This window comes from Nerophis lumbriciformis, linkage group LG12 (assembly GCF_033978685.3).
Source record: "Nerophis lumbriciformis linkage group LG12, RoL_Nlum_v2.1, whole genome shotgun sequence".
Lineage (NCBI taxonomy): Eukaryota > Metazoa > Chordata > Actinopteri > Syngnathiformes > Syngnathidae > Nerophis > Nerophis lumbriciformis.
Window position 1 is genome coordinate 28,165,704 of NC_084559.2, and position 288,358 is coordinate 28,454,061.

Sequence of the window (288,358 nt, forward strand, 5' to 3'; positions counted from 1 at the left end):
GGGGAACATATTCTAAGTAATAAAGACTTCATTTAGAGTTATTTGGTTAGGGTTAGGGTCAGGGTTCGAGGGTTAGGGTTATAATAAGGCTATGCCGAATAAGGCATTAATAAGTACTTAATAATGACTAGTTAAGAGCCAATATGTTACTAATTTGCATGTTGATAAGCAACTAATTAATGGTGAATATGTTCCCCATACTAAAGTGTTACCATGTTTTTTTTACTGGTGCATAAAATGAACCGTGCATGAACATCACCTTGTTCAAACAACAAAACCAACACAGTGCATAAACTCACAACAAATTACACACCTGCAAATCAGTCTGACTTCTGCTGTTGCCGTATCCGTAATACGCCGATAGGGAGAAGTTTTTATTTACACGATGAGTCGGGTGTGTCTTGACCTCCGCCGAACCCCTGAGGCCGACTCACCGAACCCTTAGGGTTCGATCGAACCCAGGTTAAGAACCACTGCTCTACAAACTGGAAAAGCGGGCATTCGCCTTGCTCACTGAGTCAGACATACATACACTATATTGCCAAAAGTATTTGGCCACCTGCCTTTACTCACATATGAACTTGAAGTGCCATCCCATGGAATTGTCCAAAATGTTTTGGTATCCTGGAGCATTCAAAGTTCCTTTCACTGTAACTAAGGGGCCAAGCCCAACTCCTGAAAAACGACCCCGCACCATAATTCCTCCTCCACCAAATTTCACACTCGGCACCCGAAATGTAGCGTTCTCCTGGCAACCTCCAAACCAAGACTCATCCATCAGATTGCCAGATGGAAAAGCGTGACTCATCAGTGTCATGAAGTGGTGGTGACGAACCCCAAGATGCAGAGATGACAGGATTGGTACAAGAAAACATGGTTTTAATGTTAAAAAAAAAAAAGCAAGGAAAACACGAACCAGAAACCAGGAAACAGCAAACAGGGACAGGAGTCAGGATCCAGGGAATAGCTCACAGCATTCAAGAAACAGGCAGTCCACAGCATACAGCAAACAATACTCCAGCACTGACTGGAGGGCAAGGCAGGTATAAATAGCAGTTGACTGATTGACACCAGGTGTGGCCAGGTGCCGATCAGTCGCAGCTGAGGGGAACAGCGCTAAGGGAGGCAAGCAGGAAACTGAACAAAAACAAGAGCGCTGACAGGAAATAACAGAGGTAAAACTAAAATATAACCAAAACTGTCAGTGACAAGCCTGACAATCAGTCCAGAAAAGGCGTCTAGAGCATACTTGCCAACCCTCCCGGATTTTCCGGGAGACTCCCGAAATTCAGCGCCTCTCCCGAAAACCTCCCGGGACAAATTTTCTCCCGAAAATCTCCCGAAATTCAGGCGGACTCAGATCCTCATGGGTTTATTGTTAGGCAGTTTCATTAACGTCCTCCCAGCGCGGCAACAACACACAACAACAGCAGTCACGTTTTTGTATACCGTAAAGCTGTTCGTCTGCCGTGACACTCTTAACCCTTTGATGCATAACATGGGTCAAATGTGACCCAACCAAGTTTTTATTATCTGTTTCTTTGCAATAATTGAATGTAATCTTTCAGTATTCCAGGTATTCCTCAATTAACTTGTTTTTGGTCATTAAACATTGTTATTGTATTCTTTCTTTTCATAATTTTTGAATACAAATGAGTTTTGTATTAAATGATAAATGATAAATGGGTTGTACTTGTATAGCGCTTTTCTACCTTCAAGGTACTCAAAGCGCTTTGACACTACTTCCACATTTACCCATTCCCACACACATTCACACACTGATGGAGGGAGCTGCCATGCAAGGCGCTAACCAGCACCCATCAGGAGCAAGGGTGAAGTGTCTTGCTCAGGACACAACGGACATGACGAGGTTGGTACTAGGTGGGGATTGAACCAGGGACCCTCGGGTCGCGCACGGCCACTCTTCCACTGCGCCACTACCCTTCCAATGCACAACATTGGTCAAAAATTACCCACATCTATTTTCTATGTTATTTCATGTTAGCCTGAGCGTTGCTTTGCTATATATTTCAAATAAATGTATTTTATTGTTTACTATCACATATATTCAGTAAATATCATGTTTTTGTTCAGCTAAAATCATATTTTTTATGTTTCCTTTCTTACTCTATGAACAAGCACAGCTTTTGTATTCATACATCAACTTCACACACATGGGTCAGAAATGACCCACCTGCATTCACTGTGACATTTGGTAGGAACCTTTAGAATTTGAGCACGTTTGCAATTAGGAATGTATTTGGTGCGAACAACTACTCACCTGACACATTTTTCTACTCAACACCTTTGAACATCTGATAAGTAAGTAAGTTATTTTACAATTGTTCTACCTCAGAAAATATTTGATGCCTTGTGAAAGGGTTGGCATAATTTAGTGCGTCACTTGTCAGAAAGGGAAATATTTGCAATACTATTAGCTAACTGTTGACATATTCTTGTTAGCTAAACTAATCTTATAGCTGGGTCACCAACATAAAACTCAAGATAGAAATTTAGATTGATGTGCATTTTACAGTATGGTACGTTTGATTTGCTTTATCCAGAGTATGGCTAAAAGATTTACAGCTGAGATGGTTCTAAGGATGCTGGATGAAGAACCAGATGAGGAGGCGATTGGAAATGATTCGGAGTCTGAAATATCTGAGGATGATGACCCTGACTATGTGCCCCAGGCAGGGGCGCCGAAAAGGGGGGGTCAAGGAGACGGATTCTAGGGGCCCATGATGAAGGGGGGCCCAGAGAGGCCCCTAATGATGATGAAATTATAATACAGAAAAAATAATGACACTGTGTCGGGGGCCCTGTAAAGATTCTTTTCATGGGGCCCAAAATCCCTAGCGGCGCCCCTGGCCCCAGGATCAAGCTGAAGATGTGGGTGTGTCTTCAAATCCAGCTCTCCTAGATGAAGAAGACATATACATAGGTGACTCATCTGATGATGAATCCTCAGAAGAGGAAGCACAGACCCAGTCCAATAGACTGAGTAAAAAGGGGTCTTACTGGAATGAGAATCCCCCCACTTCCAGCAGAACAAGAAGCCATAACATTCTGAGGCTCAGAAGCTGCCCAGGACCTACACCCGGATCAAGAGCTGTTTCACCGAAAGATGCATGGGATATGTTCATCAGTGACAACATCATTGAGGAGGTTCTAAAATGCACCAACTTAGAGAGACGAAGAGCAGCCGCAGCTAAAGGGAAAACGTGGAGAAGTGTCAAGAAAGAGGAATTAATTCCTTCTGAGCACAATGCATGATGACAAAGCAGTGGATGACAGTCAGAAGAAGAAACCAGAAGTGATACTGTACTACAAAAGAACAAAAGGAGGAGTGGACACAACAGATCCAATGGTTGGCACCTACACATGCAAGCGGAGAACACGGAGGTGGCCCATGGTGCTCTGGTACAATATGCTGGATATTGCCACCCTCAAAACCACACCAACTTCACTGCAGAACACCCTGGTTACATGGGTGGTGTCACCAATGCACGCCGACTATTCATCAAGGAGCTGGGCAAAGAGCTGGTCATGCCACATATGAAGAGCCGCATGGAGGGCATACCCACACTCCAAAAGCATATCATAGAGGCAATGGGAAGATGCGGGATAGAAAAACAAACCATGGTCACCACCCAACCAGAAGAGGACATAAGACAGAAGGGCGCGGCGAAGAGGAAGAGGTGTGCGATCTGCCCATCTGCCAAAGACAGAAAAGTCAGCAGCTGGTGTTCGCAGTGCAAGAAGCCTGTGTGCAAGGAGCACAAACGCACAGTGGTAATGTGTGTTACATGTGAGGAATCTGATAACTAACTAATAAAGAATAAAAGAATCATAAGAACTGAATTGACAATTTTATTTTACGTTGGTCTAATTCACAAATGTATTTTTGTTACTGCCAGATATTTGCCAAAATGACAAATAAACAGGTTTCAAATAATAAATCTATGATTGTTTGGCCCGAATCACATCTAAAATAAGTATTTGAAGTAAAATATTATTGTAATATGCCTTCATCCATTTTTAAATCGCACTTGGATAATGGGTCATTTTTGACCCATGTGTGTAAACTTGATGTAGTATTACAAAAAATACTTTTGTTCATAAGGTATGGTAGGAAAAATAAAAAATAATGATTTGTGGTAATCAAAAACAAGATTTTTAAAGAATACTTGAATTATTAAATTATAAAATACATTGATTTCAAAAGATACAGCAAAGAAACACTCAGGCAGCATGAAATAACATGGGAAATTGATGCGGGTCATTTTTGACCCATGTTGTGCATTAAAAGGGGTGTGCATATGTTATGCATGAAAGGGTTAAACAGGACAATACTGCCATCTAGTGCATTTGATGAAAGCACTTTTGTGCGTGCCACACATCAATGCATCATCAGAGAGGGTGTTCAGCATGGTTAGAAAAATAGTGACAGGGAATAGAACAAGGATGGACAATTCAACCCTTAACTCAACAATGAGTAGATGAGTGTTATGTGTGTGTATAAGTGTAAATACATGAACACTGAAATTCAAGTATTTATTTTATATATATACATATATATATATATATATATATATATATATATATATATATATATATATATATATATATATATATAATAAAATATATATATATATATATATATATATATATATATATATATATACATATATATATATATATATATATATATATATATATATATATATATATATATATATATATATATATATATATATATTTATAATAAAATAGATTTATATACGTATATATATATATATATATATATATATATATATATATATATATATATATATATATATGTCTTAATAAGGTTATCCAAAAAATAGTGCTCGATACCGTAGTAGAGCGCAATATATGTATGTGTGGGAAAAAAATCACAAGACTACTTCATCTCTACAGGCCTGTTTCATGAGGGGTTCCCTCAATCATCAGGAGATTTTAATGGGAGAATTCACATACCATGGTTTATATAGGGCACAGAGTGGGTGGGTACAGGCTGGCGTAGGGGCGTGGTGATTGGCTCATGTGTTACCTAGGAGGTGTTTCCGTCTGTGGCGGCATGCTGATACAATTTCGCTGCGCTTGTTGAGGGATGACAGGTCTGGACGGTATATAATAAACAGTTTCTCCTTCAAGCATAGGTTGCATCTTTTATTACCACTATTGTAAGGTGTGCTGGATGCATTAACACATCCGACACATATGTAGGATTAACCGAGGGAGAGTTTAAAACCAGATGGAACAATCACAAGGCTTCTTTCAGGAACCAAAACCTGCGGAATACCACAGAACTCAGCAAACACATTTGGGACCTCAAAGACAATAATGTTGAATATTCAATAACATGGCAAATTCTTGCATCCAGCACACCTTACAATAGTGGTATAATAAAATAAATATATATATGTATATATATATATATATATATATATATATATATATATATATATATATATATATATATATATATATATATATATACATATAATAAAATATATATATATATATATATATATATATATATATATATATATATATAGCTAGAATTCACTGAACGTCAAGTATTTCTTATATATATATATATACATATATATATATAGATATATATATATATCTATATATATATATGAAATACTTGACTTGGTGAATTCTAGCTGTAAATATACTCCTCCCACTTTAGCCACGCCCCCAGCCACGCCCCCGTCCCACCCCGACCCCGCCCACCCCCACCCCCCGAAATCGGAGGTCTCAAGGTTGGCAAGTATGGTCTAGAGTCCAGTGGCGACGTGCTTCACACCACTGCATCCCGTGCTTTGCATTGAACTTGGTGATGTATGGAAACCCATTCCATGAAGCTCTCTACGTACTGTACGTGGGCTAATTGGAAGGTCACATGAAGTTTGGAGCTCTGTAGCAACTGACTGTGCAGAAAGTCTTTGCACTATGCGCTTCAGCATCCGCCGACCCCTTTCTGTCAGTTTACGTGGCCTACCAGTATATATTTGTACCGTGAATTGATTAACGTGGACCCCGACTTAAACAAGTTGAAAAACGTATTCGGGTGTTACCATTTAAGTGGTCAATTGTACGGAATATGTACTGTGCTGTGTAAACTGTATTGTTTCATATAATGTATTCTCTTCCTTTGTAATCCTAAATAAAAGTTTCAATCAACTTGCTGTTGTTCCCAAACTCTTCACTTTCCTTATAATAAAGTTGACTATGGAATATGTAGGAACGAGGAAATTTCACGACTGGATTTGTTGATCAGGTAGCATCCTATGACAGTTCAACGCTAGAAATCACTGAGAGAGGCCCATTCTTTCACAAATGTTTGTAGAAATGCATAAATGATTGATTTTATACTTCGAGCCAAGTGATTAAGGCACCTGATTCTCATCATTTGGATGGGTGGTCAAATACTTTTGGCAATATAGTGTATAGGTTGCTGTCAACTCTGACCTCTTCGGTCCGTCACTGAAAAGGGGTCTGTGTGCAACCTAAACAAAGATTTCCTGGTTCTTATTGTCACACATGACAGATGCAGTGTTGCTAGATATCAATAGAGAAACAATCCACCTGCTCTTTAAAAACAAGCCCAAAGTCGTTTACGATAAGCGGACTTGGCAGCACTGGATGAAGATGCAGTCCAAAGGACGGACCGCAATAGTCGGGTTCCTGAGATACAGCATAAACCTCATGAGAACAGACTCTGCACTTCTAACTCCAACCCTATCACTTGCGGAAATGTTGTGAATTATAAGCGGATGAACTAATTGTAAACGCCTTCCTAGAATATAATTTTGATATACTCTAGTATGAAAATAGTTCACCCCTTTCGAGCTTACCAATGTCACCTTTCACAACCAATCAGACTCAAGCATGAGGGCAGGACTTGTGACATCAACACTGTCAACACTGACAGAGGAGAACTTGATCACGGTTGTCATCGGCAATCCAGTTATTTACAACGCAATAAAGAAGGGTTACCAGGATCAATACCTGAAATCAGAAGCATTCAAGGATGTTGTCACGTCAAGTGACCGTCTTTCATCACCTTCTAATCAGTCACACCTGACATATTCATGTTGTTTCACCCAACAAAATGACAGTACGACTTTGTCACATCACTATCTACTGTACCACACATCACTATCTACTGTACCACACATCGCATTCAAGAATGTTTTTTAATGCTTGACCCAAATTGTGTTTACTAATCCTATTCTGCATATTGAGCCATTTTCACTAGATTATAATATAGGTACTGTATTGTCCTGAAATGTAGGATATCATGTTTTTATTTAAAACAAATGTGTGTATCATCAGGGTCGTGATATTACACATAAACAAACCCCCACAAAGTGTATGAATATAAATTGCACTTCTATGAGCATATTGGATTAGACAGTTGGATTAGCATCATTTTGCTGACAATGTTCAATCCGGTGCATGTTTTTTCAAACTAAAACAAAAAATACATAAAAATTAAATAAAACACAATTTAAAAATATAAATAAATAACAAATAAAAAATAAATATTTGAAACTACATTATGGACTCATACGGTATTAAAAAATATATTTTTCAAGCCTGTACAACCAATAGCTTGCAATGTAAGCACCTTAGTGTGTAATCTTTGCTCAGACTACACCGCTGGCTCACATTTAATGAAGCAAGTCCTTTAGCTAATGAGGCTACCAAGGGACTCAAGGGTCAAGCGGTCTTTCTCACACACTCACACACACACACACGCACGCGCGCACACACACACAGTTGTTCTCCGCTTAAATGCCGAAAAAAGCAGTTGTAAAATTGAGTGGCTCTTGTTAATTGGCAAGGACAGACACACTTAAGTTCATTAACCTTCGTTGCCGCTAAATGATCGAGTGCCTCTTTCATATTTCATTGTTGTGGGAAATAACAGCTTAATGACTTCAGGAGATGCCTTTTGAGTACAACCCGATGCAAAAAGGGATGGTGCAACAATCTATTTGGCAACTTGTATTAGGGATGGGTACCAAAACGGTACTTTTATAGGTACCGACCTATTTCTACTTGTACTCCATATTCATGTAAAACCAAACCATATCAGTTTTTGACACCTGGGTTACATCATGTGACATCAGGTCCGGTTGCAGGCTCAATGTCTTGCATATTCAATGTGGCTTGCCTCTGGGTAACTCTGTACATTTTCTATACCAACAAATCAAGCCCACCTGATAGAAAGTGCTCAAAAGTAAGGCTCCATTTTTCAAAAAAGTGCTAGTTCGATGCTAATCAACATTTTACATGCCTAATACACTACTGGTTACCAATAACAATTTTACATGGTTAAAAATGATTTAATTACCTCCAAATTCTATAATCAAAACTTCAAATAAGATGCACGTTACAATCAATACTAACTGCCTTAAACATGGCTATGAATTAAAAAAGAACAGTTAGAAATATCTCATTCTCACAATAGTTAGAGTTAAAAAAAAAAACTGTTTAAAAACCTTCTAAATGTATTTTTAACCGACCGGTGCAATGGCAAGGAGTGGATCTAGTTAATAGTGTGAGAGTCCAGTCCATAGTGGGGCCAGCAGGGGATCATCTTGAGTGGAGACAAGTCAGCAGCGCAGAGACGTCATCAATCATTCAATCAATCAATCAATATTTATTTATATAGCACAAGTGACAAGTGTCTCAAAGGGCTGCACAAGCCACAACGACATCCTCAGTTCAGATCCCACATCAGGGCAAGGAAAAACTCAACCCAATGGAACAATGAGTAACCTTGGAGAGGACCGCAGATGTGGGGACCTCCCCCCCCTCCCCCAGGGCGACCGGTGCAATGGACGTGGAGTGGATCTAGCATAATATGATGCACAGATGAGTGGTCCACCCCGGGTCCCGACTTTGAACAGCTGGCGCCTAATCTGTGGTCACCTAATAACCTCTCCACGCAGTAGAGGGGGGAAGAGCAGAAAAGAGACGGCAGATCAACTGGTCTAAAAGGGGGGTCTATTTAAAGGCTAGCGTATACGAATGAGTTTTAAGATGGGACTTAAATGCTTCTACTGAGGTAGCATCTCTAACTGTTACCGGGAGGGCATTCCAGAGTACTGGAGCCCGAATAGAAAACGCTCTATAGCCCGCAGACTGTTTTTGGGCTCTGGGAATCAAGTTCTTTGAACGCAGGGACATATGGTACGATACAATCAGCAAGATAGGATGGAGCTGGACCGTTTAGTATTTTATACGTAAGTAGTAACACCTTAAAGGGGAACATTATCACCAGACCTATGTAAGCGTCAATATATACCTTGATGTTGCAGAAAAAAGACCATATATTTTTTTAACCGATTTCCAAACTCTAAATGGGTGAATTTTGGCGAATTAAACGAATTGTGACATCACATCGGGAAGCAATCCGCCATTTTCTCACTTTCATCGGTGTGTTGTCGGAGGGTGTAACAACACGAACAGGGACGGATTCAAGTTGCACCAGTGGCCCAAAGATGCGAAAGTGTCAAGAAATTGGACGAAATTTGTTCAAAATACGAGGCTGTGGGGAAAGCCGACGAAATGGTCAGTCGTTTGTCCCGCACACTTTACCGACGAAAGCTATGCTACGACAGAGACGGCAAGAATGTGTGGATATCCTGCAACACTCAAAGCAGATGCTGACATCAACTCCAAAACTGGACAGATCAGCTTTCAGGAAAAGAGAGCGGATGAGGGTATGTCTACAGAATATATCAATTGATGAAAACTTTATTCATTGCTCGCGGTTTTACGTAAATTATTATACATAAACTGTGTTTACCAATAATTTAGCTTAACAACATTTATTTTTTTCAATCATTCGAGTACATTCGGGTAGTCTTGTGTAATGCAGTATTTTGTGTCTATTTAGGTATGGTTAACCTGAGTGCGGAAATCGTGGAAAAATATATGTTCTTAGCGCGCCTGAAATGGGCTGTCTGCACTCTCAAAGTGCATGTTGTTGCCAAATATATTTCATATGCTGTAAACCTCGTTCATAGTTGTTAGTTTCCTTTAATGCCAAACAAACACATACCAATCGTTGGTTAGAATTCGTCCTCGATTTCTCCCGTGTCGCTGGCTGTCGTGTCGTTTTCGTCGGTTTCGCTTGCATACGGTTCAAACCGATATGGCTCAATAGCTTCAGTTTCTTCTTCAATTTTGTTTTCGCTACCTGCCTCCACACTACAACCATCCGTTTCAATACATGCGTAATCTGTTGAATCGCTTAAGCCACTGAAATCCGAGTCTGAATCCGAGCTAATGTCGCTATACCTTGCTGTTCTATGCGCCATGTTTGTTTGTATTGGCATCACTATGTGACGTCACAGGAAAATGGACGGGTGTATATAACGATGGTTAAAATCAGGCACTTTGAAGCTTTTTTTAGGGATATTGCGTGATGGGTAAAATTTTGAAAAAAACTTCGAAAAATAAAATAAGCCACTGGGAACTGATTTTTAATGGTTTTAACCCTTCTGAAATTGTGATAATGTTCCCCTTTAAAGTCGCATCTTAAGTGCACAGGAAGCCAGTGCAGGTGAGCCAGTATAGGCGTGTCCTGGGCATGACGTCAAAGTGCATCCGGCAGTGGAGGCTCCTCTATAGGGTCTTGGGGCACTAGGAGGTTAACCCCTTTACTACTGTTACCCCAGGTGGCCCTTGGCAAAGGCCTAGTACCTGACTGCCCCCTAGCTAGGGATACGGTGAACACCTCAACAGCGGAGCAGGCGGAAGACGGTAGGTTTACTGAGTATTGTTAAAAGGATAGGCCATGTAACACAGTGGTGAACATGCCCTTTCCCAACTACTTTGGCATGTGTTGCAGCCATGAAATTCTAAGTTAATTATTATTTGCAAAAAAAAAAATTAAGTTTATGAGTTTGAACATCAAATATCTTGTCTTTGTAGTACATTCAACTGAATATGGGTTGAAAAGGATTTGCAAATAATTGTATTCCGTTTATATTTACATCTAACACAATTTCCCAACTCATATGGAAACGGGGTTCGTAAAAGAAAAGGGGTCGGATTAAATAAGCTGTGCTTCTTCCTACTCCTTTTCGATCATGTTGAAAAGAGAAACTGGAAATTGTGATGTATCATGTTGTATGCGTGCATTAGAGATGCGCGGTTTGCGGACACAACCGCGGAGTCCGCGGATAAACCGCGGGTTGGGCGGGTAAAAATAGATTTTAAATAGATGCGGGCGGTTGGCGGTTGAACCAATTCGGAAATATATATACATAGTTAAATGTTGTTACCCGCATACGAAAAACGAGCAGCACTCTTTGAAACAGTCAATTATTAATCAGGCACCGCGTCCCAGCAACAAGTGGCGCAAGTGAGCGCTCCTTCAGCGCAGCAGGGCGCATTTTAGAGGCCAGGCGCTCTCGCATGAATCCTGGCACTGTAGATGCCATTTTATTCCTGCATAGTGCTAACAAAAAAAAAAGTAAATAGACATACGGTTGGATATGTTAAACGAATTAGTCTACGTTACCTAGGCTATACCAAATAAGCACATGTCTAACCTATATTGAGTTCGGTCAGCTAAATAATTTTGATGGTCACGTGTTGTTTGGGCGCACTACAATGCAAAGGAATTAAGGCAATTGCGTTGTTTATTGTGGTTTTTTTCTATTCGAGATATACTACTATGTGTGAATAATTATTTGGCCTCGCTTTCAAGTGAAGCGCATCTCCGATTGGCGACAATGTAAGGCTATTTAGCCTGCTTTGTTTGTCGCGACCGTCTATTTTCATTATAATTCAAGTTTGATGATAAAGTGCAGTCTGATGGGTTTGATTTCCCCCCTTCAGCTATTTGCCTTGGCCAATAAGTTGCAGGTCATTTGTTATTATTATTTATTTAATTTATTTTTGTTTAAATAGAGATGACATACATATGTTATTGTATAATTTAAGTTTGTGCGCGTGATTGACAGCCTAAGGCTTATGAGGCACATTTTGTATTTATTTTTTTATTTCAACTTAAAAACGTATGAGCCTATGCCTATGCCTACAACATAGGCTATGTGTTTATCTTTATTTTCCTGCCTGTCGTTGACAATGGAGATTGTCTGATATTTTGTCATGGCTGCAGATCAATCAATAAAGGTTCATCTTTGTCGCGAAATTGTTCACTGTTTCACTGTGCACCCCGCCCTCGTCCCTATTTGAGCATTATAACGTTAACAAGTTAATATTGATTGAAATAAATTCAGAACATTTTTTTCACCTAACGAAAATATAAGCCTAGTCTTTCTAAAACATTGTTTTAACTTCTTAAAAGCCTCGTTCTGCTTTCTGCAACTGCGCACACAAAGTGTGAGGAACGCACTCCTGATCTGAGGGCATTGGCAACAATAGTCAACACTTTCTTAATGGAAATGACAATAATATTATAATAATGATAAATAATATTATCACGCATTAATATATCTTAGCCACTAAGGGACGGCGTGGCGCAGTGGAAGAATGGCCGTGCGCGACCCAACGGTCCCTGGTTCAATCCCCACCTAGTACCAACCTTGTCATGTCCGTTGTGTCCTGAGCAAGACACTTCACCCTTGCTCCTGATGGGTGCTGGTTAGCGCCTTGCATGGCAGCTCCCTCCATCAGTGTGTGAATGTGTGTGTGAATGGGTAAATGTGGAAGTAGTGTCAAAGCGCTTTGAGTACCTTGAAGGTAGAAAAGCGCTATACAAGTACAACCCATTTATCATTTATTTAATGCGTGGCCAAGATATATTAATGCGTGGCACGCAGTCCCTGCTGCATTGGATCAGTCTCCTTTCTTTAACAGGCAAAAGCTTTATAACCTCACTAATATGCTTGCATCGTCTATATTAGATATATAACAACTGGCGGATGGCGGGCGGGTGTGGTTTTGATAAAATGTTGGTTCGGGTGGATGCGGATGGTTGACGACTTTTGTGATGCGGTTGCGGATGAAATAATTGCCTATCCGCTCATCTCTAGCGTGCATGTTCGAAATAAACTCAAACTCAACTCAACTCAACTCAACTCAAAAGACGCCTCCCTGCCACAGCGTAAAAAATTAGCCCACGTCCGCGCTCAGATAGGCCGGGCGCACGCAGAGAGTTTGACACCTTTTTGACGCCATAGTTCTTTCAGACTAAATTCACCTCACTTTCTGGCACAGTCGCCGAGCATAAACACTTTTTTTTTTTTTTGGTCCGAAATGCCTTTTGTATTCTGCACGTGTTCATGTGATGTGACTGATGATTTGGTGTCGCCATTAGTTTGTCTGAATCACACGCGCATGTAGAGCATCTACCACCGGGTGACATCCACCATCACAATCTAATCCAGCCGGCAGACGTACACACGCAGTCATCCCCCCCCCCCCCCTCTCTGCAAGTGCTGTCATACAGGCCTTCCCTTCAGCCTCACCATCGTCTCTTTGTTCCCAGACTGCACACCGCCATGTCCAGGTCGCGCCTCCAGGGAGACGAGACCTGGCAGGAGGCTTGTTTTCGGGCTCTTCTCTCCTCTTTTCTCCTCCTCCCATCGCTCCTTCTCTTGTTTTATCCGTGCCGGTGCGAGCTAATTACCGGCGCATTCTCCTCCTGCCAGGCGCACGCCGCCGCTGTCGAACACCTCCTGTACGCTCCGCACCCCCTTCTGGAGAGAGGGGAGGGGTACAGATGTGTATTGATGAAGCGGTGAAGGGCAGGGGGGTGACTCATAGAGAGGGGAAAGCGAGATGAGGGGCAAAAAAAGGCGATTTGCATGCAGAGTCGAGCGGATTCGCACACTTTTTTCCATCCTATCTGTCTTTCTCTCCGACTGCTCCCCTCTTCCTCCGCGTCCCCTTCCCATCATACGGCGTTCTTTCACTTTGCTGCACCCTCGGTCTCCTCTATCTCCTCGCCTTTGCTCTCCAGCTCGCTGCCACTGCTGATTTGAATAATTCAGCGCAAGCCGGTATTCTCCAGGGCCCCATTGTCTGTGCGCGGCAGGAGAATAAGGAGAGAGAGAAGAGGAATGGGGGAGTACAGGGCAATATATGTAGAAGTATGTGAACGGGGAAGGCAGGGGAGGGTGGGGGGGGGTCCGTCCTGCCTGCCTTCACCTTGCTGTGGCGTAAATCAGCACTAATGAGGTAGAGGAGGAATACCTGGGCCTCGTGGCAGACGAGAGAAGACGCCCATTAAAGCGCACAGACAGGCGCAAGTGTAGCCATCTGCATTCAAACAACACCTCCGCACCCTTCGCCGCTTTGCTTTGTTTGGTTATTGACTTGTTGCTAACCTGCAGCCTGGCACATGTTCAATGTCATCGTTCAGCGGAAGGGGTATCGGCACCAAGGACAGCCCCGATCCTAAGAGGAAAAGACAAAATTAGCGGGTAAACGATCGGTTCACTTAGAACAGGCCTGGGCAATTATTTTGACTCGGGGGGCCACATTTTAGAGAAAAAAATGTGTCTATTTTTAGGAACACTAATACAAAACCTCACAATAATGTCTGATTGAATGCTAAAAACGTAATGGAATTTCACATTTTTCTATGAACGATAAAACTCTGAATATTGACAAAATATGAACGTCACTCCACCTTCGAATCGACATATTTGACAATTAAGTGAAACGCAAGAAAAATGCAACAAACAGTGAAATATGAATGCGAAGTGTACACAAAAAAACCCACCTACAATCTGATATTTGCTGAATTTCCCCCAGGGATCAATAAAGTATGTTCTATTGCAGTGGTTCTCAACCTTTTTTCAGTGATGTACGCCCTGTGAACATTTTTTAAATTCAAGTACCCCCTAATCAGAGCAAAGCATTTTTGGTTGAAAAAAAAGATAAAGAAGTAAAATACAGCACTATGTCATCAGTTTCTGATTTATTAAATTGTATAAGAGTGCAAAATATTGTTCATTTGTATTTGTCTTTCTTGAACTATTTGGAAAAAAAGATATAAAAATAACTAAAAACTTGTTGAAAAATAAACAAGTGATTCAAATATAAATAAAGATTTCTACACAGAAGTAATCATCAACTTAAAGTGCCCTCTTTGGGGATTGTAATAGAGATCCATCTGGATTCATGAACTTAATTCTAAACATTTCTTCACAAAAAAAGAAATATTTAACAGCAATATTTATGGAACATGTCCACAAAAAATCTAGCTGTCAACACTGAATATTGCATTGTTGCATTTCTTTTCACAGTTCTTTTGACAGACATTTTTGTGAGAAGCCTGAGCTTGTGCTTCACTGAGTTTATGAACTTACATTCATATTTTGTTGAAGTATTATTCAATAAATATATTTATAAAGGATTTTTGAATTGTTGCTATTTTTAGAATATTTAAAAAAAATCTCACGTACCCCTTGGCATACCTTCAAGTACCCCCAGGGGTACGCGTACCCCCATTTGAAAACCACTGTTCTATTGTATTCTATTCTATTCTATTCTATATATCACTAAGCTATAGAACATTGTTGTAAAAATCTCCTTCCGCGTCTGTGGAAAGGCTTCCCGCCCACACTGCTTGGTGCCTCGTCTGAGCTGCTGTGACGTAGATTACCATAGTAACTAATTAGATGACCATAGTGACTAATTAGATTACCATATTTACTAATTAGATTACCATAGTAACTGGTATATCATCCATAAGCGCAGATTCCAACCATTGAAATACTTTGTATAGTTGAAGACTTACGGTCATTAGAAAACATCACTGCACATCATAATGGCAGCTACAAGACCTAAAAAAATGATTTGGGAATGTCCTGTGGGCCAGATTGAAAAGCTCAATGGGCCGCATGTGGCCCCCGGGCCTTAATTTGCCCAGGTCTGACTTAGAAGGATTTGCACAAACACACAAGCATTTTCAGTAGTCAATGTCAGTTTTAAAGCTATACATGTTGCATTAATATACATACTAGTGTTGTCCCAATACCAATCTTTATTTTGATACTTTTCTGTACTTTTCTAAATAAAGGGGACCTTGAAAAATTGCATTATTGGCTTTATTTTAACAAAAAATCTTAGGGTACATTAAACATATGTTTCTTATTGCAAGTTTGTCCTTAGATAAAATAGAGAACATACAAGACAACTTGTAAACTTGTAAACAAAGGCTGCTAATTTAGCTGCTGACGTATGCAGTAACATTTTGTGTCATTTATAATTCTATTATTTTGTCAACATTATTAAGGACAAGTGGTATAAAATTAATTATTAATCTACTTGTTCATTTACTGTTAATATCTGCTTACTTTCTCTTTTAACATGTTCTATCTACTCTTCTGTTGAAATGTAATAATCACTTATTCTTCTGTTGTTTGGATACTTTACATTAGTTTTGGGTGATACCACAAATTTGGGAATCAATCCGATACCAAGTAGTTACAGGATCATACATTGGTCATATTCAAAGTCCTCATGTGTCCAGGGACATATTTCCTGAGTTTATAAACATAATATACTTTTTTTTTTAAACAAGAGAAGATCTTGTGATGCCAAAACACATCGACGTAATCATAGTAGTTTCAACTCGAAACGCTCCTGTACTTGGTATCATTACAGTGGATGTCAGGTGTAGATCCACCCATGGCGTTTGTTTACATTTTGACGTCGGTGAGCTACGGTGTGTAGTGAAGCATGTTTAGCTATTCCTCATCCTGCAGCGATGATACTTGGGTTAGTTTCTACATTATGTAATAATAGTGAATGCATGTGATAATGCAATACATTTTTACCTCATTAAGTAATGACGCCCCATTTTGTGATTATCTACAGCAATTAGTGAACTTTCGAACTCATTTCGTAATAAACTTTGACACATTTTATAATAAGTTATTACTAGTGTTGTCCCGATACCAATATTTTGGTACCGGTACCAAAATTATTTGGATACTTGTCGATATTTTTCTAAATAAAGGGCACCACAAAAAATGGCATTTTTGGCTTTATTTTAACAAAAAATCTTAGGGTACATGAAACATATGTTTCTTATTGCAAGTTTGTCCTTAAATAAAATAGTGAACATACTTTTATGATCATAGTTTGTTTACGTTGTTTAGTCACTTGTGTTTTCAGCACCTCTTGAGTTTGTTTGTTTCAGTTGCCATGACGGCAGATTGAACTCAGCTGCCTCTGGTTAGTGTTCAAGACGCTCACCTGTTGTCCGGGCACTAATCAGAGGGCTATTTAGTCTATGCCCTGGCCTATACTCGGCCTGGCTTCCTAATTTGCCATTTGCAACAGTTGAAGACTTTTGTTTCATGCTCTGTACCTGCTAGCTTCCACTCTAGGCTCTTTAGTTTTTGCCTTAAGTGCTATGAGCAAGTTTTTCTTTTGTTCCCGTCTGATTTATTCCTTAAATAAATCATTGTCCTACCTGCACGCGGTGTCTGAAGCCCGTCTGCATTCCTGGGAGAACAACCCTGCATCACGATGCGACCCGGTTGTCACACATACAAGACAACTTGTCTTTTAGTAGTAAGTAATCAATCAAAGGCTCCTAATTTAGCTGCTGACATATGCAGTAACATATTGTGTCATTTTCCTTTCTATTATTTTGTTAACATGATTAAGGACAAGTGGTAGAAAATGAATTACTAATCTACTTGTTCATTTACTGTTAATATCTGCTTACTTTCTCTTTTAACAAGTTCTATCTCCACGTCTGTTAAAATGTAATAATCACTTATTCTTCTGTTGTTTGTTTTGGTCATATTCAAAGTCCTCATGTGTCCAGGGACATATTTCCTGACTTTATAAACATAATATACATTTTTTTTATTACGAAAGAAGATGTTGTGATGCCAAAACATAGACATAATCATAGTAGTATCGACTCTAAATGCTCCTGTACTTGGTATCATTACAGTGGATGTTAGGTGTAGATCCCCCAATGGCGTTTGTTTACATTTTGACGTCGGTGAGCTACGGTGTGTAGTGAAGCATGTTTAGCTATTCCTCGTCCTGCAGGGATGATACTTGTAAGAAACTCACTTTATTTGTCGCCATGGAGACGAGGATTAGTGACTTAAAGTAGCTAAAACACTGCCGACTGGGGCTGGACTTTAGCCGCTAGCCAGCTAGCCATGTCTTAAAGCACCTCTTCCTGAGGGCGTTTCAGTGTCATAACTTCACCTTTATCGTTAATTTTTAAGCCAAAATGCGTCCGTTCTCTCTTTTCTGTCTACACACTGTGTCTGTTTCACGGGCACCAAAAAGGGGGGGTAAAGGAGACGGATTCTAGGGGCCCATGATGGAGGGGGGCCCAGAGAGGCCCCTAATGATGATGAAATTATAATACAGAAAAAATAATGACACTGTGTTGGGGGCCCTGTAAAGATTCTTTTCATGGGGCCCAAAATCCCTAGCGGCGCCCCTGGTCTGTTTGTAAGTACTCTGTGATTGTGCACTGTCGAACATGCTACTTTGCTCGTAAACCAGCAATCACACGACATGACGACGACGGGGGTTGGTACTTTTCAGAGGCGGTATAGTACCGAATATGATTCATTAGTATCGTAGTACTAAACTAATACTGGTATACCGTACAACCCGATTACATACCATACTTTGTTTGAAGGGGTCATATTATGATTATTTTTCCTACATTTAAAACACTTACTCGTGTCATGCCCCAAGTCATGCTTTGTCAGGTTTTGTGTGTAGTTGTATTTTTTTTTTTTTTTTATTAAATCAACATAGAAAAAAACACACGATACACTTTCAACTAGTGCATCAACCCGAAAAAAAAAAACCTCCCTCCCCCATTCACACTCATACACACCCACTCACACAAAAGGGGTTCTTTCTTTCTGCCATCAATATTCTGGTTCCCACAACATGGACAACACTTCTGCAAGGGACACAACACAGTCCCTGAAGCACACTTGATTGTTTGTGCTGCTGGTCCACTAACATTTTCATTTAATTACTTTTTTTTTTCTTTTTTTTTCCTCCCTTATGTAATTATTTAAATAAATAAATATTTTATCCAAGAAAATATGTATTTATCTTATCTATTAAAAAAAATTTAAAATTTAAAAAAATTTAAAAAAATTTAAAAAAAATTAAAAAAATTAAAAAATAAAATAAAAATGAAATAAAATAAAAAAGAAAAGAAAGGACCTTATCTTCACCAGACCTGGTTGTAAATGAAATTAGCTTCGTTTAAAGGTTGTTTTTTTTAAAACCAGGTCCAGTCCAGATAATGTCCAAGTCGGGTCCAGCAACACACACCTTCATTCATGTACACTGAGAAAAAAAAAGAAGTGTAGTTGTATTTCTAGCGCTCCTTGCTGTCCTTTGTTTACGTTCTCATTGCTCGGCGCGCTCGAGCTCACACACCTGTTTGTTGATTAGTGTCCCCACCTGCTGCCGCCACTAATCACTCCCCTTTATATGTCCGTCTCACCCTGCCAGTCAATGCGGGATTTTTGACTGGCACAGGTGACTGTTTACGCTCGTGCTAGTGTAGGTCAGGGTGCCTGGGCCATGTGTACGTTCGTAAACGTCACTCCCTGACAACTTCAAAAAAGTCTGCTTGCTGCTGGGTTAGCAGCTCTTAGCCTAGTGGCTAGCACGCTTACCCCTCAAACGGGCGATGTGGATTCCCGCCCTGCTCGGAGCGATGGCAGTAAGGGAACATCAATAGAAAACACAGAGCACAGTGCACCGGTACTTAATCTGCACCCATCCCATTTTTTAAAAAAATTTATCTTTTCACATATATTAGCCACATATTAGCCACATATATATATATATATACAGGTAAAAATATATATATATATATATATATGTTTTTTGTTTTACATTGTGTACTCTGTTTCCAAACGGTGCCTGTAACATGTCAGTAAAACGTTTGCTAAAACAAAACAGAAGTCATCGTCATGGACCCACAAGCTACAGAAGCGAGCTCTCTAATCAGCTTAACAGATTCAATAACTCCACGGTGACGTTTTGGTGAATTTACGAATCTGAAACAATACAAAAAGAATGCCATTGTAAATGAATAATACTAACATAGAGACGAGTAAACGTGATTGCATATTATGATAGAACATATTAATGTGCACAGACATCACACATGGGACGGTTTAGTAAGTAGGAGTAGTTTTAGTTATATTGTAAAACTTACAAACATTGCTTGGAGTGATGAGTAAAGAATCCTTTCGAGCAGAAACGCTACAGAACAGGGGTGTCAAACTCATTTCAGATCGGGGGCCACATGGAGAAAAATCTACTACCAAGTGGGCCAGACTGGTAAAATCATGGCACAACAACTTAAAGGCCTACTGAAATGCGATTTTCTTATTTAAACGGGGATAGCAGGTCCATTCTATGTGTCATATTTGATCATTTCCCGATATTGCCATATTTTTGCTGAAAGGATTTAGTAGAGAACATCGACGATAAAGTTTGCAACTTTTGGTCGCTGATAAAAAAGCCTTGCCTGTACCGGAAGTAGCAGACGACTCGCGTGACGTCACAGGTTGTGGAGCTCCTCACATCTGCACATTGTTTACAATCATGGCCACCAGCAGCGAGAGCGATTCGGACCGAGAAAGCGACGATTTCCCCATTAATTTGAGCGAGGATGAAAGATTTGTGGATGAGGAAAGTGAGGTAAGGACTAGAGGGCAGTAGGAGCGATTCAGATAGGGAAGATGCTGTGAGAGGCGGGTGGGACCTGATATTCAGCTGGGAATGACTAAAACAGTAAATAAACACAAGACATATAAATACTCTATTAGCCACAACACAACCAGGCTTATATTTAATATGCCACAAATTAATCCCGTATAACAAACACCTCCCCCCCTCCCGTCCATATAACCCGCCAATACAACTCAAACACGTGCACCACACACTCAATCCCATAGCCCAAAGTACCGTTCACCTCCCCAAAGTTCATACAGCACATATATTTCCCCAAAGTCCCCAAAGTTACGTACGTGACATGCCGTATTGGCACGCACGTACGGGCAAGTGATCAAATGTTTGGAAGCCGCAGCTGCATGCGGACTCACGGTACCGCGTCAGCGCATCCAACTCAAAGTCCTCCTGGAAAAAGTCTCTGTTGTCCCAGTTCTCCACAGGCCAATGGTAAAGCTGGCTGTCATCTTCCGGGAATGTAAACAATGAAACACCGACTGTGTTATCCGGCACAACAGTCAGGGGGTGCATTCTACGGCGGGGGTGCGTTATCCGGCACAACACCTGCCGCAATACACCGCTTCCCACCTACAGCTTTCTTCTTTGCTGTCTCCATTGTTCATTGAACAAATTGCAAAAGATTCACCAACACAGATGTCCAGAATACTGTGGAATTTTGCGATGAAAACAGACGACTTAATAGCTGGCCACCATGCTGTCCCAAAATGTCCTCTACAATCCGTAACGTCACGCGCAGGCGTCATCAAACCGAGACGTTTTCAGCAGGATATTTCGCGTGAAATTTAAAATTGCACTTTAGTAAGCTAACCCGGCCGTATTGGCATGTGTTGCAATGTTAAGATTTCATCATTGATATATAAACTATCAGACTGCGTGGTCGGTAGTAGTGGGTTTCAGTAGGCCTTTAAAAATGAAGACAACTTCAGATTGTTTTCTTTGTTTAAAAATAGAACAAGAACATTCTGAAATTGTACAAATCATAATGTTGTTGAGGTTTTTTTTACACTTACATGTTGCGGTTAAAAGTATTCTATATTTATTTGTCGTTATTTATATTTTCTGAATAAATTATGTGATAATGTTCATCAGTCAACTCATTGGTGTTCATTTTTAATCAATCAAGATAAAAAAAATTACATCAAAATCTAATTACAGTATGTTATTTATGAAGTTTGATCATTTTCCTTGACTGATGTACTAACATCATGTGGTTTATTTTGTACATATGTAGCATCATCTACAAAGATACAAATAATTGCTATTGCGACATCCAGTGGACACATTTAGAACAGCAGTTTTTTTCATTCAAAAATTTCAGGTGCATTTTTATACGTAGCTGTGGAGAGGCGGGGCTGGCAGTCCGACAGCGAGGCAGGGCACACCGGGGCCCGCTCCAAGATGGCAGCGAGGGGGTGTAGACCGCGGGCCAGCGGCGGGATCGACGCCGCAAACGAAATCAGGTGCGTGAATCGCCCAGCTGGGCACAATCGCATAATCGTCTCGAACTGTGTAAAAGGGCGGCAGCCGTGAACGTGGGGGCAGAGAGAGTCGGAGAGCAAGTGGGAGAAAGAGAAGCGGATACTGAGCGTGAAAGACAGAGTGCCCGGCGAAGACGACGACGTGGAAAGCTGAAAAGCGAACGGAAGAGCGAGCAGGCAAGCGGAACAGCTGAAAAGCAACCCGGCAAGAGACAGCTTTATTGAAAAATAAAGAAAGTCAAAACCTGCTCGCAACGATGTCTGTCTTTGATGGTCCTTGGAACCCGCACGACAGCATGAGACGGTCACAGTAGCAAACTCATCCCGCGGGACGGATAAAACCTGTTCACGGGCCTGACCCGGCCCTCGGGCCGTATGTTTGACACCCCTGCCATAGACGAATAGGAGACAAAACGGGACAAAAAAAGGCACAAAACAGTAAGTACATTTCAAAAAACCCATGGACGGCGAGAGGACCGAACGGCATTCTACTACCTACTCAGTGGCTTAGTGCAGTGGTTCTCAAATGGGGGTACGCGTACCCCTGGGGGTACTTGAAGGTATGCCAAGGGGTACGTGAGATTTTTTTTAAATATTCTAAAAATAGCAACAATTCAAAAATCCTTTATAAATATATTTATTGAATAATACTTCAACAAAATATGAATGTAAGTTCATAAACTCAGTGAAGCACAAGCTCAGGTTTCTCATTAAAATGTCTGTCAAAAAGAACTGTGAAAAGAAATGCAACAATGCAATATTCAGTGTTGACAGACAAATTTTTTGTGGACATGTTCCATAAATATTGATGTTAAAGATTTCTTTTTTGTGAAGAATTAAGTTCATGAATCCAGATGGATCTCTATTACAATCCCCAAAGAGGGCACTTTAAGTTGATGATTACTTCTATGTGTAGAAATCTTTATTTATAATTGAATCATTGGTTTATTTTTCAACAAGTTTTTAGTTATTTTTATATATTTTTTTCCAAATAGTTCAAGAAAGACCACTACAAATGAGCAATATTTTGCACTCTTATACAATTTAATAAATCAGAAACTGATGACATAGTGCGGTATTTTACTTCTTTATCTCTTTTTTTCAACCAAAAATGCTTTGCTCTGATTAGGGGGTACTTGAATTAAAAAAAAATTCACAGGGGGTTCATCACTGTAAAAAGGTTAAGAACCACTGGCCTAGTGGTTAGAGTGTCCGCCCTGAGATCGGTAGGTTGTGAGTTCAAACCCCGGCCGAGTCATACCAAAGACTATAAAAATGGGACCCATTACCTCCCTCAGCATCAAGGGTTGGAATTGGGGGTTAAATCACCAAAAATGATTCCCGGGCGTGGCCACCGCTGCTGCCCACTGCTCCCCTCACCTCCCTGGGGGTGAACAAGGGGATGGGTCAACTTCAGAGGACAAATTTCACCACACCTAGTGTGTGTGTGACAATCATTGGTACTTTAACTTTAACTTTAACTACTTCTGGTTCGAAAGCACTGAATGGAAGGACACTGCAGCACCTGCAGTCAGCGAACTTGTCAAAAACATGGCGCCATTGCACAATCGATAACTTTTCAGTGTCTTTGTTGGCGTTCAAAACATTTGTTGAATACAAAAACATTATGGACATTATGTTTTAACAATAATAATAATAATGAATCATCCATAAATTAGCAGCTATATATTATAATGTGTTTATTTTTTAATTTTTACATGTTCTTGGTAGCCCCCATCTTCTCATTCACTGTTACGGTGACTTTCCGAGGAGAGAGGCTGAAATGTGTCCCGTCCATCGGAACTTCCCCAGATGACAGACAACAGCAAGCCTGGCCTCAGATCAGCTGAATCTAACAAAGCTCCCGAGACGCTACGTACACGGCAGCTTCTTCGCACCCTACTGCTGATTTGTTCCCATAAGAAAATATGTCAGTAATCGCTACACCTTCATGAATATGGACCACTGCGGATGCTTTGTAGTGACTACACTGTGACTTCAGTCAACTAGCACTCTCTTAGGAGATGACACACTCGCCCGTCATATGGAGGGTGGTTGGGTTTCTTAAAAAAAAAAAAAGACATATAATGTCTAGACATGAAAGGAATGACGCAACTGTTGTGAAAAGGGCTTTCTTTTGTAATTCCACAGAACATGCTGCCAGGCGTGGGTAAAATGCGCACTTTAAAAGTATACGGAGGCCATGATTCCACACTGGTTATTGCATGTAATTTCAGTCGATGCAAAATTACTTCTATAGTTAACTCCCGTGGGTGAGCAGCTCAGTATAAAAAATACAATAAGAGCGCATGAGAAGCATGATCATGAGTTTTTATATGGTACATTTTACGACTAGAATACTGTAATGCGGTGGACATTTATCCATTTAAAGTAATAATTATGTTAGTGGGGCTCATCAAACTGCAAATCTCGTCCCTTTTTTTTTCTCTCACTTTATGCATGTGTTTATATTTAGTTAGTAAAGAAACTAAGGAGTTAATAAGAGATTAATAGTCAAGCAATCATCATTCAGCATACTTGCCAACCCTCCCGAATTTTCCGGGAGACTCCTGAAATTCAGCGCCTCTCCTGAAAACCTCCCGGGACAAATATTTTCCCGAAAATCTCCCGATTTTCAGCGGACCTGAGTGAGGACAGCCTTTTTTCAGACGGGAAGACAACAGGGTGACAAGAACTAAATCATCCATACTAGAGATAAATTGTTTTATTATGTTTATCTTACCTAAAAATAAATATATTTACTAATTAAAAAAAACAAAAACGAAATACATTTTTACTATATTTTGCTAAAAACATCAAAATTAATTGTATTTTTATTTGTATTTTTTCTGACTCCTTAATACATCCAGCCATAGAATATGGCTGGATAAACATATTTGAAATAATTAATTTTAAATGATCATAATTCATTTAAAATGACCATATTTAATTATTAAAATAATTGCTTGTTTATCAACAACTTTAGCATTTTATTCATTGCATTTTGAAGCTCTCAGAAGCCAAGTTATGTTATATTCCTTAAGATTTATTTATGCAAGGTTGAAGTATCAATTATCTAAACACAGTTTTGTTTGCATATTTTCAGGATATATATATATATATATATATATATATATATATATATATATATATATATATATATATATATATATATATATATATATGTATGTGTGGGAAAAAAATCACAAGACTATTTCATCTCTACAGGCCTGTTTCATGAGGGGGGGTACCCTCAATCATCAGGAGGTTTTAATGGGAGCATTCGCATACCATGGTTTATATAGGGCACAGAGTGGGTGGGTACAGGCTGGCGTAGGGGCGTGGTGATTGGCTCATGTGTTACCTAGGAGGTGTTTCCGTCTATGGCGGCATGCTGTCACAATTTCGCTGCGCTTGTTGAGGGATGACAGGTCTGGACGGTAAATAATAAACAGTTTCTCTTTCAAGCATAGGTTGCATCTTTTATTACCACTATTGTAAGGTGTGCTGGATGCAAGAATTTGCCATGTTATTGAATATTCAACATTATTGTCTTTGAGGTCCCAAATGTGTTTGCTGAGTTCTGTGGTATTTCGCAGGTTTTTGTTCCTGAAAGAAGCCTTGTGATTGTTCCATCTGGTTTTGAATTCTCCCTCGGTTAATCCTACATATGTGTCGGATGTGTTAATGTCCTTGCGTATTACCTTAGATTGGTAGACAACTGATGTTTGTAAGCACCCCCCGTTGAGAGGGCAATCAGGTTTCTTTCGGCAGTTACAGTCTTTGTTGGTTTTGGAGTCGCTCTGTCTGGGGGCCGACGGCTCATTTGCAATTGTTTTGTTGTGGTTTGAGATGATTTGTCGTATATTGTTCATGCAGCTGCAGCTCAATTTAATGTTGTTCTTGTTGAATACTTTTCTTAGGGTGTTGTCTTTGGGAAAGTGTTTGTCAATCAGATTGAGGAATTTGTGTCCAATGTTAGTTGAGACGTTTTTGCTGTATGGGGGGTTGTACCAGATGATGTCGTTTCGTTTTCTGTTCTTTTTTGGCTGGTTTCCTGGCGTGGGTTCATAGGTGAGGGTGAAATTGTATCCGCTTTCATCAAGGGCTTTTTGGTACGGGGGGGTTTCTTGGTCAAATTCAGCTTTGCTAGATGACAGCATCGATAGCCTTTTATTGATTCCGGTAGGTATTCTTTTCGTGGTGGTGGGTGGGTGGTTGCTGTCATGGTGCACGTATTGGAGTGTTGTGTTGGGTTTCGTGAATGGTTGGTAGCTGTTATTTCTCAGGTTGAAAGTGACGTCAAGGAAGTTGACGGTTTGCTTGTTGGCTTCAATCGTGATCCGTAGGCCGTTCTCTTTGAAAATTTGGCATATGCGCTTCTTGGTATTCTCGCTGCTCCTTGGCGAGGCGCGACACACTGCCAGTCCGTCATCACGGTAAATACCAAGGTTCAGATTGAGGCTAGCGAGCTGGGAGAGGAGGAAACTCCCAACGAGTTCACACGTTTCTGCTCCGTCAAAACTTCCCATAGTGACGTCAAATGTTGCATTGTTCTTTTTTTGCCATGGTGTACTGTTGTGGATGAGAATGGAGTTTTTTGCGTGGATGATAATGTTTCTTTCGTTGCCTGTGATTGAGTCGTAGTCTGAGGCGAAGTCTAGTGCTTGAGTCAGTAGGTCTTGCGTGATGGAAGGGTAAAATTCCTCGATATCAAAGGAGATAAAGTTGTGCTGTTGTTTGTCTTGGATGTTGTTGAACCATTTGATTACTGCTGCTGTATTTCTCCATTGGTTGAGTGGTGTTTTGTCCTTGATTTTTGTGTTGACTCTGTCCAGGATTATTTTGCTGATTTTTCCTATTTCAGATTTAGTTGGGTTTATTAGTCGGCATGTTGGGTTATTTGCGAAGTTGGGTTTGTGGTCCTTCAATGTGATGAAGGCTTCCTTGTTGGCTGTGGCGTCCACCCTGTCCTCAATGTCCAGTTCAGCCGCGATCCTTTTATTTTCCAGGTGGATGTTCTGTAAGGTGTTGGGTTGCGCTTTTTTGTATGATTTGGTGATGCTTCTGTCCAGTAAGGTGTGGTGTTCTGGTATGTCCATTCTGTAGAAGTTTGTGGTTTTATCGGCAGCTATGATGAGGTTGTTTACGCATCAAGAAAGTAAACAACCTCATCATAGCTGCCGATAAAACCACAAACTTTATCTCCTTTGATATCGAGGAATTTTACCCTTCCATCACGCAAGACCTACTGACTCAAGCACTAGACTTCGCCTCAGACTACGACTCAATCACAGGCAACGAAAGAAACATCATCATCCACGCAAAAAACTCCATTCTCATCCACAACAGTACACCATGGCAAAAAAAGAACAATGCAACATTTGACGTCACTATGGGAAGTTTTGACGGAGCAGAAACGTGTGAACTCGTCGGGAGTTTCCTCCTCTCCCAGCTCGCTAGCCTCAATCTGAACCTTGGTATTTACCGTGATGACGGACTGGCAGTGTGTCGCGCCTCGCCAAGGAGCAGCGAGAATACCAAAAAGCGCATATGCCAAATTTTCAAAGAGAACGGCCTACGGATCACGATTGAAGCCAACAAGCAAACCGTCAACTTCCTTGACGTCACTTTCAACCTGAGAAATAACAGCTACCAACCATTCACGAAACCCAACACAACACTCCAATACGTGCACCATGACAGCAACCACCCACCCACCACCACGAAAAGAATACCTACCGGAATCAATAAAAGGCTATCGATGCTGTCATCTAGCAAAGCTGAATTTGACCAAGAAACCCCCCCGTACCAAAAAGCCCTTGATGAAAGCGGATACAATTTCACCCTCACCTATGAACCCACGCCAGGAAACCAGCCAAAAAAGAACAGAAAACGAAACAACATCATCTGGTACAACCCCCCATACAGCAAAAACGTCTCAACTAACATTGGACACAAATTCCTCAATCTGATTGACAAACACTTTCCCAAAAGACAACACCCTAAGAAAAGTATTCAACAAGAACAACATTAAATTGAGCTACAGCTGCATGAACAATATACGACAAATCATCTCAAACCACAACAAAACAATTGCAAATGAGCCGTCGGCCCCCAGACAGAGCGACTCCAAAACCAACAAAGACTGTAACTGCCGAAAGAAACCTGATTGCCCTCTCAACGGGGGGTGCTTACAAACATCAGTTGTCTACCAATCTAAGGTAATACGCAAGGACATTAACACATCCGACACATATGTAGGATTAACCGAGGGAGAATTTAAAACCAGATGGAACAATCACAAGGCTTCTTTCAGGAACAAAAACCTGCGAAATACCACAGAACTCAGCAAACACATTTGGGACCTCAAAGACAATAATGTTGAATATTCAATAACATGGCAAATTCTTGCATCCAGCACACCTTACAATAGTGGTAATAAAAGATGCAACCTATGCTTGAAAGAGAAACTGTTTATTATTTACCGTCCAGACCTGTCATCCCTCAACAAGCGCAGCGAAATTGTGACAGCATGCCGCCATAGACGGAAACACCTCCTAGGTAACACATGAGCCAATCACCACGCCCCTACGCCAGCCTGTACCCACCCACTCTGTGCCCTATATAAACCATGGTATGCGAATGCTCCCATTAAAACCTCCTGATGATTGAGGGTACCCCCCCTCATGAAACAGGCCTGTAGAGATGAAATAGTCTTGTGATTTTTTTCCCACACATACATATATTGCGCTCTACTACGGTATCGAGCACTATTTTTTGGATAACTTTATTAAGACATATATATATATATATATATATATATATATATATATATATATATATATATATATATATATATATATATATATATATATATATATATATATATATTTATGTATGAAATACTTGACTTGGTGAATTCTAGCTGTCAATATACTCCTCCCCTCTTAACCACGCCCCCAACCACGCCCCGCCCCACCCCTGACCACGCCCCCGCCCCCCACCTCCCGAAATCGGAGGTCTCAAGGTTGGCAAGTATGTCATTCAGACATGTGCACAAGCTATCACAATACCTCAGGAATCATTTCACTTTAGTGGTGCATTCTTTATAATTGTGGACAAAAAATGAATCGGGGTTCTTTTCTTTCTGGTTTATTTGAAATAGGGACAGATACGGAAACATAGATATCTGAAACAGTCATCCAATGTATGCGTCATAGTGTTTGTAGCCAAAGCTAGTTTACAACCATTGACGTGCAGTCAGGGGAGGCAGGTGAGGCGGGGCCTCACGTGCCATCATGGAAAGAAGAAAAAATGTAAAAAGAAAAAAATAATAATTAAATTGTTATATGTATCCAGTGATTATACTATAAAGTTATTTTCCATTTAACTTCACCAGTTTTAGATAATTTTTATTCAAAATCGCTGAATTTTCACATTTGCCGTTCAAATACTGAGAAGAGACGGTGCGGTGATCAGCAGCCAGTTGAGGCACGTCACTGAGTTGAGCCTCACCATGGATTGCGCAATGACTCGGCTAACTGCTGGCCTGCTGTGCAGTGAGACCGTATTGCTATATGAATTATATTATACATTTCCATAGTTTAGTTAGCTGAGGTATATAATGTACAGTGTATTTTGTCAACAACTGTATGTGTGTAACGTATTTCTTGTGCTGAGCAATCATAAAACTGCTGTGAAGACGCACTGGCTGAGGCTTGCAGTAATCCCGCCTCCTGGTGGTAGAGGGCGCTAGTGATCCCAGAGATCATTCTTGCGACTACTGGGCTGCAGAAGAAGTGACAACAAGCAGCAACAGTTAGCGATCGTTTATTTTTTCCTCTCGCCTGGACTATTAACATGGAGGATTACATATCTAAAATAAAACAGTTTTCTAAACTGGACTTTCAATCGAAGCAGGAGGTAATAATTAAAGGAAGAGCTCCATCGAGACAGAGAGACTTTTAAAACTGAAGAAAGATAAGGAAGACTTCTATAAAGAAGTTATCGATGCTTTTGTTCAAAATGAGCTGCGCATGGACTTCATTTATAAGTAAAGGTAAGACCATAATAACGTTTTTTTTATTAAATGTGCTTTTTTGTGTGCTACAGTTTGTATGTGTAAAGTTAAAGTTAAGTTAAAATACCAATGATTGTCACACACACACTAGGTGTGGTGAAATTTGTCCTCTGCATTCGACCCATGCCCTTGATCACCCCCTGGGAGGTGAGGGGAGCAGTGGGCAGCAGCAGCGCCGCGCCCGGGAATAATTTTTGGTGATTTAACCCCCAATTCCAACCCTTGATGCTGAGTGCCAAGCAGGGAAGAATGCTGGTATGAGCTTTCAAACATAACCCGTTAACTGCTGCCAATCAAATGGTGAATAAGATACTCTTTAGGGTTCATATGTTTGTAAATCTGACTGTGATGAAGTAAGTGCCTCACCAGACATGAACCTCACCGCACGTCAGTGTTTACAACACTTGTCCCCAACAAGGGCAGCACGGTGGAAGACGGGTTAGTGCGTCTGCCTCACAATACGAAGGTCCTGGGTTCGATCCTGCGCTCGGGATCTTTCTGTGTGGAGTTTGCATGTTCTCCCCGTGACTGCGTGGGTTCCCTCCGGGTATTCCGGCTTCCTCCCACCTCCAAAGACATGCACCTGGGGATAGGTTGATTGGCAACACTAAATTGGCCCTCGTGTGTGAATATGAGTGTGAATTTTGTCTGTTCGTCCTGGGCATGACGTTAAAGTGCATCCGGAAGTGGAGGCTCCTCTATGGGGTCTTGGGGCACTAGGAGGTTAACCCCTTTACTACTGTTACCCCAGGTGGCCCTTGGCAAAGGCCTAGTACCTGACTTCCCCCTAGCCAGGGATACGGTGAACACCTCAACGGCGGAGCAGGCGGAAGACGATAGATTTAAGAACTACCACAACGGCTGCGATGGCGGAAGAAGGCTGCAGCAGAAAAGGGTCCCCAGTCGTCTTGGACTCCATGCCACTGGACCGTGACCCGATTCTGTCAAGGATCGTGTGGTGACTGTCTGTGCACCAGTCTCCCCACGTAAAACAAAGTCACGCACATGCATCCTCCATAAAGGGATACACCCCTACCAGGAGGATCGTCATACTCGTTCGAGTGACCGCCGATGATATGAATGTTGTCTGTCTATCTGTGTTGGCTCTGTGATGAGGCGGCGACTTGTCCAGGGTGTACCCGGCCTTCCGCCCGAATGCAGCTGAGATAGGCTCCAGCACCCCCTGCGACCCCGAAGGGGACAAGCGGTAGAAAATGGATGGATGGATGGATGGATGTCCCCAACAACAACAACAACACAGATCCAACGTCATTAAAATAGGAAAATAAAAAGAATGAGGCAAAGAGGAGTCGATAATAATGATAATGGTAATAATACAGACAAAGTGCAAACTAGATAAGAATTAGTAAAAATGTGTAAAAACTAAACATGGGAACACGATTGTTGCTGAAAGTGACAAAGTGCAGGTATACTTTTCAAAGTGTCAGGTAGAGAGTTCCATAGTTGTGGTTCTTTTATTGAAAAAGCAGTCTGGGCAAAAAGATGTTCTACGGAATGGAACACAACAGTTGCCCTTTGACGTTGCTCGGGTGGTAGATCTGGTACCACTTTGCAGTCTTGTAATTGCCTTGCAGAGCAATTGGGGAGCAGAGTTATTCAAGCATTTAAAAAACAGTTTGACTGTGTGTAACAAAATGAAATTGGTAAAACTTAAAATTTTGTATTTGGTTAGAATTTGGCAATGATGATATGGTATACTCTTCTTGTCTAGGACTTTCAAGGCATGGTTATAGAGACACTCAATGGTCTTGATTGATGACTGGTGTGCCTGGGACCATGTAGTTAACCCATAAGAGATGTGTGAAATAATCATTGAATTCATAAAAGTCAAAGCACAGCTGAGAGTTAAGCAGTTTCTTATAATCTTAAAACAGCCTAGGTTTGGGAGCCATGAGACTGTCGTTAACGGGAAGAAGAAAGCATCAACGTTTCACAAATAAATGTTGTTTATGAATGCATGGCCTGCCATGACCAGTCTGGCTTTATATATTTTTTCCCAGTGTCCGCGCTCCTTCTTCCCTTGCCTTTTCACACAGCCAGTGTGCAGCGCTGATGGACACACCTGGTTCCGTTTGGTGATTAGGACACGCACCTGTTGACGATCACCTTCAGAGTGGTTTATATGCCACAGCCACGGGGCTCAGGCGGTGCTGGTGCGTTGTTTGTGTCGCTGTTTTGCAAAGCGTTGCTATCTTTTGCATACTTGCTTGGTTTGTTGCTGCTAAAATAATTAAAGTTGCATTTCTACCAGCACGCCGCATCTTGTCTCTGCATCCTGGGGTCACGCCTACTGCCAACATGCGAGTTTGTGACAACGAGGCCTAAAAATAGGCCGCGTCTCTCTATACGCAGGTAACGCGGCCCCCCCCCCCCAATTTTTTATTTTTATTTATTTATTTATTTGTTTCTCCTGTCCAGCTACTCAGGCAAATCATATAGTTGATGTAGATGCCCATATCGGCTGTACAGATTTACTTTACAAAAGAGAAGTGTGGGATACCTCTCTTGTTGCCTTATTTGTATTTGACTTTATTAAATGTATTTATATTATTATTTGGTGCATCCGGGCCAGAGCAAGAGGGGATAGAAAGAGAGAAAAAAGAAGACAGAGGGGGAAATTGCAGGGACAAGAGGGGGATAAGACAGAGACAAAAACAACAACAGCAAACACAACAATAACAATAACAACAACAACAAGAGAACAACATCAGCAAATAGGGTATGTACAAATATGATGGTAAAAGTAATAGCAAATAAGCAGTTAGTGCAATAAATAATAACACAGAAATGACAATGAGCATTATTACACTACAAATGGAGCAATACAAATACCTATAGAAATAGCACTATTGATAATGAACAATACCAATAATTTACCTCTATTATCAACAATACAATTGTTCAAATGTAACAATACATATATGTAATGATAACTTGAAATACAAAAGTATGCAGATAAATGGAGGGGAAGAAAGAGAAGCCAACTATATTAACCTTCTAGATTGTTATAGTAACAATTGGTTAAGCTTTGTCAGTGTGCCATGTGTTACCCAGTTTCCCATAGGGCAACAACATTAATATATGTTTGATGAAACGTGATTATATGCATAACTGTATGTATATATATGTACTTGTATATGTACAGTATGTGTATATGTATGTTTGTACAGTAAATGTACATGTACAGTATGTATATATGTATGTTTGTACAGTGAATGTATATGTACAGTATGTGTATATGTACATTTGTACAGTGAATGTGCGTGTGGATGTACAAACTTTAAGTGTGTAGGTATGTACTGCAGGGCCGGCCCGTGGCATAGGCCGTATAGGCAAATGCTAAGGGCGCTGGGCGCTGTCCATCAGGGGGCGCCACGCCAGTGCCACAAATGTTGGAGAAAAAAAAAAAAAGTTGGTACTATTATTTCTAAATACAAAAAATAATCCCACGTTAATTAAAATGCAAAGTAAAGCCTATATAATAGAAATATTATTTGTTATAATATTACCGGTACGCCCCCCCCCCCCCCCCCCACAACTCCCCCCCCCACCCCCGCACGGTGCGCCCCCTCCCTTCCCGATGATGTCAAAAGATGTCAAAACGGTCAAAACTGTCAGGTGCCCAGGGAAGAAAAAAGAGAAAAGAAGAGGAGGAGAAACGAGAAAAAGACAGAGGTAGCAGGTAGGTAACGTTAGCCTACATGAAATTATTTGTCTGTTACAGAATGTGATAGTAACCTGGCTTTTTAGCATTAAGCTAATGTTACATGATTCGGCAATTGCTAATCAATAAGTAGCTAGTTCTGTTTTAACGTCGGGTTAATATTGTGGAGGGGCTAAATTGTTATGGAAAATAATAATGTAACGTTAGGTAATTACAGTACTCCCACCTTACATTCCTCAGGGACATTTGTATTAGATCTTTTAAGCAGGTGTTATTGCCTTCTGGTTAGCTAATGTTTGCCCTGCAGGTAATAGTCACTTTTCCACCCCTTTATATATTAGGTATAGTTGTAAGCCTAGTTGTTAAAGTGCACATCATTAATGTTAATTAAGCAATATGTATGTAAAAAATATTGTATTTCATATATTCATTTTTCATTTTTTGCATTCATTTATTTATTCATATTTTTTTTATCTTGTTAACTATAGTTTTACTTTAGTTCTGCATAGCCTTCCCTAAGCTGCAATGCCTTTTCTTAGGGGCACTCACCTTTTGTTATTTTTTGTTTAAGTATTAGACACCTATTTACCTGCTTGCTGCCTCCCGCTGTTTCTGACATCTACAAAGCAATTAGCTACCTGCTGCCACCTACTGATATGGAAGAGTATTACACGGTTACTCTGCCGAGCTCTAGACAGCACCGACACTCAACAACACATCATTTGCAGACTATAATGACTGGTTTGCAAAAAATATTTTTAACCCAAATAGGTGAAATTAGATAATCTCCCACGGCACACCAGACTGTATCTCACGGCACACTAGTGTGCCACGGCACAGTGGTTGAAAAACACTGCGTTAGGTGATAGAGAAATAAATATTTTTGGAGATATTCAAAGTCAAATAAAATAAATAGATAAAAAAGAAAAAACATTTAAATCATGAATACACAAAATCTTGTATCATCACTTGGGAGCATAATAGTCATATAACACCATACCAGCCAGTGTGGCCGTGTGAGAGTTTGTTGTGTAAACTTTACTTCGTAACGTCTTAAAAGGCCCCTCTAATGCTGACAACATTGGCAGTTATTTCATAGTTCCAGACCTAAAAATGATGTCTACAGGTAAAATCCCCCCAAATAAGTTGTTATTTCAGGCTTGTTTTCTAATAAGTTTCAGCACATTTTGGAATGCCCACTTTTAGCTCAAAAATGTGGGCCTGCCTGCATCAGCCTGCTGGCGTCACCTGCAGAAGACTGGAGGCAATCATAATGTTGCCTAGTATGTGTTTAGGTAGCATCTTCCTTCCGAATCATGTTATTTGCACACAGAATTTGAAGGAATTATCGAATATGTCTGCCAGATGCATTGTTGCAGGTTGGAGCAATACAACTCGGAGTCAGCCTGCATACATTTCCAAATGATGGGAATATGAGGAAAAGATGGACCTTTACAAGCAAATTAACTCAGCAAAATGGGACGGACCAAGCAAGGCGTGAAATTAGCAGCAATCATTTTAATGACTCTGACTTCGAAAAAGAAAGGTTTTGGTTGGAGTTTGGGGTTAAAAAATGTAAAAGACTCAAACCAAATGTGATCCAGAAAATCAGGAGCACCCTAGAGGGGAGAAAGATTGAGTCAGAACCTGCGGTAAAATGTAGAAAGAAGGGCAAGTGAGAGAAAGAGAGGGTAAGCCATTTGCGTTCAATTTTGTGTCCTCTTCTCCTGATGTTTTCCTCAAGATGCTTTAGGAAATGCTAAAAGAGCGTGAGGAAACACAGGCAATGGTGTCTATGGAAATGCAGAAAAGTTTGGAATCTGCTATTTTTGAAGTAGTCACGGACCGAGGTGAAAAAACATGCAATAAAGTGATCAAAATAATAGATTCACATGCCTTCTGTTATGATTATGATAATTGTTGATGACTGAAGTGCTGATATCAACCAAATCTAACCCCCCGCCCCAATCCCCTCCACATCCCACCCCCGGATTGTAAATAATGTAAATAATTCAATGTATATACTCTGATCAATCAATCAATCAATCAATCTTTATTTTTATAGCCCTAGATCACAAGTGTCTCAAAGGGCTGCACAAGCCACAACGACATCCTCGGTACAAAGCCCACATAAGGGCAAGGAAAAACTCACCCCAGTGGGACGTCGATGTGAATGACTATGAGAAACCTTGGAGAGGACCGCATATGTGGGTAACCCCCCCCCCTCTAGGGGGGGTTACCCACATATAATACAGTGTGATGACTGTATTATGCTGATAGTATATATTTATACCATGAATTGATTAACGTGGACCCCGACTTAAACAAGATGAAAAACTTATTCGGGTGTTACCATTTAGTGGTCAATTGTACGAAATATGTACTGTACTGTGCAATCTACTAATAAAAGTCTCAATCAATCAATCAATTTGGTGCCGGATCATAGTTTATTTTGTTTGTGTTTTCTTGGTTGTCATGTGTGCTGATTATGTTCACCTGCCTCTGATTAGTGTTCGGGATGCTCACCTGTTCCCGAGCACTAATCAGAGAGCTATTTAGTCATGCCTTTTCCCGTCACTCAGTCTGCCGCTTTTGTTTGCTTTGCGCAACTGCTACGTTGGATGTGTTTTCCTTGTGAGCTATTCCGCTAGCTTACCTTGTGTTAGGCACGCTTCTTTTGGTTTGTTCCTGTCTTCGTTTTGTGATTTATGGGAATAAATAATCACATCGGACTGTCTGCCCCGCAGGTTTGAAGACCAGTCATAGACAATTTAGAGTGAAAAACAAATTTTATTTTCACTCGTATACAAAACATTCTAACTTGGATTGTTTCCCTGGCTTTGAGACTCGCCCGAAGGACAGTGCAGCGAAGACACAACAAACTCCCTTCTTGTCTCTCATGGACACACACCTGCTGTTGTTGACTTTGGACTAGCGACTGCACGACATCAAGGCCGCGGGACAGAGACACACTGCAGGCTTACACACAAACATGCATCCACATAAATATGCGCCACACACATACATACCCCCCACCACCCAATCCAACGCCCTCGACGCAAATCCCATAGGGGTGATGAAAGGATGGTCAGCGCCTGAGAGCTGCGGCCTATCACCATGACCCCGCACTCCCTTCCCTCTGTTGCTAGATATCTGGAGATGTATGTTGTAATGTGTATATGTGCTTTGCTATGGAGGTTTTTTCCCACTCTAGACTGGGCCCCCTTAGGAGCCCAGTCTAGATTGTATTTTTTTACTCATCCTTCCCCAGCGTTTTACCTTTTTCCCCATCTTTTACGGGGCGCCTTGTGGCGACCCATCAGCGTTTCTGTTCTGTAACCCTGTACACTGTTTGTTTGTATAATCTTGAACGGGTTTGTGCTGAAAACAAAGTTTTCTTGTACTTGTGCAATGACAATAAAGACCTATGCTATCCTATCCTACAATTTCCTACCTGGACACTGTCTTCAGAGTTCCTGCTGCATCTCGGAAGAACAATCCGCGCATCATCATGCCTCCTTCACAACGTTACACCTTCATCCACACTGTCTTTGCGGGGAAATGTGCTCTAGTTCTGTAGATGACGTCACACCAAGAGGGGGCGGCATATCGAGTCTGGCGATGGAAAGGGGGGGCGTTCCAAGTACAGTTAGGAACCTTTACTTAAAAACTAATGGATATTATGGAAAATGACTGCCAGATTCATTTTCTGGAGTGAAAAATACAATAAATAAAACTTGTTAGTGAAATTTCGGTCATCTGGATGATATCAATCAATCAAAGTTTATTCATATAGCCCTTAATCACAAGTGTCTCAAAGGGCTGCACAAGCCACAACGACATCCTCGGCTCAGATCCCACATCAGGGCAAGAAAAAACTCAACCCAATGGGATACAGTGAGAAACCTTGGAGAGGACCGCAGATGTGGGCACCCCCACATCTATTGGATCTAACTAATGGATCTAGTTAATAGTGTGAGAGTCCAGTCCATAGTGGGGCCTGCAGGGGATCATCTTGAGTGGAGACAAGTCAGCAGCGCAGAGACATCCCCAACTGATGCACAGATGAGTGGTCCACCCCGGGTCCCGACTTTGAACAGCTAGCGCGTCATCTGTGGTCACCTAATAACGTATAACGTCTCCACGCAGGAGAGGTGGGCAGAGCAGAAAAGAGACGGCAGATCAACTGGTCTAAAAGGGGGTCTATTTGAAGGCTAGTGTATACAAATGAGTTTTAAGATGGGACTTAAAGGCCTACTGAAACCCACTACTACCGACCACGCAGTCTGATAGTTTATATATCAATGATGAAATCGTAACATTGCAACACATGCCAATACGGCCGGGTTAGCTTACTAAAGTGCAATTTTAAATTTTGCGCCTAAATATCCTGCTGAAAACGTTTCGGTATGATGACGCCTGCGCGTGACGTCACGGATTGTAGAGGACATTTTGGGACAGCATGGTGGCCAGCTATTAAGTCGTCTGTTTTCATCGCAAAATTCCACAGTATTCTGGACATCTGTGTTGGTGAATTTTTTGCAATTTGTTCAATGAACAATGGAGACAGCAAAGAAGAAAGCTGTAGGTGGGAAGCGGTGTATTGCGGCCGGCTGCAGCAACAACACAAACACAGCCGGTGTTTCATTGTTTACATTCCCGAAAGATGACAGTCAAGCTTTACCATTGGCCTGTGGAGAACTGGGACAACAGAGACTCTTACCAGGAGGACTTTGAGTTGGATACGCAGACGCGGTACCGTGAGTACGCAGCTGCGGCTTCCAAACATTTGATCGCTTGCCCGTACGTGCGTGCCGCTATGTGCATGTCACGTACGTAACTTTGGGGACTTTGGGGAAATATATGTGCTGTATGAACTTTGGGGAGGTGAACGGTACTTTGGGCTGTGGGATTGAGTGTGTTGTGCAGGTGTTTGAGTTGTATTGGCGGGTTATATGGACGGGAGGGGGGAGGTGTTTGTTATGCGGGATTAATTTGTGGCATATTAAATATAAGCCTGGTTGTGTTGTGGCTAATAGAGTATATATATGTCTTGTGTTTATTTACTCTTTTAGTCATTCCCAGCTGAATATCAGGTCCCACCCGCCTCTCACAGCATCTTCCCTATCTGAATCGCTCCCACTGCCCTCTAGTCCTTCACTCTCACTTTCCTCATCCACAAATCTTTCATCCTCGCTCAAATTAATGGGGAAATCGTCGCTTTCTCGGTCCGAATCGCTCTCGCTGCTGGTGACCATGAATGTAAACAATGTGCAGATGTGAGGAGCTCCACAACCTGTGACGTCACGCGCATATCGTCTGCTACTTTTGGTACAGGCAAGGCTTTTTTATCAGCGACCAAAAGTTGTGAACTTTATCGTCGATGTTCTCTACTAAATCCTTTCAGCAAAAATATGGCAATATCGTAAAATGATCAAGTATGACACATAGAATGGACCTGCTATCCCCGTTTAAATAAGAAAATCGCATTTAGGTAGGCCTTTAAATGCTTCTACTGAGGTAGCATCTCTATCTGTTACCGGGAGGGCATTCCAGAGTACTGGAGCCCGAATAGAAAACGCTCTATAGCCCGCAGACTTTTTTTGGGCTCTGGGAATCACTAATAAGCCGGAGTTCTTTGAACGCAGTTTTCTTGCTGGGACATATGGTACAATACAATCAGCAAGATAGGATGGAGCTAGTAAAACCTTAAAGTCGCATCTTAAGTTCACAGGAAGCAGGTGAGCCAGTATAGGCGTAATATGATCAAACTAGTTCTTGTCAAATGGGTGGACAAGTCTTGGCTTTTAGCTCATTGGCCAACACCGCTCAATTGAACTGTGGACCCATGTAAGGGGAATGCTGGAAATACGTATAAACACCCCTTGGTGTTTGCTTTAAAACTAACAATTGTAAAAGTTTGCTTTAGTGCTTTATTTCCAAGTAAATTGAACAATTTTACAGAAAAAAAGGAACAAGGGACCAGAATACATCTGTTATACAGCTGGGAGGAATTCCTGCGAGGCCACAAGAACGAAGAAGAAACATTCGATCCAAAGTGGCTGCAGGAGTGCACTGGAATGATTCTACATGCTTCATGAGGTGAGCCAATTCACATTCCGAGATCATTAAATATAGTTTCACAATCAACTCGCAACCACTTTGCTCCTTGCGCAAACTTTAACGTCACAAGCTGTTGTCGAATTTCTCAGTAACTCGAAGCGTCAGAAAGCAGGTTTACACACACACACACACACACCGAGTGGGCCTCGTCACTCCCACAGGCACAGACAGTAATCAGGAGGAGAAGTGAGTGCTTAGGGAGTGTCAACAGAAACAAACCCAGTGCGTGGTTGGGGCTGGATTGAAGTGATAGCTCATTGGCGGTGACATAATGTAGATGAATGGTGGTGCAATCCATCAGAAGAGGACGGTTGGCATAAGTGTGAGGCTTGAGGAGAGGAGGAGTGTGACCCTCCTGCTCGTAGGGATCGTCTTATGCTTCACCTGCAATTAAAAATAATAATAATATAAATATACATATATATAATTATTTAAAAAAAAATAAACAGTCAGGTGATCTTTTTAAGAGAGCTAAAAGAACATGGAAAATGGTAAGAAAGTGGAAAAATAAGTATTAAAAAAATATATATCTATGAATAATCCATGAAAAAACACATATAATAAAAACAAAAATTGTGGGAAAAATCAGTCATGTTATTTTAGATTTTTTTTTGAGAGAGCTAAAAGAAAATGGAAGATGGAAAGAAAGTGAAAAATAAATATTTGTGTTTGTTTTAAAAAAAATACCGCTGGTCATGACTGAGGTTGTGGTCCCAAAGACCAGATTGTTCCTAACACAAGAGAGACATCTAGTGGTGGATGTACGAACTACATGATCCTTCTGACATAAACTAATGGGAACGTATCCAACATTTTTTTTTTTTTACATCCAGACATGTCAGACGTCATGCAACTGCAATGTATTCATATAGCATGTTAAAACAATGTCACGAAATATATAATGGAATTATTCTCTACAGATGCGAGAATATGCTTTGTTCCATGCACCACATCTGCATGTCATCATTGTTATGTGCAGCCCACATGACCTGCATATTTTAGTCATCTGCATGACGTAGACTCTAGATAAAGTACAGACATTAATTATAGTTTCTTAAGTTCAACGTGCATCCATTTTATTAATAGCAAGATAAAAAAAGGGTGTCATGTATTTATTATTATGATGAGTGGGTTTATTATTGGAAGTATGTAATGGCCATTGGGGTCCATCGAGGCGTATATATATAATAAATATTGCCAGTCACAGTTAACTTGTGCTCAGCTGGGAAAATAAATATATATATATACTTATTATGTCATCCATTTGCTTATTATAAACTGTTACAGGCGTATCTAATAATCATGTTAATATTAAAAATGTAACTTAATAATATGTGGGGATATAAAAGGCATCCGGTGCTATCAGACCGGGCAGAAGCGGAAATTGAAGTCACAAACCACCTAGGAGCACCTGTCAGACCCAGCGTTTTTGCTACGGAGCCACTTCATGGAAGAATCCTAATTTTTTTACCTTTTTTGTGGACTTTCCATTGGCCTGTGGAGAACTGGGACAACAGACTCTTTTTCCAGGAGGACTTTGAGTTGGAGGCGCAGACGTGGTACCGTGAGTACGCTGCGGCTTCCAAACATTTAATTGTTTGCCCGTACGTGCATGCCTGTATGTGCATGTCACATACGTAACTTTGGGGACTTTGGGGAAATATATGTGTTATATGAACTTTGGGGAGGTAAACGGTACTTTGGGATGTGGGATTGAGTGTTTTGTGCGGGTGTGTGGTTTGTATTGGTTGGTTATATGGACGGGAAGGGGGAGGTGTTTGTAATGCGGGATTAATTTGTGGCATATTAAATACAAGCCTGATCGTCTTGTGGCTAATAGTTATACATGTCTTGTGTTTATTTATTATATTAATCATTCCCAGCTGAATATCAGGTCCCACCCGTGACTCCTTAATTGCGTAGTGGCAGAGACACCCGGAGAACTTGGGTGTGTTTGTTACAAGTATTCATGTATTTATTTACATATGATATTTATAAATATATAAATATATTGTTATATATACTTTTTAAGGTCAATATGTATTGTATTGTTTACAAAGAATCAGATTATTATTGGTAGTAATAGTAGTATTATATTTGTGTGATGGGATAACACATTCAATCAATCAATCAATGTTTATTTATATAGCCCTAAATCAAGAGTGTCTCAAAGGGCTGCACAAGCCACAACGGCATCCTCGGCTCAGATCCCACATCAGGGCAAGGAAAAATGTTATAATCTGTTGCTTCTTCCTGCTCTTTTTCAAACACACACCACATGTTTTTTAAATTAATTAATGTATTTATTTGTTATTGTTTTTTATTTTATTTTTTTAATGTATTTATTTTTTACATATGACGATATTGTATTGGAAATGCTATATTTGTTTGTGTGTGTGTGTGTGTGTGTGTGTTCAAAATAAATTAATAAAATGGGAAAGTAATGCAAGGATAAAGATGTGTAATAATAAAGTTAATGCAGTGTGTGAGATAACTTATTCAATCATATATTTATATAAAGTTAACATTGTGCAGGATTTATGATAATAACACCTTAACGACTGTAAATTATACTTTAACTACTGTTAACAATAAATTGAGGAGTAAAATGACCATAAAGTGAAGTGAATTATATTTATATAGAGCTTTTCTCTAGTGACTCAAAGCGCTTTTACTTAGTGAAACCCAATATCTAAGTTACATTTAAACCAGTGTGGGTGGCACTGGGGAGCAGGTGGGTAAAGAGTCTTGCCCAAAGACACAACGGCAGTGGCTAGGATGGCGGAAGCGGGGATCGAACCTGGAACCCTCAAGTTGCTGGCACGGCCGCTCTACCAACCGAGCTATACCACCCCAAAACATTGTATTATGATGAATTGATAAATATATACTAAAGTATAGAGAAAACTAGCATAAACACTGTATAATTAACAGATAAATGTTTAATAGATAATAGATAATGCCTTATTATGTAATAAGATGAATACCGTATTTTTCGGACTATAAGTCGCAGTTTTTTTCATAGTTTGGCCGGGGGTGCGACTTATACTCAGGAGCGACTTATGTGTGAAATTATTAACACATTACCATAAAATATCAAATATTATTATTTAGCTCATTCACGTAAGAGACTAGACGTATAAGATTTAATCGGATTTAGCGATTAGGAGTGACAGATTGTTTGGTAAACGTATAGCATGTTCTATATGTTATAGTTATTTGAATGACTCTTACCATAATATGTTACGTTAACATACCAGGCATGTTCTCAGTTGGTTATTTATTCGTCATATAACGTACACTTATTCAGCATGTTGTTCACTATTCTTTATTTATTTTAAATTGCCTTTCAAATGTCTATTCTTGGTGTTGGGTTTTATCAAATAAATTTCCCCAAAATATGCGACTTATACTCCAGTGCGACTTAAATATGTTTTTTCCTTCTTTATTATGCATTTTCGGCAGGTGCGACTTATACTCCGGTGCAACTTATACTCCGAAAAATACGGTAGTATTTAGGCTAATAATGTCATAATGATACCTTGTAAACAGACTATGTGAACTGGCTCATATTAATACAGTGTTCCATATTTAATTCCACATACAGCTTTGATTGTTTTTGTGTGCCTACAAATGTTTAAAAAATAATTATAATAACATTCCCTGAGGTTATATTTTTCCCTTTGTTGTTGTAAAATATTGTGTAACAGGTTGTTGTTGTTTGCTTTTGTATATGAATTTAGTGTATGAAAGTGTGCCTGTTAAAAAAAAGTAAAAAAAAATAAAAATAAAAATAAAAAAATAAAAAAGTGGATGTCTTAGGACAGGGCAACCCGCGGCTCTAGAGCCGCATGCAGCTCTTTAGCGCCGCCCTGGTGGCTCTCTGGAGCTTTTTAAAAAATGTATGTAAAATGGAAAAAGATGAGGGGAAAAAAATCTATTTTTAGCAATAAATGAGGGTGTACTGTACTACTATTTGGCAACCAGTAGTAGATTTGGCTTTGGGAGTTTGTGCATGAAAGACAGAAATAATACAAATGTATTTCAAGTATGTTTATAGTTAGATATCAAGAAATATCATACTTTGAAAAGTTTTAAAGAATGGTATTTACTTTAAAATAACCACATAAGAACAATAAACAAAAAGACTACATTTGTGATGATGTTGCCCGGATCATAGTTTGTTTACGCTTTGATTCACTTGTTGTTTAAGTTCTGTTTCAGCACCCCTTTTTTGTGTTTCTTTGTTGTCATGGGTTTTGATTATTTTCACCTGCCTCTGATTAGTGTTTGGGACGCTCACCTGCTCCCGGGCGCTAATCAGAGAGCTATTTATTCGTACCTCTCGCCTCACTCGGTCTGGTTCTTGTTGACTAATCTGTTAGCTTCTTGTTAGATTTTGTTTATTTTGTATTTTGCATGTTTCATGAAGAATGAATCATTCTTCTTACCTGCAAGCTGCTTCCTGACGTTCCTGCGCATCTTGGAAAGACGACCTCCGGCATCACCGTGCCACGACACCGTAAAAAACATTGACAACTACCATTCAGTTCAATCCAATATGGTCAATAGTCGTATGTTTACATTTCAGATAATGTAGTTTATGTCAAAAGGTAAGAAAATAGGTTGACAGATTCAAGGGGAAAGAAAAGTGTTTGATATCTCCTACTGCAGTGAAGTCAACTATGCTGCGTCGGGATTATTTGAAAAAGTTAACCAACACAATAGATTGTCCAAAAGCTGTGTAAAAAATAAACAATAAAAAACACTCTTTAGACATTATATCTTCGAGGAAAGGGTATAATTACAATACTTAAACAGTACGGTCGTTTTAGAAATACGGCCATGAATCGGTCTTGATGACGGCGTTAGAAGCGATGCTAAAGTAGCAATTATCTCTATGGGCTTTTGAATAGATGCTGCTAAACCAAACCAAAACCGTTACAAAGGACTCGGGCTGTCTTCAAATCGTCTAAGATTCAAAGATTCGATTTAGAAGAGTGATTTCACGATCAACTTTGCATTTGAATCGTCTGATAATAAACCCCTACTCCTCCATGGGAGGAAGGGTCGTTACGAACCGCAGTGACGTGCGGTGAGGTTCATGACTGGTGAGGCACTGACTTCATCACAGTCAGATTTACAAACATAAAGAGTATCTTATTCACCATTTGATTGGCAGTAGTTAACGGGTTATGTTTAAAAGCTCATACCAGCATTCTTCCCTGCTTGGCACTCAGCATCAAGGGTTGGAATTGGGGGTTAAATCACCAACAATTATTCCCGGGCGCGGCGCCGCTGCTGCCCACTGCTCCCCTCACCTCCCAGGGGGTGATCAAGGGATGGGTCAAATGCAGAGGACAAATTTCACCACACCTAGTGTGTGTGTGACAATCATTGGTACTTTAACTTAACTTTAACTTTACACATACAAACTGTAGCACACAAAAAATCACATTTAATTAAAAAAAACGTTATTATGGTCTTACCTTTACTTATAAGTGCGGGAACAGTGGTGTTCGTGTTGGAGGAGTTGTTAATGAATGAAATATGAAATCCGTGCTGCAGTCTGCAGGTGTACCTAATGTTGTGTCCCTGCAGTCGTTTACGCTCCTCCGACGCGAGCATTGTTGTTTTTGCACGTTTTGGCTTCTTGTTAAGTGACTTTTTTTGGGTGGATTCGGTCTTGCACGTGGAGGATTTGGGTGTGGGCTTTGGTTGGTGTGGTGCTCCCGTCGGGGGGTGCATTAACCGGCACCAGGAGGCGGGATTACGCGAGCCTCAGCCAGTGCGTCTTCGCAGCAGTTTTATGATTGCTCAGCACAAGAAATACTTTACACACATACAGTTGTTGACAAAATACACTGTACATTATATACCTCAGCTAACTAAACTATGGAAATGTATAATATAGTTCATATAGCAATACGGTCTCACTGCACAGCAGGCCAGCAGTTAGCAGAGTCCGCAATCCATGTTAAGGCACAACTGAGTGACGTGCCTCAACTGGCTGCTGATCACCGCACCGTCTCTTCTCAGTATTTGAACGGCAAATGTGAAAATTCAGCGATTTTGAATAAAAATAATCTAAAACTGGTGAAGTTAAATGGAAAATAACTTTATAGTATAATCACTGAATACATATAACAATTTAATAGATTTTTTTTCTTTTTACATTTTTTTTCTTTCCATGATGGCCTCACCTGCCTCCAGTGACCGCACATCACTGACGAACCGGCTAAGGGCCCACACACTGCAAAAACTGAAATCTAAGTAAGATTAAATATCTCAAATAAGGGTGATATTTGCAGTAGCCTGAGGCGCCGACCCCCGCCTGACAAGCAGGCCCAGAGTACCGCGATGCTAATGAATCATATTCGGTACAATACCGCCTCTGAAAAGTACCGGTCCTCCACCCCCCGTGCCTCAGTCGTCGTCACATCGTGTCATTGATGGTTTACGAGCAGACGAGCATGTTCGGCGGCACACAATCACGGCGTACTTACAAGCAGACATGACACAGTGTGTAGACAGAAAAGGGAGAACGGACGCATTTTGGCTTAAAAACTAACGATAAAGGTGAAGTTATAACACTGAAATGCCCTCAGGAAGAGGTGCTTTAAGACATGGCTAACTAGCTAGCGGCTAACGTCCGGCCCCAGTCTGCAGTGTTTTAGTTACTTCCAAATCACTAATCCTCGCCTCCATGGCAACAACTAAAGTAAGTTTCTTACAAGTATCATCCCTGCAGGACGAGGAATAGCTAAACATGCTTCACTACACACCGTAGCCCACCGGCGTCAACATGTAAACAAACGCCATGGTTGGATCTACACCTGACATCCACTGTAATGATACCAAGTACAATAGCGTATCAAGTCGATACTACTATGATTACGTCAATATTTTTTGGCATCACAACATCTTCTTTCGTTTTTGTAAAGGTATATTATGTTTATAAACTCAGGAAATATGTCCCTGGACACATGAGGACTTTGAATATGACCAATGTATGATCCTGTAACTACTTAGTATCGGATTGATACCCAAATTTGTGGTATCATCCAAAACTAATATAAAGCATCCAAACAACAGAAGAATAAATGATTATTACATTTTAACAGAAGTATAGATAGAACATGTTAAAAGAGAAAGTAAGCAGATAATAACAGTAAATGAACAAGTAGATTAATAATTCATTTTCTACCCAACAACGATTTCAAATTAGAAATGGTCTCAGCTGATGAGGTGCTTAAAAAATTGAGCGCGCTCCACCCAAACAAGGCCACCGGCCTTGACAATATCCCCTTTAGATTCCTCAGGGACTCTGCCTCCACCATTGCCCCAATCATCATGCACATAATAAACCTCTCAATTTCACAAGGCCAATTACCAAAAGATTTTAAGATAGCAAGAGTAACTCTCCTCTTTAAAAAAGGAAGCAAATTGGAACCTGGCAACTACCGACCTGTTTCTAGTCTCAGTTCCATTTCGAAAGTAATGGAAAAAATAGTTTACGAACAGGTCGATGGTTACCTTGCCACTAAAAAAACTCATGTACAAATTCCAATCCGGCTTCAGAACTAACCACTCCACTGACACATGCCTTCTCTATCTGACCGACCACATCAAACATGAGGTGGACGCGGGCAAATACTGCGGCATGGTCATGCTGGACCGTCAGAAGGCCTTTGACACCATTAACCACGCTATACTGTTGGATAAGCTCAGAGCAATCGGATTTGACAAAACCTCATCAAGCTGGATGCAATCTTACTTGGAGGGGAGGAAACAGATGGTAGAGGTGAACGGCACCGTGTCCCCCCCCCCTCTCAGTAAGCTGTGGAGTCCCCCAAGGCAGTATATTGGGGCCTTTACTGTTCCTAATATACATAAACGACATGTCATCAGCTTGCGACTGTAAATTGTTCCTGTTTGCGGATGACTCGGCCCTGCTGGTATCAGACAAGGACAAGTCACAGGTGGAGAAAATCCTCAGTGCTGAACTCTGTAGAACTTGCACCTGGCTCGCTGACAACAAGCTATCCATACACTTAGGTAAAACGGAATCCATCCTGTTTGGGTCCCACATCAACCTTAAGAAAGTCAATGACTTCACTATAAAAGTGGGTGACATTGTTATCACCAGGAAATATGAAGTCACCTACCTAGGTTCCATTCTAGAGGCTAATCTTTCCTGTGATAAAATGGCAACCAAGGTAATCAAAAGGGTCAACCAACGAACGAGATTTCTCTATAGAATCTCCTCTCTGGTCAACAAAAGCACCATGAGGATTCTAGCGGGAACTCTCATTCAACCCTTTTTCGATTACGCATGCACCTCCTGGTACCCTAGCACCTCCAAAACCCTCAAATCTAGACTCCAAACATCAGAACAAGCTAGTCAGATTACTTCTAGACCTCCACCCCAGATCACACCTCACTCCTACCCACTTCTCCAAAGTGGTCTGGCTCAGTGTGGAGGACAGAGTAAAACAACTTGCACTGAGCCTAGTCTATAAAATCCGCTACACCTCCCTGATACCGAAGTACATGTCAAGTTACTTCCTTAACGTAAATGACCGCCATAACCACAACACCAGGGGGATCTCCACTAACCACGTTAAAACCAGATTCCGATCTAACAAAGGTCTTAACTCATTCTCTTTCTATGCCACATTAATGTGGAATGGGCTCCCAACAGGTGTAAAAGAAAGTATATCTCTATCCTCCTTCAAAACCGCACTAAAAATACACCTCCAGGCAACTTCAACCCTAAACTAACACCCTCCCCGGATTGTTAATAATCAAATGTAAATAATCAAATGTAGATCATTTTTCTTATGCTTTCTGATCTCTCTCTCTCTCTATGTCCACTACTTGCTGTACATATCCTACCAAGTCAGTACTACACTGTTTCAATGTCCATTTCTCTGATGATACAATTGTTGATGACTGAAGTGATGATAACAACCAAACCTAACCAAACCCTACACATCCCCTACCCCGGATTGTAAATAATGTAAATAATTCAATGTATATACTCTGATGATTATTTTGTGTGATGACTGTATTATGATGATAGTATATATCTGATAGTATATATCTGTATCATGAATCACCTTGTTCAAAGAACAAAACCAACACAGTGCATGAACTCACAACAAATTACACACCTTCCACACATTACCATGAATTGATTAACGTGGACCCCGACTTAAACAAGTTGAAAAACGTATTCGGGTGTTAACATTTAGTGGTCAATTGTACGGAATATGTACTGAACTGTGCAATCTACTAAAAAAAGTCTCAATCAATCAATCAATCAATCAATCAAAAACCACTTGTCCTTAATAATTTTGACAAAATAATAGAATATAAATGACACAATATGTTACTGAATATGTCAGCAGACTAATGAGGAGCCTTAGTTTGCTTACTTACTAGTTACAAGTTGTCTTGTATGCTCACTATTTTATTTAAGGACAAACTTGCAATAAGAAACATATGTTTAATGTACCCTTTTTGTTAAAATAAAGCCAATAATGCAATTTTTTGTGGTGCCCTTTATTAAGAAAAGTACCGAAAAGTATCGAAATAATGTTGGTACCGGTACCAAAATATTGGTATCGGGACAACACTAATTTGAACTTATGTTTATTTTTAGTAAGAAAACCACGCCACTGTTGTGACATGAGGCGCCAACAGAGCACGACAACATGATCAGCCACTGAACCGAGTGGTCGCCGTGGTCATGTGACCCTCCCTACAACTGCCAAAGAGTGTTTATGCCAGGGGTCGGCCCTACAAACAACCATTCACACCCATAGACAAGTCAGTGTTCAATTGACCTAAAATGCATATTTTAAAGCCCCAACCTCCTATTTGAGTGGCGGACGTGCAAAAGCCTTGTTAAAACCAAGTCACCACCAATTAATTCACACCTTTTAAAATGCATAAAGAACAGTGACTCGCCACTTATGAAGCTACTTTTGTCCAACGTTTTCAAACCCACCTCTACTCCATCACAAATTGGACCTCATCTTGAAGTTTCTTCTCCTTCGTCTTCTTCCCCCGCCTCACTTTGTTCGCCCTCACGCTGTGTCTCCGGCGAGACACGTCCATCAAGCAATTATTATGAAATTAAAGCTATTTTCCACGGCCGATGTTTGCCCCGCTAATAGCCACCAAGATAGGCTGCATTTGTTCATTTAGCATCTTAGTTCAGCTCAATTCCTGCCATATTAGCGAGTGGAGGAAAATCAGAGTGTCACTCAGATATTCTGCTTAATGGTTTGGCAATGGCCCGTCCCCCCCCCCTTCTTTTTCCACCTCGATCCTCCTAACCCTATCTTCCTGCCAATTACGCTGTTTAATCTATATGTAGATAATGGTGTCCAGGACCCCCCCTGTTGAAATGTCAGGTGTGAAGAGGTTATTAGCTAACTTTTAATTACTGTCCATCATTCAGCAGCTCGTAGGACAGATTGGCTCTCTCTGACTGTTCGCTTATCTGGACTCGGAATGTTGGCTGCAAGAAGAGGAGAGAAAGAAAGCGCCGGGTCGTATCTCCATTTTCACACTATTAACGGGGCTCAATGTGTGTGGGAGACGACGGTGTGACCGAGAACGTCCTGTGTCTCATACTTTAATGGCACACAAGTTAGAAAGTTTAGAGGGAAATTATAGAGAACTACACTGCAAAAACTGAAATCCAAGTATGATTAAATATCTCAAATAAGGGTGATATTTGCTTATTTTCTGTCTGATAAGATCATTCTTCTCACAAGCAGATTTTATGTTCAGGTGTTTTACTTGTTTTAAAGGCCTACTGAAACCCACTACTACCGACCACGCAGTCTGATAGTTTATACATCAATGATGAAATCTTAACATTGCAACACATGCCAATACGGCCGGGTTACCTTACTAAAGTGCAATTTTAAATTTTGCGCGAAATATCCTGCTGAAAACGTCTCGGTATGATGACGTCTGCGCGTGACGTCACGGATTGTAGAGGACATTTTGGGACAGCATGGTGGCCAGCTATTAAGTCGTCTGTTTTCATCGCAAAATTCTACAGTATTCTGAACATCTGTGTTGGTGAATCTTTTGCAATTTGTTCAATGAACAATGGAGACAACAAAGAAGAAAGCTGTACGTAGGAAGCGGTGTATTGCGGCAGGTGTTGTGCCGGATAACGCACCCCCGCCATAGAATGCACCCCCTGACTGTTGTGCCGGATAACACAGCCGGTGTTTCATTGTTTACATTCCCGAAAGATGACAGTCAAGCTTTACCATTGGCCTGTGGAGAACTGGGACAACAGAGACTCTTACCAGGAGGACTTTGAGTTGGATACGCAGACACGGTACCGTGAGTACGCATGCAGCTGCGGCTTCCAAATATTTGATCGCTTGCCCGTACGTGTGTGCCGCTATGTGCATGTCACGTACGTAACTTTGGGGACTTTGGGGAAATATATGTGCTGTATGAACTTTGGGGAGGTGAACGGTACTTTGGGCTGTGGGATTAAATGTGTTGTGCAGGTGTTTGAGTTGTATTGGCGGGTTATATGGACGGGAGGGGGGAGGTGTTTGTTATGCGGGATTAATTTGTGGCATATTAAATATAAGCCTGGTTGTGTTGTGGCTAATAGAGTATATATATGTCTTGTGTTTATTTACTCTTTTAGTCATTCCCAGCTGAATATCAGGTCCCACCCGTCTCTCACAGCATCTTCCCTATTTGAATCGCTCCCACAGCCCTCTAGTCCTTCACTCTCACTTTCCTCATCCACGAATCTTTCATCCTCGCTCAAATTAATGGGGAAATCGTCGCTTTCTCGGTCCGAATCGCTCTCGCTGCTGGTGGCCATGATTGTAAACAATGTGCGGATGTGAGGAGCTCCACAACCTGTGACGTCACGCTACTCGTCTGCTACTTGGTACAGGCAAGGCTTTTTTATCAGCGACCAAAAGTTGTGACCTTTATTGTCGATGTTCTCTACTAAATCCTTTCAGCAAAAATATGGCAATATCGCGAAATGATCAAGTATGACACATAGAATGGACCTGGTACCCCTGTTTAAATAAGAAAATCGCATTTCAGTAAGCCTTTAAGGGTGTTGGTCCTAAATGATCTCAGTAAGATATTACAGCTTGTTGCTGGGATTTTATGACCTATATTGAGTAAAACATGCTTGAAACTAGAATATCAACTGATGCAAAGCTGTGTCATCAACACTCACAACTATGAAACTACTTTTTTAAAGTAATAATTTCTTACTTCAAGCATGACAAAAAAAAAAATCCATGATGCCAAGCGCATATCATTATGTCAAGATAATGGCGCAAGCATTTACTTAATTTAAGAATATTTTTCAACATATTGAGCAAAAAGGTCTCTCTTTTTTTTGTACCAAGAAAAGTGCACTTGTTATTATGAATCAATCAATCAATGTTTATTTATATAGCCCTAAATCACAAGTGTCTCAAAGGGCTGCACAAGCCACAACGACATCCTGGGTACAAAGCCCACATAAGGGCAAGGAAAAACTCACCCCAGTGGGACATCGATGTGAATGACTATGAGAAACCTTGGAGAGGACCGCATATGTGGGTAATCCCCCCCCCTCTAGGGGAGACCGAATGCAATGGATGTCGAGTGGGTCTGACATAATATTGTGAGAGTCCAGTCCATAGTGGATCCAACATAATAGTAAGAGTCCAGTCCATAGTGGGGCCAGCAGGACACCATCCCGAGCGGAGACGGGTCAGCAGCGCAGAGATGTTCCCAGCCGATGCACAGGCGAGCGGTCCACCCCGGGTCCCGACTCTGGACAGCCAGCACTTCATCCATGGCCACCGGACCTGTGCCCCCCCACCCCCTCCACAAGGAAGAGGGGAGCAGAGGAGAAAAGAAAAGAAACGGCAGATCAACTGGTCTAAAAGGGGGGTCTATTTAAAGGCTAGAGTATACAAATGAGTTTTAAGATGGGACTTAAATGCTTCTACTGAGGTAGCATCTCTAATTGTTGTTATTAGTGAGAATATATTTTGGGTTCATTGAGGTTAGCTAATTTTACTTGTTTTGGAAAGTCTTTACAAGCCGAATTTTCTTGTTCTATCGGCAGATAATTTAGCTTAATTCAAATAAAATACCCCTAGTTTTTGTATGTTTTTTTCTTGTTTTTGAACACAGACTTTTTGCAGTGTATCAATGTAAATCCCAAATTGCATTCGGTTTTAACACATTATGCAATACCTCATTATGTAATAACGCCCCATTTTGTGATCATCTACAGCAATTAGTGATAAAACTTTCGAACTCATTTCATTATAAACGTTTACGCATTTTGTAATAAGTTCTTACACATAGCAAAAGTTCTTACGAATGCGGGTGTTGCACTTTTTCTTGAACAAAATGTAACCATTTGCTGCATAATGTCATGTATTATGTATGTTCAATTCAATTCAAAACTTGGGAGACAAACATTTTTGCAGCAAATTCCTAAAAACCCGAGAGTGCTCTTCAAATGCAGTCAGCAGTCATTTGTTTAGTTTAGTTTAGTTTATTAAGGATCACCATTAGATCCTTAAATACATTAAATACATTTAAAAATGTATTTATTTATTTATTTATTTATTACTGGTTTATTATTTGCTGGTTGTTCCATCTCCATCGTTGGGGTCCCTGCAGGTGGGGTGGGTGGTTCCCGTGGCCCTGTGCAGGGTGGTCCTGCGGCAGCCGATTTGGGTGGGGTGGCCGGGGGGTGGCCTCGCCGCGCTCTCCGGGGTTGGGGGGTGGGCTCGTGGGGGCCCGGTTGCCGGTGGGGCGGGGGCGGTCTTCCCGTCCGGTTGCGGGGAGTCTCTGGGTCCCTCGGGCGGGGCGTCTCGCCTTTCTGCCCGTGTGGGGTGTGGTCTCTCGCTGGCTTGGGGTCTGGCTGTCCCCTGCTTTTCTCGTGCCCTGTCCTCTGCCGGGTGCGTCTGTCTGCGGCCTGCTGCTGGCCCTTGTGGGCGGTACGGTGGGCCGGGCTCTGGGGTTCCTGTCGCTGGCCGGCTTGGCTGTGTGGGGGCGGTGGTCCCTGGTTCCCTGGGCACCACGCCTACTGTTTGTGGGTTGGGCTCTCGGGGGTGATGGGGCCGTGCTCTGGCTCCCACGCACTCTGGGAGTCGAATATATTGTACATACAAATTCACATATGCTCACATACGTACATAGGTACCTACGCTCCCACATACATACACAAATACAGTACATATTTACATACCTAAAGTTCGTACATCCACACGCACATTCAATATACAAACATACACATACACATACTGTACATATACACTCACTGTACAAACACATATACACACTCTGTACATATACATTCACTGTACAAACACATATACACATTCTGTACATATACATTCATTGTACAAACACATATACACATTCTGTACATATACAAGTACATATGCATACTTACACTCATGCACATAATCACGTTTCATCAAACATATATTAACGTTGTTGCCCTAGGGTAAACTGGGTGTAACACATGGCACACTGACAAAGCTTAACCTATTGTTACTATAACAATCTACAAGGTTAATGTAGGTTGCTTCTCTTTCTCCCCCTCCATTTTTCTGCATTCTTTCGTATCTCAAGTTATCATTACGTATATGTATTGTTGCATTTGAACAACTCTATTGTTGATAATAAAGGTAAATTATTGGCATTGTTCATTATCAATAGCGCTATTTCTATTGGTATTTGTATTGATCCATTTGTAGTGTAATAATGCTCATTGTCATTTCTGTATTATTTTTTATTTTTGGCTAACTACTTATTTGCTATTACTTTTACCATCATATTTGTACATGTCGTATTTGCTGATGTTGCTCTATTGTTGTTGTTGTTGTTGTTTGCTGTTGTTGTTTTTGTCTCTCTGTCTAATCCCCCTCTTGTCCCCACAATTTCCCCCTCTGTCTTCTTTTTTTTTCTCTTTCTATCCCCTCCTGCTCCGGCCCGGCTGCACTAAATGATAATATAAATACATTTAATAAAGTCAAATACAAATAAGGCAACAAGAGAAGTATCCTACACTTCTCTTTTGTAAAGTAAATCTGAACAGCCGATATGGGCATCTACATCAACTATATGATTTGCCTGAGAAGCTGGACAGGACACAAAAAAAAAAAAAAAAAAAAAAAAGGATCACCATTAGTCTACACCGCAGTGGAGACTATTCTTCCTGGGGTCCAGGCAAAAAACATCACACAATCACTAAACAAACGATTACAATGCAGTACCACATGATCAATAATAATATGTTGTAATACAAAAATAGCAACAACAAAAAACAAAAAAACAATAACTTGTAGTTCACATAATAATGTTCATACCAGAAATAAAAAAGAGCAATATAAAAATATATATATATATTTTTTGTACCAAAGACAAACAATATTTTAAGTGACGAAAAAGTAGCATAATGAATAAAATATGACATAAAGTACATACAAAATCAAGATAATATTGATATAAAACGATGTGGAGGTTGCCTCCTGGCAGCTCCACTGTCAGACACGGCACAGGAGCCAAGCATGCAGGTTTTAACAAGGTTTTAATAAACATGGGTTTTTAACAAAAGTTTTCTCTCCTGAAGGACGCGACTTTTCAGCCACGTCCGTATCCTCTCTCCTCTCCTGCTCCCGGCCACTTACTGTTAAAGACAACAGATGATTAGATTAACACGTACCACCTGTGAAATCTAATCACCTGCCAGCTGTGTCTCGCCGTCAGCACTGCCACGCCCCCGTCTGATGGTGCTCTGTCCTCAGCACCATGGACAGAGGCGGTGACCTTTGCTCCTGCAGGCAGCGCTGGCCACATCTCCCTCCACAAACGAGAACCGGAAACAATATTGAATTTAAGCAAAAAAATAAATCAATGGAAGATAAATGAACCAGCCATGACGTTAGGTACAATCTAGAATAATCTCTTTCCGAAATACTTCTCTTCTCAGTCTATTCTTAAAACCCACTCTGCTGGTGTTAAACTTTGTTATTTATTCCAGTGGTGTTCCTCAAGGTTCCATTTTAGGTATTCTCTTTTTCATCATTTGGCTATAGCCCATTGGTGACCCACGAGTTCAGTTAAAAAAACATGTCACATTTTCGCAGCATATTCTTAAAAGCACTAGAGTGCTGTCATTAAGATGATCTTTGACTAGCTTTTTTTGCAGAAATTCCTTAAAAACAGCAGAGTGCTTCTGTAACTGACACAATAGACAAAAATCAAATGTATTCTGTAGAGAATTAAAGTGAAGGGGGAAGTCCGCCCTCCCCGTCCTTAGCTTTCTGGAAATGTGGCCCCCAAAACTATTTAGTTTATCACATTTGATACCTTAAATAGAAAAACTATCAGACCTATTTTCTACATAAGAGTTCATTTTAAGAACCTATAAGGATGTTTTATTGGTCAAATAAATGTAAATGTAACTATATTGTTTACTGTTACGGCGCACGCGCAGTCTGCTTCTCCCTCCTCTGTGGGAGCACCTAGAGGCTCCGCTGACAGCGAGCTCGGACACGCCCCTGCTGGCGCTGAGAGCAGCACGCCCACGCAGCTACAAGTCTGTAGACAATCAGCAATCCGCACACCTGGAACTGATCACTGGTGAGCTGCTTAAAGGACCAGTGGACCCAGGGATCCTTGCGGGAACTTAGTTCTCAAATGGTGTACCGTAAGCGACAAGCTTTATGCTCTATCCTTGTTTCTTCTCTGTGGCTTGATTTGTTCCTTGTCTTCTCCCGTGTTTCTGCAGTGTTTTCCTTAAGTTGCCCTGGATCTCGACTGCCTCCCTCGCTCCTTGACTCCTCGCTCGCCCCTGGACTCTGACGCCTCTCTCTCGCCCCGGAACACCTGCCTGCCCTATGGACTGCCTCGTTCCTTCGCTCTCATCAACACTTGGTAACACACACTTCAGCTAACTACACACATAGCCTCACACACACACACTCTTGGGTTTGACACACTCCATTTCCTTAGGTTAGCTTATTTGTTAGTATTGTTTTGTATTATTATATATATATTGATTATATATATATAATAAATTATTGTACATCCTTCCCCTTGGTGTCTATTGCCGTCATCTCCCCTTAATCAAACACAACATTTACAACAGTGGAGAATGTGATCGCAAGCTAAGACAAAAGTTGCACAAATGAAGGATTACTGACATGAAAATAAGCAGTGCACTGAAATATTGGAAGACAATATCGATTGTTGTTATGATAGTAAACTTTACATGATACTACAAATAAAAGACATGAATACAAATATAAAACAGAAAAAAATAGTTTATTCCATCAATGATCAATTTGCATGTTGTTTTTCCAAAAATGTTGTGATGACAATCTAAACATTAGCTGCATTGCGTTGCTGCTAAAGTTTTTTCAAATATGCAACAAATTGTAAAGAAGTGCAGCACCAAATTATTACAAAATACGTTCAAGAATGTTATAACAAAATGCAGCTGATTATTACATAATGAGGAGAAATTGTACTACATTATTACATAACGCGATGTTACGCACGCCTTTAAAACATTTCAAATGCTTGCATTATTTTAGATTGTGTGACTGCTAAGTTTTGCTGGTCTAAAGAATTTGCAGTCGCTTTAGCAAACAGATGGCCCTTTTCATAGTTCTTTTCTTCCTCTTCGTATGTTTTAAAAGTCTGCAAACCATTTTCTTGAACTCCCCCTGCCCCTATGTTAAAGCCCCTATTGTATATTTAAAGACCGGCAACCCCTCACCCTAATTCTACTGCTCTCAACTGCAATTCATGCTCATCTATGCTTGTGTTGAGGCCCGAAATAACGGCAATGACCGCCAGCCAAAAGCCTTTATCGTGTAAAGACGAGCGCAAATATTCACAAAGAAAATATGTCATATGGCCGAAACATGTTTGGGGTGTGTCTTCACATGATAGATCGACCTCAGACCTCCACCAAGGTTGAATTGTTAAGAAGTTAAAACAAACAAAAACATGTTTGTCCATCTCAAATGTATGGCCCGCAAAATGAAGTTGCTAAGTATAAAAATTTGCTGCAATGTATTAATGAAAGAAACTGCTGTTCTATATGTGTCCACTGGATGTCGCAATACCAATTCCAGTGTAACCACGTCACACATCCCACTGTTTAAAGGTGACGTGTCAGCTGACTTAAAGTGCCCTTTGGATTAGCTGCCGCTACTCCAATCAGCGCAAGTGCAAGCAATCAGCTGCTCCTGTTGTGGCTGGCGACAGACTAATGTTGTAGTGACGCACAATACCTTTTTTTATTGTAAATTATCTACTCAACAAATAAAGAAAACGAAACTGTAAGATGCAAAGACTTAAGTCAATATACTGTAACCATGATATTTGTAGTTAGAATTCCGTGCAGCGCTTGCAATTTGTTGACGGCCCGATGAGCACCCTGAACTCCATTGTAAAAATGTGTGTTTCTACATTTGTTGTTTGTTCTATTTTATTTTGTGCTTATATCTACCATGTTCACATTGGTTAAGTTTGTACAAACCCAGTTTCCATATGAGTTGGGAAATTGTGTTAGATGTATATATAAACGGAATACAATGATTTGCAAATCCTTTTCAACCCATATTCAATTGAATGCACTACAAAGACAAGATATTTGATGTTCAAACACATAAACTTTCTTTTTTTTTTTTTGCAAATAATAATTAACTTAGAATTTCATGACTGCAACACGTGCCAAAGTAGTTGGGAAAGGGCATTTTCACCACTGTGTTACATCACCTTTTCTTTTAACAAGACTCAATAAACGATTGGGAACTGAGGAAACTAATTGTTGAAGCTTTGAAAGTGGAATTCTTTCCCATTCTTGTTTTATGTACAGCTTCAGTCGTTCAACAGTCCGGGGTCTCTGCTGTCATATTTTACGCTTCATAATGCGCCACACATTTTCGATGGGAGACAGGTCTGGACTGCAGGCGGTCCAGGAAAGTACCCGCACTCTTTTTTTACGAAGCCACGCTGTTGTAACACGTGCTGAATGTGGCTTGGCATTGTCTTGCTGAAATAAGCAGGGGCGTCCATGAAAAAGATGGCGCTTAGATGGCAGCATATGTTGTTCCAAAACCTGTATGTACCTTTCAGCATTAATGGTGCCTTCACAGATGTGTAAGTTACCCGTGCCTTGGGCACTAATGCACCCCCATACCATCACAGATGCTGGCTTTTGAACTTTGCGCCGATAACAGTCTGGATGGTTCGCTTCCCCTTTGGTCCGGATGACACGATGTCGAATATTTCCAAAAACAATTTGAGATGTGGACTCATCAGACCACAGAACACTTTTCCACTTTGCATGAGTCCATCTTAGATGATCTCGGGCTCAGAGAAGCCGGCAGCGTTTCTGGATGTTGTTGATAAATGGCTTTCGCTTTGCATAGTAGAGCTTTAACTTGCACTTACAGATGTAGCGACAAACTGTATTTAGTGATAGTGGTTTTCTGAAGTGTTCCTGAGCCCATGTGGTGATATCCTTTAGAGATTGATGTCGGTTTTTGATACAGTGCCATCTGAGGGATCGAAGGTCACGGTCATTAATGTTGGTTTCCGGCATTATGGACCGTAGATGTTGAAATCCCTAAATTTCTTGCAATTGCACTTTGAGAAACATTGTTCTTAAACTGTTTGCACACGCAGTTGTGGACAAAGGGGTGTACCTCGCCCCATCCTTTCTTGTGAAAGACTGAGCATTTTTTGGGAAGCTGTTTTTATACCCAATCATGGCACCCACCTGTTCCCAACCCACCTGTTCCCAATTAGCCTGCACACCTGTGGGATGATCCAAATAAGTGTTTGATGAGCATTCCTCAACTTTATTAGTATTTATTGCCACCTTTCCCCAATTCTTTGTCACGTGTTGCTGGCATCAAATTCTAAAGTTAATGATTATTTGCAAAAAAAAAAGTTTATCAGTTTGAACATCAAATATGTTGTCTTTGTAGCATATTCAACTGAATATGGGTTGAAAATGTATTGCAAATCATTGTATTCCGTTTATATTTACATCTAACACAATTTCCCAACTCATATGGAAACGGGGTTTGTAGTTATGTTACGTTTAATTCAGCTATTATGGTGTCATTTTGACAATTGTTTTGATTATATTATAATTGTAATATTTGCATTTAAGTCCCATCTTAAAACTCATTTGTATACTCTAGCCTTTAAATAGACCCCCCTTTTAGACCAGTTGATCTGCCATTTATTTTATTTTATGCTCTGCCCCCCTCTCCCTCATGGAGGTGGGGAGGCACAGGTCCGGTGGCCACGGTTGAAGTGCTGGCTGTCCAGAGTCGGGACTCAGGGTGGACCGCTCGCCTGTGCATCGGTTGGGGACATCTCTGCGCTGCTGACCTGTCTCCGCTCGGGATGGTCTCCTGCTGGCCCCACTATGGACTGGACTCTCACTATTATGTTAGATCCACTATGGACTGGACTTTCACAATATTATTCTAGATCCACTCGACGTCCGTTGCACTGGTCGGGGAGGGTCGTCCACATCTGCGGTCCTCTCCAAGGTTTCTCATTGTCATCCCACTGGGTTGAGTTTTTCCTTGCCCTGATGTGGGTTCTGAACCGAGGATGTCGTTGTGGCTTGTGCAGCCCTTTGAGACACTTGTGATTTAGGGCTATATAAATAAACATTGATTGAATGATGCTAAATGAATGTGTTGTGGCAGTTGCAGGTGTCACCAATGCGGCAGTTTGAGGAAACACTCGGTTGCTTTTCCAAACATTTTTAATGGTAACCTGCCCACATGAGAATGCTAAACAGGAAGTGTTTTAAGTTTAATGGCTTTGTAGATGCACTGAGACAAAGTCTAAGTTCATTGTGTCCTTCATAATGTTTTGAAACAGCACTAATTTTTCCTTCAGAATTTTCAACTAACTTGGAAGTATTTTGCCAAGAGGATTCTTTGTCAAGTGTACATTTTCAAAATGTGCTATTTTTGGAGTTGTCTTTCTTTTAAAGTGATTATGCCATGATTTTACCAGTCCGGCTTGTGTCGAAATAGATTTTCCTCCGTGCAGCCCCTGAGCCAAAATGAGTTTGACACCCGTGGTCTATCTGCATGTACAGTATGTGAGTGAAACCCACCTGTTATCCAATGCAAACTCTTAAAGAGGGCATAAAAAGGGGTCGTAAAACCCACTTTTTTTTGCTTGTTGGCCCTAGGGATAGATATTGTTTAAAATGTAACTGATACTAGTACCAAATCAGTACTTTAAAAATGGTGACGGTGCTTCAAAAATGTTAAACATGCACATTTTTGTGAAAAAAAAAAATTCCCAATGTTTTTTTATTTTGGGGAAAATTTGTGACATTCAAGTTGAGTAGTAATTCAAATACCCCAATAACATAAATTAAATGAGAACACAAAAATCCATCAAAAAATAAGAAATTCGAAAATAATTGCAGGAATATATCTGTACTACACAAAGAATGTGTAAAAAAACGACTCACTGTGCTTGAGTTGTAATGTTTGTTACTCAAAATTCCATTTGTTCCTGAATGCAACCTTGCTCGCCATATTGTCATTGGTGTCTCCAAAGGAAGTTCTGTTTTTCTTCTTTTTATGGTTCACCGTTCACCTCCCCAAAGTTCATACAGCACATATATTTCCCCAAAGTCCCCAAAGTTACATAAGTGACATGCACATAGCGGCACGCACGTATGGGCAAGCGATCAAATGTTTGGAAGCTGCAGCTGCATGCATACTCACGGTACCGCGTCCGCGCATCCAACTCAAAGTCCTACTGGTAAGAGTCTCTGTTGTCCCAGTTTTCCACAGGCCAATGGTAAAGCTTGACTGTCATCTTCCGGGAATGTAAACAATGAAACACCGGCTGTGTTTGTGTTGCTGCAGTCGGCCGCAATACACCGCTTACCACCTACAGTTTTCTTCTTTGCTGTCTCCATTGTTCATTGAACAAATTGCAAAAGATTCACCAACACAGATGTACAGAATACTGTGGAATTTTGTGATGAAAACAGACGACTTAATAGCTGGCCACCATGATGTCCTAAAATGTCCTCTACAATCCGTGACGTCACGCGCTGACGTCATCATACCGAGACGTTTTCAGCAGGATATTTTGTGCGAAATTTAAAATTGCACTTTAGTAAGCTAACCGTGCTCTCACTGGAATGCCGACTGACAAGATGTTGATAAATTCCCGTTTAGATGAAGAATGACTCATAATCCTTGTGAATAAAAAAAAAAAGGGGTGGAACAAAGCGTCTTTTCGTGTCTTTCTCACCATCTCTGCGCCTATGTTGGCCGCCAAAGTTGACCAACTTGTCGGATTATGTCCTCATCCTTCTACAATCCAGGTCAGAGGCATGATTTATGATCGAGAATAAACTTTCACAAGCTCCAAGGCGAGGAAGCAGTACACCAGCTGATGATGTCAACATAACAACATAAGTTAGTTAGCTCTCTGTGATCACAGAGCTGCTAAAAATACTTAGTCTGCGTTAGCGCTTGTAATAACAATATCGCTAGTATTTAATATTCAGGTCCCTAAATGTAAATGGAGTAATGTTGGCAGTTTTTGGATGGTTATTTAGAGGGCTTAATGGGCTGGATAGTGGATCTCCCTATGACTTTTATTCATGTTTATTTACGATTTAAAATGCATTAAAAGTAGAAAAATGTGTGTTCTTGTCTTTCATAACGATCCCCATCCAACGCCCTTGACGCGAATCCCTTAGGGGTGATGGACGGACGGGCAGCGCCTGAAGAGCTGCAGCCTGCCACCGTAGCCCCCACTCCCTCCCCTCTGTTGCAAGATCTATGTTGTAATATGTATATGTGCTTTGCTATGGAGGTTTTTACCCACTCAAGACTGGGCCCCCTTAGGAGTCAAGTCTAGATTGTATTTTTTTACTCATCCTCCCCCCAGCGTTTACCTTTTTTCCCATCTTTTACGGGGCGCCTTGTGGCGACCCATCAGTGTTCCTGTTCTGTAACCCTGTACACTGTTTGTTTGTCTAATCTTGAATGGGTTTTTGCTGAAAACTAAGTTTTGTTGTACTTGTGCAATGACAATAAAGACCTACATACCTAAACAACATCCACATCAAACATTGGACACAATGTATGTGTCTGTGACTCATCACAATTAAAAGCTAAGGTGTAGCGTTATTGCCCTCTACTGGTCAAATGATCACCAGCATGACCATGTGTCAGAGTTTGTAGGTGCTGAACCCCAAGATGCAGAGAAGGCGGAAGGCGTTGTGCAAGAAAACATGATTTAATTAAACACTATGGCAAAACAACAAAGAAAAAGGTAACAAAAGGCGCGCACAAGGCGGAGAACAAAATTAACTAAAATAGCACAGAGGCTAACTGTGGACAAGAAACCAAAACACTTACTGTGACACGAAGGAACTAGGACATGAGCAGAGTGAAACAAAAGTAGACAGAGCTACAACGACACGTGTTAAGACAGGTAGTAGTGACAATGATCCAGCAGTGACTGGAGGGTAGGGCAGGTATAAATAGCAGCTGGCTGATTGACACCAGGTGTGGCCAGGTGCCAATCAGCCACAGCTGAAGGGACACAGCACTCAGGGAGAAACAGGAAACAGAACCAAAATAAGAGCGTTGACAGGAAATGACAGAGGAAAAACTAAAACTTGACCAAACTGTCAGGGACAAGCCTGACAGTAGCCCCCCTTCCTATAACGGATACCAGACGTTCTAGGAACCCCCCCCAAAAAACAGTCCAAAGTCACGGGAGGGTGGAGGGAGGACAAGGAGGTGGGCCACCAGGCCAAGTGTCCCCGCAACCAGCGGGGAAGAGTTAGGTGGCGACGGCGAGTTGAACGCCGCCGCAATTGGCGAGGCGGCTCGACCGCCGGCATGGGAGGACCCACCGGAGACGATGGTGGCGCCCTCTGCTGGCCCACCGGAGAAGATGGTGGCGCCCTCTGCTGGCCCACCGGAGAAGATGGCGGTGGCGCCCTCTGCTGGCCCACCGGAGAAGATGGCGGTGGCGCCCTCTGCTGGCCCACCGGAGTGCATGGTGGCGGCGTCTGTTGGCTCACCGGAGAGGAGGATGGTGGCGCCCTCTGCTGCTGGCCCACCGGAGAAGAGGATGGCGGTGCCCTCTGCTGCTGGCCCACCGGAGAAGAGGATGGTGGCGCCCTCTGCTGCTGGCCCACCGGAGAAGAGGATGGTGGCGCCCTCTGCTGCTGGCCCACCGGAGAAGAGGATGGTGGCGCCCTCTGCTGCTGGCCCACCGGAGAAGAGGATGGTGGCGCCCTCTGCTGCTGGCCCACCGGAGAGGAGGATGGTGGCGCCGTCAGCTGCTGGCCCACCGGAGAGGAGGATGGTGGCGCCGTCTGCTGCTGGCCCACCGGAGAGGAGGATGGTGGCGCCGTTGGTTGTAGACCCACCGGAGTGCATGGTGGCGTCTGCCGGCCCACCGGACTGCATGGTGGCGTCTGCCGGCCCATCGGACTGCATGGTGGCGTCTGCCGGCCCACCGGACTGCATGGTGGCGTCTGCCGGCCCACCGGACTGCATGGTGGCGTCTGCCGGCCCACCGGACTGCATGGTGGCGTCTGCCGGCCCACCGGACTGCATGGTGGCGTCTGCCGGCCCACCGGACTGCATGGTGGCGTCTGCCGGCCCACCGGACTGCATGGTGGCGTCTGCCGGCCCACCGGACTGCATGGTGGCGTCTGCCGGCCCACCGGAGTGCATGGTGGCGCCGTAGGTTGCAGACCCACCGGAGATGATGGCGCCGTCTCTTGCAGACCCACTGGGGCGAGAAGTAGCTGTGCCTCCCCAGCTGCACTGCTACTCATAGCCCCTCCCCCAAGGGACGGATCCCAGACGTCCCCAGATAGGACCACAGACGACAGGGGTGGGAGGGAGAGGGCTTGAAAAGCGGCCAAACTTTTCTTCAGATTAGCCATTAAGTCCAAAACTTTGTTAAGCGGGTAGGGCAGGTATAAATAGCAGCTGGCTGATTGACACCAGGTGTGGCCAGGTGCCAATCAGCCACAGCTGAAGGGACACAGCACTCAGGGAGAAACAGGAAACAGAACCAAAATAAGAGCGTTGACAGGAAATGACAGAGGAAAAACTAAAACTTGACCAAACTGTCAGGGACAAGCCTGACACCATGAATACAAAAGACATCACAAAGTCCGCAATTTCAATACAAAACGAACTAAATATCTCGATGCACAATATCAAAGATTTGAACAAGTTTTATAATGAAGCTTACTCGTTTGGATTTCTACCATTGTCCGTCGCTTAAAAGGTCCGACAGAAAACAATGACTCGAGCACTTGTTTGGGGCAGAATATTCATACCTTGTTGTCCAGTTGCTGTTAAAAGTTCAACTTTCGCAACTTATTTAGATTATTTTCAGGATTCTCACAGTTTGAATCAACCAATCAATCAATCAATGTTTATTTATATAGCCCTAAATCACAAGTGTCTCAAAGGGCTGCACAAGCCACAACGACATCCTCGGTACAGAGCCCACATAAGGGCAAGGAAAAACTCACCCCAGTGGGACGTCGATGTCAATGACTATGAGAAACCTTGGAGAGGACCGCATATGTGGGTAGCCCCCTCCCCTTTTGGGGGGACACATTGCAATGGATGTCGAGTGGGTCTGACATAATATTGTGAGAGTCCAGTCCATAGTGGATCCAACATAATAGTAAGAGTCCAGTCCTTAGTGGGGCCAGCAGGAAACCATCTCGAGCGGAGACGGGTCAGCAGCGCAGAGATGTTCCCAACCGATGCACAGGCGAGCGGTCCACCCCGGGTCCCGACTCTGGACAGCCAGCACTTCATCCATGGCCACCGGACTGGTTTCATCAGGCCTATTTCGGTGATGATTTATACTATGAATTGATTAACGTGGACCCCGACTTAAACAAGTTGAAAAACGTATTGGGGTGTTACCTTTTAGTGGTCAGTTGTACGGAATATGTACTGTACTGTGCAATCTACTCATAAAAGTCTCAATCAATCAATCAATGTCTGGCCAAATGAAAAGCTTTGGCGGCCGCCAGTTGACCAGGCCTGATTCATGGCATTGCCACTTTAAGGAGTACTGACACTACTACTTTCCTTTGCCATGCTTTAGTTTGTGAAGCTTTCATCCAACACTTAGCCCTGTAACACATGCTAGTAGTTTTAGGTGTCTACATTGTATACACATGCAAAATGGGCATTTTTGTTTTTGACTTGTAACAGAGTAACACTGATAAAGTAATTGGTCGACAGATTTTTTTTTACCCTCTCTTAGCCAGACATGATTCTGTAGTATACACGTGTGGCAAATGTTAAGCCATTTAACAGAAAACATCTTTAAGTCGATCAATGCTGTTCATGCCACCGCACCTCCCTTTGAACTGTACTGTGTGTGTGATATTCAAGACTTTAAGTGGACTCGGAGAATTCTGTGACGGGTATTGTGTGTGTGTGTTAGGCCTGTGCTGGGAGCGCTGCCGTGAATTATGGCTGACCCATGATGACCCCGGGCCCCAATACCCATATCTGTGGAAACCTCTGTCATCTGGTTCGCATCGGACTCCAATTGGGGAGTATAAGGGGGTTGGGCGCTCCCTCAGACTCTGCAACAAGTGAATGAAAAAAGCAAACAAAACTTTAGTTTGTAATCATTAATACTGACTTTAAGATGGTTTGCTGATGGCTCAAGTGGCGCTCACGAGATTGGACACCCTCACATGTACCTAAACTGAAGATTCATTGATCACCTCAGCAAAAAGTAGCCAGAATATAATGGGAAATGATTGGCAGATTCATTTTCAGTAGGAGAATATACATAAAGAGAACTTGTTAGTGAAATGTTGCTAACCTGGACGATGTAGGTCCTTTAAGTCACTCTCATTGTACACACAGCACATGAAGGATATACGATACATTGATAAAACATTCCTGCATTCAAACATTCATTCTGCTTTCTGATAACTGACTGGGATGATTATTTGTTAAAAAAAATGAAAATAAAAAAACTTCTGCATAAAGTCAAATCTAATCCTTTCCATCCTTCCTGTAGGATACAGAATGTCCCTGACCATGTTCTTTGAAACACTTGCAGCAGCTCTGCAGTAGAAAACTACACTCTTCTGATTTGGTGGTGCTGCCCTCTCCTGGAACTCACTAGTCTTGTTTTGCCACAATAAATCAACATTAATCTTTGTATAGCATATATCAGTTGCAAAAATGCTCATTTGCTTTGCGTTTGTGTGTAATAAAAAAAATATGTACAGTAATCATTCTTCAGTACTATAATAAATAAATAATAAATAGATAAAAAAATAAAAAATAAAAATAAAAATAATAAATAAATAATAAATAAATAATAAATAAATAATAAATAAATAATAAATAAATAATAAATAAATAAAGAAGTTATGTTGCAATCATCAACTCTTATACTGTTGTTGATTGATTTCTGTTATTTTGAATATTTTTTGTTTTTGTTTCATTATTTAATGAGACCTTTGTATTTCAATCATGCTCCTTACTTTCCCCTTATTTCAACAACACTGTCCATCCATCCATCCATCCATCCATTTTCTACCGCTTGTCCCTTTCGGAGTCGCTGTCAATTCATATAATTCGCGCCACCAGGAGATTATGTATATGCCTGCGGTTAGTTAGTTAGTTAGTTAGTTAATTACCGTATTTTCCGCACTATAAGGCGCACCGGATTATTAGCCGCACCTTCTATGAATTACATATTTCATAATTTTGTCCACCAATAAGCCGCCCCGGACTATAAGCCGCGCCTACGCTGCGCTAAAGTGAATGTCAAAAAAACGCTGCGCTAAAGTGAATGTCAAAAAAACAGTCAGATAGTTCAGTCAAACTTTAATAATATATTGAAAACCAGCGTTCTAACAACTCTGTCCCAAAATGTACGCAAATGTGCAATCACAAACATAGTAAAATTCAAAATGGTGTAGAGCAATAAATAGCAACATAATGTTGCTCGAACGTTAATGTCACAACACACAAAATAAACATAGCGCTCACCTTCTGAAGTTATTCTTCATTCGTAAATCCTTCGAATTCTTCGTCTTCGGTGTCCGAATTGAAAAGTTGCGCAAGCGTGGGATCCAAAAATGGCCGGCTCCGTCTCGTCGAAGTCATCGGATTCAGTGTCGCTGTTGTTGTGCAGCAGTTCTGTGAATCCTGCCTTCCGGAAAGCTCGGACCACAGTTGTGACCGAAATATCTGCCCAGGCATTTACGATCCACTGGCAGATGTTGGCGTATGTCGTCCGGCGCTGTCTGCCCGTCTTAGTGAAGGTGTGTTCGCCTTCGGAGCTGTGTGAAAAAAGCCACCCGGCCTCTTCGCGTAAACTTCCCTTAACCACTCGCTCATCTTTTCTTCATCCATCCATCCCTTCGAGTTAGCTTTTATGATGACGCCGGCTGGAAAGGTCTCTTTTGGCAAGGTCTTCCTTTTGAATATCACCATGGGTGGAAGTTAGCATGGCAAGCTAGAACCACAGTGAAGGATGACTTCTCATTCCCTGTGGTGCGAATATTCACCGTACGTGCTCCCGTTCCACAGTGCGGTTCACAGGAATATCAGTTGCTGTGAAATACGGTAGTAATCCGTGTGCGGATGGAGAGATTGCGTCTTTTTATGAACCGGATCCTTGTCGCGTAGTAGGAGCCATTTTGTGGTCTTTACAGATGTAAACAGGAAATGAAACGTACGGTGATATCCGCGCGTTTTTTCTTCTTCTTCCGGGGGCGGGTGGTAAGAAGCGCTTCCTGTTCTATGGGGGCGGGTGCTTTCCTTGGCGGTTGCTTGCGTAGAAGAAGAAGCGCTTCCTGTTCTACCGGGAAAAAAGATGGCGGCTGTTTACCGAAGTTGCGAGACCGAAACTTTATGAAAATGAATCGTAATAAAGCGCACCGGGTTATAAGGCGCACTGTCAGCTTTTGAGAAAAATTGTGGTTTTTAGGTGCGCCTTATAGTGCGGAAAATACGGTAGTTAGCAACATCCATCCATCCATTTTCTACCACTTGTCCCGTTCGGGGTCGCGGGGGGTGCTGGAGCTTAGCAACATCCATCCATCCATTTTCTACCGCTTATTCCCTTCGGAGTCGCGGGGGGCGCTGGAGCCTATCTCAGCTACAATCGGGCGGAAGGCGGTGTACACCCTGGACAAGTCGCCATCTCATCGCAGGGCCAACACAGATAGACAGACAACATTCACACTCACATTCACACACTAGGGCCAATTTAGTGTTGCCAATCAACCTATCCCCAGGTGCATGTCTTAGGAGGTGGGAGGAAGCCGGAGTACCCGGAGGGAACCCACGCAGTCACGGGGAGAACATGCAAACTCCACACAGAAAGATCCCGAGGCCGGGATTGGACTCACGACTACTCAGGACCTTCGTATTGTGAGGCAGACGCACTAACCCCTCTTCCACCGTGCTTAGCAACATAACATAACCAAAATAATTATTGGCTGATTTTGATGAAACTTTCTGGAAATGTCAGCACGTGATAAAGAAAAAGTGATTATATTTTAGGGATGAGCCGGTGTTCTGAAAAAAATTGCTGCTTCATAAAACATTGCAAGTTGCGTATACTACGATAGTTAGCAACATTAGTAATGGACGGATTTGGATGAAAGTTTCAGTGAATGTCCGAAATAGGCCCCGGAACATGTGCTTTGGGAGTTTTTATCATTATTCATTTGAGTTTGTCATATTGTTGACATTCATTGTGTCACCATACAATAAAACAAACATCCAGCCATACATTTTTGCATTTTTAATCAAGGTTTACAATGTTTTTGTTTTGGTTTGTTTCTTGGTATGTAAACTAATCCTAAACATAACCACAATATAGCAAAGGTTTTTTTTTACCTTAATTGCTATGGTTATTTGATTCGAGTAAATCTCTAGCGTTGGTGCGCATGCGTGTGCACGCTAAGTAGTATTGGGTAGCAAATTCTTATGGGTAGCACTTATTCTCAGAACACCAGAACATTGTCTGGAATTTTGGATTTTTTCAGGGGGGTTATTTTACTATTTGGAATAGGGCCTGGAAAAATATGCACTCTCCTAGTGATTATAGTTTCCTCTGCCAGGACTCAGCGGTTTTGTAATTAATTAATTACTTTGTTAGTTAGCAACATAAATCAACTGACAATGTGAAAATCGTTCTTGTGATGCATTCACTGACTATTTGCAATCTGCAATTACTCTTAACTTCTTTTTTACACATCCAAGGTGCATTCAAGAACCATGGGAAGTTGCAATATTTGGCATCAATTGCCACAAAAGATCATTTTAAGTTATAGATCGGTCATTCTCAATAATTATTTACATGTCTTATGGTCTTATGTCTTGTTTTTTGGGGGTTTTTTTAGAAAGAGGAAACATTTATGTGTTTGCGATTGAGTGTAAATGACGTTTACCGTCATTGTTCTGGCTCGACCACTTGGGGAGATTTAGGATTTCAACCAGCTGCCTTACAATCCTCAAGAGGTCAAAAGTTTGGATTAAAAAATCATTTTTTTAAGGATTCTTTACTACCAACTATTTTTTAAGGATTAATTGGGCAATATGACCTGGTGGAGGTCTGGTTTTTGGATCGATGTTGCTCATTTCAGTATGTGTAGTAAAACAAAGTTGATTATATTAGCATGAAAGTCATGATGCAAAGAAAGAAAGTGTTTATTACAAAGCACCAGTGAACACCACAACTCTATTCTCAGTACAAAAACACATAATAAGCATAAATCAGAGAACACATTGTTACGGTTGGGTTGCATGGTAATGCGAGGATTGTTTCCCCAAGATGCAGATGGACCTCCGGAAGCAGGGCGCAGGTAAGAAAGATTATTTATTTTCATAAATGATGCAAGAATACAAATAAACAGAAAAGCGTGCAGATTGCACGGGAAGCTAAGGCAAAAACTAGCACAGGAACAAAGAGCAAGAAATCAACGTAACGTGTTGCATGAAGCAAACAAAACAACCAGACCGAGTGTGGCGAAAGGCAGGAATAAATAGCTCTCTGATTAGTGACCGGGAGCAGGTGAGTGTCCTGACCACTAACCAGAGGCAGGTGAACATAATCAGCGCCCATGGCAACGAGGAACACAAACAGGGGTGCTGAAACAAAAACAAGGGAATCCAAATTTAAACAAAACATGATCCGGGCAGCGGATCATCACACACATGATTGTTTGGTGAAAGAACTGTGTACAAAACTTTGATAATGTGTTTGTTTTTTAAATAATTTTGCTAAAATACTAGTTTTGAGCTTAAATATGTACCAAACAGCATGTCTACTAACAGAAATAGACAGGCTATGTAAAGCAGGGGTCAGGCCCACGAACAGGTTTTATCCGGCCCGCGGGATGAGTTTGCTATGTATAAAAATAAGCCAACATTTTTGAATGAAAGAAACAGCTGTTCTAAATGTGTCCACTAGATGTCGCAGTAGCAATTATTTGAATCTTTGTAGATTATGCTACATATGTAAAAAATAAAAAAAAATAAAAAACATGTTAGCGCACCAGTCGAGGAAAATGAGCAAACTACATAAATAACATCCTGTAATTTGATTTTGATTTCTTTTTTTATCTTGATAGATTGAAAATGAACACCAATGAGTTGACTGATGAACATTATCACATCATTTATTCAGAAGGTATAAATAACGACAAATAAAGATAGAATACTATTAACCGCAACATGTAGGAGTAAACAAAAAAACATTATGATTTGTAAATTTTCAGAATGTGCTTGTTCTATTTTTAAACAAAAAAAAAACAATCTGAAGTTGTCTTTATTTTTAAGTTATCGTGCCGTGATTTTACCAGTCCGGCCCACTTGGGAGTAGATTTTTTTCCATGTGGCCCCCGATCTAAAAGGGTAGCCAAAAAGTGGCTTGAAGATAGATTTGTACAGCACAACATATGCAACATTTTGACCAAAGTGCCTCTATTACGTGGTATCTACACCACAAGGAAGTGCTTTAAATATAGATTAAAATCACAATTTGACCCCCTTTAAAGGAAATCCAATATACTATGTATGCAAATATGATGCAGAGAAAATCCAGTTAAAATCCACCAAAACACCTCCAGTGCATACATTGTGACATGAGCAAGAGCATGAAATATTATTTTTTAATGTTTCTATCCAGATTTGCAGTAGATATATATACTGTAATGATGTCTGTGTTCATCTGTGGTATGAATATGTGACAAAGAGTTCATGCAGAACCTTTTTTTTCCCCATTTTTTTTTTTTTTTTTACAAAAAATCACAAAAAATGTTAATCTAATAACAGCCAACTCCAATCCCAACTCTACATTAGATAGAAATGTGCAAAGCAATTAAGATGAATATACAAGTACAATACTTAACGAACAAATCCAATCCAATCCAATCCACTTTATTTATATAGCACATTTAAACAACAAAAGTGTTTCCAAAGTGCTGCACAACAGTATTAAAAACAATATTCAAATATTATCCTTAGCTCCACCAATGACTGAATAAAAACAAAAAATGAATAAATATAAAAACAATATAAAAACAATATAAAAATAAATATGATTAAAAACGATTTAACAATTACAATGTTACAATAATAACATCAACAATTGTGATTGAAAAACAAAAACAAAAAATTACAATAACGGAAACAATATGTATGATTAATATCATCATTGCTTATGATTTCTATCACCATCACAGCCATTATTGATAAAAACAATAACAGTTACAGTGACTTACACTTGCATTGCATCTTATAAACTCGACAAGCACACTGTAGCCATTATTCAAGAATTTTAATAGTTAAAACAAATTCATATAACGGATTCCATATTCCAAGATATGACTCCTTATTATCTAATCTAAATGTAGTTTTTTCTACTGATAAATAATGACTCACAATGACTGTATAATAGTCATTAGAGTTGGACTATCAACATATATGCATTTATTTCAGTGCTATTGTTTTTGTTATGATGCCTATCGACAAAAATGCATTTTTATTCTTTGATGACCCATTGCTAAAGTGATGCAGATCTCCAAGAACACACGTCTGCGGATGTTTTTATTTCAGAATATAATTGCTTCTTTTGTTGTTTTAAGACCACGACTCTTTTAGTCTGACATTTTCAGCCGTTTATGATTCTGGGCTGGAACAAATAATTGTGTTATTGCACGTGACAACATTGTGCATCATAGAACACTTAAATAGAACACTCAAAATATCCTTCCGGGCGACACACAGCATGGAAGTGTCCTCCATATGTGCACACCCACACACATTCATTCAAACTTGTTAGCACACTCAATACGTGATGCAACCCGTCTAAATCTGGATGCTACGGATTCCAGTTAGTCATGTTAGTTTATTTGTTAGTTCATTAGTGTGTTAGTTATTGAAGACTTTTTGGTTAGTATTTGGAATATTTCCAAGAATGTTAGTGGCTTGTTCATTGCACCAATGATTAGTCCTCTGTATGATTTTGGAAAAGTTAACACAGGCCATGCTTGAGTCAGATGATCAACACTTTGGTTGCAATATATGAAGAGTTTTGCATAGCAGAGATGTTAGTATTTGACTGTTAGTATCAAAGCCATAGTTAGTAATGTTGCCCTTGGCAACTATTCAGTACCTGCAAAGCTTGACCACATTGTGCACACAAAGCAACACAAATCTGTTCCTCTAAATTTAGCCTCTAGTGCATGAGAACTTTTTTTTTCCAAGATCAGTGTGGATTTATGTGGTCAAGCCAGCTTGATACGTCACTTTTCGACTTCCGGCTCGTTCGATTGTCCTCCCCAGATCTTGAAACCCTACTTGATAACTCATGTTAGTGTTTAAAGGGGAACATTATCACAATTTTAGAAGGGTTAAAACCATTAAAAATCAGTTCCCAGTGGCTTATTTTATTTTTCGAAGTTTTTTTCAAAATTTTACCCATCACGCAATATCCCTAAAAAAAAGCTTCAAAGTGCCTGATTTTAACCATCGTTATATACACCCGTCCATTTTGCTGTGACGTCACACAGTGATGCCAATACAAACAAACAGCAAGGTATAGCGACATTAGCTCGGATTCAGACTCGGATTTCAGCGGCTTAACACTGTCTGATAAGATAATTACTAACAACTATGAACTAGGTTTACAGCATATGAAATACATTTGGCAACAACATGCACTTTGAGAGTGCAGACAGCCCATTTCAGGCGCGCTAAGAACATATATTTTTCCACGATTTCAGCACTCAGGTTAATCATACCTAAATAGACACAAAATACTGCATTACACAAGACTACCCGAATGTACTCGAATAATTGAAAAAAATAAATGTTTTTAAGCTAAATTATTGGTAAACACAGTTTATGTATAATAATTTACGTAAAACCGCGAGTAATGAATAAAGTTTTCATCAATTAATATATTCTGTAGACATACCCTCATCCGCTCTCTTTTCCTGAAAGCTGATCTGTCCAGTTTTGGAGTTGATGTCAGCAGGCCAGGGAAGCTAGTGTCGATATTCTTCTCTTGATCATCTTTGGTGGCATAAGGGACGGTGTGAGCCAAGACATGCAGAGGGTTTAGCTCGCTCGTCTGCGGGAACAAACTGCCGCCATTTCTTGCCGTGCTACCGAGGTCCTTTGTCCCTGAATTGCTCACACACTCCGGAAGATATAATGGGGGTCTGGCGGCAGATTTCTTTGACTTTATCGTTGGAAATGCATCTGCTTTGAGTGTCGCAGGATATCCACACATTCTTGCCATCTCTGTCGTAGCTTAGCTTTCGTCGGTAAAGTGTGCGGAACAAACGACTGACCATTTCGTCGGCTTTCCCCACAGCCTCATATTTTGAACAAATTTCGTCCAATTTTTTGCCACTTTCGCATCTTTGGGCCACTGGTGCAACTTGAATCCGTCCCTGTTCGTGTTGTTACACCCTCCGACAACACACCGACGAAAGTGAGAAAATGGCGGATTGCTTCCCGATGTGACGTCACATTGTGACGTCATCGCTCCGAGAGCGAATAATAGAAAGGCGTTTAATTCGCCAAAATTCACCCATTTAGAGTTCGGAAATCGGTTAAAAAAATATATGGTCTTTTTTCTGCAACATCAAGGTTTATATTGACGCTTACATAGGTCTGGTGATAATGTTCCCCTTTAAGAATAGTTGCTTTCTAGAAGAGGGGTTGCAAGACCACCAGAGAAGAGTGTACAGTTTTGTGCAACTGCGGCCATAAAGCAGAGGGTTAGTCAGTGAGTGAGTTAGTCAGCCATAAGCGATCAGAGAGGTTAGTAATTATCAGAATGTTAGCAGAAATTAATGTTAGTATAATCCAGACCTGTGTACAAATCTATTTGTACAATTATCAGCATTTGCTGGATTTTGTTAATGAATCAGTTGATGCTGGTAAAGCATGACCAGAAAATATGTGTGCCATGCGTGTCATCTTTCACGATGATCCTTAATTATATTTAGGGCAGGGATATTCGACTTAATTTGTTTTGGTGACCGCATTTCCAGAAAGCTAAGGACTTGGGTGTCGGACTGTTTCCTTCACTTGTGTGTGTTCCTTAGAACCAGCATCCACTATAGTAGACATTTTATTTTGGTCTATTTATTTTGTCAGAGTTTTTAAGGCACTTTGGCAAAAAAAAAACTAGTCAAAGATCATCTCTATGACAGCACTTTTTAAGAATCTCTCACAAGTTTTTTGAACTGAACTCAAATAGTGCAAATTATGAAAAAGAGAGGACCTAAAATGGAACCTTGAGGAACACCACTAGTGTAACTAAAGAAGTTGAACAAATGACTACTGACTACATCTGAAATGAACAGGCTACAGCGACTCTTATTTACATAAATTATGTTCCGGGAAAAAATGTAACTGCCAAAAAGGAGAGGACCTAAAGTCATGCCTTGAGGAACACCTCAGTTATGTAAATCGCAAGTTCTTAAAGTGTCAATGCAGGGATCTGCCAATGTGTTTACAGTGGTCCAAGTTCCTCTATACAACATGGGCACTTTTTAGGAATTGACTACCAAAAGGGTTTGTGCAACAAGATTTGAACTGAACTCGGGGGCAGGTATAGTGTCCAGATTTGGCCCCCGGGCTACCAGTTGAATAGCCCTGCTTTAGTGTTAATAGTAATAGTCGTTCATAGTTGCTGGGCCAAAACAAATGTCAAATAATAATTTGTCAATATTTTTTTTCCAGAGTCTGGCGCTTTCGGCAACTGAAGGAGCTCGTACGTTGTATCAGAATACACATGCACATAAACACGCCGAATACATGCATACACTCCATGCCCCTCACACAGCGACTACACCACGAGCAAGCGCACAACACACTAGTACAGTATGATCAAGATAGATGAGTCTAAATGAATGACATCTTTTAAAAGTGCGAGATGTCTGCTTCTGATGACATAACTAAGTACTAATGACGACGGGTGAATTTAGAAGTCCCCGGGTGAAAGAGAGCAAGTAACCATGGCAACAAAGGGGAGGTCAGTGCACATAGCAGGAAAGTGCCTGTTTCATAAGGCAAAAAGTGGTGCACTGATCAAACCAGTGTAAGTAAGACTGTGTAAACATACAGTGTATGCTTGAAAGACAGGATATAATACGGTCGTGTGACACCAGGTCTCTCAAATCCACATTTCAGTTAAACACAAGAAAGGTTGATCCGTCCTCTGAGGGTCCAGCTCAGCAGATATGGCAGCTCCTGCAGAAGAAAATCCACGACAGTGGCTACAGTCAAACATCAATGTCATTGATAAAATCTGCATATACAAATGGGACTTTTAAAGTACAACACACCTGAGGTTGTGTAATTCTAGGGGTGTAACGGTACGTGTATTTGTATTGAACCGTTTCGGTACGGGGGTTCCGGTTCGGTTCGGAGGTGTACCGAACAAGTTTCCACACGGACATAGTTGTCATGTCTGTGTAATCCTGTTTTGTTTTAGTCATGTTTTGTTTAGTTTAGTTATTGGACTCTTTAGTTTCTGGCTTTTCACTCCCTTGTCTTGTTTCTATGGTTACCCATTAGTTTCACCTGTTCCACGTTTGGACTCATTGTGCACTCTTGTTTGTCACCATAGCAACCCATTAGTTTTCACCTCTCACGTCACGCACCTGTTTCACGTTTTGAGTCACGCACCTGTTTTAGTTAATCATGTCTGTAGTATTTAAGTTCATTGTTTTCAGTTTGTCTTTCTGGCGACATCCCGCATTTATGCTTCTGCACACTCTCCACACACCATCATGCCGGTTTCTCGTCCAAGTAAGTTTTCTTTATTCATGACATAGTTTGCAAGTTTTGTTTAATGGTTCATAGTTTCTGCCTTTGTGCAAGTTTTGTGTTTATAGTCAACTTTTGTACTTCCGCACGTGTGCGCGCCTTTTGTTTGATCCTTTTTTTTTTGTAGTTATAGTGTTTAAATAAATCATGTACTCCCCTTCACGCCACGTATGGTCCAAATCTTTTGCACCTCGGGAGAACAAACCACGCCACAGTCCCAGTCGTGACAATAGTAAGCAGCTAACGCACGTTGTGTAAACAATGCACACCGAGGCTACGATAGACTGACCATATGTCCTCTTTTCACCGAACATGTCTTCTTTTGCGGAGCTGTGAGGGCGGAGTTTCTTAAATGCCTCAAATGTCCGGCATTTTGAGTTAGGGTTGCGTGTGTTTTCAATGTACGTTCAGGGTTAAGAAGGGGTTAAAAACAAAACAAATTGTGAAGGTGTGCGCAGCAGCATTGGTGAGGGAGGGGCAGAGCAAGAGAGAGCGAGAGAGTTATAATAAACGCGCATGTGTCGCCAGGCTCTGCTTTTTATCCATAGATTTATCAGATTACATTTTTTATTATCTATAGCAGGGGTGTCAAAAGTGTGCCCCGGAGGACAGCTAATGTTTTAAAGGCCCACGGCACATTCTAAAAATACTATTAAAATAAACAAAAACATAACAAAAGTGAAATAAAAAAAAGCTTAAAGGTTAAATGTAATTTAGAAAAAGTTGCAATGTTGACTAATAAAACAAAGCTGTTTTTTTTTTTTCTTTCAAACTGTCATTGCTCAAAACATAATATTGAATCAAAATGAATGTTATTATGAATTATTGACCTATCCAAGGTTCTGATTACTTCACATCAAATATTCCACTAAGAAAAATATTTTTGGTGGAAGATTTTGCAAATTTGGTGAATAAATAACACCAAAATATATATTTTGTTGTTTTCTTACTGTACCGAAAATGAACCGAACCGTGACCTCTGTACCGAGTTACGTACCGAACCGGAATTTTTGTGTATCGTTACACCCCTGTGTAATTCAAGTTTATATTCCAATGTTCTGGGAAAAATAGGATAAAACTATCTAATGCATGACGTCACCTGATCATATCGCAAAGGGTCAAAGGTTAAACTCTGCACGTGGTTTTTTTTAATAGACTTCCTGCAAAAGAAGTAAGACGTTTCACAATAAAAGCCAAAAGATTACTGTACACTAGGGATGTTCTGATCAGGGTTTTATGCTACCGATTTCGATACCGGTCATTTATGAGTGAGATCAGCTGATACCAAACCCGATACGGATCACATGTATTTCTCATGATCTTCTAAGACAGTTTGGACTTTTTTATTTTCCTGTGTTTTGTGTCATTTTCTTATTTTGGCTCTATTTCCTGTTGATCTACTTGTTTTGTTGGACCTTCATTTTCGGTTTGTTTACCTGCCAGCTTACTTGTTTTCTATTTCTACCGTATTTTTCGGACTATAAGTCGCAGTTTTTTTTCATAGTTTGGCTGGGGGTGCGACTTATACTCAGGAGCGACTTATGTGTGAAATGATTAACACATTACCGTAAAATATCAAATAATATTATTTAGCTCATTCACGTAAGAGACTAGACCAGTGGTTCTTAACCTTGTTGGAGATACCAAACCCCACCAGTTTCATATACCCATTCACCGAACCCTTCTTTAGTGAAAAATAAAATGGTTTTTTTCAAATTCAAGACAAAGTTATCTATTTTTACTGGTGCACAAAATGAACCGTGCATCGACATCACCTTGTTCAAAGAACAAAACCAACACAGTGCATAAACTCACAACAAATTACACACATGCAAATCAGTCTGACTTCTGCTGTTGCCGTATCCATAAAGCCGATAGGGAGAAGTTTGTATTTACACGATAAGTCGTGTGTGTGTCTTGACCTCCACGGCGGAGGCTCCGTCGAACCCCTGAGGCTGACTCACCGAACCCCTAGGGTTCGATCGAACCCAGGTTAAGAACCACTGGACTGGACGTATAAGATCTTGGTGTTGGGTTTTATCAAATAAATTTCCCCAAAAAATGTGACTTATACTCCAGTGCGACTTATATATGTTTTTTCCTTCTTTATTATGCATTTTCGGTTGGTACGACTTATACTCCGGAGCGACTTATACTCCGGAAAATACGGTAATCAAGTCATCAAGTTCATACGTTGCTTCTTGTCATCCCTGGATTATTGTCTTTTTGGCAATGTGCTGCCGCTACATGCCTTGCACGAGCCTTTTGTTTCTGTAAGTTTTTGCTCTCTAAATAAAGAATTCAATTATTTCTGTCTCTGCAACCTGGGGTCACGCCATCAGCTGTCATGCGCCACAGTGACAGTATTAACTGTAAAGGTTTTTCAATGTATTTATGGTGGGTATTATTGACAGTTTAACACAATTCAAACTAGTTCCCTATTCTCTTGTATTACATACAATTGTTTAAGTAAAAACAAAGTCGCTAGTACACAATAAACACTAATTATTACAACTGCAGTAAAACTTCAACGTTTAGTATCACAGTCTTAAAATAAAATGATTGAAAGACTGAAATTGATGACTGCACTTTGATAAACTCCCTGACTGACTAATGCCAGCTCAATAGCTTAAATGCTCAAATGAAAACAAGGGACATTAACGTCTTTCCCCAATAAACAACAACACATATCCCAATCTAAACTTATATAAACACATTACTGTCTGAACAACTAAGCTATTTAATTGTGCACATTGAACCTACAAACTGTGTTCTCTTACTGTCTCTGAGTGATTGTTCTTTACTCAGAGGAAAAAAACGGTGCGTTCAATGACCGCTGAACAGAGTAAGACATAATGTCCGCCAGAAATAATAATGATGGATTTTATTAGTTTCACACTTTTAATTTATATACATCTTAAAGTGCTACCTACTGTACAAACCAACATTTAAAATAGTACAAACTTAGCCATTAAAACAGATGAAATACTAATACTAATACTAAAATATTCTCAGTGCAGCATAGGAAACATAGAACATGCAAAATAGTGGGTTTTATAACTATGTCTATATTTATTTTTACTTTTTTGTGTTATATTATCCTCTACCTAGCTCTTGATAATCTATTTGTTCATTTTACGTTAACAACTGCTTACATTTTACTGTAACTTCTTAAAGTTTACAAAGCACTTTTTTCATGGCGTTGTTTCAATGTAGTTAAGTTAAAAGTTAAATTACCAATGATTGTCACACACACACACTACGTGTGGCGAAATTTGTTCTCTGCATTTGACCCATCCCCTCGTTTACCCCCTGGGAGGTGAGGAGAGCAGTGAGCAGCAGCGGTGCCGCGCCCGGGAATCATTTTTGGTGATTTAACCCCCAATTCCAACCCTTGATGCTGAGTGCCAAGCAGGGAGGTAATGGGTCCAATGTTTATAGTCTTTGGTATGACTCGGCCGGGGTTTGAACTCACAACCTACCAATCTCAGGGCGGACACTCTAACCACTAGAACACTGAGTAGTATTTAGCTTAGCAGTTAGCCTAGCAATTAGCAGGCCTGCTCCTGGCTTACTCTCTCTGTGTAACATGTTTAGCCTCATCCTCCAGTGTACTTGATAATAAAACTTAAGTGACCCAGAAATGCAGTTTATTTTCCGTAATGGAGATTATCATTACCGTATTTTTCGGAGTATAAGTCGCACCGGAGTATAAGTCGCACCTGCCGAAAATGCATAATAAAGAAGGAAAAAAACATAAATAAGTCGCACTGGAGTATAAGTCGCATTTTTTGGGGAAATGTATTTGATAAAACCCAACACCAAGAATAGACATTTGAAAGGCAATTTAAAATAAATAAAGAATAGTGAAAAACAGGCTGAGTAAGTGTACGTTATATGAGGCATAAATAACCAACTGAGAACGTGCCTGGTATGTTAACGTAACATATTATGGTAAGAGTCATTCAAATAACTATAACATATAGAACATGCTATATGTTTACCAAACAATCTGTCACTCCTAATCGCTAAATCCCATGAAATCTTATACGTCTAGTCTCTTACGTGAATGAGCTAAATAATATTATTTGATATTTTACGGTAATGTGTTAATAATTTCACACATAAGTCGCTCCTGAGTATAAGTCGCACGGCCAAACTATGAAGAAAACTGCGACTTATAGTCCGAAAAATACGGTAGCTCAAGGGAGCTTCTCCGCACTGTGTATGGAGACACATAATTAGCTACTAGCCACTAAAAATAAATACGTTGTCAACCAGAGAGGATCTGTGTTTGTGATCGGCATTAATAGGCATTAGTCGGCAATATTTGGACGATCAATCAACACACCCGTCCTGTACACCTGTGTGTTGGGGCGAACGTTGTATTGTTTTTCATTATTGTGTTCCAACATGTTTACTATTGACTTCTGTTAACAATTAAAAATGTGCAGAGCATCTCTCCAATTTCATTGGTCATTAAGGTTATGAATAAGTGTTTGCTTGTTTTGGCAAAAGTTATTCTTACTAGGGATGTCCGATAATATCGGACTGCCGATATTATCGGGCGATAAATGCTTTAAAATGTAATATCGGAAATTATCGGTATCGGTTTCAAAATTATCGGTATCGGTTTCAAATAGGAAAATGTATGACTTTTTAAAACGCCGCTGTGTACACGGACGTAGGGAGAAGTACAGAGCGCCAATAAACCTTTAAGGCACTGCCTTTGCGTGCCGGCCCAATCACATAATATCTACGGCTTTTAACACACACAAGTGAATGCAAGGCATACTTGGTCAACAGCCATACAGGTCACACTGAGGGTGGCCGTATAAACAACTTTAACACTGTTACAAATATGTGCCACACTGTGAACCCACACCAAACAAGAATGACAAACACATTTCTGGAGAATATCTGCACCGTAACACAACATAAACACAACAGAACAAATACCCAGAAACCCTTGGAGCACTAACTCTTCCGGGACACTACAATATACACCCCCGCTACCCGCTAACCCCCCACACCTCAACGCCACCCCCCCAACCCCGCCCACCTCAACCTCCTCATGCTCTCTCAGGGAGAGCATGTCCCAAATTCCAAGCTGCTGTTTTGAGGCATGTTAAAATAAATAATGCACTTTGTGACTTCAATAATAAATATGGCAGTGCCATGTTGGTATTTTTTTCCATAACTTGAGTTGATTTATTTTGGAAAACCTTGTTACATTGTTTAATGCATCCAGCGGGGCATCACAACAAAATTAAGCATAATAATGTGTTAATTCCACGACTGTATATATCGGTATCGGTTGATATCGGAATCGGTAATTAAGAGTTGGACAATATCGGAATATCGGCAAAAAAGCCATTATCGGACATCTCTAATTCTTACACAAGTAATTTGCGTGATGTGTTCAGCTGAGTTTTTATACCATTTATCTGGCTATTGTGAGCAATGTAAGGCAATTAAAAGTCCTTATGGTTTAAATCCATATGGCGATCCTTACCGTCCATGAAGAAGCACAGAGGAGGCCATTGAAGCGATGCCATCAACACAGGAGTACAATGGAGGCCAAAGTGAGATCCTGGTGTCCGTCAGCATACCGGGACAGAGACATACAAAACAAAGCTGTACTAAAGATGGACTAAACAATATTGCACACACTGGACAGGGTAAGCCACAGTATAAGCCACTGAAGCAAACATGTACTTGTAATATTTATTTTTAGGGCACCACGATCAATCATAGTGCGTGAATATAAAATATTAATAAATGAATATATGAAATATTACCACAAACATATTCCTAGCCCCTTCCTGCTCCGTCACTGATAGAAATATTGTGGCAAGTTTACCCAAATATTTACACTCTCCCTGGGGGTGCACAGTGTTGGAGCTTGGCTGGTGATTAACTAACTGCACTCCGTTCGAATCCCGGCCAATTCTGTTTTAGGAAGATGTTTTAAATATCTTAAATTTGTTATCTGGCACGCACACACATTCTTGTATTTGTTACCTTCTTGAGACCTCTGAAAAATGCATACCTCTTGAGGACCACCCTTTCTAGATATATAAAGTGTATTTACAACATTAATAATATATACAAACTATGCAAATATAAAAAAAGGAAGCTTTTTGTAAAAAAAAATGTTTTGAATTTTTTTGTTTGTAATTGGTTTTTAATCTTCATTATTTATTTCAAGTTATTACAGTATGTGTCTATGTACATATATATTTATTTTTTGTAATTAATTTTGGCTAAAGGGGGCGCATTTCAATTCCTTACACACACTTGTTATTACATTTGTTGGCCAAGGGGGAGCACTTCAAATTTTTTACACACACTTGTTATTTCATATGTCGACCAGAGGGGGAGCACTTTTAAACCCGACACACAGTCAGTCCATTTGAAAAATATTTCCTTTTTGGGACCACCCTCATTTTGATACGATCTCACCACCAGGGGTGCAAATGAGACATTCTCTATTAGATGCAATGGTTTTCCTTATTGGGACCATGATTTATAATAATAATAATAATAATAACTGGGATTTATATAGCGCTTTTCTAAGTACCCAAAGTCGCTTTACATGTAGAACCCATCAATCATTCACACCTGGTGGTGGTAAGCTACTTTCATAGCCACAGCTGCCCTGGGGAAGACTGACGGAAGCGTGGCTGCAATTTGCGCCAACGGCCCCTCCGACCACCACCTATCATTCAATTCACCGGTGTGAGTGGCACCGGGGGCAAAGGGTGAAGTGTCCCGCCCAAGGACACAACGGCAGCGATTTTTGGATGGTAAGAGGCGGGGAGCGAACCTGCAACCCTCAGGTTTGTGGCACGGTTGCTCTACCCACTACGCCATGCCGCCCCATTTATGTCCTAAGTTGTTCACCGGTCCTCATATGGAAGGTACTTTTCCTTGTTGATGTCTCAAGAAGGGTAGAAATACAAGAACACACACCAATTCGTGTTAGTACAAAACATGGATCAAATTAAATTCAAGTTTGATTTAAAAAAGTACGAAAATGTTCACATAAATACAACATGTTTGGTAATGGCGGGAGCTCAAAATAAAATTATACTTTGGGCCCAATTTATCCTGTTTATCAATCTCAAGGGCCTCCGACTTTATTTCTAATGGGATATTTGTGTTTTATTTATGTATATACAAAGCAGAGCTCCACATCTTTTGTCATTAAATAGAAGCATGAAATCTGAATTGAACAGTTACAAAAAAATACTAAAAGTTGAAGCAGATTATTTAACCCTTTGGTGAGCTTTTCAAATTCAGGTATCCTTTTGGAGACCCCTGCTCTATAACAACCAATATGTTACGTTGTATTGTGCACATGACCTGTCTGCAGGCGTTGGCTCCCTTTCAGATCCTCCCAGCCTCTTTAATTCATCAATGGCCCTTTGAAAAAACACCTGCATGTTATTCACAACCTTCAACAATTTTACTCTGGTGCATTTTTTAACAAAAGCACTTGCAAATGCTTGAATTGTAATAAATTACATTACATTAGATAAAGTAGTGCATTGCAGAGATTAAATAATAAAGTACTCTGAATTAATCTATTTTAGGTAACAGCACATTACATTCTATTCTGCCTGACACTGTATAATAATATTAGTACCCTATATGTAATATATGCAAGAAAATGCACGTTAATCCAGGTACTACAAGCAATACATCATGAGTCTCCTTTTCTTACCTGCAGTCATCTCCAGATTGCACACGTTCCACAACGTCGAGAGAATTGTACCAGACCTCACACGATATCCTACCTCTATGCTGCTAACAAAACGACAAACCGTGTTGTTCTCTGCAGTAAAAAAAAAAAAAAAGATTAAAAAAATGCTCACCTCTACGCGGTGTGTGCTGCAGAGCTGCTGCAAGCCCAAGTGGGAGTGTCAAGAACAGCTGCGTGCACAGTCCAGGAAAAGCAAATATTGTGCACAAGTACTGAAACAAAGACAAGAGACGTATATGGCTGTGAGGGGCTGCGCATGCATGAATTAGTCAGTGAGCCGCTCCCCAGCTGCTGCCACAGGTTTGTGCTCTTTTGTATGCGCGCCCTTCATCCACCATCTGTTTCCCGGGCAACCGAGGACTGCCTGCTGGCACGACACCCCCAGCTACCGTCTGAAATAAGAAACACTGCTATTCTCATCTTTCTGCAGGCGCGAACAGACATCTGTATGAGAGTCCGTCGATAATATTTACTGTAAATAATGGTATTATCAATATTATTGCCCTTGTAAAATGCATGTGCATGTAATTATACGTTTAAATCAGGGGTGTCAAACGTACGGCCCGAGGGCCGGATCAGGCCCATGAACAGGTTTTATCCGGCCCACGGGATGAGTTTGCTAATTTTTGAATGAAAGAAACAGCTGTTGTAATGGTGTCCACTAGATGTCGCAATAGCAATTCTTTGTATCTTTGCAGATGATGCTACATATGTACAAAATAAACCACATGATGCTAGTACCGTATTTTTCGGAGTATAAGTCGCACCGGCCGAAAATGCATAATAAAGAAGGAAAAAAACATATATAAGTCGCACTGGAGTATAAGTCGCATTTTTTTGGGAAATGTATTTGATAAAACCCAACACCAAGAATAGACATTTGAAAGGCAATTTAAAATAAATAAAGAATAGTGAACAACAGGCTGAATAAGTGTACGTTATATGAGGCATAAATAACCAACTGAGAACGTGCCTGGTATGTTAATGTAACATATTATGGTAAGAGTCATTCAAATAACTATAACATATAGAACATGCTATACGTTTACCAAAGAATCTGTCACTCCTGATCGCTAAATTCCATGAAATCTTATACGTTTAGTCTCTTACTGTCAGGTTTGTCACTGACAGTTTAGTTATGTTTTGAGTTTTCCCTCTGTTTGTCTTTATTTCCTGTCGGCGCTCTTATTTTGGTTATTTCCTACTTGTCTCCCTGAGTGCTGTGTCCCCTCAGCTGTGGCTGATTGGCACCTGGCCACACCTGGTGTCAATCAGCCAGCTGCTATTTAAACCTGCCTTCTCCTCCAGTCACTGCTGGATTATTGTCGTTCCAACCTGTCGTGTCGACATCAGTGTAGCTGTATGCGGTAAGCTATATTTTGTAACTGTTTGTGGCTTACTGTCTTTTTGTTCCTAGTCCCTGTTTGCTGGATCCCTGTTCACTGTTGCCAGTTTGTCCATTCCTAGTTCCTGGTTGGTGTCTTTTCTTTATTCTTTATTTTTTGAACATTAAATAATGTTTCCCCGCACAATGCCTGCCGCCTTCTCTGCATCTTGGGGTTCGTCACCTACAAACTGTGACACTTACGTGAATGAGCTAAATAATATTATTTGATATTTTATGGTAATGTGTTAATAATTTCACACATAAGTCGCTCCTGAGTATAAGTCGCACCCCCGGCCAAACTATGAAAAAAACTGACTTTTAGTCCGAAGTCGAGGACACAAAAAAACATACAATTTGATTTTTTTTTTTTTTATTTTTTTTTATCGTGATAGATTGAAAATTAACACCAATGAGTTGACTGATGAACATTATCACATCATTAATTCAGAAAATAAAAATGACAAATAAAGTATATATACTATTAACCGCAACAGATAATTGTAAAAAAAAACAAGAAAACAACATTATGTTTTGTACAATTTCAGAATGTACTTGTTCTATTTTTAAACAAAGAAAACAATCTGAGGTTGTCTTTATTTTTAAGTTATCGTGCCGTGATTTTACCGGTCCGGCCCACTTGGGAGTAGATTTTTCTCCATGTGGCCCCCGATCTAAAATGAGTTTGACACCCCCGGTTTAAACACGATAGTTCATGCCAGGAACTGTGGAAATTCACACCCCCTTGTCCAAATCTGCCCAAACCAGTCTGTCCTTTGTTTGTGCCGGTTTGGTCTAACGACAAACCCCGTTTCCATATGAGTTGGTAAATTGTGTTAGATGTAAATATAAACGGAATACAATGGTTTGCAAATCATTTTCAACCCATATTCAGTTGAATATGCTACAAAGACAACATATTTGATATTCAAACTGATAAACATTTTTTTTTTGCAAATAATCATTAACTTTAGAATTTGATGCCAGCAACACGTGACAAAGAAGTTGGGAAAGGTGGCAATAAATACTGATAAAGTTGAGGAATGCTCTTCAAACACTTATTTGGAACATCCCACAGGTGTGCAGGCTAATTGGGAACCGGTGGGTGCCATGATTGGGTATAAAAACAGCTTCCCAAAAAATGCTCAGTCTTTCACGAGAAAAGGATGGGGCGACGTACACCCCTTTGTCCACAACTGCGTGAGCAAATAGTCAAACAGTTTAAGAACAACGTTTCTCAAAGTGCAATTGCAAGAAATTTAGGTATTTCAACATCTACGGTCCATAATATCATCAAAAGGTTCAGAGAATCTGGAGAAATCACTCAACGTAAGCGGCATGGCCAGAAACCAACATTGAATGACCGTGACCTTCGATCCCTCAGACGGCACTGTATCAAAAACCGACATCAATCTCTAAAGGATATCACCACATGGGCTCAGGAACACTTCAGAAAACCACTGTCACTAAATACAGTTTGTCGCGACATCTGTAAGTGCAAGTTAAAGCTCTACTATGCAAAGCGAAAGCCATTTATCAACAACATCCAGAAACGCCGCCGGCTTCTCTGGGCCCGAGATCATCTAAGATGGACTCATGCAAAGTGGAAAAGTGTTCTGTGGTCTGACGAGTCCACATTTCAAATTGTTTTTGAAAATATTCGACATCGTGTCATCAGGACCACAGGGGAAGCGAACCATCCAGACTGTTATCGACGCAATGTTCAAAAGCCAGCATCTGTTATGGTATGGGGGTGCATTAGTGCCCAAGACATGGGTAACTTACACATCTGTGAAGGCACCATTAATGCTGAACGGTACATACAGGTTTTGGAACAACATATGCTGCCATCTAAGTCTTTTTCATGGATGCCCCTGCTTATTTCAGCAAGACAATGCCAAGCCACATTCAGCACGTGTTACAACAGCGTGGTTCCGTAAAAAAAGAGTGCCGGTACTTTCCTGGCCCGCCTGCAGTCCAGACCTGTCTCCCATCGAAAATGTGTGGCGCATTATGAAGCGTAAAATACGACAGCGGAGACCCCGAACTGTTGAACGACTGAAGCTCTACATAAAACAAGAATGGGAAAGAATTCCACTTTCAAAGCTTCAACAATTGGTTTCTTCAGTTCCCAATCGTTTATTGAGTGTTGTTAAAAGAAAAGGTGATGTAACACAGTGGTGAACATGCCCTTTCTCAACTACTTTGGCACATGTTGCAGCCATGAAATTCTAAGTTAATTATTATTTGCAAAAAAAAAATAAAGTTTGAGTTTGAACATAAAATATCTTGTCTTTGTAGTGCATTCAATTGAATATGGGTTGAAAATGATTTGCAAATCATTGTATTCCGTTTATATTTACATCTAACACAATTTCCCAACTCATGGAAACAGGGTTTGTATTATAGTTAAGTTATTAACGTTTGATGGTTTTTGTTACTAACATGTAAATACTGTGTTATAAATCATAACTGGAGCCCCTGTCCCCAAATATGTCCATATCTCCCCAAACGTGTCCCAATCGTTTGTGCTGCGAAACGTTTCATTACTGCCGTTACAGTTTTTTAATTAACGTTTTGGGGTTTTTTTTCTGTTAACTTGTAATTAACGTGTTATTAACAATGACTAGACCCTAAGTATGTCAAAATCTCCCCACACTTGTCCCACCCATGTTGTGTTACATGTGTGCTAGTTTGTGCTGCAAAAATATTTGGTCTAACTACTATCATTTAATCAAGTTATTAACGTTTTATTAACTTGTCCCAGTCGTTTGTGCTGGTTTGTGCTGCAAAAGTATAAGTTTGTGCCGTTATGGTTTTTAAGTTATTACGTTTCATGTTTTTTTTTTATATTTTTAAAAAGTGTAATTAACGTGTGACCTGACCAGACACTAACTATGTCAAAATCTCCCCAAACTTCAATTTCGTTTGTGCCGTTACGTTTTTTCTGTTATTCTAAAATACATTTTCTGACTAGCGTTGTAGCCACCAAATCACCCCAAACGTGTCCCAATCGTTAGTGCTGCGTTTGTGCTGGTTTGTTCTGCAAAAATGTTTGGTGTAACTATGATAGTTTTTAAGTTATTAATGTTTTATGTTTTTTTATGGTATTTACATTTTAGTATTATTCACATACATAGTGATCATAATTAATTATTAACTTAACAAATATAATAGTTAGACCAAATAATTTTGCAGCACAAACGTAACAGCATAGCACCAAATTGTGGGACCCCATAACGGCCGCACTATACACATGTTGTATGTTTACATACACTAAAAAATGTATTATTACATGGGTTTGGTTGAAACCACCTTTACCACCATAATGATCAATATAAAAATACAGTTGCATAGTAGGCCCAAGTATTAATTAAAAACAAGGTGAAGTTTAATGTAACAATTATGATTAATATTTTTTGGTCACTGTAACATTACACACAGAACGGTAACACTATGTTTGAATACAGGAAAATAAAACCCTGTACTTCAATCAAGTGATTATTTGGCGTACCACTAAATGAAGCTTGCGTACTACAGTTTGAGAAACACTGATCTAGATAAACCCCATTAAATATATATATATATATATATATATATATATATATATATATATATATATATATATATATTGTTTCTGTTTTGTTTTTACGAAAAATGCCAACAAATTCAATATAAAACAATGGTAATATTAATTCAAATAATCATATAATCTGCCATTATTCACCTCAATATGACTACTGTTAAGTTGTTAAACTAAAGTTTCACTGATTCACTTGGTATTATCATCAGTGAATGAATACAAATTTTGGTCCTATAATCATTATTATAAGTGCATCTCCTGGGGGTTAAGTCTCCCTCTGTCTTTAAAATTAGTAGTTTCTAATTTTAATCACATGTCTTTGAATGCATCAAACTTAAACATAACTTTCTCCTCTGCTGCCACAGATTGATTTATATTTGTACCTTTCCTCCATCTTCCCAACCTTATTCCAAAATGTTAGTGCCATGTGTAAATGCGTAAAAGTGAGCTTTGATGACGTCTGTGTTCAATGAAGTCAGCGTTTAATCAAGCTACGTTTACCGTTGTCCAGGTGTAACAAACCATTTTGCATTTTTTATAGTAGTTAAGTTAGTCGTTGACGTTATTAATTATTATATATAGTGTTAAGATTGATCTGCGCTCTTACTCTGTGTAGTACTGTTGTAGTGGTTGGCTGTTATAGCGCATGTTCCCCTCTTGGGGCGCTCTGGTGCAGTTGTGTGTTGTATGTTACGAAGAATAATAAAGTCTCCTCGTGTGAGAGGACGTTGATCAGACTCGATGAAAGTGTCGTTTATGTACACGCAGAAAAGAACTCCAATAAGCTCAAACACCTTAACAGGTTATGGGCCCAGGAACCCCAGAGATTCCAGCCAACTCAAGCAAACAAGGCCAGGTAGCGTTGAGTCGACGCACGGACAGAGAAGCCAGGAAAGTTTGCAGGTGTGGACTTGAGCTAACAGAGGAGAACTGCTTGACCAAGGATAAAGGTATTGCAAACGTGAAGTATTACACGGAGCATAAAAGTGACTTTAGCCAATAAAGTAGCGTGTACCCTCGAAGAAGAAGTAACCGCGGTAAAGTTTGAGCTAATTAGCATAGCATAGTGCTAAAGTGCGGAGCTTAAACAAATATGGCGGCTCGTACTACTGGAGCAGTATCACCGCAACTGTACTTTGATGGATCCGAAAGCAAGTATGACCTTTGGGAAGCAAGATTTTTGGGACACTTACATATTTTAAAGTTGAAAGACACTGTTCTAAATGAACCAGTAGGAGAAGAGCAAGCAGCAGCGGACAGAATAAAGAATCCAGACTGCTATGCTGAGCTCATCAGGTTGATCGATGATAAAAGCTTGTCTTTAATAAGACATGATGCTGCATACGATGGCAGGAAAGCACTGAAAATACTGAGGGACCATTACTCAGGAAAAAGCAAGCCACGAATAATCAACCTGTACACGTCCTTGACAAAACTACGGAAAGCAGACAGAGAGTCAACTACGGACTACATCATCAGAGCAGAAAACCTGATTACAGCACTTCGTGATGCCGGTGAGACTCTCAGTGATAGTCTGATCATAGCCATGATTCTTGGAGGCCTACCTGACTCTTACAAGCCATTAGCTGTACATGTAACGCAAAATGAAGACAATGTGACATTTACAGATTTCAAAAGAAGATTACGTATTTACGAAGAGTCAGAGAAAATTAGTACTGCTGAGCCAACAGACAATGTGATGAAAACGTTCACAAAACAGGATAGAAATATCCAGAAGAAGTACACCAGCAGCACTAAAAGTAGAAGTGAAGATGGAGATCTGACATGTTTCAAATGTGGATTAAAAGGACACAGAGCAAGAATGTGTATCCGAAAAGTGTGGTGCAACTTTTGTAAGAGCAACACACACCAAGAAACCATATGCAAAAAGAAAGATAAACGAGACAATGTCAGAAAGGTTACTGATGAACAATCCAATGATTACCTCTTCAAAGAAGCACAAGAAGAAAGTGAGTCAGCACCCAAAATAAAGATGAAAGGCATTATGGTGGATGCAGGAGCGACATCCCACATTGTAAATGATGTAAATAACTTTACAAGCTTTGACAACACTTTTCAACCAGAGACTCATTCAGTGGAACTAGCTGATGGGACAAGATGCAGTGGAATGGCCCAAGGAAGAGGAACAGCAACGATACATCTAGTGGACAGCGATGGACGACAGCACAGGGCACAACTACGAAATGCTCTGTACATGCCCTCATATCCCCACAACATCTTTTCAGTGGCAAGAGCAGCCGACGGAGGAGCAATCATAACTTTCAAGAAAGGAGAGAGCCACATGATCACTAAAGATGGTAACAGATTTAACATAAACGAAAATGAGAAGCTATATTATCTACCAACTGTTGATACAAATGAAGATCAGTGTAAAGTTTGTCATGACGTACAAACATGGCACGAGATTCTAGGGCACTGCAACTATGATGATGTAATCAAACTCCAAACTGTGGTCAAAGGTATGGTAATTAAGGGAAATGTTGTTAAGCCAGATCAGATGTGTGAAATATGTACAAAAGGCAAGTTTACCCAAACGAGAAATAGGGAGCTAGATGCTAAAGCAAATAAACCCCTGGAGTTAATCCATACAGACCTAGCAGGGCCAATGAAAACTGAAAGCAAAGAAGGACACAAATACGCACAATGTTTCACAGATGACTATTCAGGTGCTGTATTAGTATATTTTCTTAAGTCAAAAAGTGATGCAGTAGCTGCAACAGAAAAGTTCTTAGCAGATGTAGCACCCTATGGAGATGTGAAGTGTATACGTTCGGACAACGGCACTGAGTTTACAAACAGAGAGTTCCAAATGTTACTAACAAAGAACAAAATAAGACATGAGACGTCAGCGCCTTATTCGCCACACCAAAATGGCACAGCAGAGAGAGAATGGCGAACACTGTTTGACATGGCTAGATGCTTACTGATAGAAAGCAAACTACCAAACTATTTGTGGAACTATGCCATTCAAACAGCAGCTCATGTTAGAAACAGGTGTTACAATAGACGGACAAAGAAAACAGCATATGAGTTACCTACAGGAAAAGTACCAAATGTGTCACAAATGCAAAAGTTTGAGTCTACATGTTTTAGTTACAAACAAGAAAAAGGAAAACTAGACTCCAAAAGTGAGCAGGGCATTTTCATAGGATATGATAAAAACAGCCCAGCCTTCCTTGTATATTATCCAGAAATGGAAAAGGTCCAAAAGATCAGATTGGTGAGATTCGCAACCAAAACAAGTGTAGAGAGAGAGAGACAAACTTTGGAGCCATACGCAGGACATGACATTGGAAACAGAGACAATGCAGTCTGTGACAGTGACCAGAAGGATGAGGACAGAGTTCAACCTGAAAACAAAACTGAGGATTTTAATGAGCAGGAAGATGTGGAACAGTCAGCGGCAAATGCCGAAACAGAAATCAGAAAGAATCCATTCAGAATAAAACAAAAGCCAGTTTATTTACAAGATTTTGAGACTGACGATTCATTGGACAGATTACAAACATGCGTTGATTTCTGTTATCGAGCAGTTTGTGACATTCCAGAAACTTATCAGGAAGCCGTGTTATCATCCAAGTCAATGCACTGGAAAAACGCCATGGATGAGGAGATGAACTCACTAGTGGAAAATGACACATTCCAGTTGACTGACTTACCACCAGGTAAGCGAGCTTTAAAAGCAAAGTGGGTTTATGCACTCAAAACAGACACAGATGGATCTAATAAATATAAGGCGAGATTTGTTGCCAAAGGATACGACCAGAAAGTAGGAACTGATTACGAAGAGACGTTTTCACTGACAGCTGACATGTTAAGTGTAAGAATTCTCATGCAGAAGGCGGCACAGGAGGACCTAATCTTACATCAGATGGACGTGAAGACCGCGTATCTGCACGCACCCATAGACTGTGAAATCTATTTAGAACAACCACAAGGATACGAGAAAAACTCTAACACTGGTGAAAAACTGGTATGTAAACTGAACAAATCATTGTATGGACTCAAACAGTCGGGCAGAAACTGGAATACAGTGTTTACACACCCATTTATGTGAAAATGACTTTGTGCAAAATGAAGCAGATCATTGTGTGTACACAAGAGAAAAATATGGTCAAAAGGTAATACTTATTATTTGGGTAGATGACCTTATTTTAGCTGCTTCAAGTGAAAAATCAATGCAGGATGTAAAAAGAATGTTAACTCAGAGATTCAAAATGAAGGATTTGGGAATCCTAAAACATTTCTTAGGAATAGACTTTGAACAAACAAATGGACTAGTCAAAATGTCACAAGAGAGATATGTGAAAAAGGTTTTACAAAGGTTTGATATGGAAAATTGTAAACCAAGAGAAACTCCTTGTGAACCAAAACTTGATTACGCAGAAAATGCTGAAAAGTTGAAATGTTTTTCACAGAATATGTTTGGCATTTTGGGATGGAGACTAAAAGGAGGAATCTTGGCAAAACAAGATGGTGAGGGATGTTCTTGAAATTTTGTTTACAAATTAGTTTAACACAGTGAGCTAATAGCGAGTGGGGGTGTTAAGATTGATCTGCGCTCTTACTCTGTGTAGTACTGTTGTAGTGGTTGGCTGTTATAGCGCATGTTCCCCTCTTGGGGCGCTCTGGTGCAGTTGTGTGTTGTATGTTACGAAGAATAATAAAGTCTCCTCGTGTGAGAGGACGTTGATCAGACTCGATGAAAGTGTCGTTTATGTACACGCAGAAAAGAACTCCAATAAGCTCAAACACCTTAACATATAGTATTATCAAGCAACATTATTATTGAACTCTCGTGGCAGCATTTATTTTCGATTAATAATTATGACGATTTTAGTAACTTACATGTTTAAACTTTTTTTTTAATCAAACTTTACAAAAGCTCAGTCTCTTAAAATTAGTAGTTTCTCATTTTAATAAAGTGTCTTTGAACGCATCACATTATGGTAAATGAGACGCAACAAACTTAAACATAACTTTCTCCTCTGCTGCCACAGATGGATTTATTATATTTTTTACCTTTCCTCCATCTTCTCATCCTTGTTTCAAAATGTTAGTGCCTTGTGTAAATGTGTAAAAGTGAGTTTTGATGACGTTTGTGTTCAGTGAAGTCAGAGTTAATCAAGCTACGTTTTGAGTTGTATCTTTATAAATGTACATTTCTCAATACCCGACCTGTTTTGTGTGCCTTTAAAAAAGAATTAGAACTCTACTTTGAAACGCCTTCTACCTCTAACAACCAAAAAGCTGTGAAAACTATGATGCTGTGTTCCAAACTTGGATTATTTACGGAACTTGTGTGAGCCTATGGCTTTACACTTTGTTACATATATATATTTTTTCATTTTATTTTAGTTGCTTTATTGAGTTTACAACACTCTGGCGCTGTTTTGTACTGTATTTGTACTGTTTCTGTACTTTTTTTGATTAATTATTATTTATTTGCTTGTATGTAAATGTTGAATATTATACATAAAGTTAAAAAAAAAAAAATCAAGCTTCGTTTGCGGTTGTCCAGGTGGAACGAACCATTTTGCATTTTTTAGGGGTTACGTTAGTCGTTGACGTTATTAATTTAATTCAAGCAACATTATTAATGAACTCTCGTGGCAGCATTTATTTTAGATGAATATTTATGACGATTTTAGTAAGTTACATGTTCAAACAACATTCAAGAAAATAAATCTAACTTTACCAAAGCCCAGTCCCTCCCCAGTGCTTGAACATTCCCGCTTCGACGCCCCTGAGCAAATGAGGGGGGAAACGGTGCGTAGTAAAACCGTTTTCCACTATGAATGTTCTGTGTTAATATAATCAGGAATTAACCGGTAATTCCAAACTAATACCAATCAAACAAGTCGTACAGCTGGCGATTTTAGAAACCTTAGACTTTCTAAACTCGCGTCCAGCTGGGTGAAACGGCATGACAGTGTATACATTTGGCCTCCCTCGGCTGCCTTAGAACCGGAAGTAGCTGCGTCACCCCCGCCGGCGACTTGTTTACATTTTTTTTGTAGCGTATCAAGAGGCTGTAATGCCTAATAACGGACGTCTTTCTGGCCTGTGTCGCGTTACCGAACACCTTTACGTGAGTAACGGCAAGGCGGCCGGTCTCGTTTCTCTGCTGAGAGCGAACAACATAACGTGCGTCGTCAACGTCACTGAGACCAAGAGGAGTGGCAGCAGCCATCTTCCTAACGGCGTGGAGTACATCCACATCCCGCTGGCCGACTCTCCGTCCACACTTATCGCGGATCATTTCGACGGCGTGGGGGAGACAATACAGCGGATAGCGCGCGGTGGCGGCCGGACGCTAGTGCACTGCAATGCCGGGGTGAGCCGCTCGGCTGCGCTGTGCATGGCCTTTCTCGTCAAGCACCACAGTGTCACCCTGCTGGAGGCCCACGCCTGGGTCAAGACCTGCCGACCCATGGTGAGGCCGAACAACGGATTTTGGAAGCAGTTGATCCAGTATGAGAAGGAGCTTCGCGGGTGCACATCGGTCCAGATGGTGTCCTCGTCCATGGGAGAGATACCTGACATTTATGAAGAGGAGGCCAGAAATATGATGCCATTCTGACTCAAGTGTGAGGGATCTACTGATGCAGGGGCGTCACTAGCTTTTAAGAACAGGGGGGGGCTTAGTCCCCAGGAGAGCGAACGTAGCGCACGAGCACAAAACTTCACAAACGGCTAACAAAGACTTTGAAATTATTCATTGTTATTATTATTATTTTAAAAATGCACGGGACGAAATGAAATGCTCCCCGGGACAATGGCTTTTAACCATTTTTTTTTCTTTTTCTTTTTATGTATTTATTCATTTTACATGTTATATTAAATGTCTTGGTATTTCCTCCCTCTGAAAATCCTATGAAATGTTTAACAAGCCATCCTATAATAATACAACAGCTATTAATGTAACAATACAATAAAACAAATATATTTAATTATGTTTTTTTCATTATTTTAACATTAGGCTAATGTATATTACTTTATATAGATTCTACAAGGGTAATGTGGGCATTTTCTATATGAACAAGTCCAAGGACCGCAAGCAAGGTCGCAGAGAAAATGCGGACTGGATTTTGAGTGATGTGGGCATTTTCTATATGACCAAGTGGAATGGATTGGATACCGACACACTAAAGGGACTCTCTACCTTAAAGTACCAATGATTGTCACACACACACTAGGTGTGGTGAAATGTGTCCTCTGCATTTGACCCATCCCCTTGTTCACCCCCTGGGAGGTGAGGGGAGCAGTGGGCAGCAGCGGTGCCGCACCCAGGAATAATTTTTGGTGATTTACGCTATGAAAGTGAGAGGAAACTGAGTGAATAATGACAGGTTATATGATTAATTTATTTAAACTCATATTCGGGCCACTTTATAATGAATATGTCGGCATGTATTTGTAAAAAAAAAAAAAATATATATATATATATATATATAACACCAAATTATTTAGGGGGGCTTGATCATTTTTAAGGGGGCTTGAACCGCCCTAATGTAGGCCTAACAACGCCAATGCTACTGAGGATCCTAACTTGGATATGAACGCCTTGTTATCTGCACTAATTGTACAAATATGCCAGTGCTTGTTCAAGGTTTCAAGGTTGGCAAGTATGGATTTATGTGTGCTCAAAATACACAACAGCAGGTACAAATACGAAAAGTTGGTTTTGCGTAATAGGGCCAAAATTAATGCACAGCTTTTTTTTTCCAGTTTGAATATTTAATAATATTATGATTAGGGTTGATTTTATTACTTTAGTAATTGAGTAGTGATTTGTTTGCTCGAAACACACATTATAGCCTCAATGTATATTTTAGGGAAATAGTTTATTTTAACAATACATGTGCATCATCGACAATCTCACTTTAAACGTGCGCGCACTGATAGAAATATAACCAGTTCGCTGCTACATAGATCATGGCACCCACACATCACTGCTCTCATGTGAGCTTTATTGCAGCAGCCCTGTGGAAACTATCATAACATTTGATTTAGTATGTTATCCTAATGTATGGAAAATAATTAATGTTGGGCAGGAATTCTTATTTACATATTATTGAGTCATAATACTATTATTTTCAGATAACACATTTGTTGTATTGTAATTCATTTTATTTTATACGGTCCCACATTTTGGTTCCTATCTGTTTGTTTCCCTGTGCCCGAATAGGGGACGGACAGGGGAGAATATAGCAAGAGAAAAAAAGAAAATTAGAGCGCGAGAGGTGTAGAAATAAGGTGGAGTCAAGCGTGTCCTGCAGTTGTGTTCTAGCAAGGAAGATAACAAAACTATCATGTAAACAACTTAACTGTAACCCGCCTTTAACCCACAGCCGTACCCTGAATTGATTTACGAGGACAAGTTAAAAAACTTATTCGGGTGTTACCATTTAGTGGTCAGTTGTACAATATATATACTTTACTGTGCAATCTACTAATAAAAGTTGCAATCAATCAAAAAAAAAAACGTTGAAGTAGGTGAGAGACTAAATAATAGGTTTACACGACTATGTACACATTTCTGGCCACTCCATGCGGTCCAGATTTGATCAATTGTGATTGAATTCACTCAAACAATTCAAAAAAGCACCAGACTATACATTGAAGCTTTTAACCGTTAACCGTTACAGCCCTAATTACGATTTACTTATATAAATCTTTTGAATTAATTTCTTCATTTTCATATATTTTGATAATTGAGCTTGTATTTTTCAGATTCAAATATTTTTGCAGTCTGAATTTGAAAAAGATTTGAATTAAAAATTAAAAGAACTAAACCTGATTTTTAAAAATGAAACCGAATCTGAAAAAACAGCTTAAATATTAAAATTATATATATATATATATATATTTTATAATTACCAGAGTGTATTAAAACCTGGAAAAAATAACGCAGATTTATTTTTATTTTGAATATCCATCGAGCCATCCATTTTCTACCGCTTTTCCCTTACAGGTTCGTGGGGGATATACTGATGTATTTTTCATCATTCTGAATTAAAACTTGATTTTTCCTTTTCATTTCAAAGTTAATTTGTTGAAGTACAAAGCATTCAGGCCCATGTTTAGCCCCATACAGGTGCTACATTGTGGCACTGACAAGCAATCTGCATTCACAGCGGAAATAAACATGACCTACTTGTCAGTCAGGTTTTCCTTTATGAGCCATGACGCACATGTAAGTGATAAGAAGTCCAAGTAAAAAAAAATATATTTATTTTGTACTACACGCAGACAGCAAGATGTCCCAAGCATTTTAGACAGGTGGATGAAAATGTGGCTTTGCAGATTTCCTAATAAAAATGTGTGGAGGTTTTTTTTCTACTGCCAATAACTGTACATAGTTATTTTCAATACAATATAATTAACACCACCTGAATACATCAAATAAAATGGTCATTTGGCACAGAACTCTGATAAAAATCTACTCTAGTACAAATATTTTATTTATCTTCGACTTCGAGCATTTATACATTTTCTTCAAAAGTGCAGATCTCATGTCAATAAATGCATATGTTGGTCAGTTTGACAAAAAGCAGCAAAAATCCATAAGAATGAAATGACTATCACAAAGACTTCAGATAACATCAAGAGTAAACACGGTGACGGTTTACAGATAGCGCATACCTTTACAAAGCAAATAAAGTGACATTAACTGTGACACCTGGGAGTGGTTACGCCACATCCAACACAGGAACATGTTAAATAGTTCAGGAACTCGCATAGTTTCCTGCTTTCACTGTCAGTATATACATTTTTTTTTTACAGAACAGGGAAAGTGCCATACATCAACATTGTACATTTTAGAAAACTCAAAATTTGCAAGTCTTAAGATATTTAGATTCAACAAAACATTGACATGCGTTATTAGTACATGGGTTCTGTAGGCTACGAGGGTTCCAGTCTTTGAGCCAAACACTGTTTTACATTAAACCTTCCAATTCACTTCTCGTAATACAAGCAAATCACCGCATTCAAAAAGTTTTGGAAAAATGTTTTATAAGAACAAAATGCAAACTGCAAACACATGCAAACTGTCCTTATATGTTGGCAGGCAGCTTTAAATAATTTATAAAGCATAAAAAAAATCTTAGAATTTGACTATAAAGGAGTCATAATGGCATATTTTGGTTCACAGTGCAATCATAGCTGTACAAACAAAGCAAGACATAACACGGAAAAACAGCTAAAATTTTTATCTGCTACCAAATTTTCCTGAGTCTTTGCAGTTATATTATTAGAAAGTGGAATAAAGAAAGGGGTGCAAAGAGCATGAACACTTTGCTTTCACTGTGTTGTACTCATTCTGACAATAAGGCAACAGTATAATCTGCATAGTCATGCAATAAGCATCCCTCTACAGAGTAGAACAATTTATGTCAGTTCTAATAATCACATCCGCTCATCGTCTTCCGATTCCATCCTACAGTGTATTCAGTGTCAAGAAAACATCTGGTTACAACTGAAAGAAAGAAAAACATCCATTAATTCAACTCAAACCAAAACAATTAATAAAGGCCAAACTTACATCCTGTTCCAGTTTTTGGTATTCTGTGGATTTTGGACGACGAGCAGATCTTGATTGCTTTCCCTCCAAAACAAAAGCAATTATCTGGATACAAAGGAACGTAGAGGCATTGGATTAAATGTGATGAGGTACAGTTGCATTTAAGTTACTACTAATTACTTGTCAAATAATGAAATATAGAAACCTGCGCCACAAAATTATGAATTTAGAATTTATGTGTTCTGCTAACAATATTTCATTGTGCGGACAGGAAAAACAAATATACATCAAGTCACTGGATACTCCATATTCATCAGTGGGCAAATTAAACTCTTATTTTCTGTACCGCAGCACTGGAGACGTCGGACAATATTTACCTTTGGCGATCGGCTGAGGATATTTACCTTAGGAGGGAGCGTGTCTTCCCAGAACACTGGCTCGAAATTGAGAGCAAGTAGCATTGAAAGCATTGTCTATCGACAGTGCAAAGTCGCTTGTAAGACACTAATCCTCACCACCATAACGCAAAATAAACTAAGTGTCTTCCATGTACACTATCACTGGAGAACTAGAGGGAAAGGAATGGCTAAGCATGCTCTACACACACACACACTAACACAAACACACCGAGCAGGACGACACAAGAAGCTAACCACAAAAGCTTCAATGAGGTGATCGATCCAGATGGCGATACTATCAATACCTAGAATAGTATCAGTATTTAAATGACACTAAAGTGATTAAATCAATATTTTTCTTTTTCGGGCCACATCAGGAGATAGTCCGAATCTGATTGGAATCTGATCTTTTCAAATGTGGCTAAAGTCTAAACGGGAATGCGACCCGATTGCGACTTTAACGTTATCTTTGGGCGAGTTACACCATTTGTCACTTTCCTTTTTGCAGTTCTCTTTTTCCTTATCTTGCAGTTGATTTCCATCTGCCTACTTCCTCTACACAACAGCCATGGCACAAACCCACTAACACGTTGATCTGTGGCGCCCATGTTTTCTCGTGTAGTAGTTACTTCCTCATTTAAGGAATCCTTTGTTCTGTCAAAATGAGCCGATTTGTCGAAGAAAGCTACCAGCAATGTCAATCAATTTACGCTGCTGCCACATCAAACCTTGATACCTTAAGTTTCGAAACGTTGATTTAGATATCAAATAAAATATTTAATAACATAAACAATTACTTTTATCACCAGTGGCAAGCCAAATCTTCATCGACAAGAGGTATATCTCATTTTGATAGATCAACTTCTGATTTACACTTTTCTACGGTTAACACTCTCGAACTGCGCATGCAAGTGACGTCAAGACCACATTGGGGCTTGTGTGGGTTTATACTAACTGGAGTCTGATAAAGATCACATTTTACTTGCAGTGTAAACATTCAGCCAGAAAGAAATCAGATTCCAAAAGAAAAAGTAAAATTTGGGCCACTTTGGCCTGCAGTGTAATCATAGTCTTAAAAGTATGTTATTGTGTTTACTTTAGTTAGTTGCTGTAAAACATTTACAGTTTTATATTTTATTGTCAAAGTGGAGTGGGACTCAAAATCGTATCAGATTTGAGGCCACAGGCCAAAAATAGGGACATCCCTAGTAGTTGCTGTACAAAACTTAAAGTGTGTTGCTGTATGGACTATGGTTCATGGACAACAAAAGTCTAAGTAGCATTGATTGGGTCTAAAAAGCACGAGCATCTAACATAGGTCTTAACTCATTCTCCTTCTATGCCACATCAATATGGAATGCACTCCCAACAGGTGTAAAAAAAAGTGCATCTCTACCCTCCTTCAAAACCGCACTGAAAGAACACCTCCAGGCAACTACAACCCTTGACTAACACCCTCCCCCCACCACATCCCACCTCCCCGGATTGTAAATAATGTTTATACTTGTTCTTATGCTTTCTGAACTCACTATGTTCACTGCTCGCTGTACATATCCTAAGAAGTCAGACCTACACTGTTTCAATGTCCATTTCTCAGATGATATTATTGTTGATGACTGAAGTGCTGATCAACCAAACCTAACCCACCTGCCCCAACGCCCTCCATATCCCACACCCCGGATTGTAAATAATGTAAATAATTCAATGTATATACTCTGATGATTAACTTGTGTGATGACTGTATTATGCTGATAGTATATATTTATACTATGAATTGATTAACGTGGATCCCGACCGACTTAAACAAGTTGAAAAACTTATTCGGATGTTACCATTTAGTGGTAAATTGTACGGAATATGTACTGTACTGTGCAATCTACTAATAAAAGTCTCAATCAATCAATCAAAAAAGCATGAATAATAATTTTCCAAAAACTCCCCATTCACCGCTACTGAACATCTTTTTAAATGCAATTTTGCAGATGTGACCTTTGCAGCTGTGAGTGAGCCTGTGGAGGAAAATGCTAAATTAGAACCCAAGTTTCATAGACCTTGTACATACCTTGCGCTTGTTGTGGTAAGCGATGTAAAGCACTGCCACCAGCACTACTGTAGAGACCAGGTATGCGAAGAAATGGCTGCTTTCTGCCTCATCACTTACATCATAGTGGTGGTTCCCTATTTCTACATTCTTGGCTTCATCTCCTGGTTTTGCCTCAATGTCAGTTTTTTTTTCAGATTGTGACTCTTTGGCAGGATCCTTGTCTGAATTCTCCTTGTTTGGAAGTTTGTCTGCAGATTTTGTGACCTCGCCTTCTGATTGTGCCTCCTCTGCAGTCCCTTTTTCGGGTTTTTTATCTGAGGCAGGCCCAGGTTCTGAACTCCCCGGCTTGATGAGTTCAACATTTTTTGCGTCCTCTGCAAGATCTGTTTTGGTCTCCTTGCTGAGGACTTTTTCTGGTGTGTCGATGGCAGTCTTAGCTCCTGTTTCATCTGGTTTTGCACCTTCCTCTTCAGGGTGTTCTCCTTTGCCGGCTGTAGCCCCTGATATGTTGTTATTGTCAGCTGTTCCCGTCTTCCCATCTCCCATGTCTTCATTCTTAGCTTCGATGTTTTGGGAGTTTCCAAGTTCTGCATGGGCTTTTTTCTGTGTCTGCGGCATTTTAGAAGTGTCCTTCACAGTAGTCTTAATTTGAAGTGTAGTAGTAAGGACTTCATTGGGCTCATTCATTTTGCCATTTTGGGTGTGTGTTTGACCTGACACATTTGTATTTAAAATGGGAGGTTGTTCTGAAGTTGTCCCTGCAAATGGATTCACATGTTTATTCCTTGCAAAACGCCAGAAATTATCATTGTTTTATAAATGTTTGCTTATTTACAGTCGTGGTCAAAAGTTTGCATACACTTGTGAAAGGACATAATGTCATGGCTATCTTGCGTTTCCAATAATTTCTACAACTCTTATTTGTTTGTGATAGAGTGATTGGAGCACATACTTGTTTGTCACAAAAAGCATTCAGGAAGTTTGGTTCTTTTATGAATTTATTATGGGGCTACTGAAAATGTGACCAAATCTGCTGGGTCAAAAGTATACATACAGAAACATACATTATCAATTTTGGTGTGTGGTGTGAATAATTGTGAGGACAAAAATGAATGTATTCCATTTTGGAATAAGGCTGTAACATAAAATGTGGAAAAAGTGAAGCACTGTTAATAATTTCCAGATGCACTGTATAATCTGCTTTTTTGTTTCCCTAAAACAGACCTAGGTAAAAAATCATCCGTTGCGTATTTTAAACTGTCCTGCGAGACGTTTCCAAATTATTTTTCTTAAACCTTTGCTTAGTTTCTTTCGCCACTTTCTTAAAAAAAGCCACCCTTTGCTCTGATTACTTTTTTTGCACACTCTTGGCATTCTCTCGATGAGCTTTAAGAGGTAGTTACCTGAAATGGTTTTCACTTCACAGGTGTGCTTAAGCTCATCGAGAGAATGCAAATAGTGTGCAAAGCAGTAATCAGAGCAAAGGGTGGCTATTTTGAAGAAACTAGACTATAAAACATGTTTTCAGTTATTTAACCTTTTTTTTGTTAAGTACATTACCCCACATGTGTTCATTCATAGATTTGATGCCTTCAGTGACAATCTACAATGTAAATAGTCATGAAAATAAAGAAAACACATTGAATGAGAAGGTGTGTACTGTATGTATGTATATATATATATATATATATATATATATATATATATAATTTGTTTTATTTTACAGGCGTTCAATTCAGACCAAGACACAAATTAAAAGCAAAGTAAGCTTTTTGCAGTTTATGTGATGATGAATGGATTTGACGATTTAAATTTGATAAAATCCTGAATATGGGATTTTTATTTGTAAGCTATTTATTAATGACTTCCTCATCCACTCAGTGTGTGTCGTCCATCTCAAAAATATAAAAAGTTCAATATTTTAAATAAAATGGAAATGGTCTAATTTATTCACCTGTATTCTTCCCATTTAATCAGTCAAGTTAATACGTACAAACGTTCATGCTTTGTGTTGTTATTAATGGGATACTAAAAGCGAAAGCTCTTTTTCCTATACCCATTTGTACTCAAAAAGTTATGTTTTTTTCTTTTCTTTATAAGTTAGTAGATGGCACGTCCTGAAATGTATATTTTTTTATGATACTATTGTGCTCAATAATAAATCAAACATGTATATTGCATGTGAAAAATAAGGTATCTAAAAAGTTATTTATTTTGAACAAGGTTAAATACAGTTTCCCCTATAATACAATGAGAATGTTATATTGCTCAATCATTCTGCCTTATTTCAATTATTGTGCAGAAATATTGGGAAATACATATCACAGCAACATAATGCCTTTATTTCTTTTACAGAAAAGAGCAATTCGTAATATTTTTTTAAGTAGGATATAGAGACCACACAAATCCACTCTTCATTAGGTCAGGATTATTAAAACTAAAAGACATTGTAGAATTGCATACTCTATTAGTGATGTTCAAAGCTAGAAATAAAGTTCTTCCAAAGGACTTACAAAAGTTATTTGTGTTCACGTCTGAAGATGAGAATCACAGAAGGCCGTATGACTTTAAACATCCAAGAGCGCAAACTAATTTGAAACAAATGTGCTTGTCTGTTGCTGGTGCGAAAGCGTGGAATTCTTTAAAGAAAGACTTAAAAAGCTGCAAGAATATATCAAACCTGCTCAGTGGCCTAGTGGTTAGAGTGTCCGCCCTGAGATCGGTAGGTCGTGAGTCATACCAATGACTATAAAAATGGGACCCATTACCTCCCTGCTTGACACTCATCATCAAGGCTTGGAATTGGGGTTTAAATCACCAAAAATGATTGCCGGGCACGACCACTGCTGCTGCTCACTGCTCCCCTCACCTCCCGGGGGGTGATCAAGGGCATGGGTCAGATGTAGGGATGTCCGATAATGGCTTTTTGCCAATATCCGATATTGTCCAACTCTTTAATTACTGATACTGATATCAACCGATACCGATATCAACCGATACTGATATATACAGTCGTGGAATTAACACATTGTTATGCCTAATTTGGACAACCAGGTATGGTGAAGATTAAGGTCCTTTTTTATAATATTAATAAAATAAAATAAGATAAATAAATTAAAAACATTTTCTTGAATAAAAAAGAAAGTAAAACAGCAGTTACATAGAAACTAGTAATTAATGAAAATGAGTCAAATTAACTGTTAAAGGTTAGTACTATTAGTGGACCAGCAGCACGCACAACCATGTGTGCTTACGCACTGTATCCCTTGCAGATTGTATTGATATATAATGTAGGAACCAGAATATTAATAACAGAAAGAAACAACCCTTTTGTGTCAATGAGTGTAAATAGGGGAGGGAGTTTTTTTGGGTTGGTGCACCAATTGTAAGTGTATCTTACAATAATTTCCGATATTACATTTTTAAGCATTTATCGGCCGATAACATCGGCAGGCCGATATTATCGGACATCTTTAGTCAGATGCTGAGAATAATTTTGGGTACTTTAACTTAAACTGATTTATGATTTTGATTGGACGTGTCATTGTGAAAATGTTTAAACGAAAATTAAAAAGTATGTTGGAGTTCGGGAACAGTGATTAGGTCATCTAAAATAATTTGTAAGGATGTCCGATAATGGCTTTTTGCCGATATCCAATATTCCGATATTGTCCAACTCTTTAATAACCGATATCAACTGATATATACAGTCGTGGAATTAACACATTATTATGCCTAATTTGGACAACCAGGTATGGTGAAGATAGGGTACTTTTAAAAGAAATGTATAAAATAAAATAAGATAAATAAATTTAAAACATTTTCTTGAATAAAAAAGAAAGTAAAACAATATAAAAACTGCTACATTGAAACTAGTAATTAATGAAAAGGAGTAGAATTAACTGTTAAAGGTTAGTACTATTAGTGGACCAGCAGCACGCACAATCATGTGTGCTTACGGACTGTATCCCTTGCAGACTGTATTGATATATATTGATGTATAATGTAGGAACCAGAATATTAATAACAGAAAGAAACAACCCTTTTGTGTGAATGAGTGTAAATGGGGGAGGGAGGTTTTTGGGGTTGGTGCACTAATTGTAAGTGTATCTTGTGTTTTTTATGTTGATTTAATAAAAAATAAATAAATAAATAAATAAAACGATACCGATAATAAAAAAACGATACCAATAATTTCCGATATTACATTTTTAATCATTTATCGGCCGATAATATCGGACATCTTTAGTCAGATGCTGAGAATAATTTTGGGTACTTTAACTTAAACTGATTTATGATTTTGATTGGACGTGTCATTGTGAAAATGTTTAAACGAAAATTAAAAAGTATGTTGGAGTTCGGGAACAGTGATAAAGTCATCTAAAATAATTTGTAAGGATGTCCGATAATGGCTTTTTGCCGATATCCGATATTGTCCTACTCTTTAATAACCGATACCGATATCAACCAATATATACAGTCGTGGAATTAACACATTATTATGCCTAATTTGGACAACCAGGTATGGTGGAAATAAGGTACTTTTAAAAGACATTTATAAAATAAAATAAGATAAATAAATTTAAAACATTTACTTGAATAAAAAAGAAAGTAAAACAATATAAAAACAGTTACATAGAAACTAGTAATTAATGAAAATGAGTCAAATTAACTGTTAAAGGTTAGTACTATTAGTGGACCAGCAGCACGCACAATCATGTGTGCTTACAGACTGTATCCCTTGCAGACTGTATTGATATATATTGATATATAATGTAGGAACCAGAATATTAATAACAGAAAGAAACAACCATTTTGTGTGAATGAGTGTGAATGAGTGTAAATGGGGGAGGGAGGTTTTTTTGGGTTGGTGCACTAATTGTAAGTGTATCTTGTGTTTTTTATGTTGATTTAATAAAAAAACAATATAAATAAATAAAACGATACCGATAATTAAAAAAAAGCGATACCAATCATTTCCGATATTACATTTTTAAGCATTCAAGCGGACATCTCTAGTCAGATGCAGAGAATAATTTTGGGTACTTTAACTTAAACTGATTTATGATTTTGATTGGACGTGTCATTGTGAAAATGTTTAAACGAAAATTAAAAAGTATGTTGGAGTTCGGGAACAGTGATAAAGTCATCTAAAATAATTTGTAAGGATGTCCGATAATGGCTTTTTGCCGATATCCGATATTGTCCAACTCTTTAATAACCGATACCGATATCAACCGATATATACAGTCGTGGAATTAACACATTATTATGCCTAATTTGGACAAGCAGGTATGGTGGAAATAAGGTACTTTTAAAAGAAATTTATAAAATAAAATAAGATAAATAAATTTAAAACATTTTCTTGAATAAGTAAAACAATATAAAAACAGTTACATTGAAACTAGTAATTAATGAAAATGAGTAAAATTAACTGTTAAAGGTTAGTACTATTAGTGGACCAGCAGCACGCACAATCATGTGTGCTTACGGACTGTATCCCTTGCAGACTGTATTGATATATATTGATGTATAATGTAGGAACCAGAATATTAATAACAGAAAGAAACAACCATTTTGTGTGAATGAGTGTAAATGGGGGAGGGAGGTTTTTTAGGTTGGTGCACTAATTGTAAGTGTATCTTGTGTTTTTTATGTTGATTTAATAAATAAAAAATAATAATAATAAATAAAACAATACCGATAATAAAAAACACGATACCAATAATTTCCGTTATTACATTTTTAAGCAGTTATCGACATCTCTAGTCAGATGCAGAGAATAATTGTGGGTACTTTAATTTAAACTGATTTGTGATTTTGATTGGACGTGTCATTGTGAAAATGTTTAAACGAAAATTAAAAAGTATGTTGGAGTTCGGGAACAGTGATAAAGTCATCTAAAATAATTTGTAAGGATGTCCGATAATGGCTTTTTGCCGATATCCGATATTCCGATATTGTCCAACTCTTTAATAACCGATACCGATATCAACCGATATATACAGTCGTGGAATTAACACATTAGTATGCCTAATTTGGACAACTGGGTATGGTGAAGATAAGGTACTTTTAAAATAAATTTATAAAATAAAATAAGATAAATAAATTTAAAACATTTTCTTGAATAAAAAAGAAAGTGAAACAATATAAAAACAGTTACATTGAAACTAGTAATTAATGAAAATGAGTACAATTAACTGTTAAAGGTTAGTACTATTAGTGGACCAGCAGCACGCACAACCATGTGTGCTTACGGACTGTATCCCTTGCAGACTGTATTGATATATATTGATATATAATGTAGGAACCAGAATATTAATAACAAAAAGAAACAACCATTTTGTGTGAATGGTGTACTAATTGTAAGTGTATCTTGTGTTTTTTATGTTGATATAATAAAAAAATAAATAAAACGATACCGATAATAAAAAAAAAACGATACCAATAATTTCCGATATTACATTTTTAAGCATTTATCTACATCTGTAGTCAGATGCAGAGAATCATTTTGGGTACTTTAACTTAAACTGATTTATGATTTTGATTGGACGTGTCATTGTGAAAATGTTCAAACGAAAATTAAAAAGTATGTTGGAGTTCGGGAAGAGTGATAAAGTCATCTAAAATAATTTGTGTTAAAAAAGGGGGCAGATAAATATAAGAATATTATTCTTCCATCTGCTCCTTTCTATAAGAAACAATGAATGTGTGACTGTACGTGGCTTGTATATATGCATTTTCATGACAGGAATAAAAAGAAATGATGACCATGATGATGAAACACCGTGATTATTTAAAACATGTCGATACTTTTCAGTAATATTAGATGTTGAATCAAGTAAAACTTAACAAGCTAACCATAATGGCAAGACTCGTTCACCCTCAAACGGACAGGTGGCGTTAACTAACCAACAGGGATTAACGATCAACGCTTTGTAGTACTAACTAGCGAAATAAAAGAAGGTAAAACACCGCTCACCTATGGCCAAGTAGCAATACACCAGCATAAAGAAGAAAACAGACCTCATGGTGGTCGCACAGGAAATAAATACAAGCACTGCTTTTTATGCTCACGACAATAAGGAGTGTGCAGATTTGACAGCGTCACAGCTTGTTTTTGCTTCCGTGTGCGCACTCCGCACCGGCTCTTTCTTCTGGCGAGGAATCTGAACGTGACACGGGAAAATGCTCATTACTGCCACCTAGACTCTGGAGGACCGGAGGTCAGTTCAGACAGTGTCTCGCACAAGCCGCTAGATGTCACCGCCGCCATTTTGGACGAGGAGAGCAAAAAAGAATTCTATTTTGTTTCAGGACTCCTCGAAAACTATCCTCTTTTAATCAGGTTAGACGCTGGCTTTGATTGAAACTTTTATTAGTAGATTGAACAGTGAAGTACATATTCCGTACAATTGACCACTAAATGGTAACACCCGAATACGTTTTTCTACTTGTTTAAGTCGAGGTCCACTTAAATTGATTCATGATACAGATATATACTATTTTCATAATGCAGTCATCACACAAGATAATCATCACAGTATATAAATTGAATTATTTACATTATTTGCAATCTGGGGTGTGGGATATGGAGGGAGGGAGGGGGGGGGGGGTTAAGTTTGGTTGGAATCAACACTTCAGTCATCAACAATTGCATCATCAGAGAAACTGACAATGGAACAGTGTAGGTCTGACTTGGTACATATGTACAGCAAGTATTGTTTACATGTGATTATTTACAATCCGAGGAGGTATGATGAGGAAGGGAGGGTGTTAGTTTAGGGTTGAAGTTGCCTGGAGGTGTTCTTTTAGTGCGGTTTTGAAGGAGGATAGAGATGCCCTTTCTTTTACACCTGTTGGGAGTGCATTCCACATTGATGTGGCATAGAAAGAGAATGAGTTAAGACCTTTGTTAGATCGGAATCTGGGTTTAACGTGGTTAGTAGAGCTCCCCCTGGTGTTGTGGTCATGGCGGTCATTTACGTTAAGGAAGTAGTTTGACATGTAATTCGGTATCAGGGAGGTGTAGCGGATTTTATAGACAAGGCTCAGTGCAAGTTGTTTTACTCTGTCCTCCACCCTGAGCCAGCCCACTTTGGAGAAGTGGGTAGGAGTGAGGTGTGATCTGGGGTGGAGGTCTAGAAGTAATCTGACTAGCTTGTTCTGCGATGTTTGGAGTCTAGATTTGAGGGTTTTAGAGGTGCATGCGTAATCGAAAAAGGGTGGAACGAGAGTTCCCGCCAGAATCTTCATGGTGCTTTTGTTGACCAGAGAGGAGATTCTATAGAGAAATCTCGTTTGTTGGTTGACCTTTTTGATTACCTTGGTTGACATTTTATCACAGGAAAGATTAGCCTCTAGAATGGAACCTAGGTAGGTGACCTCATCCTTCCTGGCGATAACAATGTCACCCACTTTTATAGTGAAGTCGCTGACTTTCTTAAGGTTGATGTGGGACCCAAACAGCATACTTGCCAACCCTCCCGGGTTTTCCGGGAGACTCCCGAAATTCAGCGCTTCTCCCGAAAACCTCCCGGGACAAATTTTCTCCCGAAAATCTCCCATAATTCAGGCGGACCTGAGTGACGTGTCGACAGCCTGTTTTCACGTCCGCTTTCCCACAATATAAACAGCCTGCCTGCCCAATCACGTTATAACTGTAGAATGATCGAGGGCGAATTCTTAGTTTCTTATGTGGGTTTATTGTTAGGCAGTTTCATTAACGTCCTCCCAGCACGGCAACAACACACAACAGCAGTCACGTTTTCGTCTACCGTAAAGCAATTCGTCTGCCGTAAACAGCAATGTTGTGACACTCTTAAACAAGGCAATACTGCCATCTACTGTACATGCATATGTGACATTAACATCTAGGGCTTTTAGAGAGTGCAGTGCACAACTGCGCACACAACAAGGAGACAAAGCAGAATGCATCATCAGAGAGGGTGTTCAGCATGGTTGGAAAAATAGTGACAGAGAATAGAACAAGGATGGACAATTCAACCCTTAACTCGACAATGAGTAAATGAGTGTTATGTGTGTGTATATGTGTAAATAAATGAACACTGAAATTCAAGTATTTCTCTTATATATAGCTAGAATTCACTGAAAGTCAAGTATTTCTTATATATATATATATATATATATATATATATATATATATATATATATATATATATATGAAATACTTGACTTGGTGAATTCTAGCTGTAAATATACTCCTCCCCCCCCACCCCCCCACCTCCCGAAATCGGAGGTCTCAAGGTTGGCAAGTATGCAAACAGGATGGATTCCGTTTTACCTAAGTGTATGGATAGCTTGTTGTCAGCGAGCCAGGTGCAAATTCTACAGAGTTCAGCACTGAGAATTTTCTCCACCTGTGACTTGTCCTTGCCGGATACCAGCAGGGCCGAGTCATCCGCAAACAAAAACAATTCACAGTCGCATGCTGATGACATGTCGTTTATGTATATTAGGAACAGTAAAGGCCCTAATATACTGCCTTGGGGGACTCCACAGCTTACTGAGAGGGGGGGCACGGTGCCGTTCAACTCAACCACCTGTTTCCTCCCCTCCAAGTAAGACTGCATCCAGCTCGATGAGGTTTTATCAAATCCGATTGCTCTGAGCTTATCCAACAGTATAGTGTGGTTAACGGTGTCAAGCAAGCAGGTTTACAGCAGTGTTGTTTGACGCTATTACTTCACTTAACTCATAAATATAAGCATTGTTCTAGCATTGACTTCTCTTACACTTTAGCGTGATTTAGAATTTTTGTGTATTTTGTGTCGTGTATATTTTTGAATATGCCGAAAACAATTTGCACAGTTGTGGGATGTTGGAATAGTACATATAACCTCACAAGATGGAAACAAACAATGTGTGACATTCATGAGTGTTATTTTAAATATGGTGATCTCACCATATGGTAGGCTGACCATATTCTGAAATCCCAAAAAGAGGACACATACATGTATATGCGTGCCAAGGCGGGCAGCACGCCAAGGCGGGACTAGGTGAAAATTTGCCAATGATACTCGAACTTGCTTTATAAATAAAAGCATTTTTTCTCCTCTGTTGACAGCAGTGTTGGCGCTAGGAATTTTCAAAATGGGGTCCCACAGTAAATTTTTGGGGTTCCACATTTTTGTAAGCGTTTTAAAATATATATATATATAAACCTATGCATTATCCTGTTATGTCTCACATTCTATATTGTGTTTTGGAAAAAGGTTTTCATAAATGTTACTTAATTCATGAAAAAAAATAATAGAAAAAGAAAACAAATTTGTATACATATGTAAATGTATTCAGTTATTAACATTCATTCACTTTCTTCTTTCCTTCATGGATCTGAACTTTACCACTGCTGGTAGTTTTTTCTATGTTTTTATTTAATAAGTTGTAGGTGTATTTATTTCAGTATAAAAGTGTAAAAAAGTGTTTTGCTTCAGTCATGAAATGATGATAATGGTGTGCCAAGGCATACATACATTTTATATTTAACGGTTAAATCTCTGGAGTCTACATCAACTTCAGATCTATTCCTCATTTCAAAATGTTTTAGTTTTTTTTATGTTGTTTTTTGTTTGTTTGTTTTCCGCCCTTTTTTGTCAAACAAAACTATGTTTTTAATGGCAAACACACAAAATATGCAAAATGTTCCACCAAAAATATTTTTCAATGTGGAATATTTGATGTGAAGTAATCAGAACCTTGGATAGGTCAATAATTCATAATAACATTGATTTTGATTCAATATTATGTTTTGAGCAATGACAGTTTGAAATAAAAAAAACAGCTTTGTTTTAATTAGTCAACATTGCAACTTGTTCTAAATTACATTTCAGCTTTAAGCTTTTTTATTTCACTTTTGTTATGTTTTTGTGTATTTTAATAGTGTTTTTAGAATGTGCCGTGGGCCTTTAAAACATTAGCTGTGGGCCGCAAATGGCCTCCGGTGCACACTTTTGACACCCCTGCGATAGATAATAAAAAATTAAATCTGATAAATCTATCGATAAAAAGCATAGCCTGGCGACGCATGCACGTTCATCATAACTCTCTCGCTCTCTCTGTCTCTGCCCCTCCCTCACGAATGCTGCTGCGCACACCTTCACAATATGTTTTGTTTTTAACCCCTTCTTAACCCTGAACGTACATTGAAAATACACGCAACCCTAACTCAAAATGCCGGACATTTGAGGCATTTAAGAAACTCCGCCCGGACAGCCTCGCAAAAGAGGACATGTCCGGGGAAAAGAGGACGTATGGTCAGTCTACCATATGGCATACTTGCCAACCATGAGACCTCCGAATTTGGGAGATGGCGGGGTTAAGGGGGGAGGAGTATATTTATAGCTAGAATTCACTGAAATTCAAGTATTTCTTTTATATATATATATATATATATATATATATATATATATATATATATATATATATACTATAAATACTTAAATTTCAGTGTTCATTTATTTACACATATACACACACATAACACTCCTCTACTCATTGTTGTATTTGAAAGTGCAATGCTTTGCAGCCTTTGATTGATTGAAACTTTTAGTAGTAGATTGCACAGTACAGTACATATTTCGTACAATTGACCACTAAATGGTAACACCCGAATACGTTTTTCAACTTGTTTAAGTCGGTTTCCACGTAAATCATTACATGGTAAGTAGCAGTAGCACAGCCTTTGAAGGAGCATAGGTATGGGCAGCATCTGTGAAATTTAATTTGCAGGAGAGGAGTGAGTTTAGAGTAGAATTGTCCATCCTCGTTCTATTCTCTGTCACTCGTCGTCGCCATGACTGTCTCTTCTTCGTTCTTCTGCTTCGTCTCCTTCTTGATGTGTGCGCGGTTGTGCACTCTCCAAAAACCGTAGATGTTATGACGTGACTGGGCCGGCACGCTGTTTATATGGAGGAAAAGCGGACGTGACGACAGGCTGTCCTCACTCAGGTCCGCATGGACCTGGAGGGGGCGTGCCTGTTGTCCGGCTGGAAATCGGGAGAAATTCGGGAGAATGGTCGTCCCGGGAGATTTTCGGGAGAGGCACTGAAATTCAGGAGTCTCCCGGAAAATTCAGGAGGGTTGGCAAGTATGCCATATGGTATCATTAAAATACAAACATAATGGAAATCTGACCAGTTGTGAAATAACTGTAAGCCTTGCCTTCTTTGGAACTTTGAAGCATTCTTGTGTGTATGTTTGTAACTCCAAGGTACATGCCTATATCAAAGTACATGTTTTTGTAACGCCAAGGTACATGCCTATATCAAAGTACATGTTTGTAACTCCAAGGTACATGCCTATATCAAAGTACATGTTTGTAACTCCAAGGTACATGCCTATATCAAAGTGCATGTTTGTAACGCCAAGGTACATGCCTATATCAAAGTACATGTTTGTAACTCCCAAGGTACAAGCCTATATCAAAGTACATGTAATGCCAAGGAACATGCCTATATCAAAGTACATGTTTGTAACTTCAAAGTACATGCCTATATCAAAGTACATGTTTACTCCAAGGTACATGCCTGTATCAAAGTACATGTTTGTAACTCCAAGGTACATGCCTATATCAAAGTACATGTTTGTAACTCCAAGGTACATGCCTATATCAAAATACATGTTTGTAACTCCAAGGTACATGCCTATATCAATGTGCATGTTTACTCCAAGGTACAAGCCTATATCAAAGTACATGTTTGTAACCATAAGGTACAAGCCTATGTCAAAGTGCATGTTTGTAACTCCAAGGTACATGCCTATACCAAAGCACATGTTTGTAACTCCAAGGTACAAGCCTATATCAAAGTACATGTTTGTAACTCCAAGGTACATGCCGATACCAAAGTACATGTTTGTAACTCCAAGGTACATGCCTATATCAAAGTGCATGTTTGTAACTCCAAGGTACATGCCCATATCAAAGTGCATGTTTACTCCAAGGTACAAGCCTATATCAAAGTGCATGTTTGTTACTCCAAGGTACAAGCCTATGTCAAAGTGCATGTTTGTAACTCCAAGGTACATGCCTATACCAAAGCACATGTTTGTAACTCCAAGGTACAAGCCTATATCAAAGTACATGTTTGTAACTCCAAGGTACATGCCTATACCAAAGTACATGTTTGTAACTCCAAGGTACATGCCTATATCAAAGTGCATGTTTGTAACTCCAAGGTACATGCCCATATCAAAGTGCATGTTTACTCCAAGGTACAAGCCTATATCAAAGTACATGTTTGTTACTCCAAGGTACATGCCTATGTCAAAGTACATGTTTGTAACTCCAAGGTACATGCCTGTATCTAAGTACATGTTTGTAACTCCAAGGTACATGCCTATATCAAAGTGCATGTTTACTCCAAAGTACAAGCCTATATCAAAGTACATGTTTGTTACTCCAAGGGACATGCCTATATGAAAGTACATGTTTGTAACTCCAAGGTACATGCCTATATCAAAGTGCATGTTTACTCCAAGGTACAAGCCTATATCAAAGTACATGTTTGTAACTCCAAAGTACATGCCTATATCAAAGTACATGTTTTTAACTCCAAGGTACAAGCCTATATCAAAGTACATGTTTGTAACTCCAAGGTACATGCCTATACCAAAGTACATGTTTGTAACTCCAAGGTGCATGCCTATATCAAAGTACATGGTCGACGGTCAGAGCTTCATGCCATCCTTTTCTCCTACCCAATCCATTAGAAATAGAGAAAGGATCTGGCAGAAAGTTTACACTGTCTTTTACCAACAAAGTTTTTTGGTAATCCACGGCTTTTTCGTCGTTCACCTCTTGTTCGGTTTTCTTGGCTTTTACTCCCATTTCCCACGCAGCAAAAGCCCTGGCAGCAAGATTTTTTTTATTTTTATTTCCAGACGCCTTTTGTCCACAACAACGCAAATGGTCTTTCAATGAGTCAACACTCCATCGCATAAAATACTCAAAGTCGACATTTACTTCCAAATAAGCACCACTCAATAAAAAGGAAGCCATTTTCTGGGTTTGTTTATCCCTCCCGACCTTTGACCCATCAAAAAAAGAGTCTCGCGAGAACGAGCTTGCTGAATCCTGGAACAGGTCCATTGCAGGTCTCTAATTCGACTTTATTATGTTGCACATTATTCACTTGTTCCATCTTCCCTTTCCACAGAAATCCACCTCACATCAAGCTTTTTTCAGCCTTTTCCGGACCATCAAATGACTGATTAAGGATAATCAAACACAGCAATAATGTAGACCTAAGCACTTGGAGAGGATGTTACATCAGGTAAGTTTGCCTGCTTTTGTTCCAAGGTTAATGTCGGAATTGTTACACCTTCTGTGTTCAAGTGTTTCTTAACAGTAAAAGTTGGTCTGTGTACAAAAAGCTTACACAATGTAAATGTGTAATTTTATGTCTGGACTGTTCAGAGTCATGTATGGAGAGAGTAAAGCCAACTTGGTTTCAGGCAATCTCAAAAGGCACTCACGTGACTACAGGGCGCCATGACTGCTACCAACTTTAAGCTGATGCTATGTGTTTGCGACAGTTTCTCATTACTTTAGATGCCTTAACAACTTTGTTTTGTACCAAAGTCAACTACCAGATTGCAGGTGTCTAATTTGACCTTATTATGTTGCACTCTATTCACTTGTTCTATCTTCCCTTTCCACAGAAATCCACCTCACATCAAGCTTTTTCCGCCTCTTTCGGACCATAAAATGACTGATTAAGGATAATCAAGCACAGCAATAATGTAGGCCTATGCACTTGGAGAGGATGTTACATCAGGTAAATTTGCCTGCTTTACTTCCAAGGTTAATGTCGGAACTGTTACACTTTCTCTATTCCAGTGTTTCTTAACAGTAAAGGTTGGTTTGTTTACAAAAAGCTTACACAAGGTACATGTGTAATTTTATGTCTGGACTGTTCAGAGTCATGTATGAAGAGAGTAAAGCCAACTTGGTTTCAGGCGATCTCAATGATTGGTCAAAAGGCACTCACGTGACTACAGGGCGCCATGACGGCTACCAACTTTAAGCTGATGCTATGTGTTTGCGACAGTTTCTCATTACTTTAGATGCCTTAACAACTTTGTTTTGTGCCAAAGTCAACTACCAGATTGCAGGTGTCTAATTTGACCTTATTATGTTGCACTCTATTCACTTGTTCCATCTTCCCTTTCCACAGATATCCACCTCACATCAAGCTTTTTCCGCCTCTTCCGGACCATAAAATGACTGATTAAGGATAATTAAGCACAGCAATAATGTAGGCCTATGCACTTGGAGAGAATGTTACATCAGGTAAATTTGCCTGCTTTACTTCCAAGGTTAATGTCGGAATTGTTACACTTTCTCTATTCCAGTGTTTCTTAACAGTAAAGGTTGGTTTGTTTACAAAAAGCTTACACAAGGTACATGTGTAATTTTATGTCTGGACTGTTCAGAGTCATGTATGAAGAGAGTAAAGCCAACTTGGTTTCAGGCGATCTCAATGATTGGTCAAAAAGCACTCACGTGACTACAAGGCGCCATGACGGCTACCAACTTTAAGCTGATGCTATGTGTTTGCGACAGTTTGTCATTACTTTAGATGCCTTAACAACTTGGTTTTGTACCAAAGTCAACTACCAGATTGCAGGTGTCTAATTTGACCTTATTATGTTGCACTCTATTCACTTGTTCCATCTTCCCTTTCCACAGAAATCCACCTCACATCAAGCTTTTTCCGCCTCTTCCGGACCATAAAATGACTGATTAAGGATAATCAAACACAGCAATAATGTAGGCCTATGCACTTGGAGAGGATGTTACATCAGGTAAATTTACCTGTTTTACTTCCAAGGTTAATGTCGGAATTGTTACACTTTTTCTATTCCAGTGTTTCTTAACAGTAAAGTTTGGTTTGTTTACAAAAAGCTTACACAAGGTACATGTGTAATTTTATGTCTGGACTGTTCAGAGTCATGTATGTAGAGAGTAGTATTTTAATTTTCCTGAGGGAACTCTCCTGAAGGAATCAATAAAGTACTATCTATCTATCTAGTAAAGACAACTTGGTTTCAGGCGATCTCAATGATTGGTCAAAACTTGGCACTCACGTGACTTCAGGGCGCCATGACTGCTACTAACTTTAAGCTGATGCTATGTGTTTGTGACGGTTTATCATTACTTTAGATGCCTTAACAACTTTGTTTTGTACCAAAGTCAACTACCAGATTGCAGGTGTCTAATTTGACCTTATTATGTTGCACTCTATTCACTTGTTCCATCTTCCCTTTCCACGGAAATCCACCTCACATCAAGCTTTTTCCACCTCTTTCGGACCATAAAATGACTGATTAAGGATAATCAAGCACAACAATAATGTAGGCCTATGCACTTGGAGAGGATGTTACATCAGGTAAATTTACCTGCTTTGCTTCCAAGGTTAATGTCGGAATTGTTACACTTTCTCTATTCCAGTGTTTCTTAACAGTAAAGGTTGGTTTGTTTACAAAAAGCTTACACAAGGTACATGTGTAATTTTATGTCTGGACTGTTCAGAGTCATGTATGAAGAGAGTAAAGCCAACTTGGTTTCAGGCGATCTCAATGATTGGTCAAAAGGCACTCACGTGACTACAGGGCGCCATGACTGCTACCAACTTTAAGATGATGCTATGTGTTTGCGACAGTTTCTCTTTACTTTAGATGCCTTAACAACTTTGTTTTGTACCAAAGTCAACTACCAGATTACAGGTGTCTAATTTGACCTTATTATGTTGCACTCTATTCACTTGTTCCATCTTCCCTTTCCACAGAAATCCACCTCACGTCAAGCTTTTTCCGCCTCTTCCGGACCATAAAATGACTGATTAAGGATAATCAAGCACAGCAATAATGTAGGCCTATGCACTTGGAGAGGATGTTACATCAGGTAAATTTGCCTGCTTTACTTCCAAGGTTAATGTCGGAATTGTTACACTTTCTCTATTCCAGTGTTTCTTAACAGTAAAGATTGGTTTGTTTACAAAAAGCTTACACAAGGTACATGTGTAATTTTATGTCTGGACTGTTCAGAGTCATGTATGAAGAGAGTAAAGCCAACTTGGTTTCAGGCGATCTCAATGATTGGTCAAAAGGCACTCACGTGACTAACGGGCGCCATGACGGCTACCAACTTTAAGTGATGCTATGTGTTTGCGACAGTTTCTCATTACTTTAGATGCCTTAACAACTTGGTTTTGTACCAAAGTCAACTACCAGATTGCAGGTGTCTAATTTGACCTTATTATGTTGCACTCTATTCACTTGTTCCATCTTCCCTTTCCACAGAAATCCACCTCACATCAAGGTTTTTCCGCCTCTTCCGGACCATAAAATGACTGATTAAGGATAATCAAACACAGCAATAATGTAGGCCTATGCACTTGGAGAGGATGTTACTTCAGGTAAATTTGCCTGCTTTACTTCCAAGGTTAATGTCGGAATTGTTACACTTTCTCTATTCCAGTGTTTCTTAACAGTAAAGGTTGGTTTGTTTACAAAAAGCTTACACAAGGTACATGTGTAATTTTATGTCTGGACTGTTCAGAGTCATGTATGTAGAGAGTAGTATTTTAATTTTCCTGACGGAACTCTCCTGAAGGAATCAATAAAGTACTATTCCAGTGTTTCTTAACAGTAAAGGTTGGTTTGTTTACAAAAAGCTTACACAAGGTACATGTGTAATTTTATGTCTGGACTGTTCAGAGTCATGTATGTAGAGAGTAGTATTTTAATTTTCCTGAGGGAACTCTCCTGAAGGAATCAATAAAGTACTATCTATCTATCTAGTAAAGACAACTTGGTTTCAGGCGATCTCAATGATTGGTCAAAAGGCACTCACATGACTACAGGGCGCCATGACTGCTACTAACTTTAAGCTGATGCTATGTGTTTGTGACGGTTTCTCATTACTTTAGATGCCTTAACAACTTTGTTTAGTACCAAAGTCAACTACCAGATTGCAGGTGTCTAATTCGACTTTATAATGTCGCACACTATTCACTTGTTCCGTCTTCCGTTTTCGCAGAAATCCACCTCACGTCAAGCTTTTGTCAGCCTTTTCCGGACCATAAAATGACTGATTGAGGATAATCAAGCATAGCAATAATGTAGGCCTAAGCACTTGGAGAGGATGTTACATCAGGTAAGTTTGCCTGCTTTTGTTCCAAGGTTAATGTCGGAATTGTTACACCTTCTCTAGTCCAGTGTTTCTTAACAGTAAAAGTTTGTTTGTCTACAAAAAGCTTACACAGGGTAAATGTGTCATTTTATGTCTGGACTGTTTAGAGCAGTGTTTTTCAACCTTTTCGGCGATGACCAAGAAGAACGCGGAGTTGGAATATAATTACAACATTTTATGTACATATTTATATACACATTTGAACAATTAGTGATTCACTGAAATATATTTATTAATTGTGGTTCTTACAAAAAATATATCTTATAAAATATAAAAGCTAAAACGTCTCTTAAAGCTCTGCCCCTTTAATTAGTGAATACTAAATAATTTAACTTTAGCCTACTACTACAACCATATTTCTTACCAGCAACATGAAGTGAAACAGAGGCAGAGGTGTCCTGCCACAGTCAGTCAACCTCCTCCTCCTCCTCCTGCTGAACAGGTCGCACCTGTGGTCCGGACTGTAGGCCTACCTCCTCTCCAAGTCCAGCCCTTTTCGGCCGTTGAAAATATTTTTCTATACTCATCTGTGTGAAGGAGTGAACATCCAACATTAGAATTTATTACTAACGAGCAGAAGCGCTCTATGTACAGTGCCGTCTAACCAGCAGCTCAACACATGCAGGGTTCAACGTTAAGGTTTTTTTCTACTTGCCCGACTTTTCAAATCTACTTGCCCCAATATTTTTACTTGTCCTGCCTAGGTTTTTTTCTGGCTGTGTAGTGCTCATGGCTTATATCTTACTAGAATCCTTCCCGTTGACTATTTACAACACTACACAGTATTTATTATTATTATTATTATCTATAATTACATTTAAATGGCATTGCATACATGTAAAATTAAATGCTATTTCACATTATTTGACCAGTAGCAGTTACACCCATCTGAACAGGTCAGCCACCTGTTTAAAGCCCAATCACAGTTGAAATCTTGAAATGAAGGGCCTTTAATAAAACATTAACCTGGACAACATTTTAACAGCTGGTTGGCTCAGATTGTATTCTTTTCATTGCATTCACATGCTGCAGTGGACAGTGGACAATTTAGCTTCAGTCCATGTGTGTTTATTGACAACAGGGTTATAACCTGGACACGTTAGCTCGTCGGTATGAAAACAGGTGACCGAGTCAAACAGCGGCGGTGTTAATGAAGCAGCGTCAGGCGAAACCGTCAGTGAAACGCTCGGTGAAATCGCGGATTAACATTAAATATATGACGAGCCGCGAGCGATGCAGCTATAACCTATCTACCTATAACACCTGTAAAAATGAAGCAATGCTACCACGCTAGCAAGCGTTAGCTAGCCGGCTATGAGCCACCAAGCTGCTAAGTATCGCCAAAAGGCACCATTTAAGTTTTTTTCCCCATGGCATCCTGGATCAAGGCTTTCAGCAGCTTTTGGACATTTGAGGTAGAAACGTAGGAAGCGCCATCATTATGAAAAGTAGTCGGCGAGTATTTTGGTCCCGTCCGTCCGTCCCTCTTCTTCTTCTTCTTCTGGCCCACCAGGTGAATTAAGTGCTATTGGCGGAGTTACAATGCATACCGCCACCTACTGCACCGGAGGTGTTACTACAAGCAACATTCACAGACAGTCCCATTGCTTTTATGAGCGGTCGAGCGAGTCAAAAGCCGAAAAATCCATTTGTGGCGGACATAATTCTTTCGTGGAGGGCCGCCACAAATAAATGAATGTGTGGGAAAGACTGTCCTTGAACATTCCCGCATCTGCTTTGTTTTCGCAATCAAGGCGATTTAAGTTGTGCGGACGCTATCCTTCTTTGTGTGAACATTGTTGATTGTCATGTACGGATGTACTTTGTGGACGCCGTCTGCTCCACATGCTGTAAGTCTTTGCTGTCGTCCAGCATTCTGTTTTTGTTTACTTTGCAGCCAGTTCAGTTTTAGTTTCATTTTGCATGGACATCACTAAGCTTCAATGCTTTTTCTTAGCGGCACTCGCCTTTTGTTTATTTTTGGTTTAAGCGTTAGATACCCTTTTACCTACACACTGCCTCCCGCATATTGTGATCACGACAAACCATGTTCATGACATCTACAAAGCAATTAGCTACCTGCAGCCACCTACTGATATGGAAGAATATTACATGGTTACTCTGCCGAGCTGTAGACAACACAGACACTCAACAATGGCACATTATTTGCGGATTATAATTACTGGTTTGCAAAAATAGTTTTTAACTCAATTAGGTGAAATTACATAATCTCCCAGAGCACACCAGACTGTATTCCGCGACACAGTGGTTGAAAAACACTGGTTTAGAATAATGTATGGAGAGAGTAAAGCCAACTTGGTTTCAGGCGATCTCAATGATTGGTCAAAAGGCACTCACGTGACTACAGGGCGCCATGACTGCTACTAACTTTGAGCTGATGCTGTGTGTTTACGAGTTTTGTTCAGGAGAGAACACACAGAAACTAATACAAGTAATAAAGAAATGAACAAATTAAATAAATGGTTTGACAAAAACCGACTATATTTGAATATCAGTAAAACTTAAATAATGCAATTCGGTAACAGCAGAAGAGAAAGTCAAACACAAATACAAATAAACATTGAAAGACTTAAAGAAACATAATTTTGGGTGTAATAATAGATCAGAAAATTAACTTGAAATCTCATTAAAAAAATACATCATAAAGCGGCAGTACGTCAATGGATGAAGCAAAATATGTTCTGGACCATAAATCACTCCATATTCTCTACTGCTCGCCAGTGTTACCATATTGGAGTTACTGTGCAGAAATATGGGGAAATAATTTAAAAAAATATACTTATTCACTCACCATGTTACAAAAAAGAAAGATAAGTTAAAATAATACATAATGATACATACAATGATTACAAATACATTGGAGGCAGCCACCAGAGTTAACATACTTCACACAAAAGGTACAATTTCTCCATGATTGTTTGTCCAAAGCAAATGAAGATTTTGGCAAAATGAGTGTAATTCAGTTTTGGTCGTTCTGTGTATTTTTTTTCTTACGTTTATTGCGCCGTCAGGTGCCGGCTGGTCACTGAACACGGCATATCTGTGCATCAAATACAGCCGCTAAATTATCCATCCATCCATTTTTTACCGTTTGTCCCTCTCTGCTGAAGCTTATCCCAGCTGCACTCGGGCAGAAGGTGGGATACATCCTGGACAAGTCACCACTTCATCGCAGGGTCAACGCAGATAGACAACATTCACACACTAGGGCCAATTTAATGTCACCAATCAACCTATCCCCAGGTGCATGTTTTTGGAGGTGGGAGGAAGCTGGAGTACCCGGAGGGAACCCACACAGTCACGGGGAGAACAAGCAAACTCCCCACAGAAAGACTTTCTTATTGTGAGGCACGAGCGCTAACCACTGTGTCATCGAGCTGCCCGCTGCAAAATTATACTTTCTCCAAAAAAAGAATGTTTTATTGTTTATGAGCTGGAGTATGTCTAAAACTATATATATACATATTAATTTGGTTAATTTTGTCAGAAAAAAATAACGTCAAAACGACAGCAATCATAGGCGCCGATCCCGTGGGGGCTTCGGGGGCCGAACACCCACGGACAATGCCGAGCACCCACGTGGGATTGATGGCAAATTCTTGCTCACCACCAAGCACACACACCGAGCACCCACTGGCAGAAATGTCGATCGGTGCCTATGACAGCAAATGCATGCTTCTGGGCACAGCCACCTCACACATCCTTAGTTGCAGCCATGGCGCCTGTTGCTTACTTGACCAAACGCTCTCTACGCACAACTTTGGGACTGGACTGTTGGACCCTGAACCCCCCCTAAATTTTATTTTTTTCAGCTCTCCCGTCCAAAGGCAAAACCCAGTAACTCAATTTTGGTCAAAACTGAGCTGATAATAATTTTGGAGTTACTAGGTGATATGCTTTACATTAGTGTATGCGATATTGTAATTTGTTCCGTAAGTAAGCTGTTACGCGCATGGCAGGACCTAGCAACTACCACATAACTGCGTAGATACAACAGAAAAACCGTTTGTTTTATCAAAATCAGCTAGAAGTGAGTTACTAGGTTCTGCTTTTGGACGGGAGAGCTGTGGTCCATATGGGCCACAGCGGTACTCAGTTGTAATACACTTTTCCACCACTTGTGGCAGTAATGGCAATATTAAACAAACAAAAAGGTCTGGAGTTAAAGTCACAGAGAGGTTTCTTAAGTGCAAAATGTATGAATAAAGTGTTAAAGCTGTATTTTATTTGCAGTAAAATTTTTGTTTAGTTTATTTAAAAACGTATTAATTATTATTATCATTATTATGATTAGTCATTAATACAGTTAGAATGTCTTTATTTTAGAATTGCGTAATTGTATGTAAAAAGAAATGTCAACAGTTTGTATGTGTGCCTTCTTTTTCAGTGTATTAGATAAGTACAACTTTTTGTATTCAGCCTGACCTAAGCCTTGATAATAATCTTTGGGAATAACACATGCTTGATATTATTTGTTAAACTCTAAGTAGGTTAGATATAATTATTGAATACAACTAAAATCAAGAGTAAGATGACTAATTCAGTGTTAATATTTGAGTGGGCATTGGGCCCCTCTGCAGTGGAAAAGTTGGCCCCGAGGTCAAAAAGGTTAAGAACCCCTGCTCTATTCTATTCTTTCTATCTTAGATTTTTTTGCTGAGGAATGAAGGAGTAGCTTACTATTTATGTCCCTCAATGAAACTAAAATATATAAATAAAACAATTACCATTATCAATTGAGTTAGGAAAAGTTAATGCTTGATTATAAATCATACATCTCACTTGTATAGTAGAAGATTGTGGTACCAAGTTGGTCAACTTTGAAAATCCAGCGCTACCAACTTGATGTGATTCTCAACTTGACACTCAACAAATGGAACGCAGCATAAGAACACTGCAATATTGCTAGGAAGCATTTTTTGTCTGAAGGAATTAGGATTATTCTGAATTTACCAGCTGACGAAGTGTACAAATCATGTGCTGAAAGATACAACCATTCTATCAGTTGGCATCCCAGTGAGAGCGAACATTGTAAGTCACTATTCTTGTTTAATGTTCTTATTTGAAACGTTTAGTAATAGTGCTACATAGGGGTGTGACGGTACGTGTATTTGTATTGAACCGTTTCGGTACAGGGGTTTCGGTTCGGTTCAGGGGTGTACCGAACAAGTTTCCACACGAACATATTAAGTAGCCGCCGCCGCTTCTTTCTGCCTCTGTTTCTGTCAGTACTCTACACAGCACCCAGCATTGTCCCACCCACACAACCATCTGATTGGTTACGAACAGAGCGGTAACAGCCAATCAGCAGTGCGTATTCAGAGCGGTAACAGCCAATCAGCAGTGCGTATTCAGAGCGCATGTAGTCAGTGCTTAGCATTTAGCAGGTAAGCATCAGGCAGCGGACTCTCCCCAAATTATAATAAACAGCTCCCAGTCAACTACTAGTAACATCACTATGAGCCCGTTGACCTTCTAGAAATATAAAAGGCAGCTCAGCTCAAGTCCTGGCTTGAGGTGAAGGCTAATTCGCTTTTAGCGTAACGTTAGCTCATTTTGCGGTGTGTGTGTATGTGTGTGTGTGTGTGTGTGTTACGGACAGCAAAGCCCTGTCTGTCTGTTATTTCACTTTACCTTTTTCTGTGTTGATTGAGCTGTGTTGAAGCAGCAATAAGGGACATTATGTTAAATGAAGAGTTTCTGTCTCTGATAGTTGATATAATAATGTAACTGCATCATTAAGCCTACATGAACTCCATGGTGTTCAGGGATGAATAGTCTCTCCTATTGCTATTGTACCATTTTTTTCAGCTATAGTTACATTAATCATTAGTAATGCAGCAGCCTAGTTTTGAATGGCTGGGTCCCTGCTATCACATGTTGATAAAAATATAACATTTACATAATAAATCAACTACAGGCTTCCCAAATGCTGTAATAAATTAAGCATGATGAGTTGACTTGAAACTGTTTAATGTTGCACTTTTTTTATGTAGAAGAAAAGTTTGATCATTTTATTTAATCTGAGCAACAATTTGAGGCAGTTTAATGTTACCTAATTAACGTGGGCAGAATTATTATAGTGTTCCCAATGTTAAAAGGATAAAGCCATTGTTTACAAATTTGGTAAATAAATAACCAAAAAATGTATATTTTGTTATTTTCTTACTGTACCGAAAATTAACCGAACCGTGACCTCTAAACCAAGGTACGTACCGAACCGAAATGTTTGTGTACCGTTACACCCTTAGTGCTACATGATAACGCTCCAAGGCTCTCTTGAAGTCTGCCATTAGTCAAAGCAAACGCAGGAAGTGCTCTCTGTTGTTGTTGATGTTGATTTCAAATGAAATCAAGTCAAATCAAGGTGCGCAGGAAATAAATTACGTAAATGCTTAAAATGTACAACATAATATAACATGTTACCATGAATGTGCCTATTACTACATATACCAGGGGTCTGCAACCTGTGGCTCTGGAGCCATGTGTGGCTCTTCTGCCTTTTTGTTATGGCTCCCTCAGATTTTTTTTAACCCTTGAGTGAGAAAATGTGCATTTTTTTATAAGAGTTTACAAATGCACGACTGTGAGGCCGTAATGAGGCGCAAGGAAGCCAAGTAAAAGGGACTGGAAGCCTGCGTGTTTGAATCAGCTTCTCCAGTGTACAACCCTTGTGGTAAGCTAACCATGAATACTAGTTGAAAAGAGAAAAGGAACAAGAGTTTAATTTTACATAGACAAATTGATTTTCCTGTAAAGAAAAAAAAACACAAACTTTTAAAAGTTTATAAGATGTGTTACGTTGTGTGCCTATACTATTTTTCTTTAGTGGATGAGGCGGTGAAAGGTCTTTTTTTATAGTAAAGGTTGCTGACCCCTGACATATATTTACATCATGTATATAAAACATTTTTAATGTTTTTTTAGAACGGTTTATAGGCGGAATAGATCGTATCGCCATTACCTGCATTGTTAGCTGCCTTTTCCTAGCAGTTTTTACTATTTGCTCTTTTTCCCACCCCCCTCCCGCCCCTATGTTTACCTTTCCTACCTTTTTTGTGAGGTGCCACCCCTAGGTGCCGACCCAACAGTCTTCCAGTCCTGTATACCCCTGTAACTATATATTGTATTTCTGCTGTTGGACGGTTGTACTGGAAACTAATTTTGTTGTATTTTTTTAAGTGCAATTAGGTTATATCCTATCATTTTCTATTTAAAATATACCGAAAAATAAAATATGTGTTTCCGTCTAAGATGTGCATGGTGCATGATGGGCAAAATCCCCAAAAAGTGCAGTTCCCCTTTAAATTTAAGTTGCATTTATGACAGTGTCTGTTTTCGTATACTTTTTTTGTGACTGAAGTTAATATTGTGACAGAGGTTATTATAGACTTTAGGATAATGGATGTTCGAGCTTGAGAGATAAGGTATGTCTTCTAATGTTAATTGAAGGTGTTTTACATCTCAGCAGGGTGTGAGGGACCTGGGTTCTTGTAATGAATATGTCTTAATTGTGTGAGACTATTTGACATTTGAAAAGTCCAATGATCCCTCTCATTCTTGACACAGATTAGCATTTCCATCTTTAAGGTCAAATCGTTATGAATAAAACATTAACAAGGTTCTTAAGCTCACAGCCAGCCATACCTATCCCCACAAAGGCACCAGCTGAGTCTTGCTAAGCATGGAGAATGTTACAGAAACAATCGATTCCTTTCACTTCACTGACACAAAAACAGCATCCTGTAATTTATTAGAATATAAGGTCACAAGTGAATGGATGTTATACTATTGTGCATCAGCCATCTTTTCTTCATTAGTTTTGAATGAGGAAAACATGATTAAATGGCATTGGATGCAATATGTTGTTTCTGACATACAAAGGGTTAACCTGGATTGAATTTAAGATCAAAGCCAGCCTACCCCCACACCCCGTCCCACAAAATAAAACATTGGCAAGAGATTGAAAGAATTCAATGAGCAAAATTAACATGTATTAAATCTTAAAATCTGACCTTGCACATACATGGCAGATGCTGAGCCGTGCAGCAACGAATGCATAATTGGATAGAGTGTCCTGTTACTCTATTTGGACTGTGGAGCCTTGCAACTTTACAGAAACACCTATTTTTTTAAACACAGCCAAGTACCATTGGTTGCAGTTTGTATTCGGCAAGAAAATAATGCTGTATTAAGTTTTTTTGGTTTTTTTTTTTAATGTGTAGCCATGTGGTTGGAGTTGGGATGTTTTTTTCCCACTAATATCATTACATATTTTAGCGGCATAGGAGGATTACATTATTCAAATCACAATGTACCTTTCAGCATGATGCAAGTGAGTTTGACCCCAAGGATCTTCTCAGTGTGACTATTTACCCAATGTAATGACCAGTGAGTTTACAAAAATGGCTTTTTGTAAACCTTTGACTTCTGCTAACGAGGCTTGAGGAGACATTGCTTTTCGGGCTGTTTTGACAACTCGTTACCTGTGATTTAAGTGACAGATCATGAGTTTTACCGCAGAGAAGCCTAGTGTCGGCAACAGTGGAATCACAGGTTTGTGCCTTGAGTGATGGAGGCTAGAAATCATGTTAAAAGATTTGTTATGCCCAAATCTGACTGGAGATGTATGGAAGTATTATTGGAGCAAATTTATTTGCAAACGTATATCTCGATCTGTGCGCGTGTAATCCAATTCGCCTGCGTGTGTACTAATTTGTGTGTCTGTATAACAATCTGAGTACCGTATTTTTCGGAGAATAAGTTGCACCAGAGTATAAGTCGCACCTGCAGAAAATGCATAATAAAGAAGGAAAAAAACATATATAAATCGCACCGGAGCCCGGCCAAACTATGAAAAAAACTGCAACTTATAGTCCGAAAAATACGGTATGTGTATTCAGTTCCGCTTACGTGTGTTTTAGATCCTTGTACGTGTGTTTTAAGTTGTCTGTCCCTAATCAGAAATAACCCTCAAAGGGCTGTCTACTTACAAGTGACTTTTGCAACGCTTCTGCTGTGTAAGATTTGAGTGCGCACATCCAGATTCGTGAGCGTGTAATACATCTTGTGCGCACATTCAGAAGCGCATGCATGTGATGCAATCTGTGCGTGCGTATCTATGATCTGCGAGGAGCAGGATTTTTGCGACACTTTTGCTGTGTGCGATTCAGAAGTGCGTGCGTGTAGTACAATCTGCGTATGCCTATCTGAGGTGTGCCTACATTTAACCAACCATGGAAGACGCCACGCAATTTAAACTAATCCGAAACAACGTACAGCTATGGTGCGTGAAAGAAAGACGCCAAGACCCGCCTTGCGTTGTTTCTGATTGGGTTAAATTGCGTAGTGTCTTCCGTACTTGGTTAAATGTAGGGACAATGGATTGATGGCTTGGTCTGGGATTGGTTATTTCTAGAGATGTCCGATAATATCGGACTGCCAATATTATCGGCCGATACATGCTTTAAAATGTAATATCGGAAATTATCGGTATCGGTTTCAAAAAATAAAATGTATGACTTTTTAAATCGCCGCTGTGTGCACGGACGTAGGGAGAAGTACAGAGCGCCAATAAACCTTTAAGGCACTGCCTTTGCGTGCCGGCCCAGTCACATAATATCTACGGCTTTTCACACAAACAAGTGAATGCAAGTCATACTTGGTCAACAGCCATTCAGGTCACACTGAGGGTGGCCGTATAAACAACTTTAACACTGTTACAAATATACGCCACACTGTGAACCCACACCAAACAAGAATGACTAACACATTCCGTGAGAACATCCGCACCGTAACACAACATAAACACAACAGAACAAATACCCAGAACCCCTTGCAGCACTAACTCTTCCTGGACGCTACAATATACACCCCCCGCTAACCCCTACCCACCCCACCTCAACCCCGTCCCCCCACCCCCCAACCCCGCCCACCTCAACCTCCTCATGCTCTCTCAGGAAGAGCATGTCCCAAATTCCAAGCTGCTGTTTTGAGGCATGTTAAAAAAAAATAATGCACTTTGTGACTTCAATAATAAATATGGCAGTGCCATGTTGGCATTTTTTTCCATAACTTGAGTTGATTTATTTTGGAAAACCTTGTTACATTGTTTAATGCATCCAGCGGGGCATCACAACAAAATTAGGCATAATAATGTGTTAATTCCACGACTGTATATATCGGTATCGGTTGATATCGGAATCGGTAATTAAGAGTTGGACAATATCGGAATATCGGATATTGGCAAAAAAGCCATTATCAAACATCTCTAGTTATTTCCATTAATCAATCAGTTACTCGAACTACGGTAAGCCTCGAAAACCAAATAGCTTGACTGTCACGCTCAAAGTGGGAAGCTTGGCAGCTCTGAGTAAGTGTTTGAGAGTTGTCCATTGTTGCTGACTTCAACGCAGAATAACATGATCAGTGGTTGCAAGGCGCCGACTTGTGGTGAGTATAAGGAAATGCAAGGGGAGTTACAGACAGGCAAGTCTTTTTACATGTTCAAATCGCTGTATAGACAGATGGATCACGTACAAATTGTACATGGCAGAAGTGTCGTGAAAGTCATGTGTAAAAAAATACAGCCGATAGACGGTTCCTGCTCCTCGCAGATCATAGATAAGCACACGCGGATTGTAATACACGCATGCACTTCTGAATGCACGTGCACAAGTTGAATTACACGCTCACGAATCTGGATGCGCTCGCTCAAATTTTACACGGTAGATGTGACGCAAAAGTCACGTGTAAGTACACAGCCTATCGAGGGTTCATTCTGATTAGGGACAGACAGACTACTTAAAGGGGAACATTATCACCAGACCTATGTAAGCGTCAATATATACCTTGATGTTGCAGAAAAAAGACCATATATTTTTTTAACCGATTTCCGAAATCTAAATGGGTGAATTTTGGCGAATTAAACGCCTTTCTAATATTCGCTCTCAGAGCGATGACGTCACAACGTGAGGTCACATCGGGAAGCAATCCGCCATTTTCTCAAACACCGAGTCAAATCAGCTCTGTTATTTTCCGTTTTTTCGACTGTTTTCCGTACTTTGGAGACATCATGCCTCGTCGGTGTGTTGTCGGAGGGTGTAACAACACGAACAGGGACGGATTCAAGTTGCACCAGTGGCCCAAAGATGCGAAAGTGGCAAGAAATTGGACGTTTGTTCCGCACACTTTACCGACGAAAGCTATGCTACGACAGAGATGGCAAGAATGTGTGGATATTCTGCGACACTCAAAGCAGATGCATTTCCAACGATAAAGTCAAAGAAATCTGCCGCCAGACCCCCATTGAATCTGCCGGAGTGTGTGAGCAATTCAGGGACAAAGGACCTCGGTAGCACGGCAAGCAATGGCAGCAGTTTGTTCCCGCAGACGAGCGAGCTAAACCCCCTGGATGTCTTGGCTCACACCGTCCCTTATGCCACCGAAGATGATCAAGAGAAGAATATCGACCCTAGCTTCCCTGACCTGCTGACATGAGGGTATGTCTACAGAATATATTAATTGATGAAAATTGGGCTGTCTGCACTCTCAAAGTGCATGTTGTTGCCAAATGTATTTCATATGCTGTAAACCTAGTTCATAGTTGTTAGTTTCCTTTAATGCCAAACAAACACATACCAATCGTTGGTTAGAAGGCGATCGCCGAATTCGTCCTCGCTTTCTCCCGTGTCGCTGGCTGTCGTGTCCGTCGGTTTCACTTGCATACGTTTCAAACCGATATGGCTCAATAGCTTCAGTTTCTTCTTCAATTTCGTTTTCGCTACCTGCCTCCACCATCCGTTTCAATACATTCGCAATCTGTTGAATCGCTTAAGCCGCTGAAATCCGAGTCTGAATCCGAGCTAATGTCGCTATAGCTTGCTGTTCTTTCCGCCATATTTGTTTGTGTTGGCTTCACTATGTGACGTCACAGAAAAATGGACGGGTGTTTATAACGATGGTTAAAATCAGGCACTTTGAAGCTTTTTTTAGGGATATTGCGTGATGGGTAAAATTTTGAAAAAAAAATCGAAAAATATAATAAGCCACTGGGAACTGATTTTTAATGGTTTTAACCATTCTGAAATTGTGATAATGTTCCCCTTTAAAACTCACGTACGCGGATCTAAAACACATACGCTGATCTGAAAACACACACTCGGATTGCTATACAAACACGCAAATTAGTACACACGCACGTGAATTGGATTACACGCGCACAGATTGTGATACACATTTGCAAATAATTTTGCCATAATAATACTTCTGTGGAGATGACTTTGGTTTTGAGTTTGGTTCCTGCTTTCTTCAAGAGGTATAGTACACCTAATGACCACAATATTATACCAATTTTGGAACAATTTGAACAATTAATTTACGGTAAATGTAGTTCAATCATAAATTATGTCTTTCAAAAGAGAAAGAGAGATTTATAAAAACTAAAGACACTTAGTTTTGACTGACACTGTCATGGTAATTTCTGAGTTCTATATTCAGCAATATAAAATTCTACATTTTGGAAAAAGCTTTAGTAGGATGTTGTGCAGTTTATTTAAACAATTACAAGAAAAATGTTTGCACAGCTCGTGTATTGCTGAGTTGCCACTACATGACCTAGCGCAGTGTTTCTTAACCATAACCATTGAGAGGCCCCTAAATAGCCGTAGAAAAATATCTATTTCTCAGCTGTAGTCTGTTTGGGCGACAGCGCTACTCTGTTGTAATTAGGGATGAGTACCGAATTCTGTACTTTTTTAGGCACCGACCGAATTCTGTCCGTACTACCGGGTATTGATTCGCATAAAACAAATGGTGCCATATTTCGATAATTCTGTTGCACATGATGTCACGTCCGGTTGAAGACTAAACACCAACTAACGTAAACAATCACTCAAGCACAGTGGTGTGCCGTCAGGGCCAGCAAGACCTTCTCTGCTGGCCTAACATAACCAGAAATCATGATCATAATTAAAGACAAAAGTAATTTTTAATTTACTTTCCCTAAATATCCAAAAGTATTCATATTCTCTTCCTGTCATATTATGCTCCTTCCAGTGCTGTTGTTTTAAGGTTAAGAGTTTTGTATCCAATCAGAATTCAGCTAGCTTATGTTGCCATGCTGTACCAAATCTGCCCGAAGCCTTCAGAATTAACAATGCTGGCGTCTGTGCACTGTAAGTGAACGGGCACATACAGTTGATGGACAGTTGCGATAGCCAATCAGATCACGAGTTGTTGTCAGTAAGGCCTTCTAGCTGGCCTAAGGCAGATATATATTGTGATGTTATGAGCTAGGTAACATACGAACTTCATTACCCAGCGTGCCACAGTAGTGAAGAGCATGCGCAGTAGCCATACTTGCCAACCCTCCCAAAAATCTCCCGAAATTCAGGCGGAGCTGGAAGCCACGCCTCCTCCAGCTCCATGCGGACCTGAGTGACGTGTCAACAGCCTGTATTCACGTCCGCTTTCCCACAATATAAACAGCGTGCCTGGCCAAACACGTTATAACCGTAGAATGATCGAGGGCGAGTGCTTGGTTTCTTATGTGGGTTTATTGTTAGGCAGTTTCATTAACGTCCTCCCAGCGCGGTAACAACACACAACAACAGCAGTCATGTTTTATTCTACCGTAAAGCAGTTCGTCTGCCGTAAACAGCAATGTTGTTGTAATATATTGAGTTGGAGGCAATAACCAGGCAAGGTGATGAAGTACGTCTCTTTACTGTAGACTTCAGAACAGACTCACACACTTGAGTCAGGTGCGCAACACCACGTAAATCGTTGGCCAACCAAAAAGTAACCCCAGTACGCTATAGCCAACATTCTCAAGGAGATGGCAACAGACAAACATAGTTCACTCTATTACATTCCTCCCCTTTTAGAAATGTAGAAGTTACTCAAAATAAATAAACAACCCAACCAAAAAATGCAGCAGCTCAATTAAAAAACTGTACTTAAGCCACATTCTTTTTTCTTTTTTTTTTAGTACTGAACTCTTAACCCTCATTTGTAAACAATAACATGCTTGTTATACAAACAGTATTTGTACACCTTTAACACAGATTTTTATACTGTCTTCAGAGATTCCGTTTTTTTGGTGGTACTCGAAACCTTTCTGGGTACCTGCGAAAGGGTGTTCAGCATGGTTAGAAAAATAGTGACAGAGAATAGAACAAGGATGGACAATTCAACCCTTAACTCAACAATGAGTAGATGAGTGTTATGTGTGTGTATATGTGTAAATAAATGAACACTGAAATTCAAGTATTTCTTTTATTTATATATATATACATATTATATATATATATATATATATATATATATATATATATATATATATATATATATATATATATATATATATATATATATATATATATATATATATATATATATATATATATATAATAAAATAAACATATATATATATATATATATATATATATATATATATATATATATAATAAAATAAACATATATATATAGCTAGAATTCACTGAAAGTCAAGTATTTCTTATATATATATATATATATATGAAATACTTGACTTGGTGAATTCTAGCTGTAAATATACTCCTCCCCTCTTAGCCACGCCCCCAACCACAGAAGCTAATGCAAATAATAACAGAAGAAATTGACAAATTAAAGAGATTGTTTTAGACAAAAACAGACTATCTTTGAATCTCAGTAAAAAAAAAATGCAATTCAATGTATTTTTCATTAGTTTTATGAGTCCCTTCTTTTGCATTGTATATTGTAGTATTTATTTTTTGTAATCAGCCTGACCTAAGCCTTGATAATAGTCCTTGTGATTAACTATCCATCCATCCATTTTCTACCGCTTATTCCCTTCGGGGTCGCGGGGGGCGCTGGAGCCTATCTCAGCTACAATCGGGCGGAAGGCGGGGTACACCCTGGACAAGTCGCCACCTCATCGCAGGGCCAACACAGATAGACAGACAACATTCACACTCACATTCACACACTAGGGCCAATTTAGTGTTGCCAATCGACCTATCCCCAGGTGCATGTCTTTGGAGGTGGGAGGAAGCCGGAGTACCCGGAGGGAACCCACGCAGTCACGGGGAGAACATGCAAACTCCACACAGAAAGATCCCGAGCCTGGGATTGAACCCCAGACCACTGAGCACCTTCGTATTGTGAGGCAGACGCACTAACCCCTCTTCCACCGTCCTGCCTGTGATTAACTAATCCTTTCATATTATTTGTCAAGGTTGTTAACCTGCTAAACTGTAAATAGGTTTGATAATTGTTGAATATGATTCAAATCAAGAGTAAGATTACTAATTCAGTGTTAATACTTGAGTGGAAAAAATTGGGCCCCGAGGTCAAAAAGTTTAAGAACCCCTGACCTTCGAGTCCCTTCCGGGCGTCACACGGCGGGCTGAAATCCAATATGTTTATTTACCTGCTGCAGTGCAAATATTGGTGTATTTCTAACGTTTTAGAGCACGAGTGTCCAAAGTGCGGCACGGAGGCCCTTTTCGGCCCATAGCTTGTTTTGTATGGACTCAACATAAAGTAAATCTGCCTTATTACCTATAACACAAACACTTAGATAATGTTTTTCCAGAACAAGTTTAGCATACACTGCTGTACATTGAATTGGTTTTAGCATTTCAAAGTGCCATGCTTTCTTTCTTAGAATGTGACCTTTGATGGAAAAATAATGGTCACCCCTGGTATAGAGGCAGATATATTAGCCAGATATCATGATTCATACACTCTTAAAACAAAATCATTTTCTCAAGATTTTAACGACCTCAATGAAGTAGACCTTTAAAGCTCCCTTTTTTTTTACATCTGGTTGGGTCCACAAATTGAGCATTAAGCCATGAAGGACAATGTTGGACCTATTTGTGCATCACTAGTAATGTATTTTATTGACCTTAATGAGTGTTGTGTACTGCCATGATATTTATTTGTGTTGTCAGGCAATTTGCTTACAACAAATATAATATATACGTTTAGTTTTGCGGTTGGTATCCTGTTACAATCCAAATATTTTGCTGTCATCTATAATTTGGCCTCTGCACTTGTTTTAATGGTGTGAAGTTAATGTTTTGTCTCGATGTTTAGATGTTGCTACTTCCCGGTTTTCCAGCAATATTTCGTTTCCAATTGTATTTAGCGATATCCTGTTACAGTACGTCCTTGCTGGATGGAATATGCAGCATACGTAAGATTCCTTCTTCTAGTTTATTATTATATAACAATGTTTTCTTGATGCTAAACATTGCACCAAATACACTAAGCAGATTAGGGCATCTACATCAACAATATGATTTGCCTGAGTGGCTAGACAGGACGATTTCACAAAAAAAATAATGTTGTGGCATTTCAACATACTCACACGTGTAAAGTTGTATTTATTTTATATCAACCTTGTTAAATTTAGAATTAAATGACAATTCCGGTGTGTGGTTGTATTGACATTATATATTTAATGAACCAATCGGTTTGTTAGCCCCAATGTACTCCTTCAAATGTAACAGAAGTAAAAAGGTGGAGGTACGTTATTTGTCCATGTCAGTACCCCGCTTCCTGCATAATTGTTCCATCTCTGGCATAACCTCTCATCTCCAAAGCCAGCAAAAACTGGAACCTACCTTGTGTGTTTTTCACTAATTGAAATGCCTAATGAGATCCCAGGGGCTACATCCCATTATCTAGGAATTAATTAAAGTCTAAGCTGCAAGCCAAATGGTGAATAAAAATGCAGTAAAAGTGCAAGAGGACCAGGGATCCCGTCCAGGTTTTTACTCTGCTCAGACAATGCTGACATGCTTTTATATCAGATAAAGTGCACTGTATGTTGAGAAGGAGCAGATGTTCACTATTATTTTATTTGTGTTTATTTCAGGCTTGAAAATGTTGTCACCTAGGTTCAGGTGCATAGTTTCCAATGTGGTTAGCCTAATTGTGTGTTATTAAACATTAAACTGTGTGTGGTCGCATCAGCTAAATAGACAATGGCATTCTCAGCATCAATTTAAGAGTAAATATCATAAAATAACACAATAAAGCAATAATAATCCAAACTATCATAAATCGTAAAAAAAATTTACTGAACACATTAAAAGACAGAAAGACAAATTTTCTGTAGGAAACAATTTCAAATGTTTATTTAACATGTCAAAGAACGGGCACACACTTGTGAATTGAAAACAGGGCTTCAAGATTATTGGCCAGCTCAAGGACAAAAAAAACATAAGACTAACATTAATCAGATTGTGGCTACAAAGAAAATGTGTTTTTGTTCGATTTTTGTTTTTATAAAGAAACGGTATGTACATTGTTCTTTTATACAAGAGGTTTGTTGGATAAATGCATTAAAAACAAAACTGGTTCTGCAATGAACTTTACAAAAAATACACTTTGTTTCATTGAGAGATGTAGAAAAGAAGACAGTCAAATATTGACCAATAATATTTCTTCCTTTTCATTATTCAGAAAAAAAGTTTCTCTACAACCTATCTTCAGGAAAAAGCAATGTACAGCCTAATAAATGGTAGAAAAAATTGTTTTTGCAGATTCATTCAGTTGGTTTGGTAACCAAGGAGAGGGGCTGTGACTGGAACAGGGCATGATGGGAGTGAAGTGCTGCCTGATGGAAAGGCGAGGAGGGTGACAGCATGGAGGGGTGCAGAGAGGTGAAGGGGATCGGCCGGGTCAGGATGGGTGGGGTCGAATGGCTACCTGAAGTACCAGTTGGGATGGAGATGGCTGGTTGGGAGGAGGATGATGACGATGAGGATGAGGAGGACGTAGCTCCAGAAGACTTTCCGAGTATAGAGAAGTGGTGATGCATGCGTCCCTCCGGTTTGGTGGTGAGCGATAGTGGCTGGGCCTGCTCGGAGTGAGTGGCCGCAGGAGCAGCAGGCGACGCCAGAGCTGCGGAGGGGGTGGCTGGTGAATCCAGCATGCTTCCGTGAGACGACGCTGGGCTGTCACACATCTTTTCAGAGGGCAGGTACTGAACGCACTGCTTCTTGCTTCTTATCGAGAAGTCTGGGGAGCACAAAAGAGAGATGGAAGCACTTGAATTATGGATCCGGCGCTGGCTTAAAATCTGGTACACGTCCCTCAATGCCACCAGTGACAGAAGTCAACGAGTGATTATTATTAAAACAGTGAAGATGGCAGCAATGAAGCGTTCAACTTGCAAAGTGAAAGAAATGTTAAACATTCAAATGGTACACATGAATGATTGAAAATATGATACTATGAATGTAGAAAGCCCCTATGACTTCTGTTTTAAATTATTGCAGACATACCTGCCACTATTGGCACTCTACGTCATAAGCTGCTTGTCAAAGTATGGATTAAAGAAAGGGTTAGTGATGGAGATATTGCATTATTGCATAGTACTTCTTTTAGGAAGGACATAAATACAAGCTATCAACTCCTTACCTTCCGGTTTTGAGTCAGATTTACTGTCCCGCTTCCTCTTTTTCCGCTTTCCCTGCAGAAGCAGGCGAAAACAGCTTTAAAAACATGTGATGATTGTCACAGTCAATATAAAACAAATCCACTTAAAAAATGTAAATACATTTCAAATAAAAATGTCATACTCGCTCGAGCGGCAGAAACTATGTCCTTGTCTTTAAAGTTCTGGCCACACCATGCGGCCCAGATTTTTTAAATGTCTATTAGTTAACTGAAATACGATTGAGAACCTGATAATATTTATTTTGTATTTATTTATCAGTACAAAACACTACAAGTTGCTTGCACCAGCAAATACCGTAAATTTCGGACTATAAGCCGCTCCTTTTTGCTATGCTTTGAACACTGCTTCTTATAAAACAGTGTGGCTAATGTACGAATTTCTCTTCGCTGACGGCCATAATGCAAATTATTTAAAACAAAAAACAAGCAAAGACACTGAATAGGTGTTATTGTTTGTGCTATGGCGCCATCGTTTGGGCGAGTTCGCTCTCTGCAGGTGCTGCATTGCCCTTCTGTTTAGACTGAGCGTTCAACCGGATGTACAAGTGCCGTCCCGTCTTCTAGCCGTCCATAGCGCCCGTACTCGTATGGATTCTTCATTCATCATTCCAAGCAACGTATGTAAGTTTTAACAGTATAACTTAAACAATTCTTGCTTACTAAATCGCATACTTGCCAACCTTGAGGCCTCCTATTTCGGGAGGTGGGGGCAGGGTGGGGGGCGGGGCGTGGTTAAGAGGGGAGGAGTATATTTACAGCTAGAATTCACCAAGTCAAGTATTTTATTTATATATATATATATATATATATATATATATGAAATTCATCTTACGTCAAGTATTTCATATATATATATGTATATATATATATATATATATATATATACAGTATAAGAAATACTTGACTTTCAGTGAATTCTAGCTATAAATATATATTTATTTTATTATTTTATATATATATATATATATAGGATGCGGTGGAAAGCACATTTTTTCCTCCACCCTGAAACAAAAGGAACGCAAAAGAAAACTTACGGATTCAAATCTACCAAGAACCCACCCACAGTTGAGGAACTAAAGGATTTTGAGAACGACATGCTCAAAATGATACAATCAGTCAAATTCAAGCCAATCCGCAACCCACTCCTCACCAAGCTGAAAAATGACAAGGAGCGCATCAAGAAAGTAAACAACCTCATCATAGCTGCCGATAAAACCACAAACTTCTACAGAATGGACATACCAGAACATCACACCTTACTGGACAGAAGCATCACCAAATCATACAAAAAAGTGCAACCCAACACCTTACAGAACATCCACCTGGAAAATAAAAGGATCGCGGCTGAACTGGACATTGAGGACAGGGTGGACGCCACAGCCAACAAGGAAGCCTTCATCACATTGAAGGACCACAAACCCAACTTCGCAAATAACCCAACATGCCGACTAATAAACCCAACTAAATCTGAAATAGGAAAAATCAGCAAAATAATCCTGGACAGAGTCAACACAAAAATCAAGGACAAAACACCACTCAACCAATGGAGAAATACAGCAGCAGTACCGTATTTTCCGCACTATAAGGCGCACCTAAAAACCACAATTTTTCTCAAAAGCTGACAGTGCGCCTAATAACCCGGTGCGCTTTATTACGATTCATTTTCATAAAGTTTCGGTCTCGCAACTTCGGTAAACAGCCGCCATCTTTTTTCCCGGTAGAACAGGAAGCGCTTCTTCTTCTACGCAAGCAACCGCCAAGGAAAGCACCCGCCCCCATAGAACAGGAAGCGCTTCACCCGCCCCCATAGAACAGGAAGCGCTTCACCCGCCCCCGGAAGAAGAAGAAAAAACGCGCGGATATCACCGTACGTTTCATTTCCTGTTTACATCTGTAAAGACCACAAAATGGCTCCTACTAAACGATCCGGGTCATAAAAAGACGCAATCTCTCCATCCGCACACGGATTACTACCGTATTTCACAGCAACTGAACCGCACTGTGGAACGGGAGCACGTACGGTGAATATTCGCTCCACAGGGAATGAGAAGTCATCCTTCACTGTGGTTCTAGCTTGCCATGCTAACTTCCACTCATGGTGATATTCAAAAGGAAGACCTTGCCAAAAGAGACCTTTCCAGCCGGCGTCATCATAAAAGCTAACTCGAAGGGATGGATGGATGAAGAAAAGATGAGCGAGTGGTTAAGGGAAGTTTACGCGAAGCGGCCGGGTGGCTTTTTTCACGCTGCTCCGTCCATGTTGATATATGACTCTATGCGCGCCCACATCACAGATGGTGTCAAAAAACAAGTGAAGCACACAAATACAACACTCGCCGTCATTCCGGGTGGATTAACCAAAGAACTCCAACCGCTGGATATTGGTGTCAACAGGGCATTCAAATCACGACTGCGAACTGCGTGGGAAAAATGGATGACCGAAGGCGAACACACCTTCACTAAGACGGGCAGACAACGCCGGACAACATACGCCAACATCTGCCAGTGGATTGTAAATGCCTGGGCAGATATTTCTGTCACAACTGTGGTCCGAGCTTTCCGGAAGGCAGGATTCACAGAACTGCTGCACAACAACAGCGACACTGAATCCGATGATTTCGAAGAGACGGAGCCCGCCATTTTGGAAGCCACGCTAGCGCAACTTTTCAATTCGGACACCGAAGACGAAGAATTCGAAGGATTTACCGGTACGAATGAAGAATAACTTCAGAAGGTGAGCGCTATGTTTATTTTGTGTGTTGTGACATTAACGTTCGAGCAACATTACCGGTATGTTGCTATTGCTCTACACCATTTTGAATTTTACTATGTTTGTGATTGCACATTTGTACATTTTGGGACAGAGTTGTTAGAACGCTGGTTTTCAATATATTATTAAAGTTTGACTGAACTATCTGACTGTTTTTTTGACATTCACTTTAGCGCAGCGTTTTTTTGACATTCACTTTAGCGCAGCGTAGGCGCGGCTTTTAGTCCGGGGCGGCTTATTGGTGGACAAAATTATGAAATATGTAATTCATAGAAGGTGCGGCTAATAATCCGGTGCGCCTTATAGTGCGGAAAATACGGTAATCAAATGGTTCAACAACATCCAAGACAAACAACAGCACAACTTTATCTCCTTTGATATCGAAGAATTTTACCTTTCCATCACGCAAGACCTACTGACTCAAGCACTAGACTTCGCCTCAGACTACGACTCAATCACAGGCAACGAAAGAAACATCATCATCCACGCAAAAAACTCCATTCTCATCCACAACAGTACACCATGGCAAAAAAAGAACAATGCAACATTTGACGTCACTATGGGAAGTTTTGACGGAGCAGAAACGTGTGAACTCGTTGGGAGTTTCCTCCTCTCCCGGCTCGCTAGCCTCAATCTGAACCTTGGTATTTACCGTGATGACGGACTGGCAGTGTGTCGCGCCTCGCCAAGGAGCAGCGAGAATACCAAGAAGCGCATATGCCAAATTTTCAAAGAGAACGGCCTACGGATCACGATTGAAGCCAACAAGCAAACCGTCAACTTCCTTGACGTCACTTTCAACCTGAGAAATAACAGCTACCAACCATTCACGAAACCCAACACAACACTCCAATACGTGCACCATGACAGCAACCACCCACCCACCACCACGAAAAGAATACCTACCGGAATTAATAAAAGGCTATCGATGCTGTCATCTAGCAAAGCTGAATTTGACCAAGCAACCCCCCCGTACCAAAAAGCCCTTGATGAAAGCGGATACAATTTCACCCTCACCTATGAACCCACGCCAGGAAACCAGCCAAAAAAGAACAGAAAACGAAACGACATCATCTGGTACAACCCCCCATACAGCAAAAACGTCTCAACTAACATTGGACACAAATTCCTCAATCTGATTGACAAACACTTTCCCAAAGACAACACCCTAAGAAAAGTATTCAACAAGAACAACATTAAATTGAGCTACAGCTGTATGAACAATATACGACAAATCATCTCAAACCACAACAAAACAATTGCAAATGAGCCGTCGGCCCCCGGACAGAGCGACTCCAAAACCAACAAAGGCTGTAACTGTCGAAAGAAACCTGATTGCCCTCTCAACGGGGGGTGCTTACAAACATCAGTTGTCTACCAATCTAAGGTAATACGCAAGGACATTAACACATCCGACACATATGTAGGATTAACCGAGGGAGAATTCAAAACCAGATGGAACAATCACAAGGCTTCTTTCAGGAACCAAAACCTGCGGAATACCACAGAACTCAGCAAACACATTTGGGACCTCAAAGACAATAATGTTGAATATTCAATAACATGGCAAATTCTTGCATCCAGCACACCTTACAATAGTGGTAATAAAAGATGCAACCTATGCTTGAAAGAGAAACTGTTTATTATTTACCGTCCAGACCTGTCATCCCTCAACAAGCGCAGCGAAATTGTAACAGCATGCCGCCACAGACGGAAACACCTCCTAGGTAACACATGAGCCAATCACCATGCCCCTACGCCAGCCAGTACCCACCCACTCTGTGCCCTATATAAACCATGGTATGTGAATGCTCCCATTAAAATCTCCTGATGATTGAGGGAACCCCCCCTCATGAAACAGGCCTGTAGAGATGAAATAGTCTTGTGATTTTTTTTCCCACACATACATATATATATATATATATATATATATATATATATATATATATATATATATATATAAAATAAATACTTGAATTTCAGTGTTCATTTATTTACACATATACACACACATAACACTCATCTACTCATTGTTGAGTTAAGGGTTGAATTGTCCATCCTTGTTCTATTCTCTGTCACTATTTTTCGAACCATGCTGAACACCCTCTCTGATGATGCATTGCTGTGTGGCACGCACAAAAGTGCCTTCATCAAATGCACTAGATGGCAGTATTGTCCTGTTTAAGAGTGTCACAAACATTGCTGTTTACGGCAGACGAACTGCTTTACGGTAGACGAAAACGTGACTGCTGTTGTTGTGTGTTGTTGCCACGCTGGGAGGACGTTAATGAAACTGCCAAACAATAAACCCACATAAGAAACCAAGAACTCGCCCTCGATCATTCTACAGTAATAACGTGATTGGGCAGGCACGCTGTTTATGTTGTGGGAAAGCGGACTCAGGTCCGCATGGACCTGAGTCCGCCTGAATTTCGGGAGATTTTCGGGAGAAAATTTGTCACGGGAGGTTTTCAGGAGAGGCGCTGAATTTCGGGAGTCTCCCGGAAAATCCGGGAGGGTTGGCAAGTATGCTAAATCGGCCCATGTATGATGTCTCTAGGCGTGTTTTCATGCAATGTCATAAAGCTAGCTTCTTTAGCATTAGCTAATATGCTAACACATTTATGTGTTAATATTAATAACTTACAATGGCATTCTTTTTGTATTACTTCAATTGTGTAAATTCACCAAAATGCAACCGCCGACGTATTGAGTCTGTTTCGCTGATTGGAGAGCTAGCTTCCGCCTTTAGTGGGTTTATGACGATGACGATTTTTTGTTTGATCAGCCGTTTTCTAAAATTGAGTGGGTACAGCTTATATACTAGTGCGCTGTATAGTCCAGAAAAAATAGTATGTTACCGGTATGATATATTTCGTCATATTTTCTGGTTAAGCCTGTTGATTAATTCAAGCAGTGCTGCCAGCAAGCCGGAGGCTTGTGTATCGTTCAAAATGTTTTAAAAGACGCTAATACTCGGTGGACCACCACACTATTTGACAACCTTAAACGATTAATCGAAGCAAAATAATATAAATAGAAGATCTAGAATATACAATTAAAAATATAACTAATTTATTTATTCTACTCACATAGTTATCTCTTGCTGACCATCCTGGGTAAAGCTGGGAATGTAGTTGCCTTTCTTTTCTAGCCAACTCATAGTATTTGGCTTGTTCCTCTCTCGATAGGGAATGCCACTGCGGACAAAAAAGAGAACATATATCAAAGGTTTAGCCAAAATCCCACTGGAAAAAAGATAAAAACACATTCATGTCTGTCAGTGCCACTCACCCGTCTTCCAAGGATCTGGTTGATGGCAGCACTCTCCTTCAGAGTGCACTCTGCCACTACTTTGGCTCTCATCTCCTTCATATACAGCATGAAAGCATTCAGAGGCTTTTTGATATGAGGCTTCTTGTCCTCCTCTTTTTTGGGAGGCATGGGAGATTTCCTGCTGATGCAAAACATTGAAGAGATGATATTAACAATGTGGTCGGTGAAGGAAAGGAAGAAAGATAGTGAAATTCATCTTACGCATGCATTGAGTGGACGGTGTGGTCGCAATTGGGCTCCTGCTTGATGGCTGGTGACACAATGGCAGGATGGGGAATGCCAGTCTGGTGGAGGCTGTGGGGTGGTGGAGACACCATGTGAGGGGAGAAACGACTGGACACCAAGCTGAGGGGCGAAAAGGGAAACAATTATGTTAACATGCCAAATATCTGCCCTCTATCCCCTTTGACAGTATCTCAGTATATATGTCTAGACTAAATTTATACGTACAATGAGTTAAACGCTTGCTTTTTTGTTCAAATAAAGCCCCTTTATTCAGCAGTGGTTAGAGAACGCAAAGTGTGTTGTTACCATGGCGACAGCATGGCCATGACACCTGAAACCACTTTCCTTACCATGTTCCAGACCAGCCAGAAAGAGTGTTCATACAGCTTTCCACAAAGAACACCTTTTTTAAAGTATCTCTCAATTTTTTCCAATTCTTTATACAAAAGAGCACTGTGAGAGAAATCATGCACCACGACATAACTATCATGAGGTCCGGTTCTATGGGACAATCATTCAATGTTAAGTCTTTAACGATGTTGCATTTATCATTGCAGACAATACACACAGCAGCATTGTTACTCACACGAGTTAAAGCCAGAGTCAGCAGCTTTATCTTAAAATGCACGCAACACTGACTCAGCATTAGCCTAAATATGGAGGTTGTTTCGGCAATTCGGGAATTATTTGGTGACTTGACGGTTTGAATAAATGCAGTCTATATTAAAGTGTGTCAAGTGATATGCTACTGTAAATATTATTGCAATATTATACCAAGCTATTTTCTGGAGTCAAGTTTCTAAATAAAGATTGTAAGTACATCTTAAGGACTGATATACCACCATTTAAAATTACAATTATTTCAAATGTACATTCAGCAGTGGTTAAAATACATGTAAACTGAGAAGTCAGGATGACAGTGTGTTCTTAAATATCTATACACTACATTCCCCAGATAGCTAAGCACCTTAGACAGAAACAAGAAGTAGGTCTGAGCTATGTGAGAGGATGACAATTGTGCCGTTTAAGCAGTAAAGAGTTGATGTATTGTTACACATAGCTGTTCCTGCTTCATCTACACAAGAAACAAATATATGTGTTGCTTAGACCAGTGTTTTTCAACCTTTTTTGAGCCAAGGCACATTTTTTGCGTTGAAAAAATGCAGAAGCACACCACCAGCAGAAATCATTAAAAAACAAAACTCAGTTGACAGTAAAAAGTTGTTGTTGCAATTGTTCGATATGACTTTAAAGCATAACCAAGCATGCATCACTATAGCTCTTGTCTCAAAGTAAGTGTACTGTCACCACCTGTCACATCACACCCTGACTTATTTGGACTTTTTTGCTGTTTTCCTGTGTGTAGTGTTTTACTTCTTGTCTTGCGCTCCTATTTTGATGGCTTTTTCTCTTTTTTTGGTATTTTCCTGTAGCAGTTTCATGTCTTCCTTTGAGCGATATTTCCCACATCTACTTTGTTTTAGCAATCAAGAATATTTCAGTTGTTTTTATCCTTCTTTGTGGGGACATTGTTGATTGTCATGTCATGTTCGGATGTACATTGTGGATGCCATCTTTGCTCCACAGTAAGTCTTTGCTGTCGTCCAGCATTCTGTTTTTGTTTACTTTGTAGCCAGTTCTGTTTTAGTCTCGTTCTGCATAGCCTTCCCTAAGTTTCAATGCCTTTTCTTAGGGGCACTCACCTTTTGTTTATTTTTGGTTTAAGCATTAGACACCTTTTGACCTCCATGCTGCCTCCCGCTGTTTCCCACATCTACAAAGCAATTAGCTACCGGCTGCCACCTACTGATATGGAAGAGTATTACACGGTTACTCTGCCGAGCTCTAGACAGCACCGACACTCAACAACAACACATCATTTGCAGACTATAAATATTGGTTTGCAAAAAATATTTTTAACCCAAATAAGTGAAATTACATAATCTCCCACGGCACACCAGACAGTATCTCACGGCACACTAGTGTGCCGCGGCACAGTGGTTGAAAAACACTGGTTTAGACGCAAATGAGCACTCCTCAGAGACAAATTCAATGGGGATGAAAATGACACTAACTGGTCAAAATGTGCAGTGAGGTTGCGGACATTGGACAAAGTTTTGGACACCATTATTTGCGAGGATTAGTTGAATTTGCATGAATTGGCACTATCCCGACATCGCAAAAACTTAAATGGACAGTACATCACATTTTCATCGATTTGGATTAGTAAACAATTTGGCAGACATGAAAATATTTTCTTTGTATTTTACAAATACTTGGCATAGGTTTCAGCGGAAACCCTTTGTTTACTTTTTAAATAACACCTCAAAGCTACATTTACATTTTGAGGGATGGTCAGAGTTTACTCGGATGTAGTATGTTGGTTCAGATGAGCTGATTCATTGTCAGCCCTTTTATCTCCCCAATATGTGTGCATGTTGTTGAGCGTTTCAGAAAATTGGCATAGCCACACACCTTTAGCGTCGGAAAAAAGAGAAAAACTGTTGAATGTCAATCATTTCTTCAATCTTTTTAGGAGAACGTATTTTTGATAGCCTTAAGGCTGGAATATACTCTCAGGTCGTGTAGCTTGCGTTCCCCGACGGCGTCTTGTTTGATTTATAGTTCTTTTGTGGGGGGTGGTGCCAAACTTGAAATTCTCTTCCAAAACACTATGGGGCAGTGTGTCCAGAAGGAGCAACTGCAGCTGTTGTTGACTTGATACTGTGTGTTTTCTTCCTGTGAAGAGTATACACTGAACCACAACATCAACTATTATTATCTGCAACGCTATTCGGGACATAGGACAACAGAGAGCTAACATGTAATTGTAAATAAACAAAACTGTTAATTAACCATTGTAAGTTAACGACATGCTGGTGTTAATCTGTATGGTCATGTTCAGAGTTCACAAATGTTACCGTACCTGAAAGATTATTGACGCATAATGAGAAGTGTTGTGTGTGACAGAAAAAGACACGTGCGCACGAGAAAAAATATGTGTCGGAATTGAACATGTTAGCACAAGGTTGACAATAAAAGTTGAAAAGAGTGTCGTACGTTGTGACTTGTTCTGGGCGCAACAACACAATACGCTGAAAAACGACATACACAGTAATTATTTTAAGGGCACATCGAGATATTAAGTACACAATATCAGTTGTCATGCAATTGTTTAATCACTGTTGTTTCATTTCATACAATAATTTGTGCATTTCAAGCACAAAGTCTGCTCGCCTGTGTTCAGGGACCTTCCTCGGCAAAAACTACAAAGTAACGCGTTACTGTAACGCCGTTAGTTTCGGCGGTAACTAGTAATCTAACGCATTATTTTTTATATTCAGTAACTCCGTTACCGTTACTACATGGTGCGTTACTGCGTTATTTTACGTGATTTTTTGTGTAGTATCGGTTAGAAACAGAAAATCTGAGTGTGTTTTATTGCAGCGCTGCAGTGTCTTCCTTCTGATTCTTCCTCCATCACAAGCCGGAGAGAGACACGCGCTCTGTGTGTGGGTGTGGGGAGGGAGGGGAGTGGGGGCGTGTCTGATAATGGCGGAGCTGCGTCGAGTTTGTCTAATATGTAGATATTCTCACTACTTTTCTTTTGTCGACCACAAAGAAAAGAACATTTTATTTAAATGTAAGTTGTGTCTTGGATCAAAGATCCCATCTACTGCCCAAAACAGCAATTCAAATCTGTTGAAACATCTACAAAAGCAACATGCTTCGACGAAGCCAGTAAAGAGAGAAACAGACTCCGATGCCACTTCCCCTCCACCACCACCACTTAAGGATTGACTCTGTCTCTGCTCATCATTCAGCACTGAAGGTACACACACTCTGTCAATTCTCTTATATACTCTTTCATTCTAGACTTCTAGAGTGTTTGATTATCACATCACTCTAAATGTATAGACTATAAAGTTCACAAACATAAAGAGGGATGCTAGTGGGCCAGGCCGATCTTTCTTTTTCTCTAAACTAAAACTGGGGAAATGTGTAGAGTGTTCTGGGCTTCAGACATGATTTTGTTTCAGAATTCCTTGAGAAAAAAACGCCCGGTTAGGCTTTGTGTATGTAGTGTGTGCCTTCCTTGGTTTACAGCTATGTTGTTATTATGCTGTTTGTTACTTATGTATGTTATGTTGCAGCTATTTAAAATAGCTTTGTCAATTTGTTCTGGCCCGAAACAAATCGGCCCTTTGAAACATATCTTTGTCTTTGTGTGTTGTATGTAGACCACATTGCTTAGCAGAGTTCAGTGATGCAAATCAAGTTGATCAACAGATTGTATTATTCTCCAGTGCAATAACAGTACTGAAATGAAGGCTAAAAGGGCATTAATGGGAGCTTTAAAAAAAAAAAAGAAGAAAAAGTAACTAAATAGTTACTTTTCACAGTAACGCATTACTTTTTGGTGTAAGGAACTGAGTTAGTAACTGAGTTACTTTTGAAATAAAGTAACTAGTAACTGTAACTAGTTACTGGTTTTTAGTAACTAACCCAACACTGCCAATCACAGCTTTGCGTTGTGCGTCGCCGGCGATGCGAAACTAGGATTTTTGGGAGGTGCACGTAGGTTACGCGTGAGGCTAAGCAGGGGGAGGGGTGACGACAGCAAGCTACGCGACGCGAGAGTATACACCATACCATACCATACCAACTTTATTTATAAAGCCCTTTAAAAACAAGCACAGTTGAAAAACAAAGGCACACCAGGCTTTACTTGTCTTTGTAGTCAGTGGCAATACAGAATCTGACATTACAGCCCCTGCCAAAAGTCACATAAGGACATAGTAACTTAAAATGTCATATCACTGTATTTCCAATCAATTGTTTTAAAAAAATGTTAACCCAACATCAACAACTTGGAGTATCAAGACATTCTTGTTGCCAATTACATTCCAAATCACCTGAAAGAGCAATTTCTTAAGCAGAATAGCGCTCCTTCAAATATTTCAGCCTCCGCATTAAACTTAAAACGGAGATGGTCAAAGTGCATCAAGATTGTCCAGTTTGGTTACCAGACATTAAGTTAAGTTAAAGTTAAAGTACCAATGATTTAACCCATCCCCTTGATCAACCCCTGTGAGGTGAGGGGAGCAGTGGGCAGCAGCGGTGCCGTGCCCGAGAATAATTTTTGGTGATTTAACCCCCAATTCCAACCCTTGATGCTAAATGCCAAGCAGGGAGGTAATGGGTCCTACTTTTTATAGTCTTTGGTATGACTCGGCTGGGGTTTGAACCTACCGATCTCAGGGCGGACAATCTCACCACTAGGCCACTGAGTAGGTGTTAACAATGTTGAGCATGTCTGGTGTAAGATGGATGAAGAGACTTGAAAGATGAAACCAAATAATTTTAGTGAACTTTGATAAACTTTCTATGCCTTTCCAGATGATTTTAGCAATAAATCATTTGAGTGATTGCCAAGACATTTGAATACAGGCCTCCAAGTTCATAAGAGTCATCAACAGTATTTATTGTTTTTACCAAAGCACCGAGACTTAATGATATGTTATCTAAAAAAGCCTTTTTTTAGATATATGTGTGCGAGTTCTAGCTATTAGGCTGTTCGAGTTTTTATCTTTATTTTTTTTAATGCACTGTAGCACTTTGATGTTGTTTGCTTAATGTAAAGTGCTTTTACAAATAATACATATTATTATTATTCATTGTTATCCGTTATTGTAGCATGTTTAGTTTTTCAAAGTAAAATATCATTCTACATAACATTATTTTTGTGTACAACAATACTTTTGTCCAAGTACAGTCTTAAAACTTAATGAAGGATACAAAACTAATTTTTTGTATGTTGAGCATTCTCTAAATGTGTTTACCTCTTATACAAGCCATTTCTGAGTTCAAATGATCAACTAAAAGCCAAGTTATTATTTGTTGTTTCTACAACTTGGATAAGCAACAAGACTTTTGTAAGGGACTGTTTATAATTTGCTGCCTTCTTAGTTTAACCACATCAGTACTTGAACAATCAAATAGCACACCTGCCAATTATAAGCAGATATAAGATTTCTCCCTTTTGGAAGTTATTGGTGGTGTTCAAATCTATCTACTCACCTGGACATGGATGCATTCATTGCTAGTGCTGGATAGGGGTGACGGAATCCCCCTGGAGGAATGGAGTACATGTGCTGGCCCTGCCTGGAAGATAGTGAGAAGGAGAGAGAGTGAGGGAAATGTGAGGTGGATCACACACAGCTCACAGCAAACCCAGCAGAACTAATCCCCTACTCATCAACTCAAATCCCTTGCTTGTGGAAAAGCACCGTGGCAATTGATTCCAGGAGTACTGGAATAATTCATAATTGTTCATTGTTTACTGTGGGTAACTTTGAAATTACCATTATTATTATTTGGTCATGGATAACTTTACTCAGAGTCCAAAGCATTGTTGATTAAGCTTAGTGATCCAACAATGAGCACTTCTCAAAAAATGTTCAGCTTTTAGACATGAGAAGACACTTACTGCGGCATCAGCCAGCCGAGGGGGTGGGCGATGGAACCAACGGCACTTGGGGACAAGGGGTAGTACGGAGAGAGTTCTGATGGGTGTGGTGTCCGAGGTATACCTACAGATGCCACGGACACAAGAAAAAACAAGCGTTAAAAATGCAGTACATGTACATACTGTTTACTCGTAAAGAGAGCTAATTAATGCTACATTTGTAAACTAACTTAACAGAGCCCAATATATGGACACATTTTATTGCCATAATGTCATACATGAACTTTTTAGAATGTTTTAATTGACTGCACGTCATTTATTTGCTTTAAACTTGGTATCAATTTTATCTAAAGTATCGTCTGGGTTTTGAAATTTGCCACCGAGCCCACCAGTCGGCATCTCCTCACTCAGTTTTGCACTGACGTATGCATTAACCTGGGGCCTCACGTATTAGGCGTGCTCACACAAAAAAAACCTGGCAGACTATACGCCTTTTTTCACGGCAAAGTGGAGGTTTATCAAGATTGAACTGAACGTGGAAATGTGCGGCGCGTCACACCGACTTCATGCTTCGCGTATACACATTTGTACATGACTTTGGCGACATACAGGTGGTCGTTCGGGCTTTGCGAACATTTTGTAAAATATCGAGACATGGAAACAAAATGTGCTTTTTCGCCAATGCATTTAATTTTTTATATTCATATTTGTGAGGACGTCTATTAATTTATGTAGGCAATCATTTCGCCACTAATTGCTGTCACGATGTGTTCCTTTGACTAGGGCACAGCTTGGCTAGTCGGGCTGACAGTTGCAGCCGCCAAGGGTTGCGGCACATTAATGGCACTAGAGACGGTGGAAGAATGGCCCGACTTTGTGTCACGTGGCTGCTACCGCAAGTAGGTGCCCTGTGTTCTAATAATTAAATTGCGTAATCAAACAAGAGTCAAAGTATTTTGTATCATTTTTGATATGCTGGCATCTTAAATGTAAAATATTTCAAAACAAATATTACATCATTTAGCGGACATGAAATCATATTTATATTGGGGGTAATCAGAGGCACCAACACGTTCCCCCACCTTTTCTAATGTTTTGTGTATCATTGCCACGATTCTCTTTTGAAACGGGGTGAGCACTATTTTATCCCTGGTCCCCTCGCCTGTTTTGGCCATGCACATCATCTTCTTCACCTTCTTCCTGATGTAGTGCCATTTACAGTATTTCTTATTTGCCCCTGTGTGCGGTTCTCTGACTCCACAGCATTGGCAGCCTCACACATTTTATCCCACTCAACCCTCTTTTGTTCGCTGGAAATGCCAGAAAGAATCACCTCCTACTCCTTGGCAGTGAATTCTGATTGGGCAGAGTGTCGCATCCCAGGCACGTGGCTAATTTAAATAGGATTTGCGTATGTAAATGGGGGTGTGGCCAGTCACTCAAACATGTGCACTCAATTCCACATTGATTGGGATGTAAAAAGTAAATGTGCTTGGATTAATGCATGCGTGCACTTTAATACATCAGAAACGGTTTGTACATGCACCGTTTTCTGCATTACACATACACCATTTTACAGTATGAAATCGATGCAACTCTTAATACACCATTGACCATGATGAGGGGCCTCGAGTAACCATTCAAGATTAAGGTAAAGGAGCATTTACATTTACAATTACGTGATTTAATCTGCGCATACACATGATTAATGCAATATTTTTTTTGTAATTAATCACATGAAGTAACTCGTTATTTTTGAAAGACGAAGACGTGTGAATAAACACAGTACACACCTGTTACCTGCAATAAGAACATACGTTTTTTAAAGGGGAACATTATCACAATTTCAGAATTGTTAAAACCATTAAAAATCAGTTCCCAGAGGCTTATTATATTTTTCGAAGTTTTTTTCAAAATTTTACCCATCACGCAATATCCCTAAAACAAGCTTCAAAGTGCCTGATTTTAACCATCGTTATAAACACCCGTCCATTTTCCTGTGACGTCACATAGTGAAGCCAACACAAACAAACATGGCGGAAAGAACAGCAAGCTATAGCGACATTAGCTCGGATTCAGACTCGGATTTCAGCGGCTTAAGCGATTCAACAGAGATGTATTGAAACGGATGGTTGTAGTGTGGAGGCAGGTAGCGAAAACGAAATTGAAGAAGAAACTGAAGCTATTGAGCCATATCGGTTTGAACCGTATGCAAGCAAAACCGACGAAAACGACACGGGAGAAAGCGAGGACGAATTCGGCGATCGCCTTCTAACCAACGATTGGTATGTGTTTGTTTGGCATTAAAGGAAACTAACAACTATGAACTAGGTTTACAGCATATGAAATACATTTGGCAACAACATGCACTTTGAGAGTGCAGACAGCCCAATTTTCATCAATTAATATATTCTGTAGACATACCCTCATCCGCGCTCTTTTCCTGAAAGCTGATCTGTCCAGTTTTGGAGTTGATGTCAGCAGGCCAGGGAAGCTAGGGTCGATAGGGGGTTTAGCTCGCTCGTCTGCGGGAACAAACTGCCGCCATTGCTTGCCGTGCTACCGAGGTCCTTTGTCCCTGAATTGCTCACACACTCCGGCAGATTCAATGGGGGTCTGGCGGCAGATTTCTTTGACTTTATCGTTGGAAATGCATCTGCTTTGAGTGTCGCAGGATATCCACACATTCTTGCCATTTCTGTCGTAGCATAGCTTTCGTCGGTAAAGTGTGCAGAACAAACGTCCAATTTCTTGCCACTTTCGCATCTTTGGGCCACTGGTGCAACTTGAATCCGTCCCTGTTTGTGTTGTTACACCCTCCGACAACACACCGACGAGGCATGATGTCTCCAAGGTACGGAAAACAGTCGAAAAAACGGAAAATAACAGCTGATTTGACTCGGTGTTTGAGAAAATGTCGGATTGCTTCCCGATGTGACGCCACGTTGTGACGTCATTGCTCCGAGAGCGAATATTAGAAAGGCGTTTAATTCGCCAAAATTCACCCATTTAGAGTTCGGAAATCGGTTAAAAATGTTTTTTTGTAACATCAAGGTATATATTGACGCTTAGATAGGTCTGGTGATAATGTTCCCCTTTAACTAATGACCTGACATAAATATGTTTTATTTTAATTTGAATTCAACCGTTTTATTATATTAAATGCATTAATTTCATTTTGAGTGACATACCTGTCTTTGGGTCGAGTATTTCTGGAGAGAGGTGTGATGGTGGCGTGCCAGGAGAAAAGTGTTCATTGCTATAGGTGATGAGGGGCGTCAGCGGGTGGACATGGTGGGCATGCTGCACTACAGGAACTTTATTGGACTGTTGATACAAGAAAAAAAAATATTTAGGAGATGATTTTTGACAATCATTACTTCAAAAACAGACATGATATGCTTGTAGCTACTCAATATTGTGCACAAAACATTGCATCTGTTGGGTGTTGTTTGATAAACATCAAAAGAAGAGTTATTCATTTGTGAAAGGCATGTGTTCGACTGCTTCTCTCATGCAATCTGGATCAAAACCAAGGGACACTTAAAAAGTTTTTCAGACACATGCCAAAACCATTACATTCATTTAGCTGAGGAAAGAACTGTTTGTGCAGTCCAACTAGAAAAACAACAGCACCACTAAGTCCAAACGTCACACCAGTAACCCACAAACACAATTGCGCAAAGGTAAACTTCATGCCGGTAAACAACTGGAGACATCCTCTCCCACTCAGTCTGACAGCAGTCAGTTGACAGATATGTGGGAAATTGACCCGAATGGATGGATTATACTGACACATTCTACTACGACCCATAGCTCACAAAAACACTCCAAGTTTAGACAAACGCAACACTTATGGAGAACACTTAGTCCTGAGAAAAAAACCTGCTTTTGCTTGCAGCTCTTGCATTGTTCTTTTTTTTCACACACATATTGCATCATAATGACGAAAGGAGATCTTTTAGACAAGATCTGACTAGCGTTACCACTCCGATGAGGATGAAGCAAATAACAACAACCAGCGTCTCTATTTTCATTAGGCAGCGCTCAGCCTAGCAGTCATTTCCCCTTGCTGCCTGCTGAATAGAGCACTTGTTGGCTCAACTTGTCACATGGGAGGGTCAAGGGGAGTGGGGGGGAGAAAAGAGTCTTGTTCCTCCAGACTAACCTTTCTTCAACATCCCTCCCCACCCCCTTCCCAACCTCTCGTTTCTCCAGCGTGGTCTGCAGTGAAACAAGGTTTGCATTGAGCCATTTGTACACTCTCTTGCTTCACTCTGCTTAGAATTGTTCCAAATGTTGGCCATGCTACTTTTTTCTGCTGTATTTATGGACGGGCCAGCCTTTTCCTCCTTTTAAATCATAAGCAAAGTGGTTTCTGCGATGTCAAAAGCACACTTTGATTCTGCTGATGCCATATGGAGAAGAAAATATTTACGGGTGTTGAACATGGCTATATTAAGATCACTTTGCTCAGGGATTTCTGTATTTCCAGAGACATTTAAGGTCAATGTACACGCACTAAAAACACAATGAAACAGAAGCACTGATGAAGATTCAAGTCTAAGCCAATTATTTGTAGAACTGCTCTGTTGGAATCCCTGGTTCCACATGTCATGTAGATTTGAGTTGTGCTCTGTAGTTTGGTGTAGGATATGTTAGAAATTTCCCTATACCGTGATGACTGTTTGAGACCTCCAGACCTGGGTGCCAACACATTTTGGAAAGCAATTCAGTGAGAATTTGAAATGATGTCTATTAATAATTAATAGCCTGGAATACGCCGATCGTTAGCTCTAAACATAACAAAGTTTGAAGGCACTAATTTCAACTCCAAGCTGTTTTTGAGTTCAGCAGCTTGACAAAATGAAAAAACTATTCTGACCTGATTTACAGGGTAAGGACAGCAATCGCCAATTCATTTATTTCATTCTTTATCTAAGGGTGATTCTTTTTTTTTTTCACAATTCAACAGAATTGGTAAAGAATAAAGAAATGTTCAATACAAAAGTCCAATGGCCTGACCATGGCTCAAAAAACTAAAGCGGTCAGAGATAAGTTTCCTGTTATGGCACAATTTTTTTTAACACATGATTATTGTGTGTCTTGAATGATAATCAATGATAATTTTAGCTTGGAATCCCTGGCGGATCGTTTTTTCATTTCCATCTAAGTTGCTGTGAGTTATCACCTACCAGAGTTCCTAGCTGCTAGCAACTATGGCGAGTAACAACAAGCGACTTATTTTCTATAGTTGCTTGGAAAGTTTGTGAATCGAGGGTTACATTTTTGGGTTGTTTTTTTAACGTGTGGCTGCCTATTTGGGCTTGCTTTTCTGTCCCCACATTTGCAACGGTATATATTTTGTCATTTTCTACACATTTCCTGGTTATCCCGCTCACAGTCGACTTGGCACACCTCCATACACACTCACACATTTGTATGTATATATATATATATATATATATATATATATAAATATATATACTTATTATTGTATTTACCGGTATATATATTATATATATACAGTGTGTGTATACAGTATTAGTATATATACTATATACACACAGTATATGTGTGTGTCTGTGTATATATGTATGTATGTATGTATATATGTGTATATATATATATATATGTATGTATATATATATATATATATATATACACATATATATATATATGTATATATATATATATATATATATATACACATATATATATATATGTATATATATATATATATATATATACACATATATATATATATATATATATACACATATATATATATATGTATAATATATACACACACACACACACACACACACAGTGTGTATATGTATATACATATTTAAGTATAATATATATACATTCAAAAGTGGGATTAATTTGATTTTATAAACTAGTCATAATAAAAGATACAAAAAAATACCAAAAACTGTATATATACTGGATTCGTCCCCAGGTGGGAAATGCTTTGTCTCTCTGTGTATGTGTGTGTTTGTGTCCATTTTGTGTTGAGCATAATGTTTATTAAACAAACATTTTCATTAATCAAATTAATTTCCCAGTCCCATGATAGATGTGCCACACATTTTAATAGGGTACACGAATCAAAGATAAAATAACTATTTTCAATTAATCGTGGTTAATTAAGAGGTAACTATGGACAAAATGTGATTAATCGCGATGAATATTTTAATCGTTTGACAGCCTACTCAAACGAATCATGTATAAGTGGCTCCGCGGACTTGCTTTATTTGTGGACATGTTACTACAGCCTGTTACAACTACACATACTCATACTCATGACCCATAAGCAAAGTGCACTAAAGGAAACCACAGGTAATGTGAGCCAAGTTTTAAATATAAACTTCTACGTGATAGGACAGATAACAAGCAACCTGGAACCAGATGGTATCTATACTAAAAGGGGGAAAAGCATTCTCTTTTGCCTTACATAGAAGTGCTTGTTGCAAACAAGTCTGGAGTGGTGCATATCTCTTAAGTCAGTAAGTAAAACCAGCCAGTACAGGTCAGTAACAGTACTGTACTTTTTAAAAGAAAAAGGGAAAATACAGTATATCTGTCTCAACCTTAGAGGTTCTGAACTAGGGGCGAGGTGGCAGTACCTAGGTTGGCTGTCCAACTTGGAACTGCGCTAAGAAAAGCACAGTCCTTAGTCAATGTGGGTGGAGGGGTGGATTTCATTCAAGCAAACATGTTTTTGGATCCTGCACATCTGAATTGAATTACTACGCAAACAGCCGATGGGGAAGAGAGCTTAGAACAAACTGAATAACCCCACAGCTTTGTGTGTCTTTATGCTTGGCGATTCTGGGTGGGAGGCTCAGAGGCCTTTCAAAACTCCAGGAAAGACAGGGTGAAAAGAATGCCTGGCATGCTGAGAAATCCAAGCCTTGTTTGTCAACGGCAACAGGAAGCGGACGTGAGAGGGAGACTGAATGTGTCGTATATCTCTAAAACCAACCACTCCAAAAAACAACGTGTGCTTTACGTCTGCTTTACGTCTGGCCATTCCCCCAGAAAAGGTCAATGGCAGCAATATTCTAGGGTTAGAATAATAAAAAGTAGAGTGGCCTCATATTACTGCAGTCGCCAACCCGTGGTGTGAAAATTCCCATTGGTCATTAAATTAATTAATAGGGCATGCAAAATCAGCAGAGCATTTATGTGATGGACTTAAAATTCTCTGAATTTGACTGGATAATAAACACAGTAACAGACGCACCAAATATTTAGCCAATATTGAAAATAAGTCCCGGTTGTTTCTCTGCTCAATACAAAACAATAAATTATCCATAGGCTCAAAGAGCTGTTAAAATAGTATTGGTCAAAAGCAAGGAAACATATCACTTGACTTTAAATCAGGCTGAATCTTTAACAACTTATTTAACTTCTTAAGTCACTGTCAAGCCTAGAGAACTGACACATGAGAGGAAGAAAAAAAGATATTACAGAAAAACTTTTTTCAACTATACAACTTTAAATACTACAATACTAATACTTTGGTGCTTCAGGGGGGGACCTATGATGAGCTCCTTCTTTTGGGACAGTGAGTTTGTTTCCATGCACTAAATTGGTTTATTTTCCTAAATAGTTCCTTTTCATTTTTCAATTTTCACACCTACATGTGGCGTCCCAATGCACACTCTCTAATGCGGCTATTGGTCATACGACTTGTGCCCCCGTACACTGGGGGAGGGTAATATGGCATCTAATATGTACCTGTAACATTGGCACATTTTACAAATATGTTGGTTTCCAATCACATAATCTACGTGTGTTAGTCCGGTTTCTCAAAAGCCAAACATGATCAGATTAAGGTGTTTCCATGGGTTGTTGGATGCTTCTTTTGTTGGAGACAAACTATTTGAGAAATCAGACTAATTTAGTGCATGAAAACATAGTGAGTTGTGCACAGGTAAGGATGGTTTCACTCTATTGTGATGAAACTGATGATTATGATTAAAATCGGAATTGACCTGCAGAGTGAACAAGGCCTTAGACTACTTTCCTTAATATGATATAAGACTAACTCAATTTCAGCATGAACTGATGAAAACTGATGCGATGAGAGGCAAAACGTCTTCTAAGACAAACTGAACAGTGCAGTTGAATGCCTGAGAACATAAGGAAGTGTGTTTAATGTAGATTAGAATCATCATAGGTCCATATGCTGACAGGTCCAGGTATCATATTGGCTGTATTCTGATTAGCACTTAAAGAAAAAAATTGCATTAATAGTCAGTTATACCTCATTAAGGAGTCACAAATGTCACTAATCCAATATCACAGCCGAGGCTATTGACAAAGAGAGGAGTTGTTATGGACAAATTACTGCAAGTGGCAGAATGACCTCAGTGAGCTCCAAAATCAGCCTTGACATTATTATCAAATCCATGCAAATGACTATGAATCGATGTGTTTTAGAAAACGATGAGCTCGTAATTCATACAGCAACACCAAGGCTCACAGGTCCAACTTATCCTGACTGATGGGATAACAAGTACCCCCTTACTGGATCACCTGGCCCTGCAGCGCATTTGATGGATTATTCATTAAGAGGCAGCACAACCTGATATGTGCAGCTTTTGGTGCGTGTGTGTGTGTGTGTTGTTTGCCTGGTAGTGTCCGCTATGCTCATAGAAACACTTATTCCCTCCATCCCAGTCCCCCCAACACCATTGTTACTACCAAATGCAATACCAACTGAATACTAAACAAACCTGTCTGTTGAATAATTGAGAATCTCAGGCGGTAGGAGGCTTTGATTAACATACAGGCCCTATGGAGCCAATCTGCACAGTGACAGTGACAGGGATGGTTCCCCTTACATTCCTAGTCATCAAATTGTTATGATTTACAGTTTGCAACCCCCTTATTGCACTAATCTAGGTTAGAAGCAAAGAATTCTGATGGGGTCTCACAGTGGCACAAATGCTAAGCATGTTTGCCTCACAGCTAATTTCAGTTTACATGTTTTTATCCATGTGGGTTTTTTGCAAGTATTCAAGTTTCATCCCAAAGTCCAAAAACATGCATGTTGGGTTAATTGGTGACTCTAAATTTCCTTTTAGTATGAACAAGTGTGACTGGTTGTTTGTTTATATGCGCCCTGTGATTGACTGGCAACCAGTTCATGGTGTACCCTGCCTCTTGTGCAAATCCTGTATGGAAAAATTGACGATAAACAATCTTTGAAGAATTCAAAGTCAACTGAGATTGGCTCACCCATAATCCTAAACTGGATAAGCGACAGAAAATGAATAAAAATGTGGAAATCCTTATAGCATGTAAAACCTTGAGGGAGCGCAGTGATTTTCCACAGGACTGCAATCTATCTGTGGTGTTGGGTTGCGTAATGGCACAGCAGCACCTGCTGCTCGTTAAGAAGAGAGATTTTTTTAAATGTTGCTAGCTTTTTTTAAAAAGATAATCTAGAGCACATTGCTCTAGATTATCCACGTCATTGTATGTGGTCTGCCACATTATTTAATGTGGTTTGCCACATCGTTCAATGTGGCACGCCACGTCATTCAATGTGGCCCGTTACGTCATTCAATGTGGTCTTCCAAGTCATTCAATGTGACCAACCCCGTCATTCAATGCGGTCCTCCATGTCATTCAACATGGTTTTCCACATAATTTGATGTGGTTTGCCACGTCATTCAATGTGGTGTTTCACGTCATTTAATGTGGTTCGCCACGTCATCATTCAATGTGTCCCTCTAGTCTCAGCCATAATTGCGATGTGGACCCGCAATAAAAACGATTTTGACACCCCTGATCTAGAGCTTCCTGAATACTTGCTAAATATAGCAACAGTCGTAAGATGACAACACTGATTCTCTGGCAGGCTGTGGGCTCGGAAGCAGTGTTATGCTGCCATCTACTGTACATAGTTGTAATGATAAGCTGCATTAAACAGTCCCAATATAATGTGTTTCATGAGCGAGGGCGTAACAAGTAGTGCCAAATCTAACTGTGGCAGTCCAAATGCATTGGTGGCGGGCTTCCACACAAATACAGTAAACTGAAAAGACCTCATATAAAAGGTTTGGTCACAGATATGCACATGATATACTACACACTGCAGGGTAGGATGTCCAATCCGGATTTTTTTTGTCAAATCCAATCTTTTATATAGTGGTTCAAGTCTCAAAAAAAATGTGTTGTCTCATTGTGACCTCAAACTGACCTGCGTGCCAATATGACATCATGACGTTACATGTGCTGCAGTGTTTACAGAAGTAAACATGGCTCCAATTCTAGTTGGTCTCCAGTACAGACTCAGGATTTGGTGCAATCAAAGACTATGTTTACACTGCAAGCCAAAGTAACCCCAATCAGATTTTTTCCAGCTGACTGTTTACCAGAGGTGTGGACTTGAGTCACATGACTTGGACTCGAGTCATGAATTTTATGACTTTAGACTCGACTTGACAAAATATAAAGAGACTTGCAACTCGACTTAGACTTTAACATCAATGACTTGTAACTTGGACTTGAGCCTTTTGACTTGACAAGACTTGCTACTTTCCCCGAAACCCAAAGATTAAAAAGTTATTCAGGAGCGCTCCGTATCTCTCATTGTGTACAAGTGTGTGTCTGTCAGCGTGTGTGCTGTCGGTACAACATCCAATCAAATTAGATACACGTTGTTTTCATCCGACAGCATTCATCCAATCAAATTGCAGGACAACCAACGAAGAAGAGCTGTCAAAACCAACGAAGAAGAGCTGTCAAAACAAAGATGCTAAACTGACAGTTGACAGGTAGAAAACAAAGAAGGTGTTCAGCGTTTTCCTTCTCAAATGAGCGGACTGTTGAAAATAGGAATCGGGGGATTACTTTTCACAAGTAAGATTTAACATTAACGTATCAATCAATCAATCAATGTTTATTTATATAGCCCTAAATCACAAGTGTCTCAAAGAGCTGCACAAGCCACAAGGACATCCTCGGTACAGAGCCCACATAAGGGCAAGGAAAAACTCACCCCAGTGGGACGTCGATGTGAATGACTATGAGAAACCTTGGAGAGGACCGCATATGTGGGTAACCCCCCCTCTAGGGGAGACCGAATGCAATGGATGTCGAGTGGGTCTGACATAATATTGTGAGAGTCCAGTCCAAAGTGGATCCAACATAATAGTGAGAGTCCAGTCCATAGTGGGTCAGCAGGAAACCATTCCGAGCGGAGATGTAATATTGGTTGTATTTTTTGAAAATAATATTACCACAGAGTTGAGAAGGAGCAAAGATCTTCAATAGTACTGAAATCGTAGCCACTAGCAAACAAGAGTATGACCACAATAGAATTGCTTGTCAATGAAATTAATTACATTTAAAAATGTCATACTTGAATAACATCTAGTTCTCTGCAAACCTATGGTGGCATCATGCCTTCAGTGTGCATATTGTATATAGTTCTCTGCAAACCTATAAAATGTTCTATTTTGTCTTCATTATTTTGTCAGAATACACCAGAATGCTTCATTTGTATGTGAAAATCACAAATAAATCTTCTGGGGGAGGATGAACCCCCTACAGGGGTTTAGTTTACAAACTTTCAGCCCCACCTAAAACAAATTTCACCAGCCGCCACTGATTATGATGCATTCTCATTTTAGGCAAAGTATAAGACAATACTTTCTTAACAGTATAATTGTAACCAGGAATAAGTCTTCAAGTAACAATATTCAAATACTAACATTGTTGGGTAAAACAGAATTTGGTTTTATTCTGAATCCAGTGAAACAGATTGGTGGTTTTAGCTGATATAAAGACTTTCAGGTGTTTATATATGTTTATGTTTAAGTATTTGGCAGACGCTTTTATCCAAAGCGACATACATAAAAAATACATATAAAACAATCACTGTAAACATTATCATTTAAGGGAAGAATGTAATACAAAATATCAATACAAAGTGTCAAGACAGAAAAACTCTCCGCTGCTGCAGCAACAGAGATATAGTCTTTAGGGCCCTAAGATACTGTATATAGATATCTAATGTATTCATACATTGTTTATGTAGGATATACGCATGTATATATAACCTAATCATATTGTTTCTTGAATTTAAAAATAGCTGACCGTTTTTTCCCCCTTCTCTGGGATATATTCCCAGTTTTGATCTCGGACGTCTGGTCACTTATAGCATATAAGAATATTCTATTACTGTTAATAAAACACGACAAAACATGTGTCCTTTATCATAGCTACACGTATGACAAAAAAGGGGGTGAAAATCAGTGGTATTCAGTGAGGTAAATTGAATTAAATGTGCAACAGTTCATTGCTCCTGCCAAATTAATTGCACTGAGTGGAGCGGATCACCACTCCAAGATGGCGGCCCCGCGTCTCGTCAGCGCCAGTAGGCAGTAGCGCTCGATGCTGCGTCTACTTATAAGATGTCTATGGTTTACCTCACAACAGCCATGGTGGCATCATACTACGCCCCCATCATGCACAAATGACTGACAGACTCTTGGCCAATTTGGTCTTTTGCAAATACAATGCAGCATAGGGCCCTGACATGTAAAAAGTACAACTCTGTTCATTGTTATGTTCACGTATTTGTTATGTTTTTCATGTGTACGCACACATCAACACACATACAGTATGGGATGAGAGCAATGATATAAGGTAAGCACAGGATAGAAACTGCTGTGGAACTAGTTAAAATGCAATATGCCATGGAAATACAATGTTAACACTTTTGTACAAATAAGTACAGTTGCACTTGTTTTTTCAAATGTGTTTATTCTGTAAAGGAATGAGTTAAATGTTTAAAATGACTGGTTAATAGTGCTATTATGAAGTGCAACGTCAGCACAATTTTTTTTCCTGCATTTTCAAATGCACTTGTTTTAATAAATAAATACAGCGTTTTAAAAGCATACACAATCTGTGTAAATATATTAGTCTCCCGTTAAAAGGACTTGAAAGGACTCGAAACTCAAAATGCAGGACTTGGCACTTGACTTGAGACTTTCCAGTCTTGACTTTGGACTTGACTCGAGACTTGCCTGTCTTGACTCGTGACTTGACTCGATACTTGAGGGCAAAGACTTGAGACTTACTTATGACTTGCAAAACAATGACTTGGTCCGACCACAGCTGTCTACACTGCAAGTAAAATGTGATTTTTATCAGACTCCTGTGTAAACGCGCCCAGGCCCCAATGTGGCCCCGATATCACTTGCATGCGCACTTCAACAAAGGAAGTTGACCGGGACAGAGTCGCTACTACTACAAAATAAAATAAAAGTCACAACACCTAAAAAATGTGTGTTATTTTATGTAAAAGTAATTTAAAGTAATATAATGTATGATTGGATGTATGAAGTGTGATATATTTGGGAGGGTTCTAATCTTTTAATTGCTGTTAGAGGAGACACGGACATCAGCGTGGAGCTACGTGAGCTTTATTTTTCAATTCACATGTAAGCAAATGCGTCACATTGTCAATTCTGGTCCTTAAACATTCGCTATTTCTTCGGAATTAAAGTATATAATTATATATATATATATATATATATATATATATATATATATATATATATATATATATATATATATTCATATATTACATATAGCCTATTATTTGCGCACTTTTGACAAATAATGCACCGAAAATACGGTTGTCATAAAGGGGAACATTATCACAATTTCAAAAGGGTTAAAACCATTAAAAATCAGTTCCCAGTGGCTTATTTTATTTTTCAAAGTTTTTTTCAAAATTTTACCCACAATTTCAGAAGGGTTAAAACCATTAAAAATCAGTTCCCAGTGGCTTATTTTATTTTTCAAAGTTTTTTTCAAAATTTTACCCATCACGCAATATCCCTAAAAAAAGCTTCAAAGTGCCTGATTTTAACCATCGTTATATACACCCGTCCATTTTCCTTGTGACGTCACATAGTGATGCCGATACAAACAAACATGGCGGATAGAACAGCAAGTTATAGCGACATTAGCTCGGATTCAGACTCGGATTTCAGTGGCTTAAGCGATTCAACAGATTAGGCATGTATTGAAACGGATGGTTGTAGTGTGGAGGCAGGTAGCGAAAACGAAATTGAAGAAGAAACTGAAGCTATTGGGCCATATCGGTTTAAATCGTATGCAAGCAAAACCGACGAAAACGACACGACAGCCAGCGACACGGGAGAAAGCGAGGACGAATTCGGCGATGGCCTTCTAACCAACGATTGGTATGTGTTTGTTTGGCATTAAAGGAAACTAACAACTATGAACTAGGTTTACAGCATATGAAATACATTTGGCAACAACATGCACTTTGAGAGTGCAGACAGCCCAGTTTTCATCAATATATATATTCTGTAGACATACCCTCATCCGCTCTCTTTTCCTGAAAGCTGATCTGTCCAGTCCAGTTGGAAATGCATCTGCTTTGAGTGTCGCAGGATATCCACACATTCTTGCCATCTCTGTCGTAGCATAGCTTTCGTCGGTAAAGTGTGCGGAACAAACGTCCAATTTCTTGCCACTTTCGCATCTTTGGGCCACTGGTGCAACTTGAATCCGTCCCTGTTCGTGTTGTTACACCCTCCGACAACACACCGACAAGGCATGATGTCTCCAAGGTACGGAAAACAGTCGAAAAAACGGAAAATAACAGAGCTGATTTGACTCTGTGTTTATAATGTGTTTAATTCGCCAAAATTCACCCATTTAGAGTTCGGAAATCGGTTACAAAAATATATGGTCTTTTTTCTGCAACATCAAGGTATATATTGACGCTTACATAGGTCTGGTGATAATGTTCCCCTTTAAATTGACATTGCTCACCGAAACTAGATGTTGTGATGAAATATCCACTTCCGCTGGCGACTGCGTCTTTCCCCGCGCACAAGAATGACGTAGCTCGCCCAAAGCAGATGAAAAACTCACATACGCGTCGCATTCATGTCGCGCTGCGTTTAGACTGAAGTCACATTTGAGAATATTAGATTCCAATCAGATTCAGGACTACCTCCAGATGTGACCGGAATCTGATGTAAAAAGATCAGAATGGAAGCACTTTGGAGCGTTTAGACAGCAAAAAAAACAAATCTGTGACACGTGAGGGCAAAAAAAAAAATCTGATTTAGTGTTCAGTGTAAACGGGGCCAAAGTCCACATTTTCTTAACGAAAGTATTGCGTGTCCAAGATTAGGAAGGAAGAGGTCAAGCATTTTGACTTTCGCAGTTTGCGAGACATTTGCTTCTACGTATGTCTTCTACAAAGAGCGTGTTGGCAAGTAGTCTGAGACAGAGACGGTAGGACATTGGCGTGAGTTCCTAAAATATAATTTTCGCCTGTTTTCTGCCCAATTGTCAACCATTAATTATGCAACCTTCTATTTTGGCGAAGAATTATGACTCTTATCGCTTTTTGATGACGTTCTGATCAGATGAATGCCACCCGAGCGTTCACTTTGCAGTCGCAGCACATACATATTCGATTTAAACCACATACGAAAGCAACCTGGGTTGGATTTTGAAAAAATCGGAATTGTACTGTTTACATTGACCTTAAAAAATCTGGTACAGGCCACCCCCACCAAGGACTGTTTTCACTGCTGGACTCTAGAAAGAGGTTCCGCAGCCTCCGTAGCAGAACCTCCAGGTTCTGTAACAGCTTCTTCCCTCAGGCCGTACTCTTGAACGCATCAAAATAATCCCCTCAATTCCCCACAAAATGGATTAACTCGCTGGAATATAAAGACTATATAACATACATCCATAAACGTGGATGCATATGCAAAAGTGCAATATATTTATCTGTACAGTAATCTATGTATTTATATCTGCACCTTATTGCTCTTTTATCCGGCACTACCATGAGCTAATGCAACAACATTTCGTTCTTATCTGTACTGTAAAGTTCAAATCTGAATGACAATAAAAGGAAGTCTTAGTCTAAGTCTATATGAGCAAAAAAATCGTAATTGATCTGCAGAGTGAACAAAGCCTTAGACTACTTTCCTTAATATGATATAAGACTAAAACAATCTCAGATTCAACACATGCCAAGTATTCAAATAAGTTTGACTGATGGATGGATGATGTATCCTCACACTTTATCAGGTCTCTCTGTCTCCCTTTTCGCTCTGACAAGTAATCCTTAGACCCCCGTTGGTGCCCACCCGTTCCCCTTGCGCTCATTAGCGTGGTCTTTGGGGCCTGGAGAGCCTGCATGCCTGGGGAGACAACCTGCCGCTCCCCGCCCACACCCACTCTCCTCAGCTGGAGTAATGAGCACATAATCACCCTGTCTGCCTGTCAGGAGGTAGACACATATGAGGGCTCTGGATAGTATAAGGACACTTTCTATCCATTGTTTCTGGTCAAAAGGTCACCAGATCAAGCATAGCGACCCACTCTTTTAATGCTGATACTCACTGCAGTTAAATGTTAAAAAAAAAATGGTTAGATTCCCAAAATAGTTAGTGCCTGTTTACATGCAAGGTCTAATTTCATTGTTGGCCAAACCCTGTTTGACTCCCAAACACTTTTTTGGTAATTTCAGATCGTTTAGCTATATGGGCAGAGAAAAAGAGAACGTTACATCCCAGTAGCTGTCCATTAACATAGCTTTAATGTTTTAATGTGTGTTTATATGACATCTGCTTTGGGTTTTGAAGCATAGAAAAAAAACCCGATATTTTCTTTACAAAGAGCATTATTTTTAATTCATGGATTACATCTAGGGGTGTAACGGTACGGCATCGTCAGGGTACAGTGAATAATTTGGTATTAAGGTCCCAGTTTTGTTCATTTTCAGTAGATAAAGGTACAAAATACAAACCCAGTGTTTCCCATACATCCATGTATTCATGTTATTATGTATATATATTATGTACTATATTATGTAGTGCTGCTGCAGGTAAAACGTTTTCGGGAAAACATTTATTAAATAAATAAATAGAATTAAAAAGTCCAAATTTAAAAATATATATATATATATATTATAAATATCCACATAGTTTGGTGACTAAATGCCTGTAAGTAAGAATGTAATTGCTCTTTTATGTCAATTTTGTTCCGTTAAAATGTCCTTTGTTAAACTTTTGTACAAGTTTAAAACGGTCGTAATGCTAAATTTGTTAGCCTGTCAATGGGCTTGTCCACTGTATGTTAGCATTAAGTTAGCGGCATAAGAGACAACATGTATGCAGTTGCATGGCTTTTTTTCAGTTTATAACAAATTGTTTTGTTGATTTAACATGATTTTATGTGCACTTAATGTGTATAGTTATGTACCGTATTTTCCGCACTATAAGGCGCACCTAAAAACCACAAATTTTCTCAAAAGCTAACAGTGCGCCTTATAACCCGGTGCGCTTTATTACGATTAATTTTCATAAAGTTTCGATCTCGCAACTTCGGTAAACAGCCGCCATCTTTTTTCCCGGTAGAACAGGAAGCGCTTCTTCTTCTACGCAAGCAACCGCCAAGGAAAGCACCCGCCCCCATAGAACAGGAAGCGCTTCACCCGCCCCCGGAAGAAGAAGAAAAAACGCGCGGATATCACCGTACGTTTCATTTCCTGTTTACATCTGTAAAGACCACAAAATGGCTCCTACTAAGCGATCCGGTTCATAAAAAGACGCAATCTCTCCATCCGCACACGGATTACTACCGTATTTCACAGCAACTGAACCGCACTGTGGAACGGGAGCACGTACGGTGAATATTCGCACCACAGGGAATGAGAAGTCATCCTTCACTGTGGTTCTAGCTTGCCATGCTAACTTCCACTCATGGTGATATTCAAAAGGAAGACCTTGCCAAAAGAGACCTTTCCAGCCGGCGTCATCATAAAAGCTAACTCGAAGGGATGGATGGATGAAGAAAAGATGAGCGAGTGGTTAAGGGAAGTTTACGCGAAGAGGCCGGGTGGCTTTTTTCACACAGCTCCGAAGGCGAACACACCTTCACTAAGACGGGCAGACAGCCTCGGACGACATACGCCAACATTTGCCAGTGGATCGTAAATGCCTGGGCAGATATTTCGGTCACAACTGTGGTCCGAGCTTTCCGGAAGGCAGGATTCACAGAACAACAGCGACACTGACTCCCGATGACTTCTACGAGACGGAACCGGCCATTTTGGATACCACGCTTGCGCAACTTTTCAATTCGGACACCGAAGACGAAGAATTCGAAGGATTTACGAATGAAGAATAACTTCAGAAGGTGAGCGCTATGTTTATTTTGTGTGTTGTGACATTAACGTTCGAGCAACATTATGTTACTATTGCTCTACACCATTTTGAATTTTACTATGTTTGTGATTGCACATTTGCGTACATTTTGGGACAGAGTTGTTAGAACGCTGGTTTTCAATATATTATTAAAGTTTGACTGAACTATCTGACTGTTTTTTTGACATTCACTTTAGCGCAGCGTTTTTTTGACATTCACTTTAGCGCAGCGTAGGCGCGGCTTATAGTCCGGGGCGGCTTATTGGTGGACAAAATTATGAAATATGTAATTCATAGAAGGTGCGGCTAATAATCCGGTGCGCCTTATAGTGCGGAAAATACGGTACTTTCCTTTGTGTGATTAGTTTTACAGTTTCTTCATTGTGAAGACTATCAATAAACAACCTCAAGCCGGAAGTATTTTCATCTCCAATTACGGGACTGTTCATCACACCCCTGGTTCCACCCTTAACGCTACTGAAACCATAGAACTAAAATGTAATTTTTGAATAAAACTATATATATATATATATATATATATATACACAATGTGATATACTCGATTATAATTTACAACCTTTTCATTTTAGGAAAGTAAAACAAGCAAGTAAGTTCGAACACCATTGCAAGCCATGAGTCCCGCTATTCAAAAGCTGGCCTACACGCTTGTAGAAAGCACTGCGCGCTCCCACGCCTCGTCATTTTATGGCCACTTTAATACACACTCTCCAGGCCTGTGAAAGTGCCCTGCACGCCTGGCCCTCAGCTCCCGGCTCCCTTTTTCTAGGCCCAGAGAGGCTTTAAATACTTATCTACCACCGTTATTGTTGTTTATAGTGCACATAAATGTGACAACATACCAATGAGTGACACTTCCAGTTTTATTTTATCTGATTAAACAAAATCTGTGACAAAGTCTTTAAAAGTATTTAATTTACCAGAAACATTTTAAATGGGTGGCAATTTGCTCAAAGTAAATTTTTTACCTGATGCAATGGCCGCCGTGCAGTATTTCAACCTGTGAGCGAGACCACTAATCACTCCAAACACCACCCCTGCACTGTAGCTTTGTTCCTTTTTTTTTCGGTGCACGTGCGTTTCCTGACGAAAACGAATACTAGCGCCCTCTAAGAATCTACCTAACCGTGACATACAGCAGCTTTAATTTATAATGATCCGTCATTTGGGTCATCAGTTTTCTACATGCTGTTTTCTAACAAGGAGCTGAATGCAAAATCACACATTGTTATTTTGCATTGCCTCAAATTCAAACTACACTTACATGTAGTTTCATTAAATTTAGCATAAGCTATTTGACTTAAAGGGGAACATTATCACCAGACCTATGTAAGCGTCAATATATACCTTGATGTTGCAGAAAAAAGACCATATTTTTTTTTAACCGATTTACGAACTCTAAATGGGTGAATTTTGGCGAATTAAACGCCTTTCTAATATTCGCTCTCAGAGCGATGACGTCACAACGTGGCGTCACATCGGGAAGCAATCCGCCATTTCCTCAAACACCGAGTCAAATCAGCTCTGTTATTTTCCGTTTTTTCGACTGTTTTCCGTACCTTGGAGACATCATGCCTCGTCGGTGTGTCGTCGGAGGGTGTAACAACACGAACAGGGACGGATTCAAGTTGCACCAGTGGCCCAAAGATGCAAAAGTGGCAAGAAATTGGACGTTTGTTCCGCACACTTTACCGACGAAAGCTATGCTACGACAGAGATGGCAAGAATGTGTGGATATCCTGCGACACTCAAAGCAGATGCATTTCCAATGATAGAGTCAAAGAAATCTGCCGCCAGACGCTAATTGAATCTGCCGGAGTGTGTGAGCAATTCAGGGACAAAGGACCTCGGTAGCACGGCAAGCAATGGCGGCGGTTTGTTTCCGCAGACGAGCGAGCTAAACCCCCTATCGACCCTAGCTTCCCTGGCCTGCTGACATGAACTCCAAAACTGGACAGATCAGCTTTCAGGAAAAGAGAGCGGATGAGGGTATGTCTACAGAATATATTAATTGATGAAAATTGGGCTGTCTGCACTCTCAAAGTGCATGTTGTTGCCAAATGCATTTCATATGCTGTAAACCTAGTTCATAGTTGTTAGTTTCCTTTAATGCCAAACAAACACATACCAATCGTTGGTTAGAAGGCGATCGCCGAATTCGTCCTCGCTTTCTCCCGTGTCGCTGGCTGTCGTGTCGTTTTCGTCGGTTTCGCTTGCATACGGTTCAAACCGATATGGCTCAATAGCTTCAGTTTCTTCTTCAATTTCGTTTTCGCTACCTGCCTCCACACTACAACCATCCGTTTCAATACATTCGTAATCTGTTGAATCGCTTAAGCCACTGAAATCCGAGTCTGAATCCGAGCTAATGTCGCTATAACTTGCTGTTCTATCCGCCATGTTTGTTTGTATCGGCATCACTATGTGACGTCACAGGAAAATGGACGGGTGTATATAACGATGGTTAAAATCAGGCACTTTGAAGCTTTTTTTAGGGATATTGCGTGATGGGTAAAATTTTGAAAAAAACTTTGAAAAATATAATAAACCACTGGGAACTGATTTTTAATGGTTTTAACCATTCTGAAATTGTGATAATGTTCCCCTTTAATAAATGTCGGCACTTTGGTTCACTGCTTGCGATTAAGGTGTATACAATTAGTCAAGGAATAAAAAGCAATTTACTATTTGAAAGTGTTGTGTTTTTTTAGGATAACTTAGGAAATGTCTTATAGTATTTGGTAAACTAGTGATGCTTTGTTTGCTGCAAAATGCAGTTTTTGCTGACAAGCAACATAAAAACACATTTTTAAAGGGAAAAAAAGTTGTTCGGTTACCTGTTTCGTTACCTGTATTGCACCCTTAACTGTTTATGTTGTGTAAAATAAGTTGTCTGTGTAATGTTAGTGTACATACAGGGAGCTAATGTAACGTTTTTAATAGATGTGGATAAAGTATTATTTTCATCTCACTGTGGCATGCGAACAATACCAGCAATGTTCAAGATGTAGTGAGATATGGTATGAAGTTTATTTTTGACCCTGTCTTCAAGATATATATTTCAACAGGGGTGGGGTTTATTTGCATCTAATAGGACAACCTCCCAAAGCATACTTAGAAAAGGGGTTAAAAATGTGACAGTGGAGCAAAATTTACACCAAAACATATGCAATATATATTATATATTCTAGACTGCAAGGCAATGTGTTAAATATAGATTAGAAGTATCATAGTTTCCCTTTTAATATTCAAATTCTAATAAACCAGAAAATGTATTTGTCAATTTGGACTGCTACTAACGACTATTTACAACTAATTCATCTCTCTTAACAATTAGGCGATTAATCGAATTATAAAGTGTTTACTAATACCGGGTCTCTAATTTTGCCATCGGCTTTTAAATTTCGCTTCAGAAATTTTACGGCATGTGCGAGCTAACAATAAAAACAATGAAGATGACTACTTCATTCAAAAACATTTATTTATACTGTAACTGTCAATTTCATAAACTGCTACAAATATAAGACATTTGTCCAAGGACAGGCAGAGTGCTGATAAAAACAATGTATCATTTTTATGTAAAAAAAAAAAAAAAAAAAAAAAAAGAACAGGCAAAATAGTAGCAATAAAACAATATTGAAGCTATCTAGCTTTCTAAAAAATAAAAGTGCATTTTGTGATAATGATGTGCTTCACACAACTCTTGTCTCTTCTCCAGATGCACAGTCTGACATGCCTCTGCTTTTAATGCGCCCGTTTCACAGACGTACTGCCTTTAAAGGTAAGATATTCTTTGCAAATTTAGCAAGATATGTATGTTTTTGGTGTGTTTAGATTGAAATGTCCTGATACTTTCTATGTTTTCACTTGCAATGTTGTTGCCAGTGGCCACAACCATTTTTGTTATTCTTGTTGCTCTCCAGTCACTGGTCGTGCTGACTCACGCATGTTCATTTTCATCCAGAAAAACACAAATGTAACTTAAACAAATACCCAGAAAGCGCAGAACTCCACCAACCCATATGTCCCAATTTTATAGTCATTAAAAAAAAAAACTGAATCAAGAAATGTCATCACTTGTCCTCTACCTCATTTCAGATATTGTCTGAAAATTTAAATTAAAATCGGCCCTTATCTTGAAATAAACGTAGTGAACCCTCTTGTCAGTCATACGCACTCTTTGACTCTTTGAGTGGAGGCAGCACAGGGGCCACAAGCAAACACACGCAGGGAAGTTCAGCCGAATAACGTAAACATAAGGTAATGTAGTAGAAATTATCCATATCACCCACAAAATCTGATTACTGCACTTTTTGAGTTATGTTGTTAACTACTGTAACTAACTAACTGACAGACAAATAAATTTGGCCGATTACCGTATTTTCCGCACTATAAGGCGCACCGGATTATTAGCCGCACCTTCTATGAATTACATATTTCATAATTTTGTCCACCAATAAGCCGCCCCGGACTAAAAGCCGCGCCTACGCTGCGCTAAAGTGAATGTCAAAAAAACGCTGCGCTAAAGTGAATGTCAAAAAAACAGTCAGATAGTTCAGTCAAACTTTAATAATATATTGAAAACCAGCGTTCTAACAACTCTGTCCCAAAATGTACGCAAATGTGCAATCACAAACATAGTAAAATTCAAAATGGTGTAGAGCAATAAATAGCAACATAATGTTGCTCGAACGTTAATGTCACAACACACAAAATAAACATAGCGCTCACCTTCTGAAGTTATTCTTCATTCGTAAATCCTTCGAATTCTTCGTCTTCGGTGTCCGAATTGAAAAGTTGCGGAAGCGTGGGATTCAAAAATGGCCGGCTCCGCCTCGTAGAAGTCATCGGATTCAGTGTCGCTGTTGTTGTGCAGCAGTTCTGTGAATCCTGCCTTCCGGAAAGCTCGGACCACAGTTGTGACCGAAACTATCTGCCCAGGCATTTACGATCCACTGGCAGATGTTGGCGTATGTCGACCGGCGCTATCTGCCCGTCTTAGTGAAGGTGTGTTCGCCTTCGGAGCTGTGTGAAAAAAGCCACCCGGCCTCTTCGCGTAAACTTCCCTTAACCACTCGCTCATCTTTTCTTCATCCATCCATCCCTTCGAGTTAGCTTTTATGATGACGCCGGCTGGAAAGGTCTCTTTTGGATGGGTGGAAGTTAGCATGGCAAGCTAGAACCACAGTGAAGGATGACTCCTCATTCCCTGTGGTGCGAATATTCACCGTACGTGCTCCCGTTCCACAGTGCAGTTCACAGGAATATCAGTTGCTGTGAAATACGGTAGTAATCCGTGTGCGGATGGAGAGATTGCGTCTTTTTATGAACCGGATCCTTGTCCTTTGTAGGAGCCATTTTGTGGTCTTTACAGATGTAAACAGGAAATGAAACGTACGGTGATATCCGCGCGTTTTTTCTTCTTCTTCCGGGGGCGGGTGAAGCGCTTCCTGTTCTATGGGGGCGGGTGAAGCGCTTCCTGTTCTATGGGGGCGGGTGCTTTCCTTGGCGGTTGCTTGCGTAGAAGAAGAAGCGCTTCCTGTTCTACCGGGAAAAAAGATGGCGGCTGTTTACCGAAGTTGCGAGACCGAAACTTTATGAAAATGAATCGTAATAAAGCGCACCGGGTTATTAGGCGCACTGTCAGCTTTTGAGAAAAATTGTGGTTTTTAGGTGCGCCTTATAGTGCGGAAAATACGGTATATATACCTCCTGGTGGAGGTAATCATCGAGTTTAATCCGTAACGTCATCGAATCATTGCACTTTTTTTGTCAAATTATGGATCACACACCTTTTGTGAAATGTTTCCTATATTGTGATCTGAAAGCGGAATATCCCTCACTTTTTGGAGTGTAACAAAATGTCGATATGGCGAACTATAGTGATATTCAACCTTACGATTCATCTCCCCCTTACAGAGTCAAGTCACTGTTTACATGTTCAATGGCCTCTACTCACACAAATAGTTAATAACTGGGCTTGAATCCCAGAAGAAGCAAAACACAAAGGCGCTAAGATGGCAGACTCAAGACTAGAGTTAAACTGATGCATTGACGTTGTTTCATTAAAAGGTGTGGACTCACTTTGGCTTTTTTGTGTGTGAAAGGGATAGGGATATAATGATAAACGGTATAATGATAAACCGCGATAAAACTCCTGACAGTTACTATTACTGTTATAAATTAAAATTATCTTAAAACCATGATTGATAACACTTTGATAAACTCACAGACCGGGGATACTGCTCATTTGCTAGAAAAGTATAGTCGGGCTAACTCATTAGCTTGCTTTAATGCTAACATGAAAACAAGAGGCGTTAACGTCTTTCCCCAATAACAAACAACATACCCCAATATAAACTTGTATAAACACATTCCTGTCCGAGACACTAAACTATTCAATTGTGTACTTTAAACCTACAGACTGTGCTATCTTGGACTCAGTGATCGAGCTATACTCGAAGAGAAAATTACAACAGGAAGTGAAGTCATGTGACGTCATAAAAACCAGAAGTGATGCGTCTAAAACCCATTTTTTATTTAAAACTGAAGAAGATAGACACATTTAAACACTTAAATAAATATATGTTTCTTAAGAAGCCAGAACAATATTCAATATTTCTTCTACCAATGAAAGTATATTGTGTGTGTCATACTATTTTATTAAATTGTTTAAATAAAACCTGGTTCAAAGATTTAAATGTGTGTATAAGTATTTTTGGAGCGCATTCAACAATACAGTGATAATAATGATAACCATGATTATTTTGGTCACAATAACCGTGATATGAAATTTTAATATTGTTACATCCCTAGGATGGGGCAATGCTAGATGTTCAAGTAAGTTGTTTGCTTTTGTTACAGCCCCATAAACACATGGATATGTGGTAGGTTAAAAGCAACATATCAATATCTTATCATATCCTGAGGTAATCTGACATTCCCAGCCTTATGTTTGTGAGTAATGTAACTTAACTATAAAAGAGAGTACAAATCTGCCAGGCCCTGCTTCCCATTAGTAAAAAAAAGTCCTAAATCCAAATGGTGATACAGATCAACCCCAAAATGTAATCACTTGCTACTGATGCAGGGATGGGAAAACTATGGCCGGCGGGCCATATTCGGCCCGTTGGTCTTTTTAATTCGGCCCGCCAAATATTAGAACAGAATTGAGCAAAGATCTTTTTTTAAATTACCACAACAAACTGATACTAGACTTCGACGCACTGGCAAAAACGGGTGATCAACCTCAATGTCCCCACTAAAAGCAAATGAAAGTGTTAACCCTGTAAAATCATTTTAATGTTTCTTTGATGTTCTGATATGATATTGTTGAAAATATATGTATTATAATCAAATAGCCCATGTTTGAGAAGTCTACTCTTAGTTGCAACAGATATGATATGCTTTGAAATGCATCATGTGCTCGCCCGGCCTGTCTGTCAAATTTTAAAAGTCAATGTGGCCCCTGAGCCAAAAACTTTGCCCACCGCTATCCTAATGTCATTTTTGACATTTCCTGAAAGTTTAATCAGAATGTACCCTTAACTTTGTGAGCTATCTATAGTGGAAGGAAATAAAAGGAGTGAAGCCTCTTGTCAGTCATTCACTCTCTTTGTCACTGTGGGTGGAAGTGCACACACACACAGAAACTGAGGCTTATAACGTAAACTTAAGGTAACGTAGTATATATGATCCAGATCAGCCCCAAAATGTAATGACTTGTTCTTTATCCCAATTTGGACATTTCATGTAAGTTTGACTAAAAGCTGCCCATAATTGTTGGAGCTATCTATAGCGGAATAAAAGAAAGGGGGCGAACCCCCTTGTCAGTTATACACTGTCTTTGTCTCTGCAGAGCCACTAGCATACACACACAGAAGTTGAAACCCGTATCGTAACCATAATGTAACATAGTAAAAATGGTGCGGATCAGCCCCAAAATGTAATCAATTGTTCCTGATTCCGTCTTGGAAAGTTTCATCCAAATCTACCCATAACTCTTTTGAGTTATTTTGCAAACTAACTGACAGAAAGGCAAACCCTAGCAATCCTTGGTGAAAGTAAATAAGAAAATTAGAATAATTTAATTCTTAGGCATTATGATTATAACACTAAAAAGTATTCTAATCCCCAATTTAGGAAATCATAAGTCATCTTGGCTTTAATATCATTAAATTCAAAACCCAGTATTTAAAAGTTTTCATTATGGTCACTGTCAGGTCAGGGTTTTTTCTGATAAGATACGTATCATTGCTTTCTCCTGAAGCAACAGTTCCCACGAACTAACATTATCCCCTCCACAACAGATTCCCATTGACAACGCTCAATGAGGACTTTGTCATGTGTATTACTGCAATTATGGGATTCAGCAAAACAACCACAAACTCAGCAAGCATGTTTTAAAAGGGAATGCAAGGTCAAGCGGCTGAGTCACAACAACTTCTTTACTTAAGTGTGACTAACTTCACGTGGTTCGTGGCATGACCTCCCTATCAATACAATCAAACAGGTGAGAACCTTAATAGACGCCAAGAACTACATGCAAAGCTAAAACCAAAGAAAAACTTGGTCTAATGTTTACTGTCCCACATGTCAAAGCCCAAACACAAACCAAACGGGTCTGTTGACGCCACACATTGTCTAACTGCACTAAGACACCATGAGGTCTGGTTTACACCTGTATGGGAAAGTTCAAGACAGGCATGAAGAGTCAAACTTGAGAGTTTTATGGAAGAAATTGAGTTATTGCCGTATGGACAGACAGAGCAGTCAGCAATTTTCCTCTGGCGGCTGCAGCTCGTGAAAGCTGATGTGAACCAGGGGATTCAAATGCGGACTAAACATTTGTTAATAAAAATAACCACATTATAGTGGTAGTTTGTTTAAACAGGCATGTGAAATTTCCGCAAAAACGCGGCTATACACGTTTTTAAAGGGGAACATTATCACAATTTCAGAAGGGTTAAAACCATTAAAAATCAGTTCCCAGTGGCTTATTTTATTTTTCGAAGTTTAAAAAAAAATTTTACCCATCACGCAATATCCCTAAAAAAAAGCTTCAAAGTGCCTGATTTTAACCATCATTATAAATACCCGTCCATTTTCCTGTGACGTCACACAGTGATGCCAATACAAACAAACATGGCGGATAGAACAGCAAGTTATAGCGACATTAGCTCGGATTCAGACTCGGATTTCAGCGGCTTAAGCGATTCAACAGATTAGGCATGTATTGAAACGGATGGTTGTAGTGTGGAGGCAGGTAGCGAAAACGAAATTGAAGAAGAAACTGAAGCTATTGAGCCATATCGGTTTAAACCGTATGCAAGCAAAACCGACGAAAACGACACGACAGCCAGCGACACGGGAGAAAGCGAGGACGAATTCGGCGATCGCCTTCTAACCAACGATTGGTATGTTTGTTTGGCATTAAAGGAAACTAACAACTATGAACTAGGTTTACAGCATATGAAATACATTTGGCAACAACATGCACTTTGAGAGTGCAGACAGCCCAGTTTTCATCAATTAATATATTCTGTAGACATACCCTCATCCGCTCTCTTTTCCTGAAAGCTGATCTGTCCAGTCCAGTTGGAAATGCATCTGCTTTGAATGTCGCAGGATATTCACACATTCTTGCCATCTCTGTCGCAGCATAGCTTTCGTCGGTAAAGTGTGCGGAACAAACGTCCAATTTCTTGCCACTTTCGCATCTTTGGGCCACTGGTGCAACTTGAATCCGTCCCTGTTCGTGTTGTTACACCCTACGACAACACACCGACGAGGCATGATGTCTCCAAGGTACGGAAAACAGTCGAAAAAACGGAAAATAACAGAGCTGATTTGACTCGGTGTTTGTAATGTGTTTGAGAAAATGGCGGATTGCTTCCCGATGTGACGTCATCGCTCCGAGAGCGAATAATAGAAATGCGTTTAATTCGCCAAAATTCACCCATTTAGAGTTCGGAAATCAGTTAAAAAAATATATGGTCTTTTTTCTGCAACATCAAGCTATATATTGACGCTTACATAGGTCTGGTGATAATGTTCCCCTTTAAACATTGATTTTCACGTCAAAATATCACTTCCGCTTTTTTAAATGAAATATCAATAAAAATACAATCCAAACAAAATTTGTCAAACGCTTGCTTCAGCCGCAAGTACTCGCTGTTCCTCTTGTCTAAACACCGCACTGAGTTGCAGGACGGGGAGACATTCAGCAACACCTAAACAAGCTCGCTAGTTAGATAACCATCTAGCGAGCTTACTTGTTGTCGGTTCTGTTCGCTCTCTGAGCCACAACTCTGACGGCTGTCCACTTTGTTGCTAATCACATTTGAATGATTACAATCCAAACACTGTTCGTCACGAACCAGTTGTAGTTCTAGAGTATGTTTTAGTAGCCGGTGAGAAAGTATATTTTTGACGTGACGGAGTATAAACAGAGGTCACTACACCGGAAGTATATCACCCGAGGGGGCGTGGCTACAGGATAGAGTTGCCAAATGAGAAACGTTTTCTAAATTCTTTGCATGCATTTTATAGAATTTTACATTACATTTTCAATGAGAGTAATGTTAGTAAATTATCTAGTAAAAAAAAAACTAAAAAGGCTGTGATACATTACATTGCAAGTGTCAAAATACAGCCAAAACAGGTTGGAAGATAAATCTAAAGGTAAAATATAGTGTAGAAATGCACCTAATTGTAGAAAATGTAGTCTTGATTTTCGAAATGTTCTTATGGGGTTTGTGTGGCATCACTTTGTGCTAATAGAATTGTTCCTCTTTTTTTCCATAATGTTCCTTCTTTTCTCAAATAGTGCTAACATCCCTGATTGAAGCATTTACTTCCTTTACTGTAAATCAATTCCCAAAATAAACTTACATGATTGGTTTGCTAATTTGATCAATGTCCTTAGGATGTAGTTATGAGGAAACATCGTATTAATAGCAAACACAAAAGGATATATTTTCAGACATTATTTTGTGTAGAATTTGGGATTTTCATTCTCCACTTTGTGCACGCTTTTTGACAGACAAATCTTTGTTTTTGTCTGAAGCATGGACAATTAACACATTAACTATTTAAAAGTTCAAATGTGACCCTAAATCCAATGCAATATTTCAATTAAGGTGTTTACTTCACAGCAGCTGTTTCTGTGCGCACTCACTAAATGGCCTGGTGTTGGAGATCGGGAATCTTTGAGTCCTGCAGAGCCGGGAACATCCAAAAGAGGCCATTTCATCTGCAGGTACTGTGGGTGAGAGTAACAATAGCAGATTAAAGCAAAGGCACACATCTTATTGCAAGACTAGCACACAGAAATATTAGATACAATAATGTGGCTTTTGTGAAACTATGTCTCAATTGATTTGCCCCTTTGTGCCTCTTCCTTCTGTACTGGTATTTTCCAAACATATCGAAGTTATCAAGGTTTTGTAATTGTTTGTGTTCAGTCGTGTTGAACACCTAGCCACAGAGAAAGAGCTCTGTTCTCATGTATTTTTTTTTCTACTTGGCTTTTACTTAACGCAACAAGCTGAACACTTTCTGTCCTCCAGCAATCGAGTTAGCATGAAGCCAGAATTTGAAAAGCACGTCTCAACCATCTGGTTTATCAATCACTTTAAATACCACTTACAGCAGTTTGTCATGCATGTTGTGGATTTCTTTCCTGGGACAATGTCAAATTAATTCTATGGTAAGTTGTTCTCGGCTCATCCATGTCCGTGTACTAAGAATAGGGTATCAAAGTGCACGTTTTCTTTTAATTCTGTCAATATTTGTGCTAATGGATCTCTGAGTACCAACAGCATGAAATTGGATTACACGTGACAATTTAGAGCAGGGCTATCAACTGGCGGCCCGGCAGCCAAATCCAGCCCTGGCATGACACCATATTCCCCGGGTTTAGTTCAAAACTTGAGAGACAAACAATTTTGAAGCAAATGCCTAAAAACACCAGCGTGCTCCTGTTGTATAGAGGAACTTGGACCAATGTAAACACATTGGCAAATCCTTGCATTGATGTTTTTACCTTGCTCGCAAACAAAGGACACTGGAGGCCAAACTTGTGATTTAAATAATTGAGGCATTCTTAAAGGTACCCCTTTAAAGGCCTACTGAAACCCACTACTACCGACCACGCAGTCTGATAGTTTATATATCAATGATGAAATCTTAACATTGCAACACATGCCAATACGGCCGGGTTAGCTTACTAAAGTGCAATTTTAAATTCCGCGTGAAATATCCTGCTGAAAACATCTCGGTATGATGACGCCGGCACGTGACGTCACGGATTGTAGAGGACATTTTGGGACAGCATGGTGGCCAGCTATTAAGTCCTCTGTTTTCATTGCAAAATTCCACAGTATTCTGGACATCTGTGTTGGTGAATCTTTTGCAATTTGTTCAATGAACAATGGAGACAGCAAAGAAGAAAGCTGTAGGTGGGAAGCGGTGTATTGCGGGCGGCTGCAGCAACACAAACACAGCCGGTGTTTCATTGTTTATATTCCTGAAAGATGACAGTCAAGCTTTACCATTGGCCTGTGGAGAACTGGGACAACAAAGACTCTTGCCAGGAGGACTTTGAGTTGGATGTGCAGACGCGGTACCGTGAGTACGCATGCAGCTGCGGCTTCCAAACATTTGATCGCTTGCCCGTATGTGCATGCCGCTATGTGCATGTCACTTACGTACCTTTGGGGACTTTGGGGAAATATATGTGCTGTATGAACTTTGGGGAGGTGAACGGTACTTTGGGCTGCGGGATTGAGTGTGTTGTGCAGGTGTTTGAGTTGTATTGGCGGGTTATATGGACAGGAGGGGGGAGGTGTTTGTTATGCGGTATTAATTTGTGGCATATTAAATATAAGCCTGGTTGTGTTGTGGCTAATAGAGTATATATATGTCTTGTGTTTATTTACTGTTTTAGTCATTCCCAGCTGAATATCAGGTCCCACCCACCTCTCACAGCATCTTCCCTATCTGAATCGCTCCCACTGCCCTCTAGTCCTTCACTCTCACTTTCCTCATCCACGAATCTTTCATCCTCGCTCAAATTAATGGGAAAATTGTCGCTTTCTCGGTCCGAATCGCCCTCGCTGCTGGTGGCCATGATTGTAAACAATGTGCGGATGTGAGGAGCTCCACAACCTGTGACGTCACGCGCATATCGTCTGCTACTTCCGGTACAGGCAAGGCTTTTTTATCAGCGACCAAAAGTTGCGAACTTTATCGTCGATGTTCTCTACTAAATCCTTTCAGCAAAAATATGGCAATATCGCGAAATGATCAAGTATGACACATAGAATGGACCTGCTATCCCCGTTTAAATAAGAAAATCACATTTCAGTAGGCCTTTAAGTACTCTTTATCCTTTTCAACAGTTAGATTTGTTTTGGTGATGTGATTTATGTAACTGAGGTGTTGCTGTAGCATGTTTAATTCGTATACAGTCTTTTGTTCAACATCTTCAGTTATACTGGTAGTGTTCTTTAAGGTTTCATTTTAAGTCCTCTCTTTTTCATCATTTGGTCTATTCAACTGGTTGTCCGCGAGTTCAGTTCAAAAAACTTCAGAGACTCACATTTTTGTAGCAGATTCCTAGAAATACTAGAGTGCTGTCACAGAGATGATCTCTGACTATCATTTTTGCGCAAGGTTCTTAAAACAGCCACTGTAACTCCTACAAAATAAATAGACCAAAATCAAATGTAGAGAATGCTGATTCCCCGGAATATACAAAATAGTGCATTTCTGGAAATGTGGCCTCCAAAACAATTTAAATGATAAATGGGTTGTACTTGTATAGCGCTTTTCTACCTTCAAGGTACTCAAAGCGCTTTGACACTACTTCCACATTTACCCATTCACACACACATTCACACACTGATGGAGGGAGCTGCCATGCAAGGCGCTAACCAGCACCCATCAGGAGCAAGAGTGAAGTGTCTTGCTCAGGACACAACGGACATGACGAGGTTGGTACTAAGTGGAGATTGAACCAGGGACCCTCGGGTTGCGCACGGCCACTCTCCCACTGCGCCACGCCGTTTAGTTGAATATCCCTGCCTTAGAGGTATTCAATGACAAGACCAGTAAAAAAAATATCTGCAAAAGTTGGTGCAGGATAAATGATGACAAACAAGCTTGCTGGAGGAGTCATGCTTTCACGTTTGGAATTTCAAAACGCCATTCATCACTCTAGTTTGTAAGGAGGAAGGAAGCTTGGATGGCTGTGGGTTAAAAATGGAAAAAGCATTATAGCAGGGGGAGAAAAGAGAGAAGAGGTAGAAAAAACATTTTCAGGAATGAGTTTGTCGGGCAGGCGGAGGGTATTGTTTCCTGACAGCTGGGGTCCAACAGAGTATCGGGGAAGGGGGAAGGGGACCCTTTTTCTCTTCAAAAAAGGGGGGAATTTCTTGACATCAGCCCTCTTCACTATACTGCGCAGCCCTGAATTGTAGGTTCCAACTAATGGGCCCAAGTCCATACAACTGTCAGAAGGCAGTCGCTTTTAGAGGCTGCTAGCTCACTATTGAAACTTTCTGCCACTGTGTGCATGGTGCCTAATGAATGCTACACTATGGAGAGAAAATCAAAAACAATACATACAGCTCTCCTCATCTAATCTGTGTCAATCACGAGGCTTGCCACAAATGAAACAAGTGCTATTGTGAGCATTTGTTTGGGCCCAACCCTGCCCACCATGACTCTCTTACCCAATCCATCCCTTTTTTTGACAGCTTTCTGCCAAGAATGAGAAATGTGCCCGCAGGCCCTTTTTTTTCCGAGCACCTACCTTTCTTTTAATTGCCACAGTGCCCAAAGGAGCAACTGTTCACACACTTCCTAGTCGCTCACAGTCACATTAACTACTGGGCCTACAGCAGCATGCCACTCACTAACACATTAGACAAGGTCCAGGGTTATAACGAGATGTGAGTTGTCTAGAAAACAAGTGACAAGAAATTGTGAGCTAGTGAAAATGTGTTGTGCTAAAAAATGTTGGGACAAGTTTTTGATTTAGAGAGACGAGAATTTAGGGATCTGAGCACTTTTTGAGAAACAAAGAGAAAAATTGAGGGGGAAAAAGAGGAACATTTCTATTAGTACAAAGTGCTGCCAAGAAAACCCTGAAAGAAAATCTTAAAAAAACAACACCACATTTTCTGCAGTTAGGTGCATTTCTACGCTATATTTTACATACATTCATTCTTATCTACCAAACCCCTTTGGCTGTCTTTTTGAAACTTTAATTTCCATGCAATGTACCACATAATTTAGTTTTTTTAGTAGATTTTCACTTAATTACTAACATTGTTATAATTGAAAATGTCATGTAAAATTACATAACATGCATGCAAGGAACTCAGAAAACCATTTCCATTTGGCAACTCTATCATGTAGCCACGCCCCCTCGGGTAATATACTTCCGGTGTTGTGACTTCTGATCACAATGTGTCACACGAAAAATATTCCTTCTCACTGGCTACTAATGCATGCTCTAGAACAGGGGTCCCCAAACTTTTTGACTCGGGGACCGCATTGGGTTGAAAAAACTTGGCCAGGGGCCGGGCTGTGTGTGTGTGTGTGTGTGTGTGTGTGTGTGTGTGTGTGTGTGTGTGTGTGTGTGTGTGTGTGTGTGTATACATATATATATATATATATATATATATATATTTATTTTTTTTTTATTTATTTTTTTTCCTCACGCACTAATTGACTAAAACAGTGCGCACTTGCCGCACGCTCGCCCGACACTGCGGCGCGATGTCACGTTATCGATGGGAAAATGCAGTTTTAGACAATATGATTTGCCTGAGCGGCTAGGAGACCCCGAGAGTAACAAGCGGTAGAAAATAGATTAGAAAGGACACATTTTTTTACAAACCTCGTTTCCATATGAGTTGGGAAATTGTGTTACATGTAAATATAAACGGAATACAATGATTTGCAAATCCTTTTCAACCCATATTCAATTGAATGCACTACAAAGACAAGATATTTGATGTTCAAACTCATAAACTTAATTTTTTTTTTGCAAATAATAATTAACTTAGAATTTCATGGCTGCAACACGTGCCAAAGTAGTTGGAAAAGGGCATGTTCACCACTGTGTTACATGGCCTTTCCTTTTAACAACACTCAGTAAACGTTTGGGAACTGAGGAGACACATTTTTTAAGCTTCTCAGGTGGAATTCTTTCCCATTCTTGCTTGATGTACAGCTTAAGTTGTTCAACAGTCCGGGGGTCTCCTTTGTGGTATTTTAGGCTTCATAATGCGCCACACATTTTCAATGGGGGACAGGTCTGGACTACAGGCAGTCTAGTACCCGCACTCTTTTACTATGAAGCCACGTTAAGCAGGGGCGTCCATGGTAACGTTGCTTGGATGGCAACATACGTTGCTCCAAAACCTGTATGTACCTTTCAGCATTAATGGCGCCTTCACAGATGTGTAAGTTACCCATGTCTTGGGCACTAATACACCCCCATACCATCACAGATGCTGGCTTTTCAACTTTGCGCCTATGACAATCCGGATGGTTCTTTTCCTCTTTGGTCCGGAGGATACGACGTTCACAGTTTCCAAAAACAATTTGAAATGTGGACTCGTCAGACCACAGAACACTTTTCCACTTTGTATCAGTCCATCTTAGATGAGCTCAGGCCCAGCGAAGCCGACGGCGTTTCTGGGTGTTGTTGATAAATGGTTTTCGCCTTGCATAGGAGAGTTTTAACTTGCACTTACAGATGTAGCGGCCAACTGTAGTTACTGACAGTGGGTTTCTGAAGTGTTCCTGAGCCCATGTGGTGATATCCTTTACACACTGATGTCGCTTGTTGTGCAGTACAGCCTGAGGGATCGAAGGTCACGGGCTTAGCTGCTTACATGCAGTGATTTCTCCAGATTCTCTGAACCCTTTGATGATATTATGGAACGTAGATGGTAAAATCCCTAAATTCCTTGCAATAGCTGGTTGAGAGAGGTTTTTCTTAAACTGTTCAACAATTTGCTCACGCATTTGTTGACAAAATGGTGACCCTTGCCCCATCCTTGTTTGTGAATGACTGAGCATTTCATGGAATCTACTTTTATACCCAATCATGGCACCCACCTGTTCCCAATTGTTCCAAATAAGTGTTTGATAAGCATTCCTCAACTTTATCAGTATTTATTGCCACCTTTCCCAACTTCTTTGTCATGTGTTGCTGGCATCAAATTCTGAAGTTAAAGACTATTTGCAAAAAAAAAAAAAAGTATCAGTTTGAACATCAAATGTGTTGTCTTTGTAGCATATTCAACTGAATATGGGTTGAAAATGATTTGCAAATCATTGTATTCCGTTTATATTTACATCTTACACAATTTCCCAACTCATATGGAAACAGGGTTTGTAAAACTTGAGACTTCCCACGGCACGGATTTTGGCCAAATGCGGCCCGCCAGCCTGTAGTTTGGAGACCCCTGCTCCAGAACTACAAGTGGTTCGGAACGAACATTGTTCGGATTGTAATCATCCAATAAAGATTAGCAGAAAAGTGGTCAGCCGTCAACGTTGTGGATCGCAGGGCAAACTGAGGAGACAACACTTAAGCTATCTAGATGGTTAGCTAACTAGCGAGCTTGGTTCGGTGCTCCTGATTGTCTACCCGTCCTGCAACTCAGTGCGGTGTTTACGCAAGAGGCACAGTGACAACCTGCGGCTGAAGCGAGCATTCGACAAATTTTGTTTGGATCATATTTTTACTGACATTTCACTAGGAAAGAAATGCCAAAGTGATGTTTAGACGCGAAAATGAATGTTTAAAAACACAGACTTCCACATTTTGGCAGACATTTCACATGCCTGAGAATTAAAACACATTTTATTTTTAACACATACAGCTGGAATGGACATATGGTTGAGGTCCATAGACAAGTCTGGTTCAGCATAGGAGCTGGAAGCATCGCTGTATAGACTCGGACAGACAACTGAAAGAAATTTGCTGCTGAATTCTCTCATTGTCTTCCAGCTTTGCCTGCAGCCTCCAACATTCAGAATAGACATCAGTCAATGTGCTACTTTTACAGGACCCAAATGTGACAAAGGTGGCAAGGATGCCACTGATTTTTTTCCAGAAAAGCAACGCTGGAGCCCTTTGGCTTTTTGAAGAGAAAATATAACATATGTTCTGGGGCATGTGGCCTGCCAGAGTTGGGTTGTAATTGTTCCACTGCTCTGGTAGTGCTGAAAAACATAGCCAACAGTCTTTGTCATCTCTGAAGTGTGCAGTGCCATACTCCAGGCCAACATCACAGTGTGGAAAAAAGACAGATGTCTGGACATTTGCTGTCAAACTCAGCCACACACACTGCCAGAGGGACAGTGCAATCTTTGCAAGCAACTAACTTCATATTTCATGGAGAAACCTTCTATTTTAATGTCAAAATCACACAAATCTTTAGAATGCAATCGAAAATCGTATACAAAACTACAATAGGAGTAGAAAAGCTTTCGGTGCGTGCGGCTCAAATCCAATCAGACAAAGTCAAAGAGCAAATAAAAGAGTGAATGTGTGCAAAGTGGCGGCTCAAACGAGGCCCCACGCTTGTGAAATGGCTTCGCCTAACTTGCAGTGAATAGCATAGCAGCAGGAATGCCTTCACGGATCGCTCCAGCAGATAATGTCAATCACCTACTGTGTGGAGAACCCCTCCCCATTGTTTTCTTTTAGCCCCCAACAGAAAACAAATGGGCCACACAGCTTGCTGTTTGGCTGAGGTGTTAATTACCATTCCCTGCCCATATGAACAGCAGCTCCAGACAATAGTCCTGTCAGGCCCCGACACAACAGTCCCTCCCTGGTTTGCTCTGCTGATATCACCTGCTTATGCATGGCTATTGCCACCCCTATGCATGAAACACAATTAAAGCTTTCATGACAAAGAAACTGTGATAAGTAACCCCCGCCTTGTCTCCAAGTTTGCATTAAGACTCATTGTTTGCCAACATTAGCGGCAATTACATTGACAATTCTTAAGCAAACCTCGGCAGTCATTGTGCTAATTAGTGTGTAATTGATGGGGAAACGACAAGCAGCTCATCTGGTCAGACCTGCAAAGCCCTATTGGGCCACAGCAACATTTTGAATGGCCACCAGACCCTCTTATCCCGTCACCATGAAGTAAGTAGATTAGTGGAGGAGGAAGCCATTTATTAAGGCTATCTACAAAGACGGTACAAAAAGAAAGAAACAACAAATAAATTGAGAAGGCGGAGTAGAAACTAAGCTTATTCTGTCAACATAAACATGTCATGTAAACATTGTCGTGCATTTTGGCTTCCCTGCAATTGCATTGACTCTTTTACTACATGTGCCACATTATATGGCTCTTTTTCTTCCGAGGCCCCGTAATAATAACCCTGAGAAGCCCATGGATCTCTGTTGGAGATAGCATCCTGCTAATGGCTACCACATTTGAAGTGCCCATTGGCCTATTGAGGAATGAAGTTAAGTGACTATGTCAGGGACATTCCCTCGGTTTGCCGGGCCTCCATTGTGACCTGCTTGGTCGTTCTGCACTCTTATTCACAGCCAGTAAAAAAAATGGGTCAAAGGTCAGACATCCAGAGTGCTGTGGTTTCTATGGTAACATGGCCTATTAGGGCCAGGCTCATTGGCCTCTTAACATGCTCTTGTACACAAAAGAACTATTAGGGAGAGGAGAGTGAAGAGGGGAGGCAGTGCGAGGGAGGTCCTAACGACACAGCTTCAAGGTTTTTCCGAGATTTCTAAGGTGGATACAATCTATCCGCTTGCACCTCAGACATCTTTAGATGAGTTCAGAATATTAGGAGGAAACAATGTTTGTTGTAACAGTAAACAGCAGTGTCATATGTCCTAAATCTTACACAAAACAAATGTGTGAGGTACTTACGCATATTCCAAACTGATTATTTTGTAATGTACTGTTGTTTCAGTAATAAAACGGCACGACCAAAATACAAGGCCAAGATAAACCCAACCCCATAAAGAGCTTCTTTAACTCACTTTAACCCAGTGAGTTAGAATTTTTGCAACTCAAGCAACTTCTGCAGGATTTTTTTTTTTTTCCCCTTTGCATGACACGATCCTGAGTTATTGCTTCCTGTATCCACAGCTTTAGCGCGGTACCTCGGAACTCACATGTGCCTTTAAACCCAGCAGCGACTCTAACTAGCCGACTTTCAGGTCATTTAAATCACATGTAATTACAGCAAAGATATTTACCTGGAGTTTAAGCGAGGAATAAGTGAGTTATTGTGTTAGGGAGCACGGCGACCAGCCATGTAGAGCTAACTGCATACCTTAATTATGCATCTGGTATGAGCAAGGCCATCTCATAAAGAAAGAGGAGGGTGTAAAGCTGTTCAAGTCAATTATAAGAAGTTAGTTATGTGGGTTCTTATACCTGAGAAATCTGGTTTCAATTGTCAGCGGCACTGCTCAGTGTCAGCGTGCTCCCATGTCAAGACAGGCTACACCTTCAGTGTCAGAGGTGTCGTCACTTTTTGTATCCTGTGGCTTTGTTTGTCCAGTTGCACAGGAACACAACTTTTTATTGTTCAGGGAGTAGGCTCGTTGCATTGAAATTCACAGCCGTAAATGTCTGTATAATTAACTCCAGAGCACGAGGTGGTTAGCAGCATCTCGGCTGGAGGTTTATATCGACGCTCCACTTAGGCCCCGTTTACACTAAGGTTATCCAGGGTAAATCACACCTAACCTTATCCGTGTCCACACACAACAATGCCACCGTTTAAGACCCCCGCCCCTTTCCGTCCGCCGGCGCAACGCGACCTAGTACGCATGCGCGGAAAATGCGCACGTTATAGTCATCCCCAGTGTTGCTTTATGTGCAAGTTCTTAAATGTAACTTCCATCCATCCATCTTCTTCCGCTTATCCGAGGTCGGGTCGCGGGGGCAGCAGCCTAAGCAGGGAAGCCCAGACTTCCCTCTCCTTAGCCACTTCGTCCAGCTCCTCCCGGGGGATCCTGAGGCGTTCCCAGGCCAGCCGGGAGACATAGTCTTCCCAACGTGTCCTGGGTCTTCCTCGTGGCCTCCTACCGGTCGGACGTGCCCTAAACACCTCCCTAGGGAGGCGCTCGGGTGGCATCCTGACCAGATGCCCGAACCACCTCATCTGGCTCCTCTCGATGTGGAGGAGCAGCGGCTTTACTTTGAGCTCCCCCCGGATGACAGAGCTTCTCACCCTATCTCTAAGGGAGAGCCCCGCCACCCGGCGGAGGAAACTCATTTCGGCCGCTTGTACCCGTGATCTTGTCCTTTCGGTCATAACCCAAAGCTCATGACCATAGGTGAGGATGGGAACGTAGATCGACCGGTAAATTGAGAGCTTTGCCTTCCGGCTCAGCTCCTTCTTCACCACAACGGATCGATACAGCGTCCGCATTACTGAAGACGCCGCACCGATCCGCCTGTCGATCTCACGATCCACTCTTCCCTCACTCGTGAACAAGACTCCGAGGTACTTGAACTCCTCCACTTGGGGCAAGATCTCCTCCCCAACCCGGAGGTGGCACTCCACCCTTTTCCGGGCGGTAACCATGGACTCGGACTTGGAGGTGCTGTAACTTATCTGAACAATATCCAGTGTTGTGGTATTTCAATTAACTAGAATCCAGTGTGCTGTGGGGCCCGATTGTTGTGAATCACACTTGAGCGATCATAAATTAATAAAATCTTTATTAGACAGGTAATCAATGTGATAAAGAACATTTAATATTAATCAAACTAGGGATCTACATATCTGGTCAGGACACTCCTCACTCTTTTGCCGTTACCTTCATTGTCCATTCGTTTTTGGTGACTTAATATACTTTAGTCCGCGACATACATGGCGAACAATAACTGATACAGTCTGCTTTGCCAGTCCAAATGCATTCGCCGTTTTCCTCGACGGCCAGGTAATACAAAGCACACGCTACCTTCTTTATCACATCCACGGGAGCTCGCATTCTTGTTGTCTCTCCTTCGACAAATGGACAAAGTTGTTCGCTAATTAGAAACACAGCTGACCCGGCCGGACATTGGAAAGTTCGCGTGCCGTCTGAGAAGTGTTGTATCCGAAATAGCTTCAATCGCTTTCTCTTAAGGTATTCATGTTTGATTTCCACAAGCGTCTGTACATGTAGAAGAAGGAGAAAAACGGGCATGTCTGGATGACTCACCTTGATATTTCTAGTGTTTACCTCCGTGTTACGAAACCACTTTATTATGAAGCTGACTGTGTCGCATTCTTTCTGATGTCACTTCTTGTGTGGGCGTGGTCTTTCTTGTGTCACTTCCTCTCCGAACTCACTTTGTAAACAATCAATGAGTCCATACAAAGCTAAGTGCCGGAGATTCAAGAGTTACACGGCTGATTTACCCGTGTAAAAATGTGTCCGAGGAGGGGGACCTTAAACGCTGGTTTAGTGTGGCTGAAACGGGGCTTAAGCTAAATAATTATTCGTTTAAGGGGTTAAACAACTTAGTGTAGACATGGCCTTAGAATATCGTATGAGTGTGCGCTTCCAAGTCGGCGCCAGTGAGACACAAATGAGAACTTTTAATTTAAAACTGAACCCAGACTGATATAATGCAGAGTTTCCTGCCGAGGCATTAGAGGTAATGATAAGCCCCCCTCACACTGAACAGAGTAAATACCACAGCGAAGTGATCATTCCACAAGCCCGCAGCCCCCATCTTAGGTTTTTTTCTGACGGAGGACAGTAGGTGATTTTTTTGGCTCTTCTTTTAAGTAAACTTCCGTAAAAGAGAGTAGTTGACACGAGTCAGGCAAGGCAGTGTTGACCGAAGCAGTGAGGTGGGCAAACGTGGGTGTAGTAAAGGCAAAATTGTGAAGAAAAAAAAAAGCACCTAAATTAAACACATTTGTTTCTGCTCGCACATACCACAAGTCTTATGAAAACAGAGGGCTGATTGTGTTCACTCTGCTAGTCCACCCCCCACTCTCCTCCACTCTTCACCACCACCTAACACCACCCAGCTTCCCCAAACGCCCCCCACGCCACCCCTTGTCCCGAGCGGGAGCCCCTCCCCCCACACACAGCTGCCTGCAGATGCCTCCTGTGTTTGCTCTGCGAGTGCGAGCACAAATCTCCAGGCCCACAGACTTCAGGGCCCTGCCTCATCTCACATTTTACTACCTGACATCCCTAACACCCCACTGCTAACCTCTGCTGTCTGCCTGCTGCCCACCACCTGCACGCCAGCTCTGTCCCACTCAAACACACACCACAAGTACACGCTCAAGTCCTTGGACATTGTGCACTTTGGAATATTCCGGCACAGATAGAAAAATATGTTTAAGAAATTTACAGTACATTCACAGCTGCTGCAAAACAAATCATCCAGTCGCAGTCAAGTTGTAATTCATTTAGACTAAATAATAGCAAAGAAAATGTGATGTCCTAAAGTTTTTTTGACATAGAATTGAAAAATAAATTTCTCATAGCATAAATCCATTCTTCCACAATTCCACAGTTCAACGCGGCACCCGACCTACTACCATGACATTCCCCAGAGTTAGCTATGCGTATTGTCAGCAGATTGCAGGGAGTGCTGGATAGCAGCCAAGCATTTTTTAAACCTCAAACATTTGTTAAGTCCTCGCTTGCAATTTAGAGGCTTTGTTTTCGTCATGCTGCGCGTATGATATTCAGCGTTGAATCACGTCGGAGCAATACATGGCCATACATTAAACGCGTCCGCCTTGTGAAAACAGTTGCCGTTAAAAGTTAAGGTTTGCATCATTTGCTTTCATCAGAATAAATAAAAGCAAAGCTGCAGGATGTAAAATGTAAGGCATTTATTTACCAAGGCATTATTTAGGCCTGGGCCGATACCAAATTTTGCTCGACAATATATTGACCTACAAATTACTGCCGATAAACAATATTATTGCCATTATTTTTTGACACCAAATTAACCACATGTGAAATAATACATAATAATAATGCAAGTATACACTTTCAAATGCAATACACTTGTATTTTGGGTGTTTTTTAACATTGGAATTGGAGTGTCAACTTTTAAATATTACCAAGTTAAATAAAACAAACAAATAATAAAAATAAAATACACTATGTTAACAGAATTTTGCACTTGAATAAAAATCACAACCAAAAGCAATACAATAGGTTTTGTCTCTGTTAAGGAGGGTGTAGGGGACCCTCAAGTATACACAACCAACACAATAAATAAAATGGCTAGAAAAAGTTATTGTGACTAAAGTTATCACAGTTATTATTACTGCAGTACTTAAAAAGTACTTGTATACTCACTAAACTCTTTTATACTTTCTTGACAGAGGAAACATCAAATATTGTTCTGGCTTCATAAAAGCCATATTTTTTTAACGTGTGTTTAAATATGTTTATCTTTTTCCATTTTAATTTGTAAACATTTTAGAATGAAAATTGGTCGGTCAGTTCGTTTCACTTCCGGTTTATGTGACGTCACACAAGTTCACTTCATGTTGAACGTACGTACGTATGTACGTCTATTTCAACTCGAAACTGTCGACTATATATCGACTACTTTATGTAAAGACAGCATAGCCTGTATATTCAATGTGAATACTGTAGCTTAGTTGTTTGGACCAGTGATTCTCAAACTGTGGTATGGATACCACTAGTGGTATGCAGGCTCTAATTTAGTGGTAAGTCAAAAAAAATACTTAATTAGATATTGTAATGTAACACTTTTATTTTCCTATATTCAAACATAATGTGAACATTATAAAATAAAACCTCTGCCATGTTCTTAATGAATACTTAGGTCTACTACTTGGTACTTGATGGAAAAAAGTTTGAGAACCACTGGTTTAGACAGTAATGTATCCATACAAGTTTAGATTAGAGTATGACGTTTCTTAATGGGAAAATACATTGTCTCTTGTTTATGTTACCAAGCAAGCTAACAGTAGTCCTTCCATAAGTTTATCAATGTGCAGTTATCAATCACAGTTTTTCCATCCAACCATCCATTTCCTATTGCTTGACTCTTTCGGAGTCACGTGGGGGCTGGAGCCTATACCAACTGCACTCAGGCGGACAGCAGAGTACACCCTGTACTAGTCGCCCCCACATCACAGGGCCAACAGATACACAGACAACATTCAGACTCCCATTCACACACTAGGGCCAATTTAGTGTTGCCAATCATCCTATCTCCAGTTGCATGTTTTTGGGAGTGGGGGGAAACCGGAGTACCCAGAGAGAACCCGCGCAGTCACAGGGAGAACATGCAAGCTCCACACAGAAAGACCTCGGAATTGAATCTAAGACCTTCTTCTTCCCTGTGTCTCTGTGCTGCCTTCACAGTTTTCTGATCCTTTTAATTTAATACAGTAATGCAAAGTTTTAAAGCAGTTATCAGTACTGTTCATGTGCATGTAGTACAATCGCTTGCAGTGGCTATTAAGAGTGACCGATCTGCCTGTGGCAGCTTAAACAATGCGTGCACATGGCGATTACCGACGCTAAAAAAGTTACCCTCTAAAGTTTCATTTATTTTTCGGTTATTGACTTATTAAATATCAGCCCAGAGCCCCAGGCTTAGCATTATTTGGGATTGTTATATTGTTGTCTTTATTGTCTTTTTTACTCTTATAAAATTGCTACACATAATGACAATGTATAGTGTCAATACCTGATAGGCCTACAGATATTTCATATTAATTACCATCAATTGAAATATGTCTCCTCTCAACAAACCCCGGGTCTCAAACTAAATTTACCTGGGGGCAGCTGATAGTACCGTCTGAGTGAGGCTGGGCTTTACAAAGTATTCAGTTCAGAATCATGTTTTAACCTTGTGACTAAATGTGTTAACTACTACTGCCAGCAGTGACCCTGAGTTATGGTACACCTTAAAAGGAATCTGCACTTTTTATTTAAATGTTGCCCATTATTCACAATCTTTATGTAAGACAAGAACACACGTTTTTCTTCTTAGGGGGGATTCTAAAGATAAAAAACGCAAGATGCGGCTAGTGGAAGTCACCATTGTAGCCTTCAAAGACCTCTAAAACAACTCTAGCAACATTTTATATACACGCTTTTTGAACCTGAATATATGGAGGATGAACTGCTGGTTTTAAGAAGCTAAGCAAGCACGAAGACAGGGTGAAATGATGGCGCAGACGTAAGCTTACTTCGCGGTGTAAATGTGGAGCTTGCTGACAGAAATGGAGTGCATCCCCAAAATCAATTGGAAACGTCCCTGGCCAGCTTGACCAAACTGAGTGCCCATCAAGTAAGTCGCTATAATATTGATCATGTTACATGCAGCACATCGTGCTTGTTATTACAACGACAGTACAGACACTGTGGAGCTCGCTATGTACAAACCCCGTTTCCGTATGAGTTGGGAAATTGTGTTAGATGTAAATATAAACGGAATACAATGATTTGCAAATCATTTTCAACCCATATTCAATTGAATGCACTACAAAAACAAGATATTTGATGTTCAAGCTCATAAACTTTACTTTTTTTTTGCAAATAATAAACTTAGAATTTCATGGCTGCAACACGTGCCGAAGTAGTTGGGAAAGGGCATGTTCACCACTGTGTTACATCACCTTTTCTTTTAACAACACTCAATAAACGATTGGGAACTGAGGAAACCAATTGTTGAAGCTTTGAAAGTGGAATTCTTTCCCATTCTTGTTTTATGTAGAGCTTCAGTCGTTCAACAGTCCGGTGTCTCCGCTGTCGTATTTTACGCTTCATAATGCGCCACACATTTTTGATGGGAGACAGGTCTGGACTGCAGGCTGGCCAGGAAAGTACCCGCACTCTTTTTTTACGAAGCCACGCTGTTGTAACACGTGCTGAATGTGGCTTGGCATTGTCTTGCTGAAATAAGCAGGAGCGTCCATGAAAAAGACGGCGCTTAGATGGCAGCATATGTTGTTCCAAAACCTGTATGTACATTTCAGCATTAATGGTGCCTTCACTGATGTGTAAGTTACCCATGTCTTGGGCACAAATGCACCCCCACACCATCATAGATGCTGGCTTTTGAACTTTGCGTCGATAACAATCTGGATGGTTCGCTTCCCCTTTGGTCCGGATGACACGATGTCGAATATTTCCAAAAACAATTTGAAATGTGGACTCGTTAGACCACAGAACACTTTTCCACTTTGCATCAGTCCATCTTAGATGATCTCGGGCCCAGAGAAGCCGGCGGCGTTTCTGGACGTTGTTGATAAATGGCTTTCGCTTTGCATAGTAGAGCTTTAACTTGCACTTACAGATGTAGCGACCAACTGTATTTAGTGACAGTGGTTTTCTGAAGTGTTCCTGAGCCCATGTGGTGATATCCTTTAGAGATTGATGTCGGTTTTTGATACAGTGCCGTCTGAGGGATCGAAGGTCACTGTCATTCAATGTTGGTTTCCGGCCATGCCGCTTACGTGGAGTGATTTCTCCAGATTTTCTGAACCTTTTGATGATATTATGGACCGTAGATGTTGAAATCCCTAAATTTCTTGCAATTGCACTTTGAGAAACGTTGTTCTTAAACTGTTTGACTATTTGCTCACGCAGTTGTGGACAAAGGGGTGTTCCTCGCCCCATCCTTTCTTGTGAAAGACTGAGCATTTTTTGGGAAGCTGTTTTTATACTCAATCATGGCACCCACCTGTTCCCAATTAGCCTGCACACCTGTGGATGTTCCAAATAAGTGTTTGATGAGCATTCCTCAACTTTATCAGTATTTATTGCCACCTTTCCCAACTTCTTTGTCACGTGTTGCTGGCATCAAATTCTAAAGTTAATGATTATTTGCAAAAAAAATAAAAATGTTTATCAGTTTGAACATCAAATATGTTGTCTTTGTAGTATATTCAACTGAATATGGGTTGGAAATGATTTGCAAATCATTGTATTCCATTTATATTTACATCTAACACAATTTCCCAACTCATATGGAAACGGGGTTTGTACAAAGAAAACATGAAATGTGGGCTACCACTTCACAGAAACTGTAATATGACTGTTCATGTTTTACAGGCAGTACAGTTTGATGTTCTATCGCATTGTGTTGTGCATTACAAAGTCAAAAGCCATTTAGCTTCTGACACAAAAGTTAGCTTACGACTAATACCGTAGCATGTCGTCACATGGTGATGTTTTACTTCGCTACAAAAAGAGTTTATTGGCGTTCGCTCCTACAAAAACAATGTTGCTACAGCTTGGTTATTATGCAGGTTACGGAACGTAAATGAAGTATTGTTGTTGTTTAGATGCATTTTAGAGTGATTTACAGGCCGAATAGTATGCTACCAATAGCAGTTTCGCTAGGTATCTAGAATGACTCAATTATTACAAACATATGTGTTCTTGTCTCACATAAGGTTTGTGGACGATAGGCAAAATTCCAAAAAAAAGTGCAGTTCCACTTCAAGTTATTATACAAGTCTAATTTAATTTAAAATTGTATATTTTGACACTGTTGAGTTCCCCAGGAAGGCACTTCCGCTTGCTTAACTGAAGTTGCTCTTTGTGTTGTCCAAGGTGTTTTGCGTTTGTAGTAAGTCTCTAGTGGGATTCAAGATTGCCATAATACATTTAACTATTGGGGTGTGCGGGGCGCAATAACACTGAACTATGAAGTTGAGTGGAGAGTCATAAAATACGGGCCCGCGGCCCACAAGTTTGAGACCTCAGCATTAAACACACCAATGGACCACTCAAGGCTGAACTTGACATTGCAAATACAGCTGCTGCAATATTTCAGTTTTAGTACAATCTAATTAGAACGTTAAGGTTATTTTGCTGAAAATATCCCATTTCCACTGACTTTGTTCAGGAGAGTCCCCTTACAATTACACACAATTCAAGAATGTGCAACAGGAACCAAAGACAAACAATCAAATGTTGACGTCAACATGACTTTCACAGTTTGAACAGAATGCAACTAAGAAGGTTTATCTTTCTTAAAGAGCTGTTTGTGGATGTTCAAATCTGTGCCACAATTGAACAAACTTTAACTCGATCCGAACTGCACACTGCTGCAAACAATTAGACTAAACCCAAGAACTTTAAGTTGTTCTGAGCGAGAGATTGAGGGAAAGACAGAGAGAGAGAGAGTGAAGGGGGAGTGACCGGAGGAGGAGAGGGGTGCTTGCGCACAATTACAGCAGGGATTTATGGCCTGAGAAACAATTTATAAATCACAGTGCTTGTGCTAATGTGCTCCAGATTGTTCTCCTTGCAGCTGCAATTTTGGTCTGCGTGAAACGGCATAATAAACCTGGCTGGAGGACATGTTTGGGTGGTGGCGGGGCAGGCAGAAGTTGAGATCGTGGGTGGGGGTTTGATGAGGGTTGAGGTTATGTGCTCCCAAACTTTCAGAGGTGTTTTAAACAAAGGAAATATGATGCCTTTTTTTTACAACCCGGTACAAATTTTTGCTGAAGTTCAGCTCTGTAAAATTGAGGCTGACCAAGGTAGAGAGAGTCACACAAATATAAATGGTCAAAATAGATGAAGAATGCAAGATAAAGCATGTTTCTAAGGTTTATAGATCAGCACAGAAGCTGGATGACAAACATTTTGGAACAACTCCAAACAAGGAAGTGCAACACGTTGCCCAGGTTTATACTCAAAGTATCAAGCCTCAAATCTAAACCAGATTTCTGACCTCATTTTGAAACTTTACCCTTATTACATTGTAACATAAGTGAAATGAATTCCCCATTATAATAAGAAAAGGCAAATGTTGCAAGCTGATCCCTTCATTGTGGGAGAACGCTGGTGTTGAAGAAGGGATCGGATGTGCCGAGGATAGCCTGGGCTTTTGTGGCCACTCAGCCAACTGGCCCTGAACCTTGGCCTCTAACCCTTCACCCTGGGGGGCAAACAAAGCTCTGAGTGACATCTGAAACTAGACACTCTGTGGAGGGAGAGAGTGTCTGCTCAGGACTCAAATAACCCCATTAACCAAAAGATGTGTGGCGTTTTACTTGGTTTTAAATAGGTTTACACCATAAGGTTATTTTGAGGTGGACACCTTGTTCCATCTTGTTTATTAGTCAGCATCGCCATGCTCGTGGAGATGAGTTGAGCCATAATTCACGACTTGGAGCAGAGTAGTGATTGAGAGTGATACACACATCCATACAGTTAGGGAATATCAAAATGAATTCCTAAAGCTATGCGGTTTTTAAGGGTCCTGTTCATTGCATTAGAGTTTTGGCAAAAATAGTATACATTATGGTATTCTGTAAACAAAAACAGAAAAGGTGGTGGTGTATTAGCGGCCATGTGAATGTGAGCCTCCGTCACCAGAATGCTGAAAGCCACTGTAGTATTTAAATCAGGCAAGAAGGGAGGAAGACTGGGCCAAGCATTCTGGAGCTCAGCTGTGAGGCTCTAAGCCGTTGCCCTAGGGTCTTTGTCCTGCCTTTCAGGGCAAGTCTGAGGTAGTCAAAGAACCTATTCATGGTTGGCGCTCCCCCTGCCAACACACCCATACAGCCCCAGTCAAGTCAGCCGAGAGCTATAGAGCCTCCCCATTTCACACGAGAATCAGGCCTGCCCCTAATGCCTGCTTCAGGGATCTCCAATAGCCAGCCCCTCCAAACCATGTACAAATCAAACAAAAGGGCTCATCTGCCTAGTCCATATCATATAAAACTGATTAGATCTTTTTTTTTCTGATGAAGATACTCTAAATTTGAGGTAAAACAGTCACCCACATTTACAATGACTGGGTGTCTGGTCACAGAAATGGCTTGAAGATTATGTCAACAGTAAATGCCCTGCAAACGACTCCTCTTCATCTCACACTTGTATACTCACTGACAGTACAACCTGAACATGTCACATGATAAAGTGTCTAAACAAAGAAACCTAATCATGCTGATCATCTGAGGCAGGCACCAGGGGAATCTACTAGTGTCTTGTGTTTGAGGAGCACAAGATCCCTAAACCACAGCCATTGCTTAGAACTAATCAAGAACATTACCTCAACATTTTGAATTAAGCAGATAAGGTCAGGAAAGAGTGATATAGTCCATCAGACGTTACTGCCGTTTATTCAGACAGGATCCACAAGTCCGGTTACAGATAAAGCTGCTACACATTTAGGATGACTTGTGCTTTTGCTTGGCTTTAATCAAATTTGATGCTTGCCAGAACATTGTGACTCCTTAACTAGGACAATTGGTTTATGAGGGTAACTGAGGAAAGAAGAGGGCAACCAGAGGTTGCGATATTATCAAAGCAAAGATCTAACTTTATGAGCCAACTACAAAAATAATACAATTATTATTTGTAAGAGCATTAACAGAAAATACTCAGCCTTTTTTTAAATGAACTTTCTTCAATATTTGTTTTAAGGATCAGTGCTTAACTTCAAAGTATTTGACAGGAGTGCCATTGTAATTAAATGTTTGTGTCGAGACGATGGATGCCATTATTTCATACTTTCCCAATTTAATATAGCTGTTTTTGTTTTTTTTTAATATGTAACTGAGATTTTACAACACAAAATTATGGATGCCATTGCTTCATACCATCATAATTTAATTTAATTATTTTTAATTAAAAACACATTTTATAACACACAATTACAGATGCTATTATTTCATACCTTCATGACTTAATTTCATTGTTTTTAATTAAAAACAAATTTTATAACACAAAATAATAAATGCCATTATTTTATACGTTCACAATTTAGTTTTACTATTTTTAGGTAAAAACAATTTTTATTTATTTATTTTGAACACAAATTTATAGTATATTCAAGTGTATGTGGAAGGTCTTGGTACAGGCTGTGAATACTGTCATCTTGGTTGTGTTACTTTATTTTACAGCAAGTTGGGGAATAATACTAATACAACTTACTTATCGTTATAGGTTGTAGGGCAGAAACTATTTAGAAAAATAATCAAACTTACATTTTTTTACACTTTTTGAGATTGCGATTTAATATGTAATTACATTTTGAGGTACTCTTTACATGTATTTTTCAACAAGCAATAACTCAATCTGTATTATATAAAACATCAGATTTGTGTAGCATAAATTGTTCTTTCTCATTTAAAAAACAAAACAATTATAAAAGTTCAAAATAATTTGGCTTGCAGTTTTGTCAGCATTCACAACAACAACTCAAAACAAGTGTGGTGCAAATATGGGCATATAAGTTAAAGTTAAAGTACCAATGATTGTCACATGCACACTCAGTGTGGCGAAATTATTCTCTGCATTTGACCCATCACCCTTGATCACCTCCTGGGAGGTGAGGGGAGCAGTGGGCAGCAGCGGTGGCTGTGCCCAGGAATAATTTTTGGTGATTTAACCCCCAATTCCAACCCTTGATGCTGAGTACCAAGCAGGGAGGTAATGGGTCCCATTTTTATAGTCTTTGGTATGACTCGGCCGGGGTTTGAACTCAACCTACCGACAGTAATAAATAACAAACTTTAGAGTAGCTGACAACAATAAGGACAACAAGTGTACAGAATGCATTATATTCACCGTTAATTGATTTCTGAACCATTCAAGTCATTTGTTTTACTTCTGCTAATATTTTTTATTGATTATGTAGCCTGAAATTGGCGTGAGACCTTAAACGTAACGATGTAAAACACAGCGTTTAAAAGTGAATTTAATGGGGTCATATTATGATTGTTTTCCCCTACATTTAAAACACTTCCTTGTGGTATACATAACATGTAACGGTGGTTCTTTCATCCAAGTTTTGCTTAGAATATGTTTTACAGACTATTTTCAAGCCACTTTTTTACCGTCTCTTCAGGATGCGCCGTTTTGTGGGCGGTCTTATTTACATGCTTCCGTCTTCTCCCCGTTTGCCATGTTGTAGTTTTAGCGCTTCAATGTGGAGTCTACTGACATATATAAGTTAGAACTACATGCTACTTTGTATGAGAAATGGCAACAGCGAAGGATGCATGTGCATGCACGAGCCAGTCTGCCTCAAAACAAGATAATAGAGAAAAATGATAAACTCATTGACCACAGCGTCGGACTACAATGGCAGACTCGCGCACAGCTCTTAGGGTAAAACCTTCTAATATATGGAGATACGGAAAAACGTCACAAATTGGGCAAATTCCAAATAGCTCGTATAAGGAAGTATGAAGGAGATTGTTTTATGAATATCCATGGTTTGATTTCAATTTTTTTGGGACTTATGCAGACCCCAAATACACAAAAACAAGGTACAAATAGGTAAGAAATGTTGGTTTTGGTCCCCTTTAATGGAAACATGTGATCCATTCCAAACACTGGCTGAAATTCTAAAGCCAGCACTGGATAAAGTAAATTCTTTCTGTTCTAGTTCACAAATATATCATGTATAATACATTGAACCTGGCATTTCTATCAGTAGACTATAGAGCTGCATCCCCACTGATGGAACAAACTCAATGGGAAGCAGCTAAAGTGATTTATAGGTTTAACATGAAGAACAGCTGCTATTCTTGCTGTCAACTGCTCTCATCCTGGATGGATATCCATTCACTTCTTAATTTAGTATGACCACTACAACCTCGCTGATATGAAACACATACTGTATGACATGGCCTTTAGCCATCCCTCTGTGGATAGACTATATATGAAGCCTGATAAAAAAAATCTTAGCAGTATTGATGCTACATGTATGTGATCTGATAGCCTTCTGCTGTTTGCTGATAGGGCTGTGAGAGGCACTGGTAAGACATGGTGCTTTGTGGGAGACAAGAATCCCCTGATAAGTAAATGCCTGAAGGTCTGGAAGTGGGCCCACTTCAGGATAACAGGCAAAGCAATAGCGGGACCCGTATCTGCCACAGTTTGTGCTCCCACCACCACATCTTGTCAACAATCTCCTTCGTCTTTGCCTGCTCTCTCGCCCTCTTCTGCTGCATGCAGAGCTTAAACTAAAACAGCTGCTTGGAATACCAGACTGATGAAACCCTGTTTAAAGTGTTTTCTGTTTTTTCTTCTTCTTTCTGCTGTGCAATCACATTTTATTAGCATGGAATGAAGTGTTTAAGGTACAATTACGGAGGAAAAGCATTTCTTTAGGGGAACTAAACTACTGTGGTAACAGCCACACAGTGTAAAGCAACTTAACAATAGCAACGGACACAATATTTAAGTGACTATTGTCATGTTTTACCCCATTCCAACTCATACCTGTCAACAATAGCATTTGAAAATAAGGTAAAATTACCGGAAAATAAAAGGAAATACACATCCCTGCGCTTCCCTTCAATGTAATAAACGTTTTCCAGCCGAGGACGGTGGAAAGACCATACTGCCACTACTGTGCTGCTTTTATTTTGAAAGCCACTGTTCTGAGAGTTACCTAGCGAACCGGAACTTTTCTACTCTGACAATACCGGAGAACATTTTTTTCCGTAAAACTTAAAATGGGTCGCAGAGAAAGAAAGTACATTAGTTTCCTAGGGAGATTGGGGGATTTATACTGTAGGTATGCTTGAACTACCACTAAACCCTTGATAATCAAGTATTTCATTATCAACTACAGTATTTTACAGACTGTAGAGCACACCAGTATGTAAGCCGCACCCACTAAACCTTAGAAGAAAAAATATGTTTCCATTTATTAGCCGCACTGGACTGTAAGCCACAGATATGTACGTTGCGAAATTAGTTATTTACCCACAAATATTTTGTAAATATTGATTTACATACCTTAATTGTTTTCAAATGGTGCCAGCAAAATTGCAGTAAAATGGATGATCAAACAAAACAGAAGTCATCAGCATAGACCCACTAGTTGTGGAAGCTAGCTCAGCTAAACAAACTCAATAACTCCACGGTGACGTTTTTGGTGAATTTACTGAGGAATTTGTGAAACTGAAACAATACACTAATAATGCCATTGTAAGTTAATAATACTAACAAAGATACTCATAAACGTGTTAGCATAATAGCTAATGCTAACAATGCTAGCTTGATAACATTCTGATAGCATGTACAAATACGCATGAAAACACTCCTACAGATATCACACATGGGACGGTTTAGTAAATATGAATAGTTTTAGTCATGTAAAACGTATAAACGTTTGTTTGAGTGATGAATGAAGAATCCATTCGAGTAGGAACGCGAAGGGCAACTAGCATACGGAACGGCATGTGTACTTCCGGTTCAAAGCACTAAACAGAAGGAAATAGCCGTATCGCGCGGACATACTCAAAAGCAGTCCCCGAGAAAATTAGCACTCTCGAAGTTAGCACTGCCTTGCAATCACACTTGCACTACAGAACGCTGGCCCGGACCAGCAATTGAAAAAAGATAGTGTACGAGTTGGTTTGTATTCACACTTCAATTTTTGTCAGCAGACTAAATATTGCTCAATAATGCATTTGCTTAAAGTAGCGCCTTGATTAGACTACATGAGTGGCATGTTCATACAGTTGGCTGCTAGTCGTCTCTGTGACAGCTATTTCTTCTGGTCGGCAGACTGAGCTTCGAAAATATAAAACATTTGGACAGGTCCAGGAGAATCAGAATGTAGGACCCGGTTCCACATCGATGTCTGATGCAAGGCTGATCAGCAGAACGTACAGCTGCAATAGTCGAGGTTTGATCTTTTTTTTTTCTCTGTGGCATTATTGCGTTCTTCTTTTCTCTATTTTCTCGAGAAAAAACTGACTCTCGTCAAAAGCGTTTTTTATGCGCAGACAAGAATGGCAACCTCCGGTTCCACCTTCGCGAAAGTGAGGCTCGTCACGACGTAATGAATGTTCAATAAGCGTTCTGCCTCTTCCCCTTACACAGCTGGAAGTGCAGCCGAGAAGAACAAAATAAAGAAATATGACTAACACAGAAGTTGAAACACAAAATTTAGAAGGAGCAGTGACTTTAGTGAAAGGCTTTAGTTTCACTACCTGCTGTAGCGCACCAGTAATCCTGCCCTGAATGCAGACTTGCAGGCACTCAGAATGTCTATGTGACTGTATTGGTCTCGACTAGGAGAATAAACACACCCATTAATTTAATCAGAAAAGGCATTTTTATATTTGAATATTTTTTGTCAGACTTTTTGTTTGTGTCTGCAAAGATTCCACTCGTCTGATATAACATGTTTTAAAAAAAAACTGCAGACAGACACTTTGTGTTCTTTTTGTTTGTTTGTGGATACATAAAAAACATTTTGTTCCTTAAATAATCATTAAACTTGTTTTATTTGTTGGTATATATTATTTTACAGTGCCTCAAATTCAAACTGCACATTAATGTATTTCAATTCAATATAAGATACACAATTTGGGTTTTGAAAACTCCACAATCTGGGTCACTGCTTGTTGTTTGCCAAAGCACTGGTGAGAAGCACTGATGTATACAAGTAATTAAATAATGCAAATAATAATTTACCATTTGAAAGTGTTGTTTAGTAAAGGTTAACTTGAAATAAGTCTTATAGCATTCACTACACCAATTATACTTTGTTTACAGCAGAATGTTTGTGATGGCAAGCAAAACAACAAAATAACTTTGAGAGGAAAAAAAGTTGTTTCCTTTACCCCCACAAAACGTACCGAAAAAGAAGCAAAACTTTGGCCCTAAAACCAGGTACGGACTGTAGCGTGGGTTACCTGTATCGTTGCACCTCTAGTAAGCACAATTTTATATATATATGAACAAAATGACAGTTATCAGCTGTTAGCATATATTACCTCGATCAAACATGGTGGAAATGTTTGTTACAAGATACTGCAGTAGTAAACAGTAGGGATGTGGTACCCGGTATAATCCTGCACGGGACAATCCGCTTTAATGAAAAAAAATGTACATTAATCGAGATCGGATGATATGAAAAATAGTGATGTTTTTTTTTTTGCCATATCGCCCAACCCTACGATGACCTTCGTATCGTTTAAATAAATATAAATATGTGTAGACTGGTTGTTTTGCTAAACTAAACTACCATGTCGCAATACTGAGTACAAGTGATCGTGTCTGAGCTCAGCAAATGCGCATAGGTTTGAAGTCAAAAAAGGTTTATTTTGCTAGTAACAAAGAATGTAACGATAACCAGTATAAATGATAAAACGTGGTTAAACTCTCGACGGTTAATGTTACCGTTTCAAATTACATTTGAGGTAAAACCACAGTTTGATTGAACTCACGGATAAGTGCTACTACTCATTTCCTGGAAAAGCAAAAAAAGCAGCGCTGATCGCCAGCTAGCAGCAAATGCCACTGATCGCGAGCTAGAAGCAAGCGCCACTAATAGCTGCTCGCTTAAATGCTAACGTGAATACAAGAGAGAATAATGTCTAAAACTGTTACAAATTACAACTGAAGAAGATTTTTTTTCTTCTTTTAAATGGCCAAGTAATAATAATACGGCTCTTTAGAATCCAGAACATAATTGTCTGTAATGTCACTTTTGCCAAGGAAAGTATGTTGTATGTCTGTTGTTTAAAATATTTATGTGTGTTTACATTCAACAATACTCTCATATAAATGATAACCATGATAATTTTGGATATGACAATTGTGATATGAAATGTTTATGTTGTTAAATCCCTAATATTAACTGTGATTTTTAAAGACAAGTTGTTGTTCACAGTGTATTGTTTTTCATGGGGAAAATGAGCAAACACACTAGATTTAACAAGACCAAAAATGACATGTGAACACGCCCTGACTGACGTTGGTCATCAACCACATAAAGTTTAAGAATGAATAAATCCATGGACAACGGATGATAACACATAGACAGTTTTTTCCAACAGAAAAAATAGGGGCTGGGTATTTTTTTAAATTATTTTGATACATGTCTTTGGAATAGGAGGTATGTTGTTAACATAATAGCATTATGTCTTTAGAACTGTGAGGGAGAAAAAAGGAGCGCTATCTCAAGAGAAAGATGTTAACCTTTGGCCGACAACAGAAGTTCACACAAATGTTCACATAGAAAAGTATGTTCCAAAAAAACCCAGACTGCACAGTAGCTTTGGCCAAACAGTGAGTGAGAAAAACACATGAATTGATAAAAACACATTTGCACACATATTCATGTTACATCAAAGGGATTCATTGATGTCACTGAACATGGGGATTTTACGGCTGGAGAGTGGAGTTGGGAAGATGTTGGTTATCTTTCCCTCAAAGGATGCTGAGATTCTCCTGATGGGCCCTGTGCTGGAGAAGCCAGAGTGCACTTTAAACAGAATTTCTAATGCTAGGCGGGCGAGCGGGCGGGTTAGGTAGTAAACCAGCTAGGCTATGGGGTAGAAACAGGAATTGACGCCATGTCTTGCTTTCCACCGAGACCGACAAGGGAAGGATGAACTGACACCATTTCCAACAGATCAACACAAGCATTGCAAGAAAGTGAGGAACTAAAAACAACACATGTTCCCATAATAAAATCCAGAAAGACGGGTTATTCATGAACCCACTGAGGTAACATATTATTTAAGTGTCACTTGACATGGCATCTGCTGATCTGACAGTTGCAAAGAACAATTGTATGCATTTGACAGCATGTAAATTGCTCATGTGAGTTACACCAAACACTGCTTTCCTTTATGTTGACAAGGATCTACGTACTATAAACTACCGTATTTTCCGCACTATTAGCTGCACCTAAAAACCACAAATTTACTCAAAAGCTGACAGTGCGGCTTTTAACCCGGTGCGCTTTATATATGGATTAATATTACGATTCATTTTCATAAAGTTTCGATCTCGCAACTTCGGTAAACAGCCGCCATCTTTTTTCCCGGTAGAACAGGAAGCGCTTCTTCTTCTACGCAAGCAACCGCCAAGGTAAGCACCCGCCCCCATAGAACAGGAAGCGCTTCTTCTTCTACTGTAAGCAACCACCCGCCCGCGTAGAAGAAGAAAAAGCGCGCGGATATCACCGTACGTTTCATTTCCTTTGTGTGTTTACATCTGTAAAGACCACAAAATGGCTCCTACAAAGCGACAAGGATCCGGTTCATGAAAAGACGCAATCTCTCCATCCGCACACGGATTACTACCGTATTTCACAGCAACTGATATTCCTGTGAACCGCACTGTGGAACGGGAGCACGTACGGTGAATATTCGCACCACAGGGAATGAGAAGTCATCCTTCACTGTGGTTCTAGCTTGCCATGCTAATGAAACTTCCACCCATGGTGATATTCAAAAGGAAGACCTTGCCAAAAGAGACCTTTCCAGCCGGCGTCATCATAAAAGCTAACTCGAAGGGATGGATGAAGAAAAGATGAGCGAGTGGTTAAGGTAAGTTTAAGTTTACGCGAAGAGGCCGGGTGGCTTTTTTCACGCAGCTCTGTCCATGTTGATATACGTATGTTTGTGATTGCACATTTGCGTACATTTTGGGAGTGAACAGAGTTGTTAGAACGCTGGTTTTTAATATATTATTAAAGTTTGACTGACCTATCTGACTGTTTTTTTGACATTCCTTTAGCGCAGTTAGATGCGGCTTACAACACCGGGCGGCTTATAGGTGGACAAAGTTTTGAAATATGCCGTTCATTGAAGGCGCGGCTTTTAACCCAGGGCGCCTTATGGTGCGGAAAATACGGTATTCCATAATATTGTCGTACTTCTACCAAAATGTTTGAGAAATAAATGCATAGAGCCCATACTGTGATTCGTCATGTATAACTTCAGCATAAAGTACAGCACGAGGCCTCACCTCACAGAGATTTTTAGTCCGAATTGCCTAAGTGTTTTATGGCTAGCTAACCAGTGTTGAGAGTACTGAGATTATTTGTGTTCTAAGTAGTAACGTAACGTGTTGTTTATTCTTATAGAGCAGGGGTAGGGAACCTATGGCTCTCGAGCCAGATGTGGCTCTTTTGATGACTGCATCTGGCTCTCAGATAAATCTTAGCTGACATTGCTTTACATGATAAGTAATGAATAATTCCACTGGTAATCACAGTGTTAAAAATAACGTTCACAATATAAAACATTCTCATGCATTTTAATCCATCCATCCGTTTTCTACCGAGAAGTGGCATTAATGGTAAGAAGTATTTTATTTATTATTGGTTAGCTTCAGAATAACAATGTTAATGAAAAGAATAAGAGACTTATTATACTCTAAAAATGTTGGTCTTACTTAAAAATGCACGCATTTAGTTGTATTCAGTGTCAAAAAATATTATATGGCTCTCACGGAAATACATTTTAAAACATTTGGCTTTCATGGCTCTCTCAGACAAAAAGGTTCCGACCCCTGTTATAGAGTAATTAATTAGCCCATACTATGTCACAGCAGTTTCGTTCATTTTGTTCGTTAACGTTAGATTTATATTCTCACGCTTGTGCACGGGTATAAATGGAGCTTCTACCCGCTGGCTGTTTAATTTAAAACTACTTTTCACCCGCCCAGACGCTATACTACAGTAGGTTAGTCCGGACGGCCTATGGCGAGAGGCGCTATCAAGCCGAGGTGTAATTACACATTTGACACACCAAGCGAGCAGCAGAGAGGAGGTATCGTTAGCTTCTGTGCTAAGTTGCTAACAGAACTGGACAACATAAATTGATGAGATTAGTGACAAAGTCGTTATAAGGAGATTTATACGTTCTTAAATAAAGCTTTAATCACTCACCAATAGCCAAATGAAGTTGCTGACCAAAGTATTCTATCACTCGGGAGTCGAGAAGTCGGCACCGCATCGTCATTTTGTTTTTTTTAAGTTTGTTGTGGTGCGTCATGTTGCGTTAGAGAAGTCTAAATAAACACGCAAGGGGCGGGGATGAGCTAAAGAGGATGTCCTGTGCTTCGCCTGTCAGGCGCAGAGAGGAGCAAACGGCCGTAACAAAGGCACATCGAAAGATACCAGTATGGTGGTAATGTCTCAAATATATACCGCTTTCTAAAATATACCAGTATTGACTATAATACCGGTATACCGGTCAGTCCTAATGTGGACGAATGCGTCGCATCAGTTGCAATTTAATATTAAAATCGTTTAACACATTTTTACACTTCCATGACTTTTAGGGACGTTAATATTTTTAAAACATTGCAAAGGACCACCAAGTACCACTTCAGAAAACACCTGGGCTCTCCAAGTACCACCATAATGACTAACATTAAAGTACAGTAGCGTAGTTGGTCTAACTATCCATTAAAACGCAGGCAGATGTTTTATTTAACAAGTATATTTAAAATGTTTGTCCACTGTAACATTATACACAGTTTGAACAGTAACACTGTGTTTAAATATTTAACCAAGTTTTTCTTAGGCGTACCAATAGCTGGAGCCAGCGTAGCACTAGTGGTACACCGACCACAGTTTGAGAACCACTGATCTAGATTACAAGAAAGTGTTTTAAATGTGGATTAGCATCAGCATAGGTACCTTTTAATAACATGTTACTTATATTTCTATTGTATTACTGATCCCCAAATCAATATGTGATTGAATCGAATGTTAACAAGGATTCAAGCCAGTACTGACATTGCTACGGTTTCTGCCAATCTGCTGCTAATTAACCAGTGCCACTAAACTGATGTAGACGTGTTTGCCTTTGAAGGAAAAATCTTTTAAAAACTATATAGCCAGTCAGAAATGTTGCCTCTGTTGACACAGTGCTTGGCTGAAAAAATATTTGCACTCCAGCATTGAGATTACTTGCAGCAGTCGAATACAACGCTGGGGGTTGTCAGAATGTGAGTGCAGGACACTGTTGCCTCTGTTGCAAAATATCCACAGGGCTTCAACTGAACACGCCATCACAGCCTCCAGTAACCCTTGCAGACTTTATACGTGCAACACACACGGGTGCACGCGCGCACACACACACACACGTGCGTACCAAGGTGAATAGACGGCGCACCCTGATGAAAAGACACCTCCACACCAACAGCATGTGTTTATGTAGGGAGAGGCCCTTTTATTCATCAGGACAATGTCTGTGTTGACTTTTCTTTGTCTGTTTTAAGCGGCAAAAGCAACACAAGAGAAAGAAAAAAAGGATCCAGAAAGGCATGCAATTGTAGCCCCTGACATGTTCAGACTTACACAAGCTCTCCATTCATATCTCGACCACGCACACAAAATCCTATTCAACAATCATGCTCAGGAGTTTGTGTATTTGATGAAGATATATTTGCGTGGCCAACCTCACTCTTGCTTACTCGACACTTCTCACACACAAGAGGCATTTCACTCTTTAGTGGCGATGATGATGATGATGCTACTTGCAGAATTGTTTCAAAGTGCTGATGAGGCTGTCAGACGTGGCCATGAAGCAGATTCAGGCATTAAATCTGGCACTGCTGTGTCACTACTGGAACAATGAGGTGATGATCACGTCAGTGGATTGACAAACAACGGGCTGGATTTAGACTCGGTGGGACAAACCTCCGCCCCCTGAGCAGGCAGCCGTCTGCTGGAACATCTCTGCAAACATAAAACCTCCTCCTCAACCCTCAGTGGATTACAGCGGAATGTCAGCTCGGAGCGGGCTTTAAATCAGTTATGCTTGGCCCTCAGGGGAAGTCTGTGCTGATCCCATGTAGGCCCGTCTCTCATTGCTCATGATAGGCTCGCCACATCCAAATTTAAAAGCTGGGCTTTCAATCCTTAAGTGTGTTGCACACACGGGGAAGTCACTGCCTGATTATTCTTTACATATTCCGTAGGCTCTTAGAGATGTGCCAATCAGTTGGCCACCAATCAGTATCGGCAAAGTATGTGATAGGCCAATTCCAAAAAATGTATTTTCTCCTTTTTTTGTGCTGTTCTCAAAAAATGATCCCTATTGGTTGATTTATTTTTGGTGCCCGGCTGTATATCATTACAGTGCAAAACCACTTGCCCAGTGGTTCTCAATCTTTTTATTACCAAGTACCACCTTAGAAAACATTTAGCTCTCCAAATACCACCATAATGACCAACATTAAAATACAGTAACATAATAGGCCTAAGTATTAATTAAAAACAAGGCATAGGTTTTATTGAACAAGTATCTTTAACATGTTTGGCTACGCAGTTTGAACAGTAACACTCTGTTTGAATATAGGCAAATAAAACAATGTACTTTAATTGATTATTTGGCGTACCACTAGATGGAGCCCGCGTACCGTACCGCAGTTTGAGAATCACTGCATTAGCTTAAGTTAATAATCATCACCTTCATTAGGAAAAATCAAATACACGTACCATTATCACTGGAAGACTGGAAGAAGAGGCTAAACATATTACACACAGAGTAAAAGCAAGCAGGAGCAGACAAGGAGGTATGCTAATTGCTAAACTAGCCGCAAAGCTAGCTTAAGCAACCACAATAAATAAGTGCTTAGAAAACTTAAGAAGTGTCGATGAAAGCGCATTAAAGCAGACAAAAAGCAACTATGAACATGAAAATAGACTAGTGAGAGTATAGAAAGAGGTTGATATAACAATGATCTGTTGCTAGATAGATCATAAAAAAGCAATAGTCCTTTGACTCGTCTTCTATTCGCAAATAAATCGCTCACTATTTGACTATGGACTTTGTTTTGTTCAAACAATTCTATGTAATAAAATAGAATAGGGAAATGTTTAAATATTGTATTTTTTTCTGTATAAAATTAAATATTTAAAAAGCAAAACCATTCAATAAACTTACATATTTTCTAGTAATCAACATTGTGATCAGTATTAGTATGAAAAAAATAAATAAATAAAAATAAATAAATAAAAAAGTATTAGTTTGGCCAGTACTGCCACTGTAACCACATTGTATTATCTAATTTGTTGAAATGTTTCAATTATTGTTAACTTGTAAGCAAAAATATGCAAGTGTAAATAAACATTTGTTTAATTGGTCATTTAAATTAGTCGACTATTAAAAAATTGTGTTAAAAGATAAATCGTTAGTGACGGCTCTAGTCCAAACTAAGGTGATATTATGGTTCCTTATTTAGATATAGCTAATAGCACTCACCATAAACACATTTAATCTGTATCAACCGATCACACTTACCACTGAATTTATACGTCATAAAGGAAACTGTGCTGCCTTAAATTGCTTGACACCAATTGGCTATGAACAAATACAGGCTATTTAAAGACAAACACACCGGCACACATTGTTGTACATGTAACCACAAACACCTTTTGCTCTTTAAACCAATTAAAGGGCAGCTCCCAACAAGGGAGCGAAAGCGGCAGATCTTGTTACCTGCTATTAATCACACTATCTGTCTCCTGTTGCACAAATACTCTGTGCATAAAACAAACATGTCAGGCCCAAAGCAACAGGGCACAGTAAATAAAATGCTCTCAGGCAAATGGATTGCTTGTCTCTCCAGACTCAAGGGATGACAACACATATTAGGGCACCCTTAAGGGAACTCTTATCTCACAGGACATTCTGTGTTTTCGACAAACATTCATGTGACGAATGTAACTGTAAAACTCAGAACTCAAACCGTCGGCCAAACGTGAAAGAAGTTACCGTTTTACTGCTCTGAAATGTATCCATGGTGCAGACAAACCAAGCTCTGAGTTCTAAATGAAAACCCCTCTCATCAATTAGACCCCCACTGGGCAATGTGAAGACCCCAAGATGGCTCTTAAGTATGCCAGCCTTTGTCTGCTACGCTGACGATGGACGCAGTCAGCTCACTCTGTCCCGTTGACCTCATTCTTTTTTGCCCATGTGGAGAGTCTCAACTTTACATTTCTTACTATGTTTCAACAATCGGAGGCACAAACCAAAATATAACAAATAATACAAAGATGTAAAAAAAAAATACCACAAATACATACAGTAAGATGTGTATTTATACTGACCATAGTGACCAAAAGCAATAATTTATAAGTGCTACAAGTTGCGATGTACGTCTAAGAGAGAGCAGAGTAACCATTTAGTTAATGAGCCCCAATGGAGACCTCCAATGAAGCCATCAAGACTGCTCAGAATAACAATGGTCAACTAACGCCTTTCTAATTGAATGGAAGGTACAGGGAGGCGAGGGGAGTGGTGGGCCTGCAACAGTGAAAAGACGACGGGAAAAAAAACGGGAGGGGGGTCTTTTCAGTTCGATGCCCACGGGCCTTAACGAAAGTACCCTGTTTTTTGGGGGGGTTACAAGGGGTTGGGGGATGGATAAAATGTGAGAAACAGCTCTCCAACTTGGAACATTTTTAGAAACGTGTGTCCTATTTAGGAAACTATCATTCTGCAAGATTTTGAACATCTAACAGTATTTAGCTTTGCGTGTTGTAATACCACATAGGGATGTAACGATATGAAAATGTCAGATCACATTTATAGAAACGGTATGTTGAATGTGCTCAAAAAGTACCGTATTTTCCGCACTATAAGGCGCACCGGATTATTAGCCGCACCTTCTATGAATTACATATTTCATAATTTTGTCCACCAATAAGCCGCCCCGGACTATAAGCCGCGCCTACGCTGCGCTAAAGGGAATGTCAAAAAAACAGTCAGATAGGTCAGTCAAACTTTAATAATATATTAAAAACCAGCGTTCTAACAACTCTGTTCACTCCCAAAATGTACGCAAATGTGCAATCACAAACATAGTAAAATTCAAAATAGTGCAGCGCAATAGCAACATAATGTTGCTCGAACGTTAATGTCACAACACACAAAATAAACATAGCGCTTACTTTCTGAAGTTATTCTTCATTCGTAAATCCTTCGTCTTCGGTGTCCGAAGTGAAAAGTTGGGCAAATTTACGATCCACTGGCAGATGTTGGCGTCGTCTGGCGCTGCCTCCTCGTCTTAGTGAAGGTGTGTTCGCCTTCTGTCTTCCACTGTTCCCACGCAGTTAGCAGTCTAGCTTCGAATGCCCTGTTGACACCAATATCTAGCGGCTGGAGGTCTTTTGTCAATCCACCCGGAATGACGGCGAGTATTGAATTAAGCGTGTCAGCGTGTCTCTCAATGTGCTGTTATGAGCTAGCAAATATAACAACTACACTACCCAGCATGCAACGATAGTTACGAGCATGCGCGGTAGCCCTGAGAAGTTCCCACGCAGTTAGCAGTCTAGCTTCGAATGCCCTGTTGACACCAATATCTAGCGGCTGGAGGTCTTTTGTCAATCCACCCGGAATGACGGCGAGTATTGAATTAAGCGCGTAAGCGTGTCTCTCAATGTGCTGTTATGAGCTAGCAAATATAACAACTACACTACCCAGCATGCAACGATAGTTACGAGCATGCGCAGTAGCCCTGAGAAGCGATGTTGTATGCTGGGAGTTCGAATGTGGTTATGAGCACGCTGTGAGAAAACGTTGAGAACTCAGTTAACACGCCTCGTCTGCATTATTTATAATTAGACAGACAACACACTTAATAGGAGCCATTTGGGGTCTTTACATAAACACACAAATGGAAATGAAACGTCACATATCCCAGCATGCACCGCGCGCTTCTTCTACGGGGAAAAAAGATGGCGGCTGTTTACCGTAGTTGCGAGACCTAAACTTTATGAAAATGAATCGTAATAAAGCGCACCGGGTTATAAGGCGCACTGTTAGCTTTTGAGAAAATTTGTGGTTTTTAGGTGCGCCTTATAGTGCGGAAAATACGGTACTTATAAACACGCTGAACTCTTTTAACCAGGTTTTTAAAAGATAAATACTAATGAAATAAACTTTCTTGGCAGAAGAAACACAAAATACTGTTACAAATTATTAAGAGCCATATTATTTTTATTTGAGTATTTTCTGTTTGAATATTTGGAGGTTTTAGAGTCTTTTTTTATTGATAATGCAAAAACGGATGTGGCGCGCTTCACTTTTGGTTTATGTGACATCACGCAAATTCACTTGAGACCTCTGTGTCAAACTCTTCCAAGTGTCGATTAATCGATCAATTTGTCCTAATCGAGCACAGTCTGTAGTTCAACGTGCCCAGTTTAAAGGGGAACATTATCACCAGACCTATGTAAGCGTCAATATATACCTTGATGTTGCAGAAAAAATACCATATCTTTTTTTAACCGATTTCCGAATTCTAAATGGGTGAATTTTGGCGAATTAAACGCCTTTCTAATATTCGCTCTCGGAGCGATGACGTCACAACGTGGCGTCACATCGGGAAGCAATCCGCCATTTTCTCAAACACCGAGTCAAATCAGCTCTGTTATTTTCCGTTTTTTCGACTGTTTTCCGTACCTTGGAGACATCATGCCTCGTTGGTGTGTTGTCGGAGGGCGTAACAACACCAACAGGGACAGATTCAAATTGCACCAGTGGTCCAAAGATGCGAAAGTGGCAAGAAATTGGACGTTTACCGACGAAAGCTATGCTACGACAGAGATGGCAAGAATGTGTGGATATCCTGCGACACTCAAAGCAGATGCATTTCCAATGATAAAGTCAAAGAAATCTGCCGCCAGACCCCCATTGAATCTGCCGGAGTGTGTGAGCAATTCAGGGACAAAGGACCTCGGTAGCACGGCAAGCAATGGCGGCAGTTTGTTCCTGCAGACAAGCGAGCTAAACCCCCTATCGACCCTGGCCTGCTGACATCAACTCCAAAACTGGACAGATCGGCTTTCAGGAAAAGAGCGCGGATGAGTGTATGTCTACAGAATATATTAATTGATGAAAATTGGGCTGTCTGCACTCTCAAAGTGCATGTTGTTGCCAAATGTATTTAATATGCTGTAAACCTAGTTCATAGTTGTTAGTTTCCTTTAATGCCAAACAAACACATACCAATCGTTGGTTAGAAGGCGATCGCCGAATTTGTCCTCGCTTTCTCCCGTGTCGCTGGCTGTCGTGTCGTTTTCGTCGGTTTCGCTTGCATACGGTTCAAACCGATATGGCTCAATAGCTTCAGTTTCTTCTTCAATTTCGTTTTCGCTACCTGCCTCCACACTACAACCATCCGTTTCAATACATTCGTAATCTGTTGAATCGCTTAAGCCGCTGAAATCCGAGTCTGAATCCGAGCTAATGTCGCTATAGCTTGCTGTTCTTTCCGCCATGTTTGTTTGTGTTGGCTTCACTATGTGACGTCACAGGAAAATGGACGGGTGTATATAACGATGGTTAAAATCAGGCACTTTGAAGCTTTTTTTGATGGATATTGCGTGATGGGTAAAATTTTGAAATAAACTTCGAAAAATATAATAAGCCACTGGGAACTGATTTTTAATGGTTTTAACCATTCTGAAATTGTGATAATGTTCCCCTTTAATAGCTTAGTTGCTCAGACAGTAATGTGTTTACAGTGCCCTCTCGTCATATCGCGATTCAAATATTGCGGCATTCACTGAGCCATTTTTTCATATTCTACAACAGCATTTTTAGGCATAACAAATATCAAATCTACAGTAGTGTTAGCCATTAGATGACACCAAACCAACCACTGTTAAGTATCGTGGCTACTTATTGGCTAAGCCTCAGGCAGCGTTACTACATTGGATTAAAACAGTGACTAAATGGTGTTATTTCATTTCTACAGGATTTTCATAATGTTGAAAACTATTTAGACGGTAGTAAACATGTGTTTATGCTATAGCTATGAAAATATTCAAGGTATAATTAATAAATCATACTTTCTAGAAATTCCTTTATCACAGTCATTTAACATTTACCGTAACCAATTACTAACGATAAACAAGGGATTACTGTACACAAGTTTAGGTTAGGGTATGTTGTTTTTAATAGGGTAAAAAGTAAATGTCTTTTTTATTCATGTTAGCATTTAAGCTAGTTAGCAAGCTATGTCGGTGAGTTTATTAAAGTATGAATATCAATCACAAGTTTACGCTAATTCCAATTTAAAATGTTTTATCGTTATACTGTGTATTGTTATTTCCCTTATGGCCCATATTTGAAATATCCCTGCAGCGATCATGTTTGTATCATATCGCGACCCATAAATTGTAAGGACAACAAGGTTGGATGCATATTACAGCTACACACTAAAAAGCGAAGTGAATTATATTTGTATAAGGCTTTTTTTCTCTCTCTCAAAGCGTTTTACAACAGTGAAACCCATTATCTAGATTCTTTAAGCTACATTTAAACTAGTGTGGGTGACACTGGGAGCAGATGGTGTGGCTCGGTTGGTAGAGCGGCCGTGCCAGCAACTTGAGGGTTCCAGGTTCGATTCCCGCTTCCGCCATCCTAGTCACTGCCATTGTGTCCTTGGGCAAGACACTTTATCCACCCAAACAAGTCCCCGCAAGCGTCCCATCAACACTTTGAAAAAGTCTTAGACAACAGCTGACATACACACAACAGTGCGATACCTCCCATGTATGTCTAAGCAAGGTATGACATTGTTGTGACTGCTGGGTGTGACTTGAGAATACATACTGTATAGTGCAGATCAGGTTGTACGGTATACCAATACTAAAAGTACTGCGGTACTATCCATCCATCCACCAATTTTCTATCGCTCGTCCCTGTCGGGGTTACGGGGCGGCAGGAGCCTATCCCAGCTGTATTCAGGCAGATAGACGGACACCTACTCAATGGCCTAGTGGTTAGAGTGTCCACCCTGAGATCGGTAGGTTGTGAGTTCAAACCCCGGCCGAGTCATACCAAAGACTATAAAAATGGGACCCATTACCTCCCTGCTTTGCACTCAGCATCAAGGGTTGGAATTGGGGGTTAAATCACCAAAAATGATTCCCGGGCGCGGCACCGCTGCTGCTCACTGCTCCCCTCACCTCCCAGGGGGTGAACAAGGGGATGGGTCAAATGCAGAGGACACATTTCACCACACCTAGTGTTTGTGTGACAATCATTGGTACTTTGACTTTAAAGTTAAGTTTAACTTAACTTTAACACTCACACTTAAGGTCACTCTAGGCCAGTCAACCTATCCACAGGTGCATGTAGCTGGAGTACCCGAAAGGAACCCACGCAGTCATGGGGAGAACATGCAAACTCCACACAAAAAATCGAACCCAGGACCTTCTTATTGTGAGGCACATTCACTAACCTATATGCCATACCGCGGTACTAATGAATTAAAAAAGGTACAATACTGCCATTGAAAAATACCGGTACTTTTTTTTCATTGACATGAGGCGCGCCACGCATGGTGACAATGCTCTTATATGAGCCGCCATGTTAGTCAACACACCCACACAGAGCACTTTCAAGCAGAAACAGTGTGGAGACAAGAAATAGAAACACTAAAGCGCGTCTCTGCAAGCAGCGCTTTAAAACATAGCTAGTTAGCAGGTAACGTCCCCTTTGTAGTGTGTTATCTACTTCTAAATCACTAATCCTTGTCTCCATGGCGCCAAATAAACTATGTTTCGTCCAAGTATCATCCCTGCAGAACGAGGAATAGCTGAACCTGCCCCTCACCTCCCAGGGGGTTGAACAAGGGGATGGGTCAAATGCAGAGGTTAATTTCACCACACCTAGTGTGTGTGTGACTATCAGTGGTACTTTAACTTTAATATATAGCCTATTATTTGCACATTTTTGACAAGTGATGCATTGAAAAATTTGGCCGCTGAAAAAATTATTCCCTCAATGAAACCGGATGTTCTAATGACGTAGTCACTTCTGCTGGCTGGCTGCAATTTTCCCCGCGCACACGAATGACGTAGCTCGCCCAAAGATGACGTGAAAGTCGCATTCAGGACGCGTTTCGTTTATACTGATGTCACACTTTAAAAGATCAGATTCCAATCGGATTTAGACTACCTACTGATGTGGCCTGATGCGAAAAGATCAGATTTGAAGCACTTTGGAGCGTTTAGACTGGCAAACAATATCCAATCCGTGTTACTTACTACTAAAAGAGAAGATGTCTAGTATATTCACAATGTTATTTAATGCCAAAGTTGTTCTTTGATTGCAATAACAAACGTATGTTTAATGTATCATAAGTTTTTGAAGATAAAGGCAATAATGTGGTGCCCTTTATTTTGAAAAGTATCAAAATACATTTTGGTACCGGTACCAAAATATTGGTATCGAGACAACCTTAACACAGATGGGTAGCAGCTTGCAAACAAAAGCATTTCAACTATTTCAGGGAATTTAGGAAGAATTTTCCCCGCGCACACAAATGACGTAGCTCGCCCAAAGATGACATGAAAGTCGCATTTAGGACGCATTTCGTTTTTATACTGAAGTCACATTTTAAAAGGTCAGATTCCAATCGCATTTAGACTACGTACTGATGTGGCCTGAATCTGATGCGAAAAGATCCGATTTGAAGCACTTTGGAATGTTTAGACTGGCAAAAAATATCCAAACTGTGTCACTTGAGAGAAAAAAATCTAATTCGGTGGGTAGTGTAAACAGGGCCTTCGTAACCCGTTTGCTTACTTAACTCTAAAAGAGAAGATGTCTAGTATTTTCACAATGTTATTTAATGCCAAAATTGTGCTTTGGTTGCAATAACAAACGTATGATTAATGTATCATAAGATTTTAAGATAAAAGCAATAATGAATTTTTTTTGTGGCGCCTTTTATTTTGAAAAATATAGAAATACATTTTGGTACCGGTACCAAAATATTGGTATCGAGACAACCTTAACACAGATGGGTAGCAGCTTGCAAACAAAAACATTTCAACAATTTCAGGGAATTTAGGAAGAAATTTCCCCGCGCACACAAATGACGTAGCTCGCCCAAACATGACGTGAAACTCGCATTTCGTTTATACTGAAGTCACATTTTTAAAGATCAGATTCCAATCTTAGACTACCTACTGATGTGGCCTGAATCTGATGCGAAAAGATCAGATTTGAAGCACTTTGGAGCGATTCTACTGGCAAAAAATATCCAAACCGTGGCACTTGAAAAGTATCGAAGTACATTTTGGTACTGGTACCAAAATATTGGTATCGAGACAACACAGATGGGTAGCAGCTTGCAAACAAAAGCATTTCAACTATTTCAGGGAATTTAGGAATAATTTTCCCCCCGCACATGAATGACGTAGCCCGCCCAAAGATGACGTGAAAGTCGCATTTCGTTTATACTGAAGTCACATTTTGAAAGATCAGATTCCAATCAATTTAGACTACCTGGAGGTGTGGCCTGAATCTGATGCAAAAAGATCAGATTTGAAGCACTTTGGAGCGATTCTACTGGCAGAAATTATCCAAACCGTGGCACTTATAAGTATCAAAATACATTTTGGTACCGGTACCATAATATTGGTATGGAGACAACCTTAACACAGATGGGTAACAGATTGCAAACAAAAACATTTCAACTATTTTAGGGAATTTAGGAAGAATTTTACCCACGCACACGGATGACGTAGCTCGCCCAAATATTACGTGAAAGTCGCATTTAGGACGCATTTCGTTTATACTGAAGTCACATTTTGAAAGATCAGATTCCAATCGGATTTAGACTACCTGGTGGTGTGGCCTGAATCTGATGCAAAAAGATCAGATCTGAAGCACTTTGGAGTGTTTAGACTGGCAAAAAAATATCCAATCCGTGTCAAAAAAAATCAAATTCGGTGGGTAGTGTAAACAGGGCCTTTGTAACCCGTCTGCTTAGAAGATGTCTAGTATTTTCACTATGTTATTTAATGCCAAAATTGTCCTTTGGTTGCAATAACAAACGTATGTTTGCAAAAAATATCCAATCTGTGTCACTTGAAAAGTATCGAAATACATTTTGGTATCGGTACCAAAATATTGGTATCGAGACAACCTTAACGCAGATGGGTAGCAGCTGGCAAACAAAACCATTTCAACTATTTCAGAGAAATTAGACAGAAACCATTCCAAAAACTAGATTAGGCTATCATTTGCATTGTCAAATGCAACAAATAGGACAAAGAAGCGGTACCTCGAGAGGCCGCTCTAAGGGGAATATGGCGCTCTGGCAGTGTACAAGACACGTTTCGGCGTGGGCCAAAGTTATCAAGGAGAGGTAAAGAGTGGGCAGGAAAGAGTGGCGATTAGCACAGGATGTGGAAACTTACTGTTCTTGCACTGGGGGACAGAGAGCCGTTGGATAGGTAAGGGTTGGTGAGGTCTGGGATCATGAGGAACGGGTAGCCAGGGTAGTGGGGACTCTTAAAGAGACCTCCATCTTGCTGTCTTCTCAGTGCTGCAAATGTACAGTAAAGTTAGATAAAACTGGGGGAAAAAAGTGTTATTTCTCCTTTTTATTACCTTCACTGAAGTAGTCTCTTGCTTTCTCATAACTTTCTGGGTCAACTCTTGTTTGGGGGCGCCTCTCTGCTTGCTGACACACAAACGCTGGTTGAATTTTCATCTTATAACATAACAGGGAAAGGGGGAGGAAAAAAACAGACATTTGACTTTCTTACCTCCGAGTCCGAGGAGCTGCTGTTGTTTTCCGACTCGTTGACGAGCGAGGACTTAACATCGTCCAAGTCTCGCTCCGCCGAGACGTTTTCGGAAATCTTTTCCTCCTGCTCGCCTTCGTCTTTAAACGATATCATTTCGTCGTTGGCCCCTAAATCATCCCCGCCACCTCCGTTCAGCTGAGGCATTTTTGCACACCAGTAAAGTGGATAAACAAGAGGATGAAGAGGGGGGGGAAAAACACACAAAAAAAACGTGCGCAACAGCGGAAACAAACCACTTGAGAGACAAAGCTAACTACAAGAAAATGTCCATTTTTTTCATCCTCTGGACGTGGTCCTGACGTCCATGACGGCGATAATCCACAGTATTTTGCAACGAACTTGTCCAAACTTTGTCGTCCCTGGCAGCCTGTGCGTCTCCTCTCCTGTGGGGATGTCCTTCTCTGGGGGGCCCCCCGGGGGACACAAAAACTGCAGTCCGAGCCTGGGAGAGGTTACTTACAGCACTACAAGATCCATGTGTGAGGAAACAATGGCTACATGTGCCTGCTTTATGCCTGGGCGCTCCTCAAGTTGCACACAAAAAAACGCGCGGCCGTTAAAAAAAAAAAAAAAAAAGTTTGACAATTTGTGCAAAAAAAAAGAGAAAAAAAGTAAGTAAATGTTTAAATGGACGCGGTGGGTGTTTCGCTGCACATAGCAGCCTGGAGAATGCGCCGTGATAACAAGTTGGCTGCTCAAGTGGAAGAGCGCAGCCCGTCCGTGCGTTTAGAGGAGGAGTTTACTCTGAAAACCGACACTTCTTCTTCATGCAGCAACACTGCTATTCTTAACCCTCAACACTCCGACTAAACAATCAAAATATGCAACTTTTGCGCACTCACCGGCCACAACATTAGGTGCGCCAATACAGTACATCTGCAAAGATAATCATGTTTAATGATGATTAACTTAGTTATTGCAACAGAGTTGTTAGGCTTAGATTATCATGGACACCCAATACAAGGGAAAATAATTCTTAAGTCAAAAAACAAAAGTGGATATTCTGGAAAAATGTCCTGCCCATAAAAAATAGGGCTGTCCACTCATGCGCATCAACGCTAACGATTTCCTCGAACAAAATAACCATTGCAACTACATACCTGGGCAACAGTGACGTGCGGTGAGGTTCGTGGCTGGTGAGGCACTGACTTCATCACAGTCAGATTTACAAACATATGAACCCTAAAGAGTATCTTATTCACCATTTGATTGGCAGCAGTTAACAGGTTATGTTTAAAAAAAGCTCATACCAGCATTCTTCCCTGCTTAGCACTCAGCATCAAGGGTTGGAATTGGGGGTTAAATCACCAAAAATTATTCCCGGGCGTGGCGCCGCTGCTGCCCACTGCTGCCCTCACCTCCCAGGGGGTGATCAAGGGCATGGGTGAAATGCAGAGGACACATTTCACCACACCTAGTGTGTGTGTGACAATCAGGGGCGCCGCTAGCAATTTTGGGCCCCATGAAAAGAATCTTTACAGGGCCCCCAACACAGTGTCACTATTTTTTCTGTATTATAATTTCATCATCATTAGGGGCCTCTCTGGGCCCCCCTCCATCATGGGCCCCTAGAATCTGTCTCCTTTACCCCCCCTTTTCGGCGCCCCTGGTGACAATCATTGGTACTTTAACTTAACTTTAACTTTACACATACAAACTGTAGCACACAAAAAAGCACATTTAATTAAAAATAAACGTTATTATGGTCTTACCTTTACTTATAAATGAAGTCCATGCGCAGCTTCTTTTGAACAAAAGCATCGATAACTTGTTTATAGAAGTCTTCCTTATCTTTTTTCAGTTTTAAAAGTCTCTCTGTCTCGATGGAGATCTTCCTTTAAGTATTACCTCCTGCTTCGATTGAAAGTCCAGTTTAGAAAACTGTTTTATTTTAGATATGTAATCCTCCATGTTAAAAGTCCAGGCGAGAGGAAAAAAGAAACGATCGCTGCTAACTGTTGCTGCTTGTTGTCACTTATTCTTAAGCCGAGTAGTCGCAAGATTGATCTCTGGGATCACTAGCGCCCTCTACCACCAGGAGGCGGGATTACTGCGACCCTCACCCAGTGCGTCTTTTGCAGCCGTTTTATGATTGCTCAGCACAAGAAATACGTTACACACATACAGTTGTTGACGAAATACACTCTACATTATATACCTCAGCTAACTAAACTATGGAAATGTATAATATAGTTCATATAGCAATACGGTCTCACTGCACAGCAGGCCAGCAGTTAGCCGAGTCATTGCGATCAATCCATGGTGAGGCTCAACTGGCTGCTGATCACCGCAAGTCTCTTCTCAGTATTTGAACGGCAAATGTGAAAATTCAGCGATTTTGAATAAAAATAATCTAAAACTGGTGAAGTTAAATGGAAAATAACTTTATAGTATAATCACTGGATACATATAACAATTTAATTATTTTTTTTCTTTTTACATTTTTTTTCATTCCATGATGGCACGTGAGGCCCCGCCTCACCTGCCTCCCCTGACTGCACGTCACTGCTGGACAATAATAACATGGTATAAACCAGGGGTCCCCAGACTACGGCCCGCCACCTTCCAAAATCCGGCCCGCTGGAAACCCTAAATAAATAAATAATTATTTTTTTTAATTATAATTTTTAAAAATCTGTCCTTTCCAATCCATTTTCTACCGCTTGTTACTCTCTGTGTGTCCTAGCCGCTCAGGCAAATCATATTGTCTAACAATGCATTTTCCCATAACGTGACATCATCGCAATCTGAATATACAGTCGTGGTCAAAAGTTTGCATACACTTGTGAAGGACATAATGTCATGGCTGTCTTGAATTTCCAATAAGTCTTATTTTTTTGTGATAGAGTGATTGGAGCACATACTTGTTGGTCACAAAAAAACATTCATGAAGTTTGGTTCTTTTATGAATTTATTATGGGTCTACTGAAAATGTGAGCAAATCTGCTGGGTCAAAAGTATACATACAGCAGTGTTATTATTTGGTTACATGTCCCTTGGCAAGTTTCACTGCAATAAGGCACTTTTGAGCTTCTGGCAAGCTTCTGGTTGAATTTTTGACCACTCCTCTTGACAAAATTGGTGCAGTTCAGCTAAATTTGTTGGTTTTCTGACACTTGTTTTTTCAGCATTGTCCACACATTTAAGTCAGGACTTTGGGAAGGCCATTCTAAAACCTTAATTGTAGCCTGATTTAGCCATTCCTTTATCACTTTTGACTTATGTTTGGGGTCATTGTCCTGTTGGAACACCCAACTGCGCCCAAGACCCAACCTCCGGGGCTGATGATTTTAGGTTGTCCTGAAGAATATTTCATTGTCCCATTTACTCTCTGTAAAGCACCAGTTCCATTGGCAGCAAAACAGGCCCAGAGCATATCATGCTTGATGGTAGGAATGGTGTTCCTGGGATTAAAGGCCTTACATTTTCTCCTCCAAACATGCTTGGTTTTGTGGCCAAACAGCTCAATTTTTGTTTCATCTGACCACAGAACTTTCCTCCGCAAGGTTATCTTATCTCTCTTATTTTTGTCCATGTGATGTCAGATGAAACAAAAATGTAGCTGTTTGGCCACAAACTTCATGAATGTTTTTGTGACAAACAAGTATGTGCTCCAATCACTCCATCACAAAAAAAATTGAGTTGTAGAAATTATTGGAAACTCAAGACAGCCATGACATTATGTCCTTCACAAATGTATGTAATCTTTTGACCACGACTAGGGATGAAATAGCCTCTGTGTTTTTTCCTGACCTAACGTGTACACACACACATATATATATATATATATATATATATATATATATATATATATATATATATATATATATATATATATATATATATATATATATTTATTTTTTACTTTTTATTTTTTTATTTTATTTATGTATTTTTTTTCATCCAAATATGTCCATTACTTTTAATGCTATAACTATCAGATTATGCAACTGGTTGCATTTTTTTTATATGAAGCAACACATTTTTTCAGAACAAAACTTTTTGCTTGAAGGCCAACTGCTCTTTTTTTTAAATTGTGTTTATCATTTACAATCTTTATGTGAGACAAGAACCCTTATGTTTTTATTTTTAAATGCATTCTAACTTGTGAATAAACGCTAGCAAGAGTCAGTTAACAATGGAGCTAATGGGAATTGCTCTATTCCGCCTATAAAGAGCTCTAATGAACTTCCAAAAGCCTCCATCAATGTTTTTATATACGCTGTCAGTATATATGTAATGTAGTAATTTACACATTCATAATAACATGAAACATTTGCGTATTTTGCTAATTGTAAGCAAATAGCATATCAATTTCACAGACACATCACAACGTTCGCTTTTCCCTTCAACAACAACAACACTACTAATCATGGCAGACTTCATGAAAACCAATGACTATTTCGGGTCAAATAATGATCCAGAATCTTATATTTTTGAGCTGAATATAAAGAGGAAGAGCCACAAGTCTTCCAAGCTGTATCCTAAACAGTTCCAGTTTTAGTGAAACACTAAGGATCATGTAGCAGTATTGCTATGTGCTGAACAAGATGTACAAACTATGAACATACAGTAATAAAACAAGCACTTACTTTACAATGTCTGCTCTCACTGGTATGCCGACTGATGGGATGTTTATATAAATAAATAAAAATCATAGTCTTTATGGAAGTTTACAAATTAAAAGTGCCGCAAATTAACATCTTTTTGTGTCATTCTTGCCATCTCCAGGTAAAAGTTGGATGTCAAAGTTGACCAACTTCTCGGTTTATATCTGCAATCTTCTACTATCTGGGAGAGAGGCATGATTTATAATCTAGAATTAACTTTTACCAGCTAAGAGGCGATGCAGCAGCAGCTTATTGGCTCAATAATGTATATAGCAGCATAAAAATAATAATAGTTTTATTTATATAGGTTGATTGGCAACACTAAATTGGCCCTAGTGTGTGAATGTGAGTGTGAATGTTGTCTGTCTATCGGCGTTGGCCCTGCGATGAGGTGGCGACTTGTCCAGGGTGTACCCCGCCTTCCGCCCGGAGGCAGCTGAGATAGGCTCCAGCACCCCCCGCAACCCCGAACGGGGCAAGCGGTAGAAAATGGATGGATGGATGGATATATAGAGCTTTTAAAAAGCACTCAAAGACGCTTACACAATAATCAAAATAAAACATGATCATAATCATAAAAGCACATACAGTATGATAATAAAACAACCAATGTGACTTAAACATAAAAATGGGCAAAATGAAAAATAACTTTGTGTTATGAGATTGTTTTTGTCCAGTTCTAAAAGCAGCTACTTAGCACTTTGTGATGACAGCGCCACTATAAATAGATTGTCTGTGTTAGTTGTTATAATAACAATGTTACTAATACTTGGTTAACATCAAGATGGAGCATGGAGTATTGTTGGTGGTTTTTGGATGATTTTTTTTAGATGGCTTTATGGGCGGAATAATGTACTCTCATTAGCTACCTTGTACTTACCATATTTTACGACTTAGAATACATAAGTAAAGGAAAACATATGTGTTCTTGTCTTACATAGGGATTGTGAATGATAGGCAAAATTCAGTGACGTGCGGTCATGGAAAGAAAAAAATATAAAAAGAAAAAAAATTAATTAAATTGTTGTATGTATCCAGTGATTATACTATAAAGTTATTTTCCATTTAACTTCACCAGTTTTAGATTATTTTTATTCAAAATCGCTGAATTTTCACATTTGCCGTTCAAATACTGAGAAGAGACGGTGCGGTGATCAGCAGCCAGTTGAGGCATGTCACTCAATTGTGCCTCACCATGGATTGCGGACTCGGCTAACTGCTGGCCTGCTGTGCAGTGAGACCGTATTGCTATATGAATTATATTACACATTTGCATAGTTTAGTTAGCTGAGGTATATAATGTACAGTGTATTTTGTCAACAACTGTATGTGTGTAACGTATTTCTTGTGCTGAGCAATCATAAAACTGCTGCGAAGTGGTGCCGGTTAATGCACCTCCGCCGCAGACTGCACCCCCCGACGGTAGCGCCACACCAACCAAAGCCCACACCCAAACCATCCACGTGCAAGACCGAATCCATCCAAAAAAAGTCACTTAACAAGAAGCCAAAAAGTGCAAAAACAACAATGCTCGCGCCGGAGGAGCCGTGAACGACTGCAGGGATACAACATTAGGTACACCTGCAGACTGCAGCACGGATTTCATATTTCATTCATTCACAACTCCTCCAACACGAACACCAATGTTCCCGCACTTATAAGTAAAGGTAAGACCATAATAACGTTTTTTTTAATTAAATGTGCTTTTTTGTGTGCTACAGTTTGTATGTGCAAAGTTAAAGTTAAGTTAAAGTACCAATGATTGTCACACACACACTAGGTGTAATGAAATTTGTCCTCTGCATTTGACCCATCCCCTTGCTCACCCCCTGGTATGTGAGGGGAGCAGTGGGGAGCAGTAGGCAGCAGCGGCGCCTCGCCCGGGAATAATTGTTGGTGATTTAACCCCCAATTCCAACCCTTGATGCTGAGTGCCAAGCAGGGAAGAATGCTGGTATGAGCTTTTAAACATAACCCGTTAACTGCTGCCAATCAAATGGTGAATAAGATACTCTTTAGGGTTCATATGTTTGTAAATCTGACTGTGATGAAGTCAGTGCCTCACCAGCCATCAACCTCACCGCACGTCACTGCCAAAATTCCAAAAAAGTACAGTTCCCCTTTTAAAGAGAACCTGTGATGTTTTTAATCTACATTTAAAACACTTCCTTGTGGTCAAGAATGTGTTGGATATGCTTTGGTGTAAATTTTGCATTAATAATGCTCTACAGACACTTTTATAGTCCGTTTTTTTTTTTTAATCTGTCTGCAAGATGTTTGTTGAGGTGTACCCAGATTGCAAATGAAGCCACGCCCCACCCTCTTCAAAACTCTCACAATTTTCAATTGGAAATTACAATGTTACAGTTTTAGATACTTGTGTTAAATGATGGTGAAGCGTTTAATTACAATGTTCATGCATTTTGGCGTAAGCTTGCATACAATTTTGGGTGCCTTTATTCGCAGGGTTTTCCAATCTGGCTACGTTGTGATGTCACAGCGAGGTGGACGTGCGCATTTGGACATTAAGTCAAGCTCTCCCTCTGCATCAGGCTATGTTTTAGCCTGAAGCGGAAGAAAAGCTTGATTTGATTAATTAATTAATTAATTAAAAATAATAATACTTTATCCTAACTTTTTGTGTTTCCTCAGGCTATGAGGAAATAGAAAAGTAGGATTAAGTATCATCTAATCTTAGCATGTGCATAATACCACAGACATGTTACATGCAGTAATATAATTGGTGCTAAAAGCAGATTTTTTTTTATTTTTTATGAAGCTCTGTATTAATCAGAAAAGATGCAGGTGTACCAAATGTTGTCATCAGGTGAATATAAATGTTTATTAAGTTCATTTTCGATACTTGAGAGCGCTGGGCGTGGTATCATTTGCAGAAAGTAGGTTATAAAAGGGACTTTGGAGCAGAATTTACACCAAAACATATACCAGAGGTTCTGAAACTATTTTTTTTACCAAGTACTACCTAAGGAAAAACTTGACTCTCCAAGCACCACCTTAATGACCAACATTAAAATACAGTAGCGTTGTAAGCCTAAGTAGTCTTTAAAAATAAGGCAGAAGTTTTATTTAACAAGAATACTTATTATTTTGAACACTGTAACTTTACGCACAGTTTGAACAGTAACGCTGTGTTTGAATATAGAAAAATAACATATTTGGGCTACTAGATAGAGCCAGCGTACCACTAGTGGTACACGTACCACAGTTTGAGAATCCCTGATCTACACAACAAGGAGGTGTTTTAAACGTAGATTAAAATCATCATATATTCCATGGAAACATACGTATATTTTGAAGTCATCACTGCTATTGATTTTTCCAGCCTCGGTCGAAAATAAACTTTAAAACATTATGTAACTTCACCTGGTCACACCATTAGGTACACCTGCACACATTGGTAGCGGCGTAAAATAGCTGTTTTTACCAGCAGTTTTGTCACTGCATGTCACACACCAGCGTTATTGTGATCACGCCACGATTAAATGAAAACAATTCTTTATCTTACTTTTTCGTTGACGTTTCCACAAACCATGTCGCAATGTCGCCGCCTTTTTCCATCAGAGTTCGGTGTATAATCCAGTTATGTTGTGGATTAAGTGCCGTGGACAAATAAACACGGAGGTATTTATTTTATAGTATTTATTTTCTAGACATATACAGGTGGAAGTGCATGAAACGATAAGGAATTAAAGGATGTTCCAGCGGATACAGTCTCAGCTGTTTTGGCTCAGCAGAGGTAGAGGAAGCTTTCTGACACAAGAATGTCCACATAGGTACGTCCGTCAATGTGTGATGTCACTGATTCCCCACTGTGAAAAAATACTCCTAAACCCAGTGGGCAGAGGCATCCCAGAATAAGTCCTTGTATCCAACATTGTAACAACATTTATGACAGAGAAAACAAAATTCAGTTAAAGTTTGCAGTGGTGTACAAATAATAATAGCAATACATTTACAGTGATACTTCAACTTAAGAGTTTTGAGATAAGAGCTGTCTCTAAGCTAATTGTTATGCTTTAAGTTGCGAGCAAAAAATGTTGCCATTAGGCTATTCTGCACGATACCGAAGCAGAATGAGTCTAGCGCCAGCCAAGGATCATAAAATTATATCTTACCAGCAGACATGTATCATGAAAATATGGGAAAGCTGCTGATGGTGTATTTGACGCAGAAGCTGCTCGAAGGAAATACCATCAATTTCCACTCTCCAAGGTAAATGCTGTACGTTATTATTATTACATTACTTCATAAAGCTACTGTAGTTGTTAGTATAATATTCTATTGAATTGTTTTTAGACAATATTTATGTCTAAAAATGTATTTTTATTTTTAGAATACATGTTACATATTATAATTGTGCTGTTTCGAGGAAGGCGTCATCAAATAAATTGATTTCAGATTTTTTTAAGTTCAGTTCAGTTCAGTTCAGTTTCAGTTTATTTGGAACATGCATACAATACAATGTAATGCATCACACAATTCCAGTTGTTTAATTACAGCATGTCCGAAAAGGAGTAGGAAGAAGCAGAGTTTATTTAATCCTACCCCTTTTCACACCATAGCAATTTATTCCAATTTCCTTGTTCTCTGTAACAGAACATGGAACAAATAAATAATATGCCATAGTAGGCAAAGAAATATTAAATACATAAATAATCTTTGTCTCAATAAACAAAAAAAGGGGGGGGGGGGAAAGGGTTCATCATAATTCTTGTTCTGTGTACTTTGTGAAGACTTGTAGTTTGAACAGTCAATTAACTGAATCATATTGGTGCTTTGTTTGATTTCTTTGGTTAATCCATTCCATAATTTAATTCCACATACGGATATACTAAAGGTTTTAAGTGTTGTACGAGCATACACATGTTTTAAATTAGATTTTCCTCTAAGGTAATATTTCTCCTCTTTTGTTGAGAAGAATTGTTGTACATTCTTGGGTAGCAGGTTATAGTTTACTTTATACATAATTTTAGCTGTTTGCAAATGCACCAAATCGTTGAATTTCAATAACTGTGATTTAATAAATAAAGGGTTTGTATGTTCTCTCTATCCAACATTATGTATTATTCTATTTGATGTTTTTTGTAACACGGTTAGTGAATGAAGAGTACATTTGTAGTTGTTTCCCCAATATTCCACACAATAACTCAGATATGGTAACACTAGCGAGCAGTGTTACCAGGGTTTAATGGGAAGTGTTTTTAATTTGAGAGTAATTTACTGTGATTGATCGTAATTAATCAAAAATGCAAAACAAGTGATTCATCTGATTTTAAAATTGTTATCCTTTGACAGCACTAATAAATATATTACATTATAATATCCCAAATTCAGCTGCTCGATTTGTTTAATTCTGTTGTGAATATTGTTTAAAATCATATTCATACCCCTAATGTAGTGGTCAGGGAGGGTATATTTGTTTTGTACAGTCATTATCGTTATTGTATGATTGAGCAGAAGTTAATTGCCGTCACGCTGGAAAAAAAAAAAACACTTACAAGACTTACTTAGGCCCTGTTTACACTAAGGTTATCCAGGGTAAATCACACCTAACCTTATCCGTGTCCACACACAACAATGCCACCGTTTAAGACGCCCTACCCCCTCGGTCCGCTGGCGCAACGCGACCTAGTACGCATGTGCGGAAAATGCGCACGTCATAGTCATCTCCAAAGTTGCTTTGTGTGCAAGTTCTTAAATTTAACTTATCTGAACAATATCCAGTGTTGTGGTATTTCAATTAACTGGAATCCAGTGTGCTGTGGGGCCCTATTGTAGTGAATCACCCCTGAGCCATCATAAATTAATAAAATCTTTACTAGACACGTAAACAATGTGATAAAGAACATTTTACATTAATCAAACAGATCTAGATATCTGGTCAGGGACACTCACTCTTTTACCTTCACCTTCATTTTTGGTGACTTTATATACTCTGGACCTAGACGTTGAGTCGGCGACATTCATGGCGGACAATAACTGATACAGTCTGCTTCACCAATCCAAATGCATTCGCTGTTTCCCTTGGCGGCCAGATAATACAAAGCACATGGTACCTTTTTTATCACCTCCACGGGAGTTTGCATTCTCGTTGTCTCTCCTTTGACAAATGGACAAAGTTTTTCGCCAAGTAGCATCACAGCCGACCCGGCCGGACATTGGAAAGTTCTCTTGCCGTCTGAGAAGTGTTGTATCCCAAATAGCTGCAATCGCTTTCTCTTAAGGTATTCATGTGTGATTTCCACAAGCGTCTGTACATGTAGAAGAAGGAGAAACACGGGCATGTCTGGATGACTCGCCTTCATATTTCCAGTGGTTAGCTCCGAGTTACGAAACCGCTTTATTATGAAGCTGGTTGTGGCGCGTTCTTTCTGATGTCACTTCCTGTGTGGGGCGCGGTCTTTCTGGCATCACTTCCTCTGCGAACTCACTTTTTAAACGATCAATGAGTCCATACAAAGCTAAGTGCCGGAGATTCAAGAATAACACGGCTGACTTACCTGTATAAAAATTTGTCAGAGTAGGGGGACCTTAAAGGGGAACATTATCACCAGACCTATGTAAGCGTCAATATATACCTTGATGTTGCAGAAAAAAGACCATACATTTTTTTAACCGATTTCCGAACTCTAATTGGGTGAATTTTGGCGAATTAAATGCCTTTCTATTATTCGCTCTTGGAGCGATGACGTCACAACGTGACGTCACATCGGGAAGCAAGCCGCCATTTTCTCAAACACCGAGTCAAATCAGCTCTGTTATTTTCCATTTTTTCGACTGTTTTCCGTACCTTGGAGACATCATGCCTCGTCGGTGTGTTGTCGGAGGGTGTAACGACACGAACAGGGACGGATTCAAGTTGCACCAGTGGCCCAAAGATGCGAAAGTGGCAAGAAATTGGACGTTTGTTCCGCACACTTTACCGACAAAAGCTATGCTACGACAGAGATGGCAAGAATGTGTGGATATCCTGCGACACTCAAAGCAGATGCATTTCCAACGATAAAGTCAAAGAAATCTGCCGCCAGACCCCCAGGAAAAGAGAGCGGATGAGGGTATGTCTACAGAATATATTAATTGATGAAAACTGGGCTGTCTGCACTCTCAAAGTGCATGTTGCTGCCAAATGTATTTCATATGCTGTAAACCAGTGACGTGCAGTCACTAGAGGCAGGTGAGGCCCTGCCTCACCTGCCATCATGGAAAGAAAAAAAAAGTAAAAAGAATTATTTTTAATTAAATTGTTATATGTATCCAGTGATTATACTATAAAGTTATTTTCCATTTAACTTCACCCGTTTTAGATTATTTTTATTTAAAATCACTGAATTTTCACATTTGCTGTTCAAATACTGAGAGGAGACGGTGCGGTGAACAGCAGCCAGTTGAGGCACGTCACTCAGTGCCTCAACATGGATTGCGGACTCGGCTAACTGCTGGTCTGCTGTGCAGTGAGACCGTATTGCTATATGAATTATATTATACATTTCCATAGTTTAGTTAGCTGAGGTATATAATGTACAGTGTATTTTGTCAACAACTGTATGTGTGTAACGTATTTCTTGTGCTGAGCGATCATAAAACGGCTGCAAAAGACGCACTGGCTGAGGCTTGCCTCCTGCACCCCCGCCGTAGAATGCACGGCAACCCCTGACGGGAGTGTTATATCAACTAAAGCCCACACTTAAACTTTCCACGTGCAAGATTGAATCTATTTAAAAAAGTTATTTCATAAGAAGCCAAAAAGTGCAAAAACAATAATGTTCGTGTTGGAGGAGTTGTGAATGACTGCAGGGCCACAACATTAGGTACACCTGCAGACTGCAGGTGTACCTAATTCACAACTCCTCCAACACGAACATTATTGTTTTTGCACTTTTTGGCTTCTTATTAAATAACTTTTGTAACCTATTTTTATGGGCTTTCCTCTTTGTGATGTTAAGCTCCTGTTATGCGATGTTATACAGTATATGCCTTGAGCTCTTATTTTGAAGGCCCTAAGAGCGGAAGTGATGTCACGCTGCGGAGGTTTTTGAAAGAAGGTAAATAAAGTGGTCCTTGTGTAAACTGGAGCCTCAGTGTTTGTTATTTTGTAGTTTCATACAGTATAGGCGACATTTATAAACCCTCGGTTACACTTTTTTAAATAGATTCAATCTTGCACGTGGAAAGTTTAATTGAGGGCTTTAGTTGCGGCGCATGGACTTAATTTCTAAGTAAAGGTAAGACCATAATAACGTTTTTTTTATTAAATGTGCTTTTTTGTGTGCTACAGTTTGTATGTGTAAAGTTAAAGTTAAGTTAAAGTACCAATGATTGTCACACACACACTATGTGTAATGAAATTTGTCGTCTGCATTTGACCCATTCCCTTGTTCACCCCCTGGGAGGTGAGGGGAGCAGTGGGCAGCAGCGGCGCCGTGCCTGGGAATCAGTTTTGGTGATTTAACCCCCAATTCCAACCCTTGATACTGAGTGCCAAGCAGGGAAGAATGCTGGTATGAGCTTTTAAACATAACCCGTTAACTGCTGCCAATCAAATGGTGAATAAGATACTCTTTAGGGTTCATATGTTTGTAAATCTGACTGTGATGAAGTCAGTGCCTCACCAGCCATCAACCTCACCGCACGTCACTGCTGTAAACCTAGTTCATAGTTGTTAGTTTCCTTTAATGCCAAACAAACACATACCAATCGTTGGTTAGAAGGCGATCGCCGAATTTGTCCTCGCTTTCTCCCGTGTCGCTGGCTGTCGTGTCGTTTTCGTCGGTTTCGCTTGCATACGGTTCAAACCGATATGGCTCAATAGCTTCAGTTTCTTCTTCAATTTTGTTTTCGCTACCTGCCTCCACACTACAACTATCCGTTTCAATACATGCGTAATCTGTTGAATCGCTTAAGCCGCTGAAATCCGAGTCTGAATCCGAGCTATTGTCGCTATAATTTGCTGTTCTATCCGCCATGTTTGTTTGTATTAGCATCACTATGTGACGTCACAGGAAAATGGACGGCTGTATATAACGATGGTTAAAATCAGGCACTTTGAAGCTTTTTTTAGGGATATTGCGTGATGGGTAAAATTTTGAAAAAAACTTCGAAAAATAAAATAAGCCACTGGGAACTGATTTTTAATAGTTTTAACCCTTCTGAAATTATGATAATGTTCCCCTTTAAACGCTGGTTTAGTGTGGCTGAAACGGGGCTTAGGCTAAATAATTATTTGTTTAAGGGGTTAAACGACTTAGTGTAGACATTGCCTGACCTATACGTAGGCCATGTTGTCAATTTGAGGAACAGGATTGGGGGCCCAGTGTTGCAAGCATGGAAGAAGGGAAGTGGTTAGAATGTTTTTTCTTGTGGAGTAACCTTTACATAAACCTCAATCTTGGCTTAGCGGGGACACCATTGGTAAAGTTGGTGCTATTGTGCAGAAAGATTTAGAATTCTTCTTTATTTATTTCCTCTGCATTCTGCTGTACAAGTCCGGTAGACATGCAAAGATCTGAAGACATGCTTCTCCTCATAGAAAAAAAAAAAAAAGGTCCTCGATGTTGTCGAGTGTGTGTCAGCAAGCTGAGGATTGACTGACAATGCAGTGTCTCCACGGGCCTCATTAGATCCCCCACTCATTTCATTGAAGGCAACCTATAGCGACTGCAACACGGAGAATTGCATAGAGGGTAGTAGGTTGCTTGTTTGCATAAATGCACATTTGCACTTGATTGCACACGTGTAGGTGAGTATTTGCCCCGAGGCTAAAATACCTTGGGTTTCATGAGCTATAGTACTGTATATGCCATGAATGTGATAGTATCATACAACTAACGTATCAAAATATATATTTTTTAAATATTCATATTGCCAATTTGTATGCTGATGATTAACTTTTATGATCTCCACTCTGAAAGAGAGCAAAATATATATATTTTTTTTTTCAAAAGAAATCACATTCTTGCTTTAATAGACCATAATATACATAGTTTGACAGGTGTAACTGTAATTATTCAGGGCCTATGAATGATTAATAATGTAAATCATATATCAAAACAAGTTATGCATATAGTTGGTGAACAATGATAGCTCACATTGACTCTTCACACACGTCAGTTGTGCGCTATATATCAGCCACGGTAGACAAGCAGGCAGCTCCTGTTGTTCACAGTACAATGTAACAGCTGAGTGAGATATCACACACTTGTGATGAATAACACAAATCTAGCAGCGAGGTTTAATTCCTATAGGTGAGGACACTTTCTGTAAAGTGGTTTTTCAATTGAAAAGTCAAATCAGAAGAAAACTTAATTAATTACGCAAATAAAAGTATGACAATTAATTTAAAGAGCACTGCATTTGTGTGTGTTTGTATTTAGTTAATAGAGGTACTGAAAAAAATAAAATCACATGTAAATTGTGATTCTTACTTATCCGATTCTAAATGGATTCATAATTTTCAAAACTCGATATAAAAAAATATCCTTTTAAATGTATTTCCTTCTGGGAAGTTTGCCTATTGTTCATAATCATTATGAGAGACATGATGATGGATGTTATTTTTATTTTATATTTTTCATTCGAAATATTAAATAAATGCAATCAAAAGTTGGCTTACAATAGAGCCTATGGGAGCCGTTCAATTCCGCCTATAAAGCCCTTAAAGGGGAACATTATCACAATTTCAGAAGGGTTAAAACCATTAAAAATCAGTTCCCAGTGGCTTATTTTATTTTTCGAAGTTTTTTTCAAAATTTTACCCATCACGCAATATCCCTAAAAAAAGCTTCAAAGTGCCTGATTTTAACCATCGTTATATACACCCGTCCATTTTCCTGTGACGTCACATAGTGATGCCGATACAAACAAACATGGCGGCTAGAACAGCAAGGTATAGCGACATTAGCTCGGATTCAGACTCGGATTTCAGCGGCTTAAGCGATTCAACAGATTACGCATGTATTGAAACGGATGGTTGTAGTGTGGAGGCAGGTAGCGAAAACGAAATTGAAGAAGAAACTGAAGCTATTGAGCCATATCGGTTTGAACCGTATGCAAGCGAAACCGACGAAAACGACACAACAGCCAGCGACACGGGAGAAAGCGAGGACGAATTCGGCGATCGCCTTCTAACCAACGATTGGTATGTGTTTGTTTGGCATTAAAGGAAACTAACAACTATGAACTAGGTTTACAGCATATGAAATACATTTGGCAACAACATGCACTTTGAGAGTGCAGACAGCCCAGTTTTCATCAATTAATATATTCTGTAGACATACCCTCATCCGCTCTCTTTTCCTGGGGGTCTGGCGGCAGATTTCTTTGACTTTATCGTTGGAAATGCATCTGCTTTGAGTGTCGCAGGATATCCATACATTCTTGCCATCTCTGTCGTAGCATAGCTTTCGTCGGTATAAAGTGTGCGGAACAAACGTTCAATTTCTTGCCACTTTCGCATCTTTGGGCCACCGGTGCAACTTGAATCCGTCCCTGTTCGTGTTGTTACACCCTCCGACAACACACCGACGAGGCATGATGTCTCCAAGGTACGGAAAACAGTCGAAAAAAACGGAAAATAACAGAGCTGATTTGACTTGGTGTTTGTAATGTGTTTGAGAAAATGGCGGATTGCTTCCCGATGTGACATGATGTAAGTATATAGGTACTGTAGTAACAGGCACATTTATATTAACATTTAATATTTATGTACTTAAGCATACACGGAGCATTAATTAGAAAAACGCATCACAACGTTTGCTTTTTTTATTTCTTCATCACTGATTATTACTCACTGCCGACTTCATAAGAGCCAACAAAAATAATGAAATATCACTCATTGTGCAATGTCTGCTGTCATTAGGATGCCAACTGTTGGAATGGTCATATATTCCCCATTTAAGAAGAATGACCATAATCCACACGAAGAAAAGGGGTCTTTTCGTGTCATCCTCGTCAGTTTCGGGTCCTAAATGGCTGTCAAAGTGTACCAACTTGTCAGAATACCTAATAAGACGTCTTCTATCGAGGTGAGATGCATGATTTATGATCTAGAATAAATTTACAGGGAGCGAGGAAGCAAGAAAGCAGCAGACCACTTGATGTAAACAAAGGGACACACGGAAGTGATCACGGCGCCGCTCTAAATAGTTTGTCTGCGTTAGCGCTTATAATAACAATTTCACTAATACTTGGTTAATATTCAAGTCGTGAAATGTAAATGGAATATTGTTGGCGGTTTTTGAATGGTTATTTATTGGATTTTATGGGCGAAATAGAGGAGCTCCCATCGACTTTTATTTACGTTTATTTTATTTTTTTTAAATTATGAATTTATTAGTCAATCAACAAAACAATACACAACAACACCACAACAATGCAATCCAATTCCAAGACCAAACCAGATCAAATTTACGTTTATTCATTTTATTATTATTAACATTTTAAAAAATCCATCCGTCATCATGTCTTTCATAATGATTGTGAACGAAAAATTCCCAGAAAAGTGCAGTTCCCCTTTATGAATACCGTATTTTTCGGAGTATAAGTCGCACCGGAGTATAAGTCGCACCTGCCGAAAATGCATAATAAAGAAGGAAAAAAACATTGTGCAACTTTCATAAACTATGAAAAAAACTGCGACTTATAGTACGAAAAATACGGTACTTTAAAAAAAAAAAAAAAATATATATATATATATATATATATATATATATATATATATATATATATATATATATATATATATATATTTTATTTATTTTTTTTGGCCAATTCGTATACGTCTTTTAAGAGGAGCCACTGGAACTTGTAACCAGTTCTTAAAAAGTTTTATTATATTTTTTATTCCAAATTATATGTTGCAAGACTCGGTTTGAAACGAGAATCGTGTTGAATTGATTCTGAAAGTAATTGTCAGTCCAAGAATCGGAACCGAATCAAATTGTGAGATATTAATGTCCGACACACATATTATAGCATTTCTTTTTTCTTTTTATGGGTTATAGTGAAAAGGGTTTGATTCGACAACACTGTCAGCTGTACACAAACCTGTTTTTACTTGTGTGTTGTCATGTACACATGCCCTTTGCTTAGGCCTGGTGTCACGATCTGCTTAGCCGTAGTGGAAAAGAGCAAAAAATAAATAAGAATAATAACAAACAGCGCACTCAAAAACAAGTGAGGGAAATAACTAACATGAGGTTTGGAGAGGTAACAGCTAACACTACGCGGCAAGGCCAGGGCAGGGTCACAGGAAACGAAAAGCTTGAGTGGAGCCAAAGCAGAGGAGATGTACACCTGGGCCAGTAATCAATAAGTCAAATACTCGAACAATAAATGAAAATGAACTTGATTATTTTGCCAACATCGATAAATTGCCATGTTCGTGTGTCTTATGTGCGTGTCGTTTCCTTTTAAACTGGGTGCAAGAGGGTTCACTCTGTGCATCGCTCTCAGCACTTAAGCGTGGTTGTGCAATACCAGAATCAAATGAAGTCATCCACAATCTTTGCATCTGAGAGTAGAGGCTGGGCTGCTCACTTCTGACAGCGAGAGAGCCTCGCAAGTTGCTCGTGAGAAGCACTGCGAGGCAACAAAAATTAGGAAGGAAAGGATGATTGTAAAGACAAATGTTCTTTTGTGGGAACATTTTGGCTTTAAACTGATTGAGCAAAGTTAGCGTATTAACACGGACAAATGAGCAAGTGTGCCGAATTATTTGGAAAGTGAGGGGCACATAACAAAAATGACCCTCTTTTTTTGGAGAAACAACTGCACTAAAATGTGCAACTTTTGCTAACAATTAATAATAGTATGTGTGATCGTCTTTGCTCGTGGAGGGTTCTCCTGAGTCCGATAGATCTGTCTTTGAGCCTGGTGTACAGGGTTTGAGTATAGATTGATCAGTGCCAGAGCTTGGTCCGCATTGCCGGCAGTAAGTCGGACACGTTTCCAGTGAGGGTTGGACTCCGCCAAGGCTGCCCTTTGTCACCGATTCTGTTCATAACTTTTACGGACAGAATTTCTAGGCGCAGTCAAGGCGTTGAGGGGATCTGGTTTGGTGGCTGCAGGATTAGGTCTCTGCTTTTTGCAGATGATGTGGTCCTGATGGCTTCATCTGGCCAGGATCTTCAGCTCTCACTGAATCGGTTCGTAGCTGAGTGTGAAGCGACTGGGATGAGAATCAGCACCTCCAAGTCCGAGTCCATGGTTCTCGCCCGGAAAAGGGTGGAGTGCCATCTCCGGGTTGGGGAGGAGATCTTGCCCCAAGTGGAGGAGTTCAAGTACCTCGGAGTCTTGTTCACGAGTGGGGAAGAGTGGATCGTGAGATCGACAGGCGGATCGGTGCGGCGTCTTCAGTAATGCGGACGCTGTATCGATCCGTTGTGGTGAAGAAGGAGCTGAGCCGGAAGGCAAAGCTCTCAACTTACCGGTCGATCTACGTTCCCATCCTCACCTATGGTCATGAGCTTTGGGTTATGACCGAAAGGACAAAATCATGGGTACAAGCGGCCGAAATGAGTTTCCTCCGCCAGGTGGCGGGTCTCTCCCTTAGAGATAGGGTGAGAAGCTCTGCCATCCGGGGGGAGCTCAAAGTAAAGCCGCTGCTCCTCCACATCGAGAGGAGCCAGATGAGGTGGCATCTGGTCAGGATGCCACCCGAACGCCTCCCTAGGGAGGTGTTTAGGGCACGTCCGACCGGTAGGAGGCCGCGGGGAAGACCCAGGACACGTTGGGAAGACTATGTCTCCCGGCTGGCCTGGGAACGCCTCGGGGTCCCACAGGAAGAGCTGGACGAAGTGGCTGGGGAGAGGGAAGTCTGGGCTTACCTGCTTAGGGTGCTGCCCCCGCGACCCGACCTCGGATAAGCGGAAGAAGATGGATGGATGGATGGATGCTTTCCAGCAATATATTTTGGACTTTCCAGTCCGGCGTGTCTTCGCTCTTCCTCGTTCTGTCTCTGTGCATGTGTCTTTCTCTAGCTCCAACTCCAACAACATGTTTCGGCCCGGCTGCTGCTAATAAGGGCGACAGGTGATCAGATAATCAGCCCCAGCTGGGCAATCTACTCACCTGCCGCTGGCTTCGAGGCCGGGCCATACATACCCCATTCCTGCAGGAGGCGCGCCGACCACGCCCTCCCCCACAGTACGTTTTATTGTTATTGTGTGTTTACCTATTTAGGACAATTAAAAGTTATTGACAATCCAATTACAATGTTTAAAAAATACTAATGAGAAATAAAAGTTTAATGCGTTTGAAAAAGTTACATTATTGTTACTATTTTTATATTATGCTTACATTAGTGCAGTCCTTCTCGAATCGTGGTCTCCCTTGGGGGGCACGTGTGATCCCAGGAAACATGCTTTATCAATATCATGCTTCAAACCCCGCTTCGAAAAGCTGTGCTCTGTTAAAAATGTGCTCATTGTAGCCATTAATCCTGACTTCCTCATTTTGATTTGAAAAAAAAAGCACACATTGTTTTATTTATAGGTTTTTTGTAGGTTAAAGTGCTTTATATATTGTGCTCCTAAGTTATTATCGTTTATCAATTTGTATTTGATATTAATTATTGAGGTTATTTAATTGTATTTTTCAATATCAAATGGTTCAAGTCGGTCAAAAAATCAAATAAGGAGAACATTTGTTTAATGTCAGGCAAATTGATGCCTGTAATTAAATATTAAATTATTTTCTGTTACAGACTAAAACACAAGGTTATTCAAGGTATTATTTCATTTTCTTCAGTGGCGGGCCGTGTGTTTCCCACCTAGGCCTTCAGTGGTGTCCGACTTCATTGATTACCTCTCAAAATACCATCATTGATGTCCCCACATGACCATTGCTGGAAAAATACTATACAGAAACACATTTACGCACTACTGGGCATTGTACAAAACGGGTTATTTTCTGGCGCATTTAAAAATCAATAAACCCGCATCAGCAATTAAAACATATCTTATGTGGTACTGTCAAAATTTAAATTGCAAAAAGCATATTAAACGTGAAAAATAAAAAATAAAAAATATCTGAACTCACATTACATCGTCACAGCCAACATTGTCTCACAAGATGTAGTTTCTCTTTAAATATCCTTCTTGAAAATGGCCTTGCAACTATATGTGTTGTCTTGTCTAATCATAAAAGATGCAGACGAGGCGTGTTGGCTGAGTTCTTAAAGTTTACTCCACAGTGTGCTCGTCAATAACATCCAGCTGCCGGCATGTCTACATTCAACAACCTAAACAGGGCTACTGCCATGCTCTTCACTACTGTGGCATGCTGGGTAATGGAGTTCTTAAGTTACCTAGCTTATAACATCACTATATACCTGCCTTAGGCCAGCTAGAAGGCCTTACTGACAACAACTCCTGATCTGATTGGCTATCACAACTGGCAACATAAGCTCGCTGAATTCTGATTGGATAAAAACTCTAAAACCTAAAAACAACAGTTGCTGGAAGGAGCATAATATGACATGGATAGAATATGAATACTTTTAGATATTTAGGGAAAGTAAATAAAAAATTACTTTAATCTTTCATTTTGATCATGATTTCTGGTTATGTTAGGCCAGCAGAGAAAGCCTTGCTGGCCCTGACGGCACACCACTGATTGTCTTTAATGTTAATAAGGGTACAATATTATATAGGGGTAGAGATGTCCGATAATGGCTTTTTTGCCGATATCCGATATTCCGATATTGTCCAACTCTTAATTACCGATTCCGATATCAACCGATACCGATATATACAGTCGTGGAATTAACACATTATTATGCCTAATTTTGTTGTGATGCCCCGCTTGATGCATTAAACAATGTAACTTTACCATGAATTGATTAACGTGGACCCCGACTTAAACAAGTTGAAAAACTTATTCGGGTGTTACCATTTAGTGGTCAATTATACGAAATATGAACTGTACTGTGCAATCTACAAGTTTCAATCAATCAATCAAAAACAAGGTTTTCCAAAATAAGAGAACAACTTCAACTCCAGTTATGGAAAAAAGTGCCAACATGGCACTGCCATATTTATTATTGAAGTCACAAAGTGCATTATTGTTTTTAACATGCCTCAAAACAGCAGTTTGGAATTTGGGACATGCTCTCCCTGAGATAATCCTAATGCCCACTACAACTATGGGAAATACTATACTTTGACTTTCACAAAGTGCATTATTTTTTTATTTTTTTTAAACATGCCTCAAAACAACAGCTACAAAAACAATGAAGGCACACAGCTTCAGTCCAGAGTATACAAGAGCATACTTGCCAACCTTGAGACCTCCGAATTCGGGAGATGGGGGGCAGCGGGGTTGTATTGTATATATTGTAGCGTCCTGGAAGAGTTAGTGCTGCAAGGGGTTCTGGGTATTTGTTCTGTTGTGTTTATGTTGTGTTACGGTGCGGATGTTCTCCTGAAATGTGTTTGTCATTCCTGTTTGGTGTAGGTTCACAGTGTGGCGCATATTTGTAACAGTGTTAAAGTTGTTTATACGGCCACCCTCAGTGTGACCTGTATGGCTGTTGATCAAGTATGCATTGCATTTACTTATGTGTGTGTAAAAGCCGCATATATTATGTGACTGGGCCGGCACGCTGTTTGTATGGAGGAAAAGCGGACATGACGACAGGTTGTAGAGGACGCTAAAGGTAGTGCCTTTAAGGCACGCCCCCAATAATGTTGCCCGGGTGGAAAACGGGAGAATGGTTTCCCCGGGAGATTTTCGGGAGGGACACTGAAATTCGGGAGTCTCCCGGGAAAATCGGGAGGTTGAAACCGATACCGATAATTTCCGATATTACATTTTAAAGCATTTATCGGCCGATAATATCGGCAGGCCGATATTGTCGGACATCTCTATATAGAGGTGAACGTATAACAATTTTACAGACAAATAATTCTATTTATAGTCATGGCAGAGAGTGTGGGGAGGGGGTGCGTAACAGAAAATAATTGAGAAGCACTGCATTAGTACTTAATTTGGTCTGTAAATAATGCTAGCAAAAATATTGTTAATCGGCAACAATTTGTGGGACAATATATCTTCCAGCAGAATTTATCATCGGCCGAGGCCTGTATCTATATCAAATCTGTGTTATATGTGTTTTATGTTGCACGATTGCACCAAGAAAAATTCCTAGTTTGTGAACCCATTCTCAAACAATGGCAATAAAACTAATCTGATTCTGATTCTGATTCTGATATCTTTATTTACAAACATTAAATCATTCCTTCTTTTCCCTGCTTTTCTTGTTGGATCAGGATTGATTAAGATGATGAGGCGTCAGAAGAGATTTCAACAGCTACAATCTTGGCCCGAGGGTAGATCAACTGGTGGCCAGAAAATGTATTCACAGGATGTTGTTCCTGCATCTGCCTCGCTTTGAAGTTGCTCACTCCACATAAGCCTGTCATACGTGACCGTAGGTTCATTATCCTCATGCACTTTTAATGCCTGAGAAAAGGCTGCTACTGCTACTATGTGTTCTACAAAGTGTATTTTCTACCGTGTTGTCATGCTTTAGAGAGAAACAGAAAGGGTGGGGGGTGAGATGATGCGAGTCGATCCACTCCTCCGAGGATTCAAGGTCATCCTTTTATGTTTCACCAACCATCGGCCAGTCACGTTCCAATCAAAGTGGTGCTTAATTCAGCAGTAAATTCCATCTCCTCATCATGTTTTCACCTCCGCCCAAGCAGAGGAGGTCCCTTTCTGATCTGCTGCTGCGTGTCCAACGTATCTTGCCGAGTCAAAGCCACTGCATGGGTAGGGGTCTCTTATTATGCTTGTTTAAGGGCGTACTGTGCGGAATTTAGGCGGAATTGTCGACCTGCAGCTCAAACTTAGCATTCGCGCTTTGGTCCAATTCACTTGTCCAATCCCTTCTATACTACTGTGGGGATGGGTACCTTTGCCATTCAGTACCAATTCCAGGTACCTATACCGGTACTCAAGCATACCAATTTCCGTTACTTCTGTGTGTGTTCATGTGTTAATATACAGTCGTGGTCAAAAGTTGACATACACTTGTAAAGAACATAATGTTATGGCTGTCTTGAGTTTCCAATAATTTCTACAACTCTTAATTTTTTGTGGTAGAGTGATTGGAGCACATACTTGTTGGTCACAAAAAACATTATGAAGTATGGTTCTTTTCTACTGGGTCAAAAGTATACATACAGCAATGTTAATATTTGGTTACATGTCCCTTGGCAAGTTTCACTGCAATAAGGCGCTTTTGGTAGCCATCCACAAGCTTCTGGTGGAATTTTTGACCACTCCTCTTGACAAAATTGGTGCAGTTTAGGTCATACTTGCCAACCCTCCCGGATTTTCCGGGAGACTCCCGAAATTCAGCGCCTCACCCGAAAACCTCCCAGGACAAATTTTCTCCTGAAAATCTCCCGAAATTCAGGCGGAGCTGGAGGCTACGCCCCTCCAGTTCCATGCGGACCATAACGTCCTCCCAGCGCGGTAGCAACACACAACAACAGCAGTCACGTTTTCGTCTACCGTAAAGCAGTTCGTCTGCCATAAACAGCAATGTTGTGACACTCTTAAACAGGACAATACTGCCATCTGCTGTACATGCATATGTGACAATAACATCTACAGCTTTTAGAGAGTGCAGTGCACAACTGCGCACACAACAAGGAGACGAAGCAGAATGCATCATCAGAGAGGGTGTTCAGCATGGTTACAAAAATAGTGACAGAGAATAGAACAAGGATGGACAATTCAACCCTTAACTCAACAATGAGTATATGAGTGTTATGTGTGTGTATATGTGTAAATAAATGAACACTGAAATTCAAGTATTTCTCTTATTTTTATATATATATATATATATATATATATATATATATATATATATATATATACTGTATATATATATATATATATATATATATATATATACTGTATATATATATATATATATATATACTGTATATATATATATAAAAAAAAAATATATATATATATATATATATATATATATATATATATATATATATATATATATATATATATATATATATATATATAGCTAGAATTCACTGAAAGTCAAGTATTTCTTATATATACTTGGTGATTTCTAGCTGTAAATATACTCCTCCCCTCTTAACCATGCCCCCCGCCCTCCCGGAATTGGAGGTCTCAAGGTTGGCAAGTATGGTTAAGGAAATTAGTTTTTCTGACATAGACTCTCCTCCAAACATATTGCTGGGTATTGTGGCCAAACAGCTGACCACATAACTTTCCTCCAGAAGGTCTTATCTTTGTCCATGTGATATCAGATGAAACAAACATTGAGCTGTTTGGCCACAATACCCAGCAATATGTTTGGAGGAGAAAAGGTGAGGCCTTTAATCCCAGGAACACCATCCTGCCGTCAAGCATGGTGGTGGTAGTATTATGCTCTGGGCCTGTTTTGCTGCCAATGGAACTGGTGCTTTACAGAGAGTAAATGGGACAATGAAAAAGGAGGATTACCTCCAAATTCTTCAGGACTACCTAAAATCATCAGTCCGGTGGTTGGGTCTTGGGCGCAGTTGGGTGTTCCAACAGGACAATGATCCCAAAGACACGTCAAAAGTGGTAAAGGAATGGCTAAATCAGGCTAGAATTAAGGTTTTAGAATGGCCTTCCCAAGGTTAAAGTTAAAGTACCAATGATTGTCACATACACTAGGTGTGGTGAAATTTGTCCTCTGCATTTGACCCATCCCCTTGTTCACCCCCTGGGAGGTGAGGGGAGCAGTGGGCAGCAGCGGTGCCGCGCCCGGGAATGATTTTTGGTGATTTGACCCCCAATTCCAACCCTTGATGCTGAGTGCCAAGCAGGGAGGTAATGGATCCCATTTTTATAGTCTTTGGTATGACTCGGCCGGGGTTTGAACTCACAACCTACCGATCTCAGGGCAGACACTCTAACCACTGGGCCGCTGAGTAGGTCCTGACTTAAACGTGTGGACAATGCTAAAGAAACAAGTCCATGTCAGAAAACCAACAAATTTAGCTGAACTGCACCAATTTTGTCAAGCGGAGTGGTCAACAATTCAACCAGAAGCTTGTGGATGGCTACCAAAAGCGCCTTATTGCAGTGAAACTTGCCAAGGGACATGTAACCAAATATTAACATTGCTGTATGTATACTTTTGATCCAGTAGATTTGGTCCCATTTTCAGTAGACCCATAATAAATTCATAAAAGAACCAAACTTCATGAATGTTTTTTGTGACCAACAAGTATGTGCTCCAATCACTCTGTCACACAAAATGAAGAGTTGTAGAAATTATAGGAAACTCAAGACAGCCATGACATTATGTTCTTTACAAGTGTATGTAAACTTTTGACCACGACTGTATGTTAATTTGTTTAGTAATAAAATCTTATTTTTTTATTTTACGTTTAACAGTGAGCTGATAAAACTACAACTACACTTCTGATTCTCATTTGCAAGTATTTTATACCGTATTTTTCGGACTATAAGTCGCAGTTTTTTTTCGTAGTTTGGCCGGGCTCCAGTGCGACTTATATATGTTTTTTTCTTTCTTTATTATGTATTTTCGGCAGGTGCGACTTATACTCCGGTGCGACTTATACTCCGAAAAATGCGGTAGTACTCTTTGCATGTAGTCGCAAATCCAAGACATTAGACGGCAGTAGTGTATAGACTACGGTGCGTTGCCTTGCCAGGAAGTAGAAATTGCCATTAAGCTATAGTCTTTTGTTGATCCCTACAAAGTTTTATACTGTAAGTAGTGTACTTATTACACAACAACTGTTTGAATGTAACGAACATCTTAAGTTACCAAATTTGAAGGAGTTGAAATCCCTAAAGCATGTAGCATGGCTATGGAAAATCCAATGTAAATTAGCATCGAGCTCACTCATTTTGAAAAGTGGACCATAACTGTACATTCAACTGTTTTCTATCACACATACTTGCTTTGTTGGCATGGAAAATTGCAACATTGCAGTACCTAGAGGGAGTGTGGCTCAGTCTGCACTAGGATTGTACGGTATACCGGTATTAGTATAGTACCGCGATACTAATGAATCATATTCGGTACTATACCGCCTCATAAAAGTACCAGTCCAGACGAGGAATAGCTAAACATGCTTCACTACACACCATAGCTCACCGCCGTCAAAATGTAAACAAATGCCATGGGTGGATCTACCTGGACATATGAGGACTTTGAATATGACCAATGTTTGATCCTGTAACGACTTGGTATCGGATACCCAAATTTGTGGTATCATCCAAAACTAATGTAAAGTATCCAAACAACAGAAGAATGAATGATTAATACATTTTAACAGAAGTGTAGATAGAACATGTTAATAGAGAAAGTAAGCAGATAATATCAGTAAATGAACAAGTAGATTAATAATATTTGTTTTCAGTTTGTCCCTCATAATGTTGACAAAATAATAGAATGATAAATGACACAATATGTTACTGCATATGTCAGCAGACTCACTAGGAGCCTTTGTTTAGTTACTTACTACTAAAAGAAAAGTTGTCTTGTTTGTTCACTATTTTATTTTAGGACAAACTTGCAATAAGAAACATATGTTTAAGATTTTTTGTTTAAAAAAAGCCCATAATGCAATTTTTTGTGGTCCCCTTTATTTAGAAAAGTACTGAAAACTATAGAAATAATTTTGGTACCGGTACCAAAATATTGGTATGAGGACAACACTAGGCTGCACTGAGTGCTGCTTGAGTACTTGTTTGCCCGCCGAGTCGGTAACCGGATGTCATGTGCGGAATCGCATTAATTGCAGTAAATTACACACAAATGTAGTCGCGGGTCAGTGAGGTCTCATTCAGTGCCAATGTCGATAATTATCGAAAATATAATCAGTGTGCATATAAATTGACATGAACGTCTGATCATGAGTAATTGTGTTGTTTTGTTGTGTAGTGTTGCCTATGGGGATGTCACAATTACCGTAACATAACATTCCCAATGGTTAATATTAATGTTTAAAATGTTAAAGGGGAACATTATCACTAGACCTATGTAAGCGTCAATATATACCTTGATGTTGCAGAAAAAAGACCATATATTTTTTTTAACCGATTTCCGAACTCTAAATGGGTGAATTTTGGCGAATTAAACGCCTTTCTATTATTCGCTCTCGGAGCGATGACGTCACAACGTGACGTCACATCGGGAAGCAATCTGCCATTTTCTCAAACACATTACAAACACAGAGTCAAATCAGCTCTGTTATTTTCCGTTTTTTCGACTGTTTTCCGTACCTTGGAGACATCATGCCTCGTCGGTGTGTTGTCGGAGGGTGTAACAGCACGAACAGGGACGGATTCAAGTTGCACCAGTGGCCCAAAGATGCAAAAGTGGCAAGAAATTGGACGTTTGTTCCGCACACTTTACCGACGAAAGCTATGCTACGACAGAGATGACAAGAATGTGTGGATATCCTGCGACACTCAAAGCAGATGCATTTCCAACGATAAAGTCAAAGACATCTGCCGCCAGACCCCCATTGAATCTGCCGGAGTGTGTGAGCAATTCAGGGACAAAGGACCTCGGTAGCACGGCAAGCAATGGCGGCAGTTTGTTCCCGCAGACGAGCGAGCTAAACCCCCTGGATGTCTTGGCTCACACTGCTTCTACCGTCCCTTATGCCACCGAAGATGATCAAGAGAAGAATATCGACCCTAGCTTCCGTGGCCTGCTGACATCAACTCCAAAACTGGACAGATCAGCTTTCAGGAAAAGATAGCGGATGAGGGTATGTCTACAGAATATATTAATTAATTAATGTCTGCACTCTCAAAGTGCATGTTGTTGCCAAATGTATTTCATATGCTGTAAACCTAGTTCATAGTTGTTAGTTTCCTTTAATGCCAAACAAACACATACCAATCGTTGGTTAGAAGGCGATCGCCGAATTCGTCCTCGCTTTCTCCCGTGTCGCTGGCTGTCGTGTCGTTTCCGTCGGTTTCGCTTGCATACAGTTCAAACCGATATGGCTCAATAACTTCAGTTTCTTCTTCAATTTCGTTTTTGCTACCTGCCTCCACACTACAACCATCCGTTTCAATACATGCGTAATCTGTTGAATCGCTTAAGCCGCTGAAATACGAGTCTGAATCCGAGCTAATGTCGCTATAGCTTGCTGTTCTATGCGCCATGTTTGTTTGTATTGGCATCACTGTGTGACGTCACAGGAAAATGGACGGGTGTATATAACGATGGTTAAAATCAGGCACTTTGAAGCTTTTTTTTAGGGATATTGCGTGATGGGTAAAATTTTGAAAAAAACTTCGAAAAATAAAATAAGCCACTGGGAACTGATTTTTAATGGTTTTAACCCTTCTGAAATTGTGATAATGTTCCCCTTTAATGATCTGAAAACCGTGTCTGTGATACAGGTAATTTTCTGGAGCAGCATCTAGCGCGCTAATCACTAGCTCCCTTAAATGCTAACATGAACACATGACACATTAACGTCTTTCCCCATTACAAACAACACCCTGAGTGACTTTAATATTAAACACTCCAAAACCTTTACAAATTAAAACACGTTTTAAAACAAAATATTAGAACAATATTTATTGTTGCTTCTTCTTATTTATTTATTTTGAATGCAACTTAGTTAAAAGATTTCATTGTATGTACTTTTGTATAAGTACTTTTTGTGCACATTTAACAATATCGTGGTGACAGTAATAATAACCGTGATAATTTTGGACACAATAACCGTGATATTAAATTTTAAATATTATATTACATTTTAATATCGTTACCTCCCTAGTTACCCATATATTGTTCCATATTGAATTATGGTCAATTTAGCCTAATATTTGGGAAAGGGATATTTGGTATGCAGAAAAGGAAAAGTATGAAATATTAATAAAGTAAAATGCGCCCCAGTTATTAGCACATGTTTAAGTAATACAGTAATTCTATAACAAAACTTGAATATCAATGCATTGTTGTTAATTTTTTGTGTTTTTTGTATATGGGCATAAAATACCAACTTTATATCACACATAACGGACTGTTGAGGGTTAAACAAAATGCAATCCATTGCAGCTAAACAACTAAAGTACACACAGAGGTCTCCAGAATGACCTCCTATCCATTCCAGTCAACAGTAAGGACCCCTTTTTGGGCTGGTATGGGCATAAATGTTATTTAAGATTGTGTAAGGATATGATTAGTTGACAGTTTTTAACTGCCTAAAGGGTAACTGTAACATTATATTGTGAAGAGAGTAGGAAATAAAAGACATAGTAGCAACGTTTTACTCCTTATTTCTGGTGTAGTGTTACATTCGCAGGATTCCTTTTCCAGATGGGCCTTGGGTGGAAGACAGGAAAACTTGTTCTACCCTGTGGAAAGTCACAATATTAACAGTGTGAAAACCCTTCAAATTCAATGCATGTTGTATTCAAGTCTCTAAATAGGTGATTGACCAGCTTTGTTGAGCTTTATTTTGCATGTTTTTATAGACTCCAGCAGACAATACAAGATTATTCAACTCACATCCTGCATTAGTAAGTGGCAACAAAGTATTGTCTTTGCAAAAGTACAATATTCGAAAACACGTCACAACAGGCCAAATAGGATTAATTAGTTTCTTGACTTGTCCGCTATTTCCAGCATTGTAAATGATACTTTTAAGGAGTATTATTTTCTGGGAACTTCAAAGCTAGTCAAGAGCACTCTCCCTTTGGAGTGTGAGTAAAGCAAATGCAAGGCGGTCCTTGAACATGTAGGCTAGAAAACTTATAGAATGAACATGAAGACTTCCTCACTGATGTTGAGGCGATGCTAATGCAGTGTGTGTGGTTTCATTTGCAATCTGAAAACGCCTCCACAATCAAACATCTTGCAGACAAACTAAAAAAAGGGGTTATGAAAGTGACTGTGGAGCAAAATTTACTCAAAATTTACACCATAGCATATCCAATTCATATTATCTGGACCCGTGATTCTGAAACATTTTCACCTCAGAAAACACTTGGCTTTCCAAGTACCACCATAATGACCAACATTAACATACAGTAGCATAGTATGCCTAAATATTCATTAAAAACAAGGCAGAGGTTTTATTTAACAAGTGTATTTATTATTTCTGGCCACTGTAACATTACACACGATATGACTAGTAACAATGTGTTTTAATATTTAATTAAGTGATTATTTGGTGTATCACTCGATGGTGCGCACGTACCACGAGTTTGAGAATCACCTAGACCACAAAGAATTGTTTTAAAAGAAGATTGAAATCATCATCGGTTCCCTTTAACTTGTGCCTCGCCCACAGTCGTTTCCTTCATTGTTAAAGAGGAACATTATCACCAGACCTATGTAAGCGTCAATATATACCTTGATGTTGCAGAAAAAAGACCATATATTTTTTTAACCGATTTCCGAACTCTAAATGGGTGAATTTTGGCGAATTAAACGCCTTTCTATTATTCGCTCTCGGAGCAGTGACGTCACAACGTGGCGTCACATCGGGAAGCAATCCGCCATTTTCTCAAACACCGAGTCAAATCAGCTCTGTTATTTTCCGTTTTTTCGACTGTTTTCCGTACCTTGGAGACATCATGCCTCGTCGGTGTGTTGTCGGAGGGTGTAACAACACGAACAGGGACGGATTCAAGTTGCACCAGTGGCCCAAAGATGCGAAAGTGGCAAGAAATTGGACGTTTGTTCCGCACACTTTACCGACGAAAGCTATGCTACGACAGAGATGGCAAGAATGTGTGGATATCCTGCGACACTCAAAGCAGATGCTTTTCCAACGATAAAGTCAAAGAAATCTGCCGCCAGACCCCCATTGAATCTGCCGGAGTGTGTGAGCAATTCAGGGACAAAGAACCTCGGTAGCACGGCAAGCAATGGCGGCAGTTTGTTCCCGCAGACGAGCGAGCTAAACCCCCTGGATGTCTTGGCTCACACCGTCCCTTATGCCACCGAAGATGATCAAGAGAAGAATATCGACCTTAGCTTCCCTGGCCTGCTGACATGAGGGTATGTCTATAGAATATATTAATTGATGAAAATTGGGCTGTCTGCACTCTCAAAGTGCATGTTGTTGCCAAATGTATTGCATATGCTGTAAACCTAGTTCATAGTTGTTAGTTTCCTTTAATGCCAAACAAACACATACCAATCGTTGGTTAGAAGGCGATCGCCGAATTCGTCCTCGCTTTCTCCCGTGTCGCTGGCTGTCGTGTCGTTTTCGTCGGTTTCGCTTGCATACGGTTCAAACCGATATGGCTCAATAGCTTCAGTTTCTTCTTCAATTTCGTTTTCGCTACCTGCCTCCACACTACAACCATCCGTTTCAATACATTCGTAATCTGTTGAATCGCTTAAGCCGCTGAAATCCGAGTCTGAATCCGAGCTAATGTCGCTATAGCTTGCTGTTCTTTCCGCCATGTTTGTTTGTGTTGGCTTCACTATGTGACGTCACAGGAAAATGGACGGGTGTATATAACAATGGTTAAAATCAGGCACTTTGAAGCTTTTTTTAGGGATATTGTGTGATGGGTAAAATTTTGAAAAAAAACTTCGAAAAATATAATAAGCCACTGGGAACTGATTTTTAATGGTTTTAACCCTTCTGAAATTGTGATAATGTTCCCCTTTAATTTTGTTGTTTTTCACAAAAAACTAATAATTTGTTTATCTTTATTCTTTATAATCTATGCAGCAACATATATTTAGGTTAGACTCTAATATATTGACATTGTTTCACGCAAAAAAAGTGAAAAAAAAAAAAAAAAAAAAAAAAGATATGCATGCATCTAGTCCTTCAAACCACGCCCCCTGTACTCAAGCCAATTGTGTCCCCCACTTTTGAAATCCAAATTTCGTCACTGGTCCCATGTGAACACCAACATGTACGACTGTTAAAGCACCATAATTGTCCACAAAGCCTGAGTGTCACTCTCTCCAGATGCTACGTTGAGGGTTTTTTTTCTGCTGCACAGGTTTTATTGAATAGTTACTCTTTGCAAGGTCACACTCCTTAAGCATCTGTGTTTTCTCAGCTGAGGATGCATGCATCCTCGAAAGACTGGAGATTCTTTCCCGTGATGTAAACCGAGCTGAAGTGTGAGTGTTGACTTCATTCAGTATCCCTGCCAGATTTTTTTTTTATGAGCATTGTGCAAATGAAATGGTTTGCATTACGTGTGAACTATACGTTCCGCAGAGGCATGCGCGGCTGTAGACAGCTGGAAGTAACATGAACCTCTCTCGGTCAGTTATCAGCCCTGGCATGCTTGCCATTTCCCATAGCTAACTTCAGGCTAAAACAATTCAGACATTGTTTTTGCCCCAGCAGCGGGCCCGGTGTTAACTAGCGCTGCCTTGCACATTGTGGCCGTGATACAGTGGAACCTCGATTTATGAACTGAATTGGTTCTTCAACATGGTTCGCCAACCAAAAAGTTTGTATAGTGCAGCAGAGTTTCCCATAAGAATCAGTGTAAAAATGAATGATCCTTTCTAGCTTTGACAAAAGTCATGTCTATGAATGTTTTCATTCCTCCAGGGCATTGTAATCTCAGGTCATTCAATCCATCACAACTGGACTGTTTGGTTTGTCTTGGAAGACGTTTCGCCGCTCATCCAAGTAGGCTTCATCACTTCGTGCTCATAGACTTATATTGGTCAGATTTAGTCGGAAGCCTTACAAGGCGAAACAAACCAAACAGTCCAGTTGCAATCGATTGAATGCCCTGAGATTTGATAAAAGTCCTATTTTAGTAAAATACTGCACACTTTGAAGAAACTATAATGTGCATATATAAATATATATATATATATATATATATATATATATATATATATATATATATATATATATATATATATATATATATATATATATATATATATATACATATACATGTATATGTGTATGTATATATATATACATGTATATGTATATACATATATATGTATATATGTCTTAATAAGGTTATCCAAAAAATAGTGCTCGATACCGTAGTAGAGCGCAATATATGTATGTGTGGGAAAAAAAATCACAAGACTATTTCATCTCTACAGGCCTGTTTCATGAGGGGGTTCCCTCAATCATCAGGAGATTTTAATGGGAGCATTCACATACCATGGTTTGTATAGGGCACAGAGTGGGTGGGTACAGGCTGGTGTAGGGGCGTGGTGATTGGCTCATGTGTTACCTAGGAGGTGTTTCCGTCTGTGGCGGCATGCTGATACAATTTCGCTGCGCTTGTTGAGGGATGACAGATCTGGACGGTATATGATAAACAGTTTCTCTTTCAAGCATAGGTTGCATCTTTTATTACCACTATTGTGAGGTGTGCTGGATGCAAGAATTTGCCATGTTATTGAATATTCAACATTATTGTCTTTGAGGTCCCAAATGTGTTTGCTGAGTTCTGTGGTATTCCGCAGGTTTTGGTTCCTGAAAGAAGCCTTGTGATTGTTCCATCTGATTTTAAACTCTCCCTCGGTTAATCCTACATATGTGTCGGATGTGTTAATGTCCTTGCGTGTTACCTTAGATACTCTGTGCCCTATATAAACCATGGTATGTGAATGCTCCCATTAAAATCTCCTGATGATTGAGGGAACCCCCTCATGAAACAGGCCTGTAGAGATGAAGTAGTCTTGTGATTTTTTTCCCCACACATACATATATATATATATATATATATATATATATATATATATATATATATATATATATATATATATATATAATGTATTAGGGCTGTCAAACGATTACAATTTTTAATCACGATATCGCATTTTGTTCATAGTTAAAAAACCCAGACTCGTTCATCAGATTGCCAGATGGAAAAGTGTGATTTCCCTGAAAACCTGCAGGAAACCTGCGAAACAGGCTTGTAGGGATGATATAGCCTCTTGTGTTTTTTCCTGACCTAACGTATATTCCGCTCTACCCCGGTATTGAAACCTCTAAGGTACATATATATATACAGGTATATAGGCATTGTTGACCACTTTGGGAGTTTCGTAGTAATAAACTAGCATCGGCTTCACATAGTGAAGCGAATTGAAGAATTGATTATATTTATATAGTGCTTTTCTCTAGTGACTCAAGGCACTTTACATAGTAAAACCGATCATATAAGTTACATTTAAATCAGTGTGGGTGGGACTGGGAGCAGGTGGGTAAATATCTTGCCGAAGGACACAACGGCAGTGACTAGTACGGTGGTAGCGGAACCTGGAACACTCAAGTTGCTGGCACAGCCGCTCTACCAACAGAGCTACGCCGTAGACACTGCTAGCATTAGCACAAACTAGCAGTGGGAGGCAATCCTTCATCGGCTTGTGTCCCGGTATTGCCTTCTCCTTCGCTGTAATAAGGGTCCGCTGTGGCACCTTTTTCGGTCTTATCACAATTAAAGACTTGCTGCGGAACAAAGGCCCCTTTGCTGTTAAAATCATCAACGTGAAGGTGGAGGCAAACAACATAGCTAGAAGGCTAGCTCAGTGGTTGTCTAGCAACCTGAAGCTATACAGCAAAACTGTGAGAGTTTGGACACATTTAAAGTTGTTCTCATCTCACAATGTGATCTCTGAGACAGGCAGACACAACTCTGACCAGCGCAAGGTACGACAATGGTGGAAATAAACTGGTCAGAAGTGGCGCTAGCCTCAAAGCTCTTCGAAATGGCCGCGCTCTTGTGTACAGGATGTAAACAGGATGTGAGGTAGGGGGCCCTGCCTCTTCAAAATGGGCGTGCAGGAAGTACTTCAAGCTTCAAGCAGCATGCAAAATGAACAAAATTAGTACGCCAAAACATGGACCACACACAGAGGTATATTCGGCGCAATGTAAACGTTCATAAACCGAAAAGTACACAAACATAGGCATTCGTGAATCGAGGTTCCACTGTATTGAGGAATATATGTTTTGGGGGCATTGGGCATATGTTTGAGTGATTGGGGGGTCAGTTGATGCAAAGTGCGCTTGCACCTGCGCCGTATGTCAACAGAAGGATCCGGCACTCAAAAAGAGAGGTGGCCTGGAAGAAGCTGCTTACTTTCCAAAGACAACAATGACCATGCTGCCTTGCTGCACTCTGCAGTCTTTTAGGCTCTTTGGCTTTGGCACCTGGCCTGTGTGGTCACAGGATTATCCACTGACTGAGCCGTCTACATTCAAGCTTATTGGACTTCCTCACGTCCTCTTGTTTTCCTTACTCTCAAGTTTCCAGGATGCTTTCTGACTGTCTGTTTTACACATAGAGACAGGATCTCCCGTGGGGGTTGTTAGGAGGTTACAGGAGGGGGGGAGGGGGGCAGAGGGGTCAGGGAGAAACTGTCTGTCTATTTCCTTTCTCCGGCCTTGGGAAACTTTGCACCACAAGTCTTTAGCATATTTTTAGTTTCCTTGCTGTTTGTGACAGTGGAACCACAGATGATAAAGTTATTTCAGGTTCACTGGGACTTTTGTTTTTCACAAGGATTACACATTATTAGTGTTTCTGGTCTCCTTTCTAAAGTCCAGTCATGCCCGTTTCACATACTTTCAGGGTACTGTACATGGTCTGGAAGCCATCATCTTTATGTGCTCTTGCAAAAAAAAAATTCCACGTATAGAGTCATTGGACAAAAACACACTTTCACATGTACAGTCGTGGTCAAAAGTTTACATACACTTGTAAAGAACATAATGTCATGGCTGTCTTGAGTTTCCAATCATTTCTACAACTCTTATTTTTTTGTGATAGAGTGATTGGAGCACATACTTGTTGGTCACAAAAAACATTCATGAAGTTTGGTTCTTTTATGAATTTATTATGAGTCTACTGAAAATGTGACTAAATCTGCTGGGTCAAAAGTATACATACAGCAATGTTAATAATTGGTTATATGTCCCTTGGCAAGTTTCACTGCAATAAGGTGCTTTTGGTAGCCATCCACAAGCTTCTGGTTGAATTTTTGACCACTCCTCTTGACAAAATTGGTGCAGTTCAGCTAATTTTGTTGGTTTTCTGACATGGACTTGTTTCTTCAGCATTGTCCATATGTTTAAGTCAGGACTTTGGGAAGGCCATTCTAAAACCTTAATTCTAGCCTGATTTAGCCATTCCTTTACCACTTTTGACGTGTGTTTGGGGTCATTGTCCTGTTAGAACACCCAACTGCGCCCAAGACTGTCATGTCTGTGTTGATCATGTTTTTGTTTGGCCATGTGCTGTTTGGTTTTGGACTCTTTTTAGTTCCTGCTTTTCACTCCCTTGTCTTGTTTCCATGGTTACCCATTAGTTTCACCTGTTCCACGTTTGGACTCATTGTGCACTCTTGTTTGTCACCATAGCAACCCAATTGTTTTCACCTGTCATGTCGCGCACCTGTTTTGAGTCACGTACCTGTTGTTAATCATGTCTGTGTTATTTAAGATTTTCATTTTCTGTTGTTCGTCCTGGTGTCATCTTTTCTAACCCTGCTATCCTCTCGTATCAAGCCATGTTCACAGTCCCATGCCACAGTAAGTGTTTTTATTTCGTGTTCACAGTTTCTGCCTTTGTGCAAGTTTTGTTTTTATTCGCCAAGTTTTTTACCTCTGCCATTGTGCGCGCCTTTTGTTTGCTTCTGTTTTGTAGTTTGCTAGTGTTTAAAATAAATCATGTACCCACCTTCAAGCCATGTCCGATCCAAGTTCACTTGCATCTCGAGAAAACAATCACTCCATAGTCCACGTCCTGACATAGACCCAACTTCCGGGCTGATGATTTTAGGTTCTCCTGAAGAATTTGGAGGTAATCCTCCTTTTTTATTGTCCCATTTACTCTCTATAAAGCACCAGTTCCATTGGCAGGAAAACAGGCCCAGAGCCTAATACTACCACCACCATGTTTGACGGTAGGTGTAGTGTTCCTGGGATTAGAGGCCTCACCTTTTCTCCTCCAAACATATTGCTGGGTATTGTGGCCAAACAGCTGAATTTGTGTTTCATCTGACCAAAGAACTTTCCTCCAGAAGGTCTTATCTTTGTCAATGTGATGTCAGCAGATTTGGTCACATTTTCAGTAGAACCATAATAAATTCATAAAAGAACCAATCTTAATGAATGAAAGTATGTGCTCCAATCACTCTATCACAAAAAAACAAGAGTTGTAAAAATGATTGGAAACTCAAGACAGCCATGACATCATGTTCTTTACAAGAAAACTTTTGACCACGACTGTATATGTTCATGTGCGCTCCCATATATCGCACTTTACTGCACTACTAGTATTTTTTTTACTTAATCTATAGTGCTTGATTTGAGCAAATACTTTTATGATCACAGGAGACACTAATATGTCTTAATTATTTCAAATTGTATCCAATTTAGATTAAGACCAGTACAAATATCCCATAAATAAAGGGATGGCGTGGCGCAGTGGGAGAATGGCCGTGCGCGACCCGAGGGTCCCTGGTTCAATCCCCACCTAGTACCAACCTTGTCATGTCCGTTGTGTCCTGAGCAAGACACTTCATTCACCCTTGCTCCTGATGGGTGCTGGTTAGTGCCTTGCATGGCAGCTCCCTCCATCAGTGTGTGAATGTGTGTGTGAATGGGTAAATGTGGAAATAGTGTCAAAGCGCTTTGAGTACCTTGAAGGTAGAAAAGCGCTATACAAGTACAACCCATTTATCATTTATCATTTATAAATAATCATAGAAACCAAGGTGATTCAATGATAATTATTATAATGTTTAACTCTGAATATTTAATTACGCACTTGTCAATATTAATATTTATTTCAAGTCTGGCCTCTCAAGAGATTATTACTTTTGCCAGGGGGTTATGTATTTGCTTGTGTCTGTTAGTAGTTTAGCAACATAACTCAAAATGTCAAAGGAAATGTCAGAAATAGGATAAGGAACAAGTGGTTTTAGGGGTGATACGGATCATTTCTACTACGTTACTTTACGTCTGTCCTTCTCAAATAGCGAGACCGACCTCCTTGGGGGGGCACAATGCGATACCAGGGGCTGCACGTTTGACCCCGGTACATATTTTATCAGTATCATGCAGTATCATACTTATACGTACGTATACATACATGCTCTTTGTAGCCATTAATTCTGACTTTTCTCATTTTGATTTAAAAAATTGGCACATTGTTTTATTCATTTTTGTTTGGTAGGTTGAAGTGTTTTATGTATTGTGCTCCTGAGTTAATGTTGCTGATGAATTTTAATTTATTTTCAGGTATTGAGTTTATTTTATTTTATTTTTCAGTTTAAAATCCTTCACGTTGGTCAAAAAATGTTTATAGTTTAGTTTCAGGCAAATTGATGCACATTAAAGGGGAACATTATCACAATTTCAGAATTGTTAAAACCATTAAAAATCAGTTCCCAGTGGCTTATTATAGTTTTCGAGTTTTTTTTCAAAATTTTACCCATCACGCAATATCCCTAAAAAAAGCTTCAAAGTGCCTGATTTTAACCATCGTTATAAACACCCGTCCATTTTCCTGTGATGTCACATAGTGAAGCCAACACAAACAAACATGGCGGAAAGAACAGCAAGCTATAGCGACATTAGCTCGGATTCAGACTCGGATTTCAGCGGCTTAAGCGATTCAACAGATTACGCATGTATTGAAACGGATGGTTGTAGTGTGGAGGCAGGTAGCGAAAACGAAATTGAAGAAGAAACTGAAGCTATTGAGCTATATCGGTTTGAACCGTATGCAAGCGAAACCGACGAAAACGACACGACAGCCAGCAACACGGGAGAAAGCGAGGACGAATTCGGCGATCGCCTTCTAACCAACGATTGGTATGTGTTTGTTTGGCATTAAAGGAAACTAACAACTATGAACTAGGTTTACAGCATATGAAATACATTTGGCAACAACATGCACTTTGAGAGTGCAGACAGTTTTCAATTTTCATCAATTAATATATTCTGTAGACATACCCTCATCCGCTCTCTTTTCCTGAAAGCTGATCTGTCCAGTTTTGGAGTTGATGTCAGCAGGCCAGGGAAGCTAGGGTCAATAAGGGGGTTTAGCTCGCTCGTCTGCGGGAACAAACTGCCGCCATTGCTTGCCGTGCTACCGAGGTCCTTTGTCCCTGAATAGCTCACACACTCCGGCAGATTCAATGGGGGCCTGGCGGCAGATTTCTTTGACTTTATCGTTGGAAATGCATCTGCTTTGAGTGTCGCAGGATATCCACACATTCTTGCCATCTCTGTCGTAGCATAGCTTTCGTCGGTAAAGTGTGCGGAACAAACGTCCAATTTCTTGCCACTTTCGCATCTTTGGTGCAACTTGAATCCGTCCCTGTTTGTGTTGTTACACCCTCCAACAACACACCGACGAGGTCGAAAAAACGGAAAATAACAGAGCTGATTTGACTCTGTGTTTGAGAAAATGGCGGATTGCTTCCCGATGTGACGCCACGTTGTGACGTCATCGCTCCAAGAGCGAATATTAGAAAGGCGTTTAATTCGCCAAAATTCACCCATTTAGAGTTCGGAAATCGGTTAAAAAAATATATGGTCTTTTTTCTGCAACATCAAGGTATATATTGACGCTTACATAGGTCTGGTGATAATGTTCCCCTTTAAATATTTTCTGTTAGTGTAAAAAACAATGTTAATAAGTTATTGTTTGTTGTAAGTTGATCTATATTTATTTATATTTTTTTGTTTGCTTTCAAGTTAAGGACACAATGTAATGCAGAGGTGTACTTATAACAGTTTTATCAACACATATTCCTATTTATTGTCGTCGTGAAAAGTGTGTGTGGGGGGTGCAAAATGTTTTCTTCTCCCCCGGGGCACATAAATAATTGAGAAGCACTGCTTTACGTTAACGTTACGAGTTTGAACTTCTCCGTGTGTGTTTGCGAACAACACTATAGAACAAACACGCTGAGAACGATGCAAAGAGTGAACCCTCTGGAGCCACTGATGAAGAAAACAAACACATACAGACATGAATTCTTTGATTGATTACCTCTGCCAGGAGGTTATGTATTCACTGGGCTTTGTTTATCTGTCTATGTGTGTGTTAGCAACATAACTCAAAAAGTTACTTGTGGATTTTGATTCGATTAATTTCTTCCACGTTAACGTACATTTATGTTACGATGTTGAACGTCTCTGTATGTTTATGCTAACAACTCCGCCTCCACCCACAGAGACAACAAGAGTGAGTGACTAACAAGAGGGTTCACTCTGTTTATTTAATTCCGCTATAGAACAAACCTGCCAGGCGCTGAGACTGATGCAAAAAAGTGATTCCTCTTGAGCGACAGCCGGAAGAAATCCAACACACACAGACATTTCATTCATCCTTTGATTCGCTGGTGTTTGTCTGTCTGTCTGTCTGTTAACAACATAGCTCAAAAGGTTATTTGCAGATTTTGATAGCATTTTCAGGAAATGTCTGAATTGGGATGAGGAATAAGGGATTAGATTTGGGGAGGATTCAGATAACCATGTATATTCAGGATTTTTTTTTTTTAAGGATTATTTACTATTCGAATTCAAATCGCGATTCTCAGGTTGTGCGATTCAGAATCGATTCTCATTTTAAAAAAATCGATTTTTAAAATTTTTATTATTATTTTGTTTTTTCATTTTTTTGTCTTTTTTTTCTTTCTTTTTTTAATTAATCAATCCAACAAAACAATACACAGCAATACCATAACAATGCAATCCAATTCCAAAACCAAACCCGACCCAGCAACTCTCAGAACTGCAATAAACAGAGCAATTGAGAGGAGACACAAACACGACACAGAACAAACCAAAAGTAGTGAAACAAAAATGAATATTATCAACAACAGTATCAATATTAGTTACAATTTCAACATAGCAGTGATTAAAAATCCCTCATTGACATTATCATCAGACATTTATAAAACAAATTAAAAACAGAATAATAGTGTCACAGTGGCTTACACTTGCATCACATCTCATAAGCTTGACAACACACTGTGTCCAATATTTTCACCAAGATAAAATATCATTTACATTATTGCAATCAGTTGACAAAACATTGTCCTTTACAATTATAAAAGCTTTTTACAAAAATCTACTACTCTGCTTGCATGTCAGCAGACTGGGGTAGATCCTGCTGAAATCCTATGTATTGAATGAATAGAGAATCGTTTTCAATCGGGAAAATATCGTTTTTGAATCGAGAATCGCGTTGAATCGAAAAAAATCGATTTTGATTCGAATCGTGACACCAAGAATCGATATTGAATCGAATCGTGGGACACCCAAAGATTCGCAGCCCTATTATTTACTATTGGATGATAGGGCCTGGCAGAGGTCTGCACTTTTCTAGTTCTTAATTTGATACATCACAAGTTTTTGTATTTTAAACTGAAACTATTTAGAGGGAATTACATGAAAAAGCAACATTTTTGGAACTGTGTATTTAAATTTAGGTCCGTCAAATTTAACGAGTTAATGCAAGTGAGTCATCACAAACAATTATCGCATTAGTCATTTATCAACGCAGATTATTCACTCAATTTATCGTGATCGCATGTGGTTCTTTACTTTAACCGCGAACGGTTACCTGAAAGACGGCGTGGGTTGTTATGCGGTCACTGATCAGGTCAACGCATACGCCATTGCAAAGATGAATGAGGAGACTCGAAGAGTGTGCTCATGCAAATTTCACTTCAAAATACACCTCGATGATATTTTAGATCAGTGGTTCTTAACCTGGGTTCGATCGAACCCTAGGGGTTCGGTGAGTCTGCCTCAGGGGTTCGGCGGAGGTCAAGACACACCCGACTCATCGTGTAAATACAAACTTCTCCCTATCGGCGTATTACAGCTGACTGATTTGCAGGTGTGTAATTTGTTGTGAGTTTATGCACTGTGTTGGTTTTGTTGTTTGAACAAGGTGATGTTCATGCACGGTTCATTTTATGCACTAGTGAAAAAAACATGGTAACACTTTAGTATGGGGAACATATTCACCATTAATTAGTTTCTTATTAACATGCAAATTAGTAACAGATTGGCTCTTAACTAGTCATTATTAAGTACTTATTAATGCCTTATTAGGCATGGCCTTATCATACAACCCTAACCCTCTAACCCTGACCCTAACCTTAACCAAATAACTCTAAATTAAGTCTTTATTACTTAGAATATGTTCCCCATGTGTCCAAATAACTCTAAATTAAGTCTTTGTTACTTATACTAATTTGAGCATTATGTTTGTGTTCAATTACAGTAACTTTGTTTATCAAAAACATTCCTGCCACTTCCTTTTACTCTCTATGGTATTTTTAAGCCTTTTTTGTTTTTGGACATATACCACAATAATATCATACTGTGGCCTTAATACCGTGATAATATTGTACCGTGAGATTTTGATAGTTTGTAGTATACTTTAGTGTCCCAAATGCTACCTGATAACCCCCATTATATATTTAAACTGGAGGTATAGTTAGTTGTACTATTGCGCTATTAGATAGCCTTGCCTGAATTGACAGGATGTGCCAGCGTACCCAAACCAAGGGTAACGATGCTTCAGTTATCTACAAGGTGTACAGATCGCACCGGACTTAAATGGCACTGGATGAACGGCCGAGCTAGGTGAAGAGCATTTGGATGTTTGAACCTCGTTGTATACCATATCTCAATGGGTTTATGATCAGGTGGTAATAATCTGTACTCCTCAAACAGACTACAGGAAGATTTGCCTCTCTCAGACATACAAAAGAAGAGTTGTGAGTGTAGTCATAATGGCTGTTATGTGATAGAATCTTGATTCATGCACAATTTCAGACATAGTTACCCGTCAGGTTAGACCCATACAGATTGGATGAAGGAGGCGGTATTGAGGAAACACTGAGGCGAAATAGTGCGAAGTACCAACAAAATTGTCACAACATGTTTGGCAATGACAAACTCGAGTGTGCCACTAAAAGGGCAACTGAAATTCAGAATGATCCACGAGAAGGGCTGTCAAAAATGCAAAGAACTCGCATGGATGTGCAACAGTGTGAAAAGATAGACCCGAAGTCAGAGCTGGAACAAGCCATGACTGTGTAGCTAAATGGGAGGCTTAATGATCACAGTCTTAATGACAGCAAGTCTTTGACTGTATTGAGCGGTAGAGATGTGGTTGTTTAACAGCTCTGTATCAGAAAGAGAGGGTACATTTTGCAGCCAAAAACAAAGAAAAAGTCCAGTCATCCCGAGAAATGGATGTCGTTCCTTTGATGATCTCTGAACTTCTTACCTATGTCATTGAAACAAAAAACAACAGTGATGGGCCTCTTTTGTTTCTACTTGCTGACTTGGTAAGTCTTTACAAGGGAAGACTTGAACAATTTGGAACAAAGATACCGAATGTAAACTCTACCAGACCGAAAGAAAGGCTTTTGGCAGGGATACCAAGGTTGGAAGTCTTCAAGGATTGACGTCATGTCTTTCTGGCATTCAAGGATGTAGGTCCAGTCCTGTCAGTAGGATCAACCTAAGGTACTCTGGTGCCATCATTCTCACCAAAGCTGCCAAAATATTGTGTAAATACATGGTTGATCACAAACGTAAGTTTGAAGGCAATCTCCATGAGCATTCAGTATATGATTTGTGCGGCCAGCTTTGCTCCAGTTCATCTGCATGATTGAGCGTGGAGCAGACATAAAGTCCCAGCTGAGGTTTGGAGCATGTACAACTGACCTGGCTATGGCTCAGCTTCTTTAAGACAACAACTTTGCCAAGTGAAAACAAGATGCTGCAACATAAAGGCATTCCAGGCACGAAGAAACCCCATTTACGGTCTACATCGGGATGTCGGTTCACGCTAAGACAAGAAAGAAACACCTCGTAGAAATGGCCCCATGACCTCTTGGCCACACGGTGACCAAGCACAATCAGGAGATCTGGGTTTGAATCTCTGTTTGGGCATCTCTGTGTAGAGTGTGCATGTTCTCCAAGGTTCCAGTTTACCTGTGATGCTAGTGAGTATAAGTAATATAGCAAATAAATGGATGGATGGTCCATGGTCTCAGTTTTTTATATTGTCAAGTTTTTGACATAGCTCAGCTGGGAGATCATTTGTCTAATGCATCAGCCTACCCCAGATTTAGTACCACATCTTTTTACACTGTTGAAATGCAATATGCACGGTACTACAGTAACTATGCATGTCTCGATGCTGGACAGTCATTTGATCAAATTAAAAGAATCACTAAGAGAGTGCTTCAGCATTTAATTCCCGTCATATCCTTTTAGTTTTCAATAATTACAATTTGGTCAATTCTGAATTGGATTGTCCATGCTCAAAAACATATATTTTAATGTATAGAACTTTAACATACAATTAATCAATCAACACCTGCTCAGTGGCCTTGTGGTTAGAGTGTCCGCCCTGAGATCGAGGTTGTGAATTCAAACCCCAAAGACTATGAAAATGGGACCCATTACCTCTCTGCTTGGCACTCAGCATCAAGGGTTGGAATTGCGGGTTAAATCACCAAAATGATTCCCGAGCGTGGCCACCGCTGCTGCTTGCTGCTCACCTCACCTCCCAGCGGGTGGAACAAGAGGATGGGTCAAAGGCAGAGGGTAATTTCACCACACTTAGTGTGTGTGTGACTATCAGTGGTACTTTAACTTTTACTTTTAACTAGGGATAATATCGGCCTGCCGATATTATCGGCCGATAAATGCTTTAAAATGTAATATCGGAAATTATTGGTATCGTTTTTTTTTTATTATCGGTATCGGGTTTTATTGTTTTTTTTTTTTTTTTTTTTTTATTAAATCAACATAAAAAACACAGGATACACTTACAATTAGTGCACCAACCCAAAAAACCTTCCTCCCCCATTTACACTCATTTACACTCATTCACACAAAAGGGTTGTTTCTTTCTGTTATTAATATTCTGGTTCCTACATTATATATCAATATATATCAATACAGTTGTCACACCGCGGTGAGGGATGTCTTGTCTTGGTTTTTTCTGTCTTGTGATGTGCATGTTTTAGTTTGAAAAGTAACTCTCCTCTCGTTTCAGGTCACTTGCCCTTCCTTTTGTGTCATCAGTCTGACGTCATCCCGGTTCCCTGATTGTTTCCAATCCAACCCTATTACCCTCATGTGTCTTATAAGCCCACTCCTCCCTTTGTTCTGTGCCAGATTGTCTCGTTTATTCGTGCTCTCTAGCGTCCATGTCCATATCCATATCCATGTCCATGTCCATGCCTTGCCTTGCCTTGCCTCGTCTTGTGCTTATGTTCCTTGATCCTGAATCCCTTCGTTGCTGTTTTGGTTTTTCCTTTCTTCCTCCTCAGCAAAGTGATTTTTTGTTATTTAGTTTATTCAGGGGCAGCACGGTGGAAGAGGGGTTAGTGCATCTGCCTCACAATACGAAGGTCCTGAGTAGTCTTGGGTTCAATCCCGGGCTCGGGATCTTTCTGTGTGGAGTTTGCATGTTCTCCCCGTGACTGCGTGGGTTCCCTCCGGGTACTCCGGCTTCCTCCCACCTCCAAAGACATGCACCTGGGGATAGGTTGATTGGCAACACTAAATTGGCCCTAGTGTGTGAACGTGAGTGTGAATGTTGTCTGTCTATCTGTGTTGGCCCTGCGATGAGGTGGCGACTTGTCCAGGGTGTACCCCGCCTTCCGCCCGATTGTAGCTGAGATAGGCTCCAGCGCCCCCCGCGACCCCAAAAGGGAATAAGCGGTAGAAAATGGATGGATGGATAGTTTATTCAGCCGAAGTGGTGAGTTGCAGTTATTTTTCATTCTTTCCTCAAATTTTTGAGTGACAATTTTTGTTAAACTTTATTAGATTAGATAGTGTAGAATTTTTCATAGCTGATGTTTCTTCCTCCTGTTGGAGCGTTTTTTGTTTATACATTTTAGAGCATATTCGGCGCCAATTATAGTTCGTCTTTGCTTTTGTGTTTTCCTCCGTTCGGAGTGATTTTCGGTTGTTCCTATTTTTTTTGGAACCTTTTTTGCCGGTTAGTTTTTGGTTAAAATATATATTGTATTCCTTGACTTTGGAGGTGAAAGGAAGCTGTCAAAATAAAAGCCTGTCTAAGTTCCCTACTCTGCATCTGAGTCCTATCCTGACAACAGTCTGCAAGGGATACAGTCCGTAAGCACACATGATTGTGCGTGCTGCTGGTCCACTAATAGTACTAACCTTTAACAGTTAATTTTACTCATTTTCATTAATTACTAGTTTCTATGTAACTGATTTTATATTGTTTTACTTTCTTTTTTATTCAAGAAAATGTTTTGAATTTATTTATCTTATTTTATTTTATTATTATTTTTAAAAAGGACCTTATCTTCACCATACCTGGTTGTCCAAATTAGGCATAATAATGTGTTAGATCCACGACTGTATATATCGGTATAGGGGCGGCGTGGCGCAGTGGAAGAGTGGCCGTGCGCGACCCGAGGGTCCCTGGTTCAATCCCCACCTAGTACCAACCTCGTCATGTCCGTTGTGTCCTGAGCAAGACACTTCACCCTTGCTCCTGATGGGTGCTGGTTAGCGCCTTGCATGGCAGCTCCCTCCATCAGTGTGTGAATGTGTGTGTGAATGGGTAAATGTGGAAGTAGTGTCAAAGCGCTTTGAGTACCTTGAAGGTAGAAAAGCGCTATACAAGTACAACCCATTTATCATTTATTTATAGGTTGATATCGGTATCGGTAATTAAGAGTTGGACAATATCAGATATCGGCAAAAAAGCCATTATCGGACAGCCCTACTTTTAACCTACCTCCAACATGGTTTAAAAACCACTTCAAAAGGCAGTCATCTTGAAAAATAAATGTCCATTTTGCTTTTCAAAGTGGATAAGGTACTTTTCTGAGATAATAGGTCCTGGAGCAGATATGTACCAAATTTGGTATTCACTAACATGTTCCACTAAATGCATATAGAACTATCAAAGCAAATAATGAAATTAATGCAGTTTATTCTGATTCTAATGTCTGAATTCTGATTCACTTAAAAACTATGTAGTAGTTTCGAAAATTAAGTTAGAAGAAGTGCATAGTGTCTGGTTGAAATAGTGAATGAGCACATTCAGTGGCGAAAGGAGCTGTCGTCTGGACAGTTCTTACTATATTATGCTCGCAGACGTCTTGGACTTCAACACCGCTGAATGATGCCATGGCCCAGATAATTTTGCTCCAAAACATGTCCTACCTGCTCAACCACATTTCCTTGTATTATCTTACCGTGAGTAAACACTGCTCTCGTTCTCCTGAACGTTTTGAGTGAGTGATGAGCTGTTCGAAAAATAACTGCACTACGTCTTTTGACTGAATATTCCATAATGATTCCGCTGTGGAAGCTTCCTGTTTGGGCCGTCAACACCTTTCCTTGCGTCATTTTCATTCTTTGGCTTTGGGCAACAGTCGCTATTTGTGTTTGTTTTGCTCTATTTGCTGTTGAGTTCGTAATTGTTTGTGCTCCGGCATCACGCTGCACATGCCTCAAGTGCTGTGTGTCTTCTGGAATCGACACGTAGAGAGTTTAGTTGTATGAAAAAGTCAGTTTGGGGATCAAGAGGCTGAAAGGAGAGTGTCTGAATGCTGTTTTCAACTTGAAGGATATGCTTTGTTTGGGCCCACCTTTTTATGCAGCTGCACTGTGGAAAACAAACTGCATAGTGCAGCTGGGCTCCTTAATACAGCGAAAGGGGAATTTTAATCCATTTTTTGTCCTTTGGCACCGGTCAGATTTATTTGGTCATACAGAAAGGAGAGAAGGACCGAGAAGCAGGAGTGCAATACAATTTAAGCCAGCAGTCATTTGGGGAAAAAAAAAAGTTCTGTTAGGTCACTGTGCACCGGGGAATTTTGCCTATTGTTCACAGTCGTTGTGAAAGACATGACGACTGATGTCCTTTTTTTAAAGGGGAACATTATCACAATTTCAGAATAGTTAAAACTATTAAAAATCAGTTCCCAGTGGCTTATTATATTTTTCGAAGTTTTTTTCAAAATTTTACCCATCACGCAATATCCCTAAAAAAAGCTTCAAAGTGCCTGATTTTAACCATCGTTATAAACACCCGTCCATTTTCCTGTGACGTCACATAGTGAAGCCAACACAAACAAACATGGCGGAAAGAACAGCAAGCTATAGCGACATTAGCTCGGATTCAGACTCGGATTTCAGCAACAGATTACGAATGTATTGAAACGGATGGTTGTAGTGTGGAGGCAGGTAGCGAAAACGAAATTGAAGAAGAACCTGAAGCTATTGAGCCATATCGGTTTGAACCGTATGCAAGCGAAACCGACGAAAACGACACAACAGCCAGCGACACGGGAGAAAGCGAGGACAAATTTGGCGATCGCCTTCTAACCAGCGATTGGTATGTGTTTGTTTGGCATTAAAGGAAACTAACAACTATGAACTAGGTTTACAGCATATGAAATACATTTGGCAACAACATGCACTTTGAGAGTGCAGACAGCCCAATTTTCATCAATTAATATATTCTGTAGACATACCCTCATCCGCGCTCTTTTCCTGAAAGCCGATCTGTCCAGTTTAAGGGAAGGTGTGAGCCAAGACATCCAGGGTGTTTATCTCGCTCGTCTGCGGGAACAAACTGCCGCCATTGCTTGCCGTGCTACCGAGGCCCTTTGTCCCTGAATTGCTCACACACTCCGGCAGATTCAATGGGGGTCTGGCGGCAGATTTCTTTGACTTTATCGTTGGAAATGCATCTGCTTTGAGTGTCCCAGGATATCCACACATTCTTGCCATCTCTGTCGTAGCATAGCTTTCGTCGGTAAAGTGTGCGGAACAAACGTCCAATTTCTTGCCACTTTCGCATCTTTGGGCCACTGGTGCAACTTGAATCCGTCCCTGTTCGTGTTGTTACACCCTCCGACAACACACCGACGAGGCATGATGTCTCCAAGGTACGGAAAACAGTCGACAAAACGGAAAATAACAGAGCTGATTTGATTATGTGTGTGAGAAAATGGCGGATTACTTCCCGATGTGACGTCACGTTGTGACGTCATCGCGCCGAGAGAGAATATTAGAAAGGCGTTTAATTCGCCAAAATTCACCCATTTAGAGTTCGGAAATCGGTTAAAAAAATAAATGGTCTTTTTTCTGCAACATCAAGGTATATATTGACGCTTACATAGGTCTGGTGATAATGTTCCCCTTTAATGCATTCTAACTCGTAACTAAATGCTGCTCACAATGCAGTCAATGGGAGGTCCTCTTTTCCGCCCATAAATCACGCTTAAAAAAAACATCCAACAATACGGCATTTACATTTCGTGACTTCACTATCAACCAAGTATTAGTGATATTGTTATTGTAAGCGCTAACGCAGACAAACTATTTTTAATGGCAGGGAGCTAACATCTTGGTGCTGCTATGTTGACATCATCGGCTGATGAGCTGCTGCTTTCTCGCCTCAGAGTTAAAGTTAAAGTCCCAACGATAGTCACACACACACTAGGTGTGGTGAAATTATCATCTGCATTTGACCCATCCCCATGTTCACCCTCTGGGAGATGAGGAGAGCAGTGAGCAGCAGCGGTGGCCGCGCTCGAGAATCATTTTGGTTATTTAACCCCCAATAGGCACTAATTGAACTCTCATAGGCACTGATTTTACAGTTCAGCACCTCTCTGTGTGCAATTTATACATTCCACCCACAGTCTGAATGCTTCTGTATATATGTATATAGTATAATATTTAAACAACACATTCAGAACATTCATTCTCAGGACTGGACTGTGCATCTTACCTCCTTTTGCACTATTTTTCTTTTTCTTTCCTTCCTATGTTTTGCATATTTGTAGACTATCACACTGATACTGGAGTTGCTTTTAATCTCATTGTACGCTTTTTAAATGAATGCGCCGCCGAATGCTTAAAATGATCAAAATACGTAAATATTACATGTTGTTATGAATGGGCCTGTTATTACAGTACATATATATTCACAGCATGTACCGTATTTTTCGGACTATAAGTCGCAGTTTTTTTCATAGTTTGACCGGGCTCCAGTGCGACTTATATATGTTTTTTTTCCTTTTTTATTATGCATTTTCGGCAGGTGCGACTTATAGTCTGGTGCGACTTATACTCCGAAAAATACGGTATATAAAACCTTAATGGAGGTGTTTGGATGTTTTCAAAGCGCTTTATAGTCAGAATAGATAGACTCCCATAGGCTCTGTTGTAAGTGGACTTTTGATCGCATTTATTTACTCTTTAGTAGAGATGTCCGATAATATCGGGCTGCCGATATTATCGGGCGATAAATGCTTTAAAATATAATATCGGAAATTATCGGTATCGGTTTCAAAAAGTAAAATTTATGACTTTTTAAAACGCCGCTGTGTACACGGACGTAGGGAGAAGTACAGAGCGCCAATAAACCTTAAAGGCACTGCCTTTGTGTGCCGGCTCAGTCACATAATGTCTACGGCTTTTCACACAAACAATTGAATGCAAGCATACTTGGTCAACAGTCATACAGGTCACACTGAGGGTGGCCATATAAACAACTTGAACACTGTTACAAATATGCGCCACACTGACAAGAATGACAAACACATTTCGGGAGAATATCCGCACCGTAACACAACATAAACACAACAGAACAAATACCCAGAACCCCTTGCAGCACTAACTCTTCCGGTACGCTACAATATACACCCCCCGCTACCCCGTGCCCCCTGCCCCCCTCAACCCCGCCCCCAACCCCACCCACCTCAACCTCCTCATGCTCTCTCAGGGAGAGCATGTCCCAAATTCCAAGCTGCTGTTTTGAGGCATGTTAAAAATAATAATGCACTTTGTGACTTCAATAATAAATATGGCAGTGCCACGTTGGCATTTTTTTCCCATAACTTGAGTTGATTTATTTTGGAAATCCTTGTTACATTGTTTAATGCAGTGTTTTTCAACCTTTTTTGAGCCAAGGCACATTTTTTGCGTTGGAAAAAATGCGGAGGCACACCACCAGCAGAAATCATTAAAAATTGAAACTCAGCAGCCGATAGTGACAGTAAAATGTTGTTGTGGCAATTGTTGGATATGACTTTAAAGCATAACCAAGCATGCATCACTATAGCCCTTGTCTCAAAGTAGGTGTACTGTCACCACCTGTCACATCACGCCCTGACTTATTTGGTGTTTTTTGCTGTTTTCCTTTGTGTAGTGTTTTACTTCTTGTCTTGCGCTCCTATTTTGTTGGTATTTTCCTGTAGCAGTTTCATGTCCTCCTTTGAGCGATATTTCCCGCATCTACTTTGTTTTAATCCTTCTTTGTGGGGACATTGTTGATTGTTACGTCATGTTCGGACGTACATTGTGGACACCGTCTTTGCTCCACAGTAAGTCTTTGCTGTCGTCCAGCATTCTGTTTTTGTTTATTTTGTAGCCAGTACAGTTTTAGTTTCGTTCTGCATAGCCTTCCCTAAGTTTCAATGCCTTTTCTTAGGGGCACTCACCTTTTGTTCATTTTTGGTTTAAGCATTAGACACCTTTTTACCTCCACGCTGCCTCCCGCTGTTTCCGACATCTACAAAGCAATTAGCTACCTTCTGCCACCTACTGATATGGAAGAGTATTACACGGTTACTCTGCCGAGCTTTAGACAGCACCGATACTCAACAACAACATATCATTTGCAGACTATAATTACTGGTTTGCAAAAAATATTTTTAACCCAAATAGGTGAAATTAGATAATCTCCCACGGCACACCAGACTGTATCTCACGGCACACTAGTGTGCCGCGGCACAATGGTTGAAAAACACTGGTTTAATGCATCCAGCGGGGCATCACAACAAAATTAGGCATAATAATGTGTTAATTCCACGACTGTATATATCGGTATCGGTTGATATCGGAATTGGTAATTAAGAGTTGGACAATATCGGAATATCGGATATCGGCAAATAAGCCATTATCGGACATCTCTACTACTTTAGAATGCTTAAAAAAAACAAAAAACATATGTTTTCTTGTCTTTCATAAGGATTGTGAATGACGTGCAAAAATTCCCCAAAAAAGTGCAGTTCCCCTTTAAGATGACGAAGTTGGTGCACTTCATTCACAGAAACACTTCATCACTGCGAGGCAACACGTGTCTCTGCAGTCTCAAATGAAACAATCTATACTCGATAGCCTCCAAGCAGTTGCAGCTGTCACGTCCCTGGGCCCGTGTATCCTAACTTGATACGACAGGGCAAAGACAAGGTGAGGGTCAGGCCTCGCGGATGATTCATGACATGTAACTCAGACGACCAGCGTTATGAACATAATTGCCTGTGGTTAGAAAGTGACGACTGCCATAGTCTTTGTCTGTTGTCGCTCATATTACCTTGCATATCTTCTCACGTTACATCAGACACAAGTCCTCATGAATACAAAGAGAACAACAATCGAAATGTACTTTACAGAAGTGCTGTCACGTTGTGTAACTGGTTACATTGGATTGTGTACTGTCCCTTTATCGCTGCCAATTTGTTCCAGGCCTCACCGTGGTAAAGGAATGTCCGCAAAGTAGCAATATTACTCCTAATTAGGGGTGGGCCGATATGACGATATCAATACATATCGCAATGGACATGTCATCGATATTAATGAAAAATGTGTTCAATAAATTCATTTTATATATATATATATATATATATATATATATATATATATATATATATATATATATATATATATATATATATATATATTAGGGATGTCCGATAATGGCTTTTTGCCGATATCCGATATTCCGATGTTGTCCAACTCTTTAATTACCGATACCGATATCAAACGATATATACAGTCGTGGAATTAACACATTATTATGCCTAATTTGGACAACCAGGTATGGTGAAGATAAGGTACTTTTAAAAAAATATATAATAAAATAAAATAAGATAAATAAATTAAAAACATTTTCTTGAATAAAAAAGAAAGTAAAACAATATAAAAACAGTTACATTGAAACTAGTAATGAATGAAAATGAGTAAAATTAACTGTTAAAGGTTAGTACTATTAGTGGACCAGCAGCACGCACAACCATGTGTGCTTACGGACTGTATCCCTTGCAGACTGTATTGATATATATTGATATATAATGTAGGAACCAGAATATTAATAACAGAAAGAAACAACCCTTGGCGGCGTGGCGCAGTGGAAGAATGGCCGTGCGCGACCCGAGGGTCCCTGGTTCAATCCCCACCTAGTACCAACCTCGTCATGTCCGTTGTGTCCTGAGCAAGACACTTCACCCTTGCTCCTGATGGGTGCTGGTTAGCGCCTTGCATGGCAGCTCCCTCCATCAGTGTGTGAATGTGTGTGTGAATGGGTAAATGTGGAAGTAGTGTCAAAGCGCTTTGAGTACCTTGAAGGTAGAAAAGCGCTATACAAGTACAACCCATTTATCATTTATTTATCATTTTGTGTGAATGAGTGGGAATGAGTGTAAATTGGGGAGGAAGTTTTTTTGGGTTGGTGCACTAATTGTAAGTGTATCTTGTGTTTTTATGTTGATTTAATGAAAACAAAACAAAACAAAAAAAAACCGATACCGATAATTTCCGATGTTACATTTTAACGCATTTATCGGCCGATAATATCGGACTGCTGATATTATCGGACATCTGTAATATATATATATATATATATATATATATATATATATATATATATATATATATATATATATATATATATATATATATATATATGTGTGTATATGTATATTATTATTATTTGTATTTTTATGTTTTTTGGTTGTAAGAAACCGGAAAGAATGAAGCATGGTTGGTTGCACGAGCAAAGGCACTGACAATCTGGTAACCTCGCAAAGCAGGAAATGAGCAATGGGAGGGACATACTAAACAGCCAATCACGTCACAGCCTCAACTGTCATGTTTGGTTGTGCCATCTTGCTGTCTCGCTGTTGATTCTCTGCATGGACTAAGAAGAGAAAGTAAAACTGAGTAGAAAAAACAGAGAGCGATGAAATTGTGGATTAAACAGGAAAAGGCACCTCGACAGTATGGCAGTTTTTGGGATTTTTTTCCAAACAGACCGTAGTCCTTCGCTGTGCTCATCCTTTTCTTTTCAATCCCCTTTCGTTCACTATTCAGATGTACGGAAAAACAGGTCGGAACTACAGTGCAGGGCTGTATAAATAAAATAAATAACACAATATAACAAATGTGCTACTTTAAAATAATAATTTGGTCCAATAATATTGAAACAAAAATTACTGCATAACATACATTTATTTCCATACTTAAATAAGAATAACAGACCAAATAAATGTTACACAGAACATATAGCTTCATGGCAGTAAGCCTGCAAAAATGTATTCTTCTCAGGTTTCTCTATGTTAACATTTTCACACTTTGCACTATTTTGTTACACTTTATAAAGCATTTTATACATATTCCTTATTTTTGCATCTTAATTCAAAGAGGTTATTGATAAGTGTTTTTTGTGATTTTAGAATTATTTTTTTACATTGTTTGAATGTTTTCCATGGTTGTGTTGGCATTTCCTTTCCTTTCTGCCTTGATAGCTGAGGGGATTAAAATGTGAAATAAAAAAAAATAACATTTAATATGTTTTTCTCCAGGTCCATATTTTCCATAGGTCAAAAATATATCAATAATTTTTGATAAAAACTTTTATCGTGATACAGTTTCAAGCCATATCGCCCAACTCTACTCCTAACTAACTACTAAACAGATGTCTCTCGACTAATTGCTACGCTTTAAGTTGCAAGCATAAATTTGAGTCAGAAGCATCCCTGTCGTTAGTTGGCTACGCAAATGTCACAGTGAACCCTGTAAAATCCGACCAAAACAATAGCTTATAGCTAGAGGTCGACCTAACTTTATTTCCCAACCATGGGAAGGAATGAAGTGAGTTGAAGGACAGTGTTGAGAAGAAGAAGTGGATATTTATTGAATTAAAGAAAGAAATCATCAAAACTTGACAGTTTGTCGCAAACTTAGCAAAGCATTTGGAGCGTATTACTGCTATACTGAAGCAGGATAGGTCTAACTACAGCCAATAATATTAAAATAGTATCTAAACAGCAGACATTTACCCATAAAAATATAGAAAAGCTGCTGATGGTGTGTTTGACGGATAAGCAGCTGGAAGGAGGTGCCATAGAAGTCCACTTTTCAAGGTAAATAATAGGGCTTTGAATCTTTGGCCACCGCAAATTCTGGGGTCCGATTCTTGATTTTAAAACGATTCTCGATTCAAAATCAATACTTTTTATTAACATTGGGTCCCAGTTCTATGATTAACTACATTACTCCATAAAATAGATAAACAGCAGTGAAAGATTTCTATATTACTCTTGAAAAAAATGGTTTTGTTTAGGAAAATTCTCCCCAAACGTCAAAAGTCAAATACAAATAAGGCAACAAGAAAAATATCCCATATTTCTGTTTTCCAAAGTAAATCCGTACAGCACATATGGGCATCTACGGCAACAATATGATTTGCCCTTCGTGGCTGGACAGGACAGATTAAAACAAAAATAATAATAAAAACAAAACATGTTTTAATCGATTTTTGATTTTTTTTAATCGCTCCAAATAAGAATCGCAATTTATACTATTTTTTTGACACTCTTAGTACAAATACTGCACATTATTATTACCTTTCTTCATAAGACTACTGTAGTTGTTAGTAGTACATTCTATTGTATTATTTTTATGCAATATTTCCTATCTTAAAGTGTGTTTTTCTAAAAAGGCATGTTACATTTTAAAATTGTGCTGTTTCGGGGGTTCAAGAACAAATTAAATTGTTACCTTGAGTGTGTTCTACTATAGATTACAGTACTCACCGGTAGTCCGGAGAATCCTCCATGCTGTGGCCATCACCCGGCCACTACAACATGGCCATTACTTGAAAATACTTTGTCACATCCTGGGTAATTACTCTAAGTTAGAACTGGGCTTCCATGTGCGGAAACCAAGGATGTGATTTTTGTCAACTTGACAGTCGCAGCTACGACCATGAGCCGTGTTGTTAGCATTATGTGTTGTGTGTCATGTGTTGTGATTGCACATTGTTCACGGAGAGTTCATCACCACTTAGCATTGCCCAGACAGCTGCTGATAGCAGTCTTGTGCATTAAGTGGCACACCAGTAATGCTTTGTTTTGTGTCTCCTCTTTTGACATGGCTCACACCAAAAGCTCTTACCCATGTGGAGATGTGTTATTGATATCAAAAAGTTGTTCTGACAAAAGTTGGTCAACTTAATTTTTGGAGGTAAGATAGCGCTAAGTTTTGTTGTTAGCGATGTTCACCTATAACCCGGGAATCTATAGTCCCGCTCCATCGATCGTCACAACATATGATACAAACCCCGTTTCCATATGAGTTGAGAAATTGTGTTAGATGTAAATATAAACGGAATACAATGATTTGCAAATCCTTTTCAACCCATATTCAATTGAATGCACTACAAAGACAAGATATTTGATGTTCAAACTCATAAACTTTATTTTTTTTTTTTGCAAATAATAATTAACTTAGAATTTCATGCCTGCAACACGTGCCAAAGTAGTTGGGGAAGGGCATGTTCACCACTGTGTTACATGGCCTTTCCTTTTAACAACACTCAGTAAACGTTTGGGAACTGAGGAGACACATTTTTTAAGCTTCTCAGGTGGAATTCTTTCCCATTCTTGCTTGATGTACAGCTTAAGTTGTTCAACAGTCCGGGGGTCTCCGTTGTGGTATTTTAGGCTTCATAATGTGCCACACATTTTCAATGGGAGACAGGTCTGGACTACAGACAGGCCAGTCTAGTACCTGCACTCTTTTACTATGAAGCCACGTTGATGTAACACTTGGCTTGGCATTGTTTTGCTGAAATAAGCAGGGGCGTCCATGGTAACGTTGCTCGGATGGCAACATATGTTGCTCCAAAACCTGTATGTACCTTTCAGCATTAATGGCGCCTTCACAGATGTGTAAGTTACCCATGTTTTGGGCACTAATACACCCCCATACCATCCCAAATGCTGGCTTTTCAACTTTGCGGCTATAACAATCAGGATGGTTCTTTTCCTCTTTGGACGACGTCCACAGTTTCCAAAAACAATTTGAAATGTGGACTCGTCAGACCACAGAACACTTTTCCACTTTGTATCAGTCCATCTTAGATGAGCTCAGGCCCAGCGAAGCCGACGGCGTTTCTGGGTGTTGTTGATAAACGGTTTTCGCCTTGCATAGGAGAGTTTTAACTTGCACTTACAGATGTAGCGACCAACTGTAGTTACTGACAGTGGGTTTCTGAAGTGTTCCTGAACCCATGTGGTGATATCTTTTACACACTGATGTCGCTTGTTGATGCAGTACAGCCTGAGGGATCGAAGGTCACGGGCTTAGCTGCTTACGTGCAGTGATTTCTCCAGATTCTCTGAACCCTTTGATGATATTACGGACCGTAGATGGTGAAATCCCTAAATTCCTTGCAATAGCTGGTTGAGAAAGGTTTTTCTTAAACTGTTCAACAATTTGCTCACGCATTTGTTGACAAAGTGGTGACCCTCGCCCCATCCTTGTTTGTGAATGACTGAGCATTCCATGGAATCTACTTTTATACCCAATCATGGCACCCACCTGTTCCCAATTTGCCTGTTCGCCTGTGGGATGTTCCAAATAAATACTGATAAAAATTATCAGTGTTTATTGCCACCTTTCCCAACTTCTTTGTCACGTGTTGCTGGCATCAAATTCCAAAGTTAATGATTATTTGCAAAAAAAAAAAAAAGTTTATCAATTTGAACATCAAATATGTTGTCTTTGTAGCATATTCAACTGAATATGGGTTGAAAATGATTTACAAATCATTGTATTCCGTTTATATTTACATCTAACACAATTTCCCAACTCATATGGAAACGGGGTTTGTAGAAAATAAGACATATACTGCACTGTAATAGATAGACGACATTAATATCATATAATTTAAGGTCACAATATGTCAAATATGGTTTTTAACAATAAAAAAATCTGAGATGTAGTGAAGTTGTAATATTCAAAGCGCGATGTGGCAAGAAACTAATTTACTTAAATATTGTAATGAACTTTGTTACCACATTTTGCCTAATGAAACTAAATAAGAATTCTACTTGTTCACTTCTGTAATACTAATAGAACCATTCTTTTGTCACTTGAGGGCACATCCGGCTAATTAAATGATCTCATCATAATACTCAAATATTGTCTTAATGAATAATAATAATGTAAGTTAGTACTCTTCTGCCTTCTTATTTACACTTCAGTGGTAAATTCACAACGGACAATATTATAATTGATGTCATCCTGAGGATATTTCTTTCCCTCAGCATGACATATTGTAAAAATGTTTGAACAAAATGGGAATTAAGTTATTAAATGGACGCTTACACTTATTAAATGTCACTTTGTTTTTTTCCCAGCTTTCAGAACACTGAAAAAAAAGATGATAGCATGATATTCAAAACAAAATATTGTGAGAATAAAAGATTTTTGCACACACAAAAGTAGTTGACAAGAAAACAGTACCTGGAAATGGAAAATTTGGCAGTTTATTGTGGTCGTGCAAATGCTGCTGTTTGTTCCTGATAAAGAACTACAAGAAGTAAAATTGCCTCTGGGTGGACTGTTCCATCATCAACAAATATTTAATATACATAATAGTATTACAATGATGAATATTCAAACAAATATATAACAATGTCACTTTATATATGTCTACAGAGAGAGACTGCTACTGTTGTATTTCAGTTTGTGTGGGAATCTTGAAACTACTTTATGGATTTCCACAGTGTTAGGAATATTACGTTTAAACCCATTAATTATTAATAGATACTAGTTAGTTTCCCAGAAAATTAATTGAATTAGTATTAGAATTGCTCCTTCAGAAAGTACTTTTTGGAAAAACCTTCAAATATCTGTAAAAGTCCATTTCAAGTGTATGTTCTTGCCTGTTACATCACTGATGTTGGGTCAAGTTCAGACAACTAAGTTAGGGCCCCTCATAAACCCACCATAAAATAAGTAAAACAGCAATAGCACCAATGAGGGGGGTACTATATGATTTTTTTTATTTTTTTTATGGAGCTCAAAATTGCTAGCAGTGCGTGTGAAAAGGGGCGGCATGGCGTAGTGGGTAGAGCAACCGTGCCAGAAACCTGAGGGTTGCAGGTTCGCTCCCCGCCTCTTACCATCCAAAAATCTCTGGCGTTGTGTCCTTGGGCGGGACTCTTCACCCTTTGCCCCCAGTGCCACTCACACCGGTGAATTGAATGATGGTGGTGGTCGGACGGGCCGTTGGCGCAAATTGCAGCCACGCTTCCGTCAGTCTACCCCAGGGCAGCTGTGGCTATGAAAGTAGCTTACCACCACCAGGTGTGAATGATTGATGGGTTCTACATGTAAAGCGACTTTGGGTACTTAGAAAAGCGCTATATAAATCCCAGTTATTATTATTATTATTATTAAAATGATGGAAAGATGTTGTGCAAGTTGGACATATACCATGCTGTTTACTGTTAAAGGGGCTGTTTGCAGCTTTTACGCTGATACCTAGAGGGCGCTAATTGTATATAATATAATAACTGTATGCATGTTTACGTTAGCATTTTAGCATGCTAACATTAATGTGCTAGCTTTTTGAGCTAGTTTTGCAACCGTTTACCTTGGAGTCATATAACTTGGTATATAACACTTGTTAACTGCTAGCATGCTCAAAGTTAGCATGCTAACATTAAAGTGCTAACTTTTTTTAGCTAATTGTACTTCCTAGATTTCCCCCTTTCAAAATGAATTGGCCATTTTTTAAACTTCCACCATTTCCGCATTTTTCAACCGATTCAAACTATTCCACCTTTAACATATTCCACTCATTCTGGAAATTCAAACTATAATGTTTCCAAGTTAAAAAACATTCCAGGAATTTCCTGAAGTCCCTTTTTTTCAAACCCTTTTTTGACCATTTTTTCTGGCGACTACTCCTTCCACATTTTTCAACCCATTTTAACCGTTCCACCATCCAAACAGTGCTCTCTTTCAACAACTTTTTAAAAATTCCAGTATTTCCAAAAATTCCCAGTTTTCATGGACATTTTCACCATTCAAAATGAATTGTCCATTTTTCAAACTTCCACCATTTCCACATTTTTCAACCGATTCAAACCATTCCACCTCCAACATATTCCACTCATTCTGGAAATTCAAACTATGATTTTTTTCAAGGTAAAAAAAAATTACAGGAATTCCCAGAAGTCCCTTTTTTTCGAACCCTTTTTTGACCCTTTTTTCTGGCGACTACTCCTTCCACATTTTTCAACCCATTTTAATCGTTCCACCATCCAAACAGTGCTCTCCTTCAACAACTTTTTAAAAATTCCCGTATTTCCAAAAATTCCCAGTTTTCATGGACATTTTCGCCATTCAAAATGAATTGTCCATTTTTCAAACTTCCGCCATTTCCACATTTTTCAACCGATTCAAACCATTCCACCTCCAACACCATTCCACCTCCAACATATTCCACTCATTCTGGAAATTCAAACTATGATTTTTTTCAAGGTAAAAAAAAATTACAGGAATTCCCAGAAGTCCCTTTTTTTCAAACCCTTTTTTGACAATTTTTTCTGGCGACTACTCCTTCCACATTTTTCAACCCATTTTAACCGTTCCATCATCCAAACAGTGCTCTCCTTCAACAATTTTTTTTAAAATTCCCGTATTTCCAAGAATTTCCAGTTTTCATGGACATTTTTGCCATTCAAAATGAATTGTCCATTTTTCAAACTTCCACCATTTCCACATTTTTCAACCGATTCAAACCATTCCCCCTCCAACATATTCCACTCATTCTGGAAATTCAAACTATGATTTGTTTCAAGTTAAAAAAAATTACAGGAATTTCCAAAAGTCCCTTTTTTTCAAACCCTTTTTTGACCCTATTTCTGGCGACTACTCCTTCCACATTTTTCAACCCATTTTAAACGTTCCACCATCCAAACATTCCTCTTAATCAGGACAAAAAACTAAGTTGATTTTTGAACTGGAAAAATTCCAGGTTTTTTCCCAAAATTCCTGGAATTCCTTAATACCATTTCTCAATTAAAAATGTTACTACTTCAACATTTCTCGACTGATTTGAAAAATTCCAACACCAACCATTTCAACTAATTCAGAACATTCAAGTCTTTTAACATTTTCCCTAAAATTTCCAAATTTCCATGAAATTTCCATTAAAATGAATGGGACATTTTTCAAAGTTCCACAATTCCCACATTTTTCATCCGATTCAAACTGTTCCAACTCCAAAATATTCAGCCTGTTCAAAATTGTGTGCTCTCCTTCAACAATTTTTTTTAAATTCCCGGATTTCCTAGAATTTCCATTTTTTTACAGACAGTTTCCCCATTCAAAATGAATTGTCCATTTGATAAACTTCCACAATTCACACATTTTTCAACCTATTCAAACCATTCCAACATCAACACATTCCACTCATCCAACTAACACTTTCCCAAGTTCCAAACCAAATTCAGTTTTTCCTGGAAATTCAAACATTCCAACTATTCTTACATTCATACTACATTCTGTCAGCATTTCAGTTCAACTTCAGCATTGGAGCATTCACACGCAACTCCTTCAGGAATTGCCTCACCTAGTTGTATATCATATTGTATTGTAAGCATTGTACACCGCCCTATTCTGTTTTTTAGCACGTAATGACGTAAACTACATCCGTACGCAAAAAGTCTTTGTTAAACACATTTTGCTTTGTGTGTTGCTAGCTGAGGATAGCAAATTGTCCAGCTTACGTTAGCGAGCGTTGAATGTCTATTCCAATCGTAACAACAAGAAAACTGCAAATTGTTAGTTGCTTCTCTTGGACTTTTTGTGTGTGTGTGTGTGTGCTGCATGTACACGTGGACAAGACTGACCACGCTTGCAATTTATATGCAATGTAATTAGAAATTGTGAAAAATATAGACATTTAAAAGAATATGTGTTCTTTAAACCAGGGGTTCATGACCTTTTTGACCTTGGCGGGCACAACTTTTCCTCAAAACATTTTGAGTGGGCGGAATAATAATATAGTAAGTAAAAAATTATAGTAATACACATGCACACACAATAATATACTATGATATGACACAAAGCTAAGTTGTGTTTTTTTGTTTGGATAATTTTACATACCGTATTTTCCGCACTATAAGGCGCACCTAAAAACCACAAATTTTCTCAAAAGCTGACAGTGCGCCTTATAATCCGGTGCGCCTTATATATGGGTTAATATTAATATTAATTTTCATAAAGTTTCGGTCTCGCAACTACGGTAAACAGCCGCCATCTTTTTTCCCCGTAGAAGAAGAAGAAGCGCGCGGTGCATGCTGGGATATGTGACGTTTCATTTCCATTTGTGTGTTTATGTAAAGACCCCAAAATGGCTCCTATTAAGTGTGTTGTCTGTCTAATTATAAATAATGCAGACGAGGCGTGTTAACTGAGTTCTCAACGTTTACTCACAGCGTGCTCATAACCACATTCTAACTGCCAGCACATACAACAACGCTTCTCAGGGCTACCGCGCATGCTCGTCACTATCGTTGCATGCTGGGTAGTGTAGTTGTTATATTTGCTAGCTCATAACATCACATTAAGAGACACGCTTACGCGCTTAATTCAATACTCGCCGTCATTCCGGGTGGATTGACAAAAGACCTCCAGCCGCTAGATATTGGTGTCAACAGGGCATTCGAAGCTAGACTGCTAACTGCGTGGGAACAATGGATGACCGAAGGCGAACACACCTTCACTAAGACAGGGAGACAGCGCCGGACGACATACGCCAACATCTGCCAGTGGATCGTAAATGCCTGGGCGGATATTTCGGTCACAACTGTGGTCCGAGCTTTCCGGAAGGCAGGATTCACAGAACTGCTGGACAACAGCGACACTGACTCCGATTACTTCGACGAGACGGAGCCGGCCATTTTGGATCCCACATTCGCCCAACTTTTCAATTCGGACACCGAAGGAGAAGAATTCGAGGGATTTATGAATGAAGAATAACTTCAGAAAGTGAGCGTTATGTTTATTTTGTGTGTTGTGACATTAACGTTCAAGCAACATTATGTTTCTATTGCTCTGCACTATTTTGAATTTTACTATGTTTGTGATTGCACATTTGCGTACATTTTGGGAGTGAACAGAGTTGTTAGAACGCTGGTTTTTAATATATTATTAAAGT

At 39.8% G+C, this 288,358-nt stretch overlaps 3 protein-coding genes and 2 long non-coding RNA genes across 8 annotated transcripts; 2 read left to right on the forward strand and 3 right to left on the reverse strand.

Moving 5' to 3' along the window:
- Positions 1 to 72,647: 72,647 nt before the first annotated feature.
- LOC133623174 (uncharacterized) lies at positions 72,648 to 84,985 on the reverse strand. Its single transcript, XR_009817857.1, has 2 exons — positions 83,090 to 84,985; positions 72,648 to 76,995 (listed from the first exon to the last, which is right to left on the reverse strand). It is a non-coding gene; the product is annotated as an uncharacterized lncRNA (long non-coding RNA).
- Positions 84,986 to 96,093: 11,108 nt separating this feature from the next.
- Positions 96,094 to 97,350, forward strand: LOC133623188 (dual specificity protein phosphatase 18). The gene has a single exon (XM_061986257.2). It carries the CDS (start codon positions 96,368 to 96,370, stop codon positions 96,911 to 96,913), a length of 546 nt encoding a protein of 181 aa, XP_061842241.1. The 5' UTR covers positions 96,094 to 96,367; the 3' UTR covers positions 96,914 to 97,350.
- A 2,203-nt stretch (positions 97,351 to 99,553) lies between these two features.
- tgoln2 (trans-golgi network protein 2) lies at positions 99,554 to 110,455 on the reverse strand. The gene is made up of 4 exons (XM_061986256.1): positions 110,283 to 110,455; positions 103,319 to 104,058; positions 100,880 to 100,963; positions 99,554 to 100,813 (listed from the first exon to the last, which is right to left on the reverse strand). The coding sequence occupies exons 1-4, from the start codon at positions 110,329 to 110,331 to the stop codon at positions 100,808 to 100,810; spliced, it is 879 nt and encodes a 292-aa protein (XP_061842240.1). The 5' UTR covers positions 110,332 to 110,455; the 3' UTR covers positions 99,554 to 100,807.
- Positions 110,345 to 182,322, forward strand: LOC133623189 (uncharacterized). The gene is made up of 10 exons (XR_009817859.1): positions 110,345 to 110,648; positions 117,478 to 117,594; positions 117,983 to 118,098; positions 118,498 to 118,613; positions 119,013 to 119,128; positions 120,112 to 120,227; positions 120,626 to 120,741; positions 121,365 to 121,481; positions 174,797 to 174,859; positions 182,235 to 182,322. It is a non-coding gene; the product is annotated as an uncharacterized lncRNA (long non-coding RNA).
- tcf7l1b (transcription factor 7 like 1b) lies at positions 138,672 to 225,131 on the reverse strand. 4 transcript variants are annotated; one of them, XM_061986253.1, is made up of 12 exons: positions 224,388 to 225,131; positions 224,230 to 224,302; positions 224,037 to 224,164; positions 182,258 to 182,341; positions 156,007 to 156,142; positions 152,837 to 152,939; positions 152,428 to 152,511; positions 146,323 to 146,466; positions 146,080 to 146,239; positions 145,878 to 145,985; positions 139,977 to 140,028; positions 138,672 to 139,574 (listed from the first exon to the last, which is right to left on the reverse strand). In XM_061986253.1, the coding sequence occupies exons 1-12, from the start codon at positions 224,571 to 224,573 to the stop codon at positions 139,099 to 139,101; spliced, it is 1,734 nt and encodes a 577-aa protein (XP_061842237.1). In that variant the 5' UTR covers positions 224,574 to 225,131; the 3' UTR covers positions 138,672 to 139,098. The 4 variants fall into 4 exon arrangements, with proteins under 4 accessions (XP_061842237.1, XP_061842236.1, XP_061842238.1 ...); XM_061986252.1 differs by having other exon boundaries at positions 146,080 to 146,242; XM_061986254.1 differs by lacking the exon at positions 182,258 to 182,341 and having other exon boundaries at positions 146,080 to 146,242.
- Positions 225,132 to 288,358: the final 63,227 nt, after the last annotated feature.

Excerpts from the sequence above, each read along its gene's own strand:
- LOC133623188 (XM_061986257.2), top strand. The coding sequence starts at position 96,368 with ATGCCTAATAACGGACGTCTTTCTGGCCTGTGTCGCGTTACCGAACAC.
- tgoln2 (XM_061986256.1), bottom strand. The coding sequence starts at position 110,331 with ATGAGGTCTGTTTTCTTCTTTATGCTGGTGTATTGCTACTTGGCCATA. Across the intron at positions 104,059-110,282 it reads GTATTGCTACTTGGCCATAG|GGACAACTTCAGAACAACCT; the intron begins GTGAGCGGTGTT and ends ATCCATTTGCAG. Across the intron at positions 100,964-103,318 it reads CTTACCACAACAAGCGCAAG|ATAATTGCTTTTGTTTTGGA; the intron begins GTATGTACAAGG and ends CTTTGTATCCAG.
- tcf7l1b (XM_061986252.1), bottom strand. The coding sequence starts at position 224,573 with ATGCCTCAGCTGAACGGAGGTGGCGGGGATGATTTAGGGGCCAACGAC. Across the intron at positions 152,512-152,836 it reads CTCGGCTGGCTGATGCCGCA|GCAGGGCCAGCACATGTACT; the intron begins GTAAGTGTCTTC and ends ACTATCTTCCAG. Across the intron at positions 140,029-145,877 it reads GGTCAGCAAGAGATAACTAT|GGAAAGCGGAAAAAGAGGAA; the intron begins GTGAGTAGAATA and ends CTGCTTCTGCAG.